The sequence below is a fragment of the Drosophila innubila genome, chromosome X (assembly GCF_004354385.1).
Source record: "Drosophila innubila isolate TH190305 chromosome X, UK_Dinn_1.0, whole genome shotgun sequence".
NCBI lineage: Eukaryota > Metazoa > Arthropoda > Insecta > Diptera > Drosophilidae > Drosophila > Drosophila innubila.
In genome coordinates this window covers 7,705,061-7,983,088 of record NC_047626.1, presented here as the reverse complement: position 1 = coordinate 7,983,088, position 278,028 = coordinate 7,705,061, and the positions used below count along the sequence as shown (strand labels likewise).

Below are 278,028 nucleotides of genomic sequence, written 5' to 3'. Positions count from 1 at the left end.
AAAAACATAAAAAAAACGTGGTTAAACTTTTAAGAATTTTAAGTTAACAATGCATAAAAATATTTTTTGTTATATTTTTCTTTTATTTGAAAAATTACATATTTAATATTTATTTATTTTTTAATTTTAAAATAATCTAGATGACGCTATTCTTTCTTTTAAAGTGTAAAATAAAAAAAAAATTTGAACAATTATTTGGACATTTGATTTATGTCATTAGCTTAACGTATTTACAAAACAAATAAATACAAAATTGGTAAGAGTATTCACTATTCAGTGCGACATATCAATTTATTTACACTTGTTGTTCATTTTTTGTTTTGTTTTTTTTTTTTATTTATTTGCCGCAAAAGCTTTAAATGCGTCAGCAACAGCGACTGTAACCAGGACGAGCAGCAGGATGATGCTAAAACGGGAGAAAGAGTGGAAGAAAGAGAGCAAAATGGGAAGGAAGAAGGATGAGGATGAGGCCAAGGCGTAGCAGGAGCTAAAGGAGAGGACACACAGCAATTTCAGCAACAATAATAAATATCGCGAGTCAACCGCAGCCACAGCAAAAATATACAAAAAAAAAAAGCGAAAAAAAAAAGAAAACAAAAAAAACACACACACACACACACACACTCACGCAAAGACAAATGTAAGTATCTGTATGCATAAGTCGACCCTCCTCCTCCCCTTTCGCACCCCCTTCCCCACCCCTCCGCGTTCGTATCTGCAGTAACAAGCTGCAGGCATTGGCAACATCATTTCGCTGGCTGCACACAGTGCGCCATAAAAGTCTGCACACACACACACACACACACAGTTTACGCAGAAAAATGTGTCACCAAATCAATGGCGCTTGCAACACCTCTTTCCCCCTACCCCCGCATGCCACGCCTTTAATTGATGGGCGTAACTGAAATCTAGTATTAAGTTGCAGCTCGCGACATTCAGCACTTGGTGCAATTACTTTTGGGCGCACCTGTACCAGCAACAGCAACATTGATGTTGCATGCAACCCCCCTCCCCTCCCCACAACCACCACCCTTGTGCGTTGTTTGCTTGTTGCTTTTGTTCAAAAATATGAACGGCATTAAAAATTAGTCGAAAGTACCGCTAAGTGCGCCAACAGCAGCAACTGCAACAACAGCAACAACTGCAACAACAGCGGCAACAATTGCTGTGGCACTTGCTCGACTAAGTGTTGCTCTGTGGCACAATTACAGTGGAACTTCGCTAAAGAAAACTTACATCAACATGAAAAATATTTCCTCTGAAAATTATAATAAAATATAAAAATGCTACTTTAAAATGCATGATCTCAATTACAGTGAAACATTGCTAAGATTAACGAATCTATTTTAAAAAAGCTGCTTTGATATGATTCTCAAATCTAAATATTTTTGTCAACATCAAGTTGATAGATTTTTTTATAAGGGGAATATCAATAAAATTTGTTACGGTGGATTTTAACGACTAAGAGCCTGATTCTTTTCTTTAATGCAGTCCATTTTACCTATACATTTCTAAATATCAATATGCCTTATTAAAGTGTTGGTAGTTTTATTTAAAAATAGTCCTGCATTCCCACTGTACCATATTTAAATGTATTTTTTTGTTCCATTCCCTCGTTCCCACACTAAGTAGCGTTTTTTAACACAAATCCCACATGAAATTTTGATCTCATTGAAACGTATTAAAACAATTAAAATAATATGCTGTAATTTCAATGTAAACAAATAAACGTTACGCGACTGAAAGACACCCTGTAAACAAATCAAAAGTGCAGCAAATTAAATATTGAATTCTCGTATTAATTGTTTGATGTGCATATATACTATATACATCTATAAATACACTTACTTACAAATACATAATATATAATAAGATAAATGAGCAGAAATTGTTTTTGGGAACACCTTATCTTACGTTTTTGTATATGTTATCTATAATTTTATTTTGATTGAATATAAGATAGTGAAAAACAATTAATGTTAGGTTTCATAGAGAATCGTTGTGAATCTGCTAATAAAATAATGTTATCAACTTGAAAAATCAAGAAACATTGAGAAACAATACAAAAATAAAATAATTTTTTTTTCTGTTCATCCATCTTTGAATAGAATCTAATTATTTTTACTATGTCTTTGACATTTTAAAATATTAAGTAAGTTTTAAAGTTTAATATAGCCCATGAATATAGTTTATATGTTGGTATTCTCTTAAACAGTGGCTTTCGACTTATTTGACCCACTGCTCTTTTAAAAAACCTATTATAGAAGCAAATATACATAAAATTTAAAAGCAATTTTTTTTTTTTGTAATGAAGCAAAATAATTTTATATTATTGCTTACATAAATTTACGCTGAATTAAGCAATGAAAATATGTTAGCTTAAGAAAAATGTAGTGTAGGAAATAAGCTAAGAGCCACTGTGTTCTATCTCTCTCTCCTTCTCTTTCTCATTTTCTGTCTATTTCTATCTTTTGCCTGCTGAGTTCTTGTTGCGACCATATTTTCAGTGTCCAGTTAGCAGTTATAAATGTGTGTGTGTATGGTGTGTGGGTGTGTGTGTGTGTGTGTGTGTGTGTGTGTATGTGTGGCTGGTTGCAGCTTTTCAATGGTTGTTGTTGCTGTTGTTGCAACAAATTTAATGCCACATTTAGCGCTGTGGGCAACACGATGAATGGCAACGCGGCTTTAAAAGCGACAGACACCTAACGTGGCATGCAGCGTGCAGCATGTGGCATGCAACGATATACATATGCTATTGTTGTTGTTGCTGGAATAATAGTTCGAGTTGTTCAGTTCATTGCATACAATGGCATAATTGGCAAGTTTTATCCACACGGTCAATGGAAATGAAGAGAGGAGGCAAAGCAAAAGGGTCAAGAGCAGCAGAAAGAGGGGAGAGAAAGACACACAGAGAGAGAGGGAGAGGGAGAGAGAGAGAGGAAAGCAAACTGCATTTGGCAGACAAAAACAAAATCGCTTAAACTGTGGACACCAATAAATTTAAAGCAGCTTAAGAGACAACAACAATGCACACTGGAGGACGCTGCAAAAGTGGCAACACACACACACACACATATATATTAAACATAGATATATATACAACTGTTTATATAACTGTACTTTATGTATACCATATATAAGTTGTACTTTGATAATGCCACGCCTACGTAAAGTAAAAAGAATCGCTGCAATTAAATGCAAATCAGCTGGACAAAGGACAAAGGAGGACGGACAAGGGACAAGATACAAAGCACACAACAGCAGTGGCAACAGATGGAGCAGGAGGAGCAGGAGGAGCAGGAGGAGCAGGAGGAGCAGAAGGAGGAAGAGGAGAAGCGTGAGTGGTTTCAGTGGAAGTGAAGTGATGCAAACATGGGCGTGGCCACACTCAGCTTCAACTTAAATCCTCTCTCTCTCTCTCTCTCTCTCTATCTCTCTCCATCTCTCCAACTTCCACTCCCTCTCTCTCTCTCTCTCTTTCTGCTCGTTCTGTGCATGTTTAGCTAGAATGCACAGGTAAACACATCAGTGCAAGTACTCGATATACCCTGTAAATGCAAAGCATCAACAACAAAGTGTAGCAGAAAGTGTTACAAATTCAGAATATGTTTACCGCAAAGCAGAATTTCTTAATACCCTGTACTTAAAAAGTGCAAAATGTCTTTTATTCGTAAGACAAAAAAACCGCCTACATTTTGTGATTCAAGACTTTGTTTAATTTTAATAGAACAAAATTATTTTGAAACTATTACAAAATAAAAATAAAATTTCTTAAAATAGTCTTTAAAATTGTGTAATTTTTTAATTTTTTTTAAGATATTCGCATCTTTTTATATTATGTTATTATCAAATTTCAAACTTAAAGGAATCCCTTTTAATATAAAGTATTTCTAATTAATTATTATCAACTGTAATGAAATAAAATTGAACATATTAATATATAAAAAGTAAAACATTTATGTGATTTATTTTGTTTAGAAAACAAATCAATTTCTAAAAAGGAACTCAAAAAATCTGAATATTTATGTACAGGGTCTCGCACAGCTGGGATTCTTGTGCCTGTAGCATTTATCAAAAATTTTGTATTTTGACTAGGGAAGTAGGAAAGTAGCTTAAATCTTTTATATGCCACTTTTTTGTTCTTTATTCGATCAGCTTTAAAAAATCATCAAACGTAAAAATCAATGCTTAAAATAAATCTGCACATTTTTCATTCCCTTTTTTATTTTTTTTTTAACATGTGATATCAGCAAAATGGCTGAAAATTTTGTAGAAATGTGTTTCATAATCTTTCTAATTCCAGGGTATATGTAGATTAAATATTTCAGTCCTTGCTCTCCTATAACCTTTTTACTTGTTTATGGCATTTAATACTGAGTGCTTACTTACTGTGATGCATACTTTTAGGTGCCACATATTGAAAATACATAAATATATATTTGGATATACATACATATATTGAATAGATGTGCACATACCCTGGACAGCTTTACTTTCAGTGCTGTATGGTTGGTCCTCTCACCTGTCTGGCCCAAAATTCACAAATGGTCAGTCGGCTTCTGTCTGCACCTGTTTTTCACTTTGCTGGAGAAACACAAACGCTATTTAATTCATTCATTTGGACACGGTACAACTGAATACACACACAGACACACTCTGTACAGGTGTGTGTGTGTGTATGTGCGTGTATGCTGGCCATGAAATAATCCTTAAAAGACCACAAAACGATTTTATTCAATTAAAATGTCAAAACGCTGTTTGTTTTCGTTATTTAATGCAATAAATATTTACACTTTTATATGTGCTGCAACAACAACTGCAACAACAACAGCAACAACAACACCTACAGCAACACTACAACAAAAACAGCAACAACATTTAGTGCTTTCAGTGCTATAAAAGCCAAGTTGCCTCTTGCCACTTGACAATCGACCATCTAGAAGAAATTGATGCAGTTTGCAATCGAAACTCGTTTTTAGTCAACATTTATGCATAATTCATATTTGTGAATATGCAAGACTGTGTGAATAGCACTCATTTACTCGACACGTTATCGATTGCATCAGTAAAATTGATTTCCTGCATTTAATTACACTGGTATCAAATTAATTGCTATCGATAGTTTAGTGACAGGCATATCGATTATAACAGTATACTTTAAAATAATACAGTTATCGATAGGACTTAGATACATGTTATCGATGCCAGTAATATCGCTCAAATTGTTGATGTTTTTTATAGCTTCTGAAATTATTGATATGTTTGTCAACGAACTATCAAAAACAATTTTTCCAATAATTTTATCGATACTTATGTTATCGATAAGCATTCGACAAGTGTGAATCCAAATAAATACAAGTGGCAAAGGCTACAGTCGAGATCCCGACCATAGGAAAGAAGTACTTTAAAAAAATTACTACCTAATAAAAACTACTGCATACTTTTAGGTGATTGTATTGAAATAAAAACTTTATTAATAACTTTGGTTAGCTATAACTCCCGTTATACTTTTCCGACCTTGCTGCGGTTAAGTGAGATTATAGATAATATTAATAGAGAACGTAATTTACCATAAAAACTGTATTATCTTTAAAATTGTGGGTGTGGTGATTTTTCGCGATTTGCGGGGCCGGAAAGGGGCGTGTCAAAAATTTAAAAATAACTAGACCTGCGTGGGGTCTATAGAAATCTGCGTGTGAAAGTTTGGTATCTTTATCTCTTATAGTCTTTGAGATCTAGGCGCTCACACGCACGGACAAACGGACGGACGGACAGACGGACGGACAGACGGAAATGGCTGATCAAGAATATATATACTTTATGGGAGAGACGACTCCTTCTCCCTGTTACATTCATTCCATACACAATGTAAACTTTTACTTATTTTTAAAGTAACGGTTATAAAAAGTGACAATGGAGGACAGATAAATTTACATAAAATTTTAAAGACTGCTAATTTATTAAATTTAACATAAAATGACTCCCTATATTCCATATATAACGTTAAAAGTGAGCATGGAGGACATACTCATTAATATCATATTCTAGAGACTGCTTACAGATATTGCCGCATAAAACTTTGCCCAACAATCTACAAAATCTACCAAGGAATTAATAAGATATTATGCTAGCTTATAACCATTAAAGTGACCATGGAGGACACACTCATACACAAAACACAATCGATTATTTAGTAAGTGAACTGAACTCAAGTCTCCCATGAGTTCACCAAAGTAATAACGATATACACGTAAGTGACCCTGGAGGACCCATGGTAACTTTGAAACTTTTACTTACCACTTGACTGACTAAATGATTCAAGGAATCAAACGACTGAAACGCCCCTTGTCCTGCCACGCCCCCCAACCGCCCAACAGTGCTCGTTATGCAATTTGTAAAGCTTTAAAGTTTCAGTGAGTGCAGTGAGTGCATTCAAAACACTCATGAGTGTGAAGCAAATTGTTGTGAATAGACCGAAAACGAGGAACGAGGAATGAGAATGAGAACAAGGACATAAACATTGCTTTGATAATGATTATGATTATGATTACGATTACGATTATGATTGTATGAAACAACAGGATGGAGGAAAAGCCTGTTCGATAATTTGTTGTTGTTATAAAACAACAGCAACAACAACAACAAAATAGAAAGAAAAGCAAAGGAAATTGTTGGCCTATTGCAAATTTTGGGCACGTACAACTCGTAAAGACTATTTACGATTCTAATAAAAACCGTTGGACGTTCCTTTGACTTTGACTCGGTCTAGAGCGGCGACAGAGTCCCAAAGATTTTCGTGACAATAACGAGTTGGTTGTGTGTGTGTGTGTGTATGAAAATTGTTGAATTTGCTGCTAATTAAATTGCCCCGAAATTTGCATTTCGCTTTTAATAAACTGCAAGATGGCCAATTGAGTCAAAAAGGAAGTGGAATTTCAGTGGAAAGAGGAAGAGCATTAGTTGCTTTGCTTCATTAGACGCTGATATTCGCATTCTTATCCCTGACACGGCACAAAACTCTGCACCGCAATCTGTCAGAAAGACTCGTATTTACGATGCAACTATAAAATTGAAGCTGACCCACCAACCATCCAACCATCTAACCACCCAACCACCCAACTGACCCGCAACTACAGCAACAACAACAGCAACATGGGGAAGAGTAGAAAAACCACAACGATTGTTGACCCAACAACATTTGCCATTATACCCTGTAAATCATACCTTAACTAGCTAAAGTAGCTTACAGTTTTATGCAAAGCTGCAAACCATCAAAACATTTGAAGAAGTATTGATTAGATAAAAGGTTTCAGCCATAGATTTCAGGTTTCAGCTTTGATGTAAGCCGCACATTAATTTTTACAACAAATTTATTTTATTTTCTTAATCTTTTTACATTAAAAAAATAAATCCTTAAAAAAATCAAAGCTTACATTATGATTCTATCACTAAATTTTCTCTGTTTCAACATTTATTATCATAAAACAAAATTTTAGATAGTAAAATATAAAATGTTTGAAATTTATATAATTGTTTTTGTTTCAAAACAGCCTGCGTAAATATTATTATTTTATAATAAGCTTATTTTTACTAGAAAATTTTGGAGCAAATTTTTCATATTGATATAAATAAAAAACTAATTTAAAATTTAAAAGATGAATAACTACATTAAATTTTTCATTTAAAAGAATTATTAAACAATACTTAATTATTGTTTGTCTTATAAGAATTTTATAATTTATTTAATCTACAAAATGAAAAATACAACAAATTGAAATAACTGGCCAAAAGTAAACAAAAATTCTATATTCGAGTTAGAGCACTTTTTTTTTTTATATTAAATCAATTCTGATTAGATAAATGAAATAATAACTATTAAAATATAACTATGCATGTTTAGAATTTTTATTTTTTTTTTGTGTTAAGTTTTGTAAGTTTTTTAATTAAAATTGATATACAAAATGTAAAATAGAAATCGAATTCACTTTAAAAAAATACTGAAAATACAAATTTGTTAGTTTTGGTATTATTGTTATAGTAAAATTTAAACTAAATCGTTTTTAAAATAAAAAAAATTTTATTGAGCATTAGAAAGCTGTGCTAAAATTGTGAGGGTATCTGCTAGTCGTACTCATAAAATTGTAGCTTGTTATTTTTGTTAGTTTGTTGTTCTGATTTTGATGTTGGCTTCTTTTCTGTGCGCGTTGGCAATTTTTGCTGTTGCACGTTGTTGCAAGTTGCTGTTGTTGTTGTTGTTGCTGTTGTTGTTGCATTGATTGCCAACCTGCTGAACCACCTGGACAATTGGACAGTCGGACAGGTGGACAGGTGGAGAGACGGACAGAGACAGAAAGTGAACACAGGGCACAGTTTTAAATCAATACAACAAATTTCGCTGCTGGTGGTCGATGTTGTTGCTGTTGTTGTTGCTGTTGTTGTTGCTGTTGTTGTTGCTGTTGCTGTTGTTGTTGTTGCTGCTGTTGCAGCTGGCGATGCTGCCGCTGTTGCTGCCGTTTAAAATGTTCCGAGTAATTAACACGCGCCGTGTGTAACCCCAAATGGCCATGTGTGTGTGTGTGTGTGTGTGTGTGTGTGTGTGCCTGTTCGTGTGTGTGGAATGTGTAAATGTGCAACGTAAGCGAACGGATATTTTCAACCCACGCACGAGGCACGAGGCAAGCCCTTGCTGCCCCATAAAGTTGCAAGTCGGTCTCTGTGTGTGTGTAAGTGCGCGTGTGTGTGTGTGTGTGTGTGTGTGTGTGTGTGTGTGTGTGTGTGCGTAACTTTATTTATTGATTTAATACTTTTTCAATTTACTGCAAATAGCCAAAGAAGCTTGTGTGGCAAGTGCAAGCTGCAAGCAGCGTGGAGGGGTGGGGGTGGGGGCATGCAGCATGCATTAAAGAAATGCTCTTCGACCATTTGGCATTGGCAATCCCCTCCAATCCCCACAATCCCCTCAATCCCCACGATCCCTCAATCCCAATGCCAATGCCGCATTCCCATCGACACAAAATGCAGCGCGGCATTAACGACATGTCCCCAGCGATTGAACCCCTAGCCCCCACCCCGTACCCTCTACTCCTTGCCCCCGTTCCACTCTTTCCACCCACTCTGCCTTGCCCCCTTGCCATCGCACAGTGGGAGAATCCAATAGAAAATTATTATTAATTAATAACTGCAACAATAGCAAATTTATCGTCTGTCTGTTTTTTTTAAATTTGTTATGCCACTAAATATATTTTTTATTTTTATAAATAAATTTAAAAAAATTTGAAAACGTTTTTTATTTTTAATACTTATTTTTAGCATTAACAAAATTGTTTTATTAATTTAATTAACTACGTGAAGATATACCCCAGAACTAATTTTAATTTTTTCTGTACAGTTCATAATTTATATTTAATATTAATTTTATTTTTAATTCTAAGCTTAATTTTTACACTTAGTAAATTATTCTATGTCTGCTTTTAGTCGTGCATAGATAAATAAATAAATATTAAATAAATATATTTTTTGTACTTAAACTGACGCCAAAATTTGTCATTGTAAAAACTATAACATTTATGGCTTTAAAAATAGACTGTACAAATATAGGTATTGAATATAATATTTATAATTATCTATAAAATACCTCAAGTATTATTAATCGAATTGATTAGAGATGCAAACCATTTTCGAGATTCGATAATTCAAATTAAAAGCAGCCAGTTTTTGCAGCGGTTTATCCCACGGTGCAATGTTGCCACAGTGCCTGAAAATGCCACTGCCACTGCCACTGCCACTGGCTCGTAATCGCTGTTGGCCATGTTGGCAGCTTTTAATTCACAATTTAATTTCACAGTTAGTTGCTCAATAAAAACTTTTCACAGCAGTAGTTGAATATCTGTCAGTTGAAAGCGACTGCAAGGAGGCTGCGGCATGTTGCACGTTGCATGTTGCATGTGGCAGCAGCCGGGATCCCCATGATTCAAAGTTCAGCGGATCGACGCTGTTAAAAGTCTTTGGTCGCAGCGCAACTCTAATTGAAATGTCTCATAATTGTCACGAATCAAAAATCGAGCTGCAGGTGCAAATAAAAGAAAAACCGAGATTAAAAAAAAATAAAAATGCTACAAGCAATTTCTTTTCATCAACGTTGACAACAATGACTGCAGAAGGGGTAAACCGACGAGAAAGCAGTATCAATAAAATCTACTGTGTTATATTGAGAAGAGTCGGTGTGGCAGTTTTAAGCACTCTAGCTCTGCTCATTGCTGAGTTCGTTGAGATTACATTTTACGAAAATTAAAACACAATTAAACAAAATCAGGATTTTCAAACATTTTTAGAGTTATAAAAAGTTTAAAGACTAACTGTACATTAGATTTCATAGCTCTAGCTCTTACCTGCATATTCTCATTTCATCAAATAAAAAAGTGTGATTTTTCAAACATTTTCAAGTCATTAAAAATATGAGTTTTGAGAATTTAAATTAACTGTAATTTTAGGAAGAACTAAAGACACTGTTTAAAATAAAATGAAAGAGGAGTATTTTTGAAAATTTCTCAAAAAAAATATTAAACTTTTGTTGTTATTAAAACTAGATATCATAACACGACAAAAAGAGCAATCCGCTTAAAAATTAAATTAAATGTATATTCTTTTTTTTATATCATTTCAGTTTTAATTTTTGACTTAAAGATATTTTTCAAAAATTTATTTTAATTTTAATCAACTGTTCTTAGATAAATAAATAAATAAAAATATAAATATGCAATGCACATTTTGGGGATTAATATTTATTATAATTTTAAAATTTTTATGTTTAATAAATTTGAAGACTAATATTTTGGAAAGTTTTTTAAGTGCTCAACAAGTCGCTGCAATTCTGGCATTTCAGATCAGTTCAGAGTAAATGCTTCAAGTACAAGTACGATTCTGAATGCGGGCAATAAAAAAGTGCGTACAAAGAACAACAACAACAAGAAGAGCAGCAGCAGCAGCCGCAAAGAATTTCGATGCGGACAGTGGACAGTGGAGAGACGAAGAAAATGAAGAGAAAGAAGAAGAAGGAGGCGAATGGTAAACATTCAATGAATCGAAATTGATTTGATTCAATTTAAAGTTGGGAGCTGAGCAAAAACTGATTTTCATTTCATTTCATAGCTGCCTCGCGGTCGCAATTGTTTACAATGATTGGCGCATTGTTCAATTGCATTTACCAGACAGACGGACAACACTCCCCCCGCCCCTCCTCCACCCGCCACGCCTTCCCAGGACACCCGCTTATGCCTCATCCCCAGCCAACTAGTTTGAGATGCATTTGCATCTTGTAGATACACGATGCGACATGTGAGTTGCCTATTGATTTTGTGACTTTCAAGCATCTGCATATGTGTGTGTGCGTGTGTGTGTGTGTAGGTGTGTGTATTAGTATTTGATTTACCTTTTGTTACCTATAGCAGCACATTAAACAAACAATTCGCACTTGACTAGCCAAGAGAATCTGAATGCAAGCATTATATTACGTATACGCAATATTAAGTATACGCAACATTTCTCACTTACTGAACTTTTTTTAATTTATTTTTTTATTAAACTCATTTATTGATATCTCCAATTCTCAATATTCTCATTTCGAATTTCATTCGTGCATCAAATGTTCGCTTTCAAGTGATTCTTTCTGTACATATTCGATTTCCGCTTAAATGGCCAACGATTTTTCCTTTCTTTTCTCTCTGTTGCCTCAACACGAAACACCACAATTAAGTGGTTACTCAAAATTCAATACGAAAAAAATATGCAGCAATAAGAACAACACAAATTAGTTTCAACAAGGTATGCACGACTGCAAAAATACTCAGTATACAGTTTTTATATTAAACGTTTTGTTAATGCGGAAATTGTCGTATATTTAGTTAATATCTATAGAAGTAGAACTAACATTAGTATCAAAAAAAATTAAATCTTTAATTATACTTGGTAAACAGTATTTTCTCTGAAATATGATAACTTTTGTGTTTATGAAACGATCAAGTTTTAATAATTAATATAAAGTTAACATCTTTTAAATATTATCCATCATCAGTTATTATCAAAAAATTAAAATTAAGAAAAAAATTTTGAAAGAATCATCACTTTTTTTTGGCAGCTTTGCTTTTAAAGGGTATTTAAATAAATCCAGTTTAAGAATATGTTTCCAAAGAGGTTTTTTGTAGCGCATTAATCGCAGTGAGCGAAAGTATTAAAAACAATGTCTGTGACAATTGAACTCGGACACGGAAGTTATGTTAAGTGTCAATAATGCTGAATAGACTTGCCAAATATGTGATACCCTGTAAACATGAGCGGAATGTACAGTGATGTGAAGCTAAAGAGAGTCACCTGTATATGTTTTTAATTTATATCAACTAAATGTACAAGGGCTAAAAGGATTAAAATTAATATAAAAGTAAGATTTAAATAAATAATTAAATTATTGAATTAATTATTAAATAAGCAACTTTTTAAAAAGCTTGAGGTCTTAAAAAAATAATTAAGGTCAAAATAATATAAAAAATAGAATTTATATTTACAATTAAATTAAACTATATAAATCATAAAGAAAAATATAAAAAGATGAAAAGAGAAATTAAAAAAGTTTGGAGGTATTAATAAATAAAATAAAACAAAATAATATCAAAAATAAAATTTTAATTGACAATTTTATTTTATTATTATATATAATTTCAATTTTAAACCTTAAAACAAAGCTTAAAAAAATTTAATCCAACATTTGTTGCAAGGACTCCGAAAAAAATTAGAAATACAGAATTAAAAGTCAAACAGAACTTGAGAAATAACCTTAAAAAATCGCTTATAAAAATAACTTGGATGATTAATTTAAAGCAGCTGAGTTAAAGCAAAACAAGTAACAAACAACCATTTACCACCCAGTTTCCCACCCAGAGGGTGATTCAAACTCACATCCCCTCACTAGCATAGATAGAAACTATTAAGTTTCCTTAGCAGTTTGGATGGTCAATGCGATAGAAAATCAGTACATGGAGTTCAAGCAGATATACTATATGTAGATGGAAATATTACCCGATATTCTCTTGTGGTGTACAGTTCCGCATTGTCGAAATAAGCACTCACATTCAGATAATCATCGTTGACTCGCGATCATTTGGCTCGTTGTATCAAATGACAGGTACTTGTAGGCGTAATGTCACGCCCACTTGCATTCAATTCAATGGGCACCAGTTGTTGTTGTTGTAGCAGTTGTTGCTGTTGTAGCAGTTGCTGCTGTTGATGGCGGCGATATGGCATCATCAATGGAAACAACGTCAACCTCGTCGTCAATTGCAATGCAATACTAAATGTCGTTGATTTTCCTCCTCTTGTTGTTATGGTTATTGTTGTTGTTGTTGTTATTGCTGTTGCTGTACCCTACGTTGTTGTTGTATTTGCTATCATTGTTGTTGTTCTACCCTTGAATGATGCTCAAAAGCTGTCCGTAAATGTATATTGCATTGCAATCGGCATAGCTCATAGTATTAATGCTCTCTATAAAACTCGATTATTGCCACATTTTTCAAATTATTTGATTGAAATTTGAACAGCAGCTGGCTTAAGTTATTGTCTTAATATTCTGAAAATTTCCTTAAGATTAAATAATGAAATGATGTAACTTTATTTAAACTTCCAAATGCGATTAAAATTGATATGTTAAATTCTTACAAGCTAGAACAAAGTGAGATTGTAAGTCTATGAAAAGTAAATTAATAAAAAAAATAGTTACCAGTCTATTATCTTAAGACACTACCTAACCTCAAATATGAAGCCTTTAGGCTCTAAATATATGATCAGTCATGAAAACAATAGGAAATTGGAAATTGTATTAAGCTAAAGTTATTAATTCGATTATAGTGATATAAATATTTTAACTTAGTTCGCAACTTAACCTCAAACTATATTTAGAATTACTATATTTGTTAAATGATGCTTGGAAAATTACAAAAAAATGGAGAACTAGCTAAGATGAGGAATTAAAACGCACCTTCTATGTAATGAGATTATGCATACTAAGTATTATTTAATACCTGTTTTATTCTAAGTTGCAACATAACCTCAAAGTTTCTGAGAATAATATAATTATAATTTTATCTTAACCTTAAACAATACGACAAAACTAGCAACGATCGGAAATAATATCGGGATTGTTCAAAGTAAATATTCTTGAGCCTTTTATCCTAGTTTGCAATATAACCTCAAAGTTTCTGAGAAGGATATTATTATAATTTTATCTTAACTTTAAACTATACGACAGAACTAGATTAGGTCGGAAATAATATCGGGATTGCTAACAGTAAATATTGTTCCGTCTTTAATCTTAAGTTGCAACATAACCTCAAAGCTTAAGAGAAATTGCAAGGATATTTAAGATTCGGCATCAGCTCAATTTAGACAGTTCTCATGTTGTTCGCAGGCTAACAATGCGAGCTCAAAACACCTGAAATGCCTATGAGTGCATAGGTGTGTGTGTGTGTGTGTGCAGGTGTAGGTGTGTGTGTGTGTGTGATATATGTGGGCTTTGTTTGTGTGGCTAGCTCGTATTTTAGTGCACCATTATCCGCTGTTCTATGCAGATGCAGACAATTTGTGCCGCTTCAGATTGCGGGGAAGTGGAGAGCAATGAAGAAGAGAAGGAAAAGGTATAAGGGATGCAGGTGTAGGGGGTAGGGGGAGGAGCGTTAACATAAATCAAAGCTCCAAGCTCAAAGCGAGCGACAGGCGCACACAAAGCGGTTCCAATGCAACGCTGACGTGGCCAGAGGACTCTGAAGCCAAAGCCAGAGCCACAGCCCAGAGGCGCATCCAAAAAGGGGGGAAAGAGAAAGAGAGAGAGAGAGAGAGAGAGAGAGATGGATAGATAGAGAGTGAATTGCAACGGCAAACGGAAATGCCGCCTGACACACATCCAGCTTCATTTCGGCACGTGCACTTGAAAAGCCGAGCAGTGCTTTTGACATATTGCCGACTTGAGGCACAATCTGCAGAGAATCAGCAGGAAAAGAGTGGGGGAACCGGGGTAGAGGGGAAGCAGCTGACGAAGCTGCCACCCAAAACAGAAGCTGCTCAGTTTTGTGCGAAATTAGACAGCGCATACAACCTCCAGCGTTAGTTTTCCATACACTAACAAGATGTTATCTAATATGATCATACAATATGATATTTCTCATTATATTAATGGCCTATCATTAGCTAACTATATGAACTGAACTCTCAGCTATACTATGCTGTTGAAATTAGGTATCGCTGTTTCTTTTTGTTATAGCTAAATATATACATCACTTATATAATTATTAGAAACCCACAAAATCTGATATTTCTCAATATATTAATGGTATATCATTAGCTAACTATATGAACTGAACTCTCAGCTATACTATGCTGTTGAAATTAGGTATCGCTATTTCTCTTTGTTATAGCTAAAATATACATCACTTATTTTATTAAATAAACGTTTTTCTCACCTGTTCTATACTAAAGAAACTTGGTATAGCTGCTACTATTTTATATAATTAAGAGATACTTTACTTATTTTTTTATAATTCATCCAAACAATATGATATTTATCATTTATTAAATGATTTTTCAATAGTTACCTATATGAACTAAGCAGACAGCTAAGCTATGTTCATGAAATTTTGTACAGTTGCTTTCTTTTTAATATAATGAAAAAATATATATATAATCATAGAATCGAGTAACTATAACACGAATTATAGAAACATTTAATGATGAAATGAAGTAACATTTTTGTTAATCGAGTTGCTATAACAGTCTTCAAATTTCCTATGCCCAAAATAGTGTTGTTAAGCGCTTAACTTAACACTTATCTTAAGAATATCAGCCGATTAAGTTCAGGATCATGGTGCTATATAAAACACAAAGTGTATTAAAACTTCAGCTAGCTGTTGACAGATTTCTAGCTATTTTTTTGATGTTCTGAGTAGTTTTCGGAGGTAGGGTAGTTTTAGAGGAGGGGGTTGAAGTGATAGGGGATGGGAGGTGGGGAGTGTGCAGCTGAAAGGCGTCGGGGCGTCATTGCCAGTCATATCCTGCGGGGATAAGCGCACTTTATGCAAAACGCACAAGTTTTATTCTATTTTGATTTCTTTCATTCTTTATTTTCTTGTTTTTTTTTTTTGTATTTTTACTGCTACTTCTTCTTCAGCTACTTTCCGCCCTTCAGAGCCCAAAGTTGTGCAGCTCTTTCAACAGCTACTGGAAAGGGGAATAGAAATTGTAGGGGTGGGGTTGGGGTTGGGGTTGGGGTTGGGGGTATAAAAAGTGTAAACAGCTTCAGCTGCGTGTCCTTGTTATGTCGCTGACAATGCCTGCGAGTTGATGGCTTTCAGCACAGATTTGCTGACAGCGCACGGACGAGGAGCTCTTTGGGGGGGGTAGAAAGTCAGAGGGGTAGGGTGGAGGGACAGCAGAGGGGTGAGTTTGGCAGTAAAAGGCACAAAGGCACAGCGACAACGGTTAAAAGCGATGGGAATTGATTGAAAAGTAAAGAAAAGAAACAACCTAACTACAGAATTAAGATATAGACTTGTATACAACAGTTACGCATATACATATACAAGTGTTCTCCTTTTCTATCCCCCCCCCCCTCACCACACCTCCTCTATCCCTTCCGCTCTCCTTGTCCCCCTCAAGGCAAACTTGTAAATTGAAAAGTGGGCGGGAGGATCAACCATTTGATTATGCTAATGAAATAACAAGCCTATAAACTTAAAAACTATGCACACAAACAATAGACACACAACCATGCCACGCCCTCAATTTACGCCTACTTCTAGGATGATTTATACTGAAAAAGAAGACTTTTAGAAAACTGGGATTTAGTGCTTTATAAGGCATCAATACTCTTTAAATCGTTACGAACAAAAGAAATGTATCTCAATATCTTAAGTGCTCATTTAAATAATATACTTATTGTTTTTTGGCTTTAATGAGTTTTTAAAAATATGTATGTATGTATTCCTTTTTAAGACTTCCCATAATTATTTAGACTCACTGTCTTCCCTTCTCTCTTTCTCCCAATCTCTCCGGCTTAAACTCTACAACCTACTCAAATTTTTGTACATTAATAAAATATCTAAGCCTTTAATTTATCATCTTTCATTTTTCATTTCTCTTACTTTGTCTTTCACTGATTATATTCTTTACGATTTTTCATACGTAATTCCTTTCGAAATCGTTTAAAATTTTAAAAAATTTCACAAATTTTCTTTTAAAATCCTTGCTCATTAAACTCTTCTCTTTTTCCGAAACGTTTTACAGTCTGCATTGCTACAAATTCTCCCCATATCTCTCTCTTTCTTTTTTTTCTCTCCCGTTTGCTTTTTCACTCTCTTTTAATATCCTTTGTCATTAAGTTGTCTCTTATTCCGAAACGTTTTTCAGGCTGCATTGTTTCGTTAAGTTTCAACCCTAACTTAAGCCATACTTCGATATAACAAAACTTTAAAGTATTAGCTGAAATTATATAAAAGATATCACATTTTATAGCTAACATAGATAGATAGAAATACAATATCATATGATTATATTATGCGGTAATTTGCATAGTTTCCGCTTCTCATAGTTGCGTCTGATGCAGCTCTATACTAAAAAAAATAACTGTGAAGGTGTGACTGTGTGTGTCCGTATGTGTGTGCGTGTGTGTGTGTGTGTGTGTGTAGTTTTTGAATTGCTTGGGGAACTGCAACGACACCTTGCAACGGCCAAAAGAAGTGCACATAAAGCGCTAGTAAAGATGCGACTAAGTGCTGGACCAGGCGGGAAATGGGGAATGGTGGGAAGAAGGGAGGGTTTCTGGGAGAGAGGGAAATGCAATGGGCAGCAAGCACTTATGCGCTTGAGGGCATTCTCCACTCGCCACGACACTACCACGCTCCAGAGCACACTTTGCTCAAGCTCAAGCTCAACTACCCCTAACTAAACTACCCCTCCACCATGGGAATAAAGTTAATTATTTTTGCACAAATGCAAGTTTTTTTTTAATTTTAAAATTTTTTAAATCTTAATACTCATCTTAAAATAAACAAAAACAAGTTAATTTATTCAATTCGTATTTCTAATATACTAAATTTTTGACAAATTACACTAAACTTATTATTTATTCAATTCGTATTTCTAATATACTAAATTTTTCACTAATTACACTAAACTTATTTTTGACTTTAAAGAATTTTATTAAACAAAGGCTTTAATAACTTTTGTAAAAGATTGAAAAAGAGGAATAAATTTTGATTCATAAAATTTAATATTAAATTTTAAAATTAATCATAATAATTGCTTGCAATGTTTTTTTATTCATAACAAAAACTTATATAATATGATTGATAAAATAAAATTCTTTTTTTTACGTAATTTAACAAAAAAACTAAGAATTGTACTTTTTGCTGTTGTGATCAAATTAATATTGAAAAAAAAATCTATTTTCTACTTTATTTTCACTAATATATGTACATAGAAAATTTTGATTCTCTAGCTTTGTATTTAGAGTTTATGGCAAAAGATCGACCTTTTTTCCATAGTCACCTCTCCCACTCTCCCACTTTCCTTTTCCTGACTACCTCCCCTCTTTAGCTCACGCTCCCTCTCCCTATTTATCTGTCTTTTTTGCAGCACCTTTTGCATATTTATTGTATAGTTTTGTAGTTTTATCAAGTTAGCTAGTTAAAAGTCAAGATGCTGCAGGTGGCTACAGTTGCCTGGCAAGTTCGTACAGTACAAGGGAGGGGGAGGGGGAGGGTGGGGCAGCTCGTGTGGCATGAGGCACGTGTCGACGGCTGCCAACGCCAACGCCAACGCCGTCGTCCACATCTTCATCTGCATCTGGCGAGGAGTCCGTGGTGTGGCTTTTATTAGCTACGTGCGACGTCGCCGGAGTCTACGGGTCAGCGAAAGCAGCCGTAGAAAGAGAGAAAGAGAGAGAGAGAAGTTGGAGAGAAGCTGGCTCATTGGGTTTGACTTGTTGTTGTTGCTGTGCTCAGCCAAGAACTTGCCAGCGATAAGATGAGCGTGCTAAAGTTTTATTGCCGCATATTTAAGCTATTAAAAAATTCATGCATAAAATGACACACACACACACACACACACACATTCTTTTGTGTGTAAGAAAGCTGCAAAATTAAAAAAAACATAAAAAAAAGCGAACGCAGCCAATGCGTGACCTTTAAAAGCAAATTCAAAACGAAATTCTCATACTCTAACCTTAAAGAAAGAAAATTTACATACAACTGTCCAGTAATAACTCTCTTAAAATTAAATTAGTTAAACAAAATATAAATACAATAATGAAAAGTAATAAAAAAAATATATAATACTAAGTACCAATTACAAAGGGGGAACCCTATGCATTAAAATCGAAAAGTCGATCTAGGAGGAAAAATTTTGGTTCACTAAATTAAAAAAAAATTTAATGCTGCTCAAATTCGGAGGCCAATCCATGATTAAAATGATATTCCGCTTGAATATCGGTTTAGTTTTGACAAAGTTATGCAAATTTGAAATTCGTCAGAACTTTGACCTAACAACTTTACAAGTCAAAATTTTTGTCACATTTCACAAGATTTTTTACAGAAAAATGAAAGGTCTCAGAATCAATTTTAAAGTGTTGTTTTATACTTATTACGATATTAGAAGTTGATTAAAACTGAAAACTTAAGACTTAAAATTTTAAATTTTCAATATTTCAAAGGGGGGACCCTTAGCATCGAACCCAAGATTTAGAGGCATATAATTTTTTTTACAAAATAAATTAAATTTAAATGCAGAATGAATAAAGATGCCAAACCATGATTAAAATGACATTCCGTTTAAAAATCGGTTAAGTTTTGCCAAAGTTATGAAAGTTCGAAGTTGGTCAGATCCTTGACCTAACAACTTTACAAGTTAAAATTTTTGTCAGATTTCACATGATTTTTTACAGAAAAATGAAAGGTCTCAGAATCAAATTTAAAGTGTTGTTTTATACTAATAACGACATAAGGAATTGATTAAAAGTGAAAACTCGAGATTTAAAATTTTCAATTTTCAAAATATCAAAGGGGGGACCCTTAGCATTGAAATCAAACCATGGCTGTGATAGTCGAAAATAATAAAAATTTCTAAATGAACAAAATTTGAATGCCAAATGAATTTAAATGCTAAACCATGATTAAAATGACATTCCGCTTGAAAATCGGTTTAGTTTTGACAAAGTTATGGAAATTTAAAGTTGGTCAGACGTTTGACCTAACAACTTTACAAGTCTAAATTTTTGTCAGGTTTCATATGATTGTTTTACACTAATTTCGATATAAGAAGTTGATTAAAAGTTAAAACTTAAGATTTAAAATTTTTAATTTTTAAAATTTCACCATAAATTTTTAAAATTTCACCATAGGGGACCCTATCCATAAAAATCGAAACCCAGATCAAAATAACACTGCGTTTGAAAATCCTTGATTTTGAATCGTTCGTTCGATCTAATAAACCATAAAGTTAAGAAACTAATGAACCTTTGAATTAGCTCCAGTTTTGCGTTTCTCAGTTCCTTAGTTCCCAAAAAAGAAGCAAATGTTAAATGCCGCAACGTTATCTTTCGTTCTCCCTTTCTGTCCCTCTTACTTTCTCTCTCTTTTGCTCCCTCTCATCTCTCTCTCTCAGTTTCTTCTTTGCTGCACTGCATTTGGACAAGTTGGCAGGCCCGAAGGCTCCTAAATGCAGCTATTATGGGGAAACACTGAGAAGGGGGTGGATGGAAGAGGTTGAGGAATGGTGGGAAGAGGTTGAGGAATGGTGGGAAGAGGTGAGAGGTGAGAGTTGGCAGAGAAAGCGCAATGTCTTTGGTAATGGGAACTGTTGCTAACTGCAACTAGCGGTCCATACAATAATAACTATAATAATCAACATGCCGGCTACACACATACATACACACACACACACACAACACACATTAAGGGTGCTTGTTGATGTTGATGTTGCGTTATATACCCTGTAGACATTGAAATTGTTTAAAAGAGGGTGTCAAAGTCTAGGGTAAAGGTGTGTATGCAAATTTCAACTATTTGGAGTCTACACTGATAAAAAAAAATGTGTTAGTCTCGACATAAATTTGAGATAAAAATGTAAGTTTTACAAGCTTTCGTCAAAAAAAATCGTCTAGAATCTAAAGATCAGTAAAGAAAACATCTTGATTGTAAGACAACACAATTTCGTTTTTTTTTTTTTTAAATATTACTAAGAGATAATATTTTAAAAGTTGTCAGATTAAACAAAAAATAAAATATTAAATAATCCTAGTGGAGCACGTGAAACAGTTAAGCGCTTATTTATTTACTAGAATTAATAAAAATTATTTCAGATTTAAAAAAAAAAAAAAATTTATATAAACAATAAGATAAAATGAATTATATTCAAGGTATCGCAACACTTATCACCGGGTATCTCCAAGTCGAGCAATACTCACTGTTTCAATTTCGCTAGTTCATTTTAATTTTCTTAATTTTATACACACGTTTTGTGCGCATTTTCATTTTCTTGGCGCTGTGTTTTGCACTCAGTTTGTATTTATTTAATGTGTCTACCCGCTGACCCACCGCGTACTTTCCTCCCCCTCCCCATTCCCCACTCTGTCTTCCTGTTTCCGCCTCACCCTCCAATACCTGCATTTCTTTGCATTACACCCGCATTTTCATCGTTTTGCTGGGGCAGCTTTTTAGTATTCATTAAATTACATAATTATACAATAAGTGCAATGGCTTTGACTTTCTCTTCCCCTTTCCCCCCTTTCTTCTTGCTCCCTCTTAAACATCCCTTTTAAGAGGGGGCGTCTGCCACGCCTCCTTAGCTATTGCATATGCATGAGTTAATTATATTCATATGAATGTTCATATACAATTCTTTGCTTTTGCCGCTTTGACGACTGCATCGATTCCACTCAACAGTTTGTTGAACCGGTGCAACTCTCATTTCTAGATTTGAGCAAATTTTTAAATTTTTTACAGAATGTTAACATAATCAAAGCTGATTTGCTTCTTATTGTAAATGAATCGTATGCTGAATAAGATTATAACCATTTTTTTTATAGTTTCTTAAGTGTAATTACTAAGTTTGTTTTTTTTTCGCTTTACAAGAAAATTAATTACATAAATTTTATAATTTCCGTATATTTCACTATCTACAATTAAGTTTTCAATCATTCATTCAAAAATTAATAAAATTAGAATAACATATGTACTTTATTTTAAGATTCGACGAATAACAGTTTTTAAGACTGACTAATTAAGACATAATAAGCAAAAACATATATAATCAACATATATTGCTTAATTTTTAATATTAATAACCAAATCTGTATTTCAATTTATTTTTATTTTGTTCCAATTAAAAGATGAATTCCTTTAAAGATTTCAGTATGCAAGAGTGCTTAGTTAAAATTAGCTGAGAGCTACAGTAGATTCTCCAAATTACTAAGACCGTTTCCAATTCTATAATACTATATATCCGAAAAAATTAATATAAAAATAAAAAAGAAATTGACAAATTTTTTATTTAAATCAAGTCTGCAACCCACCTAAATTTTAGTTAGGGTTCGGTTCTGCGGTTCGAACCTTGATTTAATTTAATAAAAAAAAAGGTTTTGAATGTTTTAAATTTTTTTTTTTTATTTGTAAGCCAATGAATTTTCTATTAAAAAAAATTAGAATTTTAATAATAATAAAAAATTTATTTGGAGATTTAAATATGACTTATTTTTATCCGAAGTCTCAAATGTATTATAGTTGGGTAATATTAAAAAAAAAATTAAATTTTAAAAATATTTTATTATTGAGCCGAACCTTTTGTTTAAGAAAGTGGTACGGTTCAGGTTCGGGTTCGCAAGGTAAATAATTTTATGGGTTATTCTTCTTAAATTATTTTAAGGTTTCTTTGCCTTGACGGTAATGACACTATTTTTCATTATTTTTTTAAGTTTCACAGGCCTAATTTTCTATAAAACCCAACTTCGAAAGTGTTTTAAAAACTGTTTCAAGGCCGCTTAAACAAAAGTTATAGCTATTGCTTATTAAAAATGACAACTAATTTAATACTATCGAATGGTATGTGTCAGCTTAAGCTAATACACACACACACACACACAGACATATATATATATATAGACAGATTTCTATATATATATATGTAAAGGAATGTTGTTGAAAAATCCAGCTGCGCTCATTTTATCTATTTAACTGAAACATTTCTGTGTATTTTATATCCTTTTATTCTATTTTCTATGACCTCCTCTCCCCCACCATTTAACCCCGCTCTTAACCCATGTGAGTGAGGGGGAAAGAGTGGCAAGAGGAAGATGAAGAGCAGGGGAGAATGGACATAGTTGGTGTGGATTATTAGGCAGGATTATGAATACATGGGCCGTTCAGTTGGCCGCATTGTTTTTATGTTTAAGCAACTTGCCAATTTGCAGCACATGGACCACTGCGGGGGGGCGGAATCTGAAAGGAGGGGCAGGGTGGAGATATTGGACGGGTTGCTCGCATCGTTTGACCCAAAATTGGAGCGGCAACATAAACAAATCCCTTAAACGTTTAAATGCCTGCAGTCGAAGCAGCAGCAGCTGGCAGTGTCACGCCCCCCCAACCCCACCCCTACCTTACGTCTTCCCTACCCCCGCCCTTCCACAAACTTACAACGTTCCAACATTACCACTTACAGTGGCTTCTAGTTTGTTTTTTAACTTTGTTTATATAGATATAAATATAACGTATACGCAGATTTTTAAATTAATAAAAATCAAGTAAAATATGTTTACTTTTTTCATATATATATTTATTTACAAATAAAGACGAGTTATAGTTTTGAGTGCAGTGGTGCAAATAAGCTGTGAAGCACTGTACATAACTTGGTGGCAACCCGATTGCCAATGGACACTGGACATTGGACATTGGACACTGGACGCACTCTGGAGCATGTGTGCGCATCATTTCAAGCTCGAAAATAGTTTTTGGCCAAGCCGCACACACACACACACACACAAAGTGAGAAAGAGAGGGGAGGGGAAACCAACAGGAGGCCAACATCGCCCTCATGTGCATCGTAAAAAATAAGCAGCAGCAAATTGTATTTTTATGAGCTGAAACTGTTTTGGGGCCACATTTCAATGTCGATAAAAACAACGATGGCCCAAGCAACAACAACAACAACAGCAGCAACAACAACAACAACAGAAACCAAAAAATTGAAACTCAACCAGAAACAGGAAACAGCAACAGAACCAGAACCAGAAATAGAAATAGAAATAGAACATAAATGAGATGGCATGCAACTATTTTGTTTTATTTGCTCAACTTGAAAATACCCTCTTTTTTTTAACGCATTTTAAATCAGCGATCATAATGAGAATTTTACTGTATTTTTGCAACATTAATTGACAATTAATACATATTATGAATTTTTATTAAAATAATTAATTTTTCTTTCGTTTATTCTAATGAAAAAGATTTATATAATAATAAAAGAAAATAAATTGATTTTAGTTAAAAAAAAAATATATATTTATTATGATCAGTATATTGGAACTTGGAACTTATAGACAAATACATTATTTATACTATTCATAAGTTCCCAGTTATGGTTTTTCTGAACAACCAATTATAATACATTTTATTGAAAATAAGTGTAGCATACTTTTGTGGTTGTATTAAAATATTCTCTTATTCTAATACCCAAATAATTATAATATAAATACGATGAGCTATTCAATTTTTTAAGCTTGCTAAAATAATTTTGGAGACTCTTAACAGGACTTGTACTTTCTATACCTTATCAGAAATTATGAACAAAGCATTTTGATTGACTATCAATAGAATTTTTCACATTTGTGACATTTGAAAATAATTTATCAGAAATTTATAAAGCATACTACTATATGTAGATTGTAGAATACTGACTGATATTTTCAGTATCAGAAAAGATCTTTTATTAAAAAAAAAAAAATAAATAAATAGTTTTTTAAAAAGTCTAGAAATAAAAATTTAAAAAAATGATCTTAAATTCTACGTTTATGCACTACATTTTCAATTAGAAAAGTACGTTTGCCTTATTTCAAGAGTATGACAAGCATCATAAGAATAAGATGGTGGAAAGAGAAAGAGAAGGAGAAGGAGAATTCGCCTAGTGGTAAGCGGCAACTGGCAAAAACAATAAAAACTGAAACAGAAACTTACAACAAATTACAAATAACGAGGCAAAGACCATATGAGTGTCTGTCTGAAAGGGAATGAGAATGGTTTCGAGAGATAAAGGCAAGAGAGGGGAGAAAGGAAAGAAAGTAACGATTCAGTTGGTCAGAGGACCGACAGAAAGGCGAGTCGAAAATTGCATTGGCCAACAAAAGGGGGGGAAAACGTGCTTTGCAACCCGGCTAAATATTCATTAGAGCTAATTAAACATGATCAGCCCCAGGCGGTAACCCAGCCAAGGAACGGACGGAGTCACAGACGGATACGGACACGGACACGGACACGGATTCTAGTGCTGGAACAGAAACCGGATACGTAGTCGGAAGTGGAGTCGGATAACTAAACCAACTATACGTGGCTAACTAAACAACTGTCCAACATGCAACTGGTCAAATTTAAACGTGGGAATTTGATCAGATAATTGCAATAGAGTTGTCAGCTGCTTGCAATTGAAATTTGGAGAGCAGCTCATAAACAAATTGATCTATCTAAGAGATAACTGACTAACTAAATCTCTATACAGTGAAAATGAAGAACTACAAATATCTGGTACAATAAAGTAATAATATAAAAGCTACATAATAATGATTATTTTATAATTTTTAAAAAATTTTCTTTTTTTTTTGATTTGGATGGTTTCTTTGACTTTCTTTCAACAATAATCGGAAAAAAATAAATATTTATTGATTTTATGTGATTTTTATTTTTTTCACTTTCAGATTCTTACATAATTGCTTAAATTTAATCAGTATTAAGCAATTATATAAGATTCTGAAAGTGAAACAAATAAAAATCACATAAAATCAATTAATATTTACTTTTTTCCGAATATTGTTGAAAGAAAGCAAAAAAAAAAAATAAAAAAATATAGAAATTTACTCATTATCTTCGACCAGGACTGCATTTCCTTGGATGTTATAAGCTGGCTTCAGGTCAACTTGTGCGCTTGTGCGACTCTTAGGCGCCACTTACGAAAATATGGCGAAAAGAGCACTGAAAACAAAAAGAGCCATTTCGTGCCATCAAAGCAAATAATAAAACTATTGAGAAAAATATAATTTGAATCATCTTCAAAATATTGCAGATTTGCGCTTTGATTTAAATAATTTGAATGTTTAAAATAATTAAGATCTCAACACATGTTTGTGGTATTTTTATAAGTGTGTGTGTGTGTGTGTGTGTGTGTGTCTAGTAAATAAATACAATTAGCTGAAATGGTCGCCGCGTGGCTGACAAAATGCGATGACACTAAATCAAAGTTATTCAACTCACGTCGTTAAGTCATTAATCGAACAATGCACGGCAGGAAGATACCGCACGCACACACACACACACACACACACACACACTACTCACACACACACACACTATATAGTAGATAGGCTGTAACATATGCTGATAGTTTCGCCTCGTCACCAGCACGTTGACGACCATGTTGGCACATAATAAGACACCCGCCGCTCCTCCTTTCCACTAAAGGCATTCCCCTGAAGGCATTTCCCCCTACTCCTTTTGCTCGCCCTCATCATATTTCAAATGCTAATAATGATGATGTGGAAGCTGTGTGTAGCCGCAGGGGCATACAACAATCGGCAATCGCAATGGAACGAATAGAACTACGCATACACCGAGCGAAATAATCAAGTATTTCGTACTTACAAATTTGAGATTTAAAGAACTTGATTTTCGATTTTACAAACTTGTGAAAAATCGAAAGAGAATATTTCAAGTTTGTTCAATTTGTCTGTTCAATTTATACATACATTTTGATCGAATTAATAAAAATACAAAAAATGTCGCTTAAAAAAAATATATATATTAGAAATCTCAAAGCAATAGAACAGAAAATAAAAAAATTACCAATATTTTCTTTAATTCTAAATTTAATTTTTGAACTCATTTCTAATAAATTATGAAATTTTACATGATTACAAATTGTTTGCTCTTATATCAAGATAATTGGTACATATTTAGTTAAAGAATATGTGTGCTTATTTTTCAGTCATGCATACCTATATAAAGAATAGATTACCGTTCTTTTCTCTCTGTGTAGAATTGAGACAAAAGGCAGAACAAGTCATCTGCATTATGATGACAAGTCATGTCACGGAAAACGAAGGGGCTGGGGGTCAAGTGATGGTCCAATTGAATGCCAGGGACTGATAGAGGAGTTCTGTTATCAGACAGACATCCTGGTAGAAGCTTTAAGCCATCCCGTGGTCAGAAATTGTGGTCGCCTTGTGGTCTCATTTTGTCATTCGCATTCCAAGTGCAATTGACAAGTGCCTGGCACAGAGAACAACCACAGCTGTGGCATGACAATGTAGCACCTAACCACCTTCCCCCTCCCTCCTTCCTCCACCCTTCATCATCATTTCCTGCTCACCCCAACCCTATTGACCCTTGTGTCTTATCAGCGGCAATTCCAATTCAATTGTAGTTAATTTTTTGCAGCTGTTTGTCAAAAATATAGAAACAATAAATAGAAGAATAAATATTAGCGAATGGAGCATACCCTGTAAAGTATTTGTAGCAATTGGGCATGCTGAAATAATGTCTTGAACAGAAAGGTCTCTAAAATTAATAATATTCGACTAAAATATTTCATTCTTTAAGTAAAATTACTTTTAAAGAATATTACAAAATAAACATTAAAATATAAATACTTAGTAAAATGATGATGTTTTCTCTATGATTATTTATAGACAAAAATAATTAAAATATTACATCAACAGAGCATGGCATAAAGCTTAACAATTAATTAAAATAAAAGTGAGTTTTTACAATAGTATAATAACATAGCTATAATCTTTCGAAAATTACAGGGTATAGCAAAAGTGACAGCCCGTAGCGGTTGTTATATGGCGAGAGGTAATAGGATTATGCCTGGAAGTGGAAACTGCACTCCATCAAAGCCAAAACAACCGCAACCACGCATAATTGTTCAATTTATTTATTTAAGCGCGAATTGCGCAGTTTGCCCCAAAAAAACAAAAAAACATAACGAAACTGGTAAAATCGTTGTTATCGAGAGTTGATCGACTACGATATACCCTACATGTGTTCATAATCACACATATAATATAAAAGCAATTAAATATTATCCATTAAGAGCAACAACCGCTAGGTGGCGCCAATTTTAAATTGTTTCCTTAATAACTTTGGAGTTTCTTTTGCGATTATAATGAAATATTCAGGATACATAAAGACATTGTTTATACATACATATACCAAAACTAAAGGCAATAAATGGATTAGTGATATTAATATTAACAAAAGAAAAAATAAACAGATAATAAAAAAACATTATTTGACATGTTGTATGTATAATCGATACTCTATATATTCGATTATTTTATGGAGAGCGGTAATAACAATTTTTGCCGTCTATCATTTTCAGTTTTAAAAATGGTACAGGGTATAAAAACTGAAATGAACGTGTGTTGTCGTAAGGGAAGCGGCAGTGTTAACATGTAAGGCGGTAGAAAAGGTGGGCGTGGCGCAGTCAACAAACGTTTTCGGTTATTGTGGTCAATGGGAAATCGCTTTAAATAATGAATTCCATTTAAATAAATATTTAAAAGGCTGTCAGCAGAGGGAACCGCAGACAGCCACTGAGTGGGGCTCGAACCACCTGGTCGAGGGTGGTTGGGGAAGGGAGTGAGGAAGTTGAATCTGCAGTGGCAACTGTAAAACTAAGCTCCCCTTTGGGAACTCGCTGACCCACTGCCAAATTAGTTGGCCATGATTGTATAATTCATTGCAATCAATGAGGCCCGCGAGCCAAAAAGAAATCAATGCGGCACGAGAAATTATAATTATAATTTGTATTTGTAATTGGCAAGCAGAAAGGGGAACGGAGAATAAGGGGGAGGTGAGTAAATGGGAATGGGGAATAGGGAAAGGGGGGGTACAGTAACTGGCAGAAACGGTACTCGACTAATTAGTCTCCTGAGCGTGTTCGTTGATTCCCGATGCCTGATTATAGTAAATCTCTGGTCACGCACCAGCGAAAGAATTCATAAATTTAATTTCACGTCAAGCACCGTCTATATATAATTGTGTGTGTATGTGTGTGTGTGTGTGGCTGAGGGGGTCGTCTAGAGAGGGAAAACAACACGTCGCACTGTGGCAAAAAAAATGCTAGAAAAGCTGCTCTTAATTAATATCTCCGAAAGCAGTGATAGCAATAATATCAACTGTCATTTTTTATGTATTTTATGAAAATCAACAAATTTTTATTAAAAAAAAATATATTGCAGAAAAATGTTATTAATTTACAATAACAATAAACGAAAAAATATTACGATTGAGTAAAAATAGAAACAATTTTTAGACGGGACACTTTAAATTTAGTTGTTAAAATTAAACAAAAATTATCGATAAGATGCTTTAAATTATAGTAATCGAATTGATCGGAAAAAAAATTTGTCTATCAGCTAATGTAGCGTTTTGTACCACTGTGCGTAGCTGCCAAACGGAATTCCCACAATAAACATTTGCACGGCAGCCGCGTTCCAATGATAATGTTGAATGTTGCCCTCATAATGATGATGTTGAATGTTCATGATAATGATGATGATGTACGAGCTGTACAAGGCAGCGGTAGGGAGAGGGGGAGGGGGAGGGAGGGGCTGGAGGCTGGTAATGACGATAGCTGACAACACAGCACTGGGAATTACTCTCACATTTTGTATATGCAGTCATGTAGCATCGATTAATCATTTTATTATTATTGCTGCCATTCGTTGTCGTTCCCATCGCTCGTGATCCTCATACATATACACATACATATACACATACATATACACATACATACGAGTGGAAACAAGTGGCAGGAATTTCGAGTTGGAGTTGGAGTTGGAGTACAACTGGCGTTATCCAGCACTATAGCATTGTGATTGTTATTATTATTATTCGTGTCAAATAGCAAAAGTCATGGCAATTTTTATGAATACTCAAGAGGCCACTCGATCAGAGCCAAAGGTCTAATAAATAGTATTTAGAAGCCCCTCAATACTGAAGGAATTCAGCTTTAAGCGTTATTCAACACTGAAAATATTCTTTATTTTACATTTAACTGCCGCAAATGAAATAAATAATTAACATGACATTGAACTTGGGTAAAGATATGAGAGCACTACATATTTGAAACAATATTAAGGCGTAAATGCGAATATGTTTGATAATTTTCCAACTATTCCAAAATATTATTGAAAAAGAAATCAATTTAGAGGTAAAATTGACCATCCGCATGAAAATCATGAATACTTACATAAATTTATTTGAAAATTTAAGTTTTTAAATATATTGTTAGGGGCTTAAAATAAATACATTTGAGAGTATTCTAATAAATTTTTAACTAGACAAATGTACAAATTTTTTTTTACTGAATTAACTTAAAAGTCAAGAAGATAAAGTTATGAGAGTTCTCTGTTTGCAATAGTTTAAAAAAAAAAAAATAAAATATAATAAAAAACATTCGAAAAAAAACTGTAGGATCCTCGAGTGTACAAAATGTATTCATACATTTAAGTAACGAGGTCTAAAAACTAGCTTAAAGGTCAAGAAGATAAAGTTATGAGAGTTCGCTGTTTTCAATAGTTTTTAACAAAAAAAAAAAAAATATATATATATACATAAAATAACAAACTTTCAAGAAAAAACTGTAGGATCCTCGAGTGTACAAAATTTATTCATACATTTTAATTAAGAAGTCTAAAAATAATCCAATTTGGCATATAATTCGTTGAGGTTTTGACAATGTAATAACAATAATCGAAGAGGACAAAGATTTTGATTTCATACTTGGTACATAATTAGCGAAAATTCGAAAATAATACTTTTCTTTTATTAAATGTTATTACTCTGCAGTGTAGAGTTTACACTTAAAGCATTGAGCTTTCTATGCTGAACACCATTTAACGTTGCACAACACTGAAAGCAGTCAGCTTTGTGTATTAATCCGCACACAGTTTGAGCGAGAGCGAGACGACAACAGTCGCTGTTGTCAACATTGACAGTCGTCTCTGTCTTTTTCTCATATATATTGTGGCTGTGTCGTGTGTTTTGCTCTCCTAATTTTGTTGTACCGTTTCGTTTTTTCTCTTTGCTGTCATTTAAATTTGTAAACGAATACGAAAACGAATAAATCACACAAGCACAATACGTGAGTGAGAGCAGCTGAGCGAGCAGTGCAAGAAAGCGAAGAGAACGCGAAGCAAAGAGGAAGAGAGGAAAGAGAAAGGAAATGTACGCTGCCGTGAAGCCGCTCTCCAAATACCTGCGCCTGAAGACGGTGCGCATATACGATCCAATATTCACGCTGCACTCCAAGTGCACCATTGTCATACTGTTGACCTGCACATTCCTGCTGTCGGCTAAGCAGTATTTCGGAGAGCCCATACTCTGTCTGAGTGCGACAAAGCATACGGAATATGTGCAATCCTATTGCTGGACCATGGGCACCTATATACTACCACTTGAGAATGACAGCATCGATGCGAGCAAACCGTTGCCCGATATATCCAGCATGGAGCACGATCCGCCACGACAATTGGCTCTCAATAGGAGCACGATGCGTGCTCTTCTCGCCAATAACGAGCAGTACGCGAGGATTATCTCGATTGCCGAGGGAGTTGGACCCGAAACACGAGGCGTTACGAAGCGCATGTATTTGCGCTATTATCAATGGGTCTTTATGGTATTGCTCTTTCAGTCGCTGCTCTTCTACTTTCCATCGTATCTGTGGAAGGTCTGGGAGGGTCAGCGCATGGAGCAACTGTGCTGTGAGGTCGGAGATGCCCTCATCCTCGAGGAGACCTATCGAATGCGCCTACGCATGCTCACCAAATACTTCCGGGCTCGATTCTCCGCCATTCATTGTTGCTATGCCCTCAAGTATGCGTTCTGTGAGCTGCTCAATCTGGTTATAAGCGTGAGTAGGAAATATCGATTGTTGTCATCGATAAATCATCGATTTGGTTAATGAAGCGCGGCTGTAATGTTCATAATGCCTCTTAAACCTAGTCGATATCAATTCTTCTTTATTGCTTGACACCTCGGTAAGGGCCCAATTATTAATTAAAGCGCTTTTATCGATAAGCTATAGATTTGTTTACAAAAACTAGCTACATATGATTAAAATCAAAATTTTAGTATTCCTCGAATATCGATAAAATATCGATTGTAATGAACAAAATAGGCTACCAACGTAAAAGCGCATTCCTGAATTTGGCATTTTAAATAACAATTCAATTAATCTTTACAACAATGACTATCTTATGTATATCGATAATTTATCAATTAGTGGCATAAATATCTCTGATTAATCGCGGATCTTTTCGATAACTAACTCACGAATATCCATAATTTATCGCCTTGCATAAAAAAGAGCTTTCTCCAAATGGATAATTGCAGTGAAAACTTAATACAACTCAAACTAACTCGATTGTTTTCGATTAATAGATACTTTAGTTTATAAGTAATCGATAACTGGTGTTTTTTGTCTACAGATATTTAACTTTTGGCTGATGGACATCATTTTTAACGGCTTCTGGCACAAATACATTCACGCACTGGCGGCGATTCCAGTCTACGATTGGAATCTTTGGAATCTGATGACGTCACGCGTTTTTCCCAAGGTCGCCAAGTGTGAGATGTTCTTTTATGGACCAAGTGGTACACCCAACATATTGGATATACTCTGTGTACTGCCGTTGAACATATTGAATGAGAAACTGTTTGCGGTGCTCTATGTGTGGTTTCTATTTATCGCAATGCTGGCAGCGATTAATATACTCTATCGATTGTTGCTCGTCTGCTGCCCGGAGTTGCGCCTCCAATTGTTGCGCACCCATTTGAGGGGCATGCCCAAGTCGAGTGTGCGTCAGGTGTTATCGAATGCCGGCTATGGCGATTGGTTTGTCCTCATGAGTGTCAGCATCAATGTGAATCCGACACTATTTCGTGAACTACTCGAGCAGCTCTATGCTGAACTAGCGGCAGCTGGTTCCCATGCGGAGACCTTGCATTGTGGTCAGGATCATGATGCGGATGCGGATGGAGATATTAATAGTGATAACACATCCAGCACATCCTCTGAGGCATCTTTAACAAATGCGGCAGCTGTGCCCCAATCTCTCCATCTCTCACACAATCATTACTTCAATAATGAGAGTCATGCCTAGCATCAAATCACGAATCCCATACCCACTCTGGAGGGAGTAGTTCTTAAGTCTTGAGATCCTCTTCATGTAATATCATATTATTTAAATATTATTATTTTTGGTTTATTTGCCAAGTGCAAGAACAAGACAAACACCAAAAGCATCGAAAGGCAAATAAATGCGATAATCAAAATGGCAAATGGCCTGCTTTTTATACCCTGTAAGCAAATACATTTTACAGCGGGTATATGCGACTTGCGCTTCATTTATTATGTAAATGACAGTTAAAATGACAGAATAGTAAGACCATAAAATCGTTAATATATTATAAATGAATTTAAAAAATAATTAAACCTAATCAAGAAAAACAACTTTGGGCTTGAGAAATACACAGCAAATGCACTGCTTCTAATCGAGACGCTGAACACAATTAATTTATAAATCTGTATATATAAAAACAATCACTTTGTAGAGCTTGCAGAATTGCGAAATAAAATTAATGAGAAAATCATTAAATTTTGTTTTTATTTTGAAATCATAGTAAGACTTTAAATAATTAAAATGTTAGTGAGTTATACAAAATATTAGAGCTTTAAAGTTTTTCAATAACTGCAGTAGAGTATTAAACTGTAGTTTAGTAAAAATAATCATGCATAAAATAAATCATGATCAATCTTTGAGATAAAACATTGATTTGGTTATATAAAATATTTTTATATTTATTTTACTAATATCTGTATTGTAGTATTTAATTTTATTAAAAATTAGAATAGAACTGTTTCAAATGAAATAATGATTAGGTTATACACATTTCAAAAACTATTATTATTATTTATATCTATTTTATTGTACAAATTTTTATTAATTTGATCATTTTGTTTTACTTTGGTTTATTCATTTTGTTATTTTTATAGGTATTATTTGTATTTTCATAATAATTTTGAATTTTTTAAATAATTCTTTTCGCTTTACTTCAAATATTTTTATTTATTTCTGATGTGGATTTTTTACGCGGTATTTTATAGTCAAGCAGTTTTATAAAGATTACTTTTATGGCAGGCGGTAGGCGAGAGGCGGTAGGCGTGGCCGTTTGCCGGCAGCCATAACAAAAACTTGGCCAAACTAAAGTTACAAAAGTTACACAGCTCGCGCCAGAGATGATGATGATCATGATGACGAAGGAGATGACGATGACGATGATGATGTAGAACTCTTTCGCTTCTGGCAGTTGGTAGTTGCAAGTTGCCACTTGCCGCATGCTGCATGCCAGTTGACAGTTGCATGAGCAGGTTGCCAACAGGTAAAACTAACAACAACAACAACAACAAAGAGCTTGCTGCTGATGGCTGCTGACGACAACGGCAAATGGTGGCAATTACAAGCAACTACAACAACAACAACAATAACAACAACAACAATGCGACTTAAGTAAACATCACTTTTAAGGCAAAAGACAAGCCTTGTTGCATGAGTGCTGGAAGGGAGTGGTTGGTGGATGGGGAGGGGGATAGGGGGTTGAAGCATTGCCAAATGGGAAAAGCGCAAAATAAACAAAGTTAATTTTAATTAAAAACCGCAGGAAAGTGGAAAAAAAGAACAACGACAACAACAACAACAACATCAACATGAAAATAGAAAATGCTAAATAAAATGGGCGCAACGAGCGTGGCATCATGTGGGCGTGTCAGCCTTGACGTCGGCTTCGACGTCGACGTCAGCGTCAGCGTCTTGCATATATGTATGCAAGTGTAAAGCAAAGGGAAGGCAAACAAGCGCAGCGAAGCCGAAAGACACGACAAACAGCAAGACAGAAAGAAAGACAGTAAGAGCGAGAGAGTGAGCGAGTGAGACAAAGCGAGCGACAGAGAGAGAGAGAGAGATGAAGTGGGCCTGCAGCAATGCAATCCACCCAATTGTAGACACCATAAACCCACTCTGAAAACCACCAATGATAACTGTAACAAAGACACATGTAAACAATTTGGTTTCGCCCTCTTCTTCTTCTTCTTCGTCTTCTTCGTCTTCTTTGCAACCCCTTCCTCTTCTCTATTATCTTTCTCTTCACTCCCAGCATAGTTTTAATTATACAAAGCGAAAACTTTGCCAACTTCGAAGTTGAAAGTGAGCAACGGTTAAAGGATTTTACCAGCTGACAGCTAACATTTATGTATCTCCCCTACTCCCTAAAAGTCCTACTTCCCTAGAAGAGCAGAGAAGAAGAAGAGAGAAAATAGAATGAAAGGGAAGAATGAAAGAGAGAAGAAAACAAACTCGAAAGAATGGAGAAGACATAACAGGGAATATATTGCTTCTTGTGTTCTTTTCTTTTTTTTTACTTCTATTAAAAGATTATAGAACACTTCAAGAATTAAAAAGAAGGATAGAAGAAAAAAAACAGTATAAAAAATGGCTTAAAAAAGAAGAAAGAAGAGAAGTTAAGAAACATAGAAAATATGGGATAAGCAGAAATGCAGAGAAGAGAGGATAAATAAAAAGAGAAGAAGAAAAGAGAGAAAAAAAGAAAAATTAAAAGAGAAAATTGTAAGACAATAGGAGAAAAAATAGAGAAGTCAAAAAGAAAAAGAAAACGGAGGATAACTCCAAAAGAAATTACATAAAAATAAAATCAGAAGAATATAATATCATAAAATATTAAAAAAAAAATAAAAAATAGAAGAATTAATGGAAATGAAGAGAATCTAAAGGAAAGTTGAATAAAAATAATACGAAATAAAATTAAAAAAAGTAAATGAAATGAAAAAAAAAAAAATTATAATATTTGAATGGAAATTAAAAACAAAATGAAATGAGAAGAAGTTGTTTCAGCTAAGATAGAAATCTACCCACGTACTCTTACAAGATCAACACGCCAAATCTGAAAAAAAAAAACAGGAATCCAATGAGAGTATATCTAGAGATGAGAGACTGTGAAGGAGACAGAGAAATGCAACTGCGATTCAATCTAATCGATATGTCAGAGTTTCTCGACTCGTGTCACGACGGCAAGCACGACACGCTGTCATCACTAATCCCTAAGGCGTCGCACAGTGGGGCAGATCCTCATTTTGCGTTGCAAAAATCATATCTTTTGAACCGGTGAAGATATTTTCAAAATTTAAAAAGCATTTGATAGAAAACTCTTTAAGCTTTAAAATGAGTGCTTGCACAGGGTGTTTGGCCCACATGGCGATTCAGGGTTGTTGACCAAAGTTGAAAAATATTTTCAGTGCATATTTTACATGTAAAATTTAAAAAAAAAATTATTTATTTTTTGTTCGAAATATAAATTTCAATCTTTTTTATTCTTTAAACAGCATCGTTTAATATAAAAAAAAAGTTTAATTACGTTTATTTAAAAAAAAAAAAATTTTGTTTTTTTGATAAATCTTGTATGATGCCTCGCATAACGAAAACGTATGTAATTGTACTGCGCTCTTCCTCTTCTATCACCATTTTTTTGCGAGGTTGCATCAGTTTTCGTCCTATAACTCTCCCAGACGCAGCTGGACGCATGAAAGACCGGGGTTATTTCGTTAGAGAATTGATTAACGAAGACTCCTGTGGTAGTGGGATCGAGTCCTTCGAGTCCAATTTTTTTCTATTCCATCAAAGTCAAAAAATAGCCTAATTTTAGTGCTTTTTTTAAACATCGCTGGAATGAAAGGTCAACAAGTGAAGAAACAAAATTCTACGGCATTTAATTAAAATGAATGTACTTTTCAGATGAAACCAAAACATAAAGATCGGTCACATAACTTGTCATCAAATCAGTTTTAAAGTTTGCATTTTAGGAAAAAATCCACATTTGTGCGCGCACTGAAATAAGGGTCAACTTTGAGAGGCTGTCACGCCCACAATTTTACCTGATTTCAAAATCTTTTGATTTGTAATCTCTGGAGATTTCTCTATCGAATGCCTTTATTACTTTTTACAAACGCTTTCGTCAAAAAAATGATTTTTGCCACGCATATCGGCCGCCTGCCCCAGTGTGCGTCGCCTTGTTGCCAGCCTTAACCTTTTGGCTCAAAGAAAGTCCTTTTCCAATGCTATTGTTGTTGTTGTTGCTGTTGTTGAATGTTGTTCTTTTTGGGAGCTGGAGACGAACTAAGCGAACATAGCAAATGACAAATAAATTAACAAGTTAATTGAGTTTCGTGTGCCAAGGACCCCAACAACCAAAATAACAAATAAGAAATACAAAATAACACGATTTGAGAGTGCCCGACTACAAGATACCCTGCGCCCTGATCTTAGATAATTTACTGCACCCCATAAAAACAATATTTGGGTTTGAAAACAACAAATTTCAAGTATATAAATTTCGTGCTTTCTTAATTTTATTATCTGTAATTTTATTTAAGCTAAATTTTTAACAGCGAACAATTGAAAGTAAGAATCTTTAAAAAATTTATAAATTTCTAAGGTCAAAAAAATAGAAGAAAATTGCAAAACTTATTCTTTTTAAAATTAACTATCTGCAATATAATTTAAGTTTAATTTGAAAACGGTTAAAAAAATAATAATAAAAACATTTTTCTAAGTAAGATTCTAAAAAAGTTTGAAGACTTTATGTTAAACATTTTAATGGATTTAAAGATCAAGCAAACGACTGAGAAAATATAAAATAATTACTAATTTTGTATTTTTACCAACCGTAATATATTTTTAGCTTGCTGTTGAAACAATAAAAAAATCATTACATTAAATCAATATCATTAGTTAGATATTTAAAAAGATAAAAAGATTTTAAAGGCTTAGAAAATCAAAAAATATTGGAAAACAGTTGGGAAAACTGAATAGTTTGCTTTGTATACAATTGAATAAACCAATCGAAATCTTGATCTATGGAACCAACTTTCTCTAAGCTATTGTAGAAAACCGTAACACCCATTTTTGGTGATTTCCAAGAAGCCCAGGGTACAAAAAGGACACCTCGAGGTGGCTTCCTTTGATATGGTTGCGTACGAAATGTGCCAAAATTCACTGCTCAGTTATTAACAATAAACAATTAATGCTAAATCAATAATCAACATATTGTGAAAGGATGTGGGAGTGGCAATGTAATTTATATGCTAATCAGTAGAGCGAGAGAAAGGGAGAGAGAGAAAGAAGCTGGCATAGCGACTTGGTTATTAAATCTTCTAAAGTTGATTCGAGTTTTGCAATTCGGCAAATTAATTAAAATTGGACCAGGCCACGAAATTATCGACGCACAGGCAACAGGATGGCGACAAGGATGAGGATGAGGATGAGGATGACGATGAGGATGGAGAGGAGAGGAGAATGAGGACCAGGATACGGTGTCCACACTCAATTGCAGTACCAGTAATTCCCCCGGCCGCAACGTCACGGCAAACTGCAGACCCGGACACGTGTAACAAAATAATTTTTCAATTACATTTTCGGGTTTCGTGTGGTTCTCGTTTAAAAGCCGTTGGTCAGGATAACGGCCAGGTGTGTGCCTGTGTGTGTGTGTATGAGTGTGGTCACACTGGGCATTGCAACCTGCAACTACCACAAACTCTCTCTCTCTCTCTCGCTCTCTCTCGCTCTCTCTCTCTCTTTGTCTTCAGCGCTCGTTCTGCGTTGCATATTGAAAATTTTGATGCAAAATTGATTCAACTGCATTTTTGTGGGCACCGCACGCATTGCATTTCACTCAATAGCCATAAGCTGGACCTTACAAGCTTAGAGTGGCCCAAATGGCAGAAGCACATCATAATTGCAGCCGGATACAAAAGGAGCTTTTAAAAGTTAGACTGGAAAACAGAGCTTACGAAAGATACACATCTTTAAAAAACAGATGTGAACAGAAAAAACAAATAAAACTAAGTAAAGAGAGAAAAGAAAGAGAGAGTGCTACGAAAAGACAGAAGAAGATTGAAAAAAGCTCGACGGAGACAGAAGAAGATAGAAAAAAGCTTGACGGAGCATTTTTACTTAAAATTTAAATTTAATAAGAAAAAAGTTGGGAAAAGAAAATTAACTATAAAAAAATAAACTAACTAAAAAAACAAATAGCAGGGAAGAAAGAGAAAGAGAACTTGAAAACGAATAAAAAAGAGAGCAAACTGACTGAGCTTGCAGGAGCTTTTGATTAATTGTGTATTAAAAAAGCTTTAAGGAGAGAAAGATTGAAATCAACAGGTTTGGGAGAGTGATATCTGTCAAGCAGACAAAAAGAGAGTAAGAGAAAGAGACAGAGAATAGAGAAAGATGATAAACTTCTACTCTAATAACCTTTAGATGAACAATAGTGAGAAAGAAAACGATCAGAAATGAGAGCTGAGCTTGCAGGAGCTTTAAATCGTTGCACCAAGAAGTAAGCATTAAATAATAAAAAGAGATAGATAGGAAAAAGCTTATGCAATGTTTTTAGTGTTGTAGGAGGAAAAATATAAAAAGATAAATTTTAAAAGAGTAGAAAAAATAGACATATTATACAATAAGAACCTGGGAAAGAGAAAGAAAATTAGGGAGCGAAAATTAAATAGAATAGACTTGATGATTTACTTATGGAGAGCTAGCGAATGTAACAGAGCTTTCAAAAGTTGTATTTTTCAAGTTTAGAAAAATGTGTGTCAGATCTTTAAGCTTACAGGAATAAATAGTGCGTACAAAGTTTACTTTATTTCAGTGCTGTTTAAGTATCAAAGCTAAATTTTTAGAAAACTTTTCAACATTTTTCAATATTAATTTAAGCACTTTGCAGGACTTTAATGTGATTTAGTGTTTTAATGATAAGTTTTCAAGAATTTTATCGCACTTAAAGCAATATCTAGCTTACTTTGAGAAACTTACAGCACTGTTTTCTAATTATAATCCGATTATCCTGATTGTAGACAATTTTAAACATGGACAACTTGAAATAAAATGTGCTTTATAAAAGTAAAATCATTTAGTTTTATGCAAATTGTAAACAACTAATGAAAACCGAGAAATTGAGTTGAATTCATTGGAGCAAGGGAAGAAAAGGAGCACAGTTGTGTGTGTGTGTGTGTGTGTGTGTGTGTATCGTGTGTCCTTTTATGCAATTTGTATGAGTGAACGAGAGGATAGAAGGCTAGATGGATGGATGGTTGGATGGATGGATGGATGTATGGATATATGGATGGATGGACTCGTCTCTGGCTCGTTTTAATCAATTATAATTGCTCGCATTTTTGATTAGTTGGCACCTGAAATTGTTGGCCAGAAATTGTTTTGGGTTGCCCACATTTTCGGGAGCTCTCTGTAACCAAACATTTTACGTAATTGCACACATATTTAAATTGCGTTCACATTGCACACAATACATCAAATTATAGGGCCAAAAGTAAATCTGACTATTGCTGTCCTCAGCAACAGCAACAGCAGCAGCAACAGCAGCTGCAACAGTTGCAACTGCGTCCTGTGAGTCCTGATTCCCGTGTCTCGTGTCCCGTGTCCTGTCTCCATCCTGTTGTCGAGTTTCATATGCACATGCATGATTACGGTACATGCGTACGTGGGTCGACTGACAACTAATCGATTTCAGTCCCATCTCTAACGTTTCTGAAAAGCAGATGCATGACTCTCATAATTAATCGACTATTAAGTAATTTTAAATTAACGACGCATCTCTAATGCTTCAGATAAGCCGATAACTTGTGGGTTTCTATTAATTTATCAATTAATAACTAATCGATTTAAGTCGCACTTCCTGAACATATTTAATATCTTTTTGTACGCTTATCTGTGATCGCGAGATACGTGAGATCTAAAGCTGTGGGTGCGCTGGAGTTTTAAAGGCAACAAAAATGTATGGCAAATATCTTAATTTAATTTATTTAATTTATAATTTTATTTTAATTTAATTCAATCTTAATCATATACCAAAAATGTTAAGAAATACATATATTAATTGAAAAAAATCAAATGTATTAGAGAAAAATACTCTCATTTTATTTTTTTATTTTTTTATTTTTTATTACAGTGCACCATGTATAAAATTGATGTTACTTACTTATACTTATAACCTATCAAGCTACCCTCGCTGTAGGTCTAAGTCAAGTAGCCAGTGGCTGTCAGTTAATAATTAGGCAGACAGTCAGCATTATTCACATCCAGATACAAATACACATTCACATTCAGATACGAGGAGTTAATACAGTATTAGAAAAAATGTTCTTAAATCAAGATTTTTGTCTCAAAACTAAGAAAATGCGTCGAGAACATAAAATTCTTAAATTCAGAAAACACATTTGGAAAAAAACCAAGTTTCTATTTTAACAATGCATGGTCCTATTGTAAGAATAAATGTTCTTAACAATTAAAGTTAAAAAATAAAAAAATTAGAAATGATTTTTAAATTTATTATTTTTTATTGTTGTTTTAATTTTATTATACATACACTGAAAAAAAGGCCAACTTCTAAAACATTCATCTAAAATATTTTGTTCTTAAAATAAGATTATTTTACGTCCAAATCACTAAAACTAAGTTTATTAATCTAAAAAATGTTAAAATCTTAATATAAGAATAAAAATTTTAAATTGTTGGGAAAGTATAAATACGTACTATTTCGAATCAAACAAATGGTTAGAAAAGCCGCTTCAGCTGTGAAGCAACAGGCGGCGGTTCGAATCCCACTCGTAACAGATCAGAATAATATTTATAAAATTACTAAAACAGAATAAAATGTAAGTAAATCAAAACTAAAAAAAAATAAATATAAAAAATAGTTTTTATTTAATAATTTCAATTTTAAGAACATTTATTCTAAAAATAAGAACTTGGTGTTATTTAAAATGTTCTTAAAATCAAGATGTGCTCTTTTAATTTAAGAATTTTATGTTCTCAACGCATTTTTTAAGCCAAAAATCTTAGTACTGAGACCAAAATCTTAATTTAAGAACATTTTTTTTCAGTGTATCTACTCGAAATCGAAGTCATTGTCTGACTGCGTCTCTCTCTTGTGCTTCATTTCCATTTCCATTTCGATTTTCATTGGCATTGCCATTTCCACAGTCATTTTCATAACCACATTAAATACTCGTAGCTGCTTCATCTTGTCCAGTTGATGTCCGATCCTTTTCAACGATGTCCTGTTGCATTTTGCATAAGATTTTTCAACCGACTGCTCACACTGCATTGTAATTTATTTATATTGTCTCGGCAAATATTTATGCACATATTTTTTTTTTATTGATTTATAAATCAATTGGAGAAGCCAGCGGCAGGTTGACTGCACCGAGATTTAACTGGACTACAGGTTTCTAGGACTCTAGGAATGACAGGCCGTTTATCACTTGTCCTTTGCAGTTACACTTGGGTTTCACCTCGAGTTTGAGTCTGAGTTTGAGTCTGAGTTTTCGGTCCTGACACTGCCTGTAATTAACGCTCCGGAGACTTAAACAGCGTCTGCAAAACATTGCCAAGGTTCAGACAGACCCAAAAATTGATAGCCGACCTCCCTTACCCCCTTAACACTAAGAGAAATTACCTGAAAGCCATTGCCATTGCCATTTCCATCGCTGTCGGCATTGAACCCTTGCAGTATTTCATTCTGTTTAGAGATGACACCGTAACATAATTTAATCTGCATTCAATTTTGGAATCTCTCATAAGATTGACTATATAATTCACTTGTGTGCTCCCGTGGCTCAGATGTTAGCGTCGCCGACCTATCACATAACTAGAACTACAGTTTGAAAAATAGCTGGGTTCGAACCCTGGCATGTTTAAAAATAATCTGTAACTTATCTGTCCTGTAAGTTCTTGAAATTGCACTGAAAATGCTTTAAGTAGCATGTAGTGTGCTCAAAATATAAATAAAATATAAATAAAATGTATAAAAAAAAAAATTTTATAAATCTTTATAACAATTATTAAGTTCAAGATACTTCAGGCTTCAATTTATATGTATAGCTTCATGGAAATTACGCTTAAAATATAACTTTTTTTTATTTTATTAAAGAATGGCACATCACAAATCTGTTTGACCTTAATTTTAGTAATGTGAACTTATGTTAATTTTAATTTGTTTATTTAAATCACACTCTTATCTCATAATATCGTTAAAAGTCGTCTTGACTCTGTTATAATCAAGTCAAATTCTGTTAAATCGCATGCTCGATTATTTGGTCCAACAAAATGCTTTGCAACTGGTGTTCGTGTCACGACATTTGCTCATCTCTAGCTGCGATAAATCGCGCTGTAGAGCAAACGTCCTTGGGTCGGGTTGGGTCGAATCGGGTCGTAAGACGAACGCACTTACGTATAAGTGTCGTGTTATTGTCGTCGTAAGTTGTGCCCCATCTTGAACTTTAAGCTCAAACTCAACTTGAAACGGTTAATCCCCACACATAACGGCACACAGTGGCACACTCGTACTATAATTAAAGTGGATGCGTTGCGTTCGAAGTTCGAGACCCTTTTGCTACCGGATTAGACCAAATGATGCGCTGAGTGCCTCAGATTAGTAGCAATTGCACAATGAGCAAATCTACTCTCTGGTGACCTCTCTTCTCGCACACTCTCTCTCTCTCTCTTTCTTCTGTTCTCTGTCCATATTCTGGCTAGTTGAGTTTGGCATTGATTTGATTTCATCCTATGGCCAATTGTCTGTACAATTCGCTTTCCGATTGCCTTAAACCTGTCACGCCTACAACGCCTTTGCCCCTTTCTTCTTCTTCTTCGTTTTTTCGTCTTCTTCGTCTTTCTCTTCTTTATCTTCGTCAGCTACTGAGTTACCGTATCTCGGGTCAGCTTTAACTACAATATGGTTACAGGGGAGCCTCGCTGTAATGAATATTATATATCTAAATCAGCAATAGGTATGAATTTTCACTGCTTAGGAAAATATTGAAAGTATGAAAAAAAAAATTGAACTTTATATAATATAAAAAGCTCTAATAGTTCCTACAACAACCCATAATTTAAAATCTTTAAATGATACCCATAAGTAGGAAAAAATACATATATTTGCCTGTCCAGTAATATGAAAGGTTCGCAAAATATACAATATTTTTGACACAACAACTTTCCTTATAATTCAAATTTAAAATGAAAACAAGATTAAATAATGTAACTTTAAAAAAAAAACCTCAAAAATTCTTCTAGTCTTATTTTAAGTTTTAAAAAGAATTTTTTCCAAATATTTCATAAAAAAATTTGTATAAAAAAAATTGCGTTTTGGTAGAGATTAGAGAAACAGTAGTGCAATCTTTTTACTTTTTTTAATCTACTATGCCAAGTTTTATTCACATTATTTAGATATGACGAATATAGCGCTTTTCTTATAGACTTAAATGTATTCTTTTTATATTATTTCTCATATTATAATATGGGATGTACAAAGAATAGCGACAGCAAATGTGAGAAACCTTGTTTAAAGCAAACGATTTGCTATACAGGAATTCGTTATAGAGTATTTCAACTGTACAAATAATCACATAACTTCTATATATGTATATAGATATGTGTATATGGCAGGTATATATGTATATATTTCGAAAATATTTCACAGGCAATTTGGCATGCTGAGAGACATATTCGCAACGTCCTGTCTCAGTCGCTGCCTCAGTCGCTGCTTTAGTCTCTGTTTCGTCCTGCGGCACGGCGAGGGACATTCACTTTTGTGCATACTTCTAGAAATGGTAATAAAAAATTCAGTTCACGTCTCAAGCACTTATTGATACGTGAGCATAGATGGCACACGCCCACATACGCCCACATAAATAGCGCATATATATGCATAGCCCCAGTCTGTGTGTGTGTGTGTGTGTGTGTGTGTGTGTGTGTGTGTGAAATAGTCAAGATGAAAGCCTTGAAAATGGTGGGAGAATAAACGCAACAGAAACGCGCGCGTTTTGTCACCAGCCCAAGGGGACAATGCATGATATAGACCAGAAGGGGGGGGACTACGAGAAGCGGGAAGAAGTGGAAGAAGAAGTAGCATAAGGACAACGTCATAGTCCTTGCCAATTACTGACCATGAAAAATGACCAAATGTCGCATAAAAAATAGCCGAAAATACAAAGTTTTCCACGCATCAATTTGGTTAAACAGTTGGGGCATAAATGTCATGAACTATACGAAATATATAACCTAAAACACCATCAACCCCACTCTCCTAACTTCAACCATTTAAGGTGTGACTACTTGTTACATATGAGATAAATTTGATGTTCTTTTAGATGAATTATGTAGTTTATATTCGAGCGAATTTATCCAGAATGATTGGATAAATGTTTTTGGTCAATTTCAAACTTTAAAAGCCAAAAGTTAACTAAAAAACGACAGAGAATAGTGAAATATATGGTAGAAGTGTAGAATATGGAATGACAGTAGTGTAGAATATATGAATAAATTTAGAGTTATGTAGAGTTGTGTAGAGACGTTTAGAGTAGTGTAGAGTAATGTACTGAACAGTAGTGTAGAGTAGTGAAGAGAAGTTAAAGAAAGTGTAGAGTTGTGTAGAGCAGTGTAGAGTAGTGTAGAGTAGTGTAGAGCAGTGTAGAGTAGTGTAGAGTAGTGTAGAGTAGTGTAGAGTAGTGTAGAGTAGTGTAGAGTAGTGAAGAATAGTGTAGAGTAGTGTAGAGATGTTATGAATTTTCATCTTAAAAAATCGACGAGAAGAAATCCTTTTTTCTATTGCATCTCCACTTTTCTTGTTTGCTTTTCTTCTCTATTCTGTTCTCTTCTCTGTTTTTTTCTTCTATCATGTTCTCCTCGTCTTCTGCTTTCCTCTCATACTCTGCTGTCCTCCTCTGTTGTCTCCTGCTCCTATCTCACCCTCTCTAATGTCTGCCCCGTTTCATCGTTTAACGCTCTGCTCTCTCCCTTCTCCCGCTCTTCCTCCCTCCCTGCTCTCCTCTCCTCCTTGCCGTGTGGGAGCAACTGTTTTAGCCGCTGATGGCACGCTAAGGGATATTCCGGCGCTGACCACGCGCTCAATGCAAATGAATTACGTGACTGAGTGCTTAACTATCTCAATTGCAATAACGGCGAATGAAAGGGAGGGAGGAGAGGAACAGCGGGGTGGGAGTCAATTGGTGGGGTAGGGAGCAGGGAAATGCGACGACGGGGTGGGAATTGTATTTGATTTTGCGTTGTTTCTGGCACAACAATGAAATCGACTAATTAATTGGTGAAATGCGAGACGCGACGGGATCAAAGAAGAAGCAAGCTGCGGAGATTGGAGGAGAGCGCAGGTGACAATGGGGCATAGTAAGCGGCGCGTGAGGTCAGCAATGTGGCTTGATTACTTATACGCCAGGTGGGCTCCATTGAGAGAAAAATCAATTAACATTATTCATTCCAATACAATTAATTTTCATAATTAAGCTCGCTGTCCCGTTGCTTACGCTCTCTCTCTCTCTCTCTCGCACTCTCTTTTTTTTTTTTGAAGTGGCACAGCAATCGCAGTCACATCCGCCAACATATCCACATACATATCCTCATACATATCCGCATACACAACAGTTCTGCCATTTTAACAATTTCTTAGCTATACTTAGCTGTTTTTTTGTATTGGCAAATTGCAAAAGCTAGAAATTTTATTTGCTAGAAATCTGGTTTTTTTTTAATTATGTGATCACTTGTCATAATCCTTTTTAAGAAATATACCCATGTAAAAGAAAAACTTAATAGTAAAGTCGAAGTTTAAAATATTTTAATTAAGTGAATTAGAGGTCACTTTACTCCCCCAATTTCTGTTAGTGGGTCTGTGTTTTTTAATATTCATCTCCATGTCCATGTATAAATGTGAAGGTATTATTTTAATACAAAAACATTAAAAATTTATACCTAAAAAAAAAAATAAAATAAAATAACTTTGCCAAGTCTTCGATTCCCTTGTGGAATGTCAATATAATCATTATTTGGGCTTTAATTTGAAAAACTCAATTTTTTGTAAATTACTGTCCTATTTTTCCATACCTTCCCCTTCAAAAACTTTAAAATGTCAACACTATACAACATTGTCAATTTTTTCCGTACAGTCTTCCCTTGACGCTTTTTCCAAAACTTCAAACTATCACAAACTGTGTGAAATCTTTCATTCAATCAATTTTTCATTGCGGAATATCAATATATGGGCTCTAATTTCTGCATCGAAATTGCAAATTAAAATATCAATTAATTAAACACAACCTTAAAGTGCGGATCAAATTTTGCGCATTCTGCTAAAAAGTGAGTGACATTTATCAAACACATTTCGTGTTTCAGAAATGTAAATCAACTGAAAGTCCACGGAATATGTAACTTCTATCGGTTGTTTTATCGGTTGATTTGTAATTCGGGAACACCCATAATAATTGCAACATTTCTAGCTACATTATATTGCATAAAATAAGCTATTTGAAATGCTGGCAACACTGATCCGTATCCGTAGCCGTATCTTCAGCCCAATTCTCATCCTCATCCGCATTGTCATTGTCATATATTCCTTTATGGTTGCTGCTGCTTCAGTTTCTGTGTCGGCACAAAGGCAATTGCGAGGCGAACCAATCTCAGTGGCAGGCAGCATAAACAGGTGACACTAGAGACAATAAGCTGCAACACACACCTACCGAAAGAGAGCAAGAGAGATAGAGAGAGAGAGAGCGAGTGAGAGCGAGAGAGTACGAGCTAGCAGCATTTTGTTAAGGCCACTTTGCGACATTTTAATTTAAATGCTAATCAGTTGCCAATAGACTAAAAAGAGACGGCTCCTCTGCTAACAACAACAGCAACTAAAACAACTACAACAACTACAACAAAAGCAACAACAATAAGCGGTGCATGCCACATGAACGTTGCACGGTTGCAACGCCTGCTAACGGAACCGGAGACGCAACAGCGCTGCAATTTGTATTTAAAATGTCGGCCATTGTGGATTAGACCAAGGCCTATGACGGCCAGAGACAGTTAGACAACACGGCACAAGCAGGAAGCACACACACACACATCCAACACACACAACACACACACACCCATCGGCACGTCACCTGTTTTAGGCCATTTGAAAAAGCAGCTCGTTGTGACACCCAAGGGCGTCGTCATTATTACGCGAATGGGGAACACTCAAATTATTTAATCTTTATTATTCAAATTTATTCAATTAAATTTTTACCAGTGTAAATGTATATCACTCATTTACCACAGTCATAACGTAAAAACACGATAATCGATTTAATGATGCAGAAATATTCTTTATGTGTTCTATATATTCGAAAAGTATCATATTCATGTTTTAAACACTCTATATATTAAAGTAAAAAAAAATTATATTTTTAACTGCAAGGTGATACGGAATTGAAAACTTTTAGTTCTGAAAGTCTTGAAGAATATGAGCAATATATACACTGAGAACAAAAAGTGTGTACTATATGCATTTTTTGAACATGAACTTTAAAAATATTATTATGGTCACACTTTTTTTTGTAATTTTTCAAATCTGACATATTTTTGTTATTCCGTATGCAGAAGTAATCTTGCATTTTTGATGATTATTTAAGATTGTCACAGCCGAACTTAAAAGTTATTGTCCAGCTCAATTGTGAGACTTAATTGAATTATTTACCTAAAAAATATAAATAATAGAAATTTTAATAAAAAATAAAAATAACATCTTTCAATATACAAATTTTAGAATCTAATACATTAATTATTCTGGAAATTGGATATTACTTTTAAATTAAAAGAACTGCAGTCAGGGGGCGTGGCAATCTTCTACAACCCCCTGCTCCTGCGCCCCTGGTGCCACCATCATTATCATTTGCATTTTGGGATGCCCAAAGGCCATTTATGCAACGTCGCACAATAAGTATGCCTGATAACATCAACAAAGTGCATTTGGGTGTCAAAGTTGCAAGTTGCAAGAAATTTGACAGGCGCGCAACACACAAAACCCACAACAAACATGAACAGAAGATCTCCCCCTGTCCACAAGATTTATCAGTGTTTTATATGCAGTGAACTGTTTCAATTTCAACACAAAATCGCTTAAGTACATATGCAGCTAGAAATTGACATTAACAAAGATCTATGAACTATAAACTACAAGATATGAATTATATGCTGCCAGAAATATGACCGATTAAATAAGGTTAAATAGAAAATATAAGTATGAAGTTCAAAAATAGAAATACAACAAAAATAAAAGGCTTAGACAAAATAAATATCTTTTTATATTTTTCTTTAATTCAGAATATTTTTTAATATTATGAAATAATCTGGATTTGGCAATAAATAATAAAAGTAGAACTGACCGTTATAAACAATTTTTAAGTAGAAATTAAATTTTTCCTACTCAGCCTACACAAAAAAATATCCAAATTCCATTATTTGCCATAAATACGTTACTTACGCGCCAAACGCAGTTAACGATAACTTAATTATCGATACGCGCAGTCGATATGAAACACACTTAGAAGCTGCCTGCTGCAACACTCGATGATGCTGTCAACTCGCCAAGCAAAAACGTATCGAAAATACAAGCCTGCTGTCGAGTGTATCGCACGTGGAGTACATTTAACCATAATAAAAAAAAAGTGCAGAAAACAACGCAATTGCCGAGAATTAACAGCAATGGAAGTGCAAAATATACAAGTGGATGCCTTTGTGCCGACAAAGAAAGTGCTGAAACGTAGCGCCAACACAGACACAGCGCAGGATGTGGAAATGCTGGTGGACGCTGCCACAGGCATTGAAGGGGCGCAAAGTTCTGCGGGGAGTGCACGGGGAGCGAAGAGGATACGCAGTGAGCTGCGCAAGGTGTCGGTGCCGCCACACAGATACTCCTCGCTCAAGGAGCAATGGATGAAGATCTTCACACCCGTCGTGGAGCATATGAAACTGCAGATACGCTTCAACATGAAGGCGCGTCAAGTGGAGCTGCGCATTGGACCCGAGACACCGGATATATCTAATTTGCAGAAGGGCGCCGATTTTGTGAAGGCCTTCCTCTGCGGCTTTGAGGTGGACGACGCACTGGCCCTGCTGCGGCTCGAGGATCTCTTCATCGAGACGTTCGAAATAAAGGATGTGAAGACGCTGCGTGGGGATCATCAATCCCGTGCCATTGGTCGCCTCGCCGGCAAAGGCGGTCGCACCAAGTTCACCATCGAGAATGTAACCAAAACGCGCATTGTGCTTGCCGACAGCAAGATCCACATCCTCGGCAGCTATCAGAACATTCAGTTAGCCCGTCGCGCCATCTGCAACCTCATCCTCGGATCGCCACCCAGCAAAGTCTACGGCAACCTTCGTTCCGTTGCGACGCGTCTCTCGGAGCGCATGTAATGGCTGTGATCTGTGATCTATCCGGGGGGGCTCTTTACTATATAGTCTAAGTTTTTTTTCTGTCTATGTACTAAATATTTTAATAAATAAATGAATACGATATATTTTGATATTTGTTGGGCTTAAATCAGCAAAGCTAATGATTATAACATTTCATATATAAATAATTTTTTGAATCTTCACCAGGTTATCACCGTTAAGGTTTCGGCTATGTTTGTATTTTGGTATTTCAGTTATATCGGACAATTTATTGAAACTTAACAATAAATTAGTAAATAGATCTTTATTTTGATCAAATTTCAAAAATATTTTTTTTACTTTACTGGAGTATAGAAGAAAGTGTTACTTTAATTTTAATAATAAAAATCAAATATTTGAAAAGAAAAATATATATTTTCAGTTTTATAATAATCTATAAAAATTTAAGTTTCATTTAAATATTTTTTGATCCAGGAATCTGTCACTATTTGAAAAACACCTACAGGCTCAAAAGATATCTACATTTGTATGATACAAATTTAGTTTTCAGCATTTTAAATAATAATATATCTATAGTAAATATAAATGGTAATAAAAGTAATATTTTTTTGTTTAGATTATATGTATTTATAAAAAAAAATTTGGTTTGATATAATTTGTAGAAATCGTTTTTGCAATCTACAGTTTACGAGTAAATCCAACAACGATTAGTAATAAATAAATAAAACATACAATATATTTTTACATTATACAATTACAAATATACACACGGAATTACAGATAATAACGGAATAACTGCTGCTGGCTGGAGCCGGGATTTGTTTGATTTGATTCTCTCAGGAGGAATGGAATCGTATGGTATCGTGAGCATGGCCTACAGCTTGGTCAGGATCAGCAGGAGCAGCATGACAAAGGTGACTGCAGCCAGTATGAGAATGATGCACATTTTTCGATTCTTTCGCTGATACATTTCGGCCCGTTGCAGTTGCCGCAATCCCTCGGAGACGCGGGTCTGTGTCTGCTCCACGTTGTAGTCGATGCGATCCATAATGGTGCCCTGCTCGTGCACCATGTGGCCCAGATCCTTGAAGATATCGTTGAGATCGTATATGGACTTGACAATCTTCGTCACCTCCTCCTCCCGATGCTGGGCGAGACGTGTGTTCTCCTCCTCGAATAGCAACAGTTGCTGCTGTGTCATGCGATTCGCCACCGGTTTCTTGAAGTGATCATCAATCTCCTGCTCATCATCGTCATCAAACAGATACGTATTTGTACTACGGCCATTTGTTGTTGCTGCTGCTCCAGCTGCTGTTGTTGTTGTTGTTCCCTCCACAGGCTGCAGAAAATTGTCAAAGGAATCGGCGAAATTCGCCAGTTGATCGTTGTTATCGCCCAGTTCGACATTGGTGAACTCATTGTTGTCAAAGTACTTCTGGGAGCGCTCCTCCCGTGAGTTGAGTTGCAACAAATAGGCGTTCTGGCTGTTGCGGAACTTGACCGTCAGATCCTGCAGCTGGAGGAGAGCGCACTCCACCGCATTGGCGGTCAGTCGCTGCTCCACCTTGCTGCCCACACCGAGGCTGGAGCGTACACACTGTATGTGCCGGTGGGTGCTCGAGATGAGCTTGGATACGATCTGACTCAGCACCTCAATCTCACACTCATCGTCTCTCTGGTCATCGAATGTGGGACGCAGCAGGTGGCGGGCATGCAGTGAGCCCAGTTCATCCAGCTTTGGTTTGATTCTGTTTTAAATGATAAACATAAAAAGATAAACCAATTGTGATAGATTCCCTTATGCTCACTCACTTGGACATTGTGTATTGTGCCTCCTCGAATTTGTCCAGCCAAACGGGCGGAGTTCCATAGTCGTCCTGCATTTCCAGCCCCTCCTCGGCCTCCCGCACCGAATGCTTCAGCAATCGCTCCGAGTCGCTGCCACGCTGCTTACATTTTCATTATTAATTAATACATGTTTATATTGTTTGAGTCATTTGACCATATGGACAGTTTTAGTTTCTTACCCGATCGTCATAATGATTTCGATTCTTGCTGGCATTGTTACGCATGATAACGAACACTTCCGTTAGGTTGCGTGACGTCATGATTACGCTGTTTACGACCGCCTTCTTCGTGTATAGTTAATTTAGCTAATCTACCTATGATATTTTACATTTTATTTATTTTCTATTTTGGGATGGAAAATAAATTGCAATAAGTAGAGTTGTATTGCAATTTAATAGAGCTGCCACCTGGCAGAAAACTGTTACCGCTAATTTTAACGTCTGGCAACCTTTAAAAAGATACTAGCTTAATATTCATATTACTGCCTTTTTCCAATATGGATCTTTGTGTTTAATTTTCCAAATTTAGACAACTTATTTTATTTAATTTCATAAGAGAATTAATTTATTGTTAAATGAACAGAAAATAAATTCACGCTTAAATGGCGCGCTGGTGCCAATTTCGATTCGGCAATCACCAATGGCAGCTTTGGGTTTCAGAATACAATGTGGCACCCTTGGTTCACAGTAGAAGAGTCACCGATAGCTTTAGAATGTGTGGCAACTTTAGTTTGCAGTAAAGGGACGATAGTCAATTGAAAGTAATCTTGCATATTATTTTATATTGTTTGAATTATTAATTTTGTGAGGAGCGCAAAATTGACTTTAGTACTTCAAAAAAATACTTATCGATAGCCATAGGCAATATGTGTATCGATATACAAATATGCGATATGTATCTATATCCGTGCTGCGAGGTGTTTAGCGCCAGCTTAAGCTAGATTCAGAGTAAAAATAAGTTTAAAAAAGCTAAAAACAAAATAAATATGCTAAAAAACCAGCTATATTTAAATGCAAAATAACATACAAATTATTGGGGTTTCATTTATAAGTAACAAGCTACTTTCAAATTTTATTAGCTATTCCATTTTAAAATAAGCTAGATCTAGCCTAAATTAAGCTAGTCCGGCAGCACTGATCTATATGCACCAGAACAGTATTTTTTATCAACGGTCTTCAAGATTATTTCAATTGTTGCCTAAGCATTGAGCGCGTCGGTTGACTACTTGTGAAATGTCATAAAAATAATATAATAAAAAGAATGCCTGAAATCCTTACATATTAGGTGTGGGATAAGCCCAGATCTTTCGGTGATCCTTCCAGCGATGTACAATAGTGAAATCATTTGAAAACCAAATCTGAGTATATGGAGAAGCTGTAAATATATAAAAATATATAAACGATTCAACCGATGCTGAGGATCTAAGCCGAAAGCAACGCTGACAACTTGACGCGATGAATTTCATAGAAAGCATCAAAATTGCCAATAAACCAATTTGTAAAGCGAACAAAAAAAAAAGTACAAATCTGCGAGTTATCGAAATATAGTGAAACTTAAATACAACATGTGACCATTTGGAGAAAGCTTTGGCTGAGCGGAAGATGGATGGAATCCATTTGAATCTACTGTACTTCTTGAACGAGTTGCGTAAAAAACTTTTCGTTAATGGCAGCTGTTGGGACCAGTGTCGAAGAAAATGAGAATTCTAGAATCTGGAGAAATAAGTTGATTTAACTGTCACAAGCTGGACCATCGAATGGTTGATTGTAAGTAAAAATCTTTCGAATCAAGTGGAATTTATTTCGAAAATCAATCTATTTAAAAAAGTTCCCAAAATTATAGGTTCATAGAAAAAGAAAAACAATTTTTTTTTTGTATTTCCTAAATTTTTTAACAAGATATTTAACAAACTTAGGCAATTAACGCAAATAAATAAGGTTGTTACCGAACCCTTTCTCGATTAAAAGATATACTGATCGAAACTTGCCTTTAGAAAGCGTTTTATTTTTCTTATTAAATACTTTTTTAAATATATATCTCAACTTTGAAAAGAATCACATGCCACAAAAATTGTACTACAAATACAAAAACTTCTTTATTAATTACTAGAACCAATTCTTGATCGAACCGCATCAAAATTATTGCCAAACGGAACAACGCTAGAATTTATAATTGCCAAAGGATCCATAGTGCATCGGATGTGTGATTGTAAGCCACCAACGAGACCCCAAGGATCCAAGGATGAGAACCGTCAGTGCAAAAAGCATATTGACATTATGCTTTTGTCGCCGCAAGTGGATCCTATGTCTGGGGATAAATTGATTGATTTATGATCAATATCTGGTGAGCAAAGATGTTATATTCGTGCTTTTATTAATACCATTAGAACATTAGGTTTTATTTTTTGGAAGTAGATAAGAACTGTATTCTGGGATTAGAAGTCAGAAAAGTGATGACTTGGTTGTTGTAGATAGGAATGTGGAGGTCATCTACTCGCCGCTTCGGCTCACGTTCCCCGCCGCCGTTGGCACAATTTAGTTGACTGATAAGACTTGCTTGCTTTGAGAATTTTACAATATGCGTTTGTGTTGTTGTTGTTGTTGTCTGATCTGCTCTTCGGTCTGATCACACTGATCAGTGGAGCTTATATTTAGATGTTTATTGAGTAGTTAGAGCCTGTTTCCGCCTGTTGTGGAAGGTGTCAGGGGTTATCGCGTTAGTCTTTTATGCGCGACTTCGCTATATGTATATATGTCTTGAATTATAGGGAATATTCCGGTTTTTCAATGTCTTCTTAAGCCTTATATGTTAGACTATCTATCATTTAGAGGCAATTTTTAAACACTATAATATAAATATGTTTTATTAATAAAGCAGTTGAGGAAGCAGTAAGGGAGTAATTGAGAAAGTAGTTGGCTGATTCTTATAATTAGACCTCGAATTTTGCATATTTTCATCGACTTCATTCGATTATTACCAAACTTTGTACGCATATTATGCAAATATGCAAAGAAATTAAAAATATGAATATCGTTATATCGAATATCGTAATATCGAATATACGAACCTTGTTGTAGAAGTTACCTAAATTAACTCTTCAAAAATATAAAAATATGCAAAATCTGAGCTCTTCTTATAATGAAAGAATCTATTAAATTACACTAATCTGTTTTGAGGTTTTGGATGATACTGCATTTTTAATAACGGATATTATGGGAAAAGAATTTAGGGGATTTTGGAACCGCAATTAGTCGCTTAATTTGTCGATTTGATAAATTTGTTATTCAATTTCTTGACGTCACATTGACATATTGATGTTGCCACCTCTCATCAAAAATAAACTGCTTTAAAGCAGTTTAAAATTGAATGTGTTGTATAAGCATATAACATAAACCAAACACTTTAAGGACACATTGAAAAACCGGCCCTAAGAATATTTGAAATCACCAAAATATAATATTAAATTGTATTTGAATGGGTTGATCCAAATTTCTATGATATTTATCAATTAAATACTGATAAATATCAACCCAGTCACAGGTTCCATTATAACTAAATTCTTTTTCCATAATTTCTTTACCTGTTTTATTAAATCGTTCAACAATTAATGCTTTTAAACTTCAATGTGTTGTTTCTTCAGCAGAGATTTTGGTGTTGTTACATATTTAAAGCTATAAAATTCGACTATTGATTTTGTGTGATGCAATTCTGATTTTTCGAGCGTACTCGAAAGTAGGATACCCTGTGCTCAGTCACTTTTGATGCCTTTGCAGAGCGCTGTATTCAAATTTCGACTAGTTGTTCCAATTAAAGCTATATAAATTCTTCGATAGTGTGATCAGTGGAACTCTCTCGGTTTATTATATTGTAAAAGATTTTGATCACCTGATATTTATGTTGTCATTTGTATTCTTTCCGGAAACTACGTCAAACAAGATTGATGTTCAATTTTAAACTAATTATTCTTGTTTTTAATTCAATGCTTTAAAAATATATAATCGATTTATATATAGCATTGCATGGTTTTCTTTTATACAAGAACTTTCTTCTACACCGTTTTCTTCTCGTCTGTTTATATAAATTTTGAACATTGCCGTCATACTTATTCTTTACTTTAAATTCATCTGTACGCCATGCATTCTCCAGTTCATACAACTCAATCACTTTATTGCCCTCGATTTCCATACCAGTTCGGAAAAACTTTACTCTTTTTTAACGATTCCTCAGCCATATGAATATATCTTTCCGGTAGATATATAATATGTTCGTCTAGTTCCAACGCAATGGAAGTTTTTTGTACCCTCATCTTAATGTTTGGCTTTATTGTGGTTATATTCAATAAAAGCTTACTGACTTATTCTTGCCTGATTAGAAGGGAAAATTTCAATATTCAAACTGGTTTTATTTGGATTCGTTCACATAAATGTTTCAAAACGATTTTGTAAAACACTTGTTATACATTTTGAATTATCGTTTATTTTATTTTATGTGCGTTAGTACGTAAATGATAAGCCCATTTACCGTTTTCAACATGATGATTACACTCATTAAAATAATGCGTTTTTTTATTATTAGATGTTGTTTCATCTTCGCTCTGCGTTGATTGAGTTGAACTATGTTTAATTCATATCTGTCGTCTTAAAATGGTGTTACTATTTTGGGATAATCAATCCGTTTCATTTGTTGCCTTTGTTTCCTATTTTCTAATGATGTTTTCTTACATGAAGTAGTTTTGATATTCTCGTTGCCGATTTCAAATTCTTTCGTTAAGATAATACATTATATTATACATTATAATATATTAATACTTGTAATCTAGAAATTATAAAACTTCAGGTGGTTGATTTAAAAAAATTAAATATTCATCGTAGTAGGATGTTTGTGGGCACTTTGGGCCACTTTTATACTATATGGAAAAACCGCAGACCGCAGACCGCAGGTGTAAGATAAGGGGGGGAAGTTCGGAAGTGGGGACACGCGTCAAGCGTCGTGGTGAGAGTGACGGTGGGGGTGACAGTGACCGCCGCTGTTGGGGTAGCAGATAAGAAATTGTTGTTGTGTGTGGTGGGTGTTATCGTTAATTGTTGATGAGAGTGTGAGAGCTGAAGCTGAAAACAAAGAGAGCTGAAGCTGAAAACAAAGAGAGCTGAAAGCATGTATAAGAGTGTGATAGCTGATAAACAAAAGCGAAATGAAGTTGAATAAAAAGAAAACTTTTGTTTTTTTAAATTGATATAATATGTGTTTATTTATTTATTATTATAGATTATAGATTATACACATCCATGTCATAATTATTAGGGTTATTATTATGATCATATAGACAATCATGAACTCCCTGACGTACACTAACAATTAAAATTATAAAACCTAGCATTATTAAAAGAAATAAAAATATTAATAACAAAATATTCACAATTACAATCATATTCGGCATAATTGGTGTTTTAACCAAATTAATTTTATTTATTGTGTCACATTCAGATGATGAGTCTCCTTCACATTCATTCGTTGTTTTTATTATTGTGTCTGCTTCATCATCAGTTGTTGTTGTTATTGATGAAATTGTTGGCGAAATTGCTTCAGATGTAGATGTTGTTGATGAGGGCTCTGCACATGTAGTTGTTGTTATTGTTGAAATTGTTGTTGTTGAGGGCTCTGCACATGATCCTTCAGCTTTCATTGTTGTTGTTGTCCCCACAACTTTAAATATAATAATAAATAATCTAATAAATTTTCACATTTAAACACATTCCATACTTTCTGTGCGTGTTCATAGTTAGCTTCACAACATGATTTATCAGTTAATTTATTGTAAAACTCTTTGCGATTCGGTAATTGCGTTTCATTAAGACGATCAATTGAATTTAAATAGTCATAGGGAAATATGCCTTTACGTTTAACCAATTGAAATTCTTCAGGTTTCTCAAAAAATAATTTTACAGTACATAAATCTAAATCTGTTAAATAACTTGCTAAGCTATCTAGACTTGATGGCATAAATCTAAATGAATCTAAAAATCTAAGTTCAAAAGTTTCATGAAATCCTAATTGAATTTTCTTTGTTATAGATATATAATGTTCTTTGTTTAGAGGAATTACAGTAATATCACCTTCAATTTTTGTTAATTCTTTTATGAATAAATGAGAATCGTATGCTGAGAGATTATGAAAAAATATGGGAAAAAAACTAGAACATCTTTAATTTAAGTTGCAGTCATTATGAGCAGCACCGCGATAATTTCCACTTAAATGACAATGATCTAAAACTTTATCATTTCTAGTAAATAAACCTCCACATATATGACAATTTTGTTTTAAATTAAATGAATTTAATTGTTCAATTGTTAATGGATTTACTGGTTTAACTACACGTAATTGAGTTTTGTATAACATTAAACAATCGTTGTATAAACTCTGTATAAAATTTAATGTACAGTCTTCACCATGATATATTTTATATATATTTAAGTTATCATCAAATGAACATTTTATAAAGTAACTATATGCATAGGGGATATGCTTTTGAACTATTCTTATATTATCCGACTGTTTTATATCTAACTTTTCTAATATACATTCAAAATCAGCATAAACTACAAACGGTACATCTATTTGCTTTTTAAAATTTCTAAACTTTAAAATCGAATCCTTCCCCTCTGGTAATTCTGTAACTATTTTATTACATTCACTCCTATGTCGTTCCAGTTTGTTGATATCACTGAAATTTAGTAGACATGTGTTGCATAAATAGCTTTTCCCATGATGTTTTGAAGCTTGTCTATACATCAATCTGTCGAAATAAAAAAAGAATAAAGTTTAGAAATTTCTATATATATATAGAAATATATATATATATATATATATATACCTTGACATGTTTTTAATCCAAACATAGTGAGATTTATCCTCCTCTTCCAGAAGTAATAAGTATATATTATGTAATACTTTACTTGTTTTATTATTAGTATAATAGTAAGGTCCGATTATTTTAGGATCCTCATCATCTTCATCCAATCCCAAAACAGTTATACTTATTTCAGGATTATTAGCTTCAAATGTTTTAATAGAGGTAACCGGCGTTGGAAACTCAATTCCCACAAAATTTAATGTAGTATTATTTATCGTTATTATATCTGCGGTAATGTCATGAATTTCTTTTTTATATAAAGAAACACGATAGTTGTGATCAACATTATCATTGTTATTAAAGAAGACGGATATTAATGCCCATTTAAAACAAAATATATCTTTGTTTTGAACATTAACACAAGCTTTTTTATTACTTATATTTTGCGGTAAACGAATGAAATTTGTACCCTTTAACGGTTGATATTTATTAATATTCACTTCTAAATGTACTATTTCAGATAAAGACCAACCGCTGTCTCGTTCTTGAAATTCACTCATTTCACTTTTTATATAATCATATAGTTCATTAATTATCTCATTCAGCTCGTGATCATCCGTTGTAGCACACAATATTTGCATTTTCGTTTGATGTGATTTTAGATCCGTTTCATAATAGTCTTCACCTTCTTTGATTAACACATAATTACAGTAGAGTTCAAAATTAAACTTTATATTAATATGCTTTTGTAAAGCATCTTTTAATAATTCACACACTTGTCTGTTGATTATTTGGAAAAAGGTCGATACATTAAAACAGTCTTTGTTCGGATTTTTAATTACGTATGCCTCAATACGATTTTTAAATGCACTTCTTATACATCTCAAGTTATCATTTATATAGACAGCAGATAACTGTTTGTGTAAGTTAGTACGTAAATGACTTGACCATTTACTGTTTACAACATGTACATCACATATATCACAATAACGCGTATTGTCAACTATCGGATTGTTTATGTTATGTTTACATCTTAAATGTCGTCTTAAGGATGTATTATGTTGAAAACGTTCACCGCAATATTCACAAAAAATGTAATTCATATACATATATTGGGAATATACTGCGTTTCAAATTTCAATAATGGTATCTCTGAATTATTTTTCATTTTGAAATACTCTCCAAAGTGTTCAAAATTTACTTTAATTGCATGGTGTATCTCTAGAACTGTTTCTAGAATCGGTAGGATATATTTATATGTTCTGGCCGGTTTAACCGCTAGTTTGTGGTTTTTTCGATAAGCGTAGTTTGGGCATGAGATGTTTCAAGGTCAATTTGTGGCATTTGTGGGGCAATGTGGTTTTGGTGATAGTGTTTTGTGGTTTGTTGTTGTTGATATCAGTGCTGGGTGCGGGACTATCGCTGACCCAAGTATATGTGAATGTATATGCTAGTGCTGGGTATCCGGTTGCCCATATGAGTAAAATAAATAGGTTCCGATGTTTCTCTTCGACTGATCGAATTTTTGTTGATTGTTTTCATTTAAATTATTAAAGTCTCGTTTAAACAAATAATTTTTCTGATTATTATTATCATTTATATTATAATGACAATAATAAATTCTTAATTTCCTTTTTAAATAGTCACTATGATGACTACAACAAATTTATATATATCAATAACACTTCTCAAGTACTTTAATTTAAAATATCGATAAACCACATTAGATAATTCAAGTATACCATCAATATTTTTATCTTTTTCAATTAATTTTCGACGAAAATTTCATCAACCGTAGGAAAACAATGTGGCTTTCTTTTATAAGAAAATCGTTTAGATCTATTATTACTTTGTTGTTGATGTGAGGTTTTATTGCATTAATATACCACCTATATGAGATCAAATTCTCTATAAGATCAAATTCATCATTATTATCTCCACTATGATCAGCATTAGTTGTTGTTTCTTGTGTTGTAGTTGTACTTATAGGTGGTATTGTAGTTTTCGTCTTTGGTTCATTAATTCAAATGAAAGGCTTACTTTTACCAAATCATTGTTCGGTAATGTGATATTCAATTGTAAACTTTGTTTATTCGCTCTGATTTTATTTTTTATCAATATTGAATACTGGATTACAGTTTTCAAAATTAAAATTTATTGCGAAAATTAATATACAGATTATTTTTGGCAACATTTTTTTTTATTTTAATTAAACATCTTCGCTCTGCGTTGATTGAATTGAATTTTGTTTTATTCTTATGTGTCGTCTTAAAATGGTGTTACTATTTTGGAATAATCTTACAATCTGTGTAACTTCTCTCTTTTCTGCACAAGGTGATGCAAACTATGTTTTCTTACATGGAGTAGTTTTGATATTCTCGTTGCCAATTTCAAATTCTCTCGTTAAGAGATTAATACAACGTCTTCACAAGTTATCAATTTTTTTTCACCATATCTTTTGGTTTTGTGGTCTGTTTTTTTTTAATTAAATCGACTAATGAAACAAAAGATCTTTTTATGCTCTTTATTGGAAGCAAACATTGTAATTTAATGTTTATCCGCTCTTGCAATCTGAGTACCTTTCTCTTTTCTGCAAGCGATTTCTTAATTGTCTGAAATATTGTTGAATTTTTCCGATGCAAAATGTTTGTCAAAATATTTTATATTTTTATATTTTATAATTGTAAATACATATATTTACTTGTATTTTATGAAGATCTAGAAAATATATCTCTAAATTGAATGTTTGGATTCATAGTACTTGCATTTAAAAAGGGTTTATTGACGGCTCTTACAATCTGATAAACTTCTCTCTTTTCTGTACAAGGTGATGCAATACATTTCGTTTTATTGCTCTTGATACCTATTCCAAACGATGTTTTCTTATCTTCCTGTTTGAAGAGCTTAATAATATATTTTACAGCATCAGCAAGGATGTGCTCTTCAATGTTGTGGTATTTAGGTGGGAGACATAGAAGTTCATTCTCCCAATCGTTTTCTTCAGCTATACCAAATTTTGATTCAAATCTGAGTAACTTCTCACTTTTCTGCACTAGGTGATAAAGTGCGTTTCTTTTTATAGCTCTTGTTATCTATTTCAAATTATGTTTTCTTTTATGAAGTAGTTTCATACCTTCGTTGCCTATGTCAAATGATTCTTTCGTTTTAGTTTGTTAGGAACAAACCACTGTTGTTGTTCCTCTAACTTTGCTTTTAACAGTCTTAATAGCTAGAATCGGAATGTTAAATATTACTAAAATATTATTAAAATACTTTTTATAAGAGTTTAATTCTAGTTCTGCTCTAGGAAGTTGATTATTTGACTCCTTATCATCTTTGCTTTTCTTCTTCGCTGTTAATTGTAACCACAAGTCTATTGTCTTACAACATAAAAAGTCATTAATCTTCCAATCTTCCATCCAACCTAAATTTACAACAATGTGTGCAAAAGTTGATCCAGAACATAGATATTTACCCTACTAACATACAGTTCCTATCTGCTTTTAATGAAAATCTAAGTAGTAGAAAAAAATTTAGTTTTAAGCCCATGCATTAAAAAACAATGTGAATTAAAAGGTAAAAGTATTACCAATAAGAACTAAATTAATCTTTTTATGAATGTATTCGATTTCGTTTTATATTGTAGGATCCAAAACATTATCTGACTTAATGTTGCTTGACCGTGATTCATTACTAAAAACAAACTAATTTTTTAAGTTTATCAAAATAAAATAAAAAGCACGAATTATAACACTAAATCTTTGTTCACCATTGCTACAGATAAAATAAATATAGGCAATCTATTGTTCATCAAAATAATTTCAAAAACAAACCAATTGCAGAAAATGTGTGACGATTATATTCAAACATACGATAAATATGACAAATATTGAGTTTGAAAATTATCGTTACGAAGTTGTGAATATACAAAATGTTTTAAATGACTCAATAAACATTTTTGGCTACTTATCGTACTGTAATTACTTATGTAAATCGATTTCGATATTATAACTGTGAGGCCGGCCGAATGCAAAGAGCTTTATAATTATTTTAGAATTTAAATAAATAATCGCTAGAATTAAACAATATATGTATTGAGTTGCATTCATATGCAAAATAAAAAAACCATAAAAAAACTTTAAAATAAGTTTTTTAAATGTTTTAATTAATTATAATTTTATTTACAAATAGTTCAACAAATGAAATTACTTATTTAAGTTGAGCGCCATGACCATTATTCGCTCCGAATGGTCGACAGCTTGTGGCGGTCGGGCGATAGAATATACGTATGTTGTGCTATCGATCATTGACGGCAACAACAGATGGTGCAAAGTGCGTCACGAAACGCAAGAAAGAGCAAACGAAAACGCCAAATGGAGTAACGTAAGCGCAGCATTAGCAACCAAAAACGTAAACGTAGCGCAACGGAGATTGAGATTGCATTTAATTTATTTATAGGAAAAATACAATGTATGCATTTAATTTTGTTTACTTTTACTAGAATTCGAGGATAAAAGCAGACTTGTTAGCCTATTCAACGGCATCTCGAAGAACAGCGTCAGGAAAATGGCCAAAACCAGTACAATAAACGTATGAGCGATAGCCAAAATGGACTGCAACGAAAGTGACGTTAATAATCAAAGTAAAAGACGTAACGTATCGTAAAGTAACTTACCAACATGCTGATATCCGCAGGAAGTACATTGCCAAAAGTGAAGTTAAAGCAGTAAATAATCAAAGGATTCAGTAAGTAGAAGGCAAAAGTCACACGGCCAACAAACTGAAAACATTTCGATTGCAGAAAATCCACAAGCCAACGTATTAAAGCCGAACTCTGTTCAATTTTAAAACTGGCCAAAACGAGTTGCGCCGCAAATACGGAGATAATTGTACGTATCATAATTATACCGCTGGCAAGGACAGCGGAATTTTGCAGTTCCTCAGCTTGCAGCTGCTGGAAGAGCAGGAAAACAACTACAGCCAGCAAACACTTGGTCAACTTGTTGGGCAGGAGTACCTCAGCGGGGGAACTCCAACCCCGCACATGTGTATAGCCATAAATGCTGCCAATCACGTAGGGCAACATGCGCACCAAAGGATTAAAATAGAACCATGTGGTGAGATTCACATAGACCGAGTCAAACTTGAAATCCATATCCAATATGATCAGCAGCACAACGGTGTAGAGCACATTGCCACACAATATGGCCAAAACCAGACGACGCACAAAGTTGGGATGCCTGTAGAAGAAGAAGAAGAAGGCAATCAGTAAAGCTATATAGAAAAAGTTACAAATTATAATCTTCGAATCAACGAATGGTTTCTTGTTACCACTGATTGTTTCTATGACAGCCAATTTTGATCAGTATGTATAGGATTTTAGATATTTATTAAAATATTTGAAGAAAAAATTTTAATTAACCACACTAAACGTTCCTATGGCAGCTATATGATATAGTAAACCGATTTTAACTATAATTGGGCAATTGTTAAAAAAAAGTATGAAATTCATGTTCTGTAAGATTAGATTAAATAGCTTATGTCTATTTAAGGGGTTTGATAGCTGTACAACAGATATTTTGACGTAAAATGTATAGAAATCAATGTCAAAATTGAATTTATCTATTTTATAAAATTCAAGGAGACATTGAAAAACTGGGCCTTAATCGTTATTCTCAGCCGATCGCTCCTATGGCAGCTATATTATATAGTGCACAGACCTAAACCAAATTAGTTCAGAATGTATAAGACAACACTAAATGCATAATCAATGAGATTTGTTGAGATATCTCCAAAAAAAACAAAAATTTTTTAAACTTAAGCTTGAGGATCCTATAGCAGCTATATGGTTAAGTGATCCTGAGGCAAAAGGTTGAACCTATGTCAAGTTTTTTCAATACAGCTTTGAAACTAACAATATATCTCGTTGTTTTGATCAAGATCAAGACTCCTGCAGTCTAAATACCCTCTGCAAGGTTATCAAAAAAGATGGTATCATAAGTACCTCACATAGAGAAAGAGCAGCAATGTGGCCAACACATGTAGCTGCATATCACAGGCCACGGACCACGTCCAATTGGCGCACATCGTCTCCGGATACATGTTCTGGATCAAGAACATGTTCTGCCACCAATTTCGCGAGCAAATCTCATCCAGCGGCTCAAAGATGTGATACACTGATACTTCCTGATAGTAGGAGAAGACAACAATTATAAACAAGATCACGACGAGTTGCAGCGGTGCCAAACGTAGATAACGATGCACAAGTTGCTTTAATATGGAACTTAGATTCCCCAGAATCGTGTCCTCGGTAATGCTCCGTTGAAGCGTCTCATTGCGTAGGAAATTGAAGACGGTGAGAAACCCACTAAAAAATTAAAACTTAAGTTAGCAAGTTCATGTAGAAGGAAATAATTCAATGAGACTAAGTATGTTAATAGCCAGATTATAATTATATATGCATTCACAGTTGAGGAAAAACCGCCTAAAAAAAGTTTCTAATTTCCATTATACTTAATTTTTTTTAATTCGTTTTTCTTTTAGTTGCTTTCAAGAGTTTACATTTCTAAAGAACAACGAAAACGATTTTAATAAATTTTACGCTATTTGAATGCTAATGAATGATTTATATATGTATGAATATATATTTGTTGTATTATTCAAACGCTAAAATTTTACATTAAATGATGACTCTCTGAGATACCCTCGATAAATATTTAAAAAATGCAAGCTCAACTCTAAAAAACAGCAAGAAAAAAACTTTCAGCTTATAATTTTTTGTAAATATTCCAACCATTTAAATAGGGCTTTTTAATAAAAGTTTTAGTGTTTCATATGCATATGTATTAGATAAAATGGGTGCGGTAAAAGTAATGCAATTTTGTTGTCTAGTGTTATGTTAGCTACGAACCTGATGGTAAAGAATATCTCCAGCATAGCAGGTAAATACGGATGATACAGCCATATAGTTGCTACCTTCATGGCCAGATCCGCCGACTGATCCGTAGACTGTGAGGTATACCAGCTAACGTGTAGAATGAGTATGGAAAGTGCACTCAACACACGTAGTCCATTGATGACGGCAATTTCGTGGTTGCCAACTGATACCTGCCACAAACGTTGCCAATTGGAGGCTGCATCAAAGCAGCTAACAATGCGTCCTCCAGCCATGCCACAAGTGGCAAGTAGAGTCAGCAGCAAAACACAAGCAAGCAAAGTCAAAAACAATTTAAAGGACTTGCTGGCAAAGAAATCTCCCTTTAATTGCGGCTGCTTGGTGTAAACCAACTCTGGCTTCATCTCAAACTTATCACTGTGAATTCCACCAGCAGCCAAGACTTGTGGCAGCATCTCCTCCAGCTCCAGTCGAGTGCAGATCTGTGGCAAGCAGAGTCCAAAGTGCAGCAACGCTGGCTCCTTGGCAATCAAATGCGATTGCCACGGTGAATTTGCTCTCACATAAGCCAGGTGATAATCGAAGGGAAACGGCGCCAAGTTGCGATGCAGATGCTGCTGCTTAGTCGTATAATATCTCATCACATTCTCATTGACGGCACGACAGGAGACGCGACTGCCAAGCCACAAGCTGTTGCCCAGCATGAAATTATCATAGCCACTGCCCGAGGCATCGAAAGCTGTAAGGGAAATACACGTATATATTTAATATTCAAATAAAAATTATGAAATAAATAATGTGCTGATTTAAAAAAAAAATTGAAAAATAACTATTAATTTCAATTTTTATTATACAAATTTAAAACAAACATTAATTTCAATTTTTGTTATAAAAATTTAAAAAAATAATTAGTTTCATTTTTTTTATTATTTAATGATGAAATAAAAATTATGTGCTGATTTTTATAAAAAAGTTGAAAAATAACTATTAATTTGAATTTATATTATACAATTTTAAAATAATCATTAATTTTAATTTATATTATAAAAATTAGCAATAATAATTTGTTTAATTTTTTATTATAAAAATTATTTGGCAATTTCTATTGTAAGAATAAAAAGATAAAAATTGAATGTAAATATCCTTAGAATCAAGTGGTGTATTTTCAATATCTAAAAATATTTTTGATGCGATGTACTCAATACTTTTCATATAATACAAGACGTACATTAAAAGACGTATATTAAGGATATTTAAGTTATTGATATTTACACTAAACTTTTATGTTTAAATTTTTTGAATACAAATTGACAAATTATATTTATTTTTTATTTTTATAATATAAATTGAAATTGATTATCATTTTTAATTTTTATAATAAAAGTTGAAATTAATTTTTATTTAAATTTTTTATAATAAAAATTTAAAAAAATATAAAAATCATTTTTATTATTCTTTTTTTTTACAAAAACTTTTTTGAATTCAATTTTTTAAAATTCATAACTATTATTTGCACTCCCTGTTTTTAAGAATTAATTTTCGGAATAAAAAAAAGAGGGAATATACTATAAACCTACTAAGAGTACAATTAAGGGTAATTTCTAATACAAACAATTCAAAGAAATAACCATTCACAGCAGGTACAAAAATTGGGAAATTGAAAGATGAAAAAAATTTGAAGGAAAAAAATAAGAAAAAAATCGCATCATATTTAATAAAACATTTTCGAGTTTGAAAACTGGCCAAAAGTAAACTATACAATTTTTTTATCCTAATTTTCATTTTTAATTAACCTATTTTTCTAATTATATGCACCCAAATTATAATTTTCTATTTGTTGTGTTTCCAAATTGTTGTATATTTTTGGTATTAAGTATGTTTAGAAATTGTTACTCATTGCATACCCTTTAATGCCCAGGCCTCTCGCCGCTGCCAAGCGTCGTGCAACGCCAACAGCTGTCGCTGACACGACGTCAACTGCGTGATGGCATTGCTCGAGCTTGCCACCAGATGCGTAATCCCCTCGAGCAATGAGTGCGACTCGAGTCCACGTCCAATTGCGGGTAGTAACAGCACCAGCAATAGTTGTAACATCATTCCGGATTGTCAACAGTGTCAACCTGTCTGACGAGACACCGTGCAAGTACTGAACCCATTCGAATATGCACCAGGTATAGCTTGAGGATTAACTGCGGGTCACTATCTTTAGTGCCAATTAAATGCGATTAGATTCGCGCGACTTTAACCTGACGGTAACCCTGGAAGTACTCGCGATTGACAAGCGATTTCAATCGTTTATGTATAACATTGTTGCACACATAACAAATAATAATAACATTATCTATGAGGAATGCTGAACTTCGAGTTACCCCTTACTAATGCGGTGCTTTAGAGCAAGTGAAAAGTGAAAATATAAACAATGATCGACTTAAATATACCCTGAAATAATGTTAAGGCTAAATAAAAATTGAAAGTTGCTTTTATCTATTTTAACTATCATTTTAAACAACCAAGATTAAATACATACAGGGTAATCCTCATTCCAGTTCCATGACTCTAACTATTATATTGTAATTTTACAATGTAATTACAATGTTACAACCCAGAGCAATTGGAATTCAAATAAATGTAACAAGTTCCACGCTTTAATATATTCTGCAAGTTCTCAAACAAGTTTAACCGCTTTCCTCGTCTAACACTAATACAATCTGATTAAATTCATATAAAGACATTGTTTGTTTTTTTTTTTGCATTATTTATTTTGGCACTTTATGTTGGTGTTTATTATAATTGAAATTTATTTTTTAAGCAAAATTATTATTATGTGTATTATAGTGTCTTATTTTTCTTTTCGTTTTCCCCGTTTACATTTTACACGTTAATTAAATTGTTGTATGAGTACATATTAGATTGTAGTAAGTAAGGGCAATTAATTAATAATTATTTGAATTAATTAATTAATTTAGTTAGTCGCTCATCAGTTTCAGTTTTAACGTTTAACTATACAACAAAAGTTACAATTAAATTGTTACAATTAGTAAAAAAAAAAAAAAACAAAAAAAAACATTTTTGTAATTTTAAATTAATAATAATAATAGAATATGCTTGGAAGTGGGGCATGTGGCGCTTGTGGCAGGTAGCAGGTGGCAGCAGTGGCAACAAAAAATAATAATAATAACAAGAAAGAAATTGTATCTTCGGCGCGCCAAAGATTTGATACTCCTGCAGACTCTAGATTTTTAAAACAGTTTAAACTAAAGTAAAAGAAAAAATTTGTAAAAAAGTTCTACTATAGAAACAATTGTGAACTGTTTTTTTTTTTTTTTGCTAAAAGTATATACAAGACCATCTTTAAAAAAAATTTGGAAAAATTATAAATGTTAAGACAAATTAGAAAAAAAAAAAAATTCTACCATGGAAAAACTTTTACACAGAATTTGTTAAAGGTTACAAAACGGACTGTTACATTGTGTAATACGTAAGTTATTTATTTTTTGTTTCAAATTTGCTATATTTGAAATATTGTTGACTTGGTTCGTGCTTCTCATTTAAAAAATATATAAATAAAGTATAGTGTAATATAATATATAAAAAAAATCGAAAAAAAAGCTCTGCAAGAGTATAAAAAGTAAGAAAGCAAGGCGACTTCAATCTTTTTATTTTGATTTGCAGCTTGTCAAATGCAACTAAAGCCGAGTCGCAAACAGATTGATTGAGAGAGAGAGAGAGAGTGAAAGAGACAAATCTATGTTGCAGTGTAGAGTTGTGTTTGTGTGTCTGTGTGTGTGTGTGTTTGGAGACTTTTATTTGCGATTGCGCAGTTCGATAATTGTGGCGCCAGAGCCGCGACGCAGTTGATGATGCTGTGAATGTTGTGGATGCTGTGGATGCTGTGGATGTTGTGGATGCTCTGTGTAGAGCAAACGCTTGTGGTTCTCGTTGTGGATCTCGTTGCTTGCGCTGCTGCGACGCACAATGCTCGCCGTGTCCTTGTTGAGCTCGACGGGAGGCGGAGAGCGCGAATCCAATGAGAATTTCGGCTGCAATGGATATTTATGATGGATGCTGGCGTTGCCAGATCGCGTGCCATAATCCTCATCGCCATGTATGACACGATACAGATCGGGCGCCTGTTGATGCAGACCACGTAAATACAATTGCTTTTTATCCAGATCCTGATTATGTTGATGATGTTGTGGTTGTTGTTGTTGTTGCTGTTGCTGATTCTGATAGAGATCCTCCTCCTCCTCATTGCCCACAATTTTGGTTAAATCCTTTTGACTGCGACTTATGAGATTCACAATCGATGGACTTTTCAGGCCACTCTTCAACGAATTATCCTTGCCGCTGGAGAAAAGATGCGGATTTGATTTATATGCCTGCGTTTGTTCCGTTTGTCGATTATTATAATTATTCCGGGTCAGTTTCTCAATGTAAATGGGACTAGGATCATTGCTGCCATTCATGCCGTGCACATTGAAGCTCTTGCTGCGATTCAGGACCTTGGCATAGGTACGAGCCGGCTTTGCAGGACCCTGAGCCGGCTCCATGGGCAGTATGATGGGTTGATTAAGTTGTTGTCTTTGCTGTTGACTCGGAGTTTGGCTCTGACTCGGATTCAGGACGACGCCGTACAATGGTCGCGATGTCTTCTCCAGCGTCTGATTGTAACGTTGTTGTTGCTGCTGCTGTTGTTGCTGCTGTTGTTGCTGTTGTTGCTGTTGTTGCTGTTGATGATGTCCTCGATATTGTCCTTCGTGCAATTTGCGTGGCAACGTTTGTGCCGATCGATAATCCTGCTGTGCATTTAGATTTGGCGTGGAGCCACTGAAACGCTGTCCATGCTTCTGATAGCGTCCCAGGGTGTGTGTGCCGGCAGCGGGAACCGGAGCACGCGTCTCGTAATAATCATCCTCATCCTCCGGCTCGCGTGGCTCGTAACGCGGCTGCTGCTGCTGCTGCTGCTGCTGACGCAGTCGTCCTTGGGATTGCACATGATGACGCTCGTAGATGTTCTCCTTGCCGTACAGCGTACTCGAGTACGGATCCTCACCCAGATAATATCGCTGACGCGGACTTATCGACTGTTCCAGTGGCAGTTGTGCATCCTTTAATTATATAGAATTAACAATAAGAATTAGTGATTTCAAAAAAGCAATTATAATCGAACTTTAAGTATATAAATAGATAAATATGACTATATTTTTTTTTATGACATAGTGATTTAAAAACATCAAATAATCCAAATTTGCACAAATAATTTAAACATATTTACAGTGGTTTACAGTTTACAGACTTGTTTACAAAATTTACGTTTAAAAAGTTGATTAAGGTCTTAAACTAAAGATTCACAATGTTGAGTTTTCATAGAACACAACATTTTCATAAAATCACACATTCGAATACTGGCAAAAAAAATTATTTTAACGAAATTAAACAAATTTGAATGCAAACTGAATTAAGAGGCAAAGCCATGATTAAAATGACATTCCGTTTAAGAATCGGTTCGGTTGTGACCAAGTTATGGAAGTTGTAAGTTTTCTGAACCTTTGAACTAGCAACTTTACAAGTCAACATTTTTGTCCGATTTTACATAATTTTTTACAAAAATATGAAAGGTCTCAGAAACGAATTTAAAGTGTTGTTTTATACCAATTATGATATAAGGAGTCGATTAAAAGTGAAAACTTGAGATTTAAAATTTTGAATTTTCAAAATTTCAAAGGGGGGACCCTTAGCATTATAAGATGAAGATCTAGAGGGAAATAATTTTATTATCGAACTTGATATAATTTAAATGCAGAATGAATTAAGAGGCCAAACCATGATTAAAATGACATTCCGTTTAAGAATCGGTTAGGTTTTGACAAAGTTATGGATGTTTGAAGTTTTTTGAACCTTTGAACTAGCAACATTCCAAGTCAAAATTTTTGTCCGATTTTACATGATTTTTTACAAAAAAAATAAAAGGTCTCCGAAGCGAATTTAAAGTGTTGTTTTATACTAATTATGATATAAGGAGTCGATTAAATGTGAAAACATGATATTTAAAATTTTGAATTTTTAAAATTTCAAAGGGGGGACCCTTAGCATTGAAATTGAAAATCAAAATCAAGAGGAAAATAATTTTTTGAACGAACTACATATAATTTAAATGCAGAATGAATCAAGAGGCCAAACCATGATTAAAATGACATTTTGTTTGAAAATCGGTTCAGAATTGACAAAGTTATGACCGTTTGAATTTGATCAAGGCTTCGAACCCGCAACTTTACAAGTCAAAGTTTTAGTAACAAATTTTCACTGTTTATTAAAACTACTGAAATAAAAATATGGGTTAAATTAGAAAACAATTATTTGCTTTTATTATTTCTAATGCATTAAGAATTTCGTGTTCAAATTTAGTTGGAGATCAATGCCTACCTTAAATCCTCTCAAGGGTTGTGCTGGCGGGGATTGCACTTCCACATTGCGCCTGCGTTGACCATCTGAGATGGAACCCTCCGACTCATTGCTGCTGTGCCGCAATCCATTGGCATTCCCATGACCATTCCCATGGCCATTTGCTGATCCTCCAATGTGTCCATCGATGACATTGTACTGCTGATATGTTGTTGGAACTGGAGCTGGGCTGGGCGACTGCTCTCGCGATTTATTGGCGGCACTTTTCATGCGAAATTTACGCTCTACACTCGCCGAGCGTATTTTGCTGACCAATTTGCGCAGCGAGTTGCCAATGACTTGACCCATCTTGCTGGGCTTACTCGCACTCATTGTCGACAGATTGGAGGTGGAGGCGGAGGTGTGGCCAGGACGCAAGGTGCCGCCATTGATGGAGGTGGCGGGCGGATAGCCGGATGTGGGCGCGAATCTTGTGCGTTGTTGTTGTTTGCGATTCAGTGTCATGGTGGAGCTGGCGTCCAGTGGTGCTCCGACTGCCGCGCCGCCCGGCCCGACTCCTAAGCCGCCTGCGCCGGCTGCTAGTCCTCCTGCGCCGGCTCCAGATCCACCTAATCCCGCTCCTAATCCAATTCCAACTGGCTGACGCGCTCGATTCACCACATAATCCACTTGTGGCGATGAGGAACGACTACGACTACGTGGTGGTGGCGAATAATCTGGTGGTGGCTCCAATTGCGAGATCTTGGTGTGGACGTGACCATGCACATGGGTGTGCTCGCCCAGCTTCTTCTCGATGGCACGACGACGCTGTGGCACAGTGGGACGACCACCCAAATTGCTGTTGCTGCTGCTGCTGGGCGTCTCATAATGGCCACGACCATTTATAGGGTGGGTTGAACCATTCATAGGGTGGGTTGGATGCGTGGGATTACTGCTGCTACGGCCATGACCATGGGCATGTCCATAGGCCATACGCTTATGCGATGGCTCCGCAGCTCGCACTGAACCCAATCCTGGTCCTGGTATGGCATCCAAATCATTCAAAGCATCCCTGGAACCGCGCGTTGATCTTGCCAGAAATTGTGAGGATAAACTTTGACGCTTCTGTTGCAGTATATCCTCCCGGCTCACATAGCTATCATTGGGTGTAGCTGTTGTCGCTGCTGTTGTTGTGCTCACCACATCCAGTTTCTTCTTCTTCAAGCCATTGCGGCGTATCGTTTCCTGGAGATCCTCGCGAAATGCCTGCGTCGAGAAATGATGATTGACGGGCGCCTCCTGACGCTCCGCCCAATTCGAGATGCCTTGAAAGTATTTGCCTCTTGAATTTGTTGCTCCCGCATCCTTTAAATACTTTCGGTCCAATGTGTTCGTCATACGTTCCCTTTCTCTCTCCCTGTCCCTCTCCCGCTCTCGCTCCCTTTCGCGCTCCCTCTCCCTTTCGCGCTCCCGCTCGGCGCTGCGTGGCAATGTTTGTGTTAAATTCCCAACTGGATTTCCAACCATTTGCTGACTCTGCGATTTGATTGTCACATTAAAGTAACTTTTCTTAGTGGGCTCCACATCCACATCATTGGCCTCGTCATCCCGTGAATCATTCGATGCTGTCGATTCGCTGCCAAAATGCGATTCCAGCCATTTCATCGTCTCGCCCTTGCGCGTCTCCTCCTCGCGATCAAAGTCCAAGGGACGCTTCGTCAACGCATCCTTGCGATCCGCCAGCAAGGCCACCTCTGTAAAGATCAATGCAATTCATTAAACATGGACAACAATATATATATATATTCAATTAAAATTTTTATGTTGTCCATTTTACCCATACTTTCCTATTAACACTTTTTCGAAGAATTTAAACGGTCATAACTTTGTTAAATCTTAACCGATTTTCTTGCGGAATTCAAATTTTATCATTATTTGACCTCTATTTTGGTTCTGCATTAAAATTGGAAAAATCTATTTTTTTTGCATTGCTGTCCATTTTTTCCTCTGTCTGATTTGACCCTTGACACATTTTTTGAAAATTTTTGACTGGCATAACTTTGTTAAATCTTAACCGATTTCCTTGCGAAATATCAATTTCATCATAATTTAATCTCTATTTTGATTCAGCATCAAAATTGGAAAATTCAATTTTTTTCCCTCTCTGTCCATTTTTCAATACTTTCTAGGACTGAACGTTTTATCCATCATTTCCCCTTTGACCCTTTTCCAAAACTTTAAATTGTCATAACTTTGTCAAATCTTAACCGATTTCCTTGCGGAATATCAATTTTATCATCATTTAATCTATATTTTGGTCCTGCATTAAAACTCTAAAATTCAATTTTTTCTCCTTACTGTCCATTTTTCAATACTTTCGATGACTGACCGTTTTATCCATACTTTCCCCTTAACATTTTTTTCAAAGACTTCAAACTGTCATAACTTTGTCAAATTTTATTCGATTTCCTTGCGGAATATCAATTTTATCATCATTTGATCTATATTTTGGTCCTGCATTAAAATTCTAAAATTCAATTTTTTCTCCTTACCGCCCATTTTTCAATACTTTCGATGACTGACCGTATTATCCATACTTTCCCCTTTGACAATTTCCAAAACTTCAAACTGTCATAACTTTGTTAAATCTTCACCGATTTCCTTGCGGAATATCAATTTTATCATCATTTAATCTATATTTTGGTCCTGCATTAAAATTCTAAAATTCAATTTTTTCTCCTTACTGTCCATTTTTCAATACTTTCGATGACTGACCGTATTATCCCATACTTTGACAATTTCCAAAACTTCAAACTGTCATAACTTTGTCAAATCTTAACCGATTTCCTTGCTGAATATCAATTTTATCATCATTTGATCTATATTTTGGTACTGCATTAAAATTCGAAAACTCAATTTTTTTTCTTATTGTCCATTTTTCAACACTTTCGATGATTTAGCGTTTTATCCACACTTTCCACTTGACAATTTTTTCGAAGACTTCAAACTGTCATAACTTTGTCAAATTTTATTCAATTTCCTTGCGGAATATCAATTTTATCATCATTTGACCTCTATTTTAATTTTACATCAAAATTGAAGAATCCTAATTTTTTTGCATGACTGTCCTTTTTTCCCTACTTTATATCACTCCTTTGATTTGACCCTTGACACTTTTTTCGAAGACTTCAAACTGTCATAACTTTGTCAAATCTTAACCGATTTCCTTGCGGAATATCAATTTTATCATTATTTGGCCTCTTATTTATTTCTGCATCAAAATTGGGGAATCCAATTAAAAAAAAAAAAAAATATATATATAAATCAAATAACCTCTTCAAGGATATTATGGAATTTCAGTCTGAGATTGATGCTTACCCTTCTGTTGCTGCTGTTGTTGTGTGCGTCGCAGTTTTCTCATTCGATCGGAGAGACTATCCCAATCGCCGGGTCGCTCCAGGGAGCCATCCTTCTCCATTTGCTGTGTCTCGGCGGCGTATCGCATCTCGGTGGCGACCAGTTTGCCGTCGGCTAACAGATCCACATGCTGTTCGTCGCGTTGCTTGAAATACCGTTGACTCGCCGCCGTTGTGATCAGCTGATCTCCCAGCAGTTCATCGCCCGGACGCGCCTCCTCGTCACCGTCGAGGATCAACTCGTGCTCGGTCGTCTTTTTACTCTCGGTTACCAGTGTACCGTCCTCCTGGGCCAGACAACGTTTCTGCGTATCCTCCGAGTCGATTGTTTTTCGAGATTTACTCGTATTCGCCACCAGCTGTGGTCCAAGCGGAACCAACTGTTGTTGGCTCTCGGGAGAGCAGAGCACCGCCTCAAGATCCTGAACACCCTCGCGCACGGCCTTCACGTAGGTCTGAAATGGATTAGAAAAGCGAGATCATTAAGCAGTTGCAAACAACATAAGTATTCCTTTTTATTAATTTCCTTAGAACAGTTTTCGCTAGGACATTTTTTGATAGGACAGTTTTTTAAATGTTGCATAACTTTGTCAAGGCTGGACCGATTTTCAAGCTGAATGTCATTTTGATTAGGGTTTTGCCTCTTAATTCATTCTGCATTCAAGTTTTTATTAATTTCTAGACCAGTTTTTTAAATTTTGTATAACTTTGTCAAGACTGGACCGCTTTTCAAGCCGAATGTCATTTTGATTATGGTTTTGCCTCTTAATTCATTCTGATATTAAAAATTAATAGTAGACTGAAAAATAAAAATTATGTATTTGAGTTTAATCAAAAATTATAAAAAAGACTTTTGTTCTCAATCTAGATAAAATAAAAGTAAGATACAAATTAAATTTCAGCTTTGTTTAATGAGACACTATAACTTCTAAAATTGTATTATGTAAAACTAAAAAATGATTAGCTTGATAATTATAATAATAACAAAATTATAAGATGAGAATGTATACTATAGAACTATATTTTAGGATTGTTGGCTTGTGAGATCGAGTATGCTTTAGGTACTGAATTAAAATTTAGATATTTTAAAGAAAAGCTAGCTTGAAATTCTAATCTTGATAATTTTAATGATTGAAAATTTCAATGAAATGTTAAAAGACTTTTAATTGGATTTATAAAGCGTACTTATAAAAAAAAGTAGCATAAGCTTTAAATAAAACTGTAGACTTCATGAACATTAAGATGGGCAAGTTCCTAAGGGAATTCTTATGAGAATTCTTGCTTATATTAGATTTATTCTTTGTGAAAATGTTAATTGTACTTAGTAAATGTGTGTGTAGTGTTGATGTTCACATTGCATCATCGACATGGTCGATGCGTCTAACTTTAAGTCGATGCAATTGCTTTAAAAACAGAGAGAGAGAGAGAGGGAGAGAGGGAGGAAGAGAGAGAATGGCATTATGGACGCCCAGTTGTCAGTGGTATTCAGAGCAAAACAGACCCACCACAATACAACCACAATGCACCACCACAATTTGAAAATGTTGCAAGAGGCGGGCAAAACTTAAAGCTGACTTCAGTTGAGGAATGCTTCGAAAAATAACGGTAAGAATGCGACACCCAACAGACGCTAGTAGCGGTACCTCAAGGTCAGTCTACCTCCTGCCCCTGCCACTGTACACTGTCCACTGTTGCCACATTCGGTGGCATGATGACAGGCAAAATGCACGCATCGCTGGACAAGGCTTCAACTGAATCTAAAGCTAAAGCTGAAGCTGAAGCTTACTCTCAAGCTGACCACTTGGCAGATTCCACTTTGAGTAATACACCTAACTTGTTGTTGTTGCTGTTGTTGTTGGCGACCTTGTTTAACGGTAACGCGCGTAGAAAGTGTTTTGTTTTTTTTTTTTCTTTTGTGTTTTTGTTTTTGTATGTAGCTTGAAGCTGAAAAACTTGAATGTCAGCCATAACAACAGCTTGAATGTATTTTATCTGCCTCAGCTCATCTTTCCCCTCCACCACTTGACACTCCTCTTTCCCACCCCTCTCCATCTCTTTTCTCTCTGTGCCTCTTCGCACTGGCCTCAAGCTTTGTTGTGAATTTGACTGCTCGTTGAACGATCGATGAACACGATTTTGCTATAGACAAAAAAAAAATACCAAATCGAAACAGATTTAAAAATTATAGTAAGAAATAAAAGTGACTGTCTAAAAATACCCTGTAATATATTAAGAATTCGCAGCTTTTAAATTCACGTAAACAGTTGACGTTAGAAATTCTCGGTTTGAGTAACAGTAATTTTGTGGGCATGATTTTCCAAACGAACAGAACCAATATAAAAAAACTTATAAAAAATTGGCAGTTTATAAATAAGCTTCACGTCTTATAAGTTTTCAGTTCATTGAGGTTAATAAAAGTTTTTTCAATATTTCATATAGTAAAGCTAAGTTTAGGAATAGTTCTTAACATACAATATCTAACTATAGCATAGTGAATCCGCATGCCACATTTAATATGTCTAGCTTTTATAGTTCCTGAGTTCAATGGGTCAAATATGATTCTTTACAAGTTTTGACTGTATAATCATAGCGTATAATCAAAAATATTCACACAGTAAAAACGCTTCTGGTATAGAGAATCTTCATAGCAATTTTAATATCTTCAACTTATGCAGTTCCTGAGTTCCATAAGACAAATATGACTTTTATCAAGTTTTCATAGAGCAATGCAGATTATAAAAAAAAACCATAACATACAAAATTGCATATGAAATAAAGTAACTACAAACCAAATTTAGTAGCACAATCTATTATAGCTACAGAGATCAATCGGTCAAGTATAACTTTTTTAAGGTTTTCAGCAAAGTATAGAAGGTGGTCAAGGAAATTTGCATACCAAAATAGTTCCTGATTTCAGTTAGTTAGTTTTCAACATAATAACAGAGAGCATTATCAAAATATTTGACATAATAAGCTTCCTTATGATACAAATAATCTGCATACCAAATTTAAGAGCTAAATATAATAGTTTCTTAGATAATGGGATGAATTAAATAAACTAAGACATGTTCAAGTTGAACTTTTGCTGTTATCAACGCCTTTGTTAGGTTCTTTTTGATTACAGGGTATGAAAAGAGATCTTTGGCTTTACAACAAATGATTGAATCGGCGAGATGATGAAGAGAAGGCGAAGGCAGAGGCGGTGAGAGTGAGACAGAGACAGAGACTATGACTCTGGCGCCAATAAAGATCATGATAAATGTTGATGGTTAATATAATCTCGTGATGACGTTGTGGATGACGCAGAGTTTGGATTTTTTTTGATTGTCGGTTGTTGCGGAGGGCACATTGGCATATTGTCAAAAGATTTGTCATTGGCCAAAAATGCCAAAAATCAAAAAAAAAATAAAAAAAACCGTTTCAATATTTCTTGTCGATAATCATTCAGTTGGTCGAATGCCAACGCAAAACTTTAAGTTGAAGTCGAGTGTCGAGTGTGGTACGAGTATAAAGTGGAGTTAAGATTGAACATTAAAAATCCACGACGCACACACACACACCATACACACACATAAACTGTGGGCATAATTTTCAATTCGAATAACGATTTTGGCCTGCTTGAAGGTATTCAAATGAATGTGCTGACGATGTTGTTGTTATTGCTGTTGTTGTTGTTGTTGTTGCTAGCTGCTAGCATGCCAAGTGGCTAAAAAGAGAAATGAGCCAAGCTGCTGATTTGTGGCTTTTTTTTTATTTTTTTCAGATACCCTGTAATCTTAAAATAGGGGTAGACTATGCTATCAGCAAGTAATAAGCAGTTAGAGTAAATTTCTCACCCATTCATTATCTTTAATGTGTACCAATAAAAACTCCACTTGGCCGAAAATTATTTTTCTCGCATTCCTACATTCTTTACAGTTTCATAGCACTCACAATTTTAGTGTTATAGCGCTAATTTTTGTTATATGCATATTTAAGACTATCTTTTGTATATTCTGAATATTTCAGCATTATAGATTGGCAAATGGCTGAGTTAAAATAGTTTGTCTCTATTTGCCTAAATTTTTTAAAGTTTCATAAAATCCATAATTTTAAAGATATAGCGCTGATTTTTGTTAGGCATACATATAAAGTTATCTGTTGTGTATCTTTAAACTTTCAGCATGATAGGTAGCTATTTGGCTGAGTTATTGATTATAAACGCATCAATTTGTTATAGTTATAGGGTACTTGCTAGTCTAGCACTACTGTGTTGTTAATTCTTAGGTTGAAGTGGAGTTGCTGCATTGCTGCTGGGCTGGTCAGACAAAGCTGGCTCAATTGCTTGAATTGGCTTTGTCTTTTTCGTGCGTTATTTTTCGCAGACCAGTTTGCCTTGGGAGTTGCTCAACCTCCAGAGAGCATAGCACAGCCCCAAAGCGATCGATTATTATTATTATTATTGTTATTGTAATTCAGTTAGTGTGCGACGACGACGCCAACGCAAATGTTGCTTGCATGGGGAGCTGGACAACGTCCACAGAGTCTCCGATTCGGATTCAGACTCAGACTCAGATTCAGATTCAGAGAGTCAGCGGCCGGCGTGGAGTTGGCGCTGCGTTGATTGGCATTTGCTGATTAGAGTGCGACCCAAGTCAATGTGGGCACAACAACAACAACAACAAGAGGGGGAAAGAAAAAAACAAGAAAACAAGTTTCCAAGGCATCAAGTACCCACACACACACAGACACACAAGCACACACACACACAACAACTTGCAGCTGGGCTGTAAGACTAGAAGTACACAAAATTCAAACTGAAAATTCAAATTCGAAATTCCAGCATTTATATATATATATATATATATATATTTTGTGGTCTCTTGCATAGACAAAACTCCAACTGTGAATATGTGTGTGTGTGTGTATGTGTGTGTGTGTGGTAGTTAGGTTCATGGACCTGCTGCAGACACGCCTAGAATCCAAGTCAGAGCCAAGCAGGAGCAGTACTTTGGCTATTGATTAAACTGGGCTCAGAACAGGTCTCAGCATTATGTCTCTGTATATGTATCTCTCTCTTCCTCTCTCTCTCTGCGTCTGTGTGTGTGTGTGTGTATGTGTATGCCTGGTTCAACATCATCTGCTGTGGTACACAACCTTTTGCTGGCTGGGTAATTGCCAACTACCGGTTTAAAGACGTGCTCCTAAGTACCTCTCTGCATGGTCTTTCACGCTCTTCCACGGAGTATTGTGGTGCATGGGATGGGGGGCTAAAGATTCTAAGATCTCGCACATTTATTGACTTGCCACAGCACTTTCAAATAAAGTTGGGTCTTAACACATATACAATAAGCAAAGCAGTGCCCAAGTTTGTACTTTTTTCTTTCGAGTAAGTGTAGTCAAGTTCGTTGCTAGACTTCATCTAGTTAAAGCAGTCAAGTTCGTTGTCTAAGTCTTTTTCCAAAGTGTAGTCAAGTTCGTTATCTAAGTCTTTCTTTCTTGTAAATAAAGTGAGGTTCGTGGCCTAAGTCTTTTTAGTTAGTGAAGTTCGTTGCTTAAATCTTTGTTCTGCATAGTGCATTCAAGTTCGCTTCCTAAGTCTTGCATTTCAATGTAATAAAGTTCGTTGTCTAAGTCTTTCTCTGAATAGTGTATTCAAGTTCGTTGTCTAAGTCATTTTTTGTGAGTAAAGTTAAGTTCGTTGTCTAAGTCTTTCTAAAAAATAAAGTTCGCTGCCTAAGTCTTTTTCACCAAAGTGTATGCAAGTTCGTTGCCTAAGTCATTTTTTTAATAGTAATGCAGTTCGTTGTCTAAGTCTTTCTAAAAAAGAGCATATTTACGTGCGTTGCCTAAGTCTCTCCACTGAATGTGCTCAAGTTCGTTGCCTAAGTCTTTCTATTAAATATAGTAAAGTTTGTTGCTTAAGTCTATCTCCACAAAAGTGTATTCAAGTTCGTTGCCTAAGTCTTTCTATTAAATGTACTCAAGTTTGTTGCCTAAGTCTTTCGTTAGCTGCAACTTAAATGTTTTCGTTTTTTGCAGCTTATGAAACCGAAACTCATAATAATCATCATATTCATAATATTCACATATTCGCACCTGGATAATTAAGCAAATTGAGCTTTTGCCGTTAGCCAATCGTTTAGCTCCCCACTAAACATTAAAATGTTGTGGCCCACGCACAAAACTGTTGTTGTTTCTGTTGTTAATGTTGTTGTCGTGAGTTGTTGTTGCTGCTGCTGCTGCAGTTGTTGTTGCTGTTGTTTATGTTGTTGTTGATTTTTTGTTGTTGGTTATTTCACTATTTTCTTCACTTTTTGTTTTAATGAATTTAGTTAATTACTAAGCTAAAAACTGAGACTTAAACAATGCGGGGCGAGAGTGCGAGCGAGACCGAAATATTTGATATATCAACTAAATCACAGGCGTGCGGGGGCGTGGCGCGGCGTGCGTAGGAAACACAAAAAACAAATTCAACAATAACAACAAAATGTCAAATCAAATCCGAAATAAATTTAAAAAAAAAAAAAAAACAAGAGACACAGCCACAGATGTTGGAACGAAAGAGAACGAGTATATGCGAGTGCCAGTGAGAGCGAATGAGAGAGAGCGACGGATGTTAACCGTTAAAACTAAGATCAACTAAATTAAGATCAATTTAAAGTCAATAATCGAACGACTGATCGGTTTGATATTGGCTTGGCTCTACTTGGCTTGGCTTGGCTTTGCTTGTATTAACTTGGCTCAGAGCGAACCCGTTGCGAGACGCGTTTGGCGAGTAACGTGTTGTTTGTCTGCTCTCGGCGCTCGCTCGGCGGCAACTGATCTAGCGGCAGACACAGACACAGCATTCGATGCAGCGCTGCTTCTTTCTGCGGCAGCTACAACAACTACACAACAACAACAACAACCACAACCACAACAACTCCCCATAACTTTCGAATGAGCTTTAAAACAGCCACAACAACAACACGACTCAACTGGTTGCTTGGGTTGCTGCTGGGCCTGTTGACTGCCCAGTTGCCTTGCTTCCCCGTAATACCTTAGCAGCAGGGTATGCTGCTTTTATCTGACAATATGTAACGTCTAATACAGGTATCGTACAAATGATAATTCAAAAAATATCATTTATAGTCTAAAATTTATATTTATAAAAAGTTTGGTTTTTGATCTGAATAAAAATAAATTTGATTAGATTTTATTTTTAATTTAAAAACATAGAATAAGTGTTATTTTAAATTTTATCAGGGGTATTCCAAAAATGTAAACCAATCAAAAGCCAAACAAAAATTCTTCGTCCTGGCTCACTGACTGACTCACTGACCTTTGCACATACCATAAGATCTAATAAATTGTAAAGATAATCGTGTTATCAGATGGTAATCATTAGAGTCGCTAAATTTTAACATAAATTTAAAGATTTAATTTAAGACTTTAAAATTATATTTTAACATAAGAATTTCATAGCAGAAAAAACATGAATAAGTTATATTTTATATATGTATAGGGTATCAAATGTTTGATCATCTAAAAATAACGATTATTTCTCGTTTTTTGTTACTTTTTTCACGCCAAATTGATTTTCAGTTATTTGCCTGGCAATTTTCTGCTTCTTCTTTTGCTGTTGCTGGGATTGTTGTTGCTGTTGTTGTTGTTGTTGTTGGTGTTGTTGCGTTTATTCTCAAATTACCACACAGCACATTTGACTGGATTAAGGATCGGATTTTGCACTTACCTCATCGGTAAAATCGCCCAAATGCTTAACATCCTGCGTCTCATGGTAGTCCTTGATCTCCTCGTGCGATATGACGCGTTTATCGTCAATCTGACGCACCAGACCATCAATTGGACGCGGCACCATCCGTTTGACCAACTTGCCACCACTGCTGCCATCCGCTGCCGCTGCCGCTGCCGCTGACGTTGCCGTTGGATTGTTGCCCACGCCCAAATTAAACGCCTCCTGCAGCTGAGCGAGCTGCGTTTCATTAACGGCGCCCGCTTGCAACGCCGCAGCATCAATCAACTGTGCATTGCCATCCAAATCATCGGGCAGTCCCAGGTCCCGTTTCTATTCCAAATCAAAGTTACAACGTTTCATTAATTTTAATACAATTTTTGTTACTCTCGCTGAGGGTATTTTCCCTTTGTCATGAAATTTGTTACACAAACAAATATGCATAGAAACTATTTAATATAAACTAATTACATTCTTAATTTTTTTTATAAATATAATATTTTATATGTTTTAAATAAATTTATGCTTCAGGCAGCTGTCTTACATTAAATTTGTAGCACAAAAAAATACTCCTAGAATATACATTTAAGCTGATTTCTTTCATTTTTCTTTGTTTGATAAATATAATATTTAATGTATATAAAAAAAAAAATCTGGGTACCAATTTTCGACTGGTTCTTAAACAAATATTTTGAATTTCGGGGCTTTGTTAGATTTTTTTGGTTATAGGCTTCTTTGACATTTTTATTTTGAGTCATTGAAATTTTATCCGCATATTGTCTAAGCTTAATAGCAACAAGTATATGCTAAACTCAAGAATTTTAAACTTTAAATAAAGAATAATTTTTTTCTGTATAGTAACAATCGGTTGAAACAATAATAATTGTATTTATAATAAGAAAAATTTTATATATAACATTTTTTTTTTTAGAATATTTTATTTTTTATGCACCCTGACTTAATAACTATAGCATATAGATTTCATGGGAGCGATCGTTGTCGTTTTTCTATTCAACTCACCTCCGTTGTCTCCGTTTCCTGTTTGTCCGTATCCTCGGTCGTATTTGTGGACACTATGGGACCGGAATCCTCAATCACTTTGCCATCCTGCAGCTTCACTTGCCGCTTCACACGCGTCTCGATTTGTCTCGTTGTCGTTAGCTCAGTTTTTCGCTTCGTTATCCATTCCTCTGCAAAGAAAAAAGAAATAATGGCATAAATAATTTTTTCAAATCATTGCTTACTTTTAGGCTTAGTCTATTTATCCAACTGTAACTTTGCATGATTTGCCAAAAAGTATGCTATAAATATTCGCACTTTACAGAGCTTTCAAGCTGTGCTTTAAAGCGATTTCTTACTTAGAGACCTTGCCACAACCTTCTTTTAACGAAATTGCCACTCTTGTCTACGCATATTGGCCAAAACTATTTCAAGTTCAGATTTGAGTTAAGGGGATGCTACAACGAAAATCGTGATCTAAAGATTTTGCAAATTTTACTTTTTACTTTTTGATCAACAAAATGCGATAATCAACCATAATTTAAAGCCTAGACGCGACAATGACAATGATAGTATACAAATAATTTTTTCCCTATATTACACAAAAAAAAAATAAGTTTTTGATGAAACAAGCATTAATTGGGAAGGGAAATAATGTCTCAGTATAAAAAAAAATAATGCTAATGAAATAAGATTACATTGCACGGCAACAAAAAAAGTTTTGGGGTTAGAGGATCAGACCACCAATATCCATCTACCTATATCCTTTTGTAATTTTAATTTTCAATTTTCAATTGCATTTAGTATCGATAAGTCTTCAAAATTTAGTAAACTGATCCCGAAACAACAGCTTAACAATTAATTGGTTAATTATCAACACGTAACAAGCTGCAAGTTGCAGCAAAAAGTGGCAGTTGCAGCAACAGAGTTACAACTGGAAGATTAAACAGTTCGGAAACGGTTCACATCCTCTATAAAAAGCTATAAAAAAACAAGCAAAATAGAGAAGCTAATTAATTGAACTAGTTCATAATGATTGTACGCTGTAATATTGTATCTGTAGATGCAACATGTTGCCAGCTTGTTGCATGCCACACACTTGCCACACTGAGTGCATGTTGCAGTTCTGATTGCAACACCTCAACAAAAAAAAAAAAAAAAAAAAAAAAAAATACAATCAAATGCATCGCATTTGCATTTTGCATTTCCACTTGTCCCGCTTCTAACAAACAAAACACTAGACGAAGAGAAGGACAAGGAGGAGAAGGAAGAGATAGAGAAGAAGAAGAAGGAGAAGCGAAATAACGAAGCGCTTGAGCGATTCGCTGAGTGGCTGCCGCATTTGGTTTGCTTAGCTGGTCGCCCAATTACGTAATCCAAGTCCAAGTTGGTCTGTCTGCCACTGACTAACTGTACTATGAGTGTATGTATCTGTGTGTGTGTGTGTGTGTTTGTGTGTGTGTGTTTGTGTGTGTGTGTGTGGGCAACCTGTGACGCTGAAAAAAACCACAGAGCCAAAGCTTTGAGCACGGACATCCGACAACAACGACGCGACGTCTACTATGTCCAAGATTTGTTGAATGAAAAACGTTGTGTATTTTTATCGTATCTACAAATACCCTGCCAAACAAGAGTAACCATACTACACTATCTTTAACTATTTGAACTATAGATTTATCATAGCCATCTAATAGGCTATTTCCACGACCACATTTGCTCACATTTGAATGTGGCTCATATTTCATTCACCCAAAGCAAATCAGCTGTTCGATTTCTGTGCACAAATTATAAAAAGCTGACAATAACAGCATTTTAATACTTATTTTGATATTATAATTGGCGCAAATTTAATGCCTAACGTTTTTGTTGAAGAAAACAGCTGGTTAAGGTGATAATTGCTTTTTTTTCACGAGTTTAACGATAAACATCGCGTGTTCGATAAAAAAAATACTGAAATTCGCAGGGGCGAATGGCAAAAAATCTTCACATTCATTATGAATGAGCCAAAATGATCATTCGGATTTTGTACTGAAATGAAGTCCAGATTCGGGCCGAATGATGAAAATATGCTATTAGACTATCCATCTTATTGTGTCAACCTTTTCGAACTCAGCTCTCTTTTTCGCAATTTCTTGCTGAAATTTAGTACAGTTGTATATTTTAGTGTTGGGTAAAATATATGTCAAAACTAGCTTGATTGCCGAACTATTTCATATAGCTATCCTACATAGAAACCATCTTATATTATGTTTTTCTCAACAAAAAGACTATAGTGCCTAAAGATAACTTATTCAAACTCTGCTGCAAGTTATACGTTGAAATGTATCTTCTTCTATTGACTTTCCATCTAAATGTACCTATATGAACTCAGCTCCAAGTGGAGTTTTTCAGCTGAATCTTTGTAAAGTGGCTTCTTTTTTTTGGAGGTCAGTACCTATGTCGAAACTCATCGAATGGCAACATTATATCTGAAAGCTACCATATTAAAAAACGATCGCTTTTGCAGTTCCTGTAAATAAATATTAGTTTTTCTAATTTGTCCAGTAAGAAGTTTATTAAATGCTTTTTTAAGCATCATATAGTTTTTATAAAAACCTTACTTCGGAAAAATGTATATTTTAAAAAGTCTATTTGTTTCTTAAGAAATCATGGGCGATTTCTATAATATAGTTAACATATACCTGTCAAATTGGTCGTAAAAATTAGTTTTTTCCTAATTTCAAGTCAGTCCTCATAGAAATACTCGTTCGGAAAAGTTATTTTCATGTTCTCTTATTTAGAAATATTTACTCGAAATATTCTTTGTTTCTATATACGTGTATAAATAACTTCATCACATTTTTTTTTAAGGCTGTATGATCGTTTGGCAAACAAGTTTTCTTAGGATAATCCTATTGGAAATATATTTAATAAGCTAAAATTTTCATTTCCTTTAACTTCATAGGTTAATCTTTTTATTTCCTAAGCTTTTTTAAGCAATCAATAATAAATATATATACATATAATATATTTTTTTGTATTATGAATTTGTTGAAACTTAAAAAAAAAAGCAAGCTGTATTTGACTATGATGGGTTACATAGATTTAATTATACATTTTAACTCAATGCGCAATTTCAAGTTCAAGCTTCAATTTGAAATTTGAAATTTGAATTTGGTTTTTAGACTAAAGCATAGCTAAGGGCATTAAATGGTCGACACACTCTGTCTAACTGTTCTTTCTTGTTTTTTATTGCTAGTGGTGCTAGTACCATGTGCTCTTGGTGGTGGTGGTGGTGGTGGTGCAGTTGGTGGTGTTGGAGTCTGCTGTATTTTTTTTTTTTTTTTTTTTTTCGCTGGCTGCATGAAAATCGCTGGACCATTAAAGGTCGCTTATATAATTTATCTGCAGTCGCAGAGAAGAAACCGAGAAACGAGATCTCTGGTCGCTGGGCTTTAGCTGTTGGCTTTAACTTAAAGCTGGACTTGCAGTTGAAGCTGGAACTTGGAACTGGAGTTGAGTGCTGGCAGTTGAAATTGAAATTTGGGAGGTGGTAAAGTCGTAATCTTTTTTATTTTGGCATTTGGCAATGCAACAATTTGCAATTGGCCTGGTCAGTTGATTTGATTTGAAAATGGTTTAAGTCGCACAGTGAATATATATGATTTTCCTAGTGATGTAAATTTAAGCTTAAAATCGAATTGAAAATCATTATTATGCATATATATAAATATAGTACATGTTGAAAAAAAAAAACAGTATCGATTTTTAAATCGATTTATTTACATTTAGATATTTTTACATCACTAGCTCGCTATATATTCCGTCGTCTTTGCCCTGTTTATCTTTATCATTTGTGCATATATCCGCATTGCATCAGCTAACTGCCAGACAGTCAGCCAAGCACTTCATAAATAACAACAACAGCAACAACAAAAACAATCACAATAACAACAACCACAATTAAACAAACAAACAGCACGAGACGTACTGCATTTGTCTATTCATAGGCAAGAGAGGCAAAAGAGTAAGCTGAGAGGACAGAGGGGGTAGAGGGGGTAAAGGGGGTAAAGGGAACAGAGGAGGCATAGTGGGGTATGGTGGGTGGTTCTCTCTGGGCCTCAGTTTAGTTTACTTTGCATTCTCGATTTCCTCGATTTGTTTTGTTTTGTTTTTTTTTTCTTTTCCTTTTTTAAACAGCATTTTCTTCATTGTTTTCGCTGTTGATCGGCAACAATCGATTGCGCAGCATCGATGACATGTAATCGCTTGTTATTTATGCCGCATGCCACGCCCCGCTTTTCAGCTGTTGTATTTGTATTTGTATTTGTACTTGTATTTGTTGTATTTCATTACCTTTGTTGCACACACTTGTTTGCCGCTCATTGAGCTAATTGTGGTGTCAATTATGGCTATGCTAAGTGGCTCTCAGCTTCAACTGCAACATCTACTGTCAACCGACTTGATACTTGATTTATCTACCCCCAATCCCCTACCCCCTAACCCCAACAAACACCCGCTTATTCCTCTCTAGCAAGCTTAAATATACCTCAACATTACCTCAACAGTTGTTATGCTAATTAAGTGGCGACCTCTTTTTTTTGTGCTGCTTAAAACTTGAAATAATATTTGATATTTATTTATTACATTTTTTATTTATTCTGTTATTTTGTGCTAGTTCTCAGTTTAATTAAGTGCATTTATTTTAATTATTTTTTGCTTTTAATTTGAGAAAAAATTTGTTATATTTATTTATTTATTAATTTAATTATCATTCTATTTTATTTTAGTATTCATTTTATTTTGGAGCATTTATTTTGTTTTTTTTTTAAGTTTGGACTGCTTTAAATTGAAAACAGTTTGTTTTTTATTTATTTATTATGTTTACGCTAATTGCTATAATTTATTGTACATGATTACGTTTTATTTGGGGTCATATTATACAATATTTCTTAAGTGAATTTAGCTTTAATTTTTGATAAATTATTTTACTATGGATTTAATTTTTTTATTTAACAAATATACACGAATAAATAAATGAAAGTCTTAACAACCGTTTGCTATGTTGAATAAATTATTTATTTATTAGTTTATTTCTTTTTTCTTGGATTTGTCTTTAGTTTGTTGATAATAATAAATAATTACTATTTTTTATAATTTTTTCTTTGAATTATTATTATTTTATTTTCAATTGAATATTATTATTATTAAATTTCTAATATTTAAGCGGGTTTCTTTTATATTATTATTTAAATTGATTTTTTCATCCCCTACTCGATTTCTTCTTGCTCCCTTGTCATGACCACGCCCCCTTCATAATTGGAAATGTGAAATTGGCATCTATTGCCCTGTGGCCTGCTGCATAGAGATCGTCATAAGTGGAGAGTTGTGTCTGTGTCTCTGTCTGTGTCTGTGGAGAGTTGTGGCATAACAAGCGCTGGCTTCAATTATTAAATTTCTGCATATGCAAAATAAAACAAAAAAAAAGAAGCAATAGCAACACCAGTAGCAGCAGCAACAATAACAACAACTGAAATGTGCACTATTTTTAGTTGTTGTTGTCGTTGTTGTTGTTGTCTTTTACTGCCGTTGATTTTTAATGATTTACTAACGTGGGAAATTTACTCGAAACATTTTCTTTTGCATTAGCATTTTGCCATTGTTGTTGCCAGTTGTTGTTGTTGTTGTTATTATTGCTTGTAGCTGCTTGTTATTTCTAATTTTTACACTATTTTTTCACAATGTTACAAGTTATCCACCGTTTTCCGCCAAAGGCGCCTTTGTGCTATGTTAATCACATAATTAAATCAAACTTTCTATGATTTCCGCAACATGATAAGAGAGGGAAAGGGGGAAGGGGGAGGGGGGAATGGTTAAAGGGGTAGAGAGGTCAGTCAAAAGAAGGTAATGCATATATAATATAAGCGAAAGGGATCAGTTCATAACTCTCCATTTTTTAATAATTTAATCTATACAAATGTGCAACGAGTTGTATACGTAATATTCATGAATCATTTATTCAATATTCACTATACACTATTCACAGGCACAGCCCTGAATGACAATTGCATTCAGCCATCCACAGATGCAATCGCAACTATTAACAATTAATGACTTATCGACAATATATGATAGAATTCAGTCTAATAATTGACAGAACAAACCCCTTTGAATGACTCAATCAAATGAATGAATGACTGAATGTTCTATGGATGATTTTGGGGAGTGCCGTCAGTTACAGAACTTCTTGACTAATTATCTAGCTAAAAACTGAAAGTTCAAGTGCATATAAAATGTGTGTAGAAATTTAGCACAAGTTAAAATCATGACCTAAACTTAATATTCCCTGTTCCTATTTTAAATTACACTAATTTCTTTTCGTAACAATAGTGAAGTAAAAAATAATCGATAGCTCAACTACTACAAATCGATTTTTTTTTTTTGACAATTATTCAATTTATTTTCATCACTGACTTATTTTTCCATACTTTTCTCTGAACACTTAAAAACAAAAGAGTGATTTGGAAAAACTCGATATTTATTAATTTATGTATTATTGAACAACTCTATTCTATTTTTTCTCAATAACTACATTTCGATTTTAAATTCCATTTTCAGTTTGAATTTACAACACTACTTAAAACTAATATAGCTTTGATTAAGAAAAAGTGAATGTGACTCCATAATTTTTCATTTTATTTTATACTTATCTCATCATAATTTCTAAGTTCTTGAATTCTTCTTCTCTTCTAACAGACTTATGAGAATCTATGGATCTCCTTCTTACCTATATATAATAATTTTTCTCACAATATTTTTATTTCTCGGGTTTATACATCTGACTTCTTATAGTTGCTTCAATTTCTAATGTTTTAACATTTTATTACTCTTAGATTTCTTTAAAACTTAGGGTTTAACAAAAAGTGTTTTTATTTTCCAAATTACAAGTTTGCCAGTTTACTTAGAAATGTTATTTGAAATTTTTGACAATTTTAGTATCGTCGAATTGTGTTCCTAAATTGTAATTGTCTTCAATTTCTGAATTCTAAGTGTTATTAACCAAAATTGTTATAGGTAATTGTGACTTTTTTTTTTGTAGTTTTTTTTAAGGCTGCAAGCCTGGCTTAAACCTAACCTCGTAGAACCGGTTCGGTTCGGGTTTAGAAGCAGCCCGAACCGGATCATGAACCGAACCCTTGAAATTATTTACTTTGCAAACCCGAACCTAAGCCGAACCGCTTTCTATCATAAAACGTTCGGTTCGAAAAAAAAAATAATTACATAAATTTTATGGTTTTCTAAAATAACGCAATTATTTGAGACTTCGGATTAAAATAAGTCATATTTAAATCTTCAAATAAATTTAAATTATCATCAAAATTTGATTTATTTAAAAAAAAAAATTTAATAAATTCAAAATGTAGAGCAAAATGTAGAACAATAAAAATATTTGTTTGTATAAAAGTGAAGCAAGGTTCGAACCCAAACCTTGGGTTCAGGGGGTATGCAAATCAAATCTTGCTCTATGGTTCGAACCGCCGAACCGAACCTTTAACAAAATTTTGGAGGTTTGCAGCCTTGGTTTTTTCAATTTAATTTTAATTTTATTTGAATTCATATATATATATATTTTGGTAACTTTGTTAATCTTGTGATTAGATGCTTCGCTTGTAGACACTCACCTTCTTTGGTTATAGCTTCTGTATCGCATTTATTTGCAGTTGCCTCATTGCAGTTGTCATCATCATCTTTGGACTCGAATTCGACCTGCGAAGTATCAACGTCATAGAAATTAACGCGTGTCACGTGACGCACATAATCGCCAGTTGTGGTTGTGTTAACACCACCAACACCACTTTTATGTTTGCTGTGGCATTTTCTATGATTTGTATTATGATGATGAGTTTTGTTGTTGTTATTATTGTTAGTTGTAGATTTGACGGACTTGACGGCGGGTGGCAATTGAAGTTGCAACTTTGTATCTGCCACAGGCAGAGTTTCTTGTGCGTAGATGCGAAATACAATTGCAGCATTTGTTGTTGTTGTTGTTGGTGCTTCTGGAGCGTGGGCGTGGGCGTGGCTGTGGGCGTAACTTCGCGGTGGTTTAGGCACCACATTTGCATAGGTCGGAAAAGAGGAGTTTTTGTGCTGCTGCTGCGACAGTGGTGTCTTCTGATAGCTATAGCTATGACTCTGACTAGGCCAGTGGTGCAGCGTTGCTGGTGGTGGTGGTAGTAGTGGTGGTGGTGGTGCTGGTGCAGCATAGAACCTGGCGGGAATGGCCGTAACACCCGTCGATGCCGATGAGGATGCATTGCCATTACTTTCTTCGCTGCTGATTTCGCTGCTGCTGCTGCAACTGGATTTGTGTGGTGCAAGGTGGTGCTGTTGATGGTGCTGCTGCTGCTGCTGTTGTTGTTGTTGTTGTTGGATGTGACGGCTGCTGCTGCTGCTTCGGCTGCATGTGCATGGCGACAGTAGAAGGATCACCACCATTCGATCATCTGGCGACGGCGGCAACTTTGACTACATCGATGGTGCCTGGAATGCAACGCGTTGTTAGGTGCTTCTACTCCTCTTTCTACTCCGCTTTCTCCTCCTTCTCCTCCTTTCTCCTCCTCTCCTCTTTTGCCAATTACTCCTCTTTTCGCCTTTTGATTTCCTTTATTTCCTTTGCCTAATTAATTTTTTTGCACTTTCACTTTGCATTGCCATCATTACAACTTGCCACATGGGGCATGCAACACGCTATTTGCCACCGACCGCCCCGAGCAGCGCCCTTTGCAGCTTTGTAAGTGGGCGTGGCGCAACGTTGGGCGGCCTGTCAACTCGAATTTCGTTGCTGCGACTTTGACTGCCAAAAAACAATGGCAAAAATAATACTAAAAACACCAACCAATAAAAAACTATCAGCCAGTCGACTTTGATATTCAAAAACAGTTCTTCTTCTTCGCATACTCCATAACTCTCCACCAGAATAAATCATATTCACATCATATTCTTAAGATGGATTAATATCAAATTAACACCATTTTATTTAAATAAACAATTTCAAAATCATGGAATTATAAGGCCTAACATATAAAAAATTCAGTTCTTTTGTATTTCGAAAATAATACCAAAAAAATTTTTTGGAAATAATAAGGCATCAAAAAAAATATTTGCGTATGTTTCTCTGTAATATTTTGGCTTTTGTAATATAAGACAATTTTTTGCGAATAGTTCGATATCTTAAAAATAATTAACTTTTCTTGATTAAATGAGTTGGCATTTAAAATTTCGTTATATTAAAAAATTTGTGTCGACAAATATTTTTTTAATTTCAGAAGGAAATAGTGAAATATGTTCCAAAAATTTAGTTCAATATGGTTTCCTCAATATTTAATTAAAAATTTTTAATTTCCGTGTGGTTTTTTATAAAAAAAAATTTCCAAGAATAAAAATGAAACATTCTTTTGGGTAAAAAAAAATTTTCTAACTTATATACGATTCTTTTACAAAAATATTTGTCCTAAATTGGTTATATTTGTCCGAATTGATTATAAGAGTTTTTTGAACTTATGGAATTTAAAGAAATGTTGTCTTATGTAAATATTTTTCACTAGTGAGACCAACACAGACTTGGGAAGAGCGGTATGTAAGAAACGTGGGAAGAGGAAAGGGAAACTGCGAGGGGGAAGAGTAGTGATAAAGTGGGAATTCAGAGCACACGAAGCGTAAAGCTATAAGAACAAAACGTTAGCTTCCCCGTGATTAATTAAGCGAATGCCGTAATAACTAATAAAAATTATTTTAGAGACCCATAAATAGCACATATGCCTGGTGGGAGGAAAAAGGGAGTTTTAAAGAGCAGAGGGAACTAAAGTTTGCTCAAAAGTGTTCGCTGAGTTCGCTGGAAAATTTGCTGAAGTGTCTACGTTTGGTCAACTCGCTTCGTTGGTTACATAACGCGTCCAATGCTCGACACAAAAAAAAAAAAAAAAAAAAAAAAACTGAAATGCAATCAAATTTGGCGCTCAAAAGGGCAACTCGCATTCGGTTCAAGGCGCCAAGCGGTGAAATGGAAAGCCCAAAAATAAAGAACCGTTAACAGAGGCCAGTAACGACTGTTGAATACCCTAACTGATATGCAAATTTAAAAAAAAAATTAATTTTTCGAAAGTCCAATAATATTTTAATATAGTAAATGAAAATGAAAAAAAGTGAATGATTTTAAGAATCAAAAAAACCTTTCTAAATTAATAAAAAAAAAATTTGGTTCCCCATTATTAAACATTTTAACTTTGATATTCCAAAAAAGTTCTTCATGGTAAATTCATACTTTGCACACTGATAAACGTTAAACGTTTAAACGTTTTATTTAATCATTGTACTCGATTTTATTTTTTTTCTAACATTAATATCGTATTCATTTTCTGGTTCTATTTTTTTATGTAAACTATATGTTCTAGTCGTCTGGTGTAGTTTATATCGTTATATATTGTAATTATACATACAAGACAACAGCTATACCAAATTTCATGAATTTATTTCTACTGAGAGCTGAGTTCGTTGAGGTCTCAAGGCTACCCTAACTCGGACTTTCAATGTGTTACACATTTTACGGCTTAACTGACATAGCTTTTAGTGTAGGGCACTAACTAAAAGCTGGTCAAAGTTCAGTTTAACCACAAGACGACCTAAAAGGTCTCACTAACTTAGCCCTTTGGCACTGAGATGCTGATAAAACAAACGAACTAAAATGGGGCAACTCCTTCAATCTGAACATTCTCTCTCTCTCTCTCTCTCTCTCTCTCTCTCTCTCTCTGTCTCTCTATATCTCTCTGCGACTAGCAGAAGACCTAAACAACACTTTAAATTTGTTTCTGAAATGTTTAATTTTGTTGTAAAAATTCATGCCAAAGTGGACCAAAATTTTCATTTGTACAACTTCGAACTTTCATAACTTTGTCAAACCTGGTCCGATTTTCAAGCGGAATGTCATTTTGATCATAGTTTGGCCACTTACTTCATTCTGCATTCCAATTTAATTAATTTTGTAAAAAAAATTATTTTCCTCTAGATCGTGGGTTCGATGCTAAGGGTCCCCCCTTTGGAATTTTGAAAATTAAACATTTTAAATCTCAAGTTTTCACTTTTAATCGACTCCTTATATCGTATATAGCATAAAACAACACTTTAAACTTGATTTTGGGAACTTTGATTTTTTTGTAAAAATTCATGTGAAATCTGACAAAAATTTTGACTAGTAAAGTTGTTAGGTCCAAGCTCTGACCAACTTCAAATTTCCATAACTTTGTCAAAACTTAACCGATTTTCAAACGGAATGTCATTTTAATCATGGTTTGGCATTTAAATTCATTCTGCATTTAAATTTAATTTATTTTGTAAAAAAAATTATTTCCCTCTAAATCTTGTGTTCGATGCTAAGGGTCCCCCCTTTGATATTTTGAAAATTGAAAATTTTAAATCTCAAGTTTTTACTTTTAATCAATTCCTTATATCGTAATTAGTATAAAACAACACTTTAAATTTGATTCTGAGACCTTTCATTTTTCTCTAAAAAATCATGTGAAATCTGACAAAAATTTTGACTTGTAAAGTTGTTAGGTCAAAGGTCTGACCAACTTCAAATTTCCATAACTTTGTCAAAACTTAACCGATTTTCAAGCCGAATGTCATTTTGATCATAGTTTGGCCACTTACTTCATTCTGCATTCCAATTTAATTAATTTTGTAAAAAAAATTATTTTCCTCTAGATCGTGGGTTCGATGCTAAGGGTCCCCCCTTTGGAATTTTGAAAATTCAAAATTTTAAATCTCAAGTTTTCACTTTTAATCGACTCCTTATATCGTATATAGCATAAAACAACACTTTAAACTTGATTTTGGGAACTTTGATTTTTTTGTAAAAATTCATGTGAAATCTGACAAAAATTTTGACTTGTAAAGTTGCTAGATCAAAAGTCGGACCAACTTCAAACTGTCATAACTTTGTCAAAACTGAACCGATTTTTAAGCTGAATGTCATTTTGATCATGGATTGACCTCTAAAATCATTTTGCGTTTAAATTTGATTGGTTTTGTTAAAATAATTTTTCCTTCCTTCCTTCCTCTGTGCTCTCATTCTCCACAGTTCCCTTAAAATCTCTTTCTTTCTCTATTTTCACGCTCCTTCTTTCTTCTTTGATATAGATAGTTTATCTTTGAATATTCTCACTTTGCACTTTGACTTTTCCACCTCATTCTCTCACTCGCTCTATTTCTCTCACCCACTCAATTAATTCTCAAGTTTCTCACTGCAACTATTATTGTTGTTGTTGCTGTTGGTGTTGCTTTTTATATGTTGCTTTTTGGCTTTTGTTTCGCATGCGAAACGATTCTTGAATCGATAAATACGTTTAAACAATCAATTTGTGAGCTTTTGCCTGATTTGTTGTTATTGTTGTTGTTGTTGCCGGTTTGGCCGGCTTCCAGTTGCCTTTTGTGTTAGCTGTTGTTGTTGCTGTTGTTGCTGTTGCTATTGTTGTAGTCATTGTTGTTGTTGTTTTTGCTTTTGAATTGATCGATTTGGACTTTAATTTGTTGGTCGCCCGAAACATCATCAATATGCGCATGACATCAGGCCAACAAAACAACAACAACCACCACAACAACAACGATGACAACAACAATTAAATGGTAATTGCAATTTAGCCATTTTTGTAATTACTTCCGCTCATAGGACAAATTGAGAACCTTTTGAATTATGTTTCTGATTTTGTTGATTTTGGCAACTGATTTGAATTTGGAATTTTTTTTTCAAATATGGCTTTGGTTTTGGTTTTTGTTGCTGCTTATGGCCATGTTTATGTGGCCCTCAGGGCATGACTCACCATCAACAACAACAACAACAACAATGTCTGGTATTGAAGCCCCTCCCAAATAAATAAAATAAAATAAAGCAAATGCTGCTTTGACAATTCCCCAAAAAGCCAAATTCAAAATGCAATTGCAAATGCCTTTTACTTGACCCAAAAGTAGCAACAACAGCAACAACAACAACAACAACTGCTGCAGCAGCTACAGTTGCAAGTTGCACGTTGCACGTTGCAAGTTGCAACTGCAACAAGGCGTCGAATTTGGCCAAAAAAAAAAAAGATTTTTGGTTCTTTTTTTTTTTGGAACGACGGCCGAGCCCACAAGTCACGCACTGGTCAACAAATACCCACACAACTCGCACACACACACACACATACTCACACCCTAACATATGTCTCCTAGCCTCCCCTACACCCCCTTTACCCCTTCCCCTTCTCTGATTTTTGGGCTACTAATTTGCGCCTTTTGCCATACAAAGAAATTGAATTGTTGCTGCCCATTTTAAGTTTTCTTCTCTTTTTTGTAGAAATAAAAATCACAAAAAAATAAATAAATATGACACAACGAAGTATGAATACGCTAGCATATATTTTTGTAGCTTAGTAAAATTAAACTATACTTAAACTTCAGTTTGTTGGAAAAAAAAAAATTTATTTTTGGACCCAAAAAAATTTTGAATTTTTTCTATGACATTTATAAGTTGTAGTCTTAAAATGTTTATGAAATTTGACAACGACTTATCGACAAACAGCCCAATTAGCAGTATATATATGCTGTATAGATGTGTAACATTTAACCCTCTACCGCATTTAACCCTCTGTCGTTTAATTTTTAACGATATTTATTTTAGTTAAAATGGTACTTAAGCCACCATTATATTTGCACTATTTGCTATTGGAAAATAATGTAAAAATAATTCTAATTTTGCTTTATTTCGTGTTTTTATGAACTTTGTTAAAGCGTCTCTCGTGAACGAAAATGAATTTTGATGAACTTAATGAACAATGAATTTTCGCATAAAGTTTTCACAACAAAAAACAATTTTTTTTTTTGCTGAACAATACTATTTTTCCAAAAGAAAATAAAGTTTCCTTTCATAAAAACGTATAATTTGACTATGAGTTAGCCTTATATGTATTATTTTATGCAAAAAATTCCTTTTTCTCCTAAACTATTTATCCAAAGAAAAATTTGAACAAATATACCTTAATAAAACTATATCTGCATAGAAAAAAGGTTTTTCTTTAATAGTTCTATGCTCATGCAGTAGAGGGTTAAGATCACAAAACAATAATAATACCCTCTTACAAGATAACTTTAAAAATATTTCAAGACGCACAGAATGCTAAATAACGGCAAAGCATTGTTGTTTTTGTTGTTGTTGTTGTAGTTGTTGCTGCTGCAACGAAACCAACAATAACAACAAATAACAATAACAATAATAACACACGGGCAAGAGCAACAAATTCGTTTAGAGCCAAAAGAAAAAAAAAAACAGAAAAATCGCTTCAACAACATTTCAAGTGGCGGCTGCTTGTGGGTGCCCCCCTCCTCCTCCCCCTCCACTTCCCCCACACCACTACGTTGCCCTACTGCAAGCATTTGTCCATTTTGTGAACGAATAATGCGCGTGATTTTGTATATGAATGTATGTATGCATGTGTGTGTGTGTGTATGTGTGTGTTCATCTGTGTGTTGTTGTTGTTGTTGTTGTTGTTGTTGCTGTGTGCGCTTTAATGGTGGGAAAATATTTTTGCTGTGATTTTTTTCTCGTTTTGTTGGTGTTTTTTTTTGGTATTTTTTTTTCGATTTTGGGCCGCAATTTTGCTATCGATAGATAAAATTGCGAGTGTATCGAATGCCGCAGGATCTGGAGTTGGTTTTTAAAAATTGGGCGCACGTTACGTATACGCAATGCGCTTATGCAACAAGTAGAAGGCAACAACAACAACAGCAACAACAAATGTCACGACAACTAGAAAAAAAAACGCAGCGGCTTTTTTTCTGTTTATTTTTTTTTTGTATGTAATGATTAATTTTTTGCACGTACTATGCCATGTAAAGCCCGCCACTTAAAGCTGGAGCGTTGTAGAGTTGTAAAGTTGCAGCAGTGTGGTTTAAGGGGGGAGTTGAGTTGACACAACAGTTGCAGCGGGGCATATACAGTATGTCAAATAAATGTTTGAACCATTTAAAAAATTCGCATATTTTATTACACTAAAATAGAAACCCTTCTTGTTTTATTAATACATTTTTTACTTTAATATAGTTGCTGCTGACTTTTATAGCAAGTTAAAAAAATAAAAAATATCATAGAATCAGTTGATTTTATTTTTTTTTTTTTAAATAACAACATATGCGTTTATTTTATTTACATACTGTATGTAAACTCTACACTGTCAACACAATCTTTCTCTCCCTTCTCTCTCTTTCTTCACTTTCTTCCTTCACTCTTACTGACAGACTTTTGTTTCTTTAATTGTGTGTGGACACACTTTGCACTTTGCCATTAAGGCCAAACAACAACAAGTAGAACAAGTCGAAGAAGAAGAAGAACAGCAACAAGTACAATTTTGTATTTTGTGCTGCAATTGCTTTTGTTTTGTTTTTCTTTTAATGCTTTGTACAATCTATATACTTAGTTAACTACAATATTATAAGCGACTTTTAATTGCCGCAGTCAAAGTCGCAGTCGCATGCAAAAAATAAAAACAAACAACAAAAAAACAGAACAGAATAGAACAAAACAGAGAAAAAAAATACGAAACGTAACGTAACGAAATGAAAACAAAACAAAATGCGCGGCGTGTTCGATGCGATGGCGGCGCGGCGACGACTGCGGCGCAACACGAGCTGCACCGTTAGTTTGTTACACCTGAACTGAACCGAACCGATCCGAACTGAACCGAACTAAGCTCAGCTGAGCTCAAGTTAAAGTTGCGCGCGTTCCAGCTTTCCCGAGTCTCGTTGAGCCAAGTGCGCTTTGCTTTTGCTTTTGCGCTCCATTGTTGTTTCTTTTTTATTTGTCTTTCGTTGCCACACAGCGCCAGAGCTTTGCCACACACACACACAGACACAAACACACACACAAGCACTTGCCTACAGCCGTGGACAACTAAAGAGCACAAATCTATATATATTTATATATTTTTTAACTTTTCATTTCTAATAAAAATTTTAATTCAAATTTCTAAATAGCACAAATTTTAATTTACATTTTAGTCGATATTTAATGATTTTTAATTTAAATTTACAAACAGCACAAATCTAAACAGTTTTGCATTTTAAAGCTTACATTTGAAATACTATTTCGTTTTTTTTGTAAATTTCTAATTTAAATTCACTTACAGTATAATCTATCTTATTAAAGCTTTGAACTTTCGTTGTTAATTTAAATTTAAAGTGTATGTTACATTTAACACTTTAAGCCTTTAATTTTAATTATCTTATTAGTTTAAAGTTATAAATAGCAGAAATCCAAATCTTTTTTCATCTTAATTGTCATTTTATTAGATTTCTTAAATTTTAAATTTTAAATCGTACAAAATTGTATATATGTGTTTAATCCTTCTTTTGTTTTTTTAGCAAGGTTTTCATAGTTTTAAATTTTATTTCTTTTTAAGAAACATTTCTCACTTGTGCCATTTGTCTGTCTATAGCTGTGCAATTGTATTTGCATTTATTAGTGTATGCTTTAATTCGCATTGTTATTGCTATTGTATTTGTTTTTTGCTTTTTGTTTTTGCTTACAATCACAATACAAGTCCACTAAAGTGAGCAGTGTTTACCCATCGCTAATAAACAGGGTGGCAACCTTGAACCCCAAGACGGTGTGGCAGGCTTGGTTCGCGGATTGAAGCCCATTTTTTAATTGTGATTAAATGACAGAAAGGATCAACATTTGCAATTTTTACTATTTAAAAGCTAGAATTTTGTTTTCGAATTTTCGGATTAAATTAAATGAAATTAAATTATATAACTTCTCCCTTTTAGGGGTGACAAGCTTCCAACACTCATAAAAAAAAAATTCCACCATTATTGTATCCAATTCGAGTTTAAAATTCAAAATGAGACTTACCAGTTCGTTCTGTTCGTCTTTGGCTCCAGCTTTCGATTTGCTTGTCTTGCTCAGTGCCATGGCGCCTCCCAGCGGCTGTCTCCCTCTAGCGCTGCCTCCCTCTGGCGGCTGCTGCTTCAACTACACACAACGCCCACGCTATTTTCTTTTAGCTTTATTTTGTTTGCAGTATGCGTTTTTATGTTTGTTTAGTATTTGATGTGTGGCTGCAATGTGAAAAATGTTTTATGAAATTAAGTGTTGCATACTTTTAGGCAGTGCACATAAAAGCTTCTCAGCCATTGCAATCTCTGCTTTTTGTGGTTGTTGTTTTTGCTAAAGAAGTGTTTGCACTTGCTTAAATCAAATTAATCGTTTTGTAACTGCCAAAAACAAAGCGTTGTTTTTTCCAAATGTTACTTGAATATTCTTCATTTTAGAAACCGGTTTCTTTATTTGATTTAAATCGGATCTTTTTTAAGTTCGGAATGTTTAACAACTAACATTTAATATCGTAGTATTCATTATAATATTAGTATGTGTAAGCCTCTGTAATTAAGGTAAGCAATACCAATCGCAAATATGTAAGTTAATTAAAAGCTATAGAGTCTTCAGATAGTAAAGTATATTATTGTAAAACATCTGAATAAAAAAGATGTTGTTAAAACACAAGTTAACACGCTAAACACACTAAACATGTGATCTATTATAGTTCAGAAAATGGAGCTCTATAAATTCTGTACTTATAAGCATATGCCATCATAAATACAGGAGCTTGTTAGCTCATAAGTTTGTTTATTAAATGTCTTGGGAGATAAATTAAAATAATACACTATTTGAAAACGGAATCGAAAGTACAAAACTATAACAATTAAAATACGATTTGGGAGTGAAATAGTTTACGAGTAGAAATTGCATTTCATAGATATTTGCTTAAGAGATTCCAAAAATAACAACTCGAATTAAATCCTTATTATTAATAAAATCGATAGCAATATCGATACAGATAATAGTACAGATTTGATCTAAAACTGATCTAGCCCAAAAAATGGAAGTCTATAAATTATTTACAATAAATCCCAACGATAATAACTGAAAAAAAAGATAAGAATTTACTGATATTACACATATACACTGAGAAAAATATTTTTGTGCTCGAATTTTAAGCTTTATGAGAAAAAAATTAGTTACAAGACCTTTTTTCCAAAACAAAAATGCTTCAAAAAACCACATTTCTTAACACATATAAACATCTTAATTACAATATGTTTATTTTTAAAATTGTCTTATTTAGCCAAAAAGAAGTTGAAAATTAATTTTCTTACAGCTCGCTCTTTACTAGCTAGTTAAATTGCCTAATGAAGAGGAATGCGTCTAAGCTCAACATTTAAAATAGTTAAAATGGAACGTAGTTTAAATAAGCTAATTAAGTGAATTGAGTGCAGCACACAAATTGAGAATCGCAACTTTTGGATAGAGTTTTCAGTATTGTTTGTGGATCGAGCATGTAATTGGTAATTGCTCAGCTGGTTTTAATCGCCCACTCGCTGAAATTGAGCGCGCAAAAATATTTTGAAAACGCATTTGGTCAAAATGAGTTGACGTATTTGGCAGTTACCAACAACTAACTGACCGCCCACCAACACCCGCAGCAACCACGCAAATTTCATTTGTACCAAGTTCCAACTGAAAACTAAAGCGTTCTCGGCTCAAGTTTTCGAAAAAAATAAAAAAAAAAAAAAAGTAAGCGAGAAAAATACAAAAAAAAAAACTAGAGGATTTTTACGATGATCTGTGGCGACAACAAACGAATTTCAAGGCTATATGTATATGAATTTCCATATGTATATGTATTTTGCATGTGTATAGGTATGTACATATATGCACATACAAGTATAACAAATATTTATTGACGGTCTCTGCTCGAAATGACGAAATGAACGAGTTATTTGCGCGACTTTACTTAGTTTCAGCGTCCCACACAACAAAACAACTGAATAATATTGTAGAAAAATACACACACACACACACTCTTCATTTGTATGTGTGTGAGTGTGTATGTCACATTATACACATTAATATGTAAATGATGTAGATATGACTTGTAATCCAATTGATTCACTGGTTGTAAACTGTTCTAAAGTTAATTCCCGATAGTTGACAAGGTCACAATGGTCAAGTCGATACACTTTTCATTCGATGGTTCATATTGGATCCCTTTTTTAATGGTACATTTGTTGAGGAACTTATCGAAACAAACTTTATTTTAAGATTTTTTTTGTAGGTATTTCAAATTTTATTTTAAGATTTTATTTTAAGTTTTATGTAATTATTACTTCACATACAATGCTTAAAACTTCTTCAAGTGATAAAATATTAAAAAAAATAACGGATTTTTAAAACCGCTTCCCAAATATTAACCATTTTATAGGCACGTTGGAAATGAAAATGAAAATTAACTAGTTGGAAAAGAAGTACTACCAAAAGCGGTCAATAAAAACTTCACTTTTCACTTTTCCACTTTTTCACTTTTTCCAATTTCAAATAACACACACATACTCACACACTCGCGCTCGATAAATCATGATCGACTAGACAATTGAACGCATAATCCTGATTGCAAATTGTCAATTGGAAGTCACAGCAACAGATGTTGCAAGAATGCCAAATAAAATGGATGAGCGCGCACTTAACTGTTGCATGCCACGCGCCGTTGCACGCCAAATCAATCAAATTGTTCAATAAACACGGCGTGCAACTTCTAACTTAAACCCTTTTTTGGGTGGGTGGGGGGTAGGCAATCGAACGTTCAATCGAACTATCGATTTCGACGATTACTGCTTCGATTTGGATTTTCAATGCAAATTAACACACACACACACACACACAGAGACACATAGAGCAACGCACTTGTGTGTGTGTGTCAATTTTTGTACAGGGCGTGTTTTGATTGTTGTTTTTGTTTATCTGCCGCAACCACAGAAAAAAAAAACAGGCAATAATAACAAGTACAACAAACGTTGCAACTGGGCAACGCGACACACGCACACACACACATATATACACACACAGTTACTGCAACAAGTGTTTGGACAAAATAAAAATTCTCAAATTTGTTTTTTATTTTGAATATATGATAACAAAATAATTTAAATAAAAATCTATTAAAATAACATATATTTTTGCAGTAGAAAATGTGTGGGATTTTGATTGTGTCCAAACACTTTCTTGACCAACAGTATGTATATTAACACACACGTGCACACACACACACCTGGGAGGAGGCGCGCAAAACGTTGATTTTTTTGTTTTGGCCGTCGTCGCGTTTAGCCGAATGCGAGAGTTTTGTTTTTGTTGTTTTTTTCGTTTTTTGTGCGAGAGGCTTGAGCTCGAGCCAAGCTAAATGGTTTGTTGTCGTCCGTCCGTGCCAGATTCACAACTGATCTACCTGTTAGCTGTTTGCTGCTGGCTGCTGTTGACTGTCGCGTCGCCGTCGCCGTCGCGCAGCAAATTTGGAATTGGCGATCGAGCGCGCGCGCACGCTTACGTCCCACCTCCCTCCATTCCTTCCTTTCGCACACCCGTACCTCACCAAGCCGCACCTTCGATCATTCAATCTCAACACCGCAACACAATCACATTCACAACAAGCTTTTGCCTTTTGCGGTCCATCTGCTAATTCATTCATACTCTCTCTCTCTCTCTCTCTCTCTCTCTTTTGTGGTGAGAGCGTAAGCGCGCGCTTGAGAGCGTTGTGTGTAATGTCCAACACTGGCCGCTTGAAGCGCTTCATCAGGTTTTTGCAAGTGAGAGAGCGACAGAGCTTCACACACTTGCGCTCTTACAATTTTAAAAGCATTCTTTGCTCTCATTGTTGTTGTTGTTGTTGTTGTTTTTAGAGCTGCGACAATTTTGGAGCTGGCCTGAAGGTTAGTCGCTTGGAATGTTGCCCGGCGTTGGCGTTAGCGTTGGCGCAAAGAGCACAAAAATAGAGAGAGAAAGAGAGACGACGACTCCCACACACATACACATACATACACCTGCAAATACATTTATGAGTATGACAGTGGGTCAGATTATTGTTTTGACAAAGAACAAATATTGATGCTTGTTTTTCAAAAAATATTAAACATTATTTTTTGTTTTTTTTTCGATAAGAACAAATTATAAACCAAGAGTGGGTTATATTTTGCAAGCCGTAATTAAACACTAAATACAAAGGCGTAATCATCCTTTTGCTCAAATTAATTTTGATTTCACAAATTTAAAATATTGATCATATTAAATATATATTTTTAAAAATCAAATATATATTGCGAATATATATATTTTTTTTGTTTCGTTTTGGATTTATACCTCGGTAATTTTTCCCCTGCCAAAACAACTACTTGACTCACTGTGTACCAAGAAAATATGTCTCATTGTCATTTTCGTAGAATCGACGACTATCTAAAATGTTCTTCCGGCATGGAACTCGGAAATGCCTGCACATTGTCACACGCTACGTGCAGCGCCTAGGCAATCTATTATATAGAGTATATAGCATATACCACAATTGTTTACTCTCAAATGGCGAATTTATTCATCATAAATTTGTTGTTTTTTTTTGTGTTCCAAAATGGGTTTTTCCATTTTTTGTTGTATGTGTGTTTGACTTGTGTTAGAACAAATTTAACGAAAGGTTCTTTTTATACTTTTTGGGTTTCTTCGATCTTTCTTTTTTGTCTTTTGTTTTTTTTTTTTAACTACTACGATAATTGAATTGAGAGATTGCGTTTTTGGAAATCTTCTAGCAGTTAAGCAATAAGAAATGTTTTCGTATTATCATCATCTGAAGGGCACATAATTTTTTAATTTAATTTTTATCTTTCTTTTTTTGTTTTTTTTTGAAATTTTGTATTAGTACATAACCTAAAAAACTAACCAAAAAATATGTTACTACGTTTTTGTGCGAAGTGGCCAAAAACGTGATTACATAAATTGCATATCGTATATTACACAATTGAATTTGTTGGTTGTTCAAATGGAACATTTGTGGAAATTAATATACCGATAGGATTTATAATCACATTCAAGGATCTTCGATTTACAATTTTCTCAATACATACATATAAATTATTTGCTTTTTTCCATCTTTTTTTTTTATGTGTGTGTGTATGGTTTTATTATTATTCTTTTTTTTTCTTATTTTAAGAGTTTTTTATTAATTGAAACGCACGAATGTTAAAGAGAACAATTTAAATAAAACTGTAAAATAATGCAAGTCATTGCAAAAGCTGACAATAACTGTACATTGGTGATGATTTTTTTTTGGGTTGTGAGGGGGGAATTAAGGAAGTGAGGGGAATTGAGAGCTAACACGTTAAATGTTTAAACTAATTACATACACATAATTTATGCTACGATAGTTAAAAAAATATTAAAGTATGAAGAATATAGGAAGGAAGAATTAGGAGAAGGCGGGGTGGGGGTGGACACTAAATTATATAGGACATGATTTCTTCATCTTAGCTCCGTCTACAAACTAATATCGGTTTCTTAGCCGCACCGAAACAGCACAGACTTTTTTTAAACCAGAGTTTTTCTTAGCTTTTCATTTTGTTTAGTTTTAGTTTCTGTTTTTCTTTTTTATATTATTTTATAGTATGTATAATTGATTTTTTGTGTTTTTTTTTTTTGTATATGTAACTGGATGCATTTTTCTTTGGAGTGGTTCTCTCATCTTGTTGCTTGGTCGCTCTGTTCGTGCTTTCTTCTTCTTTATTCTTCGTTAATTTGCCAAGTTGTTTTCTTTAGTTGTTCTTTTTTATGATTTACCTCTTCGATTTGATTTTGCTTATCTTCCTTTTGTATTTGCTTATATCTTTGTTTTGTTCTTCAACGGATCACTGATGATTTTTGATACATATAAGATATTTAGTCTGTTCTTGTTGCTGTTTTCTAAACGTTTTAACTAAATGTGCTCCATACTTTTTGTTTGTTTGTTGCTTCACCATTATTGTTGTATTACTCCTACTTTCTCTCTCTGTAATTCTGCAATTTATGCCTCTCATAATCTCTTGAGCATGCGTTTTTTCTCCTTAAGCAACTTTTCCTTCTTCTTATCCTGCAGCTTCTTATCAAGGCCCGCGTGTTTCTTCGTTGATGGTCCATCATCATCTTTGGCATCGCTGGCAGCAGCACCGCATTTGGCCGGCTAAAAATAAGGAAGATAATCAAATTGGTCAAAATCAGCGATACCAAATAAAAGTTATAAATTCCAAAGAAAAATACAATCTCAATAAAAACTATCTAGACTAGTTCAAAAATTGAGATTAAAGTTATTCTTCAATTATTATAAATAAAGTTGGAAATAAAAATTAAATGTACATCCTAGCTCCCGCTTTGAGTTGAAATATTTATTTTTTGAATTTTTAGCATATCTTTAGTGTTTTTAATCCGATCCCGACAGGATTGGTTTCAAAACTCTTGTTAGGACCAGGATTTTTAAAATTTCATGGGAAAAAAGGACCAATTGTCCTTAAAACATAGTATTTGTCCATACAAGAACTCAAAACACAACATTTTTAAACTCAAACAGCTGGGGCTAAGTATTGATCAGATCTTTCAAATTTGAAATATTTTGTAATTTTTTTATAGAGATCAAGAAATAAAGTAATTGGGAATTTCGCTAAAAAATGTAAATAAAATTAATTTTATGATACATTATTGATAAATTATTATTATTTGATAAAACTTTTAGTTTGAGTAAAAATAAGAGTAAGTTTTTTATTAAAATCAAATTGAAATAAAATAAAAATAAAAGTTATCTTATGATTTTGAAAATGTAAATTTAAAATTAATTATTATTTGATAACTTTTTTAGATTGGATAAAATGTATTTAAATTTAATTTTATTTATTTTATAAAAATTAATTTCTGATAAAGGAAAGGAAGATAGAAATCAAAAATTATTTTTTATTTAAAAAAAATATATATTTTAAAAATCATAATCGTTATGGTAAAAAACAGATCTTTCCACCTCACTCTCATCTCGCTGTCACTCTCTCTATTTTTGTCTGTCTGTCTGTCTCTCTCTCTCTCTCTCTCTCTCTCTCGCTGCTGTTATCACTCACCTGTGCATGTATCTCTGTCATCATGCGCGCACGTTGGGAATAATCATCGTAACGTTCGAGCAACATTTTGCCGGCCTCCTCGTTGAGGGCCGATTCGGGATTGGGAACAATCAGCAGGCATTTGATGGTAAGCAGTATGTGTTTAATGCCCAAATCCGGTTTCCAGTCCTTTTTTAATGTGTTCACACAGATCTCGCCATTCGACGCAACATTTGGATGGAAAATTTTGGTTAGGAAATATGCTTTTGGCGGCGTTTGTGGAAAATCTTTGTTGAGCGTGAGTTTAACGCGAAAGATGCCAACGGCATATGGTGTTCCCGCTGGACCATCGATTAATGCTTGAATATCGGTGACATCGCTCTCATTGATCAGGACTTTAATTCCCTCCGGTGGCGTTGTTTCCATATCCTGCAGCTCCTTCATCACCTGTCTGATGGTCTGCGGTGACAGATTCTCCACATTCGAATATTGCTACAAATGTGCAACGATTTAAATACAAATTTTATAAATTAGTTTTGGTTTATTTATATTCTACGCTTATTTGTTTACATTACCGAACTCATGGCTTCGCCTGATGTTGCTCCCTTTTGTGCGTATGCCTCTCTCTCTCACTGTCTGTGTGTGTGTCTATTGTCTATGTTTATGTGGGTGTCTGTAATTCTGATTGTGTATGTGTGTGTGCGTATGTGTGCTTGAATGCGTTTCAAGGTTTCTCAATAGTTGCTATTGCTTCAATGTCCTCCTGAAGCTCTGCTTTTTAATACTTCCAACTGATCGAGTGATTTGTCCAAAAGTTTTAAAAAGCTCTGCTTGTAACTGTATTTTCACTGGCGTCGCAGTCGCATTCACAGCGTTAGCGTCAGCAGCGTCAGCGTCTCGTGCAGTGGGGGGAAAACTGTTTGCTCTGTTTTCGTTTTTGTTTTTCCTGCTCGCGTGCGCCTTATTATATTTACTGCCTCGTATTATATGCTTTGCAGCAAGTTGATTATGTTTAAAACTGAAATTGATTTGTTTTCCTATTTTGTTATTGGCTTTTCGACACATTTAAAAACAAAAAAACAATTTCTACTCAATTGCACACTTCACGCTCAACAACAAAACACAAAACAGCCTCCATTTACAGAAACCCTCGTCGTATGGCATGCGCTACAATGTAGTGCATGTTGGCTTTTCAATTCGTTATGGTCACACTGCTGACTTAACTCTAGTTAACATTGCTAAAGTTCGTTAAATTTATTTTCTCTCTTTGTATTTGCTTACTGATCGTAAGCTAGCTTTGATTAATCTTAGTTTGGTTACCTAAATTGGTAATTATTCTTGTTATTATAGGAATAAAGCGTACACAGAAGTGTATACTGTTGATACTACCAAGCAGCTATCTATACTCTTTTCATGCGCATGCACTAGCGTCGTCTCACTCGTGCTCATTGAAATGTATTGAATCTGTAAACTTTTCAGTATTTAATTTGCAACAATTTAAAATAAAGTTAATTTTAATAGCTAATTTTGAAATGTAATAAATATGAAATACGAAATAAAAATGTAAAATTTAAGTTTTTTATATGCATGATTTTAAGCAATTTTGTATATTTAGCGTTGCCACCTGGCATTTACCCTTTTGCGGCTGTGGTCGATAAGAAACATCGATACATATACTTTGCAGTTAATTTTGAAATTTAAAATTAATTGTTTCGTAAATATAACAAGTAACTATCAATAGTTAGTTATTTTTAGTATTTTTGCGATCATATTCAGCTGCTGTAGTCTGTCTTTCTACAGATTATCGATATATTACGCATCCATAACATCGATAATGTTGGTCCATGATAAATCGCGATGATTGTTCGATGTCTTTTGACCGCAAACTCCAAAAAATCGATATCATCGCCATTTGCCGCGAAATGACTTTTAAAACAAGTTAAAATATGCAAAAAACTCCATCAAAAATTAATAAATTTGATGAACATTTAAAATTCGAAATTAGATAAAATTAAGGTAAGCATTTTTAAGAAGGTTTAAAGCTCGTTAACCCTCGGGGAAAGCAGTTAGAAAATGCAATTTAAAAATATATATAGATATATAAAATCGAGAAATATCTAACATAAATTCTGCAAAAATAAAAACAATTCTAGCTTTAAACAAAATTTGAATAGGTACAATAGTTCAGAATACATTTTTTTGAAAATCTACGTATTTTTTTAAGTAAAAAAATTGAGCCAGATCGGAAATGTTTACTGGATGGGCAACCCTCGGTTGTTATTACAACTCTACATAAAACACAACTCTGCTGTGGATTTTTTTTTTGCTCGCCAACGCATAATTTAGTTTTTAGTTAAGATTTTTTGTCGAATTCTAATTTATTGAACAATTTTAACTACTTTGAGCACATATCAATTTAGTTGTTGTTGGTGGTTGGCGCCCGCGACGGCACTGCATCCGGAGTTGTGCGTGAAATTGTGTGTGCAAGTGGGAAGGAATAAGTTTGTTGGGAAGTTTGGAATTGGAAGTGGAAGTTGGGCCCCAAAAATGTCAAAGAATAAAATAAACACAACTGCAGCGACGGCGGCGAGCGCTGAAACGAATCTAATTGAAGTGAAATCAAAGGTGAGGCAAACGCAAAAGAATTCCTCACATATTGGAATAAAAGTGAAATAATTGTTGACTGCGGCACTGCGCTGATTCATGCCCTGTAGAAATTTGTGTAGTGGAAGTGGAAGTTGTTGCAAGGGAGGCAACAGTTGGCTTTGCATTGATTATGTGGATTATGATAATTGTTTTCTTTCGTAATTTCGTGTCTCAGTTTGATGCCGAATTTCGACGCTGGAGCTTTAAACGTCATGAGACCGAGCAGAGTTTCGACAAATTCGCCTCATTGATCGAGCAGCTGCATAAATTGGCCAACATACAATTTCTAATACTCTACATTGATCCGCGCGACAACGACCTGTTGCCCATCAACAACGATGACAACTTTGGCCGTGCCCTCAAAACAGCGCGTCCTTTGTTGCGCGTCATTGTGCAACGAAAAGGTGACTATAACAATTATATACATACACTGAGCGGCATATTTTTTTGGTAATGATAAATGATGAATGATAAATTTTGTATCATTCAAACAGAATCTAAATGACCTTTTCATTGATGCTAAAATCTTCGTAGTTACTTCAAATTATGAGAAGATTTAACTTAAGTTTTGTTAAAATAAATATGCCGACCAGTGTACATACATATATACAGTAGGTCGAGTAACTATTTTAACGACAACAAAAATAATCATACATTATTAGTGATGTCCAAATTGTGCAGAGTTAAAAATCGTATTGTCAAAATCGACAGTGAAAGTATCGAATTGTCAACCAATAGATTTTTTCATATAAATTTAAAAACTAAGAACAGTTGAATAAAATTAATATAAAATTATGAAAAATAGCTTTAAATTTAAAATTATACCTGATTTGAAAGAAAAAAAATGTTAATATAAATATATTTTGGAAAAAACTTAATTTTTATAGATATGATTTACATATATGCAATTTTAAGGACCTTTTTAAATCGTTGTTTCGATTGGAAATAATTTATAAAAATTTTCAATAAATAGCTATTCATTTAACTTTATTTATGGTCAAAAATAATCGTATTAAAGTATAAGAAATCTGTAATCATCTATCAACTCTATTTATTTTTTAGATGATCTGAATGAGTACTCGGGCTTTGGGACAATGAAGCCAAGGAATCTAATTGGCAGCATACTTGGACATACGCCGGTTAAAACCAAAGCGCCATCGATATCGATACCACACGATTTCCGTCAGGTTTCGGCCATTATCGATGTGGACATTGTGCCGGAGACGCATCGACGTGTGCGTCTCCTCAAGCACGGCAGCGATAAGCCCTTGGGTTTCTATATACGCGATGGCACATCGGTGCGTGTTACGGCCAGCGGGTTGGAGAAACAACCGGGCATATTCATATCACGCCTGGTGCCCGGCGGTTTGGCCGAAAGCACCGGCCTTCTGGCCGTCAACGATGAGGTCATCGAAGTCAATGGCATTGAGGTGGCCGGAAAGACACTGGATCAGGTATGCATAAAACCAAAGATCATTATTTTAATTACTAATTATTTCTGCATTTAATTTATAAATATTAATCAGAAAATATGATATAATTACATTCAAATTTTTATTTTACTTTTATTTTTGATCTTAACACAAATAAATTATGAAATAAAAGAGTTGACCAACTTCCAACTGTCATAACTTCATCAAAACTAAACAGATTTTCAAACGGAATGCTATTTTCATCTTAACTCGGCCTCTTAATTCATTCTGCATTCAAATTTTGTGCGTTTAGAAAATTTCATATTTGTCGACCATCATCGCCAAGATTCGAGTTCGATGCTAAGGGTCCCCCCTTTGGAATTTTAAAAATTCAAAATTTTTAATCTCAAGTTTTTACTTTTAATCAATTCCTTATATCGTTATTAGTATAAAACAACACTTTAAACTTAATTCTGAGACCTTTCATTTTCTTGTAAAAAATCATGGAAAATTGCACCAATATTTTGTCTTGTAAAGCTAGAACCACTGACTGACCAACTTTAAACTGTCATAACTTTATGAAAACTTTTCCGATTTTCAAACGGAATGTCATTTTGATCATGGTTTGGCTTCATAATTTATTCTGCATTCAAGTTTAAATAATTTTGTAAAAAAAATTATTTTCCTCAAGATCATGGGATCGATGCTAAGGGTCCCCCCTTTGGAATTTTGAAATTTGAAAATTTTAAATATCAAGTTTTCACTTTTATTCGACTCCTTATATCGTTATAAGTATAAAACAACACTTTAAACTTGATTCTGAGACCTTTCATTTTTCTGTAAAAAATCAAGTCAAACTGAAGATAAATTTTGACTTGTAAAGTTGCTAGGTCAGAGGCTGACCAACTTTGAACTGTCATAACTTTGTCAAAACTGAACCGATTTTCAAACGAAATGTCATTTTGATCATGGTTCGGCATCTTTATTTATTCTGCATTTCAATTTAATTTATTTTGTAATAAAAATTATATTCCTCTAAATCTTGGGTTCGATGCTAAGGGTCCCCCCTTTGAAATTTGAAAAATCGAACATTTTAAATCTCAAGTTCTTACTTTTATTCGACTCCTTATATCGTAATTAGTATAAAACAATACTTTAAACTTGATTCTAAGAACTTTCATTTTCTTGTAAAAAATCATGCCAAATTTAAAAGAAATTTCGACTTGTAAAGTCAAAAGTCTAACCAATTTCGAACTTCCATAGCTTTGTCAAAACTAAACCGAGTTTCAAACGAAATGACATTTTATTCATGGTTTGGCATCTTAATTTACTCTGCAAATTTTATTAAATTCGTTCAAAAAATGTTATTCCTCTGAAATTTAAGACTATTAATTGCGATCTTAAACCTTGACTTTATGATGTATACTTATAAATTTCTGTGGATTTTTTTAAACAGGTGACGGACATGATGGTGGCAAATAGCTCGAATTTGATAATTACAGTGAAGCCGGCTAATCAACGAACGCTGACGTCGACGCATCGTGGTTCCTTCTCTCGCAACAGTCAATTGTCGAGTGGTTCGCATCACACGAATCATACGAATACATCCGATGAACTGGAGCATGATGATCAGGATGATATTGTTGATCTAACTGGTGTCACGCTCGATGAAAGTCCCACGACAGGGACAACGATGGTGACTGTGAATTCAACGGCAGGAACATCATCGACATCCGCATCCGCAACGAGTCATCAATCATCCGCATCATCACCGTCCACACATCACAGACAGGCTGCCTCCAATGCGTCCACAATTATGGCCAGTGATGTCAAGGATGGTGTCTTGCATTTGTAAACTCCAGACAACAACAACAAAGTGAAAGAAATCCCCAATACACATACAACATACATTAACAGTCTTATATACACATAAATATTGGGTTTACATTCCACACATTCCACACGTTCCACACACACACACACACACACACACATACAAATGTCTAAGTTTTCCATTTCCAGTTTTATGCACTTGTTTTCTTTTTAATTATTTTTCATCAACGCCCAAAAAAAGAAACTATGTATTTTAATTGTAAGCATTAATGTCCTTTGTTATTATCATATATTCCTTCATGTGTTATCATTAGTTAGACAGAGTGAGAGATAGTGAGCGAGCTAGAGAGAGAGAGAGAGAGAGAGAGAGAGAGAAACAGAGTTTTGAGTTTTATACACAGTTTATGTACATTTTTCTACGTTTTTACACATTTTTGTTCATTATTAAAATATGTACATTTGTTGTCAGTACAATAGCCAACAAATGTACATTTTAATATAGAAGAAAATGTGCAAAATACGTAGAAAAATTTAAAATAACTTTGCAGTGGCATCAAAATTGTTTAATTGCAAATATGCAACAAATACACACACACACACACACACACCTGCCTCGAACTTAAAAACATTGCATTCCATTTATGTACTTTGCGGCACACGAACACACACGCGCACACAGCTACAACAACAACAACACCAGCAACAACAACAAAACTAAACATTTATATTGTACTTACAAACTAAAACTTAAGAGAAATGTTTGTTTATTTTTTGTTTTATATTTTAAATTTGTTTGTAACGTGTGCGAGCTTAAAAAGTGTTACTTAATATACAAATATTAATATATATACTTATATATATATATATATTATATACTTTTAATTTGTTTTCGTCAATGTGTCTAATACTCGTTCAAGTTTTTATTTTTTTTTTTACAAATGTTCAAACTTTAAAGAGAACTACAAAAACTACAAGAAAAAACTACCAAACACCAACAGCGCCTTTAAAATAACAACGCAAAAAAATGTTTTATAAAATCTATATACTATAAATTATACTATATACAACAAGTAACTAAATGTACGTATACGTAAACCTATATCGACATATATATAGAGATCTATTATAGTCAAATTGAGAAAAGACATTGAAACTAAAAAAGAAAAAAAAGAAAAAACAACAACTTGAAGTTAACATAACACATATGAGACAGGCATATTTTAGATATATAATATACTATATACATATATGTAGCTAGACTTATGCTATAACAAAAGAAAAGACAAACAGCAAGTATACTAATTATAAATATCCGAATACCGAATACCCTACACTACATATATAGCAGCTAATTTCGTTAGATTTTGTCAAGTTCAACTGGCGAAAGTTAAATCAATTCATGAAATCTATCATTTTAAACTAAACCCAAAAAACACCTATCGAACAACAATCTTAAATATACACTATTTTACTATTATACACACAAGCAAAAAGAAAAAGACAAAAGTAATGTTTTGATGCATGTATTTTTAATAAAAACAAAGTGAACTTTTAAGTGCACTGACAAACTATAACTTAAAAACTGATTTTTATTATTTGAAAATTATGTGGGGAAAACTGTGAAAGTTTTAAAAACTTAGAAAAGGAAATTAAAAACAATTTTATGAAACAAATTTAAACAAGAATTTATTTCTTTGTAAACCGTCTTAAGTAATAAGACAAGACTATTTAATATTTTTATGGTTTTTTATTAGTGAAAGCAGCATTTACTTATAAATGCAAAACAGTGTTGCCTTGAGTTAATTTACAAAACATCTTATCAAGTTGAAAATTACAAAGTTTTTATTAAGTGACGCAAAAAACTACAAATAAATCTAATAACGACACCGACACGATGGGGGAGTTTTATTTGCCAGTCCGGCTAGCTATGCCCCTGCTCACAGCCGAGGATTGTCAGCGGCGTTATCAGAATCTAATCTCAAATAGAAACAAGTTATTCGTTTGGACTGCGAGTCTGGGATGGCAATCACTCCAGAGTATCGCATCGTGTTGAGAAAAATGGACCACAAGACAGTTTGATCCAAGCTCCAGAGTGTTGCAGATCTTCTCGACAGGCTAAAAATTATGTGTGCCAAGATTATGGGCGACAATTTATCCATAGAAACTGCAACTAAAAAGCTTAAAACAGTCGATAAATATAACGTAAAGGATGTTTAGCTTAGAAGTGGGATACAGAACACTGTCACATGCATAAAAACTCTGTTTGAAAAACAACTGGGTTCGATTCTCAGTCATGTTATTCTAAATGTCTCTAAAAGAAAAAAGTATGACAAGAGTGTCCGGATGCTGCCATTATTAAAACATTTGGTTACATGCATAAAAACTCAGTTTGAAAAACAACTGGGTTCGATTCCCTTTCGTTATTCTAAATGTCTAAAAGAAAAAAGTATGACAAGAGTGTCGGGATGCTGCCATAATCAAAACATTTGGCAACTGTCACATGCATAAAAACTCAGTTTGAAAAACAACTGGGTTCGATTCTCGGTCATGTTATTCTAAATGTCTCTAAAAGAAAAAAGTATGACAAGAGTGTCCGGATGCTGCCATTATTAAAACATTTGGTTACATGCATAAAAACTCAGTTTGAAAAACAACTGGGTTCGATTCCCTTTCGTTATTCTAATTGTCTAAAAGAAAAAAGTATGACAAGAGTGTCGGGATGCTGCCATAATCAAAACATTTGGCAACTGTCACATGCATTAAAACTCAGTTTGAAAAACAACTGGGTTCGATTCTCGGTCATGTTATTCTAAATGTCCTTAAAAAAAAAAAAAAAAAAAGTATGACCAGAGTGCCCGGATGCAGCAGTTGAAAAGACATATGGAAACTGTCACATGTATAAAAACCCAATTTCGATTCCTTGTGATGTAATTCTAAAAAAGCACTACAGGAACTCTCAGGATTCGCCAAATGTAAAGCAATACTGACCAATTTGGAGTTCCTGTGGAGGAGGATTTCCATTCATCTGTTGACAATGTCACTTGTCCTTGTAAAAGGCTCATAGATTGTTTCGTTGATGTCTAGCCAAATATCTGGATCGGTGTAGCCGTAACTCTCAGATTTCTGATCTTCAGTTTGAAAGTTAACTGGGACAACGAACCGGATGTACCTACTTATAATCCTATTAAGACGTATTCATATAAGGTGACATATTCCTCACAGCTTTTGACAAAAGAAAAAAAGAGGCGCTGGAACGAGACAGCAAATATTTTATGCTCAAATCAATAAATAAAAATAAACTAAAAGAAATATTGTCAGCAATGCCTTTAGCTTATTCTCGAATAAAATCGAACTAAGATTTCATTCGAGAAAAAGAAAAAACAAAATGTTTTCATACTGTCATTCTGACACTTACCTGAACAATCGAAGGCTGCGAGAAAAAAATTTCGAGCTAACGAAACGTAAAATTGCCTTAACCGTCAAATAAAAAGAAAAAAAAATTAAAAGAATATTGACGTGACACAGTCAGATCAACAAATACAATGTTAAAGCACTTTTTATTTATTTTTTTATGCTCTGCTCGGGAGTTTAGTGAAAGAGACGTCGTATTGCAATAGTAAAATTTCCTTAGCCGTCAAAAAAAAAAATTTAATGAATATTAACGTTGCACAGTATAATCAAAAAATACAATTTTAAAGCACTTTTTTATTTATTTTATTTTTTTTAAATTTATACAAAAGTTGCTTTCAGCACGACTGCTGCTCGTTGAATGAGAAATATTTAGAAATTCATGTAATCCTAAAAGCCTGCTTGACGTTTATTTCCAGGCCTGCGTGTCAAAAAAAAAGAAGTAGAAATTTTATGAATATACAAAAAAAAAAACCAAGAAAGGAACAAGAAATGGAACAAAAAAATGAAACAAGAAAATTTAATGCATTGAAAATTGAATATGAGAAAATTGATTATTTAGTTGTGGATCTTAACTGCTTTTCATTTCATAATTTTCCTAAAATGCAATAAATTAAAGCGCATAACAGAAACAATTTTGGAATGGAGTATTTGTGTTTTTGCCAATTTGTTTATATTTGACACACTTGTTTAAATTTTAACTGGAGAAAAATTCTTCAAAAAGAATATAAGTTTATGAATATAAAATAAATGGAACAAAAAAAATTAAATATCATAATTTAATTATTTATTTCGGATATTAGCTGCTTTTAATTTCATGAAACCTCTAAAATGCCATTAAAAAAAGCGCACAACAGTAGTAATTATGAAGTACTCATGTTTTTGCTAATTTCTTTATTTTAGAAATAATGAACATACAAAATGAACAAACACTTGAGAATTACAATTATCTATATCATACAAGTATATGTATATATACGTGGAATACATGAAAATACTTTTAAAGCTTACATCTAAATGAAATTATTTAATACAAATTCAATTTGAATATAATTATTGAATGTGCACATTTGTATTTAGCATTGTTTTGTTTGTGTTTCGATCATTTGGCAATTTTAAATTTTTACAGCGAATTTAGGTACACAGAGAGACAAGAGACAGAGTGAGATAATGACAGAGATAGTGAAGAGAGCTGATCGTTACGTACAAAACTAAATTATTTGTATGATAGTTATAGCTTAGAAATTTAATCAGATGCATTGCCAACATTGGCGGCATTATTCTCGAAGCACTGCCAAATGGTGCGTGCAGCAGGTCGATCCTCACTGTGAGCATTGGTGCACAAATAGAATAGCTCCACAATGCAATTGTAATCATCGCTGAGCTGAAATGCCACCGGCAATGGAGGACGTGTCCCATATGCCTGTTCAATGTGTGCCCACGAATAGTCGGACATGTCATTCTCTTTGATGTTGTCTTCCTCGTCATTATCCCCCTCAGCATCATCATCCGGATTCTCCAGACAATCATCAATAGTGGTAGAAGTGTCTGTGCCAGTTGTCAATAAAACGCTACATTTGTCTTCGGAATAATTGAGTTGTCTCCGTTGCAACTGCTCCTGTGAGCTGTCCGTGTCATTGGCCTTGCTGCTGAAGGCTGCGTCCAGTTCGAGCGTGTGTGGCGGCACAAGTGCCAATGTCTCATAGATAATCAAACCGAAACTGAAGATGTCCGCTTTGCTATCAATTATCTCCACCTCATCAATGATTTCGGGCGGTGACCAAAGTGTTGTACCTACAAAGTCAAAAACAGCAATTCAGTATCAACAACGAATAAAAAAAATCAATTTAATTTCAAAACTTACCCACATATTGTAGATGAGGATGCTTGTGAAAGTTGATCTCACCATTCTCATCCAGCGGCAATGTGACACCAAAATCGCAAAGTTTGCAAATTTCAAATTCACCCTTGACCAGGACATTGAAGGACTTAAGATCACCGTGCAGCAGACGCGCTTCCGTATGCAAAAAGTCCAAGGCATGCGCAATGTCCATAATCATTTTGAATGTGTGTTTGGCGGGCAACGGACCAAGATCCTCATCATGTCGCTCTTCCAGTATGGAACCCAGTGCTGTGCTGCACATTTCCAGTGCCAGTGTGTCTACACCATCGGCGGATTTGATGACACCGCGAAAGCCAACAATATTGGGATGATTCAGTTTGCTGTGCCAACAATATGAATAAAAGATATGAATTATTTAAAATAACTGTTATTGCAACATTTGTGGGAGAGTTGTGTGTATAACAAACGGCACAATTATTGTATGTACACCAAATGCACGCACACATGAGACGCAGCAGCCTCACGCATATATATGTATGTGGGGATATGTATGCACACGCATGCAGGCAGGCTCACATACAAAAATTATGCACACACTTACACCCGCGCCCACGTGTGTGTACACATTTTTATCTGTACTGTGGGTACACACACCAATAATAGTTGAAAATTATACATATGCATAATCATAGAACGGGACAGAGGAGGAGCCGAGATGAAGAGGAGCTTGGAGGACTCACCGCAAGATGGCTGCTTCACGTACGATGCGGTCATTAAAGAGCGTATCCTTTTTAGCCCGTGTCCGTTGTGTGATACGTTTCACCGCCCATGGTGAACGTATGTGTCCATGCCTTGGTGACCTGTCCAAGCGGTATACACTGACACCGGTGCCAAATCCCAGTGTTTTCAACATTGGTGATGGCGGAATTTGTATTGGTGTGCTATTGTTTTGGACATTCTCCATATGCAGATTGCGCAGTTTGCGACGCGGCGTATCCATTATGTTTGTTGTCAACGATTGAAACTGGAAACTGGGATCAGATGAATTTGTTGTTTTTATTGAATACAATTTTGATATCTTCTAATGCGACGCGCACAAAAACGCCGTTTAATTGAAAAGTAGGGATGGCTTGAATTATCTATCGAAGCGCAAGCGTATGGATAGTTTGTTGTTATTGTTCGATAAGCTGATATCGCTAAAATAGTAGGTCTTTTTAAAATTAGTTACAACAGCTTTGTATATTTTAAATGTTTGAATAAACGTTGTAGTGATGAAGCTAAAAACTATATGTATAAATTGTTATTATATTGTGGGCTGTGTAGGGATGTCGAAATATCATTGATATATTGATAGATATTTATTGTGATGATATATTTTTGGGCGATATCTTTTTTTCTGGTGATAATATTAATATCAATATAATTATGCAATATTATTTCGTCAACTTTTTTTTTAAGCAAAAATATACTTTGGCCGTGCCATAAAATAGGAAAAATGAGTGGACACACAACTAATTTTGAATGGAAACACTTCAAGCTTAAGTTCGCGCCTAAGATGTATCTTATATCGATAGCGTATAGCATATTTTTCGAATGTCTGTATCGATGAGTTGCACTATGTAGCGATGAATTAACATATCGATATTTAGCATAAACATTTTTTGAATTAACGGCTGTCACATTTGAACAAAGCACAATTGTTGTTGCAGCGGCGATTTTATTTTTATTAAATGTTTTTTTATTTTTCTTAATAAAGTTGCATACAACTGTTGTTATTATCGATATTTGAGTTGTTGACTATCGAGTGTACTCGATATCAGATTGACAACTGTAGCTTTTGCATTTCTGCCGTTTATAATTTATTTTCTTTCATGTAACTTTTTGAGCGCATTGCGCCGCTATCCTTTTTTGGGTATAAAATGTGTTTTCTGCGTTTTCTACAGCAAGCGCGTGCGACGCTTGGACGCGTAAGTATTATTATTATAAATATATTATTTGTCATTGTTTTCAATTGTTTTTCTTTGATTACAACAACAAAAACAATGCAGTATCTACCCGAGAAGGCGGCAATCAGCAGTGCAATCGGCAGCACAGCGGGAGAGAGTGAGAGAGAGAAGGAGAATGGCAAACAGAGGGAGGAGCAGCGTAAATTGCATATTGTGATTGGCAATGAATCTTGTGATCTGGATTCGGCAGTGTCGGCTATAACGCTTGCATTTATCTATAGTCAGCGCAGCAAGGAGAATGATTATGTGCCAATCTTGAATATACCACGTCTCGATTATCCACTAAAGACGGAGGTGGGACACATGTTCAACAAGTGCCACATTGATGAGCGAATGTTACTCTTCCGGGATGATCTGCCACAGCATTTGTCCAGTGATATCAATGTCATACTCGTCGATCATCATGTCAGTGATTTGGCCACGAATGTTGTGGAAATACTCGATCATCGTCCGTTGGAGAATAATCCGGCAATGCAGCTGTTGCCGTCGCATTGTGTGCGTCACATTGAACCGGAGCTGGGTTCCTGTGCCACACTCATTACGGAACTGTATTTGGCCCGGCAGCAGCCACGTTCGTCTCATGTGGAGCAGCTGTTGCATGCCACCATTGTGCTGGACACCATTAACTTCTCCACAGCTGCCAAACGCTTTTGTGCCCGGGATCTGACAATGGTACAGCAATTGGAGCAACTGCAGAGAGTTGATAAAGATGTTGATGATGTTGATAATGAGCGGACGCAACGTCGTTTGTTGTTTGATGAGCTGGTGGCAGCCAGAGCGGACATTAGTCGACTTACCTTAGCCGAGGTGCTGCGCAAGGATATGAAGCAACTGCAGACGGAGCATCAAAAGGTGCCCATGGCGGGCTTACCCATGCTGGTCAGAGAATTCATTGAGAAACCCGATGCCGAGCAGGCAATACGACAATTTGCTGGCGATGCAAATTTAATTGTTATCCTCGGCATGTTTGTGCCACCTCAATCCGGGGGACAAGTGCAACGGGATGTGGCCATCATCTCGCCAACGGGACAAACACAACTGCTGGAACGGGTGAGACGTGCTCTGCTGGATTGCCAGACACCGCAACTGGAACTGAAGCCACACGATGTGGATACCAATTTCATGGGCGGTTGCTTTCTGCGGCAACACAATGTCCGGGCGACCAGAAAGCATATACTGCCCGTGGTGAAGCGGGCTCTGTTGGATTGGGAGGCAACACAGCATCCGCATTGTGACTGCGATGATGTCTACTTTTTCAAGGAGAAGCCCAAACTGGGACTCTCCTAAATAAATCAGAAGAAACAAGAATAAACAAATCAAACTGAAGACTGGACAAAAGACAAAGGATAAAGGATGAGGATGCAACTGTTGGAGGCTTAGGGAAATGCAAATGTATCTGTCCACCTGCAAGTACAAAGCAAGGGACACACACACACCTGTAACACACACATACAACACACACACACACTGTTAAATGGGCATTCAATTTGTATTGTATTTAGTTAAACAGTCTGATTAACGCATCTAATCAAGCAATTGACTAATTCTTAAGGTCATGTTAATATCGCCACCAAATCTCTCGCAAATCTCTCGTTGCGTTCCTAATCAAAAAGTACACAAATAACATTAAAAACAAAAACAATCATGATAATAATAATCAAAAAAAAAAAAAAAACTAACATTTTGTTATTGGAGTAGTTGAATTGTAGTATTGTATTAAGTATACTAATTTATGTTGTATATGTGGTAATTATTAAAAGGAGCTTACAACTCCAAAACTCGAAGATACAGAAATATATATCTAAATGTCGACTAGCTAAATCGTCTGTTAAGCATATTGTATATTAATAAATACGAAAAGTTATCTATTTAAAAGCTACAAACGTTTCTTATTTGAATTGCATGTGATCTTGGGATTAAAAAGATCTATAGTGTCTAGAATTCTAACCAGAAATTCTAAGACTGAGAATACTGAGATGAGTTTAATATCCTGTATAGGGATACATTTTTTTTTTCAATTTTAAATAATTTACATGGCTGACAGTTACTGAAGATTCGTCTAAGGTATTGAATTTTTTTATCTTTAAAATTAGATTTTGTATATTAAAATCACGGATTGTTAAAATTAATACTTTTTTTAAATTAATATTTTGATTTTTATAAATAGATTCTAAATTTTTGTTTTATACTTCAATCTATGCTTTCCATATTGTTATACAATTTTTTAATTAAAATCATGCAATTCTAATTTTTTTACTTTAATTCTTCAACATAATCCATTACCTTTAATAATTTCAATACTTTTTTTTTTCATTATTAACGCTTCTTTTTCAAAAACTCTCCAACATTTAAAATATAGCGACTATTATAATAAAAATAGATTTTTTGCTTATCAAAAAAGAAAACGAATCAAATTATTTCTTTAAGAATGAACAATTAAACAGTTTAATCAAATCCTCTAAAGAAACTGTTAAATTTTAAATACTAGCGCACTTTGGAGAAGAAGCAAGTATTACAATCATAAATACATGGATAATATATAAGTTAAAGTTTCATTTAAACTTTTTTAACACGCAATTTTTTTAAAGTTTAATTTTTTTTGGAAAACAATAAATATTACAAACCTTTTTTGCGTGATCAATCAAATATGGACATTATACAATCTTTATATATTTAAATGATACCATTATAAATGTTTGAGGTTTGTGTGTGTGTATTTTTTTTATTATTATGCATAATATATGTACATGTAAAATACATAAATTAATTTCAAAAAAGAAATAAAAGACTTAAGATTATAATTGTGGCTCTTGTGTCGCTTCCCCGTCTCCGACTCCAACTCCACCTCCTTCTCCATTTGCATCCGCCTCTCCCATTTCATCATCGGCACACTCCAGGGTCAGATCCTCGAGCATCTCCTCCAGGGTAATCTGTGGCACATCCGGCTGCACATCGATGGGCAACGTCTTTTTGCTATCGCGATAAATGTTGATCTGTCCACGCATATCGACATTCTCCTCGATGTCATCGAGGAACTCATGATAATCATATTTGCTGCGCTCATCGGTTGCCTCATCCGCCAAATGTTTTATCTTCCACAGGCGCTGACTGAGCCGTGTCTGTCGATCATAGTGTTTACGCACTAGTACCACATCCGGGATTAGATCCTGTGATAGCTTATCGAACTCGGCATCATTGATGTTCGCCTCGCCGGTGTTGTAGCCCATCACGGAGTCGCCCACTTTGAGGAGATGCCCCAAATGGGAGCGTGTGTGTATATTACTTTCAGCAATGCCCAATTCCGAGGCACGCACCACCCAAATATCGCACAGAGCATGCTTATAGCTAACTGTACCCTGACCAGGATAAGTCTTGCGATCCTTCTCAGCTATCACCTCAATATCCATGACAATGTACTCGATCAGCTGCTTGGGATTGCAGATGGCCTCGAAGGGTGCCCGGAAATAGACCAGTGAGGTGATCTCAGCGATCTGTGCCGTCAGTGGATCGATTAAATGAATGCTACTTGAGACACGATTCACCAGGCAAACTGGAGAAATGTTGCCATACTGTTGTCGCAGTTTCTTGGACAGACACACTACGCTATCCTTGGAGATGGGTGCAATTTCCACCGACCAGTTGTACTTGTAGTTGTAGTTGTTGCTGTGTATATCGTGGGAGATGAGACGCTTCGAGGTCGTCACCTTGGCGGGCACCATGGTCATCAGAAAGTCCACCATGCGACGTGCATGATTCTCGGACACATAGTAGAAATCCAGACCACCGTGCTCCGGTTTAATGCCCAACGTATCCGCATGCGCCTTATACTTGAGCACCAATTGTTCCAGATAGTAAAACGTCTTCTTATTCTCCGCACGCTGACGCACTTGAACCAAACAACGCCAGAAATCTTTGGCCTCGGTGCGATGACAATCGTCGCACATTTGATTCTGTACGGTGAACTCCACGATGAAGACCTGCTGCAACACTGTGCCGCCAGAGATTTCGCCATGCACCGTCAGCTTGACCTTGATGCGCTTTGAGTGTTGTTCGGTCCAAATGAAACCCGCATCCACAAGTTTCACCTCCTTCAATCCCTTCAGTTTCTTGAGGCAGACGGCGAGCAGCTCTCGGGACTCCAGCGATGCTTGTATCCATTCATTTGGCGGCTGCAGATAACGCTCGCAGTTGCGACAGAAATGCAGCACCGCCTGTTTCGGTATATTCTCCGTAATGTCAACGTGATTCCGCAGACAAGTCACACACATATTGGCCGGATTCGGTTGTATGGCGACGCCACATTCGCAGCACAATATCATCGCTGTATTCGCACTGCTGCTGCTGTCCTGGCCCAATGGGCTAACGCCTGTAAAGTCGACGTCCTCCATTTCTGTTGTTGAACGCCCTTATTTCAATTTATATCTTCTTTCGAAATTCCAATTGCTTAATAACAAAAACACGTGCAACGCTCCGAATTTCGCAGTATTGTCAAAATCTACTTATGTGCTGCCAACTTGTTTCGCCAACTTGGTGCAACTAAAAACGGGCTGGCAAGCTTGGTTTGCAGGTACATATTGTGATCAATTTCCAAAATGGGCTTAAATCTGAAACATCTATAATTTTGAAGCTCGAACTTTGGAAATTTTTGTTTGAATTTTGTCGAATTTTTTATATATTTTTTAAGAATTCCATTTGTAACTTCTGTCCCCAAGGGGCGACGAACTTTAAACCTTCTTAAAAGCATTTACCTTTATCTTATCTATTTTCGAATTTCATTGAATTTGTCATAATTGTCGTTTTAAGCAAATTGTTGTAAAATTTTTAAAACGCCCGCGCGTTTTTGATCTCTGTCTAGGGCTGGCAGGTTGTTCATAAAAAAGCAAAATAGCAAAGTTGCCAGACGTTCAAACTTTTAGTATTTTTTTTTTGGAAATCAATTCAGGCCAGTTTCGAGTGGACCAGAAATTTCAGTCGGCGGAAAGTTTTCTTTGGAATAGTTGTCAAATTCTTCTCTTTACGGCACCGAAATTTTTATATGGAGTGTAGACCTACCAGAACGTTTTGTGGTCTACTCCACAAAAAAGTTTGCAGCCCTTCTGCCCACGTAGGCTTTGACCGGTTTTCAACACTAGTGATAAACAGAATTTTCCAGCACTTGATTTTTAAGCAGCTCCAACACTAGCTGCCATTGTCATTTACATTTTCATAAATTTTTTTAAGGCTGCAAATAACGCGAATAATAATATTATAAAATGGAGGTCGATGAGGAAGAATTCGAGGTACCATCAAGCAGCAGCAAAGGAGAAAAGAAGCGGTTCGAGGTTAAAAAGGTAAAGCATAACCTTGTTGCAAAAAAAAATATAGATGCCATTTCGGCATTGTCATCCTGGCGTGTTACTAATTTTCTTTTTATTGTTTCATAAAAACAAAAAAAAAACAGTGGAATGCTGTGGCGCTCTGGGCTTGGGGTAAGTTTCAATGCGAAATAAAGGAAAAGTGCATAAAAGTCGGCATTGTGACAATTTCGATAACAACAAAAAATTGTAATCTGCTGGAAGCGAAATATGAAATAATACTTGACATTTTCACAGATATTGTGGTGGACAATTGCGCTATTTGCCGCAACCATATAATGGACTTGTGTATTGAGTGCCAGGCCAATCAGGCATCGGCCACAAGCGAGGAGTGCACCGTGGCTTGGGGCGTTTGTAATCATGCTTTCCACTTCCATTGCATTTCCCGTTGGCTGAAGACCCGTCAGGTCTGCCCGCTGGACAACCGCGAATGGGATTTCCAAAAGTATGGACACTAGTAACTGGACGTCCAAATCTGCTCATCATATTCAACACTTACTGTCGGGTCATGACCAGACAGCTCATTCTCTCTTTCACTCCCAAAACACACAAACACACTCACACACACACACACAGACACACATGAATACATACAATATGTCATAGGGTAAAATACACGACTTGTTCTTAAGTTAAGGAAACACCTCAAAAATAAAGGCGCGTGTTATGCACCAATCTATGATTTATATATTTATTTTTATTAAATCAATGAGTCAGTTTGCAATGAAATAAGAAAAAAAAAGCAAAGTAGTGAGAACTGAAAAGACTGTTGAAACTGAAAGTAAAAGCTCATCTGTGGTGAATAGCCAAGATCGGACTGGCTCAAACATTTCAGCTTATAATGTCAATTAACTTTCAAAGAGATGCATATATCATTATATACATATTAGGACGGTAAAATATAAGCTGAGCTTCGGAAGCAATAGTAAATAGAATTCATTGCCGTCCCGCTTTGTTGTTAGATGAAGGAAATGTTTTTCACCACTCGCAAGTCGACCGTAAAGGTGCATGGTGAAGCTATTAACAAGGTGACGTTTGCAATGTAATTTTAGATAAATAGTGAAATTAATAACAAGGCGACGTATGTATGTATTAATCCACAACAACGCTTTTTGTGTTTTCTCACCACACAGAGAAGTAAAGTAAGCTATATAGTTTCGTACTATTTACCAAAATAAAGAAGGACATGATGAGTAGTCACCTTATAAGATGGTGAATTTTTTATGTGCTGTATCAAGGCAAGATGTATTACCAACTATATAGGTGACTTGTTCAACACAGTTGGGAAGCAAACTTCATGCTTGCTATCTCGATCTAGCGCCTCTATCGCTGCGAGTCGAAAGAGTACGATTAAATTTTTTATGTATTAGCTGTCAATGAACAAGTCACCGTGTTAAATACATTTTGTATCAAGGCACCGAAGAGAGAGCAGCAGTGGTGAAAAGACCGTCTTATAGTAATTTCACGGTGAGTTCCAAGGTGAATTTATTTATAGTAATTTCACCTTGGTAAATTCTTCCTTTATAAGACAATTTGATCATAAGGTTCAGTTGAGTTTTTTCTCTTTAGAAATGCTGATAGACATTTTGTATATATGTATGTATTATTAACTGTAATAAACGCGCAAATTGAAGTTATTGCTTTGAACCAATACATACATATGTTCTTGAATCAAAATATGATAAAGTCCCCGTTATTCGAGCCCTCCTTTAAATAATTGTACCCGTTCCATTACGCTGGTAATGTATATATTTAATATAATTGTTGTATTTGTAAATATATATGAATAATCGCATGTATATAACTAATTAATATGCTAAACTTTAAAATAAAACTTAGGTATAAACAAAAAAATAATTCAAAACCGATTTGTAGGCCAAATACATTTTTGTTTGTGTGTTTGTGTGGATTTTTACGTGTATGTGTGTGTGTGTACTATGCGTAAAATAAAATTACTAAAAGTAAACTAAATTAAACAATGTGAACACTACAAAAAGGTAAGTGTTGCCATAAATCCTTTTGCTAGTTAACAGAGCTTTTTGTATTGCATACATATGCGTATGTATGTATGTATTTTCGCTACAAACACACGCATACATATGCGTATGTATGTGTGTCCGTTATTTTTAATCTATCTTTTTCATTGGAAATATATTTTTGTTATGGTGTGTGTGTATGTGTATGTGTGTGTGGTGAAATGCAACAACAAAACGTAAGAAACAAAAAAAAAACAAAATGTGCAATAAATATTTATTTTTTGTTTCCTCTTTAATCATTTTTTTCTCGTTAATTTAAACAAGTCATAAAATGATAATGTGTTTAACCTTTTTTCAACTTGCAGCGTTTGTTTTTTTATATTGATTTGGGTTTTTTTTTAATATATGTATATATCCTTTTAGTTATAATTTAAATAGATTTTAATATTTTTTTTTGTTTAGATTTGTTTTTTTTGTTTTTTTTAATATATGTATATACAGTTAATTTGTAGTGTGAAACTAATTTGGTTTGGTATGCTTGCAATATTATTGTTTATATATACATATATGAATGTATATATATATAAATGTATAGGCTGTGTAAATTGAGTTTTGTATATATTGCTTTGTTACTATTGTTTTTGTTATTTGTTTGTTACTATTTGTTGTTGTTGTTGTTGTTGCTCGTTTTTAATTAAATTTGTTGTCTTACTATTTTCTCGCATCTTCTTCATATACACATATCATATATATATATATATCTATATATATATATATATATATAGATTTATATAATATTTATAAATTTAACTTTAGTTGTAAGGCGTCTAAAACCGCTGCTAATTGCGTTTGTGGTTGTGTCTGTACGTGTGTAATTATGTGTCTGTGTGTGTGCATGTGTATGTATGTGTGTGCATTGCATTTAGAATATATATTGTTTTGTTTTTGTTATTTGTTTTTAATTTATCGTTTATCGTTTTGTTTATCCTTAATGCTTCTTCGCTTCTTTGTTCAGCGATAGGCAACTAGAGGGAGAGAACGATTGGACGTTGTTGCTGTCGCCTTTTTTCTTTCGATTTGCCTCTCTCCGTCAATCAATGGCAATAATAACAATCCTTGCTGTGTCTACCTGTTGCTGTTGTTGTTGCTGTTACCAGGGCTGCGCTGCTGCTGCTGCGGCTGCTGCTGTTTGGCAGACATATTGTTTTGCTGTTGCTTCACTTAATTGTTATAAGGTTTTGATTTTAACTGTACATGATTTGTATGCGTTTTAATTCTACTCTTAATTTTTTAACTATAAACTTGTTGTTGTTGCTGCTGCTGCTGTCGCTGTTATTGTAATCATTATTATTATAATTGGCATTGTTGTTGTCGTCATTCATATAAATCTCAACTTCTTTCTCATTATCTTTATCATCACCACCACCTTCAACATATTGTATAAAATTCGCTTTTTTGCTACTTTTATGCTTTAAATATCCATCTGCAATGGCAAGAGAAAGAAAGAGAGAGAGAGAGAGAGAAATAGAAAGAAAAGCAAAAAAAAATAATCAAAGAATTGCATTTAACAAAGGCTATGTTGTTGGTTTGTTTTGTTGGATTATTGTTTTTGCTTCATTGCTTTTGTTTTTCTATGTGATATTCAAAAATGAAGCCCCACCCCTGGTGAGCTTTATAACGGAATTCTCTCAAAAACACAAAGGACACAACAAAGGTGTATGTTAGAGTTGCCAGACTGTTTGCATAGTCAATGGGCATGCGTGTGTGTGTGTGTGTGTGTGTGAGATAGACAGAGAAAGAGTGATGCACACCTGCAGACAAAACTAATGCTGGGGTTTAAGCAGTGTGTGTGTGTGTGTCTGCGTGTAAGGGGGATAGCTAGCTAGCAGCAGGCAACGGCAGGCAGACGCAGTGCAACAGTTACATTTGCATTATTATTGTTATTGTGTGACGTTGTTGTTCCTGTTGTCGTTGTTGGCAATGGCAGCAGCGCAGTCAATTTGCATAGAGATCAGTCGTTGGTTATTTGTTGCTATGTTGTTGTTGTTGTTGCTTATGATGATGATGATGATAATGATGTTGTTGTGGCGGCTGCTGTTGTTGATGTTGTTGTTGCGGCGACGTTGACGATGGCTGCTGCTCAGCAACAACAACAGGCGATGACGATGAAGAAGAAGCAGCTGACAGTTTTGTTTGCTGCTGTTGCAGTTGCAATTGTTGTTGCTGTTGTTGCTGCTGCTGTTGCAGATTGGCAAAGCTTGTGGGCGCAAGCAGCGCACAGGTGCCAAATGTATGTTTGGGCATGGTCAACGCTTGTGGCAGAAATGTGTGTGTGCTGGAAACGCTGCTTGGAGCGCCAGTTGCACCATTGCTGCTGGTAATTGTCGAGCTGTTGTTGCTGCTGCTGTTGCTATTACTACTATTATTATTGTTGTTGTTGTTGTTGTTGCTGCTGCTATTGCTGTTGTGGCTGCTGCTGCTGCTGCTGACAACAGCCTGCTCTGCAGTACGTTTGCAGCTGCCAAATTTCATTGGTTGCTGTTGCTGCTGCTGTTGTTGTTGCTGCTGTTGCTGGTAGTAAGCCATGTAGCTGCTGCTGTTGCTGCGACTGCCATTCAATTGATAAGATTGCGGTGATTTGGAGCGCGTAAAGAAATTTGTTGTCGATGTGCATGCCGATTGAAATGAGCTGACGCTGGATGTTGTTGATGTTGGTGAATCGGCAGCTGGCAAACGTGTGGTTGCAACTGCAACAGCAACAGCTGGCAATGCTGTTGTTGCTCCCGCCCCCGCCCCCGCCGCTGCTGCCGTTGTTGTCGTTGTTGTTGCTTCAGCCGCATCACAAACGGATGCTGTTGATGTGGAGGATGTGTTGACAGTCATGCTGGTGCCACTTGCTGTTGCACTGTTGTTGCTGACGCTGACGCTGCTGCTGTTGCTGCTGCTGCTGTTGCTGCTGCTGGCATAGCTGGCATTAAAGGACTCATCGCTGGCGCTTATGCCGCTGCTGTTGAGCTCATCAATGCCGCTGCCAGCTGACATTGTTGTTGCAGCAGCAACACCTGCGGATGCTGCTGCTGTAGTCGTTGTTGTTGTGTTTGTTGGTGGAATGTCTATTGTATGCGACTCGTTGCCAAATATTAAACGCAATCGCTTCTTTTGTGGCGTGCCATAGATGCTGTTGCTGTTGCTGCTAGTTGCTGCTGCTGCTGTTGTTGGTGGTGGCGTCGTTGCAACCGTTGCTGCTGCGCGTCGGCTGCGTCGTTTTTTCTCTGTTTTGTAACGCCACTCGGAGGCATCAGTTTCAATTGTTGCTGGTTGCTGTTGCTCCTCCTCCTGCTCCATATGCAGCTCCTGCTCCTGCTCCTCTTCCTCCTCCTGCTCCTCCTGTTCTTCATCAGCATCTTCTTCTTCTTCATCATCTTCCTCTTCATCATCCTCCTCCTCCTCATCATCATCATCATTGCCATGCTCTGAGATGCCTTCCATGCGTAATATTTCATATTCAATGCCGCTGCTTGTGGCATTGTTGTTGTTACTGTTGTTGCCACTGTTGTTGCTGTTGCCACTTCTGCCGCTGCTAGCTGTGCTGCCGCCTCTGTTGTTGTTGCCACTGCTGCTGCTGCTGTTGTTATTGCTGCTGTTGCCGTTGTGCAACGCATGTTGCCGCTCATCGCTGAGACTTGTGCCCAGCTCAAAAACCTCATCCAAAATGGGAGATCGTTTCATGCGCAATGTCAACTTTAAGCGACGCTCTGGTGTTTTCAAAAGCGGCTCTACAGCGCTGCTGCTGTTGCTGTTACCGCTGCTGTTGCTGCTACTGCTAATGACAGCGGCAACTGTTGTTGCTGCTGTCGTCTGCTGCTGCTGCTGTTGCTGTTGGTGTCGTTTGCGCTGTGTGATGCCGCCAACAGCCTCGCAATGTATGTGTTGTGCTGCTGCCAAAGCTGCAGCGCGTCGACTGCGTTTTTGTTTGCCTGCTTCTACATCGGTTGCCAGTGTTGCAATCGTTGTTGCTGCTTGACGTTTTGATGTTGTTGTTGTTGTTGCTTGCTCAAAGCTGGCCATTAGGTTCTTTTTATAGGCGGGACTGTTGCTACGACTGCGTGTTGTTGTTGTTGCTGCTGCCGTTGCCTGCTGCTGCTGCTGTGGTTGTTGTTGGTGGTGTGTTTGCAACTGCTGCTGTTGTTGTTGCTGCTGCTGCTGTTGCCCGCCAGCTGAGCAGTTTGACGTCGGCAAGCATGTTACAACATTTGTAGTTGCCTCTGCCGACGTCGCTGCTGTTGCTGCTGCTGCGGTTGCTGCCGTGTCGCTTGGTTTTAACTTGCGTTCACTAAATCTACTGCTAAGATTATTTCTACAGCTATTACTAATATTTAAATTATTACAATTTGTAATCGTTGTTTTAATGTTGCTGTTGCTGTTGTTGTTATGGGCAGTTATTGTTGCTGTGTGGTTTGTTGTTGTTGTTGTCGTTGCTGCTGCTGCTGCCGCTGCTGCACGTCCGGCGCTGTTGCGAGTTACACGCGCTGTTGTTGTTGTTGTGGCTGCTGCTGTTGCTGTTGCATGTGCTTCCAGCTCGCTGTGTTGCTGCTGTTGCTGCTGCTGTTGAAAATCCGTATCGCTGCTCTCGCTATCTGTCAAATATTTGCCCAACAATTGTGCGTTTTCCAAGTTGCCGCTTTCGGTGATCTTTTGCCGTTGCGTTTGACGCTCGCTGCGTCGCAGTTGCCGCTGCTGCTGGCGTTGTTGCTGCTGCTGCAAGGCGGCGGCTGCAGCAGCAATAGCAGCAGCGGGCTTATAGCGTGGCACCAACACCACCGGTGCCTTGGCAATGGCAACAGTTGTTGCTGCTGCTGCTGCTGATGTAGTTGCAACAGTTGTTGCTGTCACTGTTGCTGCTGTTGTGCCATATGTTGCTAGCGGCTCATCGGTGCTGGCTGTGGAAATGCTGCTGCTGGTGCTGTTGACACGCATCGATTTACGCAACGTATTCACAGCACGTCCATTGTTCAACTCCGCTGCTGCCTGTGGCTTTTGCATTGCTGTTGCCGGTGTTGCGGCCTCAGCATTTGAGCTGGCATGTTGCTGTTGCTGTTGTGGCAGGTGATGTGTGTGAAATTGTTGCGTATGATGCGCATGATGATGATGCTGCTGATGCTGATGCTGCTGATGATGATGATTATGATGATAAGCTGCATTGGCCATTATCATTTCCGCATCATATTTTGTCATGCCCTTCTGACGCAACTCTTTCATGGTCAACGGCGAGACAACAACATTGGGCAACTTTTTGTCCATTAAGGCGACAGCGTTCAGTTCTAAGCTGCTGCTCTTGGGACGAGCAACAGTTGCTGCCACAGCTGCTGTTGCTGTTGTGTTGCTGGCAACAGATGTTGTTGTTGCTGCTGCTGTTGCTGCTACCGTTCCATTTATATTATTATTGTTATTGTTGTTGTTGCTGCTATCATTGCTGTTGCTGTTGGAGGTGCTGTTGGTGCTGTTCGCTCGACTCTTGATGCGATTAATGCGATTGTCCGTCTCACGCAATCGATAACCGCCACCATTGGCGCCGCCAGCAGCGCCTAAGCCCAAACCCAGTCCTAATCCCAATCCCAAGCCATTTGTTAGACCCAACATGGCCTCATTCAATTGATTCGCTGTATGTTTGCCAGCAAAGGCGCCAGTGCCGCGTCGTTCACACGTCTCGCATTCACAATAACGATTGCTATCGCCAAAGAAATCCTCGCCGTAGAAGCATGTTATCTCCTCGCCCACCTCAATGTCCCGCAACACCTTCACACACGCCGTATCGCGTCCCGTTGCCAGAAACTTGCAATTCGCACGGCAATCATGATTGATATAGGCAGCTGGTCCCAACCACAATTGGGCACAGTTTTTGCGGCAACTGTACATCACGGAGAAATCATTTTTGCCGGAATGCAACAGTGCTGCCTCCTCCGCTTCCGTTAGTTCCGCAATGCAACCAACGAGGCATTCAATTTTATCATTTTTTGACCAACGTTTCGTTGAACTGATTTTGGCGCCGCGTTGCTCCTCCAGCGAATATCGATAACATGCCTCGATTGCAAAGCCGCTGTCCTTGTCAAACACACGCAGATATCGCACAATCTAAAAAGAGAGAGACAGGCAGAAAGAGGAAGAGAAAGATAGTGTGTGAAGAGAAGAGTTGTAATAAGTAATTCTTATTAAATACATCGATTCTTAGTCGTATCATCGTATCATATCGATCCCTTTGCTTGGAATTATCTCATCTTATAATCTCTGTCTACTATAAAGTTTATGCACCCTTATCTCCCATTTTACAGAAATTTGTTCTTATATTAAGTCTAAATTTGTTAAAAATTGTGCCTGCAACAAATGTACCTATTTTTATGTTTGGGAAAAAGCAGCGATCATAAATAATGATTATTTTTCATTGTTTTTAATTCAAAAATCAACGACAAGACAAAAAGATGCAAGGAAAAGATCATGGCGAAAAAGAAAATTTAAAAACCGAGCTTTGAGGTTTCTATATTGTACGAAAAGTGTCTTGTTAAAAACGGGAAGATCTATTTTGATTTTGGACAAACCCTCTCAAAATTCGCCAAAGATTAAGATTTGACAACCGCTTGTTGAATTATTTTTACACCATACAAATTGACCCACCCTAATGTACTAATATATCGATAAGTTGAAAGTTATCAAAGTTTCTGGTATTTTTTGAATACTAACATGATCGTGCAATCGCTTGGTTGCAATCTTATTCTTGTTCTTGAGATGACGCGGTATCCATGGACCATCGTAGATGCGTTGAATGGCGGTATCATAATTTTGCGTTTGTATAAATTCATCGACAATCGCTTTCAGTTGCTGTGTGTCCACTTTGAGCGGTCGAAAGCGTATATTCATTTTGTGCGTCTGAAAGCCCAAATGTGGATCCAATATCAACGATGTGGCCAAATCATCATTTTCGGACAGCTCACGGGGTGACATTCCCGTTGATTGCGATAAACGGCTAACTGCGCTGCCATTGCAACCGTTAAGACTGCCACCACTTCCTCCACCACCACCTCCTCCGCCTCCGCTTCCTCCTGTACTTCCTTGCGATGTTGATGCTGCTGATGATCCTGAATTTTGATGTGCTGCATTTTGTTGCTGCTGCGATTGATAATGATGATGATGGTGATGATGATGCTGATGTGAATTGCTGTTGTTGCTGTTGTTATTATTATTGTTGCTGTTGTTGTTGTTGAGTGTATTGAGAGTTGAATTTTGGCTTTTGTTGTGGTTGTTGTTGTGTGACATTGACGACGACGACGCAGACGACGACAACGTCGCCGCCGTCGTTGATGATGCGGTTGCAATTGAAGACGTTGCGCTGGTGGAGTTGTTGTTGTTGTTGTTACTGCTATTTGTGTTGGTGTTGTTGTTGTTGCCGCTGCTGCTGCTTGTTGTTGTTGCTGTAAATCTGCCGGCAGTTTCACTGCGCCGCGTGTGATTCGAGCCGACGACCATTCTGTCTGTATGTGCAGTCTGCAAAATAAAAAAGCGAACCGCAAAAAATGTTCAATTTTACGCACTTAATAAATAAGTTATCGATATGTTAGCAATACTTTTAAACAACAGTGTGACCATCTGTAATTCAATATAGTATTTAATAAATTGTCATCATTTTGAATTTCAAGCCACTGATCTAAAATCATTTCGTATTTTTCATTGTTTTGGTATTTTTAGTAATTTTTTGCAAGTGCAGCGTACCAGCCAGCCAATCAAGCAATTGTTATAAAAGTATGGCAACTTGTTAACACAGTAAGTGAGAGTGAAAAAGATGGAAAGAGTGCAAGTGAATGTTGCTCTGCTTGCTGTTCAACTGAAAATGACCCTTAAAAGCTTTTTAAATTAATATGCACGCACACACATACTTGACCTAAATATATGAATGAATATGTTAAAATTATTTTAGAACTTTAAGTCTACAATTAACTATAATCAAGTATATTTCTTGTCTGTCTGCATTTTCCATTTAAAACCAGACGAGATGGCAGCACTGTCGTTTCAGCACTTGGTAGAATATTCGCATGCACACACACAAATACAAATTTACAGAAAAGCTTTCAAAAGCAAAAGTTGTTTTTGCTGACGCTGCTGATAATGATAAGCGTATACAATTTGTAAGTCTGAGCGGATTTACAATGCACAATAAAACGCAAAAAAAAAAATAAATAAATAAATAAAAGAAAACGTCTTGGAAACATATATGCAACCATTTGAATAAGTAATAAATGCAATTGGCACATTCAATTTGATTTGAAAATTATTTTATGGCTTCTCCAGGCGTTGTGGGTGGGTTGGTTGGTTGAAAGAGGAAAAGATGCGAGGTCGACAGACGGCACGCGTTCACACTCACTCTCTTTCTTGCGAGCCGCTCTCTTTGCACACATACACGTGCGAAATAAAAATCAATTAACATGGAAGCACATGTGTAATAAAAGCGTCAATATATGTAAACTTTTGTTTGATGGCAGAAAAAAGAAGTGCAACACAATTTTTGGTTAATTTCGCAAAGCTCACACACAAAACACTTACAAAAGCAATAAGAAAAAATTGAACAACGGTTAGCGGCTTTGTTTTACTTGTATTGCTGCATGTCTACTGCTGCAATAATTGCAAATAAATACATATATAATACATGCATTTGTGTGTGTGTATTGTGTGTGTGTGTGTATTGTATACATATGTACTTTATTGCTTCCCAAAAGCTGCAGCAGTTCTCAGCTGTTTAACAGACGACGAGAGCAACTATGCACTCATGCGCATTGCGAACTCGAAATAAATGAGATTGACCTGCGCAAGGTTGCCACTTCGCGAAAAGTACAATTCAGTAAATTAAATAAGCTTTTTGTTGTATAAAACACAATTTTAAATCCATTTTGCTTCGTTATTGTTTATGCATTGAAAAAAAATAAAAAAATATTGAGACTTGTGGCAGCACCGTCGCTACACTTACACACGCACAAACACACACATACAACCAAAAATGTCAACAAAGAAAAAGGTGCAGGGTTGTCAGATATTTTTCAGCAACAAACATTGCAAGTTTTTGCTGCAAACATTATCAAATTGTAAAATATTTCGTAAACTTTTTGCGGCCTTATCTGCGAGCAACATAGCAATCTAAATGCGATATATTAAGCTATTTGCAAGCTGTTGACACGGCTCGTTTGGTTTTGGTGCACGCATTGCCAACCCTAGGTCCAGGTTTTTTTCAGCTTGTTACATGGATCACACGGAAAATGGCGGCGCCTATTACACATATATATACATGTACATTTACGAATGTATGTACCTTTAATAATATTCACTGAGGTTGCTGCTGCTGCTGCGATTGTTGCTGTTTCTGCTTCTTTCGGCCCTGGATGATGCCGCTTTGTCTGTTGCTTCGATAACTCTGTTTCTTTTTTATCTGTCTGCTTTGCTTTTTCTTTCTTTTCGTCGTCAACGTCGTCCAGCGGCAGAGACAAGCAAGAAGCGCACGTACACTTAAAAAGGCTTGTTTTCGGTGCGGGGCGGCTTTATTATATCCAAATATCACAGTAGTAGCCGTAGTAGAACATCGTACGTACTTTGGCGTTTATGGTGTAGTTGTGGTCGTCGGCTGTGCCAGTTCATTTTTTCTTTCAACGCTCAAACGCCGCCGTTCTGTCCCCACCCCCTTCTCATAGAGTCCGACTCTGCCAGTAGCTAACGCACGCACACACACAAACACACACACACACGACCGCACAACACCAGCGCACACTCACACATCCATAGGCATATGTAGATACATATATTCCTTCGCAACGACGTGCGTGCGTATGTATGTATGTTGTATGTGTGTGTGCCTTCTTTTTCTTCTACTTTGCATGAGCGCGACGTCTCATTTTATCATTATTCTCCTTTTTTAAAACGCGTTGTAATTAACTTAGAATACGTTTATTTGACAATCAAAATTCTGAGTTGTTGGCGATAGAAAAAAAAACACGAACACGAGAAACGAATCTTTTTTAATGTTACTTTTCCGCGTTACTGTTCTCCGCGATTCCGTTTTTTCGCATTTTATGAAGCGATGTGTGTGACACTGTTGCCAACTTAGCTATTTTAAAGCTAGATCTGGCTATTTTCAGAGTTCGTTTGCTAGAATAAATTCAAAATTGCTATTAGCTGGAAAACTGGCTATTTTAAATATATACTCAGCTAAGTGTTGCTATTAATATTTTAAGTAAAACTGTACGAAACTCGGCAAAATAAACAAATTTAGATGCTCTCCCGACAGAAACAGGTATTGTTCCCCCTAAAAACTTGCCAGCACTGGTGTGGAAGATTGCCACCCGGTGCCACCGTGCAAAATTTCCCGATCTGGTTTGATTTTTTGTACTTAAAAAAAGTACATTTCCGAAATTGGGTGTTTTTCATTTTTGTACTTAACTACGAATTTTTTTAGAATTTTGTTAATTTTTGCATACTTTTTTTTTTTTAGAATTTTCTTGATTTTTCGATATAATATTTTTTTTTCAATTAAAATTTCTTAAATCTCTTCCCGAGGGCTGACGAACTTCGAACCTTCTTCATTAAAATGTTTTCGTTAATTTTATCTAATATCGAATTTTAAATTTCTATCAAATTATTAATTTATTTTCTAGGTTCTTAATACTTTTTACAAATTGATCACAATTTGAATCCGCTAAGCAAGCCTGCCATCCCGTTTTTTGTTTGTCGCGACATGACTATTAAAACAAGTTGGCAGCATTGAAAACTGGTGTCGATGTTTATTAACAGTTGTTTTCTTTCAGAATAATTAAATACGCTGTATTTAAGAGAAAAGTGTGTTTTCCCTTGCACATCCAATGCAGAATGCGGCTGTGTCAGTTTCTAGTTGCCGCCTGCTGCATTCACGTGCTGATTGCGAGCAATCATTGGGTGCTAAAGGATGAACAAATTGTACAAAAACTGGACTCGCCGTTTTTTATGCGGGAACCGCATAATTTGATAGCATTCCTCGAACAGATACGCTACAATGAGTATGTGGAGCGTAGCTATTTGGAGCTGCTGCGCAAGCGGGAGCAGATTGTCGAGCATTTGCGTTTCTCGATGCGCTTCGGCGAGGATCTGGCCGAGCAGGCCAAATGTGCCATGGACTTTTATTTGCTGGAGAAGGGCATGTCCTATTTGAAGATCACCCCAGATCAATTTAAACGCATCAATTTGCCAGAGCATCGCGATTTACAGCAGGCGGCGGCGGCAATACAAAAATCAACAGCAACAACAACAAAACATGAACGTGCCTTGGAACCGATCTGTGGCAATTACTATGAACTGGGCGTGGGTCCAGCCACATATGATCATCTGGATAGCTTTCAGCCGGAGGTGTTGGAGTCGGCGTATGTGGATCGGGAGCATGACTCGAATATTGGCACGGCGACCGCCGAACTGATGCGTCGCTATGCTTTGGATGGACTGCAACGTCAGCCGGATTCATGGAAATTCCATACGCTCAGCTCGTACTATTGGCGGATGCGTGGCAATGCATTGCAGGCGCTACCCTGTGCCCGCTTGGCCACCATGCTGGCGCCACCGGAGCAGAAGGATATACCGCTGCTCAGTCTGGGCACAATACTCTTTCGCATGGGCAGATTGGCGGATGCGGATCTGATACTCAGTGCCGCCGTGGAGCATGCACCGCAGGTGGCAGAGAATCATGTGGTGCTCGCATCCGCGTTGGCTCTAAAACATGATTTTAATCGTTCCCAGCAGCATTTCGATGAGGCGGAGAGATTGGATCCCAGCACCTTGCCACATACACAACAGGTGCGCAACTTTATCAGTTGCCTGGAGAATCTCACCAAGAAGACATCCAAAATTGATAGCTATGTCAAGTACATGAAGAACGAGCTGAAGGAGTTTAAAAAACTCAAATATCATATATCACAGAATCATGAGCGACTTGTGCAGCAACAGTTGCCATTGGGAGCACGTCGATTCCTGGATTCGCGTGCCAACAACGAGGATCTGCATCGACGTGGGCAATATTGTAGCACAAGGACGCCCAATGGCTCCGACGAGCCAATACTCTTCTGTGACTTCTACTCGGACATGCAGATGCGTCTCGAGAGCAAGGACATTGACATTGATGTCCTGGAGCGTGATCTCATGGCCAACACGGAGAGTGTCATCCGGCAGGTGTCCACGGAAATACGCAAGCAATTCAATCTCGAACAGCTAAAGGCGGCCAAGGCCACAAAGTCCACGTAGGATCGGGATTGAAATCGTGATCGGAATCGGAATCGAGGAGCAATCATTCACATTCCCCAACAAATATACAAATCAATCGGGTCACAAATTAGTTTTTAAAATACATGTATATTAATTTATGAGTTGCTTTTATTTTTGTGTATATAATTATGTGTATAAGTTAATATTAATATAGCATAGCTTATATGTTTTTATTAACAATATTAGTAATATTAGAGCGCATTTTACAATTCCGCTATTGTCGCATAAAATCGATTAAGATATACAGTTAGTCAAGAAAGTAAAACAAAATATATGTATAAGAATAAATAAAAAATATGTGAATTTTGATTTTGTCAAAAAACTTTCTTGACTAACTGTAGATAAGTTTCTTAAGTTTTGTATTATACACAAGAATGTCCAACATAATCTTTAATAACAATATAAAACTCATATAATTCTGTTAAAGGTCTGCCGAGATCAATAGATTTAGAGACTTGTCTTACAGTTGGCTCAAAAAATCAAAGAAAACAAATATACTCGATTATTACAAACGTAATAAAGAATTGCCTATACAAATTTCCACAAATCAAATCAAGTATATTGATATTTAAAAAAAAAAAATTGGGAAATTAAAATTCGATAACCGAATTAAGGAACAATGTGATTAGGAAGTAAAAACTAACAATAATAAAGTTGATATGCATAAATTATGCATATTTTTGTTGTTTGTATGCAAAAGATCCTATAAATTATATATTTTATTAAACAGTCGATTTTATATGGTAAAATTCGTCTTTCCGTATGAACGAAAGGATCTCACAGATGGATGTACATATATTTAAGGAAACAGGAACGTTAGCTACAAAATTGAATATCAGAAATTTTGGGGCATGAAAAGGCTCACTGGACTTTTACATCAAAGAAGTTTTTTTGTTTTAGTGGACGTGGCAAGATTTAAAGATTAACTCGATCCGCCTAAAATTTGATGCACCTAACTAAATACATATATATATATATATATCAAGAATATATATAATAATATACAGAGTATAACCAGGCGGATTACAAGAGCAATTTAAAACTATAAATTTGAGTGAGTAATGGGGATCAACACGATCGGCTAAAAAACTTTAGTTATTTAAGAAATTATATTTTTTAATTTGTATATAAACTTGGGCTGCAGTCACCAGGCAAATTCCTGGGATTCGAGTGTCTGCAGCATTTTCGCTAGACTTGGGAAGCTATATTTGGCTGCGGAGCTGGTGTCCAACTTGGGATCAGGCTGGGATTGCACTAGGAGGCTGCTCCAACCGCTGTTTCGTGCTCCCAGATAATCCAGATCAAACTTGTTGCCAATATGCAGAGCTTCCGATGGTGCAATTTGTAAACGTTTCACGGGGATTTGAAAGATACCCGGATCTGGTTTCATAACGCCCGCTTCATAGGATGTGAGTATGAAATCGAATTTCTTATCGAATCCCATGGCGGACAGCACTTGTGGCAGCGAGGGATCAAAGTTGGAGATGACGCCCACACACTTGCCCGCCTGACGGACGCACTGCACCAATTCCGCGGCACAATTGATGTGCGTCCAACAGGCGCTGGTGCGAAATAGAGATAAAAGCTGCTCGGCAATAATTTGCAGTTTGTCTTGCGGTATATTCGCATCCACACAGTTGAACGTCTTGGCCACCAGTTGGAGCCACCACGACTGCCATTCCATGTTCGGTGTATTCCGTCCATAATTCTTATGTTTTTTGCTCATCCATTTGAACTGCTGGCGAAAGCACAATTCCATTTTTGTTCGGTCCAAGCTGGCGACTCCATTTGCCGCTGCTGTTTGTATGTATTGCGTGGTTGGATCTTTAAGTCGCAGCAGCGTATCCGTTACGTCAAACGTAACTAGTCGAAATCTCTGCAAATTGCGCACAAATTGTGCGGTCAACGGCATTTTGGCACACAAAAGCACTGTTTTGTCCCAAAGGCTGCCACCTTGTCCAGAGGGTGCCACCCTGGAAAATTTTCCGATCTGGCAACATGCATTATTTTGGGTAATACAATTGTAATTGACAATTTCTTAATTTTGAAGCTAGAATTTTTTTAAATATTTTCAGCATTTTTGTTAGAATTTTGTCGATTTTTTGATATTTATTTAGAAATCAATTTTTAATTTCTCAAGCGAGTGACGAACTTTAAGCCTACATTAAAATGTTTTTCTTAATTTTATTTAATTTACAATTTTTAATTTTCATCTAAGTATTAATTTCATTCAAAGCTTATTGCGTTTTTAAATTTGCAATACCTAAAATTTAAATTTTCTAGCCAAAAACAGATAATATTTTCTCCAAATAGTTGGCAACAGTGGATTCACTGCCAGCCCGTTTTATATTGTGTGAAGACTATTAAAGCAAGTTGGCAGCACTGAGAGTAAAACTGCAATATCATTAGAGACCGACTCGGTTACTTTTGTAAAGAGTTTATGTTTATAATTTATTAAAAGCACTGCACGAAAACAGTTAAAATGACCGTGACGGCTGTTCCATCGACGGAGAGCATACGCGAAAAGGCGCTGTCCGATTACAGAAAGAAACTGCTGGAGCACAAAGAAGTTGAGGGACGCCTCAAAGAAAGTGAGTTGTGAACGGCAATAAATTAAAAGGTTTTTTCAATTTAAAACAAAAAATAAAACTTTATTGCAGAACGCGAGGAAATCAAGGAACTGACTAAGCTGTATGACAAGTCGGAGAATGATCTGAAAGCGCTGCAAAGTGTAGGACAAATTGTGGGCGAAGTGCTAAAACAATTGACCGAAGATAAATGTGAGTTTTAAAGTAAAGATTTTGGAGTTTAAGGGTTAATTATGTTTAATTTGTAGTCATTGTGAAGGCAACGAATGGACCACGTTATGTGGTTGGTTGCCGTCGCCAGCTGGACAAGGCCAAGTTGAAGTCGGGCACTCGAGTTGCTCTGGACATGACCACATTGACCATAATGCGCTATTTGCCACGTGAAGTGGATCCTTTGGTGTACAACATGTCGCACGAGGATCCTGGCGATGTTACCTACTCGGCAATTGGCGGACTAACGGAACAGATACGCGAGTTACGCGAAGTCATTGAGTTGCCGCTGCTCAATCCCGAGCTATTCCTGCGCGTTGGCATCACACCACCGAAGGGTTGTCTGCTTTACGGTCCTCCTGGCACCGGTAAAACACTGTTGGCCCGTGCCGTTGCCTCTCAGCTGGATGCCAACTTCCTGAAGGTCGTCTCCTCGGCAATTGTGGACAAGTATATTGGCGAGAGTGCACGTTTGATACGTGAAATGTTTAATTATGCCCGCGATCATCAGCCTTGCATTATATTTATGGACGAGATCGATGCCATCGGTGGTCGTCGTTTCTCTGAAGGCACATCCGCGGATCGTGAGATCCAACGTACTTTGATGGAGCTGCTCAATCAGATGGATGGCTTCGATTCGCTGGGACAGGTCAAGATGATTATGGCCACCAATCGACCAGATACTCTAGATCCTGCTCTATTGCGTCCAGGTCGTTTGGATCGTAAAATTGAGATTCCATTGCCCAACGAACAGGCGCGGTAAGTTTTTAAAAACTTATTAGATATATAAAGATATTGAGTAACATTTTTGATTTATTTTTAGTCTGGAGATTCTCAAGATTCATGCGCTAAAGATTGCCAAACATGGCGAGATTGATTATGAAGCCATTGTCAAGTTGTCGGACAATTTCAACGGCGCTGATTTACGCAATGTTTGCACTGAAGCAGGTCTCTTTGCCATCAGGTAAATCAACTGACTGACAGACTGATTGTTTTTATAGTTATTTATTGTCAAAACTAATTGTTTGTTATATTTGCAGAGCTGAACGTGAATATGTTATCCAGGAGGACTTCATGAAGGCCGTCCGTAAAGTGTCCGACAACAAGAAGCTGGAGAGCAAATTGGATTACAAGCCAGTTTAAAAACTATCTAAAACGCATCTTAATTAAACTAAATAAAATACAAAACTTATAAAACTTATCAACACAAATCTAAGCATGTCAAAGACTCGAGAACTATATTCTCTTCTGCTTTAGGTAAAACATTTACTTCACAGCGAGGATTTGCTTAATATTATTTGTATATATATCTGTCTATATTTATTGGTAAGAGCTAGAAGGCTACAGTTTTTACAGTAGGTGCTTGCTAAAAAGGCTTTTTAGAAAATTCAAACTGCAAGTGGGTCAAAGCATAACATTTCAATTAAATTTTATTTAAAATCGGATAACTATATCATTTAGCATCGGTTGAAAATTAGCTTTTCCTATTAAAAACAATTGTTCTTTTTAGATATCTTAATCAAATGCACAGATTGGGTATTTTATTTTGTTTGTTTTAATTTTGTTTAAAATCGGACTGCTATATAATAGCAGTCATGGAAGTTGAAAATATTGATAATTGTCCATCCATATAAAGCATATTCCTGCTTATATTCATAGAAAACCCATGTGAAACTTAAGACTCGTTTTCCTGTTATTGTCAACATTTATTCTCGTGTATTACAAAACATGCTTAGACTTAAGTTAAATGAAAATCTGTGAAATGGTCATCTGGTTATCTGGTCATCATTTGGGCTGCTTGTGATCCTCGATGCGACGCTTCTTGCGCTCCATGTAGTCGCTGACGTTGTCGTAGCGCTTCTTGAACCACACGGACAGATCCTCGGGCACACACGCCTGGTCGGCAAACTGCTCCAGGACCATTTCCAGCCAGCCAGCAGGCACCGAGTTGTCCTCCTTGCCATCGCTACTGTTGTAGACGCGCAGCATTAGTTTATCATCCAAGGCGCCTGCCACATAAATCCTTTGCTCCGTCAGCGTAAAGTTGCTGATGTTCCAGTTACCCGCCTCGGCGCGGACCAGCTGCTCCCGTGCCACAGTCCAGGTATCCTCCAGCGCCAGTTCGTAGAGACCAATGGCCTCGATGTGATCGTAGAAGAGAACGGCCAACTGATAACGCTTGTCGGGCACAAGTTCACGCAGCTGCAGACGCACAGCCGGAGCGGGTAGATCCTTTTGCAGCAGCTGCTTGCCGGACACGTAATTCCAGACGCGCAGCGTCTTGTCACCGGATACGGATACCAAATGCTCGCCGGACAACAAAGCCAGACCGGAGACGAACTCCTTGTGACCCAGGCAATAGCTGTGTATGTCATAGGTCTCTGGATAGTTGGTCACCCGTATCTTGTCATCGCGATCGCAGGTTATGATATGCTTGCGATCTGGCGTCCATAAAATGTCGTACACAATGCTCAAATGCCCCAATAGAAGGCGTGGCGTCGCCTCCACATCCACGCAATCGTACTGATAGCAATCGCCGGTCTTGTCCGTGACCAGCACAGAGCTGGAGTCCGGCGCAAAGGTCAGTGCACTGGAGGCGCGACTTAAAGATCGCACGGAGAGAAGTTTCGCATTCTCCGGTCGACTCTGGTACAGCAACAACGCCTTTTGGCCAGCTGTGGTCAGTGCAATCAGTTGTCGATCTGGCGAGTAGCTTACATTTAATATAGACACCTCCACACTTCCACTTGCCGTTGTTCCTTTTACCTCGCCTTTACCCGCTCCCGCTTCCTTTTCCCCTTCCACTGACTGTTGTTGTTGCTCTTCATTTGCTTCGGGCGCTGCGATTTTTAAGCCACACGTGGTTAGGTCTGTGGGTAATTCGATTTCCTTAAATATTTGCAAATCATTGGGATTCAGGAAGAGCACCTTGTGACCTTGCGCAAGGATCAGCTCGGGTTCGGCGTACAAAATTGTTGTCATTTTCTGAGTCACCTGCGGCGGGAGCGTGTTGTCGGCACTGTTGACAACTTAGCTATTTTATAGCTATTTTCAGAATTCGTTTGCTAGGAAAATTTCAAAATTCCTATTAGCTGAAAATCTGGCTATTTCCATATATATATTCAGCTAAGTTTTGCTATTAATATTTTGGTGCAATGTTCCCAAAATAACAAATTTAGATGCTTTCCAGCCAAAGCTTGCCAGCACTGGTGAGGAAGACTGCCATCCGGTCCAAGTGCTGTTACCCTGCAGACTTTACCGATCTGGCAGCTTGTTCTAATTTAATCAAATTTTGTCAAATACAATTAAATTGTATTACTTCTCCCTATGTGAAACCTTTATTTTATCTAATTTTGAATTAAAAATTTCCATCAAATTATTAATTTGTTGCTAAATAAACTAAAAATAAGCTCACATTTGAATTGTGCGCCATATTTCTCAATGAAGCCGGTGGCGCTAGCTTTTGTCTGTTTGCAATACTTAAATACGTCCCCTATGGTTTGGTTTTAAAAGCAGTTACAACATAGTTTAAATTGGTAATGCAATAATTTTTTATTGTATTTTTGCTAGCATTAACTTAAATATTACACAAATGCAATTTGTTTTATTTTCTATTACTAAACTATTAAAAAAAAATGTATATATACAAGTTGTTAGCTAGCATGTTGAATGCTACGTGCTGACGCCAATTATTGACTCAATGGAGAAACTCAGCTTGGGCTTCTTAACAACAGTGGGCGTTGTTGTAGTTGGCGTGTGTGTAAGGAGCGGCGTTGATTGATATGCCTGTTGTTGTTGCTGCTGCTGTTGTTGGGCGACAGCTGCTGCTGTTGCTGCTGCTACTGCGGCGGCATTACCCAATAGATCATAAAAGGCGTTGCCAACCATGCCCGCTGTCGGCGTTGCCAAAGGAGCTGTTGTTCCATTGCAGGCGGAGCTGCCAAGTAGCGTTGTATCCATTGCATAGTTCAGTTCCGGATCAGCGAATGCTCGTCGCTTGCGCATGCGTTCCAGTAACGGTGAGTTGAACGTGGGAAACCGCTGTTTGTATTCTGTAATTGGAGGCAGGGCATTAGCATAACTGTGAAATTACATATGGTATTTCGGGGAAAAACCCTTTGATCTCTCTTGTGACGTTGGCATCAAATCTGTTGTACAAATTGCTCTCAAATTGTTTCAATTCGTTCACGTAATGAGTGTGAAAATGAACAAATAAGAACGTTCTAAGTCGACTGTGATACCCTGTGTCCAGGGCTGAAAAACCTAGTAGCCTCTTTTCACCAATAAAAAGTTTACTTTTCCTCGGATTTGTATACTAAAAGAATATGTAAAAACCGAGTCAAACAGTACATATTTTATGTTGTGCAAAGAGACTTAAAAATTTCTAGCTTTTGTACTTTTTCGAACGATCGTAATGGAATTTTGAAAACAGATTAGGATTATGATGTACATCAATTGTGCTAAAATTCTGGACTCAAGATTTAAAATTACTCTCGTTATTTTTTAAAATTCTGTGTGGTATACAGGAGCTTATATCTAGGTCATATAGACAGAAAGAAAGTGATAAATCGACTAAACTATAAATATTGATGCTTATCACAATAGCCTATATACTATATAAGGTTGAATATGATTTCTACTGATTGTTGCATATATTTACACAAAGTCTAATACCCTTTATTGCACATTTTCGAAATGCATTGGATAAAAAAAGAAGCAGGGGTATGTGGCACATGAAAATGGAGGCGTAACTTGAGCTCGGGAGTCGGAGTTCAGACCCCTAGGCAACCTAGAGTCTACAATCTACAGCCATAACCAGACAGCATGGCACCAAACTGTCTGCGTGTGTGTCTAGAAATGTCCCTCCGTCTGTCTGTCCGTCTGTCTGTCTAAATGGTGGATTCTTTTAGTTGGAAACCAGATGGAAAACTCGAAAATTGAATGTGTGTGTGTTGTTGCACCGTTGAAGAGGTTTTTCCGTTTTCATGTATCAATTTACAAGACAAAATGAGAGAGAGAGAGAGAGTGAGAGAGAAAGATAGATAGAGAAAGATCTTGGATCTTTAGATTGGTATCCTTGTGGACAATATGCCTGCAGACGACAAGCATCCAATTACTGTGACTCTTGACTTTTGACAAATTTGTTATTGTTTTTGTAAGGAATAAGGCATTTCCTGCCACAGTTCGTACACAGCGAGAAAAAAAATCGTTTTAAAATTATATTATTGATGATTAACTCAAATCATAAATTCTTACGTCAGTAAAAATTACTGAAAATATGCATAGCAATTTACATGTCGCAAGAAAATCGCTTAAGATTTGACAAAGTTATAACAGTTTGAAGTTTTTAAAAAAGCATGAAGGAAAAGTATGAAAAAAATTAAAAATGTGATTGGAAAAATGTAATTTTCCAATTTTGGTGTAGAATCAAAATAGAGGCCAAATAAAGATAAAAATGACATTCCGCAAAAAAAAAAAAATCTGCTGAGATTTGACAAAGTTATAACAGTTTGAAGTTTTTGGAAAGTATGGGAAAAATGGAAGTAAATGAAAAAATATTGAATATTCCAATTATCAATAAATTTGAATTAATAATTTTGATACAGCTTAAATTAATTTGTTATAATTGATTTTTGTGATTCTAAAAATAAGTGTGTTTGAAAAACTTAAATCTTTGGCACTTACGTAGCATTTTTAACGTTGTTTACAAAAGCAATTTACTTTGAAATTTTTAGAGATTTGTCAAAACAAAACAGATAGTGAGAAACTAAGTTTGAAATGTGACATCTTAAGGAAGAAATGGAGTAGACCAGAAATTTCCGCCGGCGGAAAGTTTTTTATGAAGTAGCTTTCAAATTCTTCTGCTACCAGAACATTTTCTGGTGTACTCGATACGGTCCTAAAAGCATGAAGTACTTGAGTATTTCGCTCTGTGTAGTGCCTGCTTCAGTCGCACTTGTATTACCAGACAGTCTGGCTCCGCACTGTAGCTACATACAATATATATAGACATGTGTATACATATGTACATACCTTCCATGGCTGCTGTGATGTGCAGTGTAGACTGCTGTAGATTGCGTAGTCGCTGCTTGTAGATGCGCTTCTGGGCAATCAATGCCTGGCGCGTGGCTGCCATGGAACTGGAGTTGGAACTGGAACTGGAGTTGGAATTGGAGTTGGAACTGGAGCTGGTAGATTTAGTGGGCGTAATTGGCAACTCCTCATCGCTGTGCAGCTCTGGCTTAACTGGATGACTGCCAATACCATTTCCATTTCCATTTCCACTGCTCATCTCCAAGGCCTCCATGGTCTGTTGTCGTCGCAGTGCCACCTGTGCGGCCATCACACGTTGGCGATCGACGACAAGTTGACAATTGGGGCAGCAACATTCACGCCAGCGACACAGTTTCTTGTGACCTTTGACACAGGAGATGACACCGTGATTGCGACACCTGGCACACTTTGGAGTGCGCAATAAACGACGCTCCTTGCAGCTCGACATTAATACGCTACTTTCCAGCATAGTTGAGATATACTTTTAAACACACACACACAAAAAAAAAGATAGACCAAGTTGTGATCGGTAGCTCAACTGGCTTTCAACTAAAAGGATCATTTGCTTGTTGCACACATTTAAAGCAACCAAGGATACCAGATTTGTTGTGATTTTTGCCTGCCACTTGCCTCCGGTTGCACTTCCAGACAGTCTGGCGTTTCTGCCACAAAACTCAAGTGGTCTGTCTGCCTCTCAGTCTGCCGCTCAGTCTTGTGTAGCCTCTCTGCCATTGGCTGCTAATCGCTGTGACTAAAAATAAACTATCCAATGGCTGCACAGCTGGCTGGCATCAATTGAAATTGAAATTCAATTGAAAACCGCACAAGATACAAATGTATCTGTATCTTAACATCTGTCCAGCTGTGTGTGTGTGTATGTTTTTGTGTCTTCACCAAAAAGTATCAATTTTAATTGCTTCGTTTTTGTTTTTATACCCTAAAAAAAAGAAAAAAACAGGGCAGCTTCGACTCTATGCAAAGTATATTCTCTTTTTAAATAAGAGAGCTAAATTTATCATATGTAAATTTCTGCATACCAAATCTATCTTTACTTATCTGCAACATATTATTGCAGAAAAATTATTAAAAGAGTGTTAGAGATACATATAGTATATTTATCCCCACCTAATTTATTTATCTTACCTAAAAATATATTTAAAACATTTTTATTTTCTTTAAAATCATCATAAAGAAACTCAAAATTTTAAAGTAATCAAAATTCTTAAGCTTTATATGATCAAAGCAGAAAATTTCATTTGCATCCCATCACAAGTAGAATCGTTATTTCATAAAATAAATAAGATATTAAAGACAATTTTGTAAAAATCAAAAAACTCAAAAGTAAAGCAGGAAATGTAACAGTTTAAAGAGTATACAGATATCAAAATTACCATGAGAATTCCTCTATGCCATACGCTGATGCTTTTCTGCAATATTTATTACCTGCTACCCTGTAAATTACAGAACTAATTTTGCAGTTAAATCCCTAAATTATATTTTAGTCAAGGTAAAAATTTCATTACGATTGAATAAGGAACACAAAAGTAGTTTAATAAATCTTTTTCTTACTGTGGAATAGGGAAAACAGCAGGAATAACCAGGTATCTTGCAGTCGAGCAGCTTTTTAAAGAAGTTTGTTTCTCTTTGAAATTTCATCAGTTTTTATTTGTATAACAATCTGTAGCATTTGCATATATCATTTACATTTATCCAATATATAGATACATATGTGTATAGGTATATATGGTATATTTATGTATGTATATATTGTTTGTAATGTATATATAAATATGTACTTAAACGATTATGCATGTATGTATGTAAATACAAAAATTCAACACGAGACATTTAATTATTTGATTTTAACAATTGTTTTTTCTTCTTTTTTGGTTTTGTCTCTTTTTAGTTTTTTTTTTGACACTAAGTATAAAACAGATAAACATTAATTATTTACTATATAGTCCTTAACTATTCAGAATATTAGCTAGTATAATTATGCGTATATTAAATTTGTTAATTTCATAGAGTTCTTTTCGATTTCCGTTTTTGTTTTTTTGTTTCAAGTGAAATATTAAAGCTGCTAAAAGTTGTGTGCCAGGTTTTTTTGGTTTTTCGTTTTGTTGGTCATTTCTAAAGTTGGATATATGTAGTAATAGAGTTAGCCATGGGTATAGTAATAGTTATAGATTGTACCAATAGGTATATAGCATAGTTTATATATGCAATGTGCTCGAACCCGAAATTTGTTGGACAGCGTGCAGTTTTCTCTTTCTATCTATTCCTTATTTGATTGAGTGAGTTTTGGGCAAAAGTATTTTTAGAAATTTGTGGAATGAAAAATTTTCAATTTTATTTTGTTGAAGGATTCATTGTAAATGTGAATAATTATTGATTATACTCGTATTAAATAGTAAATAATGTTTTGTAAATGCTTGCAAAGTTATTGTCTTTTGCTTTTTTTCTCATAAGTGTACCCAAAAAAAAAAAAATACAACAATCTCTGGAACACAATTGATCTATTGTACGAATCCATTAAATTGTTAATTATTAACAAAATTCAAAACGAATATCGTTAATATTCATTACTCTAACCTGAAAAAACTTTTGCTAAAGTCTATTTCATTTGTGGAGCTGTAATACCTTTTTATAAATACTTATTAGTTTCGAATGAATACGAATATGAATATATAAATACAAATACATTCATTATATAAGTATATTATATAATTAGCCACAATTTGTTTATTTTAATTTATATCACATTGCTCCAAGGGTTTATTCTTTTTTTTTCTCCATATTTTTACTCATCTGATTTTTTTTATGGGCAACAATTATAATTTTTATATTAATTTTTTATTTGAATACTTTAACAATCATGATTGCCAGAAAATGTCCTATCTATTCATACATTAGTCTATTTCTTTATTATATACGGTTAGTTTAACTTCTTATAGCAGGGCTTTAACTCTTATATCCTTGCAGAATTTACTGCCTAATTTTCAGTTTTTGCTGCAAGGATATTTTTAATACTCGACCTGCCGAGACTGTCTCTCTTCTTCTATTCTTTCAATTGCATTTCGTGGTTGAAGAACGATAAATATCGATAACACGTTTAAATACTTGATAACAATGGGTGCGTGCATTTTGTAATTATAGTAGGTACACACTTGTACGTCTGAGTGTGTGTGTGTGTGCTTAACTAGCTAATAGGCTCAGTTTGTCCTTTGGTGCGGGCTTTTGTTAGGTTAAGTTCGGTTAGAGAGTAAGTAATATCTGGTTATACGATTCTATATGGGTATACATTCATTTTGAGTAGGAAAAGTAGTAGAAAAGTAAGAAAATGCTTGAGTAAATGCAGTTTGAGGGGCAGGATTCCAAAGGGACGAAGAAAAGTGTTGGCATATTGAAGAATAAAACTTAATTGTGCTAAGCAAAATGCAATGCTCTCTCTGGGTACGTTAATCGATAAACGATAAACGTTTATCGAAAAAATTTAATCGATAAAAATTAATCGATTGCTTTATAACTCAAGGCTAATTGCAATGCTCAATTTCACATCAATTGATAAACAGTCATCCACAATCGATAACTGCAAATTGATATTTTATAGCTCAAAATGGTTGCAATTAACCGATTAACAATAATCAACTTTTGATAACTGGTTATCGATTAATTTATAGCTCTTAGCTAAATGCAATGTTCACTAATAACATTAATCGATATACAATAATCGATACACAATTATCGATAAATGTTAATCGATATTTGTATAGCTCGCAGTTAAATGCAGTGTTCACTGTTTGCATCAATCGATAAATGGTAGTAAATAATCGATAAATGTTAATCGATAACTTGCAAACTCTATACGATGCTGTTGCGCTTGGCACTGGCCCGTTGCAAGGTACTCTGCATGGCAGCGACCACCGCTTCGGCGCCTCCAACGAACACCGGCTGATTGACGGCCCGTCGCAGTACATGCCACATGGCCACCGGCTTCCGCAGCGAGGACAACATCTGATGCCAGTGGCGCAGTCCCTTGCCCACCGCACAGCTGCCGGCAATGACATGACCCAGCGGCAGGATTCCCCCATCCGTGACCCCAAAGACCGTGAGACGCAGCTGAACGGTGGTAAGACCCTGCGGGGGCAGGCTGAAGATCATCGACTCATTGAAGGTGGGCGAACGATCCTGGCGCTTCAATGAGGTGCGCTTCTTCAGCACCTTTTTGTCGTTGTTCATCAGATAGACCTGTTAGAAATAATGAATGGAATTCTTGTTTATATAATTTTTAACTAGATATTTTCGGCTGTCATCGGTCACAAAAAACTTAATAAAAAGATGAAATGATAATAAGTTGGAAATTAAAAAGAATTAAAATTTAACAATTTATGGTTTTTTATTAAAAATAAATATTGATCAAAATTTTAATTTTATAGAGTCTGTGGGTATTAAATTGGTAAAGTTTGTTCCGACATCTTTGCTAAACTCTTATCTTTTTCTTTTTACAAAAGTATATGTACATCTGATTTCTTTAAATTAAAGAATTAAATTTAAATGTAATTAAAAAAAAAAAAAAATTTTAATTAAATTCAAGTTTCAGAGAGCCTGAGGGTAGTAAAATTAAAAATACTGTTTAGACCTTATTTGTGATCTGAAATCTGTTCCCTACTCACCTTGACGAACACATGCTGCAGTGCACCTGCACTCGGTGACTGTGTCTGTCTCTGTTGCTCCGTTTCGGCATCCGGTTCCAGCTTCAGATTGCGCGCCTTGACCACAACAATCGTGAGTCTCTCCGCCGTTGGCAGATAGCTGAGGGAGAACATCAATTCACCCCAGCGGGCATTGCATTTGCGTGAATCCGACAGGGGAATCCATGTGGTCACCGGACGCGTCATCTCGCCAATTTCCATCTCCGCCTCCCCAATCAGCGTGTGGGCGGGGCCATTGTGGTACAAATGGAACCACAGTGAGTGACGGCCATATTGTCGCTTCAGCCGGAAGTTGAAGGTCTCATTGTACGCCGGAGTCAGTGTGGATCTTACCACCTGAAAGAACCAAACAAATTGAATTTGAGGAAAATTTTTTTAAACTAAACTTTTTAGGTTTAAATGCAGACGTATTTTAGAGGCCAAACCATGAGCAAAATGACATTCCGCTTGAAAATCGGCTTAGTTTTGACAAAGTTATGGACATTTGAAGTTGGTCAGATCTTTGACCTAGCAACTTTACAAGTCAAAATTTTTGTCAGATTTCACATGATTTTTTACAGAAAAATGAAAGATCTAAGAATCAAATGTAAAGTGTTGTTTTATACTAATTACGACATAAGGAGTTGATTAAAAGTGAAAACTTGAGATTAAAAATTTAAAATTTTCAAAATATCAAAGGGGGGACCCTTAGCATTGAAATCAAACCATGGCTGTGATAGTCGAAAATAATAAAATTTTCTAAATGAACAAAATTTGAATGCCAAATAAATTTAAATGCTAAACCATGATTAAAATGACATTCCGTTTGAAAATCGGTTTAGTTTTGACAAAGTTATGGACATTTGAAGTTGGTCAGACCTTGGACCTAGCAACTTTACAAGTCAAAATTTTTGTCACATTTCACATGATTTTTTACAGAAAAATGAAAGGTCTCAGAATCAAATTTAAAGTGTTTTTTTATACTAATTACGACATAAGGAGTTGATTAAAAGTGAAAACTTGAGATTAAAAATTTAAAATTTTAAAAATATCAAAGGGGGGACCCTTAGCATTGAAATCAAACCATGGCTGTGATATTCGAAAATAATAAAATTTTCTAAATAAACAAAATTTGAATGCCAAATGAATTTAAATGCCAAACCATGAGCAAAATGGCATTCCGTTTAATAATCGGTTAAGTTTTGACAAAGTTATGGAAATTTGAAGTTGGTCAGACCTTTAACAACTTTACAAGTCAAAATTTTTGTCAGATTTCACATGATTTTTTACAGAAAAATTAAAGGTCTCAGAATCAAGTTTAAAGTGTTGTTTTATACTAATTACGGCATAAGGAGTTGATTAAAAGTAAAAACTTGAGATTTAAAATTTAAAATTTTCAAAATAGGGGGGACCCTTAGCATCGAACCCAAGATTTAGAGGGACATAATTTTTTTTACAAAATAAATAAAATTTAAATGCAGAATAAATAAAGATGCCAAACCATGATTAAAATGACATTCCGTTTAAAAATCGGTTTAGTTTTGTCAAAGTTATGAAGGCTTGAACTTAGTTTCAGTTAACGATTGCGGGACTGTTTCCGGTTTCGGTTTTATTCCCTGCTCACACACTACTCACCTTGGTCTGCATGCCGCCCGCATGATCGGGCACCAAATAGATTCTCACGAAGGTGTCCAGCGAGTCGAGTCCCATGATGAGTGGACAAATGAGACCCTTGGCCTCCAGCACGCTCACTGTGAGTTCCAATTGCTCCTCCTCGTTGTGGCTGCTGTGCCTGCAAAGCATTCAAATTAAGGACCATTTTTGTCATTTTTAAAATTAAAAATTGTAATTTAAAAAAGAAAAATTTAATTTTTATAATAAAAAATTTTAATTTTTAAAATAATAATAATTGTAATACTAAAAATTTTTATGTTTAAAATAATAAAAATTTTAATTTTTAAATTAACAAAGATTTTAATTTAAAAAAAAATAAAAATTTTAATTTTTTAAATGAAAATATAATTTATAAATTAAAAAATTATATGTTCATTTGTTTTTGCAATTGCTTAAGAAAAAATGTAAATAATAATTTAATTTAAAAATCATAATATATCATAAAACAATATAACAATTTTCAAAATTTATATTTTTATTATAAAAATTCATAATATTATTCTAATTTTTAATTTTTATTGTACACATCAAAAATATTTTGTTTTTAACACATGTGATTTTTTTTCATCACTTGTTTCAAAAGATAATTACACTCAATTTAAAAGCTATGAAATTAAAAAATAACTTGTAATTTTTTTTACCATAATGAAAATTGAAAATATTAGTTGTATTATATTATTATGAGAAAAAAGTTAACTATTATTTTTTGTAATTTTTTTATTTAATCTAAAAATAACATGTATTTTTTTTTACCATAATACAGATTTAAAATATTAGTTGTATTATAATATTATGAATTAAAAGTTACTTATAATTTATTTAATCAAATTATAATTTTTAAAATGAATTGTAATAATAAAAATAAAAATAAAATAGACTAGATTGTAATTTATTAACAGTAAATGCACTCACTTCTCGTACTGCAAACCGACGCAAAGATACCCTGTAATCTGAGTGTAGGGCTGATCGAGCTGATCGAGGCACAAGGAGGAGGCATCCGAGTTGACCGAGTCACAGGAGATGGCATGCTCCAAATGGATGCCCTCCAAGGAGCCATCCAGGGACATCTGCGAACTGTTGCGTCTGCCCAATCCGAGGCTAATGCTCGACTCCTGACGCATCAAGGAGCGTCCAAAGCACCAGGTTGAGTTGCCATTACCATTACCATTAGCATTACCATTGGCCATTAGATTGGCATGTCCATTGACGCCCAGTTTGCGAAAGAGATAATCCTCCGAGATGGTCTTTTGGAGCATGTGAGGTCCTTTGACGCGCTGCGTCAGTCCGGAGAAGGGATTGTTGGTGTTGTGCAGCTTCAGGAGGCGACTGGAGAGGCTTTGGTTATGCACAAAGGGATTGCCATTGTGCTGGGCAGCGGGCGTGGGCACAGGAGTGGTGACAACTGGATTTGGAGGCAGTGCCTCCGTGGACTCGCATAAAAAGGGATTTGTGCTGGAATTGCGACGCTTCAAAGCCGGCGGACGACGTTCCGTCTCCGTCTCCGTTTCCAGCTCCAACTCCGTCTCCCTCAGCAGCTTCAACTCCTTGTCCGTTTCCAGCTCCGGCTGTTGTGCCTGTCCAGCTTCCAGGCCACGATTAATGCCCTGCTGCAGCGATATCTGTCGCTTGGCAATGGGACGTGGTATTGCCGTGGCAGACAGTGTCACCGACGCGGATGTGGTTAATCTGGGCGGCGGTGGCGCCTCCAATGGCTGTGGCAATGTCGAAGCTCCGACTCCTCCCACTCCTCCTGCACCGCGCAGACAGGAACGCGGCTCTGCACGCTCTAAAGTGGCAGAGCCCAACTCATTGATTTGGCCAAAGGAGAAGGTCACCGTCTTGCTGCTCGGACCGGCGCTGTTGGGAGCGGGAGCTGGACGCAAAGGCTGTGGCGGAATGCTGACATCCGCCTGGGGCAGATTCCACAAGGGAGTCGTTGTGGTCGTTGTGGTGTCGCCTGCATTGCCCAGGAACAACTGATGTTGCTGGTGTTGCTGCAACTGTTGCAGTTGTTGCTGCTGCTGCAACTGTTGCTGCTGCTGCTGTTGCTGGGAACGATTGTAATCCTCCTTATCAATGGTATCAAAGCGCTTGAAGCTGCCGCTTGTGCTCAGCAAGAACTCGGAGCCGGATTGAATCTGTAGAAAGAGAAAAATCACATGATACTGCATACTTTTAGGGATTGTATTGAAATAATAACTTTATTAATAACTTTGGTTAGCTATTACTCCCGTTCTACTTGTCCGATCTTGCTGCGGTTAAGTGAGCTTATAGATAGTATTAATTGATTGCGTTAATTACCATAAAAACTGTATTATCTTAAAAACTGTGGGTGTGGTGGTTTTTCGCGATTTACGGGAGCTGAAGGGGGCGTGTCAAAAATTTAAAACAAACTTGAACTGCTCCAACGCATTTGAAGTCTGTGGGTGAAAGTTTGGTATCTCTATCTCTTATAGTCTCTGAGATCTAGGCGCTCACACGGACGGGCAGACGGACAGACGGACGGACGGACAGACAGACATGGCTATATAGACTCGGCTGTTGATGCTGATCAAGAATATATATCTGGGGTCGGAGACGCCTTCTTCTGCCTGTTACACACATTTCAACGAACACAATATACCCTTTTACTTATATTTAAGTAACGGGTATAACAAACAAAAATACATATGTGTAGCATTTATTAAGATATAGTATTCAACTCACGCTGGCCATGTAGCCATTAGGATGAAACAGTTTGTGCTTGTGCTTGGACAGACCGATCTTCTCCTCCTTGCTGGATCTGGAACGCATGCGCATCCAGGTTGCGGCACGTGGTCCCAAACAGTGGCATGCAACAAGCAGGCACATCACCAGCAACACCAACAACAGCACCAAACTGGTGAAGGTCAAAGTCGTTGAATTGGTGTCCATGACGAGAGGAAGAAGCTCAAGATCAAGATCCACACAGTCGAAGAGAGAGAGAGCTGAAGACTGGAAAGATTTTTTGAGGAGCTGGTGGACAGGTAGATGCGTAGCCAGGTAGCTAGTGAAGCCTCCACTTAGCAGGAGTAGCTAACAGCGAGCATTTCCTTCGAGCAAGCTGCAAAAGTGAAGAATCAACTACAGTGCAAGTAAGAACATTATAGTCGACTAGAAGATACTCGGTACTGTGCTTCTTCATTTCAATATTAATAATCATTTATTCAATGTATAAGTAAAATAAAGTAAGCATTATATTAAAAAAACAAAATTTTATTTTAAATAAAAACCTTATAATCGAGTCACCGACTATAAGATACTCGGTACTTAAGTGAAATATAGCATAACGTATTTGCCTCATTAATTCAATGTACGACCAAGATAATTTGTATATTAAAATAAAAAATTAATGTAATTTCTACAAAAAATATATTATAGTCGCGTCACCGACTGTAAAATACTCGGTACTCCATTTAAATACAGTATAATATGCTTAACTTCCTCTTTCAAGGTAGTTCTCGTTTTATATTGAAAACAATTTAATTCAGTTGAAAGTAAAAAACGTTATCATAGACTAATAGATACCCGGTACTTTATATAACTGTCCAAATTTTTGGCATTTATTAACAAAAATGTTAATTTTATATAAAAAATATTTGTGTCAATTACATTACAAAGAATAGCACATTTTATTTGGTCATATTTTCTGTTTTTAAACGAGTTCAATGTACCCTAGTACTTGACTATTAAAGGGTATTAAAATAAAAATTCACCAAATAAATCTGTCTATTGCATTTGTGTCTTATTTAGCAGAATGTAGTAATGTAATTTAGAATGTAATTGAGGACCTCGACTATTAGATACGCTGTAAATCTGAGCTGCTTCTACTGCTTATGCTTTTTCTGCACGATCAATGGGAACATTGAATTCCAGGCTGCGTTCATACCAAAAAGGGGTTAACTTTCCCTCCTCCTAAACCCCTGCTGTCCCAACTGGACATCCCCTTGAGCACGTCCCGGCACTTGGCATAGTTTTTGGTCTTTCATAAAAAAAAAAGAAATATTAAAAAAAAAAGGAAACGAAAATGTTTTCGTAGGAAATGAATGAATGAAAAGTGTGGAAAGGAGATAGAAATGAGCGCATGAAATCAAAAGCAGAGAGTGAAAGAGATGGTGATAGTTACAGCTAAAGATGAAAGCATGACAATGAATGGGAAAGGGGGGAATTGGGAAACGATGGAGAGGGGAAGCTGAACAATAGAATGGCAAGGGGAGCAGTGGAGAGGAGAGGAAAGGAAGGAGAGGAAGGAGGGGAGGGGAAAGCTGTCACTTAAACACTTTCATCTAGCATCGTTTTACATTTACCACAAGGCGATTCACAATCATCTCATATCACATTGTCAGGTGTCAGTCTCTCTTTCTGTTTCGCATTCTCTGTTCCTCATTCTCTGTTTCTATTTTCATCTCGATGCGCTGTCCCCTCCCCCTATTTAACACTTGTCAGTTTGACAGTTTTTTGATTGAATTTGTAACCAAAGCTGCAGCATTTCCACTTCAAAGGCTAAACATTCGTCATAGCGACAAAAACGAATGACGTTGACAATGAATCTAGCAATGGTGAATTCATTAACAAGGTGGCATGCTTATTTACCTCAGTCTCTTAGGTATTTACCTTCTTTAGTAAGGCAGAGTATACAAATTTATCTCTATTTCTCTAACTGTGGTAAAATAAATAAGTATGTGAGGCTTAGTGAATTCGTCACCTTGTTAATAATTTCACCATGTTCCATTGGACGCCATGTTCATGTGTCAACGCATGGTGGAATAAGTGAGGTGACAAACGTTGTTGTTTCTATTTAACAAAAACATTCAATGTTTATTTCCTTTAACTACTTTATTTATTTTAAATAAGCAATTTACTTCAAATTAGATATATGTACACTTAAAATAAAACAAAGTAGTCTAATTTCCTAACTCTTCACATACATTGCAAATTGAGAGCTATGGACTTTAATTTTATTTATGGTTTTATAATTCTTGCCCATGGTTCTTCAAACATGCAAAAAAATAGTTTCATTGCATTTAACTATTTTTACTGTATCTGTATCTTCTGCGACACCTTCTTAGTAAATAAATATACCAAGGCAGCTACCTCTGTTTTATTGATATCGATATCGCTGCATATCGATTGCTCACAATCACAGTACCAAATCAAATAACTTAAGTAATATAGTTGTTAGCTTTGTAATGTAAGCAGCACACATGCACGCACACATATGCAAATTAATGCAAACCAATTCACACAGAGAGAGAGAGAAAGAAAATAACTCAGCTGACATCATCTCGTTTTGGCCAAGAGTCCATTAGCCTAATCCGGGCACTTGCTGTCAGTGTCTTGTAGCTGCAATTCATTCACCCACACACACACACAAGTGACCCGCCTGCAGTGTGCCAAAAAAAAGAAAAGACAAATTCATTTCATTTTGGGTCTCTGCTCCAATTTTGTATGCGGACGCTGTTCTTTTAATTATTCATCAGCATACTTAAATGCATTCTAATTTAATAAGCGTTTAATGAGCTCTTAGCACTTTACACACACACACATACACATAGGCACATGCAGAGAGAGATTAAGTAAGAGAGAGAGAGAGGAAGAGTAACTGCAGAAACTTTTGCAGCAGCTAAAACAACAACAGCAACAACAACATTTCATTAACCTACTGCGAGGTCATTCCACTGTGCACAGTGTGGCAACTATGTTGCCAGTTACTTACGATGCCAGGTAAAACATACAGTATGTCAAGTAAATGTTGTAACCAAAAAAAAAAAATAAAAAAACCTATATTTTTATTACCTTGAAAAACATATAAATTCATTTAACCTACTAATAATACTAATAATAGAGAAAATAGAGAAAGAAATGAAAAGTAAAAAATTTATTTTTTTTTTAGAAAATCAAGTATCTTGTCAAAATAGTTACCTGACGTACTGTATGCTGTCAGCTATGAAACTGGCCTAAGACAATACGAAACCACGTCAAAGTAAAACGAGCAGCAAAATAACGTGAGGACTTGGGGAAGGCGAGGGGGAGGGGAGGAAGTGTGAGAGGAGAGAAGAGGAGAGGAGGTGGGGCAGCGCTGTTGTTTTGTTATCACTGTTGACCTGCTTTTTGGACTGGACAGTGGGTCCAAATGAGTTTCGGTCACGTCACAAAACTTTCGCAACAATAGTTTATAGTTTAAAGCCAATTCTTCCTGTCCCACTTCCCCACGCTATCAACTACTCTCACTAAACAAAAAGCGAAAGTTAAAGAAAAAAAAAAGCCAAGCGAAAGTCAAAAAGAAAGTCAAAGATAACACGAAATTGGAGCATGTTGGCGGAAGTAGAGAAATACACACACACACACGCACTTACACACACAATTGCTTCAATTTCTTTTTAAATTTCGACAGTCACAAAATAGTTACTTATTTAATTTTCTGTTTTTTTCCTCTTTACCTTTTTTATCACTTAATGCGCACTTTTGTTAAGATTTTGTTTTTGGGTTCACAGCACTATCAACAATTTGTAATAACAGTTATAAATGAATAAAATTTTTGCTTTTTTGGCGTTTTCTTTTTGTTTTAACAATAACAATTTTCGCGATGCTGCTCCGCATTTGAACAACAGCAACAATAACAACAAAAGCAACAGCAACGTCTGCAAATGGAACGAACTGAGCAAAAACAACAACAACAATTGTCCGATTGTAAATTTGACTCGTCGTCCATTTCGATATCCATGCTGGGCGAAATCTCGCGACCAACTAAAAACTGCGAGCCCCCTAAAAGCATGCTGCATATATTTTATTGTGTTTTGTGTTTGTCGCACACGGCGTATGCGCAATATGTGTCAACTTAAGCTTTGCCTCTTTAACATTTTTAACTTTTATTTTGGTTGTGTGTATCTGCTAACAGTGCTTAATTTCGACCTAAATTGCTTGGTTTGTCACCAGGCTTTGGGACAAAGCTGGCTTGCTATAAACCACAAGTGGGTTGGTCACTTAGCTAACGAGGATTGCATTTAAGCACGGATATTTACCTATTTGCGTGGACTGTATGATTCAAACTTAACGACATTGGACTAAATTTACAAAGTCAACGAAAGTCCTTAACAGTTCCACACTCAACGAAATGCTAACGAAAGCACTTTTTTAGACACGCACCCAGCATTTAACAGTTTGCGGTTACATTTTGAAAATTGAGTTGGCATTTTTGGTTAAATATTTGAATATATTAAACGTTCTAATTCTTAATTCTTAAGAATCAACTGCAAAGAAATGCAATAATTATTGTCTTTTTATTTTTCTTACTAATTGTTCCTTTAACCCATTATTATAATTGTTATATATTGCGTTTATTTAATTTGTTTTGAAGCTGTAGTAAAGTTTATGTTTTGAAATTGATTGCCAAAAGTCATAAGCTCAGCAGCCATATAATATGTCTATATATTATTATTAGTTTAATTGTTTTTGCTGCCTGCAATTTCAGTTGCTGCAACAATAATAAAATTTTATAATTCCAACAGCTGCCAGAAAGTTGAAGAGTCAAATGCAATAAATTGCGCAAATTCGAATTGTGCGAATAACAAAAAAAAAAATATACATATATACATAATATAAAATGTTTGCATTATGTACACAAACGAGTAATGCAAAATGGCAAATTATTTCAATGAAATTTCAATTGAATTTTTAGCTGTCCGCTTTTTCTCTAGCTCTCTCTCTCTCCCTCTCCCACACATTCACCCTTTCCCCATATCCGCGTGCCAAAACTTTGAGTGCAAATACAAATACAAATACATTAATATTACATATACATATACACGTACTTACAAGTACTTATGTATTTGTATGTATGTATATAAATGTAAATAGGCATATCGATAGCTATGTCGATTTATGCGAAAATTTTATAAATATTGTTGAAATTGCATACTCACATTCAAATTCGTTGCAATTTGGCATTGTACGAGTATTTCGAGCATCAGCGGAAAAGCCGTCAAAGTTTTTAAGTGAGTGGCAATTTGAACAAATTACTCTCATTATTATTATTTTGGGCAAAGGCTGCGCTGCGACCAGCGTACCAGCCTAGAACTCTGAGATGCCTTCACAGTGAGTGTGGGCAGTGTGTGGACAGTGAACGATGAATGCCAGACAAATGATTGCACGTATATATACTTATGTGTGCAATTCTAATGAATGCCCAGCTAATTGCAATTGTAATTATTGAGAATGCCATTTAGAAATTGATACGCCAAATTATCACTGTACAAAGTTAATAACTTAATTACAGCGACTTATTAATTAGCCATGGCATTGACAGCAGAAGCGTTCAGCCATGACCTTCATACATATTCCTAAAGACATGTGAGTTTGTAACAATCAATATTTCGATAAGTGATATTTATCACGATCACGGTCGCCATTATGAAAAAAATACTAACACTGAGCAATTGTAAATAGGTTGCTCTAAGCGGATGTGGCAACGCTTAAAATAGATTGTAGAGCATTGTTTGTATGTGTTTACATACACACACATAGAGAGATTGAACGTCACAATGCTTGGACGTAAATGCAGCTGCTCACAACAACCCACACACACACACATACAACATACACAGACTCAATAAAGTTTAGCATAGTTATCTGGGCGTTGTTGCATAGCAAAGCTGGCAAAGTTATTAAAATCAACAGCAATAAATTAGCATGCTTTGCGTTTTATCGTATAAACAGTGTGTGGGTGTGGACTGAGAGAGTAGGAGAGAGAGTAGGAGAGAGAGTGAGAGTGAGAGGGGGAAAAGAGATGACCAGAACATTTACAGCGCATCGCATTTTTGGGCCAAAACACAAAGTGTACATAAATCAGGCCAAAGCAAAGACAAGAGCCAAGAGCTAAAAGCCATCCCATCCACCAAAAGGAACCAAAAGTAACCAGAAGGAACCAAAGGCATGATGACTGACTAGTCTGCTTCAGCCAATGCCCAAATATAAAATGACAATTTTACTACATTTTTTGGCCGCTCACAAATTTATGCAAAATAATTGTCAACAATGGGAACATAGCGAATACAGCGAGGCAAGCAAACAGACAAAAACACTGAGAGACTCACAAAACGCGTTGATTTTGACCCAACGCAAATCTTAAAGCAACGTTTATATTCACACTCGGAGAAAAATACACTGAACTTTTTATATTTTTATCTTGATCCAACTTTTCTGAGCTATGATATGGCGTTAAATTTGAACTTAGACAATCTTAAATGTGCTGGCTTTTATTAGAAATTAATTATAAATATAAATATAAATATAAATATTTGGCCTATAATTTGGTTCTGCATCGAATTTGAAAATTAACAATTTTTAAATCACTGTCAATTTTTTTTATTATTTGGAAAAATTCGATTTTTTCAATCTTTACATTTAGTTGCGTTTTGGATTGACTTTTTAATTCTTACTCAATATAGAATCGATGGGATATACTAAATTGAAAATGCAAAGTTTTTGACTTTAATATCTTTAACAACAATTTAACAAACATTAAAATATTTTTGACGTCAAGTTACTAAAATAATATGAACGATATTTAAATTTCAGCACAATTCAATTAACATTTGCGCATTTTTTAAATAAATTTGAGTAGAAAGTTTACCTAAATATGGCATTTTACATTTTTCAATTTTCCCATATTCATATTCAATTTGACAATTTGGTATTGTACTTTTGACTGTATTTATTTTAGCTATATTCCATTTTTCGCTGTGTGCAGCATTATGCCCCCTTCTTACACCTCTCACCACCCACCTTGCCCATTTTTGTGGCTGCTGCAGTGGAGCACAATGCAAATGCGATATTATCTTGACATTAATTGCATAATAAAGCACTTTTAATTAGGTTTCGCACGACGAAGAAACCAAAGATGTGGTGAGTGTAGTACCATAGGCTTAAGGCCAGCACGCATCCATGCGTAAGACCGCTAAAGGGGGGGGACGGGGGTAGAGGGTAGGTGGAAGAATATAGGTGGTAGGGGGCAGATAGGGTGGGGTGTGCAGTAGCTGCAACTTGAGCTGCCGAGTCGACGGTGACGACGAAGAAACTCATTTAAAAAATTGTCACCCAAAGGAATGTTTTAGCTGGTAACAAACTTTGCTCTTTGCTATTGATATTGTTGTTGTTGTTATTGTTGTTGTTATTGTTGTCGTTGTTGTTGTTGTTGTTGCTGTTGCTGTTCGCATAGTTCGGCAAACGTTTTCGATGCTCGCCTTAATGCGAAACTGGCTTGCACAAAACTTGAACCAACAAATTTCTGGGGACCTCCCCCCTTGGCTGTTGAGTCGTTGGCGTATACGCAATGTCATGTCGCCAGGACGACCTTCAGAGCAACCACAGACACAGAGCCACCGTGCGACAGTGCGACAGTGGGAAAGTGGGACACTGAGGCAGTCAGCGCTGTTTGTGCTTCAATTATGCCAAAAATGCGCACTGACACGTAAAAATAATGCATACTTCAAGGCGTGTGCGCGTCCCGCAGAAGCCACAATCAAAATATAACAAAAAACAAAAAAAACAGTAGAAAAGGCTACAATCGAGCAAGCTGCACTATGGGGCACCCTGTCATTGTCATGTAAAAAAATATTTAAATTAAAATATTGTGTATTTTATTACTATTAAAATAAACTATATTACATAAATTCTTTAAATTACAACAGTTAATTTAGCAGAAAAATTAGAATAATCAAAATATAAAGAGTAGAATATGTATCTGTATTTTTTTTTTTTACACATATAAAATATTCTGATGCGGAATTTGAACTAAGGACCATATGCCCAGAAATCTTGTACGCTATCCACTGCACTAAAATCAAGAACATTCATCTTGAAGATTTTCTTCTAAAAAAAAGTCCATTTTAAGACCAAATCACTTATACTAAGAATATAAATCTACAAAGTGTATATAGATTAAAATAAAACAGCTATAAAAACATTAAACATTTTAAAAATTCTTTTATATATATTTTTTTGTATTTGTTGATATAAATTTAGCAACATTTATTCTTATAAAAATAAAAACCCTGTAATTTGAAAATACAGGGTCTAAAATGAAGAACTGCAGCAGCAGCCGATGCCGTAGCCGTAGAGTTGACAATGCCAGCAAAAGACTGAACGAAACGACGACCAGCAGCCATGGGGCAATGGCAATGCATATAACATTTTAATTTCCTGCTTATTAGGCAACCCTCCGCCCACACAAACACACACACACACACGCACGCTTATACGCACACAAAAGAGATGCAACGACAAAGATGTGTCTGTGTCTATGTGTGTGTGAGTTTGTCATGTCGCCTTGGCGACTTCCAACCAAGCTAACCTGCCTCTCCCACTCTCACTCTCTCTCTCTCTCTCTGTCTCTCTTACACTGCTGCTGCTAACTACAACCTCACCTCCATCTTCTACCCATGCGCACTTTTTCATTACACGTTGCTGTCCATTGCAGCGGCATTTTTGGACGCCGTCTGCCTCTCTGCCCTCGTCCTTGCCCAGCAACTGCAACTGCATCACACACATACATAAATCACTAGCACGCACACACACACACAACGACACACACACTGCGCCTCAACTGACCATAGCAGTTTGTAGCGAAGCATTGAAAATTTTGATAATTGAATTTACACGTGAATGATCACATCTTTAAGCCTTTGCCTCTGCGTTATTGGCCTGACTCGAATACAGGCACAAAACCAAGAATGGGCTGCAATGTTTGCCCTGTATCCTGTGGACTCTTTGTCCTGTTCTGTCCTGGGCCTGAGATTGAAAATGTGATTCGTGAATGTGCCAAAGGCGGATGGCCAAAATCAAAGCTAAGTAATTATGATCACAAATTGATTAGGGTACTGAAGCAATTTGAACAAAAACTGCCACTGCTGCTTTAGTAAATTCCAATTTTCCCTAAAGAGACCATGATACAATGGAGACAAATGCATTTAAAACCATTTTCATGCGAATGAGCAGAATAGAAAACACTTCTTAGCATGCATGAAAGAACAAAGCAGCAATAAAGAATATAAACAAAGCTTTATGTGCAAGCTGTTAGACGAAGATAGCAAGCAAGGGTTACGATCAGTTTACATGGCAAAGAAAGAGAATAAATGAATACAAGCGCTTGCTTTCTCACTCTCTCAATCTTAGAGTCATTTATACGTTGACATTTGGCGGCATAACTACAAACAGTTAGTCAAGAAAGTGTTTTGACGAAGAAAATATTTACATACCTTGCACTTTTTGCTGTTTTTTCCTTATGTTCTAAATTTATAATGCATAATTCTTAAAACAAGTTAAAAAAAAAAACTAAACAAAGGGATTTAGTTATTAATAAAAATAACATAATAAAAAAATAAAAAAAATGTGCATTAATAATTTAGTCAAAACAATTACCTGACTAGCTGTATATTAATTTGCCAGAAATGTGATACAAATGTGAAACAACAACAATGATTGATGACACAATCAAAGAGACAAGTCAAAACCAAGGAGCAACTGCAAGACAGCCGCCATTGACAAAGACACACACATGTACATATGTACATATGATGGGAGGATACGAATAGCTAAGTGGAGGGGAGTATGCAAATTACAGAGTGCACATGGGAGACATCTGGCAACGGAAATGCAGTCAGCGCCAAATGCAGGTGTAAGAGAGAGACAGAGATAGAGGGAGTCTGAGATAGCATCTAACATTGCCAAATGGAAAATGGATTTCGCTATTAATTTCACTGACGCGACGCGGAGAAGGCGACGACGAAGAGAACGCGGATGTTGACAACATCAAAAGTAAAGAACTGCTGCTGACAGGCAACGTATCCCTGGTCTATATACATACATACAAGCATGTCTGCAATGCGCTGCAATAGTTACAACAACAACCACAACGACGACGATGAAGTCGACTTCTAACCATGTCAGCTCAGCAATGGCGGCTTTCGCTTTTATGGCGGACACACCTATTTATAAAAGGGATTTGCTGCTTTTGTGGCTGAAGAAAAAGAATACATACATATACATATTTAAAAAAAAAAAAAAAACAGAAAAGTTAGCACGTGGAGTGTGCTCGATTGTGCGGGACCCGGTAGCTAGGCCTTTAGAATACCCCAGCCAGTGCTGCCAAATTTTGACCGTTAAACACAGGACAAATTTGAAAACAACTAAAAGTATTATTTAAACTTAATTGCAACAAAACAATTAATCTTAGATCTCAAAAACTTTTAGCACTCTGAAACATGACATCGCTGACTTTATCCATATCTATTTATCTATACAGTTTGGTCGTCTTTTTTTTTTAAATAAAAAAATTAAACAATTTCTCTTGCAAAGAATATAAATTTGTAATGAATTTTTATTTTATTTCTTATTTTAATATTCTCGTCTATGCACAGTTTTGATTAAATTAAATTAGATATTTTTTAAAATTAAAAACATGTATTCGTACACTCTCAAATACTTTATTATTTCTGCCACGCCTCCATTTCCACCTCCTCCCTGTTACATACATTGCAAAGAATGCAATATACCCTAGTACACAACTATATAGTAACGGGTATAAAAAACTAACGCCAACTTGTTCTTTGTTAGGTTGATTTTCTGTTTCCATTTCCCCTTTTCCTTTTCTTTATTTTTACTTTTTTTTGGTCGTGCATATAAGATAAATGGAATATCTTTGTCGTCTTGTTTTCTGGGCTATGCAAATGCCTGTTGGCAAAATATTTGCGCAAAGGAAGCGCATGCATTATTTATGTACATGTATACTATACAGATAGATATACATAGGTATTTGAAATTAACATAATAAGCAAATAGTTGTACTTTGAAGTGGCGTTAAATGCCCAACATTGATGGTAACAGATTGCATTAGTCTAAGGACTAATATTAGTATCTGGATCAGGCGCGTCTGGACAACTTGCGTTCGTGGTAGCGGGAAAGAGCGTCGTTAAAAACTTGGCCTATGGTGCGTTTGCGCCAGATTTGAGTGCGATCGACGGTTGGCTTGACGACGACAACAGTGGGAGCAAGAGGTTCCTTTACCAAGTTGCTGTCACTGTCTTTATCGCTATCACTGTCTTTATCAATGTCTTCTTTAGATGTCTGCTTTGTTTCCGACTCTGTCTGCTGATCTGTTTGCTTTTGTTTACCATTATCAGCTGTAGCTGCTGGCTGCTGCTTTTGCTCCTTCTTCTCATCCTGTTTCTGCTTCTCCTGGTCCTCCTCATCTTCCTCATCGCTGGAGTCAATGCTAAAGTCCGAATCTGCATCTATGTTGTTGGGCAAATGCGCCTTGTTGCTACTGCTGCCTGTCGGCTTCAACTCTGACTCTGTGACTGCCTTTAACTCTGCCTTCTCCTGCTCCTCATCCTCCGAGCTATGTTGTCTTCTGTACGTACGCTGTTTACTGGATTTGGGCACATCCGACTTTATGGGTTTATAGGCAACATCTTCGGTGCTAGGTGCGGTTTTTGGCTTCAGCACCGTTTGTGTGCCCAATTTCTGTTCATACAAATGTCGATAGAAGCCGTCGAGATCCTTTTGTTTGGTTACATCACCAATGGACTCCAGGTACTCATCCCGCTCATCCTGTTCCTGCAGCTGTCGTATGGACTCGAGCTTCTTGCGATATGCTGCCGTTACATATGTATCCTTGTCCTTGTACATTTCACCCTCGGCTTCGCGATCCTTTTGCACTTGTCGCTCAATGCGCAACTCGTTCTCCAGCTTTCGTCGCTCCGCATGCTCCATGAGTCGACTTATGTATTTGGCCTTGCGTGGTTCTTGCCTTTTGGTTTCCTTGGCCTCCTCCCGCTTGTTGTCCATGTCGTCGTAGAGCTCGTCATACTGAAATATGGTGGGATCCTCGGCCAAGGCCTTCTCCTGCATATTACGTGCCACACGCCTCTCCATTAGACTGGGTCCACTAACCACAGCGGATTTGCCACTGGGTCGCTTTTGTGGCGCGCCGGCGGTGTCATCTTCATTGTCAGAACTGTTGCTGCTCTCGTCGAAAATGGACGGCCTGGTCGGTGCCTGAGTTGGCTTTGCCGCAGGCTTCGGCTTCTGCTGTCCAGGTATTATTAAGCCAAATCTGTCAAATATTTGAAAAGTTCAATTTGTTAATATAGAACACTCAAAATAAATAAAAATAGCAAATACTTACTGTTTTGACATTCTATTCGGTCTGCAGTGTTGTAAAGTGCAAAAAGACTGCAAGTGCTGGGTAAGACCACTAAGTCATTTAGAACTATAGCTTGCCAAAGCAACCGTGCGCTTTGAGCAACTCTGCAGCTGTTAACGACTGACAGCTGCAGCTGTCAAATGCGGCAATATGGACTTCCTCTTTTCCGATACGTTCGCGGTCGTGTAAATTTGTGTTGAAAAACCACAAAATTAAATCTTAGGTAATCCGCGTTAAATTTTATCAAATAACTTGAAATAAACACGGCAAATAATGTTTAATTAACGAGCGCTTAAAATGCGCTAAAGATTTTGTGCGTGTGCCTTGAAAATTGTGTGCAAAACTTGACTTGATATATTTTTTTTTATTGTGTATGGAAACGAAGTTAATGTTTGGAGGTGTCGGCACAACATCCAAAATGTTGGTCAATTTAAAACATTGCCAGTGTATTTGCTAGCATATGAAAACAATGCAATAATGCTGTCAACAATATACAAATTTTTTATACATTTTTTTATGTTTTCTGTGAGAGACAGCGTACAAAAAAGATTGTCGCTGCTGTCAGCTGAGTTGTTGTTGTTTTTGTTATTAGTGGGATATGTTGCTGTGCAAACTGTAAAAACGCTTAAATAGTCTGGATATATACAACATTTATAATGCAAGCAAAAGGAGCAGGATTTGAAATAATGTGGCAACCTTGGATTGTTGTTGTTTACATGGCCGGTTGCAGAATTCATTCAGTGTGCAACAACTCTGTTAACCCCTTCCCTTCTCGCCTTGCCATTGCTTCGTTTCAGGGGTAGGGGAAGTTGCTCACACAAGCATAATCATATTTTCAAGGCGCACGTGTTAAACTTTATTTTTTTTTTGTTATTTTGTTTGGAAACTAATTGATTTTTATTTGCAGCAGCCATGGTGCGTATGAACGTATTGGCCGATGCCCTTAAATGCATCAACAACGCTGAGAAACGCGGCAAGCGCCAAGTGCTCCTGCGTCCCTGCTCCAAAGTCATCATCAAGTTCCTTACCGTGATGATGAAGCATGGCTATATTGGTGAATTCGAGATCGTTGACGATCATCGCTCCGGCAAGATTGTTGTTAACCTCACGGGACGCCTGAACAAATGCGGCGTCATCTCGCCACGCTTCGATGTGCCCATCAATGACATTGAGAAGTGGACCAACAATCTGCTGCCCTCACGTCAGTTTGGCTACGTCGTCCTGACCACATCCGGCGGCATTATGGATCACGAGGAGGCCAGGAGAAAACATCTGGGAGGCAAAATCCTAGGCTTCTTCTTCTAAGGACAACAACACAAATGCCTCGTATCTTATATGGAGCAGCTGTAGGACGAGCCAAACAACATCATCTGAAGCTATTTTGTGTGTGTGGGGAGTTTGAGATCTATGTAAAAAAATTGTTTTATTTCCCCGTCGCGAATCAAATTGAAAATACGTTTTACGTGTTCGATATACAGAAACAACAACAAAAGAAACAACAAAAAACAACAACATCAACGTACATTCAATACAACATGAATGTCCTAAGAAAACGCGAAATAAAATGATTAATACATAATTTTTAATAACAATTGATTTTTTTTATACCATATAAGGACAAATGTGACTTCTATATATTACAGTAAATGTATCTGTAAACAATCTCTGTATGTGTACGTATTTTGAGTCATTTTAGCCCTATTTTAATGACCAGTTAATACACGTGTAGAGGCCTACAAAGTTCAGTTTACACAACCAAATAAGCTAGCATTACTACAATTCTATGGTTAATCAAATTTATATAAATATCTAGATATTTGCAAGTCTAGCACTTGAAATGAATTAATGTCTCGCACAATGTGCTTACTTGCGCATACAAATTTGATACCAAAATTGTGCATATTAAAAACTTGTATATTTTTGTCTATTTGCGCCAAATGTGGACAGTTTATTCAATTTATGCACTTGAGCGAATTTTGCTGTATAGAATTGAGTTAATTGTTTACCTAACTATTTGGATTTAATGTTAATTATACAATTTTGAGAAGCAGAAATTTAAACTATTTTCTACAAGTGTTAACTCTGTTTCAGGAATCCCCCTATGGACATTTCAATAATCGATTGTTTACTTTTCAGCGCCAAATAATTAATATGTACTTAAACAAGTTGGCAGCTCGCTTCTTGACTTATCGTTCTGCATTAATATACTGCATACTTTTAGGCTTATCAAATAATTTATTAAACTGACCGGTTAATTTGAATTGATTACTTTGCAATTTGCCACACGCAAAGGATTTGGATCAATAATAATTAGTATTAATTGAACTGTGATTAAGTGTCAACAACAACTAGTCAATTTCCTTGCGTGTTGCTCGTAAATGTCTAGATTGATTGATATGATTGTCATTTGCTTTGAGGTGAAAACCTTATTTGATATTCCCTTTTCCCAGCTGTAACTACACCTACACAATCTCGTCTTACTATCTTGTCCTGGTGTGAGTATACATAATCCCTGGAGTGTACGTGTGCGATTGCTGGTATATAATTACAAAATTCGTATCGGATTAAAGACTTTGACTTGGACATTGATGGGAATGCGCCATATCATGGAAAGTCCAAAATGGCAGAGCCAAATTTCTGATACACTAATACATATACACATAACCGTTTACATACATACATACATTCATACAAGTACATTTTCCACACGGCATTCTAATGGCGTCTATCGCAATCCGGCAACTCGACTTTTTACCCTTATCAGTTACTGACTGTCGTATACTAGTATATAAATGTATTAAGGCGATCCATAAACATTTGCGGCAACAAATAATCATATTTAATATTAACCGACAGACAGCTCTATGTGATGTACATACAGTATGTCAAGCAATTGATTTGACAATGACAAAAAATGCATGTAAATTATTTGCAACATTTTCTTTTGTTTTCTTATTTTAATATAGTTGCTTAGAACAAGCTTTAAAAAGTGATAATGGCATACACTGACTTCAACTATTTTGAAAGCTAAAAAAAAAAATGTGTGTATCTGTCTATCAAAATAATTACTTTGTATACTGTACACATCAGCCTTATGTATGTACATATGTATTGGCTATATGTGATTGGCATTTGCCATTGAAATGTCATTTCCCGCAATGCATTTGTGCTTACTGTTACTGTTCATTCCATTCTTTCCACACTTCCCATAGTTGCCCTTTTGGAAAGTCTGACGTTTGTGGAGACATGAGTGGAGAGGAGAGTTTTGGCGCCAACGATCAATCAACGCCCTCAATTCGCTAAATGTAGAAAAGTTGGCTCAGACAGCCAAAGATGACTATGAGTATTTTTCTATTCTTTTTTTGTATGTGACTCAATTGTATTCAAGTTGTAGCTATTTTTCTGTAAACTCTGCGCGCCTTTCCAATTGTGAAAAAAGCTTGCTTTATTTTATTTTTTTTTTTTTGTTGCGGCATTCGCAATGCTCACAAAGATAACTGAAATTGTCGTTGCAAAGAAAATGAATTAAGTGAATCAGCAGCGACAGCCATTAAGTTAATTGTTTGCAAAATAGATTCTTTAATTTTACAGCTCCAAATCGCATCAACATAATTGAGTTAAACTTTGTGATTTACGTATTCCAAATTGCATACATATGTACACACTGATCTGCAAGTTCATGACACACACACTCTCATTTGATTTAACAGCTCTGCTTTGGCAGCTGTCAAGCTGTTGGCGAACAGGCTCAGGTAAAATATGTACATAAATATATGTATACATATATATACAAATGTAAGTATATGTGTATGTACATATATTAAACAAAAGCTACAGAGCCGGCAAAAGCATTTGAAAGGGTTTCAAGTTCTGGTAGATTCGATCGAGATAAATATGTACATATGTATGTTTGTATGTATGTGTGGGTAAGTGAGTGTTCTTTGTGCAAGCGTGTGTGGTTGCAAAAACTAGTTTGGTTAAAGAGACGGGGACGTAGACCTTGTCTTAAATGGCACAGCGCGTGATGCGCTAGAATCACAGCAACAACTAAGCCAAATGGCCAAACTCTGTTGCCTGACGCATGCTTTAATACGGCCTGAAACTAAAGCTGACATCTGTGTGTATGTATGTAAGTGCTGCTGCTTCCAATGAAATGGAAAACGACAACACGAATTGCACTTGGGCAGTGGGCCATAGATACACACAGACACACACCTGTGCAGACGCACAGCTGAGACGCGATGTTGACGCCTGCAGCGTATGCATATGTACAGTAAAACAAAAAATTATTGGCACACCTCTTTGATTTTTTTAATAACTTTCAAAGCGTTGACTGGTAGTGAAAACTGAATTTTGAGCTATTTAAGTAATTATTTAAATATTTACTAATGTGTACCGATACTTTTTTGATTCACTGTAGCCTGTAGTATGGTATAATGATTCCATAAGCGTAATCAAGGCTAGACGAAGACAATTCATGACTTTCAACTTGTACGCAACGTGACGGCGTGGAGTGGCAAGATAAGGCAAAGTCTGACTGTATGACGGACGGACGGACTGACATTAACTGGTGTCCGCACTGCGCAGCAACAGCGAATCGAATAAGAAAGTGATAAAATAATAGACGATATGACGGAGTCCCACGTGTTTGGTTAACTATTCAATACGGCTTTATTTTGCATTATTACTCTTTTTTTTTGCAAGCAACAGAACTTGTTAAACTGTTTGCTTAAATTACATATGTGTATGTGGCTTTTGGGTACTTGGTACATTTATAATAGTGTTTTGTGTTCTAATATATGTGAGTGTTAATATTTAATTGTATGTGTGTATGTTGTGAGCAGCCTCTGTTTGTGGGTGTGTGTGTGTGTGTGTGTACGACGTTATTCCATTCCAAGAATTCCATCCTTTTTTTTTTTTTTGTTTACATCTGTGTCACAACAGCCGGCGTTGCCAATTGTCGCACACACAACAGCACCAAAGGCGAACCAAAAAGAATTAAGTAGCCAATGATGCCAGATGTTTAGGATGTAGTTTCAAAGTATTCCTTGGATTTGGTGGGATCAGCCTTCATGGTCTTCTGGCCGGGCTTCCAGTTGGCTGGGCACACCTCGCCGTACTTGTCGGTATACTGGAAAGCCTGCACCAATCGGAGTGTCTCCTCAACACTGCGTCCCACGGGCAAATCATTAATGGTGATCTGACGCAAATTCTGTTGCTCGTCAATGATGAAGAGACCGCGGAATGGAATGCCAGTGGCCTCATCCAACACGCCGTAATCGCGTGACACCTTCATCGACTTGTCGGCCAACAAGGGAATGTCCATGCTGCCCAGACCACCCTGTTTGCGTGGCGTATTAATCCAGGCCAGATGTGTGAACTGGCTGTCGGTGGAGCAGCCAACGAGTTCGCAATTGATTTTACGGAACTCGGCCGCATGCTCAGAGAATGCAATTATCTCCGTGGGGCACACAAAGGTAAAGTCCAACGGATAGAAGAACAACACCAAATATTTGCCCTTATAATCGCTCAATTTGATGTCCTTGAATTGGCCATTGACGACGGCGGTGCCAGAGAATTCGGGTGCGGGCTTCTGAAGTTGTGGCATCTAAAGAAAGTTTAATAAAAATTCCATTACATACATATCAGTCATTGAGTACAAAGGGCAACATGGCGGAAATTAATCAAATATGGCGACCACAAAATTTCCAATTGGAGATGTGCACGGCGAGACAAAGGGGAAGAAATTAAATGATTTGCAGACTCTCTCCCTCTCTGACCAACTCGTCATCATTATGTGCTTTTTGTTGTATGAAATGTGCCAAAATGGCACGAAATTTCGTGCTTAAGAATTGTAATTACGAGCGTGTGCAACATGTTGAATTACTTCAATTCAAGAAATTTACAATTAACAAAAATTCCTGCGTCTCAATTGCCGCGCTGTCGCCGCCGCCATGACGATTTTTCGCCGGCTAAAATTGCAAAAACAACGGAAACGTTTTCATTTGTGTGTGTCTGTATATTTTGTACACGTGTATGTGTAAATTTGTTCGTGCCAATAAAGCTGCTATGTTTGTATGTATGTTTGTATGCTGTATGTATGTATATATGTACATAGAAATGGTGCGCAAAACTTGTGAAATAATCTTCTTCACAGAACAACAGCAATCATCTTCATCATTATTAGTTTTGTCTTACGCTCAGCTGTAACTTCACTTTGATTTTGTCAAGTATTTGCGAAATGTTCATAATTGAGAAAGTATCCCTGGCCCTGTGTCTCTGTCTGGTCACAAAACTCACTTTAACTTGTTAATACGATTTACCAGCTGCAATTACGGTTAAATAAGCGCGTCGACGCAAACTTTTTTCTTATTGTTTATTGTGAAAAAGAACCGGGACGTCTACTCGGCTTGGCAATTTAATATGAATTGCTTGCAAGTTTTATTTCAAAAGACGGCCGCGCCGTTAATACAATCGTAACAGAATGAGAGCATAAGGGAGAGAGAATAATGTATGCAGAATCAGAACAAAGTACAAAGAGAGCGCAGAGAATAACAGTGCAATGTCATTAATCGCATGGTATATTGATAAATGAATGTGCATACACAACTGTAATAATTATAATCTGTATTTTATGAATATAAGTAAACTGCATATTTTAATAAACATATGAGAAGCCGCTAAAAAAATACTACATATAATAATTTGAAATTAACACTTCCTCAATTTGGCACTGCTAAATTAAGAAGTGGCAACGTTGCTTTTTAAACTTGGTCAACTTTGCACGTTTAATCGAAGATATGGCAGCCTTGTCACTGTTGGCGGATGAAATTTCAAAATTTCTGCATAGCAGCTGATAGTAACATTTACTCTTGTTATCAAATACCAACATAAGCCCTTGTAATCGTTTGTTTAGTCAGCATTCTTGAATCTTCCATGGAGCATTAAGCTCTATGACATTTCATGAAATGTGCATATAGTAGAAATAGCATAAAAATGTCCGCTTGTGTTGAGTCACAGCAATTGTGAAATTCTCCCAGTGATGCAATTAATGTAGTCATTGATGAAATGTGTGTTTTCATTCATTTCATTTGTACCAATTCCAAATACAAGTTATACAACAGAATTTTTTTGTAGTTAGTGTTATAATACCTAGAGGAAATACGTAATTTTGTCCCACAATACAACTCTTACAGTTTTAAGGGCCGTCCAAACTGTAATGTTAACTTTGCGATAACAACGAGAAATTACAACACGCTTAATAATATTGAAGGGTAGGCGGGGGAGGGCTCATCAAGATGTTAACATTTAGCGCTCGTTGTCCATGAGAAATGAAACTGGACTCTTAAGCCTGGTCAGCTTATGTTTTCGATGAGCCTGACCTTCCCATTTTCCGAATATTCGGCATCGTTGGCAATTCTTATATGATACAAATGTTGCCAACATATCGATTAACTTGATTCATTTGGTGGGAGGAGATAATGAAAGGGGGGGAGTGTACACGGAGTTGCATCGTGAGTAGTTGTCTAATTTATAGACCTAATCACAGGAACCATCAAGCCAGCCGTCTCGCCATCTTTCATTCACTTTGGTGCAGTCAAACAGCGGTTTTCCCAGCTTATCATTTACTCGATTGTGGAACTTGCATAACCACAGTGCCAGATCCTTTTGCGAGTTAACATTAACAGGATTCACTTCGATGCTGCAAATAGAGAGATGCCACATTGTTAAATGATATTTAACATGATTTAAAATATAACAAGTTTATAAGGCAAATATAACCGATTTCAACAAAATCGTTTTGACTTACACATGTTTCAAATTGCATATAGCTGCCAATTAAGTTAATTTTTTGGAGAAATATACCACGTGATTTTGCAATAAATTTCAAAGCAATAAATAAATAAGGAAGGGTTCGTTAAATCACATGTGTGGTGTAACTCAATTCGATTTGAATCGACTTTAGCTGTCGTGTAAACACTTACTCTGTGCGGAAGTCCTTGGCACAGTACTCACATGGGTACAGACGTGAGAGTACCTCGAAAAACGTTCGCATATCCCGCTTCTCCGTGTCAGTCGGATTGTCCGAGTAGAATGCAGCCATAGTGTGCAACAGACCCCAGGTGGAAATGCCCAGACGCACCTTATCAAGCGGGCAATCTTCTCGGGGCGCCGCAATACCTGCACCAACATTAACCTTCTCGTTGCTCATGTGTTTCTCCTAAAAATATGAATTAATATGAATACAAAACAACATTGTGTGAGTTGCATTCCATTTACCTTTGCTGTCTGGGCGCTAGAAATGAGACGCTGCTGTTTGGACCATGACTTGAAATCGTTGCAGGTGCGACAATTGCTGTCCTGCTTTGTACTTCTATGTGCATTATATTGCGTGCCATCGACCGGCGGTTCGGGTTCCGATTGTTGTTGTTGTTGCTGCTGCTGTTGCTGAAATGATGACTTGGACATTCTGAATTCGGGATCTCGCAGTATGCGCAAAACAGTCTTCTGAAGACGGCGTATTATCAATCGGGCGCCTTCTCGATTAAGAGCTACCTTACTTTGATAGCTGTGACGTCGAATAAATTCTTTCCACATGGGCAGTCAGCTGCTTTCCGTTGGAGCAAATCTCTGACCTTACTTAACAGCGCTGTTAACGCCAATTTCAGTATGTTAACGCAAATTTGAGGCGCTGTTAATGTACATATCGGCTAACCGTAGTTTTGTTTAAAGCTATCAACAATATGGCAACGTTTGCTATATCCGCGCCAAATTCTTCAGTGGTGAAAATGAGTTTCAAACGCAGGCAGCTGTTTTCGAGTTCTTTCGTGTTTTAACTAATTATTTACAGATTCTAAATTACACAAAACAATTTTTTTTGATACTTTTTTCCATTTCTCTATATGTCTCAATCTGATTGACAAACAACATTAAAGTAAAAGGCAGAAAGCTAAATATGATGATATACAGATAAACAGATTTATTTTTGGCATTGATCACAATTGTCAATGCACACATTTATAAATACAAATGTATAATGTATAAATTCATTTAGTAACAACTACGGCATTGGTACCAATAGTAAACACAAGTTAACAATTGGACTTTGGGTTAGCTTTTGTTACCGGCCAAGTTAAGTCAAGTCAATTCAAGGTAACAGCTTACAACGGGTTAGGCACACACATTTATGACAAAATATATATGTATATGTATAGTTAAGAGGCACAATTCGTTCGTTGAACTTGAATTTCATTTAAGTTTTAAACATGCATAAATTATTAATTTATAACAAAAATGATGCGATAGACAGATTAGAATGGACTGGATAATCAGGCATAATCCCTAAACATGGTAAAAAGGCTGTAGAGGACACGCAACGTTGACTTCAGATCCTTATTGACAATGTCTTCTGGACGAGCCTTTGGCTTTGGCAGTCCCACATCCTGCATCAGGTCAAAGGCGAATGCCACATTGTTAACCATCTGATCGACATCCTGCGGGGTCAAATGGAACTCATGCAGTGGCACAAAGAACCCGCCAAGCAGTCCCATCAGCAGACACAGATACACACCATCCCGAAAGTCCTTATTCAGGTCATCGATCTCAAAGTTTAACTTGGCCAAATGCTTGTTGACGAACGTTATCAAGGACTTTTTCACCACGGCCAGTTTATCGGGTGCACAGTCAATCAGCGTATCGAACGCATCCTTCTCACAACGCATGCCCAGATCATCGTATTCCGATGTGATTTGCTCCTGGAATTTTCTATAGATACGAATAAACACAAATCAAAAGATTGTGCATTATTATTTCATAAAATAAAAATAAAACTAGGCATGTAAGCAATTGCAATTGTAGATTTGACTGCATTTAAATTTACTTATCAAATAACTCTAGAAAACTACTTTGCAACTACTTTAACTCAATAATTTTTTGACAATTAAACTTTAAGCTGCCATAACTTTGCCAAATTTTAACCAATTTCCTTTCGGATTGTAAATTGATCATTATTTGGTATTTCCTTTGATTTTGCATTACAATTCAAATTCATAGTCTAATTTTTTTACATTACTGTCCATTTTTTCCATACTTGCTTCCCTTGACGTTTTTTGCGAACTTCAAACTGTCATAACTTTGTTAAATTTTATCCGATTTCCTCGTGGAATGTAAATTTTTATCAATATTTGTCCTCTCATTTAATTCTGCATCTAAATTGGAAAATTATTTTTTTACATTACTGTTGATAATTTTCATTTCGATTTTAAACTAGATTAACAGCCTCAATTTTCAAAACTACCATTAATTTAATTTATACAAAGTTTTTAATATAAATCTGTTGTTTTTAAAATTTTTTGATTTTAAAATTCTGGGAGAATATTGTAGCTTGTTAAAATTTTTCCCCAATATTTATGTAATTGCATTAGGCGTATGTACATCGACATCGATGTTTCTATCACCCAAGTGTGCATCATTAATTTGAACTCACTGTGCATTCAGGACGCCGGCATTCTTTTCCGCAATGACCACTGTGACAAAGACGTTTTCCGGCAGACGGACGGGCGCACGGAAGTGTCGAACCAAGGCCACCAACAAATGCAATATGGCCACAATATTCTTTGAGTGAACACTGGCCACCGACCATTTGGGTATCTTCTGATGAAAGCCAAGTGTCTAAGGAGGAGAATATAACATATATGGGTAATTTAAATTTCGATATCGTTATCGTTATCAACTATGGTACTAACGTGATTAACGGCTTTTAGCACAATGTTGAGTTTCTCGTGCTGTCCCTGCTCCGACTGTGTCACCTCGGGCACGTCAAGCTTCTTGCCCGTTAGCTTCTCCCAGAGCTTGTGCAACACCTGGCCATCGTACATATCCTCCTCCAGCTGCTGGACTATAATACGCTGTTCCGCCAACTCATCGTTTATCCAATCGATGAGTATCCGTTGCAGTTTGAGTACCTCTGGATCACTTATCGATTGTGGATCGATGACAGCACGTTGTTCATGTTCGCCTATCAGTTGATAGATAAGCGATTGAGTTCTGATTCAAAATTAGGGGTAGTCTTTTAACTTACGCAGTGCATAATCCTCGGGCGGTATATCGAACTGATTGGGGGAGCCTGGGGAATCGATTGCATATTTGCCTTCCTCTTGTACTTTCTTAACTGTCAGATCGAACAGAAAGAGTGGGCGTGAGAGTGAGAAAGCAACAATTAAGTCAAACGTAAACAATAGATGATGACGTCACAAATGTGACAACTGAGAACTGACGACCCCAACCCCCATGCTCACACACACATCAACTCACACATGCACATGGATAAACTTACACACACACACACACGCATTTACATACACCTACAGCTTGAAACCGATCAGTTTATTTGTTTGTATGCGTCACAAATTTAAATGACGCAATGTTTTTTATTATACACATGCAGAGAATTAACATCTGCTGCAAGAAATGTTGGCCAATCACTTGAAAAATGCAGTGCCTTCAAATTCTTAGCTGCACTGATCTATAGCATGTATAAATCGTAACATTCCAATATACTGTGTTCCATATTTGGCCATATTTCAAAGATTTCTCTGCGGTGTCCTGCTTTTGGTATCTCTCTGTCTCTATCTCACCTTCTCGAGTACCGCGTTTGCGGCCGAGTGTGCTGAATTTATCCCAGAAGCTATCCTCCTTTTCGCCCTTCTTAATTGTTGTGGGCGTGTGTGGTGATTTGGGGCGATTTAAAGTCGACATTTCTATGCACTTGCAAACAACAAAAAAAAAATAAACGAATACGAATACGAATAAAACAAAACGAACAAAGTGATGGTGCTGCAGAATACTCGATTGTACTATCGATTCTACTAAATTCGCGTAGGTGTCGTCTTTATCGATACACCGACTATCGATATGTTGCAAATTAATTTTAAAATATAAATCGGGGACGGTAAAAAATAATTTTGTTTTTTTTTTTTAAATTGAAAAAATCATTCACTTCTAGTTACTTTAAATGAGCGTGAAATACCAAAATTTTTCTTTAAGTGTAATCTATGCAATTCCCTTATGATCTGCAAATTAATGATTTTTATTATTATACTCATAAAATAATGATTTTTGAGAAAATAAATAAAACTAAAGAAATAATTATTATTTTTAAGCAAAGAAATTAAACTCATTAAATAATGATTTCTTCGTGAGTTGTATTATTTTGATTATTACTTGATAATTATAGTCTCTGATTCAAATAGACAACTCAATTTATAAAAATAAAAACAATGAAAAGTTATGATTTGCATAATAATTGTACAAAAAATGTTTGTATTTCATATTAATAAGATAATTGGCTTATAATAAACTTATCATAGGCATTTCTCATGGGTTTTACAATTTATACAGAGTTAAATAATTAGTTTTTCTTTGTTTAAAGTTTTAAATAGAGTTGGGCAGCTGGCAGGCACGCACTGCGACCAGCTGGAGCAGAACAAATATGGGCGAGAATACTTCGCTGTACTCGAGACCCGTTTTGCCCGATAGTTTGAGACACAGCAGATACTTGAAGATGGCAATCAGTACTAGGAAATAGGTGCTCCACATGAAACGATGCAGAGCCTTGCGTTTGTTGTCCGAGTCCAGGTACATGCGTATGCCAACAATAACACAAAAGTATGCATTACAAATGTCAATAAAGAACAGTGGACTGAAGATGCTAAACCAATCGCTCATCATTTCGGGAAATACATTATTAAATGTGCCCGAGATTTTGAATGCCAGCGTTATGGTGAACACCAGCAGGCCACAAAGATTAACCAATATCTCAAATTCGGTCAAACCGAGCCAACGCACCAGTTCCGATAGCTTAAACATGATTTCGAAATTGATTTCTTCTCTTCTTCTCTCTGTTTACTTTTGTATCTTTTTCTGTTGTTGTTTCGGTTGTTGTTGTTGTTGTTGTCTGCGTGGCTTTGGCTGTGACCGACTGTTGTCGGTTGCGGGAAGTGCAGGTTGTGCCGGCAGCTTGGGCACCACAATATCAAATAAACTGCTATTAAAGATTTTGATATGCAAGGCAGAATTGTTGCGCTGTCGAAATGTTATATCATCCTCATCGCACAGTGGATGCAGCTCATCCACCAACTGTATGGTGGATGTGTTTATGGCGTAACTAAGTGCGCCCTCCGAGTTCTGAATGAGTCGCAGTGCCAAGTTGAGACCACGTGTTATGGAATAGCCCATGCAGTGCAAATAAATCTCCTTAGCGCCCGAATTCAACAGATCTTCGCATCGTTTATGTTGTGCCTGTTGTTTTTAAAACCAAAACAAAACAAAGGAAATTTTAGTTTGAGTTGTCATTCATTATTATATACAGTTGTTGTAGTAATTGTTCACACATTTTATTAATTTAAAAAGTTGGCACAGCAATGCTGCAACCCACTGTGCACACTGACCTTAAAATCTGTCTTGCTGGTAATGTAAATATTTTGCCTGTCGCTGGCAGCACGCGGCGGAACTTTGCGAACCACTCGATGGTTTTGGTTACCGCGTTGTTGTTGTTGCTGGTTGTTTCTATTGGTTCTTGGCTTTGCCCCGCGCTCAGTGGGATTGCTGCTGTCCATCATCAAAACAAACAACAGGGGAATGAATATTCAATCTCCCATTACTTTGCGAATTTTAATTGCAGTCAGAAATTACTTTTTGCTTTGCGTGACAACGAATCTAGGGATGGGCTCCAATTAGGTATGTCGAAATATCATTGATATATCGATAGATATTTTTCTGTGATAGTATATTTTTGGGCGATAGTATCAGTATCGATATAATTATGCGATATTTTGTGCGATTTTTTTTGACATTGCATTTAAGCGCAAGCCGTATAATAAAATAGGCAAAATTAGTGGAAACCCAACTAATTTTAAATGCAAAACGGCAAGCTTCAATTAAAATTAGAATAATTATTTATTTGACATATTCGATAGTTTAGCAGGAAACGATATGATAATCAATTCGATGCAATCGATATTTCCTATGATACGATTTTACTATAATTATGTATTTTTAAAGTTGTCTCTTGAGTAGTTCAGTTCTCCGAAGGATTAAAATAAAATTTTATTTCACCATTTATGTGTTCGGGTTTTAAGGGCACAGTGGAAAGCTGTAAATTTTCAACTATTTGAAACTGAACGTATTGTTTGCTTTTAACAAAATATTTTAAAATATAGTTTAATTGACGACTTATTTCTATCGTACAAACACTTTCAACGATCCAATAGAAACTAAAATGATAACTTAAATATAAATACATGATTAAAAGTTCTATCTCTCAATTACGTGTACATTTAATAAACTGATGGCATTAAGTAAAAACAAATAAACTACGTAATTAGAGAGAAAGATAACTGTAACGAATGCGCTTAACTATTAGGCTCGACCATGGGTTTAAGATATTCTTCGGGATTTTCCAAGAAGACGTTCAGGAATTCGATCCCCTTGGGTAAAAATTGAATCTTCTCATCGAATTGATACAATGGCGGATGCAGAATGTCCTTGAATGAGATTTGCTCAACATTACCGATTTCAATGAGAAAATGGGTTTTCTCCACACGCATGTAAGCTTCATCCTTCATTTGAATTAGTTTTCTTATAGTTTTCCGCACAACAGTGCGATTCGTTTCTCTGCAAAATCAACAAAATAAAGAATAAGAACATAATAAATTTAATTGAATGCATTTTTGGTCTACCTTAAAAGGCGCGCTCTTGTTTTAGCTAATACCAATTTCAGATCTCTGCAAAGCTTTAAGGTCTCCAAGCAAATAGCGTCAACGTGCTTTAGAAACTTCACAATATCATCATCATCGTTGCCGTTCAGAAGATTAAGCAGGTTTAGAGGCAGTTTAAGCCTCACCTGAAAATCCAGTAGATGTTCGTCTACGCACCAATAACCTAATTTAAATGAAAACGAAAACAGTATAAACTTTTGTGATTCTAGATTCTAAAACATAAATTGTTCAACTAACGTTTGGGAAAAATTTTGGTTGTCATTGCTTGAATATTGCGCACACGTATATCGTTTTCCATAATATCCAGCGGTTCATAGTTGATAACCATATTGAATGTGGTAATTTTTCGATGCGTGATTATATATTGACGATCGCACTGCAGTTGATAATCAAATACCCATCTGGGGACCTGCTCACGCAATTTGGCATCCACTCGTTTTGCGAATGGAGCGGGTATCACTGGCTCCGGTAAATTGCTCTTCATTCTGCAATAGAGAATTTAGAATATAAAAACTCATGGATAACTAATGAAAAACCGAAGCTTTTTTGTTAAACTTACTCATCAAATATCTTTTGATAAATGTCCAACATTTCTTGTAGTGTTAGGCATTCTTCCTTGTCGTTGTCATCGAGAATTGGTTCGCTTACGGCATCACTGGCATTGGAGAGGCGTGACAACTCCTTGAGTTCGTAATATCTGTGGACCTCTACAAGGCTTGGCTTTGCTCGCAAACGCTGCAAATCCTTAAGTCCCTCCTCTATGGCACTCCAATCATTTATGTGAGCTAGTTCGTCTGCTGCACTTATCTGAGTCTCATCCATGGAGCGTCTGCAATGCTTACATTTCTTGCAGGCATCCATTGATCCAGCCACAGTTGGCGGATTGAGTTGTTCCAGACAAGCCTCAGGGTCAGGCTCAAGTTCGTTTTCGTTTTCGGATTCAGATTCAGTATCTACGTCCAGCAAGGTTGACACCAGACTAAGTCGCGTCTGGTCAATTTCACAATCATCCAACACCAGGTCAATGACTTCTTCAGCCGCATCAAGGATCACAGTATCTCCACTTAGATTCATATACTTTTGATGAGCTTTTGCATAGCTTTTATTGCTATTCTCATTCTCATTTGAACTGCGACTAGCGCTTGAGTTTGAGGTATTCTTTGGCTCCTCCTCCTTCGCTGCATTGGCAAGTGATCGTTTGGCCAATTTCTTTTGCGCCGCAAAATGCCTCGACACATCGGATATGGTAATTGGATTATCCTCATAAATTCCAGCTCCAGCCTCCAATTGCATCTTATTCGCCGGCGGATAAATGCTCTCCGTCATTTGTGCCCTAATCATTTGCACGGAGGCATCTAGTTGTTCTGGTTCTGGTTCCGTTTCTCGCCATGGTAAGATTACGTTCAAGGTTTTACAAAGAACTGGAATGCGAGATTTTTTTGTTGCTTGTGGCGTTAAATCATCTCCATCTCGTCTTGAGGCGTCTAACTGAAGAATAGAGCTATAAAATAAAAAGAATGTGTAATATAAATCCAAAATAATCATTATTATCAGGGAATAACACCAATATCATATCATATATCAGGTCAAAAAGTTGTCCAACTTCCAAGTGTCATAACTTGATCAAAACTGAATAGATTTTCAAACGGAAAGTCATTTTGATCATGATTTGGCCTCTAATTTCATTCTGTATTCAATATTTGTTCATTTTGAAAATTTAATTATTTTCGACCAAGATTCGATTTCGGTGGTAAGGGTCCCCCCTTTGAAATTATGAAGATTCAAAATTTTAAATCTCAAGTTTTCACTTTTAATCAACTCCTTATATCGTAATTAGTATAAAACAACACTTTAAACTTGATTCTGAGACCTTTCATTTTTTTGTAAAAAATCATGTGAAATTTAACAAAAATTTGGACTTGTAAAGTGGCCAAATCCGCAGTCTGACCAACTTCAAACTGTCATAACTTGATCAAAACCGAACCGATTTTCAAGCGGAATGTCATTTTGATCATAATTTGGCATTTTAATTCAATCTGCATTTAAATTTTATAAAATTCTTAAAAAAAAATATTTTTTTCTAGATTCTACTAGAAATTGATTTCGATGCTAAGGGTCCCCCCTTTGAAATTTCGAAAATTAAAAATTTTAAATCTCAAGTTTTCACTTTTAATCAACTCCTTATATCGTAGTTAGTATAAAACAACACTTTAAACTTGATTCTGAGACCTTTAATTTTTTTGTAAAAAATCATGTGAAATTGAACAAAAATTTGGGCTTGTAAAGTGGCTAAATCCACAGTTTGACCAACTTCAAACTGTCATAACTTGATCAAAACTGAACCGATTTTCAAGCGGAATGTCATTTTGGCCATGATTTGGCCTACATTCTGCATTCAAATATTTTTAAATTCGTTTAAAAAATTTTTTTGGCCTAGGTCTGTTTATTGGTGTTTTTTATATTAAAAAAAAAAAAAAAATCACCATAATTTACGGTTCCTGGTAATATAGAATAATGTTATACAGTAACTGTATATAAATAGCTAACTAACTTGTTCTGATTCTCCTGCTTTATTGTTAGTCGTAGCTGCATGTTGCGCTTCTTTGGCTGTGGAAAGTTTGGAGTCAAGTGAATCGGCAATCGTTTGATATTCAATGAATTTGATGACTTGTTCATGTCGAGTTCCATGTCTTGAGGTTGAGGTTGGTAGGTCGATGGATCATTAGCTGACTCTATGGGATTTTCACTCACATCATTTAATATCATTTCCAGATCTTCATACTCGATCATGGAGCGACCAGGTGTGTTGGGGAAATAATCACGTTGTGTTTTAATTCTCCTAGGTGTTTCCATACATGTCGAATTTGAGATGCTTTTAGATCCTTCAACTTTATTGGGATTTACCAACGTTTTACGAAGTTTAGCCTTCATTTGAGCTAAGCACTCTGCTGAATCGCATTGAGATTGCCCTGGAGTATCTGGAGTTTCTTTAGTTTTCTTCAAGCTTGAACTAAGGGGGGATTCCGGTTCGAAGGTGGAAAGAAATGTCATTCTTGTCTTGTTGTTGCAACGCTGTTCAGTTGCAGGAGCGACTGGCAGATGCTCATCAATACCTATTGCCATGTCCACTGCTAAATCAATGCAACTCTTATCGTCTTTGATAGATTCCGACATGGTTAGTGTCTGTCTGTTTGGTCTTTTATCTTGTTTTTTCGTTGCAGTACCACTACAAATATCTTCCTCAATGGGCTCTGACAGATGATATGTGAGCCTGGGTTTTGCCTTGGACTTGGTGTCCATTTGATGGCTTTTTAAGTCTTCCTCCTCAATGCGTTCAGACTTTATTAAAGTATGTCTCTGTTTGTTGTTGTTTACAACTGACTCTTCATCAATGGCATCCCTAAAATGCATTGTTTGTTGATGCTTGTGCCGGGATTCAATTGGAGCAGCTGAGCTGAAGGAGTCTTCTTCAATGAATTCAGCCAGGTGCAATGTTTGCCTGCGCCTGCGCCTGTTGCTGTTCCACTGCTGTTCCACTGGAGAAGCCACTTGGTCAGGCATCACCACAAGATCGTCTTCAATGTCTTCGGCGTAGTGTAGTGTCTGTCTACGGATAATGTTCTCCTGCAATGGTCCAGGAGCAGGACCAGGCGCTGCCTTTGGCTTGGTTGGTTGTACTATATCCTCTTCAATGGGTTCTGCCATCTGCCTGGTTTGTCTGCGCCTTCTCGTTTGCTGATTTTCTGCATCCGTAGTTGGCTGTGACTTCAATTCCTGCTGTGGTATAATTAAATCCTCTACAATGGGTTCTGTCATGTGTAATGTTTGTCTGCGCCGGCTCGCCTGCTGTTCTTTAAGTGAAGAAGCCAACGAATTTGACTGCATATCCTTAACAGGACTTGGCATTTCTTCATCAATGTCCTCAGCAAAGTGTAATGTTCGTCTGAGTCGTCCTGTCTGCTGTTCCACTGCAGAAGCTGCCTGCTGCAGCTTTGCTATATTCTTTTTAATGGGTTCTGCCTCTGGTCGGACTTTAAGACTCTCCTGAGGGCTTATTAGTTCTTCTTCTTCGATGGGCTCAGCCAAGTGCAATGTCTGCCTGCGACTGTTGCTCAGCTTTTCCACTGATGCAGCTACTACTGAACTTAATTGTAATTCTGGCGGCGGTATTACAAAGTCTTCTTTAATGTCTTCGGCGTGGTGCAGTGTCTGTCTACGGCTGTTGTATTTCCGTGCTTCAAAAGCAGCTGAGGGCATTGTTTTTTTGGAATCTTTTGGTGGATCTTCCTCAATGGGTTCTGCCATTTGTATAGTTTGTCTGCGACGTCTGGGTTGCTGCTCCTCCTTTAATTCCTTGTATGCTCCAACTAGATCCTCTTCAATTGGCTCTGACATTTGCAATGTTTGCCTGCGTCGCCTAGCTGCTTGTTCAACTGGAGGAGCCATCGAATTTACATGTAAATCTTTTAATAAACACTGCGTATCCTCTTCCATGTCTTCCGCCAAATGTAATGTTTGTCTGCCACGTCCGGTCCGCTGTTTTACTGCAGCAATTCCTGCCTGTGGCTTCAATTCTTGTTGTGGCTTTACAACATCCTCTTCAATGGATTCGGCCAAGTGTAAAGTTTGTCTGCGCCGGCTCGACGGTTCTTTGAGTGGCGGAACTAAGAAATTCCGATGCTTCACATCCGGTCGAGGACTTGGCATTTCTTCTTCAATGTCTTCAACAAAGTGTAATGTTTGTCTGCGCCGAGGAGCTAACGAATTCGCAAGTAAATCCTTGCGAGAACTCGCCGTATCTTCATCTATGGCTGCCGTAAAGTGTAATGTTTGTCTACGGATTAGATATTCCTGTTCAAAAGCAAGCTTTTGATGTTCCTGTGTGCATTGTGCCTTGCCTAGACACTCCTCTTCAATTGATTCGTTTAATTGGATCGTTCGACTGAGTCGTTGCTTATCCTGCAGATCTGTATGGACGAAATTCTGGCTAGTGGAATTTATGAAATCACTTTCATCCATTGCTGTCAGACGTTGGTTTATTGGCCGGCGTCGTGTCGCTTTCTCCAGAGCAGCAGCAACTGCGGCTTCCTGCTTCTCTAGCTCATCCAATTCCATGGCAGTGTTATCATAGGTTGTTTCACGTCGTGATGTACTCTTGGAGCTATTTCTGGACTGCGTTTCATCACCCATTTTGGCGTGAGCAAGAAAGTTCGTTTTGTCCAGCATTAGTTCATCCGCTTGGGAGTAACGATTGTTAAATGGTTCATTTGTGGACTGGTGGGTCTGCTGTTGAGGCACAGGCGACATCATTATACTCTCATTAAAGTTGAGAGTGCCGCGAGGTTTGATGGCTTCTCGCAGTGTCCCCATTGGTGGTTGTTGCTCCAATCCATGCCAAAAACGCTGTGACTTCACATTCCGCGATGTGGTTGGCGTTCTCGGACCATTGGGAAAGGGCTGTACACGACCAGAGTTTAAGGCTTCGTTTAGCTCACGAAAATTCATCTTTCGCCTAATGCCATTTTCCGAAATGACATCCAATGGTATCAACGGCGAGGACGTCGAATCATCTAGCAAAAAGCTCATAGAATCTTTATCTCCCATATCGAAAGCAGCAACTTGTTGTGGGTCTAAACATGATGAACACAAATTTGAATGACTGACAGTTTGTAATTTGTTTTATCATAATTACCAATGTCACTAAAATCACACGTTATATTGTTGTTGTTTTCGAATAGCACTGTCTTTTGCTTAACATCTCTTTCCTTTGGCTGAAGGTTTTCCTTTCCTGGTTCTGGTGTTGCGGGATTCACCTGGAATAAATCCCATTATAATTGCAGCTTTGCAGTTTAAGATATTACATTACATTTTATAGTTACCTCATCAAATTCCATGTTATATGGCATAAGATCCATGGTCTTATCACTTACTGGCATTTTAAACATACTATTTTCACGCAGCTTATCCCGTTCCACATCCGATAGATATAAACTGTCGAATGCCATTGAATCCAAGGGAACTACAGACAAATCCATGCGAGGACGACGATGTTTGGCCAATTCATGTGGCATCAGCGTCACATTAACACTCGTCTGCAGTTGAAGCGTAAAATCGTTTCCATTTTGTTGATCGTATTCCGTTGAGATCGATTCTCTTACACTGACCAGCGGTGTGTTATTTTCGTTTTCCTTATCCTGATTCTTATCCGGCATCGGCATTGAGGTGTGCGTTGTTGCAATTTGCAGTGTAGACGACGACGCTGCAGTGACATGACTTTGACCCGAGCTGTCGTCGCCATTGGTGTGATCCGATATCTCATAAGAGTTGTCGTAATCTCTGGGCTTCTCTGTCGTATTGAATTCTCTGTTTTTGAGAAAAAGCAAATATTTAAATATATTCAAAAACATACATATATCGTAGTCAACAGATTTTACCTTATAAACTTTTTGCCGCTAAAACTGATTCGGCGTCTTGTTGACCGCTCAGTTTGGGCTTCCTCTGAAGTCACTTTTTTAAGCTATTAGAATTTATTGTTTCTGTTTGTGTCAATATATATATTTATCATTTACGTACCGAACTTCTGGATTTTATTTTATTGTTCATATTTTGAATTATACTTCTTACGCTTTGTTTTAAACACTGTTCCGTCAAAATCCAACTCCTCTTGCGATTTTTGCCAAATTCTTCATATTCCCTCTCTTTTCAAATCCAAAAAAAAACGCCGTTACTGCAACAAAAAAAATGCATTCATTGCCTCTCTTTGTGATCTAAAAGATAGGGTCACCACCTCCTTGTGATTCTGCTTATTCGACAAAACCTATCGATATTTCGGTCTTTGAAAATTCAAATTTAAAATAAATAAGAACATATATCGACTTTGCCCAAATTAAAATTAAATACTGCAAAACAAAACATCGAGTTGGCACAAACGATAAAAACAAGTACATAACAAATAAATTTACATTTGAATTGTGCGGTGATAATTTTGATTCAACATATTCGATAAGTTCTTTTTATATTTTTCACAGTAGGTAGCGCGTAGAAAGTATCTGGCAACGCTACTCAAACTGTCAAATCTGACATTCTATCGATATTTTCAATACGTCCCCTACATTATCGTCGACTGGTTCGTGTTCGTAATAGCAAGAATCGGCCATCAGTTGAAAATTTTTCCTTGTACTTTCGGAACAACAAAGGTATGTTTTAGTAGCAGCAACCACAACAAAAACTCATCAAAGCGCAACTAAAACAAATTGTAAGCCAGTGGCTCAAATATTGCATTTATGCAACACATTAACACACCCACACACACGTAAAGTATTTTGTCATAAGTTCGCACATACACACACACATGTACACAAAATCACACACACATACACATTTCCAACGCCGCTGACTATAAAGGCTTTAGACAGCAGGCAAAGAAAAAAATTACATAACTTCTAATTCAATTTTACTGCAAATAGTTGAGGTAAAGTTCTATTTTGGCATAAGTAAGTTACAAAGTAAGCAAGCAATTTAAGTGTTAGAGTTAGTTACATAAGTTCCAAGTGTGCGATAAAACGCAATTAATTGCAATAACTTTTGGCTCTTCTTGACGCGCTGCCCTCGTTTATTATCCGTATCCGTATCCTAACCACAAAGAATGTAGAAAAACAAAATCAAAAAATCGAAAATCGAAAAGTAAAGAAGTATTAATAATAATAATAATAAAAAAAACAAACTCCTTGCACAGCGTTTTGGTCCAAGTAACGTTTTGTATTCATGCGTTCAAGTTCATTTTTCCATGCAGGACGAAACAAATCCGCTCCCAACCGATTTCAGTTAAACAAAGTTACAAAAGCAGCAAAGCAAGCACATAAACACATTAAACGCACGCGCCGCCGCCGCAGTCGCAGTCGACGCTCCCCCCCTGCAGGCTGCAAAAATAAAAAGGGTGGCAGCACCTTGTGGACCAACAGCAACAACACCAACAACAACAAACATCAATCATCAATAACATCATCAGCCGCTTCAGTCAACGGAACAGCGAACGTGGGATAAAGCAAACAAGTAAATTTTACAATTCCTTATTACAAAGCAACCAAAAGAAAAGAAAAATCAAAAAAACAAATATGCAAATGTAAGCAAAATCAATTGCAATTGCATAAGATTATGAGTTCTTTCTTTTTGCCAGCCGCTGCCCCTGCCCCCCCTCCCCACACAACTCTGAGTACTTCAATTCAGTTTTCTGATGCCTTTGGCTCTGCTTCGTGGTCCGCTTGCAGTCACAGCAACAGCAACAAGAACAAAAACGCACAACCCTGTTCCCATGGTGGAAATATGTACAAGGTGACGTGCTATTCTATGCACTTGTACAATTGTGGTATATGTGTGTGATCTGATTATTTGCTGGGCAGTGTGGCAACTCCTGACATTTGGTTTGTTGTCGCAGCAAATTAAAAAAGGCAACAAACTAATTAGAAGGATTCGTTTATAACTTGTGTATATATATGTATACAGTTTGTATATATATATTTATACCTATTACGTATATGGCCACTTGATGCAGTTAAAAGAGGCAGGCAAGCGAATTAAAAGAAAACAAAAAATGTATGTTTTTTTTTTGATAAATAAACAAGATGAACAGAAGGCGTCGGCAAATCGAATCGAAACAGAAAAAAAAAAAAAAAAACAATTGTATATTGTGTATAGGTATACCGCATATGAATCATCTCCAAACTGCAACTGATTGATTTAACGCGGCACAGTTTGAATTGCAGATCGGTCAACTCTCTCACTCCTTGGAGCCGACTGACGAGAGGCAGACACGAGACAGAGACAGAGAATGTCTGCGGCACGTTTACCGTATTATCAGCAGCAGCAGCAGCAGCAGACGTCGGATAATCAACAGCAGCAGCAACAGCAGCGACGTCGATTTGGTGGCTACAACAGACGCCACAGTCGCAGTCGTTCCATTGAGCGTCGACGTCACAGTCGCAGCCGTAGTCGCAGTCGTTCCACGGAGCGTCAGCGCCGGCGTCGTCATCAGCAGCAGCAGCAGCAGCAGCGGCATCACAGGGATTCACGTGATCGCTCTTGGGAGAGGGAGCGGGAGAGAGAGAGGGATCGTGAGCGTGACAGAGACAGGGATTACACAAGACGCAGCAGTTATTATCAGCGAGATTCGCGCAGTCGCAGTCGCAGTCCACGTTCAGCATCTCCGCCATGCTCCTCATCCTCCACCACGTCGCGTCGCCAACCACCACATGGCAACAACAACAACAACAAACACAACATTCGAATTCCAAGTGAATCGAAAACATTGAATGCGGCTAGCGGTAAAGATAATGCCATGTCCGCTGTGGGCGCCTATTACAATCTGGACACCGATGAGCCCTTCGACAAGGAGCGCATCCATCGCGAGATTGAGGAAAAACTGCGCGAGACGCTGGCACGCGAGGGCAAAGTGTATCCGCCGCCCAAGGTGGAAGCCTCGCATCCCGTCTTCGCCAACGATGGCTCATTCATGGAGTTGTTTAAGAAAATGCAAGAGGGGCAACAGCAGCGACCACAGCAATCACAACAACCACAACTGGAGCCGGCAAACGCGGCTGCAGCCACTGCCGCGGCCGCTGTCGCAGCCGCAGCCAGCGCCACTGCGTTGAGAGCGCAGCAATTGTTGCAGCAGCAGCAGCAACTGCTACTGCAGGATAACCACAGTGCGTCCATCCAATCCATCAGTCCATTTGGCTCACTGCCAGCCATCGCTGTGGGAGCAGCGAGCAGTGCATCAGCTCCATATATAGCCGCCGCGGCAGCGGGCAAATCGGCGCCACCGCCGCCCATGGTGGGACGACGTCGGGGCGGTAAGATACTGAAGACCGGTGTGGTTGCCAAGCTGAAGACGCCAAATGAACGGGATGTGGATCCCAAGGATTTCTGGTCACTGTATTTGGCCGAAGTGAATAAATACAAGAGCAATGCCTGCGATACGGATAATGGCAAGCGTCCCTTGGTCAAGTAGAAGCATCAGCTGCAGCTGAAACTGGATAATAATGGAAAGATGAACTTGAACGTAGGCGAAAACAATCCCAATTTCAAAAATATGCACACACAGCTACACACAGACACACACATGCAGATACAGATACATTTACAAATATATTTATAGATACAGATACAGAAGCAAATTGATGAATTAGAAAATGTTTTTAAGACAGAAATATCGATTTAATTTTTGTAGAACTTAACTAGGTCTCAATTCCTTTAAGAATTCGAAATATATACATATATATATATGTATATATATATATACATATTTCGATATGTAAAACACACGCATACATATATACTATACTTTTTTTTTGCACATTTGTGTTGCAGGCAGTTAGAAGAAAAAGAGGAGAAGTAGAAGGGAAACTGCAAGTAAATGCCTCACTAAGAATAAAAATTAGTATATAATTTAAGCAGTAGACTGTACAGTTATAAGATAAATATATATATGTAATACTTGTTATAATATACGAATATGTAACATTAACCTACTTACCATAGACTATAGACTATATATACTTTATATATTGTAAGAGTGAAAAAGAAGAACTTTCAATGATGCATCGAATTGTGGAACTAACGTATTACGATTCTTTATATATTCCCTCTCTGTTTCTCTTTTTTGTCTCTCTCTCTCTCTTTCTATTTGGCGCACAACAACAAAAAATTGACATTGAAATTGATGATTGGAATTCTCAAATTCTCAAATTCTGAATTTTCTTCTTTTTTTTCCCCCCTAAATTTAATTTAAGTTTATTTTTAAATTTTGTATAATTTTGTACAATCATCTTACTCTAACATTCATCTCGCTATCTCTGTCTCGCATTTGTGCCCTGGCTTATCATTTGAATTTGCGTTTGCATTTGTTTCATTTTTCTTTTTAACTAAAAAAAGTCAATATATATGCAATTTTTCATGTCTAAAAACAAAAACAGCGATAAGTCGTCACCCGACAGCAACATGTCCGCCTACAAGATGGAGACTGCCCCCTTTGATCCACGTTTCCCCAACCAGAACGTGACCCGGTATTGTTATCAATCCTATGTGGACTTTCATCGTTGCCAGAAGAAGCGCGGCGAAGATTTTGCACCATGCAACTATTTCAAGAAGGTCTACAAGACGATGTGCCCCAATGCCTGGGTCGAGAAGTGGGACGATCAGCGCGAGAGCGGCACATTCCCGGGCCGCATCTAAAGCTGCCCCGCCGCCCCCTTCTTCACCCCCCACACACACATACACACACACACACTTAGAGCTGTATAGCAAACAAACATAATACCAAACACCATGGACAAATTTAATATCGTTTAAGGGGCGCTACAAACACGAAAATATATACACAACCATTGTTACAATTTGATCAAATTGGTCGTTTGTTTCTTCTTCGAGACTCACACACACACACACACACAGTGAGAGACAGTAAGCTATATAAATTTGATCTATGGTATATAGAGATGTACACAAAACAAACAAACACAGGCAACTGTATTCAACATGTGTATTAATCAATAAACAAATTGAAAAAAAAAACCATTTAAATTCATATTTTATTATTGTATATACATAGTACATATATTTAGTTGTTAATCAATGTGATGATAATATTATCCGTATTTGTTGGATCCTTTGGATGCAATTGCTGCATGCGCACCTTGCCTTGGCAGCACTGTAAATAGAGGAATGCGGATTAGAGCTCAAGTTGGCCAGCACTGCTGTGTATGCTAACCAATTTTTGACCGTTAAAAAAGCTAGATTTTAAATTACATATATAAAGAAACAAGATATAAAAAAAAAATAAAATAAAAAGATTGTTAAAATCGTAATCTTTGAGGAATTCAAAGAAGGCTTGCCCAAGAAATCAGGGGTCTAAAGCGAGAGAGAGAGAGAAAGAGAAGAGGACGAAAATGTTCGTATTTTATATTAAATTGTCTCAGCTATGTTTTGTAAAAATTTCAGCTTCCTAGGTCTTGTGGTTATGGCTGTGCAATGATTGGTGAGTCAGTGAGTCAGGACAAAGAGTGTTAGATATAAAAACGGGCGGCTTTCGGGCAAACCTTTATGGAATTCGTCGTAGACTACGATTGTGACAAGCGCTTGGTCGAAAAAAAAAAATAACAATTTCTATAATAAAAATTGAAAGATAAAAATTAAATGTAAGTATCAATAGCTTAAAAATCCTTAATATACTTCCTTTAAGGTCGTCTAATGTGTCATATAAAAAGCATTGAGTCACACATCATAAATGTTTGTAGATATTGGCAATACACCACTTGGTTCAAAGAATATTTACATTAAATTTTTATATTTCAATTTTTATAATAGAAATTGACAAATGATTTTTATTTTTGATTTTTATAAATTGAATTTAATAATTATTTTTAAACATTGAAATTAATTATTACTTTAAATTTGTATATTAAAAATTTAGATTAATAGTTAAATTTTTTTTTCATAGTTTTCATTTGAAAAACTATAACTGTTACGGTCCCTGGTTTATTTACTGGATGGCTTCACTTACCAAGCTGGTGGCGGCCATTAGATAGAGGCCCGTATTGGCCAAATTCTGGGGCTTGTCGGTCAATATTATGGCCATGGTTGTGCACCCATTTGGGGATTGTCGGCACATCTCGACGATCTCCGATTCAATGGACCCGAGATCGACACTGCAAGCTGATTCAGACATCGAAGAGCTTTCCACACCGGACTTTAACTGATCAATTCAAGTAATTCCAATTGCAGAACAAGTCTAGACAATGTTTACAGACAGATGAGATGGAAATCAAATAGTTTTCGAATATAAAAACTCCTCGACTGCTGAGTTTGATAAACATTTTGAATTTGTTTTGTCATTGGCTCGCATTATTTATTTTATTTAGATGTCAATTTCTTTTACATAATCTTAAATTTCTTTCTTTGTTTTCTTTTTAAATGCGTACAGTATTATTGTGCTTAGCCTCTGCTGAATATATATATTTATAATTATATATGTTTTAATATATTTTTTATTTTGCATTTCCCATGCTACTTTAGTGTGCCATTAGCTTTTTAATTAATTTTAACTATTAATAAACAAAAGTTTGCAACTTTTGTCAAGACAACAGATTATCCTTGAAATGCCAAAGTATTTAGAGCTATACTAAATATTATATAGATAAAAGACCGATCCCCTAGTCTATGAGTAAACCCCATTAGATATTGACTCTTTTGACACGATTTATTTAAAAGTTTACGAAACATCACAACAAAAAAAAGGGTTTTTCGGTTGGAAATCAACAAATTGCGGACGGCAGCAATTCTTATCGAAGGATTAACACGGACTAACTTGGCTATAGGAAACATAAGTATAATGTCTATGTCAATATCTAATCGAAAGTTCTCTTGGGATATATTTTTTGTAAACTGGCATGAATCGTATTCGAATTCATTTGAGTTTGTACTGCAGTTTGCATGGATCTTACGAGTATTCATTATGCTTAGCCTTAATTCTTATGATAAATATGATGCTAAAACGATTTCTCTGCTTACCCCCGATTCCAATATCTTCAGTATCTGTATAATCATTCCATGAAATTTCATAACGTTTCTTTTGGCTTATATAATTCCTAATAGGCGTATCTTTTTAATTATAATGTCATTCCAACTGTACAGATTTTTTTTGGCGTAAAGTGTGTTTTTTTTTGTTTTAAAATTCTGGACATAATTTATTGTACTTAATAGGTATGCAGATCTTTAGATATATATTTTTATATGTATGTAGTGTATGTATTGGATAACTTGATTAAAATCGAAGGAAACATCTGTTGTAATTAGTTTATATGTACGTATTGTACGTATATCATCATATGTACGTTTAACTGTATTTTAAAGATCGGTTCACGAAATGGAAAAGATCTCTCGATCAAATATCGTGAATAATATGTCAATCTAAATGTAGAATTATAACACAGATCACAAAAATCATTATTAGTAATATTGTTAATGTGTATTAGTTTTTGCTTAGATAGGTTTTTAGTTCCAGTTTTCTAGACAGCACACGAGGAATACGCGATTTAACTTAGATATTCATATATACTATTATATATATAGATTCTATATATAAGAAAAAGAAACAATGCTTGATTCCAACTGGCCCATCATCACTCTGCGATATACATTTCAATCAAATTTCAAGTATTACAAATACTTGCGGAAGTCAACTTAACGGTAGTCTCTCTATATATATTTATATTTATGTTCATATATCGTGGTATTCTTTAGAATCCAAAGTATTATGACATATCAAACATTGCTACAAATATCTATCATCATGGTTTTATGTCTTGATATAGTAACATTTTGCATTTTCTTTTAGCGAATTGAAAAAAACTAAGGTTTCTTATCTTAACTATATAGAATATAGAGTGATTACTGGGAATATTATGCTCTTAAAGTGCTAGGAATGCATATAGTACATACATATCATTTTTTTTAATTATTAATTTCTTTGTGCTTCTTTTTCTTCTTCTTGGTTGTGGTTTTTAAGTGAATATAGTCGAGATATTTTTGAAATACTCGCAATACGACGAGTGTTTCATGTTGTTGTGCGCTGGAAACCAACCGAGAATATAACGAGTATAACTCTTCTTCATCTTCTTCTATATGCTGTAATTCTTTAATTATTCGCATCAAGTTAAAGCTTGTTCTTCATTTTAAATTATTATTATTATTTTTTTTTTTTGTTATATTGCAGCTTTTTTTGTGCCTGGTGCTGTCATAACCTTTAGCTACATGATCGTAGATCCCAGATCGTAGATCCTTTATCGCTCCTATAACCGTGTCCAACTCTATTCCGTATTATTGCCCCCGACCCAAAATCCAACAATTGATATCACACCGCCCCCTTACGGATATAGTTACATGTAGCTATTGCTTGTTTGTTATCCAATGTCGCGCACGATTTCGATCTTGTCGCACAGCTCGGGATCGTGGATGGTCGTGAAGTGGGTGCGATCGCTCCGGAACGTGTTCCTCTCATTTGAACTGGTCTTGATCGAACGCTCCGATGGCGTCTCTGTGCCGCTCAACTGAATCCGCTTCTGCAGCGCCGACACAAAGTTCTGCAATCAAAATGATTACAATTAAAGTACTACAAATAAGAATTATTTAGTAGAGTACCCGACTAAAAGATACCCGTCGTTCAATTTAGCACTACATAGTTTTTAATTGTGTTTATAAACTTAAAAAAAAATCACAGCATACATTTGGGCGCAACAACTTAAAACAGCCATAACTATCGGTATATTTAAGCGATTTTGCTGGAACTATGTGGAATGATTGATTGATTGATCCACCTACCTGCGATATGATGTCGCCACGTGCCGTGCGCACCTGATAGAGATAACGGAACTTGCGTTGTCTCGCCTCCTCGCGTGTTTCCCTTGTGCGCGATTGTGCCCGCCTCATGGGCACATGGGGATTACCCGGCGGCGGCTGCTGGCCGTGTGTGAGATGCGGTCCATGGGAGCCGTGCTGCTGATGATGCCGCATATAGATGCGCTTGCGATGATCCACACGCCAGGCGGTAATGAAGCACTGCACCATAATGCTGATCACAATGGTCACCGGCCAGGCGGTGATCAGCAATCCGCCATAGCAAGGCGGCGGCAACGGATGCGGTTTCATGTTGAGAATCTATCAATCATTAATTTAATACTCAATGAGATTCGTAGTGTAACTATCAGGGATGCCACAGATAGCAAAACCAACCAAAACTCCATACATTTAAGGGAGATTTTCGGCTGATTTCGTTTTCTGTTGCATCCCTGTATTATTCAGATGAAAGATATCATATCTAATTCTAATTCAAATAAATCTTTATTTTAAATTTATTAATTGTGACAAACAAATGACTAGTAATATTTCAATAATTAACAAAGACTTTTAAATAAAATTAGAAACTTAATTATTATATCCTAGTTTTTTCAAAATAATTATTTTTTAAAATAAAAGTATACGGTGATTCCATTAAATCACAACCTAAAATAGTAGCTTTCGAATATTTATGTAGAATCTAGATACATTTTATGAGGTGTGTGCTGTTTTTTAAATTACGATACCTAACTTTAGCTAGAATGAATAAATTCTGTGTTTTTGGAAAGAAATTGCCTGTGACTTTATTTAAATTTTAAAAGAGTTCGACGACCTGAAGACTAATTGTTTTCAATACTTTCAGGAATATATTACTACATATTTAAATATAATATGCTACTTTACGAGAGTTTGTAAAGAACCAATCTAGAAAATAGATTGTATTTGTGGAATGTCTTTTTAATCTATTAAAATATGTATATTAGATGGAAAATAAAAGCTCAACTTACCCAATTAACTGTCTCCAGGTCATGCATGAAGAAGTCAATGGCGCTAATGATCATGGCCGTGCCCACAATGCTGGATGTCAATATGGTCACATATTTGACACAACAAAGCGTCAGCACTGAACAGATCACAGCACCTCCCACAACAGCCACATATATCTCACGATACTGCAAGGGAAACAAGAAGAAAAAGGTATGCTGAAGTCAACTTGTAGTTGGGTAATCCTCTCCAGCTTACCCCAAACTCATTGTCGGGCATGGTGGCAACACACACGGCCATTGCAGCTCCTGAGAGTAATGCACCCGCAAAGGCGCTGATCAGCACAGAGGCCACCGGATATGTGGAGCCCAAGACAGCACCCAATAATCCGGCAACAATTGCCAGCGCCGAATCCGCTGGTTTGCCCAGCCATGTGATCTGAAAGTCCTGCAATATGAATATGCCATTGGCGCCCACCATCAATCCGCTGAGGAAGCCCACGGCTCGAAGACATCTATAGCCCAATAGGGCATAAACAATACCAAATACGGCAATGATGGCCCAAAGCAACGCGGCCAACGTATCTGGTGTGGTGGGTGCACATGTCTGGCTGCTCTCCAGGATGCCCTACACCAAAAATGCGACAAAAAAGAGGAAGAAAAATACAGGAAATGGTTAATGAATTTATTCATGCATGAAAAATGCTCTGGTGAGGAAGGGAAAAAGTCAGGGTAGTTGTATTATTACCCTCTTTTAGGGGTGATTCAGGTGTTTACTTGACTATGCACCTGTCTTATCAATAATATGGCCATTCCAGCGAATTGTTTATTATAAAAACAAACAAAAGATCTTTTTTCATTTATTTCTCTTGATTATGAATCTGATATTTCCATTTGCCTGTGCTAATTGATCTACAGTCAAGTGCTTTTAAATAAACTAAATACAGATACTTTATTAAGTATTTATCATCAAACTTTCCTATAGTGAACTTTTAAACAATGCATTTATAACTATATATAGGCAATATTAATGTATGATTGAATGCATGTTTTTAACCAACTTACAATGACTTTCCTATGCTTACAAACAAAAACTTGATTTTCGACGCGTTTTTTAAAAGTTTCTTAAGAAAAATAACAATTTGAATAACATTCGGCTAATAAATGCATTGGATTAACCTAGATTTTAAAAACAAAAAAAAAACATATTTATTGCTAAATTCTGTGTTTGTCTCAAAAGTTTTTACATTATATTTTTAGGACTAACTGTATTAAAAACATCTTTTTTTTTTATCAGTGAAGAGCTCTGTATATTCTGAAACCGCTCTTATAAGTATCTTCATTAAAAAAAAACATGTGTTAAATGACCAAGATAAATGTATAAATAAAAAAATACTTTTGAAATAATTTAGATGGAACTTTCCAAGAGATCCTTTATAAATGCTTTAGCATAAACGCACTTAACCCCATTGTAAAGATTTATCTTTTTGCGCATAATATTAACATGGATTTTTACCCATTTCCATGCATTTGCGTAGATACAGTGTGTCAAGTAACTGTTTTGACACAAACAATTCTTGTTTACGTTTTTTAACTTGTTCTAAAAACTATAAAAAATTGAATTTTAAAAAATCAGGATAAAGTTTGTTTTCCAAATTATAATATGCGAATTTTGTTATTTGTCAAAATAGTTACTTGACTAGCTGTGTGCAATATTAACATAAGTTTCAAGATGACACCCTGCACTAATTTTTGTGCATTTGCATACGAGTACGTTATGTCTGTAATACGATCAAGGACGAGTTTTGTGGTGCAACTGCACTCAATGCCACACGCCACTGACACAGTTGGCGCCACTTGGCTGTCCACTCATTGATGAGTCAGTTAACAGTTAGCTCGACTGTTGACACATAAAGCATCCCACCCATGTACAGTGGCTACCAGCTTATTTGAGTCACTTGTCGTTCTTGCCACTGCACATTTAAAATGAATGTTTATTTTAATGGTAAGGAGATATGAATAAAATTTAAAAGTAGATTTGTTTGTTAGTGTTCAAACAGATCTAAATATATTTTTCTTACATATTATAACTGAATTAGGCATTTAAAATTAAACATAGTTATAGAATGTAGTGGGTCACATAAGCTGTGAGCCACTGTATGCACGCACAGACTCTCTCTTACACACACACACACACACACACACACACACACATGCAAACCGACAGACAAAAGCACAGATAAAGAGAAAGAGAGCGCGACACTTGCATATTTGCATACACATAACCTCACAAAGGAACAGAAGATGAATGTAGGTAAAAGGAGTGGGAGAAGGAGGAGTAAGAGAAGAGTGAAAGAGTGGAGTGAGAGTACACGTACCTTAATTAAAAATGGCCAATCGAGATGTGATACGCTCTTAGTGTCATCATGCTCCTGTCCATCGTAGACCACATCATAGCTATCGAGAGAGTGCAAGGCGGCGCTCTCTCCTGCACCCGCCCCCGCCCCCACAGCTACAGCACTCGCATTTCCCGCTCCACTCATACTCTATGCAAAATCTGAACTATTCTTCTAATATAATTAATTTGCAATATTTGACTACAGCTGGACATCCCGTGATAGGGCTAAGAATCAGGATCAGGGACACTGCCACATGCTCCTGCCAAACGATTGCAGCTTAAAATAGGGCGGAGTTGTTGTTTTCAAGCGCCAGTTGTTGTTTTCATCTTTCTTTCTTTCATTCAGTTTCTCAGCTTCTCAGAGTTTTACAGATTCTGTTAATTCTGCTGCTTCGCTAAATTAAACATTTCTTTTTGCACTGATTTTTCTTTGTTTCTATTTTAATTCGAAATGAGAATTGTGGAGTTATTTTTGTAATGCACTCGCGTTTTTATTGTGTACACTTATTTGTGATTGGAGTTGAAGAGTTGGACGTGTTACAATCGGGGCCAAGACAAATTTGCTTGTGGTACAACAAAACACACACAACGCTGCGCTGCGCCCACCTCAATCAGGCAGACAGGCGGTGTAACAAGGACAACTGACAACTGGCGTCGAGTTGCCAACCAACTGTGTGTTGTCCTAGCGGCAATTGCGATGCGCGTGAGTGGGATAGCAACAGTGAGGCGGCAGCAACCCTCAACTTGTAAGCTCAAAAGCTTAGGAGACACCATTTGAGCAAAGCTTTGACAGAGCTTTTTACATGTTTAACGGTGAATGTAAAAATCAGGTGAATCTAAATAAGCATTTACATATGTACGCATGTGTGTGTGTATGCACGTTTATAGTTAATGCCTTTTTATACCCTGTATCTCATGAAGTGTGTTATACAAATTTAAAAATAGCTCATCTTTCATTCTTATTTTAAAAAAATTAAGGATTTGTTTTTTAATTAACACTTACTCTATGATTTATATAATAAAAAAAAATAATATAATAATAAAAATTTAACTATTAAATCATAACTATTTTCAAATAATATCAAAAATAAAAGTTAATATTAATTTGTATTTTTAAAACTGAAAAATGTTCTTACTTTTTTAAACTCATAAATAAATAATACGTTAAGAAAACAAACTAGAGCTGAAATATTAAATAACATATTTATTAAAAATAATTTTTGCTATAGGCCTGTCTCCAGCAGGCCCGAAAATAATTTCCTGTCAATTTTATATAAAAGAACGAAACGAATTCCTGGAGTTTTTTTAATGAATTGATTTGTTTTTTTTTTAACTCCACCCTAATTTGTCATCCCTTTGTATAGGGTATTATTCGATTGCATACTGTTATGCCGTTGCTCCATTTCAAACAACCTATAAAAATAGTAGGTTAAAGAACTCTCCGGGTTCAAATAATCCCCCTTAATCCGAAAAACAAAAGAAGTAAATACAACATGATTTTTTTTGGATATATATAAGTGTAATGTATATTATTTAATTTCTTTTGCTAGATGTGGTTACTTAAAAGCATCGCTTGAAGTGTACAAATTTCGAGTTGGAATCCGAAACTATACGAGTACATACTATATATTTATAATCTTCCGAGTGCTTTAAACTGTTTTGGAATGCGACTAACGATGCGATCGATTGTATCGTGCATTTTTCTTTTGTTTTTATACCTTATAGAGGGTGTGATTATAGTCGATAGGTTAAAAAAAAGAATGTAAATGATATAACGTGAATATATAGGCGATTATATATATAGATAATTAATAGTATTATTAATAATACACATGATCTTTGCGCTAATTTGGGATTGAGGTTATTATCTCTTTTTTTTCTTGTTGTAACTCTCATTTTAACAAACATTCAAATAACTAGGAATAATATTTATAATTTCATTACGATTTTCGACATTTTAGTTAGAAATTGTTGTGGTTGTTCTGGGTTTTTATTGGATAAATTAAGGGGAACGTATAATGGCCTCGTAGGCGGCAAAAATGATATTGGCCACCTCAACGGAACGTGACTTGAGACTGAGCGTGGCATCTGGATTTCCCGGTTGCAATTTCAATTCGAGCAGCACCCAAATGTTGTTGGTCAACTTGAGGGATTGATAGAGCATATCCTGACCTTCGACATTGCGCTTAGCAATGGTGAATATGTTATTGGTGGTCATTTTGGAGGCGATGCCATCGGTGGTGCCAATGACACCACTCAAGCTATACTGCAGCTCATTGGCCGCCGGAATCTCCTTCCAGGTGTTGAGGAACACACGCTTATCCAGCTGACCATCCTCGGCGAACAGGACATTGCCATGGACCAAGCATGCGAAATAGAAGATATCAATGTTATTCTTGACAGCCACTTGGAGATTATTCAACGGTTCCATGCGCTGAATGGGACCCGTTGTGCCCAATGACAGAGTCATCTCGGTGCTCTGATTCGGAGGCAATGGTGCCGCCTGGAGGGGAGAGGCGGGCACCAGACCGAAGCTATTCTTATTCAATTGGATGGCGAAATTGGTCATCGGTTGCATGGCCTTGTTGGTGAGCGTCATGTCCATGAAGATTTCACCATTGCGACGCGAGAATGTGCCCTGAATCTCCAATCCCTTGCCCTTCTCCGCGGGCAACCAGGTGACCTTTGGTATTTGCACGCCAACGGACAGCGAGGTGCCCGCCAGTCCAAAGATGTCACCCAGCAAACTGGTTGCACCACCCGGTGCTGCCTCAACACTCGCTGCGGGTGGACCACCCAGCAGTATGTCCAATCCACCGCCCAGCAGATCCACATTGCTGGTGGTTGTTGCTGGCGCGGCGGGCATGGCGGGTGCATTGATGTCCATGGACAGCAGATCACCGATGAGGGACTCCTGATTGGGTATAACCATTGCCTCCGATCCGCCAGCCGTCTCCGACTGATCCGCACTGCCGCTGCCGGCGCCAGGAGCACGATTTGGCAGCGATTTGCGTACGCCAGCGCCACGCCCCTCCACAAAGGCGGTGGGCGGCTTGTGGTAGACACTCGCCAGCGAACTGATGTGACAGATGAGCTCGTCCAGCAGCGTTGGCTCCAGTAGATCCGTTTCCTCCGATATCAATGGCTTGTCCGCCAGCACAACTTCCTTGGCGGCAGCCGGATCCGTCGATAGCAGACGCCAATAGATAAAGCCACGATCACGCAAATCGGGATTATCAGAGTCCTGGGTGGCCAGCGAGAGCACGTGCTGCACCAGCTCCTGTGTGTCCGATGGTCGCTTGAGGAACAGCTTCACCACCGCCGTGAGCAGCTGCAACTGCACCTGGGCATTCTCATCCTGGAATCCCTCCAGGAAGCTGTCGAGCAACTCATCCGCATTGTCAATACGCTCCGCATACTCCCCGATGATCCAGACCATCGAGGCACGTGCCTCCGGCTCATCCAGAGTGTCCAGATTCTCGCACAGTGTGCTAATGATGCTCTCATATTTATTGGGATACTTGCGGAAGATGTCCTTGATGACCACAATGGCCTCTTGGACCACATAGTTGACCTTGGTCTGGATGAGATCCAACAATGTGGAGACACAACGCTCCGCCGATGGCTCCACCTTGATGGCACAACGTCCAATGGCACGCACGGCTTTGCGTACGAAATCCACATCCACCTCGGTGGCATATTCCTTCAGTTCACTCAGCACCTGGGCAATATTGCTCTGATTGGCCAGACGTATCATTATGTCCAGTTTCTCCAGCTTCACATAGATGGGATCATTGTATTTGACAAAGAACACTTTCATCTCATGCTTCAAGATGTCCGGACGCTTCTGGACAATCAAATTGATGTTACGCAAGGCGACATATTGCACCTCCGGCTCCGAGGACAGCAGCGTGACCAGAGGAGGCGCCAGCTTCTTGGTGAGCGTGGCACAAAAGTCACTGTCGCTGGAGAGCATCTCGAGCAGCTTCATCAGCACCTTGACGGCACTGAGAACAACCGCCGCATTGGCGTGCGCCAATCGAGGTGTGATCCGCTCGCAGATGGATTGCGCCTCCCGCTCATCCTTGGGACTGTAGTTGGCCAGGGAGTCGAGTATGAAGACCTGTCCCCATTCCGTGCACTCGTTGAGAGCCGTCAACAATTTGTTGATGGTCACCGAATTCATCTCCACCAGCGGCTGTCCGGATTGACTTGCCTCATTGATCTCACTGAGGGCAGCGACGGCATTGGCCACCACCATGGGATTCGAATCGGAGAGCAGATCCTTCAGCTGATCCAAGAATCCCTGATCCTCAACCATGGTGGCCGAAATGTCATACAACTTGGCAACACAAACAGCTGCCGTTTTCCTCACATACGGATCCTCATCCTTGAGGCATTTCCTTAGCGGTTCACATAGATATTCCGTAATCTTATCCACACGTATGCATCCCATGGTGCGTACAGCCAATGCACGTATCAATGGATTTGAATCCTCGCAATCCTTGACAAACGTATTCACCGCCATTATGGCCATATCCGGTTGAGATTTGGCATAATTCATCAAATACAAATAAACCAGTTTCTTCAGCTCCAGATTATCCGTTTGCATGCAGTTGACCACGTCGGGAAAGAGAGCGGATACATCCTTGCCCACTGTCATGCTGGCAATCACCTTCTTCACCGCCTCCTTCTTCTTCTCCTTCTTGTCATTGTTCAGCTCCGATTTCAGCTCGAAGATTTCGCCCTTTTTCGTTGTCGTGAAATACTTTGAATCGGTCATCTTGCAATTCTTCTTCTTGTTCTCTCTCTCTCTCTCTCACACACCGGAACAGGAACGAAACGAAATGGAACGGAACTCACGCTTGGAACTCGCTATCAGAAATGATAAGAAAATAAAAACTTTAATTAATAACTAGTTGGAGAGTGTACTTGACTTGCAGAAACCCTGTATCTATTCGATTAAAAACAAACGCAACAATTTTGGTAATTTATTGTATCAAGTGTTGCCAATTCAGCCTTGAAGAATTAGTTGGCCACACTGGTAATCGGTGCTCTCTTCTTTCGTTCTTCCTTTTTATCTTTCCAATTCGCATTTATTTACTTAATTATTTGCTCTAACACACATTTCCCTTGCGACACACTTAATAGACCCTTTTAACTATTTAAATACAGAGTCTAATAAAATAAAAAAAAAATAGGAATTTAGATAAATTTTAACTTTAGTGACTCAGCTCGACTTATGTATCTGAAGTAAATTACGATAGAAAACATGCCTAGGCAGGACATGTGAATATAACAATAAAATAGCTACATTAAGCTCAATTAATGCTAATATTTATTATATGCTTTTGAGCTATTGATTTCGTTATTACGGACACTTCCTCTCGAGGGGCGTAGCAGCCTATGAGAAACTCCCACACAAATACATGCGCTCACACCTACACACACACACACGGCGACAGTACGTCCAGTAATTGTTTTGAAAAAGAATAAATTTCACATGTAATTTTATTTAGCAAAATGTAATTCAAGTCAATAGATCTCATTATATCTTTTTTTGTACTTGTGTTGAGTGCCGTGAACAATTATAATAAAATAAATAAGCAATCAAAAGAAAGGGCATTCTAGTCTGCAAAGTAAAATGCATATTTTACTTTGTCAACACAATTGCTTGTCATACTGTATGTACTATGTATGTGTGACGGCTTGAACACGTCTCACACTTTTATGCAAGCCGATAATTCATAAAAACAATTACACTTTCAGATGATTTTTCATTTTTCTGATTCACTATAGATATGCTGCGACACTTTGCAGATATATGCGTAATATTTGCAATCCTTTTAATTACCTTAAAATGAGCTTTTCAATAAATTTGTTTGCTTATTTTTCTCTTCTGCTGCTGCTTCTTGCGTACGTGTATGTGTATGTGTGAGTTTGTGTATGGTTCTATCGCTGTATGCGCGTACAGTGTTGCTCGCCGCAATATCGATAGCAATAATGCACTTCGATAAATATTCAAATTTATTAAACAGTGCCTTGTCGGTGCAACGGCGCCAGTCTGCATTCAAAATACATATTTATGAAAAAGGAAAAACTGCAACAGTTGGAAAAATGTTCATGTCATTGCGTAACAGACAAATTTAGGCAATCTAATTGCAGTTAATATAAAAATGTTACATACTTAAACATGAATGCCGTTGCATGCATATAAATGTATTATATGTATTATATTATATGTTTTGTTTGTAAGCATGAAATAAATACACATAGTGCACATTTAAACATATTTCCGTTGACTGAGTTTTGTTGCAACGAGTGCAACGAAACCAACACAAGCATATGTATGTGTGTGTGTATGCCTTCCGTCTGTGCGAAAATTGAAATACGAATAACAAGAAAGAAGTTTACATGTAACAATAAGAAACCCAAAAAGGAAATCAAAACAATGGAAAAAATATAATTTTTTGGCCAAACCAAAACAACGAATCTTTCATGCGCTTCAACAGCTAAAACTACCCGTTTAACGGCCTAAAATAGCGTTAAGTGAATACCACATTTATATTTTGGGGTTTTGAAAAAATGTATGCCTTGTTTTCTAAATTTCGTTAATTTTTTGTGAGGCCACTGAGTATATAACGTATATTCATAAATAAGTTTTAATTTCATATATATGAAAAAAAAATTAGGGATAGTTGCAATCGGACCAATAAAAATAGAATTCCAAAAAATAGAAGAAAATAAGCAAAAAAAAGGTTTATTTTATAAAATTCAGTTTCGAAATATACCTGATTTGGCGGAAAAGGACTTTTCACAAGTTCGTCATCTAAGCCTCTTTTCATAACCCTGCACAGTCAGAGTTTTTCCAATGTATATAGATTAGCTTGGAATTGTTCGAAAAAATAAGATTTTCGTAGTTTAGTCTAAATTTTATTTTATATTAAAATGTCTTTCAGTTAGTTAACTCAGACCTTAACTAGGCATTCATAAAATGGGACTAAATTCTGCTTTTTATAAGAAACAAAATTTCATGAATTTTTTATTTGTAGGGTGCACACGATAATGGTGAACACCAAAAGAAAATTGGCCAACAAATATGGGAACAAACGCCAAACAAGGGAAAACACCCACAATTCGTTATCATCATCATCATCACCATCATCATTATTATCACCATAATGTATCAACATGCATTGTACTCGTATATTGTATTGTTGATGATGATTTTCAATTGCGATCTCAACTCATCATGTTTGTAAATTGCAGGTTTGGATCGGCGCGTGCGCTTCTTCAACTGGCGTTGATGACGTTTGTGGATTTGAAGCACGGAAGCGAAACCAAACGAAGCGGCGCCGGCGCCGTCGCATTCCATCTTTACATTCCAGTTCAAGCCCGAAACATGGTCTTGGTTTTGGTTTTTGGTTTTGGGATTCGTGTTATAAAATAATTTGGACGCACTGTGCCATCAATCATTCGTTATCGAGCAACTCGAGCGGTCACATCGTCCACAATATTCAACGCCTCACCTCAAATTAAGTAACATGGATAATCGTAGTGTGGTAAGATTAAAATAAATGAGGATTATTCCCGCACAAATAGCTGAATTATAAAATAAGGAAATATTTAAGGAAAAAAAGTACAAATAAAAAATTATATGTTCAAAAAGGCATATTATATGTTTAAATGCACCAAAATCACAAAAAAAATTGAGTAGTGTATTTTGTATTTTCCTTAAATCAAAAAACAATAGTGATCCATTAAATCGCGGTAATAGTTATTTCAATTACGAATTACAGTGTATATATTCTAGAGAAGACTGACGAGCTGAGTCTTTATAGTCATGTCCGTCTCTTTTCAAGTTAAAAAATCAATTATACTTAATTTCAACAAATTTTGTTTGACTTACAATTTATAGCTGGCATTGAATTATGAATATATTGAGCATCCAGACATAATAGATTTTAGGCCACATAAGTTGTTGTATAAGATTTGTATAACTCCCAGTTTTTTAGCGATTTATCAAACTCTGTACGGGCAGTCAACAACGGTGCAGGAACGAACTGAATCGGATTACTGGATATACATAGCTGTCAGAGAAACGATCGGTCAAAAATTTTCCTTTTAGTATGAAAAACTTTATTGTTTTGTTTATTGTTTAGTATTTGGTATTTGTCTTAGAGAAATCTGTCTTGGTTGAAATCTGAATACCGTCATAGTAACGATTCGTCAAAAAAAGGATTTTTGTATGAAAATCTATTTTTTTTATAGATAATTTAACTAAGTTTAAAAAACTATTTTTTTTTTTTTTTAATTTACCTTATGTTGGTTTCCATTTAAATTGTTTTAAAAATCTACGGGGCATAAAAACTTCGACAAATTTTCTTACTTGTTGATATGATTTCACATATATATTTTTTTCTCAGTTTCTGAAGCTCTCGATCTTGGCTGTGCTGGTTTTAATGCTTGTTTGTGTGCAGGAAACAAATGCCGGGTATATTTGAATTTTTGGAATAAACGCTACCTTACTTCATTTTCCTACCTCCCTTTTCCTATCCCGGCAGCAGTCAGCAGAAGAAAAAGAAGATTGTCATCCATGTGCCGGTGCATAAAAAGATTGAGAAACATGTGCACACGGTGATAAAACATGTGCATCATCATCATAAGCCGATTGTCCTAAAGGAGGAAAAGAAAATAATTCATGAGGAGCATCGTCCCATACAAATTCATCAGACTAAAGAGCAGATCCATCATCATGAGAATTACCATGAGAAGCATGATCATCATAATCATCACGATCATCATGAGCACCACGAGCATCATCATCCCATAGAACAGGTGCCCGTGGAGCAGGAGGAGGAGCATATCCATCACCATCACAATTATGAGCATAAAGATAGTTTTGTTGACGCCAGTTCGGATGCGAGCAGCAGTGAGGAACATTAATTTTAACATATCGTTGCACTGAGTGCGACGTAGACTGAAGATTACTCAACAAAAAAAAAAAAGAAAAGAGAAATGAAATGAAAAAATCCATAAATGCTTTGTGGGTATTGGTGTGATTTTTACTTTGTGATGTATTACTTAGCTTTAGTCGTATAATAATTTTTTTTCGTTTTTTTTATTAGTTTTAATGACGGGTTATTGCAAATATAAAATAAAGTAAAAAAAATGTATTTTTTTTATTTAAAATGCGCGCCAATAGCTTGCAGACTTTTACAGCACTTGTGCGCTTGATAGGAGGCCGATAAGATGTGTCGATAACTTTGACATAGCGAAGGGAGAGCGAAGACCACTGTTGCCAACTTATATTTTATTGCTAGTTCTGGCTATTCAAAAATTTTAGCTGTTAGAAGAATTTGAAAATTGATGTTTGTCTAAAATATATATATTCAGCTAGGTTTTACTTTTAATTTTTTTCTAAAACTATGTATTATAAAAGTTAGGGCGAAATCAAATTTAGATGCTTTCCGGCCAGAAATAGCTATCTTCCCTCATAAAGTTGACAGCACAATTGTAAATCAGCTGTGCCGTCTCGGTCGGTGCTAAAAAAGTTGGCTAGTTTTTCTTAGCTATTTAGCATCGCAATTTTAGCTATTTTTCGGATGCTTTCCAGCCAGAAAGAGCTATATTTTCCTCTAAAAAGTTGGCAGCACTGGCGAAGACGAAGGCAAAAATAAAAGAAAAAGCATATGAAACGAGGGAGCATAGGGAGTGAGTGTTACTTTTTGCAAAAAAGAGCAAATCAAAGAAGAACAAAAACCCAAATAAAGAAAAGTTCAATTTAGTAAGCTGAAACGATGCAAAACACAAGTTGATAACAAACAACAGCCAAGCAACAACAAGAACAACAATGACAACGCTTGCAACGAAAAGAAAACGGAAAAACCATCGTGTATCCAAGAGTGACTTTGCTACTACTGCAACAACTGCATCCACGAAGACACTACTAACCAAATAGTAGTAGCAACAGCAAAAGCAACAGCAACAAGAGGAGCAACAGCAAGAAGAAGAAGCAGCAGCAGCAGCAAATAGAGAATTCGATATCGATGTGAATAATCTCAGCTGAAAAGTCGGTGTGCAAGTGCATGAAATATCTGCAAAATATATACAGATTGCATTAATATACACATATATATAGCTGAAACAAGCAACGCCTTTCGTTGTTTTTTTTTTTTTTTGGTTTGTTGTTTTTCTTTTGTTGTTATTTCGTTACTCTCGCTGTGCCAACAAAATTCATGAGATTTCGACTTCACTTTCCCCTGAAGGCGACAACGAATTTAACACACACCGAATTTCAACTTTAGTTGGCGGAGCTTTAAGCTCCCCCTCCACCCCCGCCCTTCCTCGTCGCTCCCGTGTTTACCAAACCAAGGAAACCAAAACCAACGATAACTCACACATATATATATATATGTATATTTATATATATGAACAACAACAAATCAACGATAACGATAACGAGGATCCTTTTTTAGACGATTGTTGAGCGAATATGCAGTATAGGCCATTATGGGTTCACAGACCTTGGAGATACTGCGCCAAGGCGTGTGGGCCTCACTGACCGGCGGCTATTTTTATGATCCACATCAGGGTGTATTTTGCAATGTGGTGCATTTGTATCTATGGCTCTACTTGCTATGTTCGCCCTTTGTTGCCTATCTGGTGAGTAACTATACCTACATACTACTATTTGTCGATACAACGATTAGTAATAACTACTATATCTACTACTATTTGGTTTTAGTACTTTCCCAGCACCTGGTTGACATGGTGTCTCTACTGTGTGCTGACCAGCAGCACCATTTTAGGGGTGAAACTGATCAATCTGGCGCTGCATCGTCTATACGATCGTGCCCAGACCATGTCCGAGGTGAATCTCAAAAGTCAGTTCTTCAAGGTGACCAAAGAAACGGAAGCACGCTCCGATCGTGACCGGGATCGTGAACGGGAACGGGATGAGGAGCATGGCATTGAGATGAAGGTAATGCGTGCCGCCGGCGTTCATGGCGGTTCACGTTTATCCGTGGAGCAGGCCATCAATGAGGCCAGCGAGGAGAATAGCATCATGTCCATAGACAATGTGAATAGCATCATTGGTACGTGTGTTGGCCGTTAATCCTCTCCAGAAGTTAGTTATACAATTACTTTGATTACAGATCTCAAGGTGGATGTGCATCGCAAGAATAGCTCCGAGTCAATTGAATTAATGTTCTATGCTCCATCGATGCTCTCCACGGGCAGCCAACAGGATCAGCAATCGTTGGCCGGCTCTGCCAGCGTCTCCAAATCCATACGCTCCAAAATTGCTGTGGCGGCACAAACCAATGAATTGTTTAGCAAATATCTGGCTGTTTATCCGGAGGTGATGGAGGCGGGAGCGGGAACGGCAGCGGCAGCGGCAAATCGAGCGGGAAGTGCAGCTGGAGCAGGATTAGGAACGGGAGCTGCAGCTGGCGGCAGCAGTGCTGGCAGTGCGGATGGCAACAGTGACAACAACAGTCGCAATCAGAGCACAATAACAACAACAGCAACAACAACAACACGCACTGGACATCTGTCCCGCAAATGCTCCGAGGTCTTTAGTCGCCGTCATCGACGTCGGCTGGAGCGGCAGAGCAGCTTGGATGCGGGCGGTGGTCACATGGAGCCCACACTGAGTGCCAAACTGATGCGCAATCAATCGGATACGATAGCCACCACAACAACAGCAGCAGCAGCAACAACAGCCGGAGGCGGAGGAGCAGGCGCAGGAGGAGCACCGGCAGCAACAAGTTTCCTACATACAAAAGCAGTTAGGCCACAGGCGAATCCGCGTCAGCATTTTATGGCCACAACTGGAAGTGGAACGGGAGCGGGAATGGGAATGGGCACAGCAGCTGATACTGCCTCCTGTTCCTCCTCCGCCTCATTTAATTCTCCCGCTGCCGTCTTGATGTTGTCGGCAATGCCAAGTCAACAACGTTCCTCACGCCTCCAGCGGCATCGCAGCTCCGAGACGCACGATGAGCGTCTGAAGCATCAAAGTCGAGCTGGACTCTTTCACTCCATGCAACAACAACGCGAGCAGCAACAACAGCAGCAGCGCGAGCAACAACAACAACAACGAGATCAGCAGCAACAACAACAGCAACAACAACAACATCATTTGCATCCACAACAACATGATGTGGAGGACATGGAATTGGGTTTGGGTCACGGTCTGGGTCTGGGTCTCGGCTTAAGCAGAAATCTCAATAATCAATCGTGGATCTTGGACTCGTCATCGGATGTGTATCTGGAGGATGATAGCTATACCAAATCAGATCTGGCCATTGAGCAGCAAACGAGCAATGGATCCGGCTCCGGATTGGGATTGGGATTCCGTGGTCAGCAGCATCAGCAGCAGCAGCATCTACAGCACCATCATCATGTGCATCATAATCCGCATCCGCACCAGCAACTGCATCCCAAGCATGCCAAGCATCACAATTTTCCCGCGCTGATACGCAAGGATCCCAATAGCACCATGTCGGCATTGCAGCTCTCAGCCAGCTCCAGTGCCGGGCAGGCACAGAGCACAGATGGCGGCATTGGTGGCATCACTGGCACCAATCGCACTGGCGGCACAGCGGCGATGAAACGACGACGACATTCCAATGCCACCAGCTATCAGAAGCAAAGTCAAACGGGCTCCAAATCCACATTGGCGCCAAGTGGCGGAGCCAACTGTTCCGGCTCCACTCCAGCCAACTGCCACTCCCACTCCAACGCCCACTGCAACTCGGGTAATGGTGTGCGTCGCATTAAGAGCGCCGCCTTGGAGGTGCTCTGTCCGCAGGCATCTGTGTCCAATCTCAGTCCGCATCCCAACAGCGTGGAGGCGATAAGTGGACAGCCAGGATTGAGGAATCCACTGCCGCCGCCCAGCAAATGTCTGGTGAGGAATCAGCATTTGAATCTATATCCACCACGTCTGGTGGATCAAAACTATACGGAAAGTGGCAGTGGCAGTTGTAGTAGCGTCATCTTTGGCAGCTCCAGTGCCTGTGGTTCCACGACGGCATTAATAGAGCCACCGGTGTATCCCATAGTGGAGCATCTGGATGAGAAGACGACGGAGGATAAGACGGGTAATGGCATTAGAATGGCCATGGCAATGGGTGTGGGAGTGGGAGTGGGAATGGGCCATGACCATGACGATGATGATGATGAGCTGGATGATGTGCCGCGGAGACGACGGACACGCGCCCTGGGCTGCAGTCAGACGCATCACAGCGCCGAATCCGATGTGGGTGGTATCCTGGCGGATGATGATGATGATGTCTTCAAGGATTTCGATGATAATCTCGAGCATATACTCAATGAGCTGCAGCAGACGCACAGTCAGCTGGACGATGTGCTGAAAACCACAACAGCTGGAGCGGCACAAGCAGCTGCTCCGCCCACTTCAACTCCAACTCCAGCTGCTCCTTCGACTGTGGCAGCCTCCGATGATGAGGAGACGGAGGATAACAATACGGGTTCACGTTCCCCGCTGCTCAGCAATCGCCAGCAGCAGCAATCCGCCAGGGAAATGGCCGCCGAGCAGGCGTTGCGTCAGGAGCTCGCCCAGGACCATCGGCATTGTGCACTGCCGGGAGCGGGAATGGGATCAGGAGCGGGAGCAGCGGGATCAGCTGCTAATCCCGCACAGCAACGCAGCCAGCTGATAAGAAGTGAAGCGGACTCGGGCTGTCCATCTAGCGACTGTGAGCAGGTGAGCGCCAGCTCCAAGGATCAGCTGCTGGCGGGCATGGACAATGCGCCACCATGTCAAAACCAATCTCAATGCCAATCCCAATCTCAATCCCAGACAGCGGATGATGAGGAGCAACCATGCACATCACGCATGGCAGCTGGACGGAGTCTGGGAGCGATACCCAAAGTGGTCAAGTATCGGGAGGTGGACGAACTGCGTCGACGTCGTGTCCTGGCGGATGCGAGCACCACAGATGGAGGAGCTGCCAACAATGAGCTGTCACTGGTGAAGCAGGCCCTGAAGCTCTCCATGCTGCCCAGCGGCGCCTCGAGGAACTCCTCCAGCTCCAATTCGACGCACAGCATCAGTTTGACGGAGAGCCTGACGGCGGACATCCACAAGATGCTGTGGCTGATGCACGGCGGTGCGGTGGATGAGCGGGGTCGTCCCATTGCCGGCATACTGCCAGATGGCACTCCCGTGCCCGCCAATCCCAGCATAGTGCCACCCAACATGTCCAGTGCGCACTTTCAGTTCTATCAGGATGCGATCCAGGCACTGCAGGGTGCCTCCAGTTCCGTGGAGCACATGGCGCACATTGAGCGAGCCTTCTGGGATAAGATGCGCTGGGATGCCAAGCCGGCGGAAGGCGGCACAGGTGCAGGAGCAGCTGGTAGTGGCGGTGGAGCAACTGCATCATTGGGCTTGCTCGCCGCACGCGATGCGTCGCCGCCAACGGCAAATGCGGCGCAATTCTCACTCCAGGGATTATTCAATGTGATGCGCAGCGAGCGTCAAACGGCACGCAATGATGCACTGCAGCAACAGCTGAACGAAGCAGCCGCCGCAGTGGCAGCGGCAGCAGCAGCAGCGGCAGGATCAGGATCAGCAACTGGAACAGCAGGCGGCACGGGAGCAGCAACGGGAATGGGTATGGGATCAGGAGCGGGAGCAACTGGTGGCAATGTCTGCTCCACGGATGCCGCCGTCAATGCAGCGATTGCCGCTGCAGCGGCCAACTCGCAGCAGCAGCTGAATCAACCCATGCTCAATGTGGAGGGACACTTTGCACCCTACTGCGACTACTGGCGTCCACCATGTCTGCTCGCCGCCGAGAAGCCGGTGCCGCCCAAGAGTTTCTACAAATACCGCTTCAAATGGTGTGGACACGAGCAGGAGTTCAAGATAGCCATGGATCGGTTGGAACTGTTGGCTTTATTCGATCGGGATCTGCATTGGCTGCATGTGCTCCTGGCCAGCGTGTTGTGCACCTTGGTTGCCTGCCTGGGAGCGGCAATACTCCAGCATAATCACTACAAGGATCTGTGTGTCCTGCTCTTTTGTGGCGTCATCGCCGGCGCACAATATTCGCTGGTGAAGAGCGTCCAACCGGATGCGGCGTCTCCGGTTCATGGTTTCAATAAAACGGTCGCCTATTCCCGCGCCATCTACTTCTGCATCTGTGGCGGTTTATTGCTGCTCCTCAAGCGCCTGGATGCGGAGTATTCGCAACGTCCGCCGGCGGCCTTAATCTTCTTTGGCGTCCATTATTCACCGGCCAGTGTGGTGACTCTGCTCCTGCAGTCGTTGTATGTGCTGTTGCTCTGCTTTCCCATCATCTTCTCGGTGGGCTTGTGTCCACAGATCAACACATTCCTCATGTATCTCCTCGAGCAGCTGGACATGCATCTCTTTGGCGGCAATGCGGCGAGCAGTCTCTTGGGTAAGTTATCCCCCTGATCCTCTCAAGCAATCTGAGTGTTACCCTTGCAGACGGATGTCTAAATTCATCACTATATGTGTAAGGTCTTAAACATTTACAAATATATTCTTGATCAGGATAAAGAATTTATTAAGCCATGTCCTTGTGGGCACAATAGGGAATCTAACAAATACCGCTTAAAGTTATCATGGAGTTAAATTTTGAATGCAGAATGAATTTAGAGGACAAACCAAGATTAAAATGACATTCCGCTTGAAAATCGGTTCAGTACTGACAAAGTTATGAAATTTTCAAGTTGTTTGAATTCTTGACCTAGCAACTTTACAAGTCCAAAATTCTATCGCAATTGACAGGATTTTTTGTACAAGAAAATTAAAGGTCTCAGAATCAAGTTTAAAGTGTTGTTTTATACTAATTATGATATAAGGAGTTCATTAAAAGTGAAAATATGAGATTTAAAATTTTCAATTTTCAAAAACTCAAAGGGGGGACCCTTAGCATCGAATTCAAGAATTTAAGGGAAATGATTTTTTGTCAAAAACAAATTAAATTGAAATGTAGAATACATTTAGAGGCCAAATCATTTTGAAAATGACATTCCTTTTGAAAATCGGCTTAGTTTTCATCAAGTTATGACAATTTGAAGTTGGTCAGACCTTTGACCTAGACACTTTACAAGTCAAAATACTTCTTAATTTTGATCTGATTTTTTACAGAAAAATGAAAGGTCTCAGAATCAAGTTTTAACTGTTGTTTTATACTAATTACGATATAAGGAGTTGATTAAAAGTAAAAACTTGGGATTTAAAATCATCAATTTTCAAAATATCAAAGGGGGGACCCTTAGCATCGAATCCAAGATTTTGAGGGAAATGATTTTTTGTCAAAAACAAATTAAATTTAAATGCAAAATAAATGTAGAGGCCAAATCATTTTCAAAGTGACATTCCTTTTGAAAATCGGCTTGGATTTGATCAAGTTATGGCAATTTGAAGTTGGTCAGACCTTTGACCTAGACACTTTAGAAGTCAAAATATTTCTTAATTTTGATATGATTTTTTACAGAAAAATGTAAGGTCTCAGAATCAAGTTTTAACTGTTGTTTTATACTAATTACGATATAAGGAGTTAATTAAAAGTAAAAACTTGAGATTTAAAATTTTTAATTTTCAAAATATCAAAGAAGGAACCCTTAGCATCAAATCCAAGATTTAAAGGAAAATAATTTTTTGTCAAAAACTAATTAAATTTAAATGCAGAATAATTTTAGATGCCAAACCATGATTAAAATAACATTCCATTTTAAAATCGGTTAAGTTAATCCAAAGTTATGACAGTTCGAAGTTGGTCAATCCTCTGACCTATCAACTTTACAAGTCCAAATTTTTGTCAGATTTCCCATGATTTTTTACAGAAAAAAAAAGGTCCCAGAATCAAGTTTAAAGTGTTGCTTTATACTTATTAAAGTATAAGGACTTGATTAAAAGTAAAAAAGAAAGATTTAAAATTTTCAATTTTTAAAAATTCAAAGGGACGACCCTCACCAACAAAACTAAAATCGGGATGTGGAGAAGAAATATTTTATTTATACGATTAAAATGCAGAATTAAGAATTCAGAGTCCTAAACATGATCAAAATCACATTATTAAACATTTAATAGGCTTACAAATTTAACAAAATCTCCAAAACAATTTAGAAAATAAGCGAAATGTTTCGAAATTGTTCCAATACTTTGAAGATTTGCAGCCTTGAATTCATAACTGAATTGATAGCTACATTATAACTGAATTTATAGCTAGATTATAACTGAATTTGTAACTAGATTATAACTGAATTGATAGCTAGATTATAACTGAATTTGTAGCTAGATTATAACTGAATTGATAGCTAGATTATAACTGAATTGATAGCTAGATTAATGTCGTCAATTATTGTGTTGTATTGCAGGTTCATTTCTCTGCCTGCTGCGCTCGGTGCTGGCCATAATGCTGCTCTATGGACCACTTTATGCGGCGCTGGACGAGCAGAGGGGAACACAGTATATACTGTTCTCCATCTTCTGTGCGATGCTGATTCCGTTGGGTTATCATCTGTCGCGATCGGCCAGCGATTTCAGTCACCTGTGGCGTCTCATCAAGACGTGCATTGTGAGCACGTATCGGGAGGATGAGGAGGAGCCAAGTCATCATCCGCACAGCAGTCGCAAGAATCAAAATCCAAATCCAACTCAACAACAACAACAGCAGCAACAACAGCAACAACAACAACAAGGGAGTCGAGGGAAGCGTCAAGTGGAGCTGGTGTCCAGTAGGACACGGCAACAGGAGCTGGTCAGTTCCATAGGGAATAGTCAGGAGCATATTGAGTTGAGTTCGCTGGAGAAACTGGCCATCAATGAGGATCAACAGCAGCGGCAGCAGCTGGAGGATGAGGAACAGGAGGAAGCTGAAGCCGATGCGGAGGCGGAGGCGGATCAGCAGGCAGACGCGGATCAGGAGGCACAACTGGAACTGCAGTTGGAGCATAAGCATAGCAAATCCAAGGCATCCTCTCTGGGCAGCAGTCAAACTCTGGGCAAGACCATAAGCAGCAGCAAAAGAGCCATCACCGCGTCCAGTTCATATGCCTCCATTGGCGTCGATGCTGGCGAGGATGGGCAGGTGGATTTACCCAGCGAGGATGTCAAACTGGAGGAGCATGTCTATGAGGAGGAGCCCAAAACAGCTGGCATTCCAGATTCCCAGGATGACAAGATCTCCAGCTCGTCGACCACCAATCCGGGTGACATGTCCACCTTGACCGCCGGTGCCGGCACAGCAACGACGGATGTGGATGCGGGAATTATCGATCCGGAACCCGATACGGATACAAATCATGCGCCGGATATGGACAACGGGGAACTGGACAATGAGTTGCCAGATCCATTGCCCAGGAAACTTCAGGCCACCGTAACGACACGTCTGAAAAACGATCTCGTTGTGATGACTCTGCTCGGAGTCAGTGTGCTCGTCCTGCATTGCAGCACGGTCTTTACGGTGCTCCAGCCGGATCTCAATGTGGTTCTCTATGCCTTCATTGGCACCTTGGGTGTGCTGCTCCACTACGCCGTGCCCCAGATGAGGAAACACATGCCGTGGCTCTGTTTCGCCCGTCCACTGTTGCGGCAGAAGGAATTTGGACAATTTGAGGTGCTGAATGCACCACAGATCATGTGGTTCGAGAAGTTCTACATCTATCTGAGTGTGCTGGAGCGGAATGTGCTATTCCCACTGTTGGCCATCTCATCGCTGACCGCCGATTCCCAATTGATTGCCACCAAGTTTGGCGTTCCTTGGGGAACTCTCATTGTCGCTGTTTGTGCTCTCAAATGTGAGTATTTATTTATTTATTTATTTTTTTTTTTTTTATTCACTTATTTATGCACGACTAAAAGCAGTCGGCAATCAAAAAATCACCAAGTATAAAAATTAAGTTAAAGATTAAAAATACAAATACAATTAAAAATAAATTATGAACTGTAACGAAAAAAAAAATTATAGTTAGATTTACATTTTGCCACTCTTTTCCAGCAGTCTCTATATCTCCCTCTCTATCCCTGTCTCTCTTTATTTGGTGTGGCCTTTTGAAAATTTCAAGTTTCCACAAATTTTTTCTTAATGTTTTCTTATATTGCTTCTACCCTAAATCCCTTGAACTTGAAGTATTATATTTCTGTGTGCAAGTATGTGACAATCAGAGAAGATTAACTCTGATTATTTACAGTCAATTCCAAGATGTTTTCACCAGGACACCATATCAATTCCTAGTTCCCGCTTTTTGAGTTGAAAAACGCTTTTTTTGAATATATTTTTAGCATGAATTATTAGCATATCCTTAGTATTTTTAGTCCGATCCTGATAAGATTGGTATCAAAACTCGTGTTGGAGCCAGGACTTTCAAGTACAAAGACAAATTGTCCTTAAAACATAATTTTCGTCCTTGCAAGGACTAAATACGCAACATTTTTCAACTAAGAATTGATTTAAGAACTTTATTTTTTACCTTTTTTTTCGACAAAATCGATGCACCCTTACACATATATTCTTTATTTTTATTTTTTTTTTTTTATTTTTCTTATTTTTATTTTTTCTTATTTTTCATTAGTTTTCCTTTTTTTATTTTAGTGTCTTAAATTAATTCTTAAAATATTTCCAACATATTTCATATTGTTTATACCCTGTAAACCTGAAATATGTAGTATTATAGATTTGTGTGCATTTATGTTAAAGTCAGAGGAAATCAATTCCGACTCTATAAAACATATTCTTTAGCTACACTAATTTACTAACTTGAATTTATAATAGAAAGTTCACCATGCTCATTTGTTGTTGATGAAAGCTCTTGCTCTCGCTTTCTATCTCTTTCTATCAGCTCCTCTTTCAGCTGTTATTTGCATTGCACTTTAACTGTTATACTTCTTTCGAACTCTTTGTAGTTGTACGCAATGCATATTCGGATCCAACCAATCAATATCTGATCATCATATTCACCGTCCTGCTCTTTCGCATTGACTTTGCAATGGCAACCGAAAGCTTTATTATCGACTATTTCTTTGTCTCGCTCGCCTTTCGCAAATGCTGCGATTTTCTGCTCAAGGTAAGAAATTCGACAATTAATTCGACGCGAATTAAAAGAAATGATTTAAATTGATTATTATTATTTGTATATATAGTTGCAGTTTATTGTGACGTATATTGCACCATGGCAGATCACCTGGGGATCGGCATTCCATGCATTTGCCCAACCATTTAGTGTTCCACATTCGGCCATGTTGTTCCTGCAAGCGGGTATATCCGCACTTCTATCGACGCCATTGAATCCATTTCTCGGCAGCGCCATTTTCCTCACCTCGTATGTGCGTCCCGTGAAATTCTGGGAACGGGATTACAACACTCGCCGCATTGATCACTCCAACACACGTCTCAGCTCCCAGCTGGAGCGCGACTTGGGCGCCGATGATAACAATCTGAATAGCATTTTCTATGAGCACCTCACCCGATCTCTGCAACATTCCCTCTGCGGCGATTTGCTCATGGGTCGCTGGGGCAATGTCAACCAAGGCGACTGTTTCGGTAAGTGTACACTGAATGTGAGTCTGTGTGTGTGTGAGTGTGAGAGGTGACTCCCCCTTGCAGAGAGTATTCGAATTTCGATAGGAATCACTTTCAAATAACCTCTAAAAAGTATACTGCTAGTCAAGTTATTATTTAAACAAAGAAAATATAAAATGTTTATACTTAATTTATTTATCTGTTAATTTTTCTGCAACAAGTTTAAAAAAATATAAATTTCAAGATCCACGGGGTTAACTATTTTTTAAAAGAAACAATTTTGCACAGCGCTTTATAAATTGGGAACTTCAGAAAACTTTTAGACTACAAAAATCAGTAATATCTAAAGAAAAAAACAGCTTGAAAAATTTATTTACATTAATATTAAAGAAATATTTGTTATTATTACATTTTTCAACCAGAAAGTTAGGAAGTTCAGAAACCATTTAGGCTACAAAAATTAATAAAATTAAAAAAAGAAAAACAGCGAAAAATTCATTTTCATTAATATTAAGGAAATATTTGTTACCATTAATATTACATTTCTTAACTAAGGTGGCAATAATACTCCTAAATTTTAGGATTTTATTAGAAAAATCACGCGAATTTTTAATAAAATATTTTTGACTTAAGATATTTTTTCCAAATATAATTATAAATTTGTTTAAAAAAAATTCTTAATTTTGGCCAGCTAATAATTATTCCCAAATTTTTCTAGTTTTGTTTGTTTCCATATTTGTGTTTCCAAATTTCAATATTCCTTGAAATTCTAGAACTTCGTATAGCAACGATCGCTCGAAATTCTAAGTTCAGTATGAAAAACTTGATATTTTCTAGAGATAACTCAATCCAATTCGAAAGTCATCTATTAAACTGGATAACTATTTAATATAGCCATATCTTATGCGAACAATTAGTTGAAAACTTAATTTTTTAGTAAAAAACTTAGTTTTTCAAGATTTTAACAAAATTAGAAGAAAAAAACGTTAATATTTCTGGAAAAGTCTTAATTTATTTATTTATTTTTTTTTTTTTTGAAATTTTTATTACAAATCTTCACAGCTCTGCAAGGGAATTTAATCTTTGGCGTTTCTAGGCTATCTTTTATTAATTGCTATCAATGAAATGTATTTTTAGTGCTCGCCTCCGATGATCTGAATTGCTTGGTGCACATCATCGAACTAGGCAACGGACTCTGCACATTTCAGATGCGGGGCCTGGAGTTTCGGGGCACGTATTGTCAGCAGCGTGAGGTGGAGGCGATAACGGAGGATGTGGAGGATAATGACGGCTGTTGTTGCTGTGATCCTGGACACTTGCCGCGCCTACTCAGTGCGAATGCCATGTTCTCCACACGCTGGCTTGCCTGGCAAGTGGTTGCCGCTCAGTATGTCATCGAGGGTTATTCCATATCCGATAATCTGGCGAGTGCAACGTTGCAGGTCTTCGAGTATCGCAAGGTGCTCATCACCTACTACATTAAGGTGAGTTCTGAAATCGTAACTTAAAAAATAAGCAACAGGGTATATTGAGTTCGTTGGAGTGTATGTAACAGGGAGAAGCAGGCATCTCCGACCCCGTAAAGTATATATGTTCTTGATCAGCATCAACAGCCGAGTCGATAAAGCCAAGTGTGTCTGTCCGTCCGTCCATCCGTCTGTCTGTCCGTCCGTCCGTCTGTCTGTCCGTCCGTGTGAGCGCCTAGATCTCAGAGACTTTAAGAGATAGAGATACCAAACTTTCACCCACAGACTACAAATGCGTTGAAGCAGGTCAAATTCGTTTTCAATTTTTGACACGCCGCCTTTCGTTCCCGCAAATCTCGAAAAACCAACACACCCACAGTTTTTAAGATAATACAGTTTGTATGGTATTTAACGTTATCTATTAATATTATCTATATTTTCACTTAACCGCAGCAAGATCGGACAAATAGAACGGGAGTAATAGCTAACCAAAGTTATTAATAAAGTTATTATTTCAATACAATCACCTAAAAGTATGCAGTAGCTTTTGTTAGTTAGTAATTTCTGTAAAGTACATTTATATATATTGAAATAAGTAACGGGTATCCTATGGTCGGGATTTCGACTATAGCCTTTCCCACTTTGATAAACATAGAGCTGAAATCGATGCATCACAATTTCTGAATATCCATAATGGATGTCTATATTAAAGACCTGAATATTTCTATACAAAATTGAGTTTGAAACTGATTTTTCTTGTATCTCTATTTCAGAGCATTATCTATTATGTGGTGAAGAATCCAAAGCTGGAGCAATGGCTCGCCTCGGGACCCATTCAGGAGGCACTGCAGCATACGTTGAGTCGTCAATTTGTGGATCTGGATCCCATATTCAATTTCAATCTGGATGAGGATTTCGATTTTCGTGCCGTGGGCATTACGAGATCCAGTTTCTGTTATGTCTACCTCAAGTGGATCAATTACTGTGTGGATAAGCGCAAGGAGCTGCAATTGGGCAAGGAGACACCAACGATGACGACGACGACAATGCCAATGCCGATGGCGACAGCTGCAACTGGAGTCGGAACTGGAGTAGCGACATCCACAGCGCTGCCAGCAGCCACAATAAATACAGCAACAGTTGGAGGAGGAGCCGGAGGATTGGGAGTAAGCATAGCTGTTGCAAGTGGCACAGCTGGAGCAGCAACGGGAACAACCACAGCGAATAACACACCCGCCCACAATGATTCCAAGAGCACACCGAATCTGTCCTCGCATGGCGCTGCCACTGCACCACAGTCCAAATCCCAATCCCAGCAGCAGCTGCGCAGTGTGGTGCGTCCCCAGAAGAGTGCCACGATGAGTGGCAGTGGCAGCGGTGGCAGCGGCAGCGGAAGCACTGCGCCACATCATGTGGTCCAAGAATCCAGCGAGCATTTAAGTAGTTCCCATAGTTTTGCCAACATCTCGCGGCAGACGTCGGAGAGTGCGCCCGGATTGGGTGGCTATGTCACCTACATGGATCAGAATGTGTTTGTCAAGTTGTCCAAGGCAACGACAACAACCACAACAGCCACGGGAACGGGAATGGGAATGGGTATGGGCATGGGAATGGGCATGGGAAAATCATCATTGCGCAAGGAGGATTCGCCGAGGAACACCAATCACCATCAATCCAACATGAGTCAACAGGATGGCAATCTGACCACCATACTGCCCAGCACAGTGCCCTCAATGACAACGACACAGCGACCAGCCCTGAAGCTGAAGGTGGCCAGTGTGTCCAAGGATGCACCATTGGTGTCACTGTGCCTCGCCTTGGGTCTGCTGGCGCGTCGTTCCTTGGCCACCGCCTCGCACAGTTCGCTGACCGGTGTGGAGTTCTTTTTGCATGGTCTGCATGCGCTCTTCAAGGGTGACTTTCGGATCACCTCGCCCAGGGATGAATGGGTCTTTGCGGACATGGAGCTGTTGCATTCCGTCGTTGCGCCCGCCGTTAAAATGGCCTTGAAATTGCAACAGGATCACATCACAAATCCCGATGAGTTCCTCGATCCCCATGCCCTGTATGAGGCCATCGATAGCTGCTCCAAGGAGCTGGTCATCTCCCATGAGGCAGATCCCGTGTGGCGCAGTGCTGTGCTCCGTGGTGCACCCAATCTGCTCGCCCTGCGCCACGTCATGGAGGATGGCTCCGATGAGTATCGCATCATTCGCCTGACGAAGCGTTTCCTCAGCTTTCGTGTCATCAAGCTGAATCGGGAGTGTGTGCGTGGTCTCTGGGCAGGACAGCAGCAGGAATTGATCTATCTGCGCAATCGCAATCCGGAGCGTGGCAGCATCCAGAATGCCAAGCAGGCATTGCGTAATATCATCAACTCCAGCTGTGATCAGCCCATCGGGTATCCCATCTATGTGTCGCCGCTGACCACATCCTATGCGGACACGAATTCGCAGCTGTGTCAGGTGATCGGCGGTGCCATTACCTTGGACACAATTCGACAAACCGTGCTGGATTGGTGGCATCGCATACGGGAGCGTTGTCGCCAGGGCTGCAGCTCCGGCTCTGCCATGGAGGCGTCTATGCAGCTGGGCGCCTGCAATTTCGGCAGCGGTGGCAGCGTGGTGGGTGCGGGTTCCACCATGGCAGGAGCAGGAGGAGTTGGAGTGGGAGTGGGCGGAGCAGGTGGCGGACTAGGAGCAACTGGCTCGACGGGAGCGGGCGGTGTCGCTGCTGCTCTGGGAGGCAGTGCACCCGGCACAGCGTCCAGCGCTGGCGGGGATTCGGGTGAATTGGCGCCCGTATTCATATCGGCGCCACTTTACAACACGCTCACCGTCAACAGCTATTACGGCGTGCGTGGCAATGTCGCCGGCATGAGTGGCATCTCCGGCAGCCTGGGTGGCAGCTATGTGAGCGACACCCTGGCGGTGGTGCGCGGCGGACTCGCCGTAATGCCCGTGAAACCCACCTCGACCACCCTAATTGCCGGACTCTTGAATCGCGAACGGGATCAGGAGGTGGCCTCCGTCTCCGGGTCGACACTCCGGGCCAGCGGCAGCAGTGGACCACGCAGTGTACGCAGCAGTGGTGGACAGTTGCAGGCCAGTGCCCGTCGTGCCACATTGCCCATTGCCAGCGGTGCCACGGTGGCCAGTGGTGGCGAGACGGCTCTGCCTCCCAAGGATGCCCCCCAAGCACGCTCCGATCTGGTCGAATACGAGCCGAGTCCGCGCTCCAACAAACTCTCCTCCTCCTCCGGCAGTCTGGGCGTTGGCATGGGCGTGGGCAACATCATCACCACGCCTGGGGATTATCCCCGCAAGACCAAGGGTCCCATTTGCCTCATGGCCAACGAGACGGCGCCGGGAGGCACGAGTCCAGCGGCAACCACAACCACAGTGGCATCCACAACGCATCTGACGCCGAGGAAGCCAAGGATCGAGATCTACCGAAAGGTCATTATCGTGGACGACACGGGGGTAAGTGCAGATCAAGTTTGATTCCTGTTGCCACACCATTCTACAGTTTTAAAACTCATTTTCTAACGATACACCCAGTTTCAGTGTCATAGCTTAAACATTTCCAGAAATATGACTCCGAACCACTTTTAAACCACTTCCAACAAGTCAGTTGAACATTTTCCATTAAGAATATCATGTAACGCGTTTACGTACTTAATTTCATAATCATAGCTACAACATTTCCAGAGTTTTGACTCCGAACCACTTTTAAACCACTTCCAACAAGTCAGTTGAAAATTTCCCATTTAAAATATCATGTAACGCGTTTACGTACCAAATTTCATAATCATAGCTACAACATTTCCAGAGTTTCGGCTCCGAACCACTTTTAAACCAATTCCAACAAGTCAGTTGAACATTTTCCATTAAGAATATCATGTAACGCGTTTACGTACCAAATTTCATAATTATAGCTACAACATTTCCAGAGTTTCGGCTCCGAACCACTTTTAAACCAATTTCAACAAGTTTGAGAATCAGTTGCAAATTTTCCAATACGAATATTATGTAACGCCTTTATAGCAAATTTCATGATCATAGCTACAACATTTTTAGAGGTATGACCTCGAACCACTTTTGAACCACTTTTAAATCATATCTGAGGCACTTTAGCGCCAATTTCCAAATTGTCAGAAGAAAAAACACTTTTATTTTGAAACTTTTATGATTATAGCTATGATATTTAAAAAAATTTATAGATCCGAACTGCTGGTGAACCATTTTCCACAAGTTTAAGAAACACTTTCAGAAAGAATGACATGTGACGCCTTTGCATACAAATTTTTATCATCATAGCTAAAGCGAGAAAATAAAAATTTCGAAAATTAATGACATCGAAACACTTTTGAATCAACTTATTTTCCTAATAATAATTTCCTTATAAGAAATATTTCTTATTTTGGTTTACAACTTTTTCTGCGTTTGAATTTTTATGGTAATTTAAAATTTTATACTTAAACTTTCTCAATTTAAATTCTCATTACATTTATTTTGATACAACCATGCTTTGGCGTGTGAACCATCTTATGAACCGGTTCACAGATTGTAGAAATAATTGAATATATTGTAAATGAATATTTTGTGTTTCTTGACAGATCTACGACTGCCTGGACATAATTGATGCTGTGGTCTGGCCAGCGGATCACATGCGAGCGAATGGCGGACGCTTGAGCTGGAAGGATTGGGAGCCGAGTGCGGGAATGGTGGGACATGTGGTGCATGTGTGGGTGCCGAATCACAAGGATATTCTGTTTCGATCCCATGTCAATCGCTGTGTGTATCTCATTGAGATTGGTGAGCATTATGTGCCCGTCGAGGAGCTGGGATTGCGGGAGTATAATCAAATTCTGGGCAGCAGCAGCGAGGAGATGACAAGTTCACGTCGCAGCTCAATACCCAGGGAACAGAAATTCGCTGAGGTGCGGGCATTCATGAGTAAATCCCGTAAGCATAAGATTCGTGCTGTGAGCAGCAGCAGTTCCGAGGATGAGGATGACGAGGAGCAGGAGCAGGAGCAGGAGGAGCAGCCGGAGGACGACAATGGGGCCAGGTGTAGCACTCCAGCAGCTGCGATTGGTGCCATGTCATTGCCTCCGGGTGTCACAGCGCCACCTGGCATCGATCTGATGAACTTCAATACGTTGCTCAACATGTGGAAATTGATTGCGGACAAGAAGAAGCAGGCCATCAATATCGATACATCGGAGCCATTTGCCGCCTTTGATTATACGGGTGAATTGCCGCCGGAATTGATGCGACAGCTGGAGGAGAGTCGTCTGGCCCAGCAGCAGTTGCTGGAGGAGCAGCAGGAGGAGGAGTTGCGCCAGCATCTGCAGCAGCTCGAGGATGAGGCGATTGCCCTGGAGGCCGAACGGGCCGCGCATCCCTGTGAGATCATAACGCCGCCCTCAGCGGAGGAACTGTCGCTGTCGCTGGAGCCGAGTGGAACACCAACGCCCACAAGCACGCCCACAACCACGACGCCGCCGCCAAAGTCACAAACGGAGCAGGAGCTGGTCCAGGAGGAGGAGAAGGTGATGGAGAAGGAGACAGAGACGGAGAAGGAAACACAACCGATGCAGTCCAAAGAGGAGAGGCAGACAGAGATGGAGCCGGAGATGAAGACAGAGTTGGAGCTGAAGAAAGAAGAGTTGGAAAGCAAGGAGACGAAGCAGCAACAGAAAGATGATAATGACGATGATGACGATGATGATGGAACCACTGTTTAAAAAGCAGAAAATCTGTAATAATTTGTCAAAGAAAACGAAAAGAAAAGAGTTCATAACGTTAAGAGTTCGATGAGCAAAGAGAGCAAAGAATGTTATATCATTTGAAAGAACAATTACCCAGCGTAAAGCCCCAACAAATACGAATTCAACAAAATACTTCCAAGTAATCAAAGTAGAGTTTTTAAAACGACTGTATAAAGCATGGATTAATGTAAATAACAAACAATTATACATACATATATATATAAACATATATATACAATACTATTAGCTATAGATTTGTTATACTATTGTCGCCTGTATATACAGATATATCTATATATATACATATATATATATATATAGAATGAGCGAGAGAGATAAACGGTTGGATTAGCTTTTTCACTAAATTGTAGTTTAACATCATAAGAAATTTAAAAAAAAAAAAAAGAAATATTTATAGCAAGAATTCTAATTCGTAACTATATATATTCGTATTCATATTCATAGCTAAGGAATTTACAAAACAAAATACAAAAAAAAAAAAAAAACAATGAAAGGAAGCAAAAATTACATTTTTGTTAGTATTAAAAAACAGAAAAAAGAAGATTTATATATATATATCTACCTATTATAAAGCCCTTAAAAAATTATATATATATGTATATGTGTAACTGTTCAAGATCGAGAAGAAGCAGACAGAACGGACAGAATAGAACAGACAGACGGAAAGACAAGTCTACAAAGTAACGTGTAAAGAAGGAAACAAAATAACTCAAAACCAAAATGCTTTTCACTAATTTTACTTATTATATCATAATTATTATTATTATTATACATATATATACATATACATGTATATGTATCAAGGCTGCAAACCGGTTCTGAACCGAACCTCATAGAACAACATTTTGAAGGTTTGCAGCCTTGATATATATATATGTATATATTTATAATTATAATACCTGGTCCTGGTCCTTGCCCTTGTCTTGTGTCTTCTACTTCTTCTTCTTCTACTTTAAAATAATATTATTATTGCTTTCCTAGCCAATATACATATATACAAATATTCAACTAAAACAAAAACAAAACAAACAACCTACATAAGAACTAACAAAGAATTTATATAAATTTATTAACTAACTAAATACAAAAGAAAACAAAGCGAAACACAAAACATACCAAAATTTTATTGTTAATAATAATTGTAATGAAAACAAAAAGAAAAACCTATCACTGAATACATAAAATACATATATATGTATATACATATATATACAGTGTACAAGTATTTAACTATTTAATTAAGTTGGTAAAATTTAAAGAAGAAAATACAAAAAAAAAATTCACTAAAAACGACAATTTTAAAGTAAATACAATTGAAATTAAAACAATTAATTAATTAAGTGACAAATGAAAAGTCGAGAAATTTGCTAACGACTATAATGTAAATGTTGGTGAATGATAAATATTAAAAGCGAAAAAAAAATTTAATAAACATATATGTATACTATATATTGATGTATGTATATGTATATGGACATATTGATGAACAGATAAATGTCGATGATAATGAAAAATGTAAAGCTCTCACGTTGCCTTAATACATTAGACTGATTTTTTCTACACACACACACACACACAAACACACACACTTAAACACACATAGACACAAAATACACACACACACACAAACACTATGTACTTGCATATGTACAGTATATAGATGCTTGTTTATATGCATGTATATTAAAACATATATATGTACATGTATCACCTATATATCAAATATAGCGTTATGTATATGTATATATAAATTATATATATGTATATTTAAACGTAAAGTACATAAAATTAAAAAAAAAAAAAACAAAAAACACGTTAAAAACTAAACAATTCAGAATATGTATAATATTATTATGGTTGCGAGTATTTACATAGCTAAAGGAATATATCATAAAAAAAAAACAAAAATAAATCAATAATTAAATAAATACCCTGTAATATATGGACAAGGTGCAATGTGCATGCGCTGAAACAAACAAAAATAACAACTAGAAAAATGCCCAAATAATTTTTCCAAATACACAAATTTAGCATATTGTAAAAAAAAAACAAAACCATTTATAATTATTTAAAAAAAGCTAAGAATAAAAAAACAGAACAAATTAAAAAATGAGAGAAGCAACAAAATTTTAAAAATAAAAACAAAAAAAAGCACACGAACAAAATGTTTGCCAGCAAAAATCAATGTACCCCCTCCCCGTAATTCAGTATGTACAGTTATTAATTTTCGCCGTTAAATGCAACTGTATCTGAAACTAGCCAATCTTAAAAAATAAAAAAAAATAAAAAAGAAGAAAACAAATCTAATTAAATGATACAGTACAACAACAACAACAAAATGTAACGAATGTCTGTCTGAAACAGAACACAATATATACATATTAACAAAGAGAATACAACAAGAAAACGAAAAGAAAACATAAATGAAATGAAATTATATGTATATTGTATTGGAACAACTATCGAAAAAATAATAATAATAAAAACAAACAAACTTAGCTGTTAATGACATTTAAATTCCCAATTCCATATAAATGTTCAATTTTTTATTCGGTTTGTTCCTTTTTCCAATTCTGTTTAGTTACAATTATATATTTATAAAGTATATATGTATATACTGCATATAACGATTAAAATACAAATAAAAATGAAACTTGTTATACAAAAAAAAAAAAAACAATTTTTTTCTTTTACTAAATTTAATAGATACAAATTTAATTTATTTTAAGTTTGAACTCTAACAGAATAATTAATTTATACCTAGCAATATTTGTTTTACAGATTTTGGCGAATTTTCACACTTGGATATTTGATGAACAGTCGTCGGGATATGCAAGATATATATACATAACTTTATATTAGACTGATATTAATTTTACTAATCTAGAAATTAGCATAGACTTCGTGTTACTTCATCAGCTTAGGATTTTAAGAAATCGCTCATAGCAAGCAAAAATCTCAGTTTAAATACCAGCGAACAGAAATCAGAAACAAGCAGCAAGTGAATGTTTTATTTGAGTGACTTTACAATTGAGTGTAAAGATTAAAGCGCTCTTTAGTGACTTAGAAATTGAGTGTAAAGATTAAAGCTCTCTTTTTTAAACGACAAATATTTGCTTTAAATTGAAAATATGACTTTGATCATAAAATTTTAGCTTTTAATATAGCAACGTACTTTTAATTTTTAATAGTCTAGTAATTTACTGGTAGTTTTCTTGGTTATAAAGCCTAACTTTACATTTTTTCAGGAATTAAAATTTTCCAGCTGCATTTATTTTGGTTATACTGATACTTTTGCCATTTTATAGCTGATATTTTTGCTTAACCCTCTGCTAACCGAAATGCAATCTGGTAACTACCAAAAAAAAGAGAAAAACGCTTTTCAATTTTAAATCTTGAGCATCTTTTAATTTTAAAATCCTATCTTTCTGCAGATATATATTTTTTTAGATATATATTTTCTATGCTCCAACAAAAAATGTGATATCTTATAGATTAAATATTCATAAGTCTTAAAAGCTTATTACGTTTAGCATTTGTTTTATATATTTATTTACAAGACACATAGTTAATCACTTAAAGGATAAGGAGGGCGATTCTCAAGTTGTGGGCGTGGCAGCTTTGAGTGGCGGCCAAATGGGCGTCAGTTCGCTAAGAGCCACATCGTAGAGCAGATTCTGATACTCCTCGATTAAGACTGCAAGATAAAGCAACAATATATAAATAAAGAACTCATTTTGGGTAATATAATAATTTGCTGCTTACAATTGGGTTCACTCTTCCACTGAGCCAAAAGGGATTCGCGGGAGTGAATCTGCTTGGTGATCAGAGCACGCTTAAACCGGAGCACTTTGTCATTGAGACTCGACCAGCTCTTGATCAGCGAAGCAGGCGTCGATTTCAACTTGGACTTGAACTCGGCCAATTGTGGACAGACACTGCCCTCCAGCAGGAACATGCCAAAGTAACTGCAAAGAAAAATTAGACATGACACGGTTAATATTGAAAGCAGTACGATTAATAAAATCAAAGAGCCTCAACATAATTATTACACAGCGACAGTAAATAATGATTATTATTATTTTTTTTTTAATTTAATCAAAAATAAAACTCAAGGTGTTATGTTGACTTGAGTTGGCACAAAGTGTAGTCAAAAATCTGCCTATAACATTTCATTACAATCGTTTTTTTTTCAAGTAATAATTTTTTATTATCCCCAAACTTGGTAGTTCTAGCTCTTGTTACATCTAAAATCTAGATTCTAGATATTCTTAAGGTCTATTTCAAATTAGCTGTTGATGCTGATACAGAATATATAATATTAGATTTAATTTAACACTATAAGGCTATTATCACCAACTTTAGTAGCTCTAGCTCTTGTAGTTTTCTACATCTAATTATTCCAAACACATAACTCAACACGGCAAATGATGCGGTTCAAGAATATACAAAAATTTAACTCCTTTTTGATCTTGATTTAAACCTATAAAGACTATTGTCATCACATCTGGTAGCGCTAGCTCTTCATTACAATTTTCTCAAATCGTTTAAGCTGTTCAAGACTATTTAAATTCCTTCTCTATATGCTAGAATACTCCTATTCCCATTGGAGTAATAGGAAATCCTTTTTCTCCTCCTGTTCTTCCTGTTTATATAGTTTATCCGTAACTTACCAGCAAGCCCTCTCGCTGAGCGGCATCTCGACTTCACCGAGTGGCAACTCCCAACCGGCCTTGCCGAACGTGGCATCCACATAGCAATAGATCTTGCCCTTTTGTGCATCATATCGTGGAGCGGGATCCTCTTTAACCTGACGAATGTTGCACAGGAGCGGGACATAGAGGAGCAACCACTCGGGTTCGATGGCGGTGATGCCACGTATGAACATCTTGCTGCTATCGCCATTTTGCAGTTCATACGCCTCCTGGTAGACGATCCACTCTGGCGAGGATTGCTTCAGCACGGAGGAGGCGTGCAGGAAAGCGGGCTCCTCCATCTCTGCACAGTTGTAGGCGTATTTGAGACGACGTCGCTCCTCCTTGTCGCTAATCTCGTCCAGCGGCACCTTGCGCGCCACCTGATCCCCCATCCCAGCGAGCAGTATCTGCCGCAGGAAGCGAGCCTGAGCATCGCTAGGTGGCTTCAGCTGAGGATCCACACACAGTTCCACATCGCTGACATTCAGATTGATCTCGTTGGTCAGCTGGACACGCAGCTTGCGCACCTCATTGATGGCCTTGGGACGCAGTCCATTCGATGCACAGAAACTGGCCAATTTCCCCTGGGATCCGGCATATTCGGCAGCTCCCACGGCACGCATGAGCACCATGGGATCGCCGAGCAGCTTATAGTTGCCATGATTCGCCCAACTGAGACGCTTCTGATGGTAGCGATTGGAGACGGGCGCCACATCCTCCTCCCGCTGCACGCCCGTCTCGATGAGCAGCTCCTGGACGGACAGGGCGGCGACCAGACAAACCGTATACGGCAACAGTTGCTGCTGATTGGACAGGGCCAACATCTTGCCAAAACGCGGAGACACCGGAAACCGTGAGATGACACGTCCCAGTTTGGTGACAGCCGGCGGTGTATCCTTCTGCTCCTGCCCTCCCGTTGAGCCAGTTGCTCCACTTATCCCCGTTGCCTCCAAGGCACCCAGGACACTCAGACGGCGCTCGGCGGCCTGGAGCTGCAGCCGATCCGGTGGCGTGGGAAACGGAAAGTGCACAACACGATCGATGCCCATGCAACGCATCTGAAGCATCAAATCATCCACGGGCTTCTGCTCAATATCCGGCTGACTGAAGTCCGCAAAGTGATCGTTGTACACGGCGCTGGAATAGAGGCGATAACAATGTCCGGCACTCACACGACCGGCGCGTCCAGCTCGCTGATCCGCTGAAGCTTTCGACGTGTAGGTGACCACAAAGGCGCTGACTCCGGTCAGCTTGTCATAGAGCCGTGTCTTCTGTCTGCCCGCATCCACCACGTACTTGATGTGCGGTATGGTCAGCGAGGTCTCCGCCACATTGGTGCTGACCACGCAGAGGCGACAACCCTCCGGCACAGGCTCAAAGATGCGATTCTGTTTCTCGGATGAGAGCAGCGAGTAGAGCGGCAACACCCACAAGGGTTGCTTGGTGGCGGGCTCCAGATGTTGCTCCTGCTCCAGCTCCTCCTCATCCTCCAGCTCCGCATCGGATGTCTCGTGCATGTCCGCTTCGGTGTCATCGCCGGGTAGTTTGTAGTCATCCAAATTGATCTTGGGCAGCGATATTTGTGATAGGAACTTTTTCTTCGACTTGCGCATGTTGCGTATGACGCGCTTCATGTCGAACTCCTGCTCCTGATCCCGCTCAGGATCTTTCTTCTCCATTAGCTGCTCCTTGTCCTTCTCCGCCTGCTCCTTCTCGTTGTCCTTCACCTGGTAGGGAAACGTGCGTCTCAGTTTGCGCACCAATTGATTCACCTCCTGCTGTCCGGTGACAAAAATGAGTATGCCTCCCTCCGGCAGCTGGGCATGTATCTTCATTGTCTTGCGATACGCCTCCGCCACATAATCCTCCGGTGTTTGCTTCTGAAAGTGTATGGTCACCGGGAACTGTCGGGCCTCCACTTTGATCACTGGCGGCGGCGTCTTGAACAGCCGTGCATTCTCCGTGAAATCACTGACCCGCAGCGTGGCCGACATGATGATGAGCTTGAGAGGATTGGAGCGCTTGTGACGCAGCGGCACAATCCTGGACAGCAATCCCACCAGGATGTCTGTGTAGACACTCCGCTCGTGCGCCTCATCCAGCACAATGACCGAATACTTGCTCAGCAGAAAGTCCGTCTCGATCTCCTTGAGGAGCACACCATCGGTCATGAATTTAATCCGCGTTGCCGGCGTCACATTTCCCTCGAAGCGTATCAGATAGGACACCTCACTCGCGGGCAGATTCATCTCGTGTCCGACACGCTTGGACATGGCAATGGCCGCCACTCGACGTGGCTCCGTGATCCCAATCATCTTGTGCTGTGCGTAACCAGCTTCGTAGAGGAACTGTGGCAGCTGTGTCGTCTTGCCGGAACCCGTTTCACCGGCCACTATCACAATGGGATGCTCGTTGATCAGCTCCATCACCTGCTGCTCCTCGGCGAGGATCGGCAGCCGGAGACGCGACGCTTGCACCTCATCCGTGCGATGCACGGGCACAAATACGGTCTGATGCTGATAGCTGGGAATTGTGGGCTTCGTGGCAGCTTTGGGTGCGGGTTTAAGCTTGGGCGGAGCAGGAGCGGGAGCTGCCTCTGTAGTGGGAGCTGCAACTGGAGCGGGAGTGGAAGCAGGAGCAGCGGTAACAGCTGTTCCCTCAGCTTCATCGCTGTCACTCTCATCTGTTGTCGTGTCCTCCTCCTCCGACGACTCCTCCGCATTGGCATCTAGTATATTTGGATTCCTGCGCTTCGCCTCCAGCTCCTCCTGCTCCTCGAGCAACAATCGTCGCTTGCCAGCACCTTTGATGGCATTGACACGTCGTCCCGCCTTGTGCTGTGTCTGCTCCACCTGCAGCTGCGATTGCTTCTCCTTCTTCTTGGCCAGATACTCATCCAGTGTCTGGAGACGCTTCAATCCCACCGTCTGCACTTGGCTAATCGATGTATACTGTTGCAATTCAGCTTCCGGAATTTGCACTGCTGCCAAGTCTTCCAAGAGTTGTGCGCGCTACAAATTGAACAATTTTTAAAATTCAAATTTCGATACTAATGTCGATAACTTACGCCCTCCTTCTTCTTCTTCTTGTCCACAATGGTCTGCAGATGCTTGCGCTGCTTCTTGGAGAGAATCTTGACATTCTGACGCTTCTCCACCTTGATTTTGGTGGCACGCTTCTGGGAGGGCAGCACCAAAGCATTCGCCTCATCATAACCCGTGGAAATGCCGCCAATCACATTCTCCGTCTCAATCTTTATCTGTTTTAGTGGATAAACAGTTAAGAGTTGACAGTGCCAACTATTCCTAGTTATACTCACATTCTTTGTAGTGGAATTGTCCACAATTGTTTGCGGATTTTGCCGTGCCTTGGCATTGTACACCTTTTTGCCCATGTTTATTAATTATTTGATTATTATTTGGTAAACATTTGTTCCAATCTTCAATGCACGTGCAGCTGGCGTTATCGTTTGTCTTTTATCGATTCATTTCGAACATAAAAACATCGCAATATATCGTTAATGAGCAGCCCTGGTCGCAGAGTAGCTGATTCCGAAACAAAAAAGGTGGCAGCTCTGCAAGCGCGAAAAACAAAAACAGCTGATTTCAAATACAACGTATTTTTACCAAGTGATAATTTGAAAGTATTCGTTTTTTCAGTCATAAAATTGTTGATATTTTTTAACATTGCATAAAAAGTAAACGCGCACAGCTGCAAGCAATATTCAAATAATACAACAATTACTTACAATTCGTTGTAATAAATTCTGGTATAATCATTTTTCGTACGACGTTGTACTGTGCGTACAGTGTGGCAACGCTGCATAACGCCAAAAACAAAACATATGAAAAAGAGAGTGAGAGTGCATTAAATTGGCAAACGCGCTCAATTTGGCTTGCGCTTGTTGTTGTTTGTGATTTGAGCTGCATTTACAACTCATTTGTACCGTTAAATAAACAAATTACAAGAACAAATGGCACACGCCATGACAAATAAAACGGATCCAGTGCGACATGTGCTCTCAACGCTCATAGAGGAAACGCAGTAAGTACACGAAGGGAACAACAACGCTGGCTGACTGCACCAGATGCTCTCAGCACTCTACTCTGCTCTGCTCACACACATTTCATTTAAGGGGGCAGATCAAAACAGCCTCTGAAATTTATAGTTTCTGTATATCTGACTCACAGTCAAATTTTAATCTAAATTTTACACATATAAGTATAATTTTTAAAAAGAACAACAATAATTTCAGATCTCCCTATACGCCGGACACAATACTACGTGAATTCCGCGCCACAGCTGATAAACGTCTGTCGGACGGAGAGCTTTTGTTCCTACTGGAATCCATCAGCTGCAAGCGTCCCAATTATCGTGAATTGCTCGATGAAATCAAAATAATTCTGGAGCGGTAAGTGCAATTATACTCTTCTTATTCGTATACCCTGCTCGAGGGTATATTGCGTGTGTGCATGGGCATGTAACAGGCAGATGGATGCCATATAAAGCATATACAGTTAGTCAAGTAATTGTTTTAACAACATACACAATTATTAAAAAAAAAAATGATATTTAACGCTTTATGGTTCTTTAGTATTCAGTTAAAAAAGAAGCAATAATATCCATTTAAAGTTAAGAAATATGGGCAATACAATTAGTTGAAATACTGTAAATTCTTAATCAGCATGTACAGTCCGTACAACCCAAAGGATCTCAGAGATGTTAAGAGCTAGAAGCACCAAATTTGGTATGTAAGCTTCTTAGATGTTCTTAGATAAAGAGCAATTGTAAAGCTAAAGATTTGAGATTTGGCACACTCGATAAGAATATTGAAATTGATTAGTTCAGAAAATTTTATCACGATGCCATGCCTCCTTCGCACTAAAATCGAAAAAGCGAATTACAAGAGCTAGATGCTTCAGTTTTAGCACACATATTAAGTAACTAAGAAACTGGGTATCTTCTAGCCGAGCACTCTCTATTTTAGATTTACTTACTTGATTTTTTTTTTATCAATTTTAATACCTTTCTTTAGCAAGGATCCTATGTTTGCATTGTTAAAGTTTACGGAACGCATTTATTACGATAACAACGTGTCTGGTGAATCAGCCGAGATGCCGCCACCGAGCCGCAGACCAAACCCGATGCCGAACCCGAACCCGAACCAAGTGCTATGTCTGCTGGAACCGATGAGCAATCACAGCATCGGGGCCAGCAGCAGCTCCAACAGCCTGGCAGATGAACTGGGCAATGGTTCACGTCTTGTACGCAAATCCCTGGACTTGTCCACATCGACGCCGCTGACCAGTCGCAAACCGGACGAGATTCCATTGACCACCACATTTATGCGACGTCCGACATCCTCCACCACAAGTGTGTCGAGTGAAACAATGGCACAGCTTGCGGAATTGAGTTCGGTAGGTGCATGCAACTGGAGGCCACACTGCAGCATTGAATTAATTACATATGTCAATTTGTAGATAAAGAAACGTGTGCTGAATGCCGTCGGTCAGAAGCCATCGACTCCAGCGCTGGACATTGTCTCGAGCAATACCAGTCGCTTATCCGCTCGTAGTGCCAATGGATTGGGCACTGCAACCAAGTCGGGAGTGAGTCTTGGCGCTGGTCTTACCTCACCCAGCATGGGTCTCAGCACCACGAGCACTTGTTTACCCGATGCACGCAAGGATGATGATAATAATTTCAATTCCTGCGATGGCATCTATGATATCTATCGCACCAATATGCTCTGGGACTATTGCCGCGTGGAGGCACAGCCGCAACAGCAGGAGCTGGCTGCTCTGCCCCTGGAGAGTCAACAGCAGGCTCTGTTGTCCGATCTACTCTACACTCTGAGTGGCGTCCATGGCAGCTTTATAACTCCATTGCCACGCAACTTGAATGCTCCGGGTTTGGCCAAGTACGAGACGCACTTTAAGGTGAATCTGCAAGTGGACAAGGCGTTGGCTGAGATGGTCTACGAGATACTGCCATTGGCGTCACACTTTATGGGCATCCAGCAGGTGATGGCGACCATGGATAGCAAGGGACAAGTGAATAATGCCCTCAATGCGGCACTTCGCGATATATCCCATGATTTCTATGTACGTTTAATGATGCACTTTATCTTCTTGGTTCATCTTTCATTTATTAAACTTTTCCTTGTGCAGTTGCTGTTGAGTCAAGCGGAGGAGGAGCTGGAGAGGAGCGAACTGACGGTGGCCAAACTGCTTTACTATCTGCAGCCGACCATCTGGATTATGGAGGTCATCTGGAATGTCATTGGAGAGATACAAGTGGTAAGCAATTAACAATTATAATCAAGGCTTGCAAAACAGCTCTTTTCCAATTATTTATTCCTTAAAAAATAGTTGCAATACGAAAAATAATAATATGATAATTCTTTTAATATTTCTAAAATTGATAAAATATTTTTAAAAAATAATGCTAAGTTTCTGTCTATATTTCAATATTTAATTGAAATATCTCAACAAAAATTTCTAATAAAATCATATTCATTAAAAATTATCAATATTTTGACTAACAAATTTTATCGGCTTAAATAATATGTAATAATTAAATCGAATTCTTGAGTTAGATTCTTAAAAAAAATTATCATTTTTTTTTGGAAAACCCTATTATTATTGATTAAGAAAAAAAATATTATTTAAGACTTCAAATTAAATATAAAATAATAATTAAGCATATTTAAATAATTTTCTTAAGTAAGATTTTCTTTACTTGGCGAATTATTTAAAAACCAATTTTTTTGACTCAAAAAATGTTTGGTGAAAAAAGTATTTTTGATAAATTTCATTGAGACATAAAATAATAAATCATAACTAATCATATTCTTAAGTTGGATTCTTTATAAAAATAGCAAATTTTTTTTGTTCAAACATTTTTATTGGCTTAAAAAACTGAGAAAAATTTAAAGCAATTGAGAAAATGAAATTATGTTTTTTTTTTATTAATCGAACCTGACTTTAAACCAAAGCCTTGGGTTCAGGGGTTTTTTTTTTCGCATTTAAACTTTACCAACGTTTTGTATTATCTATCTTATATGCTAGGAGGATATAAGTATTTCATTGTTTTAAAATCATTGTGCACTCTAGTAATTAATGTAATTTTAAATTCATTTTAGGATAATCTAAACGGTCTTTTAGTAATTAATGTATCTTTATATTCATTTTAGGGTAATCTTAAAGGAGCTGAAGTCTTGTCGCTGTTGCATGAACGCATTAAGCGCATGGAGGGCGATAAGGCATCCCAGAAAATCATGATAGATCTGATGAGCAAGGCATCAACGCCATATATGCGAATGCTTCAACTGTGGATACAGAAGGGTGTCATTATGGATAACACTCAAGAGTTCCTTGTGGTGGACAACGAGGTCATACACAAGGGTGAACTGCCCGAGCATTATTCCGATGATTACTGGGAGAAGCGTTACACCATTCGCAACGATTCGATACCCAAATTCCTGGAGAGGTATTCGGATATTATATTACGTACCGGCAAATACTTGAATGTGATCAGACAGTGTGGAAAGCGTGTAATGTCCACACAGCAGATGCATCTGACTTTCGATCCCAGCAATGAACAGCATGTCCAGGTGATCAATGATGCCTACTATTTTGCTGCCCATAAGCTGCTCGATGTCCTGCTCACCGAGAACGATCTGATGGGGCATCTGCAGTCGGTGAAGCGTTATTTGCTGCTCAATCAGGGTGATTTCACCATGCAATTCATGGATGCCTGCGAGGATGAGTTGGCCAAGAATGTGGATCAAGTGCTGCCCATGACATTGGAGAATTTACTTGGCCTTACGCTACGTCTATCCTCCGCTCGCAATGATCCCTACAAGGATGATTTGCACTGTGAGCTCCTTACCTACGATCTGGTCACACAAATGTCCAAGATTATGAACCAACAGGAAGGTAAGTCAACTAATATAAATATGTATTACTCTTAATCTTAATCAGTACAACAAGCTGAGTCAATTAATTTTTATTTTTTTGCATGAAAATCATTTTGTTTTTTCAATTATCTTTCATCATAACTCTTCATTCTTGTTGTGAATTTAAAATAATTCAAAATTTATTTATTAAAATTATATTATATAATTCTTGTAATAAATTTTTAGAGTACTGGAAGACAACGGACCGCCTGGATTTGAGTGGATTGGAGTGTTTCGCCTTTACCTATGAGGTCAACTGGCCCGTTTCATTAGTGCTCAATCACATTGCGATTACCAAATATCAGATGCTCTTCCGTCAGCTCTTCTATTGCAAGCACGTTGAACGTCAGCTCTGCAAGTGAGTATAACGATTACTTTTGAGCAGGCAATAATTGCGAAACCGGTACCAGAACTTTTAACGGAAACAAAAATATTGAATTGTTAAGTTCCTAGGTCAAGTTTCACTAACTTCAATCTTTTGGTTCTTTGTCAAAACTGCTCGATTTTCAAGCGGAACATAATTTGCCGCCTTAAATCATTTTTTATTAAAATTTTATTAATTTCATTGAAAAAAATATTTTCCTCTAGATATTGATTTCAATGCTAAGGGTCCCCCCTTTGAAATTTCGAAAATTCAAAATTTTAAATCTCAAGTTTTCACTTTTAATCAACTCCTTATATCGTAATTAGTTTAAAACAACACTTTAAATTTGATTCTGAGACCTTTTATTTTTCTGTAAAAAATCATGTGAAATCTGACAAAAATTTTCACTTGTAAAGTTGTTAGGTCAAAGGTCTGACCAATTTCAAATTGCCATAACTTGATCAAAACTAAACCGATTTTAAAACGGAATGTCATTTTGAAAATGATTTGGCCTTTAAATTTATTCTGCATTTAAATTTAATTAATTTTTGACAAAAAATCATATTCCTCAAAATCTTGGATTCGATGCTAAGGGTCCCCCCTTTGAAATTTCGAAAATTGAAAATTTTAAATCTCAAGTTTTCACTTTTAATCAACTCCTTATATCGTAATTAGTATAAAACAACATTTTAAATTTGATTCTGAGACGTTTTATTTTTCTGTAAAAAATCATGTGAAATCTGACAAATATGTTGACTTGTAAAATGTCTAGGTCAAAGGTCTGACCAATTTCAAATTGCCATAACTTGATCAAAACTAAACCGATTTTAAAACGGAATGTCATTTTGAAAATGATTTGGCCTTTAAATTTATTCTGCATTTAAATTTAATTAATTTTTGACAAAAAATCATTTTCCTTAAAATCTTGGATTCGATGCTAAGGGTCCCCCCTTTGATATTTTGAAAATTGATGATTTTAAATCTCGAGTTTTTACTTTTAATCAATTCCTTATGTCGTAATTAGTATAAAACAACAGTCAAAACTTGTTTTTGAGACCTTTAATTTTTCATAATTAGTAAAAAACAACACTTAACAATTTTAAAATTTTTTTAAAATTGGTTTGTTGTACTGTTACGTACGGGGGACGTACCGGAACTAAAACCGGTACCGAAATTTGTTTCGGTTTAATTGCCTGCTTTTAAGAGATGGATTTGATTGCAGAATTTGGAAGGAGAACTCGATTGCCAAGAAGTTTTCACCGCTTGACGCTCAACTTTATCGGTCGGCTTTTACGCTTAGACAGCGAATGATGAACGCCATACAGAATCTCGAGTATTATATGATGATCGAAGTGATTGAACCCAATTGGCATATATTTATCATCAAGATGAAGAAGGTGGAGAATGTCGATAATGTGCTTAGTCTGCATCAGGACTTTCTCGATTTGTGCCTCAAGAATTGCATGTTGACAGAAACTTCGCATTTGAATCGTGCCATATTTAAGCTATGTAAAATCTGTCTTAAATTCTGCGAATTTATACAGGTAAGTGAGCAAAGAATTGTGAAGCTAGTATTAAACTGAACTACGGATTAAGTCTGCCTCTTTGTATTTGTATTTGTACTGTACATACCAACAAACATGTCTTGTTTCCATGTTCTCTTCCCCAATGCCTGCACAACTCTAAAAATATTCCATTCAATATCAAAAATATTCAAACAAAACAAAACAATACAAAAAAAAACTTTGTAGCGTTCGCAACGTTTCTTTCTCGATGCGGAGCTTAAGTCAATGGTTTGTGATAGCAGCGATGAGAATACGGATCAGTCTGACTCTGAGCCAGATGTTTCGGATCGGCCACAGGTATACCATACGTGACCATACATGGTTCTAGGGCCTAGTGCCGACTTTTTCTTAATTTAATAAACCTCTTTTTTCAAATTACTTTTAACCCCATTTTAACGGTTTTTATTTTTGTATATTTTATTGAGGAATATGCTGAAGAACTTGCAGTTCCTTGCTCGTATGCATGTACAATCCATTGTAATATTCTAATCAATCCCTACATATCCCTATTTATTTTTATTTGCATTATTAATTATATGTATTATTATATTTGACTGTAAAGTAACTTGAAGATTTCAGTTCTTTTTGGAATTCCATTTTTGTTGTAAATCTTATGTTTTAAAATTGTATTTTGTTGTGAAATGGAATTCGTTATTCTGAACTGATTATCTTGTATCTATAGTTTCGATATATTAACAGTAATTTTCTTTCTTCATTTTTTGCAATACAGGATGAGAGTTTGATGGATGAAACGGATACATTTGCGGAACGTGTAAAACGCTTTGATCTGGAATTTACAGGGATGCTCATATCGTTCCTTAAACAAATCAATGATCTGGCCAAGGAGAATACCTCCGATCGTTTCATGAATCTCGTGCATAGAATCAACTTCAATGGATTCTATTCCGAACAAATGGAGAAATTGTGTGTCAAAGATGCCATGGGTTAAACTTGATTACTCCCAATACAAATACAAATTAAACTAATCTAATCTTAAATCGAGCTAATGAACAAGAAAAGACAACACAATAGAGTATTAAATCAGGTCAAGCGTTAATGATAAATTACAAATGAAGTCGGAGAACTGTTAAAACGTTATGATAAACCAAATAAGCATTTCATACAATCATATATACCATTCCCGTTTCTACAGTTTTTCACACATGATTATTAATAATCCTAATCTAGTTATAGCATATTTTATGTCTATCCATCTAAATAAACTAAAATTGTTTATCAATTTTTATTTTGTCATTTAAATTTGGTTGTTTTTTTGGGGTTGGGGCTCCATGGATAAAGCTCTACTCAACGGCAATGGAACCGAGAATTATAATACTCATTCCCAGAAGCGTAGAGTACGGCTGTATACATGTCTAATATATAATTATCGATACTTATAGTACTTATAGTATATAAGTTATAAGTTAATGGCATCCAATAGGGAAACCCCACTCTCACTGCCATAATTATCCAAAACGCATATGACAGAGGAGAATCGAGTTCCATTTTAGATGCTACATGAATCTATCTATCTACTATATATGGATCTCCAATCGATTGTAGATGCTCGACTTACGGCTGTGGTGCATCGACTTGTAACATGCTGTCACTGATGTGCCAAATAAAAATTCAAATCGTACATTTTCCAACGAGTAGTACTTACTATTTGACAATTCAGGAACGGCTAGTTACCAGATGCGTTTATTATTTTCAATATAGAAATACATCTGTAGATTCCTGCAGATGTTGTTGCTATTGCATTTGAACTGAAAGGCCCTTTCAGACTGGTATCTATGAATAGTCAAAAAATGCACATAGCAGTCGAAAAGGGCCTTTGAATTCATACGCTAGTTTTTGAAAAAATTTAAATGGAAGCCTGACGATTAGGAGGAACTGCTCAAAATCAAGAGAACTTTAATACACTCAAAGCTATTAAAAAAGAGAGTAGAAATTGGCTCCACTTTATCATCTAAAAATCTAGAGAACTTTTCAAGTCAAAATACTTTAATCAGAAGTCGATAAAATAAGTCAGAAAGTTCGAAAGAAATTTCCAAATAAATCTTTAAATTTAAATTTTAAACTCAATAGTTTTGAAGTAAGAGGAATTGTGGTAGTTACAATTAATCGAAATATGTAAATTCAAACAGTCCAATTTGATAGGCTATGTCCAATACGACAGTGACAGATCCGGCAACTAATTTACATCTCAACTTTAAATCATACTACAATTTTCATACACATAAAAAAAAAGGAAACACGAAAGTAAAGTTATCTTTGGCACGCCGAAGAGTTGATACTCTTGTAGAGTTCTCAAGACTTTGAAAAATAAATTTAGTACAAAAAAAAGGTTTTATGTAATATACTTAATTATTTTGAAAATCGAAAAAGATTTTCGTACAATATCTAAAATTTGTAGGCTGAGATATAAATAAAATTTACGACTAAACAATTTTTGTTTTTCAAAAATATATTTTTGTTTTACATTTTGATTTGAAAATAACAACTCTTATTTCAAATCAAAAAAAAAATTTCATTCTGTAATTCTTATTTTGAAATTCTGTGTTCTTTTGTAACATTTGAATAAATTATTATTTTTTTTGCGCCATTTTTAAGTAAAAATTAAAATATAGAATTAAAAATGATTTAAATTTTACAAAAATATAATCACTTTTGTTTTAAGGCATGAGAAAATTATAATATTCTTAGCAAGAGTATACAATGGAAGTACAAATATTGATGGCTTTGTTTTATATCAACTTCCCCTCTATCCCTGCTTCCTCCCCGCCACCCCGTTAAACCCTTTGCTTGCTCTCGTCCAAAAATGTGCCAATTTTAATTTGCTATAGATTTTCATCATGTTGCGCAGTTTTTGCACGGCCACTGGCCACAATCGCCCGTAAAGGGGTCCAGACGAAAGGATAACGACCCAAACACGCACACACATACACACACACACACACACACACACACACACGCTACATGGACATACACAAACTGCCGCAAAAGCCAATTTGCTGTGCATACATATGCATTTGTATATTGTACTTATGTGTGTTTGTATATAATAATGTACATAGGCAGGACGAGGGTCGACTTAATGTTAATCGATCAGTCCTGGTGACAGAGTTATAAGTCGATAAGTGGAATTGTGTATGTTATCGATCTTTCTAGTAAATAAATCTGGAAAAAATACGGTACAGAAACCGTGAACCGAAGTTTACCGTTTCATATTAAGTAGCAGAATCGGAACCGAAATAATTTAATTTTCATATTCATATTTTTGTTTTTCAACATTATAAAAATTTAAAAAATTTGATTGTCTATTAAAAAAGCAATTTGTGAGTTAACGACTTAAGATTTAACACACAGGGTATCTCGTAGTTAAGTATTTTTAACTAATGTGATTTGTTGTTATTCTTATTTTATAATGCAGAAGCAGCAATTATTCTGAGGTCCTCAAAACTGGTCCGATATTTTGCTTTATTTGAAGTGAAATTTTCACTGATATGAAATGACTAAAGGAAAGGCAAATGAGAACAGAGGTTTATGCTGTAGGCTACAACTGATTGAACAGCCCTCGGTATAATAGTATGTTTGGTCAGCATGCTTTATATATGTTTGTAAATATGTATATAATACACATATATTTACCATTAGCCGACGTAGTTCCTTCTACGCCTACGCCAAAGCCAACGTCGCTGCTGCTGCTTCCCCCCTCACTCACCCCTTCCCACAGCCCCGCCTCCCCGCCGCCCCACATGCAATTGGCAATTTAAGCTCGCATGAATTATCGACAATCAATTATGGTTTCTGGCCATGGCGCTCGTCTCTGTCCTGGACATGAACATGAACATGAACATGAACCTGGATGCAGATGCGACGAGCTTGCACATAAATACACTCACTGCAACATTTATTCGTAAACTTTGAATTAAAAAAATTAATTTTTTTTAACAATTATAACGGAATATTTGTACTGTTTTAAAAACAAACATAAAAACAACAACTCAAAATTAGAGCAACGGATATGGTTGAAATTAAGTGTGCGAATAATTTTTGTGCGCCATTTCGAGCTCCATTTTGTTTTTTTATAATAAAGATTTATATTCTTTCGCATTTTATTTCAAAACTGCTCTTATCATCTGCAAAACAAAGATTAAATCTAACATTACTTTGAAAATCTAACCTACAATTATAAAAACTTAGTGTTCGAATACCTGTGGGACTGACTGTACATGCACACATGTTAATAGCGTGCAATATATGTGTGTGTATGTTAATTAATCAAAAGCCCATCTATCCATCGATTGGGCATTTACTGACAGACATATGCAAATTAAAAGCATACAAGCATCTCATTAATGTGCACTTGAAAGGCCCAGCAACAGCTACAACAACAACAACAGCTACAACAACAACAACAACAACAACTATTAATACAACAACATAAAATTCCTACAGCCATAAAACTATTCTTTTTTCATGTCTGCTTAATCTCTTGTTCCTGTAAGAATAAATGTTAATGTTAGTTAACAGAAAGCTCAATTTAACATGTCACAATACTGTTAATCAATGCAATGTTAATTAACATTGTCTGCAATTATTGATAAGTTGGCAATACCTCACGGCGATGATCAGTGGTGTTGCCATATGCGCAAGTTTTGAGCGATATCATTTTCGATAACACAGAAGTTTTTGGATTTCTCATTAACATGTGAAATTAAAATATAAATAATTTTTTAACCGCAATTTTTCAAAAATTTGATTTCATTTTTTGGAATCTTACAAAATTTTATTAAATCTTAAGCGATTTTCATGCCTATGCTAAATTAATCTCATTTTGGCGACTTAATTGATCAGCAACTAAAATTTATCCCTTCAGGGGAGTTATTTTTTTTGATAATTTATATTTTAGACTATTTTGATAAATTTTTTCAAAAATGATAAACTTTCATTACTAAGTCAAATCTAAATTTATTTCCATTCGAATGATTCAGCACTTAAATTATGTCAATTTTAGAAACTTAAATTTTTTCTTAAAATTTTCGATTGGTTTTCCACCGTTTTCGATAGTTATATAGCATAAAGATGAACGTTGATTGAAGTCGGTGCCATAGTCCAGTCTCGATAACGTGAATATCTCAGCGATTATTGAATGATGATACGATGAGATGTCCGCGCAATCGGAACAGAAATCGGCTGGATGTATATCGATAACTGTTTTGCAAGAAGCTAAGCGATACATCTGCTTGTTGTTGTCGACACAGCTCATTGACATCGATGAGAACTAATCCAATGTAAAATATTCATTGGAGCCGCTTTCATCAATCGCAATGCGGCACTGCAGCATCGGAACGATATCGATAAATTTTTAGTTATGACGGCTTAGTGGTTTGTGATCGCAGACACCCCATACATCTTGTACTTCAACAAAGGAATGCACATACTGGATATAAAGAGTATCTAAAATCAAAAACCATCCATTTTATGGTATATTCGATAAACGATAACTGAAAGTCGATAACCGATTAACCATATCTGGAACGCGAGACTCACTGTTATTGATAAATATTGTATTTCAACGTAAATTCGATAGCTGATAACTGATATTCGATAACCGATAGCTGCTCAAGAGCTATTGCATTTGAGTTGGAACGCGAGACTCACTGTTATTGTTAAATTTTGTATTTCTACATAACAGTTGAGTGTCGTGATTCCAATTCAACTACAATTTTTGTATGTATGCAAATGTAGAATTCTTCTATGTTTTCGATAGATCTATCGATAATGGATGCTAGCGGTAATTTAAGCAGCAAGTTTTTAAGGAATGATGTTGTTTTATAATACAGTACGATAACCCGAAACTTTGCAGCGGTAATATCACGACGGACATGCACAGACATGCACAGTCAAAGCGAACACACACAATGGACCTGCAAATAATAATAATAATAGTGGGCGTATTGAATATTGAGGGTTCTATTCGTAGATACCCATACATGATGAATATATTCAATTAGACGCGCCATACAAAATTGGCCCGCCCAATGAACGAACCCGTAACCCCGAACCCCGAATCCCTAACTCGTAACCCCCCCTCCCACTACCACTTCAATCCACGTGCGCCTGGACAATAGGAGCATTTGGAGAGGAGGCGTCTCATTTATGGAATACAACAAACAACGCATTTAGCTGGCACACGTCTCGGTAGGCTGGCCACGTTGCCACGCCCACACCACACACCATACACACACCACACACACCATGGGAGTAAAGGTAAAAGTTAATTGAACAATAAAATATTAAATTGCCATAAAAAAAAGTCAAATAGAAATAAGTCAATGCGTAAATTTGTTGCAATTTAAATTTCTCGAACTGCAGATACTCTGCATCAAGTTTAAGTATTTGCATAACTTTCTATTTTGCAAAGCGATTTTTATGAAATTTTCAGAATAGTTGGAAAATAGCCTCAGTTATTTAGGTATCTAATTTCAGAATTAGAGCTAAAGAGTTGCGCATGTAAAGGAGTGAGAAAACAAATAAATTTTACATAACTTTTTTGTTTACTAAGCAATTCCTATAAAATTTTAAAATAAATATGCATAATAACATAATTAGGTGTATTACCAAATAATTTAAGTACCTAGAAAAGGAAGGTACATATAAATATGTATAAGTACCATAAGAATATGAGTTTCAGGGATGTAGTTTAAGAGTTTTGCTTGTATGAATGTGAGATTATAATTTGGCTAAAATTTTGCTTAAAAATACTGTTTCTAAAAAACAATTTTATAGAATTATTTGATTAGTTTTATATAAGGGAACATAATTTTACAATTGTGGTGTAAGAATTGTGCTTTAAAGGAAGTTTAATTATAATTACAGGGTCTACAATATCATACAAAGCATTAATATTGTTCAACGTTAGTTCTGGTAAAACATTAGGATACCCTACATTACAGAACATCTCTCAGTAAACTTAATTTACAATTCTTTTGGTGAACTCACCTACTCAAATAATAAAATTAACCTTGTAGAGCGAAGAAAATGCTAGGACTTGAAGTGTAGAGTGTATGGACAGGCAACAAAGACACAATAAATACATTTAATAAATTTATAGATTTTGTCATATAAGGCGTGACCTACATAAAAACACAAACACACACACACACTGCCAGACAATTGGCATGAAAATTGGCAAATGCTTTTCGCACAAGTCGTCAGCTTAAAAGCGAGAAGTGTGAGAAGTTGTATGAGGTGCTTAAGAAGTACACTCAGAAAAAATAGACATATAATATAAATCTTATATTTATTTTCTTTCATTTACTTAAAATTCCCAAATGATTCTTACTATGTCTGCTATGAAGAGCAGTTCGATAGGCTCTAAAAAATTAAGACTTTACTTGTTAAACAGGATATTTCTTTAGTCAGTCTTAACCAGGGAATACCACCAGAACCGTTAACCGAAACTAACCGTTTAATTTTTAGTACCGCAACTGAAACCGTAACCGAATGAAAATTATCTGTCAAGAACCGAATACCGAAACGTTTGTACGTACGGTTGTGGAAAAGTTTCTAGGTCGAAGAGTTGTTCAACTTCCAAGTGTCATAACTTGATCAAAACTAAACCGATTTAGAAGCGGAATGTCATTTTGATCATTATTTGGCATTTTAATTTATTCTGCACTTAAATTTTATTAAAATCTCAAAAAAAAAATATTTTCCTCTAGATTCTACTAGATATTGATTTCGATGCTAAGGGTCCCCCCTTTGAAATTTCGAAAATTAAAAATTTTAAATCTCAAGTTTTCACTTTTAATCAACTCCTTATATCGTAATTAGTATAAAACAACACTTTAAACTTGTTTCTGAGACCTTTCATTTTTTTGTAAAAAATCATGTGAAATTGAACAAAAATTTTGACTTGTAAAGTGGCTAAATCCGCAGTCTAACCAACTTCAAAATGTCATAACTTGATCAAAACTAAACCGATTTTGAAGCGGAATATCATTTTGATAATTATTTGGCATTTTAATTTATTCTGCACTTCAATTTTATTAAAATCTCAAAAAAAAAAAATATTTTCCTCTAGATTCTACTAGATATTGATTTCGATGCTAAGGGTCCCCCCTTTGAAATTTCGAAAATTCAAAATTTTAAATCTCAAGTTTTCACTTTTAATCAACTCCTTATATCGTAATTAGTATAAAACAACACTTTAAACTTGATTCTGAGACCTTTCATTTTTTTTGTAAAAAATCATGTGAAATTGAACAAAAATTTGGACTTGTAAAGTGGCTAAATCCGTAGTTTGACCAGCTTCAAACAGTCATAACTTGATCAAAACTAAACCGATTTTCAAACGGAATGGCATTTTGATCATTATTTGGCCTTTAAATACATTCTGCAGTCAAATGATTTTAAATTCGTTCAAAAAATTTTTTTGCCCTAGGTCTGATTATTTCGATGTCATATTTATTATCAAACGACATCTTAAAATTTTAAAATGTTTTAAAATACTTTAGGACTGCAGAAATAAGAGTTAAAAAAATATCGAGATAATCGACTTAATAATTTCAGTGGAAGTAAGAAAATTAATTTCAAAAGTGGCTTTTTAGGTACAAATAACATGAGTTTTTTCGCGCTGTGTAGAGGTGAGAAGTTGAGGTGTGGAGGAATGAGGGGGGAGGGGAAATGGGGAGTAGTAAAGGGCAGGTCGGTTATCATGCAGAGTCAAATTAGGCAGCTTCTGCTGCAGGAGGTCACAAAATTAGCACACGTAGTTTGCACACACACACACACACTGAGAGATGTGGCACGTGGCATGGTTTTTGACTTCTTTTCAAAAAGAGAGAGAGAGAGAGAGAGAGAGGGAAAGAGGCAGAGAGGGAGAGAGAAGGAGTTTGTTGTCATTGTTGTTGTTGCTGGCTTTCATAAAGTGAAGGCACGTGTCTTCAATAAATTGGCTGTCGTCACAACCAACAAAAGGCTGCACTTTGGCAAAGTGAGCGACACAACAACAAACACTTGCCACATGCCACATGCCACTTGCCACACAAACAATGCCAATGTCAACTCAACTCAACTCACATTCAAATCCGTCAACTCTTCAATCAGTTTCGATTCTTAGATTCTTCAAGTTCTCTATGTGGTCAACTATTCTCCAAGTTTCCCCAACCCTTTGCACATTTGTCTCATTTCTTAATTCATTAGTCTATTCTCAGGCTTCCACCTTTTGCCGTAAAACCGGTTCGGTTCGGGTTTTTAAGCAGCCTAAGCCGGATCATGAACCGAACCCTTCAAAGTATTTACTTTGCGAACCCGAACCTAACCCAAACCGCTTTATAAAATAAAAGGTTTGGTTCGGACAAAAAATATTTACATAAATATTATGGTTTTCTAATATTACGCAATTATTCGAGACTTCAGATTTAAATAAGTAATATTTAAATTTTCAAATAAATTTAAAATATCATCAAAATTTGATTTCTTTAAAAAAAAAAATTTTATTGTTTCAAAATGTATAGCAATAAAAATATTTTTTTGTATGAAATGGAACCAAGGTTCGAACCCCAACCTTGGGTTCAGGGGGTATATAAACCAATTCGCGAACCGAATCGATGTTTTGCTCTATGGTTCGAACCGCCGAACCGAACCTTTAACAACATTTTGGAGGTTTGCAGCCTTGGTGCGAAATAATCATATATTTCGTACTTTAAACCACCTCATTTTGACTGAGATTTTCCACTTAAATTTAAATAGTAAGTGAATTGTAAAGTATTTTAGAATTTCTTAGCTAAAAAGTGAGTTCAAATCGTAGTTACTATTTAAATTTAATAAATAATGACCACAGCTTATAAATAGTATAGTGTTCTCTTAACTTCTCGATGTCATTTGAACTGCTCCTTATAGCAAACATAGCAAAAAATTTAAACAACTTGTTTTATGAGCATTCGCTTTTAAAAAAACTGTTTTGAACCCAAGTTTTAAGTTTTAATATATAATTTTCGTACTCATTAATAGTAAATCTAGAGTATTACTTGATTCAAAAGACTTTTCTATTATATTAATATTATTGGTACTCGGTTCAAGTATTTTTATAATCAATTTCAAGATACAAAAATCTTAAAAATAAAAAAAACAATAGGCCGAGTCGCTTTCACTTTAATGTCAGTCAAATATGATGGTCAAATTTAAAGAGTTTCGCGAATCTATTTTATTAATAAAACTATTTATTTTTATTTATAGTGGTATTAAATTATTAACGTATTTCTTTCTTGTTTGAGTTTAGTCTAATTAGATGTTTTAAGTTAATTTTCGTGGCTTTTTTTTTTTTTAAATATATTGCTAGTTTATTTTGAGTTAGTTTTCGTATCTTTTTTTTTTTTAATTGATTGCTAGTTTATTTTATATAATCTAATCAGATATAAAATAAGGTATAATGAGTCTAATATTTACAGGCATATACCACATTGCACCACTGCACAGGTGGCAGGTGGCAGGGGGAATGTGGCATGTGGCAGGAGACGCAATGTGAAAACTGTGAAACACATGTACAAATTGATTTCAAATTTTGTGGCATAATTTCGACAATTCATTTGATCTGCATTTGCTATTGTTTCCATTGCGATTTGTTTTGTTGCTGTTACAATTTTCGATTTTCCATTCTCTTTTCTTTTTTGTTGTTGTATGTGTGTGTGTGTGTGTGTGTTTGTGTGTGTGCGGCACAACGGTAGAAAGAGCTGCACAAGGATTCATGCCCCAGAGCCTTGACTGCTCGAATTACAAGCCCATCGACACATTTGGGAAATGCTCTAGCGACAGGAGCGGAGTGGGGGAATGAGGCGGCGACAGGGGCGGACTGAGGCAACGAGGGCAACGCGAACACCACCCTCTGTGTGTGTGTGTGTGTTGCAAGGGGCATTTGAAATTTCAATTCGTCTATTTTGCGTTTCTGGTTTACGCAGTTGTCCATCAGCTCATGACGCCCCCGTCAAACAATCCTGTGTCTCTCTGTGTGTGTGTGTGTGTGTGTGTGTGTGTGTGTGTGTGTGTGTGTGTGTGTGTGTGTGCAACAACTGTGCGCTTTAGTGCGACACCCCGAGGTGTTGACAACAGTCGCCGTTGAAGTTGCCGTTGCAAGTCACTCGGAATGACGAGCAACTGCGTCTTTTGTCACTCTCTCTCAAAAAAAAAAAAAAAAAAAAAGAAAAGAATTGTTTCGAATTGAGCATATGCGCATTTGGATTACAAGTGCAGTTCTGAATAGTTATTTTAGCATTACGTCTATGCTTAGACTCGTATTACCGCCCCTTTTCAATGAAACATTCTCAAGTTCGGACAAGAACTTAATTCAGGCTCTAAATTTTCTAAACTCAAAAATTATCAAGACTCAAAAATTATAAAAAAAAACTAATTATATCAAATTACACATATCATATTTTAAAGCTTTTGTAAATTAGTTTAAAGAAAATAAAATATGCCTTATAATATAAAGTATATATTTCTTAATTACTCTCAGAGTTTTCTTTAATCTAATCGTCTTATCAATCCTAATCGTTCCTTAATCTAATACCATGCATCTCAGGATCTATTTGAGCTAGAGCTAGCAAATGTTGTATGTGTATTATTGGTTGCTTTATACAGATCTATCTTCCTTAGAGATCATCAGAGCTATCTTTTTTCTTAACTTTATTCTTAATTTCATTCGCTGCGTAATCTAATCCCATAGATCTCAGTATCTATACAAGTTAGAGTTAGCAAATTTGGTATGTGATTCACTTGTTACTTTATAAAAGTTCAGTTATTAACAGAATTCACTTAATAGCTGTCATAAGCACACAAAACGCCTAAAAATAACTATTTTTTTTTTTTCAATTTATATATGATATTTTCTCAGTCTTTTGTTGTTTGTTGATCACATCGTTTTGTACAATGACGGTTGCTAGGAATATCAAAAGCATCCGATAGCTACCGTTCAATGTACAAAAAGATATGTTCATTATATAAAACTCTGGAGCGCCTCTCTAAGTAATTCTTATATTTAAATGAGTAAGAAAAGTTAACTTGAATTTTTCGAGCTAACTCTTAAATTTTAAAGAATATTTTCAAAAATCTTTCACAATTTGTTTTTAGCTTGTAAAGTTCATAATATTTTATGTTATTTCAGAGAGTTTTTTTTGTTGTTGTAGAGCTATTAGCAAGGTCGTTATCAAAAGTTTACTTTAAACTGAATTTATTTATTTATTTTCATATTAAAAAGAAGATTTTCTAAAATATTTCGGAATTCGGTTCTATGTTTTAAAGTTTATAATTTTTTGTTTGTTATTACTTTGTTTTATAGGGTATTTATAAGTTCGTCTACAGTTGTTTGCATTTGAATAAGAAAGAAATGTTAACTTTAATTTCGAGCTAACTCTTAAATTTCAAAGAATATTTTCAATAATCTTTCACAAGTTGTTTATTATTTTGTAAAGCTTATAATATTTTATGTTATTTCAGAGAGTTTTTTTTGTTGTTGTAGGGCTATTAACAAGGTTGCTATCAAAAGTTTACTTTAAACTGAATTTATAGAGTTTAGTTTTCATATTAAAAAGATTTTTTAAAATATTTCGGAATTCGATTCTATGTTTTAAAGTTTATAATTTTTTTGTTGTTATTACTTTGTTTTATAGGGTATTTATAAGTTCGTCTACAGTTGTTTGCAATCAATCAAAGAAATCTCATCAAAGAAACAACTTGTAAACCTGCTGAAACATATCTCAATTGTATGGCACTTGTGTCTGGCGCCGTTGGACAAATGTTGACAAGGCAGCGACGGTAAATATGGACCACCATGTGTGCCACCACCAAGGGCAGTACCATCATCATCAGGAACTACCAACAACACCACCAGGACCACAACAAGAGCCTCAAATGCTTCATCATTTGCAATTATTTAGGCAATAATTACTATTGTGTCTTATGCTTACATTTTGCTCTTGCTCTGCCGGGAGGGGTGAATGGAAGGGAATGAGGGGAGGATGGAGGGTGGAGTGTAGCTGGTTTGCAGGGCACATACGGCATGCAACACGCCCAGAACCCAAATCCAACCCAGTCCATTTGCGTTTTGTCACCCTCTTGACTTAATGAGGCCTTTTTGTGCTCTTGATGGATTTTAAATTGTTGTCATCATCTCCATTTGTTCTAGTTGTTGTTGCTGTTGTTGTTGTTGCCCAAAAGTGGGTTGTCACTCACTCGACGCACTTCACAATACACTCCACAAAGTTCTCAGTTCAAATCCTTAGTCAGTCGCTAAATGCGGCAGACTTTTGACGCTCAAAGCGCATTTGCTTCAAATTAAATGATTAGCTCAGCGCGAGAAAGAGAGCGAGAGAGATTAATGCACTTCGCTCTCTTTTTTCACTCAGCTGCTGAATTCATGCATGAAAGCATGCATGACAATTCAGCTGTTTTGGCATGTGCAAATCGCAAATCGCAAATGACACCTTCCAGCAATCAAACAGGTGCTATTTACAACTCAAGTCAATCAAATAGACACGTATTTGAGCACTGAAAGGTGAGATTGTTACCGTTAGTTGACAATCACTTATCAATTTTATAGGAACACTAAATCAGGCAGCTCTTTTTGAATTTTTATCCAGATTTTTCTAAGCAAAAATTATAAAATATCTTTAAAAATAATAAAATTTTTGGAACTTGTTGCAATATATACTAAAGAACATTAAAAATAAATTAAAGCGATACTTTTGTTAAGGTTTTATAAAAATTTAATTATAGAAAAGGTTAATGCTGCCAATTTTTACTACGCTAAATTGTCTATTATTGAAACATAAGAAAATCTTAAACATGTTCTTAGCAGAAATACGTGAAAATTATAAATTTATATTAAAGATACAAAAAAAGTTCTACAAAGGGCTTAAAAATTTTTAGTGTATAGTGAAAAATCTATAATTGCCAAGTTATACCATGCTGAAAAGGAAACAAAAAAAAAGCAATTTATTTTATGGTAAATTAGATTAATTTTAATTTTAAAAATTTGATAAATCCTCTAAATAAATATAAGTTATAATGAATTTAATAATTCACTCTTACTTATTAAAAACTTTAAATGAATTTATATTTACATGTAAGGTAGTCATAAATAAATTTTAAACACAAAAGAAAGCAAATTATTTTATGGTAAATCAGATTAGTTTTAATTTTAAAAATTTTATAAATCCTCAAAATAAATACAAGTTTTAATGAAATTAATAATTTACTCTTACATATTAAAAACTTTAAATGAATTTATATTTAAATGTAAGGTAGACATAAATAAATTTTAAACGCTGATTTGTTACTTAATGTTTAAATTTATGCAAAACATTTAACATATAAACGTAATTTTATATGTCTTATAACTAAATAAGGTAATAAAAAAACAAAACTGCTATAAATGTAGTGGGTCAAATAAGCTGTGAGCCACAATTTATTGAGCTATGTCAACATAAGCCCCAAAATCTTTGTTATGCTCCCCATCTATGTACATTTTAGATAATTTAATTGTATTATGGAATCATTAGCTAAAGACAAGTTAGTGGGTTGTGGGGGGGGGGTTAAAGTGTGAAGCTTAAGTATTAGCATTAGGATTCGCTTAAAAGCTTTTGTCTTCCATATCCGAAGTACATTAAACATTTAGCAACCTGTCGTCGTCGTCTCATTGACTTTACCGCATTGCTGCAAACAGCCCCGCACCCTCCGGTACCACCCGGCACCACCCCGCAACACCCTGTATCACCCTGTATCACCCGGCACCACATCGCACCACTGTGGAGCACTTGGAATATGTCAGAACTCGCAAGCTGAGTTGTTCCATTGAAATGGTGGAGGGGGGGGTTGGGGGTGGTCCAACCCTTGGCAAACACCCTATTGAATTTTGGGTTCGGTCTTTGGCTCGACTGTCGCCCTTTTTGCAGTTGCAAATTACATTCAAATTATACGATTTTGATAAGAGGGACATTCAAAAGTTTCCAATTTCAAGTTTTGAGCGCACTTCAAATACGCTCGCTGCCTCAAAGCGACCAGGTTCTCGGAATGGTACACAGCAAAGTCCTCGCTACACAGAGACAAAAAATCGACTCATTATTAACTTCATTTTTCAATAAAATTTAAATTACTAAAGTCGAGTATTTCGATTTTGCTTAAAAAACTACTTGATTTTATAAGTTCAGAAATTTAAGTATTTTCCAATTTAAAAGTAAGTTCAAAACGTTCTCGAGTCCAGTTTTAAATTTTTGTTTACGGTAAAATTGAAAAGCTTTCAGTTATTGGGAAAATATGTAAGGACTGTCTGGAAAATTATCCTGTTAAATACAGTTATTAGTTTTGTGCTTCGAAATTATATATAGAGTTTTTGTAAATCTAGAATATTACTTGATTTAAAAGTAATTTGTCTTTTAATAGTGTTACTGCAACTGACTTGAAATATTTATATGCTCGGTTTTAGTAAACTGTTATTATTTTAAGAATGTATTTAAAGTATCGTAAATTATTATTTTTAATTTAAGTTGAAGACCTTATAAGTTGCTAGTATTCCGTGAAAACTGTATTCCACCTTTTAGCTTTAATATTCCACACTATATCTAATTTAATAATATAAAAAAATTAAATAAATATATTAAACTTAATTCAAGGTCATTTGAACCCAATTTGCGTACGGCTTATTTCTCTCTGTGTACGGCTGTTGATTCTCGTTCTTCGTTCTGGTTGTGCTACCAAAACTTCTTGCTAAAGTTGTCACACACACACACACACACACATAGACGGTGTGCAAGTGTATAACAGGAACAACATGGAACTGGACTGACAGCAGGAGGCACTGCAAAAAGTTGACATATGTGCGCCCCGAGCACTTTTCCGGAAACAGCAGGGCGACATTTTTTCTCATTTTTTTTTTCTTTTTTCTGTTGCTTTTGCCGCGCTGAGTTTTGAGTGTATCTTCGGCATCAAGGGACATGCACTTGATTTTAGTTTGAGAGTCCATGATGATAATCGTGTTGTTGTTGGTTTGCTGCTTATATCCTGTAGCCGACCAAGTGGGGTAGCATCAACAAAAGTCTCAAGAAAAAAAAAAAAAAAAATTCAACAATCTAAATTGATAAAATCATATAAATATATATAAAAATATTTATACGTATATACTACACATAAGAAAAGGGGTAGTATAAACTTAAAACACATTTCTGACATTTCAGCCGCTAAAAAGTCAATAAAGTATTTTTGTTTTGCCTGTTTAAGCTCGTTAAACTCAGTCATAAGGTAACTTTAACTAAAAAGCTACAAAAAAATTGTATAAAATTAAGATTTTTATTTCAAAATTACGGATTTTTTGCTAAGAAAATTAAAAAAAAAAAATGCATAAGAGACGAAAAAACATAATGATTGAAAGACCACTTACTTATGTATTTTTCTGCAAAAGTTGTCAAATATAAAAAAAAAATTCTTGATTTTAAAACTGTAAAATTTTTTTTTTTTTTTTTTTTTTTATTACTTTTTTTTTTTTTTTAGTCAGTCTATAGTTCTGATTTGCAGGAAAGGGAGCAGGAAGAAATAATTATTGTGACATTTTATAGTATAAAAAGTTATTGGTCTGCGATTATGAAACTCAGTTATTAAAGGCTATAACTAAAGTAATAGGTTTAATTTAAATTATATAAATAGTTGCTTTCTTTTTCTAGGGTTTCATTACAAGCTCAGATGATTTTTTAAAAAATGTTGACTGAAGAAAACGAGCAGTCGGATTCAATAATGGAATACAACACTACCGGGTATCTGGGAGTCGAGCAGACTCGTCCAAATTGCTTCAGGCATTTCAGCTGTCCGACGGTCGTCGCTCAGCTTCGCTTGCTCAAATTGTATGATTGAAAATTAATGGGCATGACCGGCAACGAAGGAAAAGCGGTCAAGGGGTGAAAGGGAGACTCTGCGGAGGGAATTGTAGAGGGAGGCATAGAGGGGATATATATACAGCTTTGGCAGAGTCAACTATTCGACTGTGGTTCCCAGGTAAAGTTACGGTCGCCAACCAAAATCCGCATTTCCCCCCCGCAAAAATGTCAACGAGTAAAACGCCTTTTTACGCACACTCTTTACTTTCCTCATCCTCTTCCACTTCCTGTCTTCCTTTCTCTCTCTCTCTCTCTCTCTCTCTACCTTTCACTCTCTGTCTGTGTGTGTTTACTTGTGTATTGTAATAATATAGCAAAATGCAAAATGAAATTGAATTTTTTAAAATGATGCTAATTAAATCGAAAGATTTAAATCATTTAAACGTCGAGCTCAACAACTCGATTCAATGCCTTTTGCATTAGATGGGAAAGGAAAAGGGAAAGGGGCAAGAAAATGATAGAGGGACATAGCATTTAGCTTTGTGTCCGAATATGCATTTTGTTTCAATGCCAAATGTTTCATTTGTGCGTTAATTTGTCTTTGTTTATCTTTTATCGCTTAAATTGTAAAATCGAAATTGTTTCACTTCGAAATGTTGCATTTGTGATCTACAGTTATGATTATTTATTCATCATTTATCGATTAAATCGATTAGCTTTAATATTCGACTTAGTTATCTAGCCTATGTTAGTTCCCACAGCGGTTTAATACAAAAATTTCTTAGGTTCAAAATTAACTATTCAACTTGTGCGCTAATTAATCGTTAATCGATTAAATTTTAATAATGAAGCTCAGGAGTTATTAAATTTAGCTAAATTTTTACCACTTTCATTTATTTCAATCTTGTGCTGACTTATGATCCTAAGTATATCGATTATTTGATTGCAATAAAATTCCAGAGTTATCATATATAATTCCTAAAAAAGAAAACGTAACCTATGTTAGTTTTAAATGTGTCTTTGATTTCGAAATGTTGCAATTAATTTTTGTTTGCTAATTGCTGATCGATTAAATATCGGTATATCGCTCTACTCCAATAAAACTTTTGGGTTATCGAATTTATTTTATTTTTCTATTATTTATGTGTAGAAATTCTTCAAGCAAGAATTTGTATCAATTTTAATTTTGTTTAATTTCCCTTTTTTTATACCCTGAGCCCATTGAAAATGGGCAAAAAAGGGTATAATGTGTTTGGCAGAATGTATGTAACAGGCAGAAGGAGGGGTGGCAGACCCCATAAAGTATATATATTCTTGATCAGGATCAACAGCCGAGTCGATCTAGCCCTGTCCGTCTGTCTGTCCGTCTGTCCGTCTGTCCGTCTGTCCGTCTGTCCGTCTGTCTGTCCGTCTGTTTGAACGCGTCGATCTCAGAGACTGTAAGTGCTAGAGACTTCAAATTTGGAGTGCAGGTTTGTGAATACCATACGCAGGTCAAGTTTGTTTCCAATTTTTGATGCCACGCCCCCTTCGCCCACAAATTGAAAAATAACGATTTACAGGCGCAATTTTTGACATAGCACTCCCTAACTGAACAATCAGTTGAGAAGTATGCGTATTAAACGACCCTGAAAATTTCAAAGCGATTGACCCATAAATAAAGAAGTTATTTCGGAATTTAGATTTAGTTGAATAATTACATTTGGATGGCAAATCAAACGTGCGAGCGAGACAGCATGTTCACGTTTGTATGCAAGGCGCGCACAAACACAGTAAGAAATAGTACCAATTTTCTTTTGGGCTTCGATTTCAAGTACTATATGACCTAGAGACTTCAAATTTGGAATGCAGGTTTGTGAATACCATACGCAGGTCAAGTTTGTTTCCAATTTTTGATGCCACGCCCCCTTCGCCCACAAATTGAAAAATAACGATTTACAGGCGCAATTTTTGACATAGCACTCCCTAACTGAACAATCAGTTGAGAAGTATGCGTATTAAACGACCCTGAAAATTTCAAAGCGATTGACCCATAAATAAAGAAGTTATTTCGGAATTTAGATTTAGTTGAATAATTACATGTGGATGGCAAATCAAACGTGCGAGCGAGACAGCATGTTCACGTTTGTATGCAAGGCGCGCACAAAGACAGAACGAATTAGTACCAATTTTTTTTGGTACCAAATAAGAATTAAGCGATAAGCAAAAATATTATCGATATCATGTAATGAAAATGTTAATGTATAATTTATGTATATAAAAATATACAATTTGATTAAAATATAATTGTGTTAATATATAAATATGTATTTTTGCATGGCAAAAATCAGCAGAAGCTGATAGCTATGTATGTATGAAATTGCATGAGAGAAATAGCGATCATTTTGCAGCACTACTCTTGCATCTTTGCCGAGCACTGAAAGCTGCAAAATAATAATTTTAATTATTAATATTTTCGATTCCTTACACATATATATAATAAGTATCTGCTTATTATCGTTGTAAAAAAAAACTTAGCATTTTCCGCTTTAAGAATCTCATAAAATTAGACATTGCCTTTTATTTCAAATTTCGCGCGCACTGCAGCAGCCTTTGGCAGGCTTGAATTTGTTGCGTAAGTGGGAGAGAGTGAGAGAGGAAAATGGGTGCTGCCAGATTGCAGGCTGAGCAAAGTTGTAGTTTGTGGCTACTCTTGACACACGCTACATCGATTGCAAGCGATTACGATTACGACTTGCGATTTACCAATTTATCAATTTCTAATTAATTTTAAACAAGTTTATTATATTAAAGTTTATTATATTAAACTTATTTAAAATTAATTAGAAATTGATAAATTGGTAAATCGCAAGTCGTAATCGTAATCGAGTGATGTATTAGTTCAGTGAGGCATTAATAACGTAGTCTGCAGTGATAAGCACAGTGACTTCAGAAAACCGAAAGTTGTTCATAGTTTCGCGTGTGTAATTTTTGATACCCTGAGCCCATTGAAAATGGGCAACAATCAACTTTTATAAAAGAGGACATGGGCTCAGGGTATCCTACTGTCGAGCGTGCTCGACTGTAGCCGCACCTCACCGCGAGCGAAGCGAGCCGGGGGTAGGCGAGCGAAGCGAGCAGGGGGCGGAGCCCCCTTGTTTTGTTATATTGTCTATCGATCATATCTTTAAATAACGCTTTAATTCTATAATGTATTGTGTTTTACAAAGTTTCTTGTTTATACAGACAATACCTCCTAGCGAACCAAAAAGTCTTATTTGATATTAAATTCCAGCAAATAATACTTCTCTGCTCGCTCAGAGAAAATGCCCACTTATAGTTAATTTTGTTAATCGATTGCTTAGCTATCGATTACATGTTATTTACAGACAACTCCTCCTAACGACCAAAAAAGTCTTATTTGACATTTCAGATGCGAACAAATATTACTTCTTTGCTCGCTCAGAGAAAGTGTCCCAATCCAAATTATAATTACACTTTATGTGCTCTATAAATATTTTGATATAAAACTATAATTAAGGAATACCTAAAACTTTTTTATGCTGATAATATTTATATAAATGTAAATAAATATGTAAATATATGTAAAAAAAAAAAAAAAGAAAACCCTAAAATTTGTATGAAAATTACTAATCTTATTTGAAAAAATAAAAATAAATATGATTTTCTGTAACAAATTAAATTGCTATTAAAATGAATTCTAAAATTGTTTAAATTTAATTGCATCGATGTGTAAATGATTATCTTGGAATTTTAACGAGAAATTATAGGCTTGCAAAAAATATAAGATTTTGTATTTTACGCTGTTTTTTGACGTAAACTTCAAGTGTCGAGGAATGAACAGATTTTTATATATAGAAAAATCCAAGCTCAAGCGTCGAACACGAAAAGTGAATGTCCGATTAATCCTATTGAGTACATAGCAAAAAAAAATCATTGTAAAATGTGAGCTTAAAATGTTTGATTTATTTTTGTAAGGTATGCGTATAGGATATTATTGTTAAAGAAAGACGCAATTAATTACGAAATCATAGTACTACTGAAACCGCATTGCATTGATTTAACCAGGAACGACGTATTTTTTTTATTTTTTTTTTTGTATAATCATAATTATAATAAATTTTTCTTTATATTTTCTCGGTTCTAAGATTTAAAATGTAATACGTGTAAAGTAAGCGAATTTTAATCGACTATTTTCTAAAAATATGGAAAAAATTTTTAAAAAATATTACAAAAAGTAAGCGAATCTTAAGCGACTATTTTCTAAAAATATGGAAAAAAATAAAAAAAAATAGATCATTAATAAAAAAATATTACAAAATGATAAATAAAATAAATAAGATACATAAATAATATTAATATAACGAATACCTCTTTTTGTTCAAAACAATATCTTTAAGGTGCTAAACTTTTCTAGGTTATTTTTAGTTTTGGGAAAGTTTTCTTTACTGTGAAATACCAAGTACTAATTTTGTATTAAAAAAAAAAATATGTTGAAAGCTTAAAGTTATCCTTATATAATATCTACGCACAGCTCGCAATGAGTTGGTATGAGTGTGTATCTATGTGTGTGTGTGTGTGTGTGTGTGTGTGTTGTGTGTGTGTGTGAGAGTAAAAGCATCTACTAACTAATAGGCTAAATTAGACGACGACAGTCAGGCAGGATGAAGTAAGCAAAAAACATGCGAAACCGAGAGGGCACGAAGCTGAAGAAAGAGAGATAAAAAGCGCCAGAGAGGGAGAGAGCGAAAACAAGAGGAAAAAGTAGAAGAAGCGTTTAAGCGCGACATGAAGAATAAAAGTGCGTTTTGCAATCAAAGTAAAAATGTGAAAAGCTGAAAAAAAGAAGCAAAAAAGAAAAGAAAAAAAAAATGAGCTGCAAACGCACAGACAACTGTCAGTGGGAAGAAGGGGAGAATGAGAGAAAGGGAGAGAGGAGGAAGGGAGGAGGGGAGGGGAAGTGGGGTAAACTGACAGCAGCATCAGCTAAATGAGTTGAAGGACGACGACGACAAAGCGGGCAAAAGCTGCGAATGCCCAGGCAAAAGGAGCAGGGGACTAAAAGGAAGAGGAAGAGGAAGACGAGGCGAAACTGAAGGCGGGAAAGAAATGCGGATATCAAAGCGCTGGCAAAATGGTGGCAGTATAAAGAAAGGGAGAGAGAGAGAGAGAGTGGTGAGAGAGAGTGGGGGAGAGAGAGGTAGAGTGGGGGGCACTTTGTGAGCAGCCAACCATTTTTGTTGTCTACTCTCATATTTCCTTTTTTTTTTTCGCTTTTCCATTTTTTTTGTGTGTGCTTCTCTTTTACTTTTTGCTATCATTGCTGTTGTTGTTGTCTATGTTGTTGTTGTTGTTGTTGTTGTTGTGTGTGCACTTTTTGTGCGCCAGCTATTTGAAATTTTTTAAAAGATGCTTTTAGCGGTAAATAATGAAAAGTTAAAAAGCCACATCAATGAGATACATTTAAGCTTTCTTGCGTTGGCCAAGTTTGTTGCCCGAGGAGGGAATACCCCGCAAATGGGCATAGAGCGGGGGGGATAGACAAGCACACTTAGCTCTACATGTGTGTGTGTGTGTGTGTGTGTGTGTGAGTGTTTTGCCCAAATGCAGGCATTTGTGTTAACCAGAACAACAGCAACAACAAACGAGACCATTAACATTTTTAGCCAGCATTTTTAACTGCTTTTAACTTTGCTATTTTCGATTTTCTATTTTTCTTACACTTATCGTTTTTCTCTTTTTTTATATACACTTGCCCAGGGTATTAGAATTATGTCAAGAAGATGGCGTCTCAAATTCACTTATATATATCTTAATTATATGTCCAGCAACAGCAAGACGATCTGAGTTAGTAATATCTCAATTTTATAGCTTATTTTTAATGAAATTAAACTTGGTACAGTTGCTTCATGTTGCTAAATGTAATAAATATATCGAAACAGCTCGGATCGAACTACTATAACATATAGCTGTCATAGGAACGATCGCGTCAAGATCTAATTCAAAGAAAAAAAAATGTTTAACGTCAAAATTGGTTCAAATCGGACTAACATACATATATAATATAACATATTTATATTTTCCTAACAATTTTAGATTTAAATTCTTATATTAAGAACTTTGATTTTTTCAACATATCCAAGATGTTCTTGATTTTAAAAGTTGTTTTTTCATATCATAAAGCTGTTATAAACATGACCATTAAAAAAAAAAGTTTTTGTAAGATAATCTTAGTCGTTTTTTCAAGATATTTTTGTATTTTGAACGACTGCATAAAAATTTTATTCGTTTTTCAAGATGTTTAAGTCTAGGCTACAAAACCACCACACCCACAGTTTTTAAGATACTACGTTTTTTATGGTAATTAACGTTATCTATTAATATTATCTATTATCTCACTTAACCGCAGCAAGATCGGACAAGTAGAACGGCAATAATAGCTAGCCAAAGTTATAAAAAATTAAGGCAATACGAACACACCAAAGTATGCAGCAGTTTTTATTACATAGTTATTTTTATAAAATACTTTATATTGAAATAAGTAACAGGTATTCTATGGTCGTCATCTCGACTATAGCTTTTCCGAAAAAGTCTTAAATAAAGCTGCTATATAAAAAAAATTGGTAATAACTCTTTTTTCTAAAATAAAAAAAACTGAATCGAATTTCAAATTGTTTCAAGTAAATTAAAAGGAAAGAAGTACACTGATTTTTTTTTTGCGTTTGTAGTACTGTAAATTTCAAATCTACAGTGATCAGTATAGTAAGAGTATCAATTCTTCGGCGTGCTCGGGTAAAATGTTTTTTCTTGTTTTCATCTCAATTTAAATTTTTTCTTTTTTAAGGTTGCTAGAAATGATGAGCAGAAAGATTGTCCGAGAGTACAAGAACAACAACAACAACAACAACAACAAATTTAGAAGGCAGGCAAAAAGGCAACCAACCAAGACGCAAACTCTGTGTCCTTGTTATCTTTACAGTTATATTGCTGTTGTTGTTGTTGTTGTTGTTGTCCATTCATTTGGTCGGCATTTTGGGGTTTGGTTTTTGTTTTGTGGGACGTTTTGGCTTTTTGCTTTGGCTTTGTTGGTTGAATAGATAGATGGAAGCCTTAATTGATGTTATGATCATCATCATCATCAACAACAACAACAACAACAACAGTAACAACAACAAGCACATGTAATTGTTGTTAGTGTTGTTGGCTTTTGGATATTGCATTTTGTGGTGCACGCTGCGTATGAGTAACAAGTACAAGGGCAAAAACGTAACGCAACGGGAATGGAATAACGGAACAAGGGGAGTAAGTGAGAGCGGTCTAAGTGGGTGGAGGCGGGGGGGAGGGGATGGGAGAGTTAAGGGTACTCGCAATACCAGCGCCATTTTGCTTTGGTTTTTAGCTTTGGGGGATGCAATTGGACTGCAAACTGTATATTCTCAATAGATGGGGGGTGTGTTTGAGTGTGTGTGGGTGTGTGTGTGTGTGTGTGTGTGCGTGCACATACAATTTGTAATGATACACAAATTAGTATCCTAAATGGATGCTTAATAGCCCAACTGGTTTGTTTTGTGACTACGACTAACTCTATCTACTCTCCAAGTGTGTGTGCGTGTGTGTGTGTGTGCGAGTGTGTGTGGGTGTGTGCACTTTGACAAACTTTGCCAACATATAAATACAAATATACATATATACACTGGTATGTGTGTGTGCGTGTGTGTGTGCAAAGCAGGTTATTGCAGTCTTTTGATGTCGCTCTCATGTTGATGACGATACCAACCAAACATACACACATATATACAACATCCATACATACATATATATATACATATATGGGGATTGGTAATGCGCTGCCTCTGTGTGTGTGTGTGTGTGTGTGTGTGTGTGCAACTGCACTTAAAAGCTGCTTTAAAGCCATTGCATTTTTATTGATGCACTTACTAAAAGGTTTCATGCCTCAAACATTTTAAAGAACTTCATTGAATATACAAATACATATAAAGTGACCATGGAGGACACAAAAGGTTAGCATAGTGTCAAACCAAGCACTCTTGGAATATATAGAATTTAACAAAACTCCCATTCAAGTGACCAATCATCTGAAAATACTAAACATGTGCACTTGAACTGACCATGGAGGACAGAAAATGGTTGCAATATGGCATTTCAATTGACACTGTTAAACATTTTCTTAAAAAACGCTGTCTTTATTGTGACCTAAGAAAATTCTTGTTTCAATTAATGTAAATTATGAAGTTAGTGCACTTAAAGTGACTATGGAGGACACAAAAAGGGCTGTAAGGCCACCTGGAAAGTGTGGGAAAGTAAAAATTACTGTTTTTAAAGTGAAAATGGATCCCAATTTGTCTAATCATTGAAGAAAGCAAAAAAAAAAAAAACTGCGGCTTAAGTGACAATGGAGGATTCAAAGGAGCCTAGGATGAAAAATGGGAGTGTAAACATAATTCAAATACACAAAAGTTGTTATTAGAATAACCAATCACGCAATCATCGATAAGAGTGAAGTTATGAAAGATAAAGTGACTATGGAGGACACAAAGCAGGGAAGTAACTATAAAATAATAGCGTATTTTCACTGTAGAGAAAAATATTAAAAAATAATTGAAATTAAACTGAATGGGAGAGCTTAAAAGTTGTAAGAAATGTATTAAATAATAAAAATGTGAACATGGAGGGTCAAGACATCAAATTAAACAAAATTATCAAATCAAATCTTAAAAGCAGAAATTGTAAAATTTGATGTAATGGGAACATTTGAAATAGAAACATTAAATAGATTGTTACAGCTACAAAAGAACAACAACAGTTCTTTCTATCTCATTCTATCGCTTTTTCTTACTCACTGCACTGACAGAAAAAATTTAGTAAGAACTAATAATTTTGGTCTAAAAAATGCGTCGAAAACATAATATTCTTAAATTTAGAAAACACATCTTGGTTTTAAGAACATTTCAAATGAGATTAAGTTCTTATTTTAAGAATAAATGTTCTTAAAATTAAAATTAGAAAATACAAAATATTAAAAATGATTCTTAAAATATTCAATTTAATTACTTTTAATTTTAATTTATGTACATCTTATTTTGGCTTGGTGATTTTAAAAATATTATTTAAATTTGTTACTTGGTTGGTCTTAAAATGGTCTTATTTTAAGATCAACATGTTTAAGATGAATGTTCTTGATTTTAGAAGTTGATCTTTTTTTAAGTGTGCCTTTTTTTTATCAAATTTAAATTTGTGTTGAGTATTTGCATTAAACTGTACTAATAGACAGCTGCTATCGCTGTTATCGATAAAAGTGAGCTGGGGAAAAATGCCAACACTAAAGATGTGCGTGAAAATTCATGGAATTTAAGAAGCGACCGTCGCTTTTTCCTACTGACCTGGCCAATAGGACCAGCAAGAGCCTAAAGGACATTTCACAGCCTTCAAGCGATACGTGTGCGTGTGTGTTTGTGTGTCTTTATGTAAAACAAAAAGCAGAAATTATTTCGAGGCCCATGCCGTTAGCACAATAAGAATTTAACAGAAAAAAATGAAAAAAAGAAAGCGAAAAAATAATAATAAAGAACAAACAATGGAGTATCAAAAAAAAAAATATATACATTTATATGTATATATATAAATATAAATTGTCTATATGTTTAAGGACAGAAACAACAAAGAAGCTGGAAGCTTCAAAGCAAGAAGCCGGACAGAGCGCAAAAGAGGAGCTGGAGAAGAGAAAGAGGAGAGTGTGGGCAGCGGAGTAAGGGGGAAAGGGGTGGGGGGGGGAGAGTACGAGCGACTAAACGGCACGAAACGAGCGTCAGCGAGCGACAACGTTGGCAACGATGATGGCCAAAGTCAGTTTGGAGCAGCATTTTTGGGGCCTTCAGTTCAAAAGTATTGTTTTAAGGATTACAGTTATAACGGCGCGCAACTGCAGCGCCCAAAATGAGACCCAACTCACCCCCATCCCCAACCCAACACCAAAACCAAAACCGCCCACAATGGGGCCAAAAGAAACTGGCATAAGAAGAAAACAGGCAACAGCGCTAGCGACGTCGAACGTCAGCATCTGCGTCAACGTCAACGTCAACGGCAGCGTCGGGGCTGCCACATTTAACGAACACTAATTCATTGCGCTGTCAGCGCAGCAGCAGCAGCAGCAACAACAACAACAGCAGCAACTCCATTTTGATGCTCATATGCTGTATGCTGTGCGCCGATTGGTCAACGCATTTAAGAGACTTTTGCGCGCGCGCGCGTTTTACAAGAGCGCAAGCGAGACAAGCATAGTGCGCTGTGTTTGCATGTGTGTGTGTGTGCGTGTGAGCGCCATTGCTGCTGCTGCTGTTGCTGTCGCTGTTGCTGCTTCATTTTCATTTTATGAGCACAACTTGAAGCATGCACAACACTTTTATCGTCCAGGCGCATAAATTGGATATACCCTATGATTTTTATATTTGTATGTGTACTAATATGTGTGTTTATTTGTGTGTGTGTGTATGTGTGTGTGTGTGTGTGTGCTTAGTGGGAGGGAGCATGCTTGAGCAGCGTAACTGCAATGCTTGGCATGCCAATTGCCAATTGCCAATTGGAATTGCAGTTTGAAAGCTCATTAGAATTTAAAACTTTTAATGTGCGCATTAAATGAGTTGACAGTTAACAGTTGACAGTTTGACAAGCACTGACCAATGTGAGCAGCATAAACTGTGTCAGACAATTTGTTGTTATTTTTATAATGGCACTGCATATTTAAAAAACATGAAATACAAATTATTAAAATTATTTAAGGCAAAGTCTAAAAGCCGACGCCTAAAACAAAAAAAAACCTGAATTTCTTAAGCTACAGTTACGATGACGATTACGGCTAGAGAGCTGTCTAGAGTTCGTCCGTCTGTCCGTCTGTCTGTCCGTCCGTCCGTCCGTCCGTCCGTCTGTCCGGCGGAGCGTATTGCAAGGAAGTGTGTCAGACATGTTGGCGGCTTTAGTTGGAGCAAGGCAAAAGAAAAGTTTGTCGTCTAATAGAATAAATGTTGTTTCATTTTTTTTTATACCGCCAAACGGAAACTGAGAGCTAGCGTGCGTGCAAGCGAGAGCGAGATAGCAGGCGGCAACAACAATCATAATAAGCGGCCAAAAAAATACAACGAGCCTTATTGGATCAAGCGAAACATGGCATACATATGGACAGGGATACAAACACACACACACACACACACACACACACACACAATGTCGTTTCACATCAGGCAATGGCGCTGCCGCTGCCGCTGTCGCTGCCGCAGCTGACGTTTGGGAAACAACTAACGAAATTAACCAAGCGAGTTAAAGCGAGACAGCACGAGACAGCAAAGAGCAGCCGTTGGCGTGCGAGCGAGAGTGCATTTCACTTTCACACAATGCAGAGTGCTGTCGCACTCACACACACAGCTTGTCTCCTTTGGGAGAGCAGCAGCAGCAGAGCCGACGGCAGCGGCAGCGGCAGCGCACACAAGTTTCATTATTTTTCAAATTATTAGTACGACTAACGATTCGTGGTCTCGCACACACACACACAGACGCACACGTACACACACAAGGCTGCTAACCACCAATCGTTCGCGCGCAGCCCGCAATTGTCCCCACAAGGCAATAGCAACCCTCGGCTGAGGCAGCAGCAGCAGCAGCAGCGACAGCGACAGCGCTGCTTTCAAGTCGACGTCAGCTTCGTGTCCTCGTCGTCGTCATTGTCGTTGTCGTCGTGAGCACATGATCCTTAATTTCGTTATAATTTTGTATGTTGCCTGAAATTGTATATCATTTTAAGTTTGATCGGCCGCGAATACGTACCGTCGTGCGTGCGTGCAGCAACAACAACAACAACAACCACAACAGCAACAATAACAACAACAAAACAAACAACATCAATAACAATAACAACAACAACAGCTGCAGCAAAACAAACAACAAACTACTGGTCAACAAGCATTTTCAAACTTGCAGACAATTCACAATAGTAGTTCACGTGACTTAATACCAATAAACAATTGAATTTAGGCTCATTTTTAAACATATATATTAAAATATATATAATCAAATCCAACAGCAGCTATAAAAGTTGAATTTAACTCTACTTTGTATTTATTTTTTGTATGTGCTTTTGTGTCTTTTAACTAACAACAAATAAAATAAATACATTTCGTATTTACAATTTTTTTTCAAGTGTCAAAAAGCCGTCGGCATTTGCAAAAAGCAAACAACAACAACAAAAGTGTGCACATGTGCTTTTCAAATAAAAACAACAACAAGCTGTTAACAAAAAAAGCTTGCTCTTAAAAAATATATAAAAAAAAACAAAGACTAGAGAAAACGACAAATAAAAAAAATTAAAAAAAAAAACAAAACCCAAGTGAACAAAAGTTAAAAGTGTGCTTGGCAATAAATGTCAAAAAAAGAAAGCTTTATTCACATAGACAACGACAAGTCGCATTAAAACGTGTGTGTGGTTAAACAAATTATATAATTAATAATATTGTTGATAAAAACAAAAGAGAGCAAGAGCGAGAGAGAGAGCAAGAGAGCGGCAAAAGCTTTGTGAAATTAAAGCAGCATTCAATTAGAAAGCCGTCGCAATTTGACTTTCGCCTGCACTTAGTTGGGGTCCAATTGGAATACGAATTGGAATTCGCTGAGGCAGTCGCTGTGCCAATTGGAATTCTCGTTTGAAGCAGTGTGCGCGTTCGCCGCGTTACAGCCTCCAGTTGGATTATTCAATAGATTTCTTCAAAACGTATATCGATACGCAGCGTTTTTACGCCGGCCACAAATTGGATTTCAAACATCAAAGTTGTGCCGGCGGCCCTGGTTCTTCCGGTGGTGGCGTCGCTGCTGGAGTAGTGGGAGTCGTCGGCAATACCAACACCAACAACAATAACAACAACAACAACAACAGCAACAACAACACAGCCAGCCAGCAGCAACAGCAACAACAGCAGCAGCAACAACAACAGCAGCAACAACAACAGCAGCAACAACAACAGCAGCAGCAACAACAAAATTCTTTGGCCACAAACGGCAGCAGCCACGCCCACAGTCACGCACACGCCCTAGCGGCAGCACACGCACATCAATTGCACGCGGTGTTGCCACTGCAACAGCAGCAACAGCAGCAGCAGCAACAACAGCAGCAGCAACAACAACCACAGCAGCAGCAACAACAACTGCCAGCAGTTGCTGCACCGCTGCAACAGTTGCAGAC

The 278,028-nt window shown here is 36.6% G+C and overlaps 35 protein-coding genes and 1 long non-coding RNA gene across 42 annotated transcripts; 15 read left to right on the top strand and 21 right to left on the bottom strand.

The window, feature by feature from the left end:
- Nucleotides 1-31,321: 31,321 nt before the first annotated feature.
- Nucleotides 31,322-33,639, top strand: LOC117790040 (innexin inx6). Its single transcript, XM_034629286.1, has 2 exons — nucleotides 31,322-32,208; nucleotides 32,786-33,639. Exons 1-2 carry the CDS (start codon nucleotides 31,522-31,524, stop codon nucleotides 33,458-33,460), a joined length of 1,362 nt encoding a protein of 453 aa, XP_034485177.1. The 5' UTR covers nucleotides 31,322-31,521; the 3' UTR covers nucleotides 33,461-33,639.
- A 16,245-nt stretch (nucleotides 33,640-49,884) lies between these two features.
- Nucleotides 49,885-50,790, top strand: LOC117783554 (RNA-binding protein pno1). Its single transcript, XM_034621003.1, has one exon. The coding sequence runs from the start codon at nucleotides 49,973-49,975 to the stop codon at nucleotides 50,684-50,686; it is 714 nt and encodes a 237-aa protein (XP_034476894.1). The 5' UTR covers nucleotides 49,885-49,972; the 3' UTR covers nucleotides 50,687-50,790.
- A 582-nt stretch (nucleotides 50,791-51,372) lies between these two features.
- On the bottom strand, nucleotides 51,373-52,916 carry LOC117793844 (syntaxin-16). Its single transcript, XM_034634267.1, has 3 exons — nucleotides 52,693-52,916; nucleotides 52,478-52,611; nucleotides 51,373-52,413 (listed from the first exon to the last, which is right to left on the bottom strand). Exons 1-3 carry the CDS (start codon nucleotides 52,771-52,773, stop codon nucleotides 51,540-51,542), a joined length of 1,089 nt encoding a protein of 362 aa, XP_034490158.1. The 5' UTR covers nucleotides 52,774-52,916; the 3' UTR covers nucleotides 51,373-51,539.
- A 793-nt stretch (nucleotides 52,917-53,709) lies between these two features.
- Nucleotides 53,710-55,078, top strand: LOC117791963. The gene is made up of 2 exons (XR_004618122.1): nucleotides 53,710-54,279; nucleotides 54,623-55,078. It is a non-coding gene; the product is annotated as an uncharacterized LOC117791963 (long non-coding RNA).
- Nucleotides 55,079-63,794: 8,716 nt separating this feature from the next.
- LOC117793556 (nose resistant to fluoxetine protein 6) lies at nucleotides 63,795-68,409 on the bottom strand. Its single transcript, XM_034633904.1, has 5 exons — nucleotides 68,163-68,409; nucleotides 66,274-66,997; nucleotides 65,368-65,730; nucleotides 64,039-64,603; nucleotides 63,795-63,976 (listed from the first exon to the last, which is right to left on the bottom strand). The coding sequence occupies exons 1-5, from the start codon at nucleotides 68,353-68,355 to the stop codon at nucleotides 63,842-63,844; spliced, it is 1,980 nt and encodes a 659-aa protein (XP_034489795.1). The 5' UTR covers nucleotides 68,356-68,409; the 3' UTR covers nucleotides 63,795-63,841.
- Nucleotides 68,410-69,608: 1,199 nt separating this feature from the next.
- On the bottom strand, nucleotides 69,609-105,305 carry LOC117793904. Of its 2 annotated transcripts, none has more exons than XM_034634346.1 (8): nucleotides 104,940-105,305; nucleotides 101,687-101,892; nucleotides 92,430-92,514; nucleotides 84,790-84,959; nucleotides 83,770-84,102; nucleotides 76,018-76,510; nucleotides 72,682-74,393; nucleotides 69,609-71,366 (listed from the first exon to the last, which is right to left on the bottom strand). In XM_034634346.1, the coding sequence occupies exons 2-8, from the start codon at nucleotides 101,744-101,746 to the stop codon at nucleotides 70,062-70,064; spliced, it is 4,158 nt and encodes a 1,385-aa protein (XP_034490237.1). In that variant the 5' UTR covers nucleotides 101,747-101,892; nucleotides 104,940-105,305; the 3' UTR covers nucleotides 69,609-70,061. The 2 variants fall into 2 exon arrangements, with proteins under 2 accessions (XP_034490237.1, XP_034490236.1); XM_034634345.1 differs by lacking the exons at nucleotides 101,687-101,892; nucleotides 104,940-105,305 and adding exons at nucleotides 92,740-93,601; nucleotides 100,259-100,550 and having other exon boundaries at nucleotides 92,430-92,703.
- A 1,100-nt stretch (nucleotides 105,306-106,405) lies between these two features.
- LOC117793906 (ubiquitin-conjugating enzyme E2 S) lies at nucleotides 106,406-109,907 on the bottom strand. Its single transcript, XM_034634349.1, has 3 exons — nucleotides 109,335-109,907; nucleotides 108,781-109,251; nucleotides 106,406-107,861 (listed from the first exon to the last, which is right to left on the bottom strand). Exons 1-3 carry the CDS (start codon nucleotides 109,341-109,343, stop codon nucleotides 107,715-107,717), a joined length of 627 nt encoding a protein of 208 aa, XP_034490240.1. The 5' UTR covers nucleotides 109,344-109,907; the 3' UTR covers nucleotides 106,406-107,714.
- A 1,145-nt stretch (nucleotides 109,908-111,052) lies between these two features.
- Nucleotides 111,053-115,001, top strand: LOC117793905 (partitioning defective protein 6). Its single transcript, XM_034634348.1, has 4 exons — nucleotides 111,053-111,384; nucleotides 111,581-111,809; nucleotides 112,468-112,859; nucleotides 114,274-115,001. The coding sequence occupies exons 1-4, from the start codon at nucleotides 111,307-111,309 to the stop codon at nucleotides 114,670-114,672; spliced, it is 1,098 nt and encodes a 365-aa protein (XP_034490239.1). The 5' UTR covers nucleotides 111,053-111,306; the 3' UTR covers nucleotides 114,673-115,001.
- Nucleotides 115,002-118,923: 3,922 nt separating this feature from the next.
- LOC117793637 (lymphokine-activated killer T-cell-originated protein kinase) lies at nucleotides 118,924-121,037 on the bottom strand. Its single transcript, XM_034634005.1, has 3 exons — nucleotides 120,642-121,037; nucleotides 119,923-120,281; nucleotides 118,924-119,852 (listed from the first exon to the last, which is right to left on the bottom strand). The coding sequence occupies exons 1-3, from the start codon at nucleotides 120,899-120,901 to the stop codon at nucleotides 119,305-119,307; spliced, it is 1,167 nt and encodes a 388-aa protein (XP_034489896.1). The 5' UTR covers nucleotides 120,902-121,037; the 3' UTR covers nucleotides 118,924-119,304.
- Nucleotides 121,038-121,719: 682 nt separating this feature from the next.
- LOC117793669 (exopolyphosphatase PRUNE1) lies at nucleotides 121,720-123,782 on the top strand. The gene is made up of 2 exons (XM_034634053.1): nucleotides 121,720-121,868; nucleotides 121,950-123,782. Exons 1-2 carry the CDS (start codon nucleotides 121,821-121,823, stop codon nucleotides 123,192-123,194), a joined length of 1,293 nt encoding a protein of 430 aa, XP_034489944.1. The 5' UTR covers nucleotides 121,720-121,820; the 3' UTR covers nucleotides 123,195-123,782.
- Nucleotides 123,783-124,626: 844 nt separating this feature from the next.
- Nucleotides 124,627-126,403, bottom strand: LOC117793489 (60S ribosomal export protein NMD3). The gene has a single exon (XM_034633809.1). The coding sequence runs from the start codon at nucleotides 126,293-126,295 to the stop codon at nucleotides 124,703-124,705; it is 1,593 nt and encodes a 530-aa protein (XP_034489700.1). The 5' UTR covers nucleotides 126,296-126,403; the 3' UTR covers nucleotides 124,627-124,702.
- A 658-nt stretch (nucleotides 126,404-127,061) lies between these two features.
- LOC117792719 (RING-box protein 1A) lies at nucleotides 127,062-127,947 on the top strand. The gene is made up of 3 exons (XM_034632960.1): nucleotides 127,062-127,237; nucleotides 127,348-127,375; nucleotides 127,499-127,947. The coding sequence occupies exons 1-3, from the start codon at nucleotides 127,160-127,162 to the stop codon at nucleotides 127,717-127,719; spliced, it is 327 nt and encodes a 108-aa protein (XP_034488851.1). The 5' UTR covers nucleotides 127,062-127,159; the 3' UTR covers nucleotides 127,720-127,947.
- A 2,646-nt stretch (nucleotides 127,948-130,593) lies between these two features.
- On the bottom strand, nucleotides 130,594-139,371 carry LOC117793936 (histone-lysine N-methyltransferase Suv4-20). Its single transcript, XM_034634395.1, is given in 6 exon segments — nucleotides 130,594-132,443; nucleotides 132,587-132,636; nucleotides 132,638-133,060; nucleotides 133,115-135,369; nucleotides 135,973-136,773; nucleotides 138,587-139,371. Coding segments are annotated over 5 exon segments (4,695 nt in total). The 5' UTR covers nucleotides 136,756-136,773; nucleotides 138,587-139,371; the 3' UTR covers nucleotides 130,594-131,259.
- Nucleotides 139,372-140,061: 690 nt separating this feature from the next.
- Nucleotides 140,062-142,099, top strand: LOC117793932 (tetratricopeptide repeat protein 17). The gene has a single exon (XM_034634390.1). It carries the CDS (start codon nucleotides 140,134-140,136, stop codon nucleotides 141,529-141,531), a length of 1,398 nt encoding a protein of 465 aa, XP_034490281.1. The 5' UTR covers nucleotides 140,062-140,133; the 3' UTR covers nucleotides 141,532-142,099.
- Nucleotides 142,100-142,256: 157 nt separating this feature from the next.
- Nucleotides 142,257-143,522, bottom strand: LOC117793935 (rhythmically expressed gene 2 protein). Its single transcript, XM_034634394.1, has one exon. It carries the CDS (start codon nucleotides 143,462-143,464, stop codon nucleotides 142,697-142,699), a length of 768 nt encoding a protein of 255 aa, XP_034490285.1. The 5' UTR covers nucleotides 143,465-143,522; the 3' UTR covers nucleotides 142,257-142,696.
- Nucleotides 143,523-143,907: 385 nt separating this feature from the next.
- LOC117793934 (26S proteasome regulatory subunit 10B) lies at nucleotides 143,908-145,551 on the top strand. Its single transcript, XM_034634392.1, has 5 exons — nucleotides 143,908-144,143; nucleotides 144,213-144,332; nucleotides 144,389-145,109; nucleotides 145,174-145,314; nucleotides 145,391-145,551. Exons 1-5 carry the CDS (start codon nucleotides 144,035-144,037, stop codon nucleotides 145,491-145,493), a joined length of 1,194 nt encoding a protein of 397 aa, XP_034490283.1. The 5' UTR covers nucleotides 143,908-144,034; the 3' UTR covers nucleotides 145,494-145,551.
- A 493-nt stretch (nucleotides 145,552-146,044) lies between these two features.
- LOC117793933 (tRNA (guanine-N(7)-)-methyltransferase non-catalytic subunit wuho) lies at nucleotides 146,045-147,383 on the bottom strand. The gene has a single exon (XM_034634391.1). It carries the CDS (start codon nucleotides 147,330-147,332, stop codon nucleotides 146,136-146,138), a length of 1,197 nt encoding a protein of 398 aa, XP_034490282.1. The 5' UTR covers nucleotides 147,333-147,383; the 3' UTR covers nucleotides 146,045-146,135.
- A 639-nt stretch (nucleotides 147,384-148,022) lies between these two features.
- On the bottom strand, nucleotides 148,023-150,852 carry LOC117785590 (doublesex- and mab-3-related transcription factor 1). Its single transcript, XM_034623687.1, has 2 exons — nucleotides 150,384-150,852; nucleotides 148,023-148,402 (listed from the first exon to the last, which is right to left on the bottom strand). The coding sequence occupies exons 1-2, from the start codon at nucleotides 150,850-150,852 to the stop codon at nucleotides 148,023-148,025; spliced, it is 849 nt and encodes a 282-aa protein (XP_034479578.1).
- A 3,408-nt stretch (nucleotides 150,853-154,260) lies between these two features.
- Nucleotides 154,261-159,682, bottom strand: LOC117785581. Its single transcript, XM_034623675.1, has 6 exons — nucleotides 159,476-159,682; nucleotides 158,344-158,907; nucleotides 157,682-158,286; nucleotides 156,731-156,881; nucleotides 155,078-155,452; nucleotides 154,261-154,652 (listed from the first exon to the last, which is right to left on the bottom strand). Exons 1-6 carry the CDS (start codon nucleotides 159,680-159,682, stop codon nucleotides 154,266-154,268), a joined length of 2,289 nt encoding a protein of 762 aa, XP_034479566.1. The 3' UTR covers nucleotides 154,261-154,265.
- Nucleotides 159,683-170,416: 10,734 nt separating this feature from the next.
- On the bottom strand, nucleotides 170,417-172,014 carry LOC117793676 (nuclear speckle splicing regulatory protein 1). Its single transcript, XM_034634060.1, has 2 exons — nucleotides 171,972-172,014; nucleotides 170,417-171,899 (listed from the first exon to the last, which is right to left on the bottom strand). The coding sequence occupies exons 1-2, from the start codon at nucleotides 171,980-171,982 to the stop codon at nucleotides 170,705-170,707; spliced, it is 1,206 nt and encodes a 401-aa protein (XP_034489951.1). The 5' UTR covers nucleotides 171,983-172,014; the 3' UTR covers nucleotides 170,417-170,704.
- A 113-nt stretch (nucleotides 172,015-172,127) lies between these two features.
- LOC117786542 (40S ribosomal protein S15Aa) lies at nucleotides 172,128-173,575 on the top strand. Of its 2 annotated transcripts, none has more exons than XM_034624867.1 (2): nucleotides 172,128-172,212; nucleotides 172,900-173,575. In XM_034624867.1, exon 2 carries the CDS (start codon nucleotides 172,902-172,904, stop codon nucleotides 173,292-173,294), a length of 393 nt encoding a protein of 130 aa, XP_034480758.1. In that variant the 5' UTR covers nucleotides 172,128-172,212; nucleotides 172,900-172,901; the 3' UTR covers nucleotides 173,295-173,575. The 2 variants fall into 2 exon arrangements, with proteins under 2 accessions (XP_034480758.1, XP_034480750.1); XM_034624859.1 differs by having other exon boundaries at nucleotides 172,897-173,575.
- A 3,061-nt stretch (nucleotides 173,576-176,636) lies between these two features.
- On the bottom strand, nucleotides 176,637-178,444 carry LOC117794247 (peroxiredoxin 1). The gene is made up of 2 exons (XM_034634829.1): nucleotides 178,290-178,444; nucleotides 176,637-177,597 (listed from the first exon to the last, which is right to left on the bottom strand). The coding sequence occupies exon 2, from the start codon at nucleotides 177,595-177,597 to the stop codon at nucleotides 177,013-177,015; it is 585 nt and encodes a 194-aa protein (XP_034490720.1). The 5' UTR covers nucleotides 178,290-178,444; the 3' UTR covers nucleotides 176,637-177,012.
- Nucleotides 178,445-179,053: 609 nt separating this feature from the next.
- On the bottom strand, nucleotides 179,054-180,612 carry LOC117794246 (FAD-linked sulfhydryl oxidase ALR). The gene is made up of 3 exons (XM_034634828.1): nucleotides 180,270-180,612; nucleotides 179,975-180,210; nucleotides 179,054-179,691 (listed from the first exon to the last, which is right to left on the bottom strand). The coding sequence occupies exons 1-3, from the start codon at nucleotides 180,585-180,587 to the stop codon at nucleotides 179,529-179,531; spliced, it is 717 nt and encodes a 238-aa protein (XP_034490719.1). The 5' UTR covers nucleotides 180,588-180,612; the 3' UTR covers nucleotides 179,054-179,528.
- A 476-nt stretch (nucleotides 180,613-181,088) lies between these two features.
- LOC117794245 (beta-parvin) lies at nucleotides 181,089-183,837 on the bottom strand. Its single transcript, XM_034634827.1, has 5 exons — nucleotides 183,626-183,837; nucleotides 183,070-183,159; nucleotides 182,735-183,006; nucleotides 182,476-182,660; nucleotides 181,089-181,754 (listed from the first exon to the last, which is right to left on the bottom strand). The coding sequence occupies exons 1-5, from the start codon at nucleotides 183,744-183,746 to the stop codon at nucleotides 181,319-181,321; spliced, it is 1,104 nt and encodes a 367-aa protein (XP_034490718.1). The 5' UTR covers nucleotides 183,747-183,837; the 3' UTR covers nucleotides 181,089-181,318.
- A 580-nt stretch (nucleotides 183,838-184,417) lies between these two features.
- Nucleotides 184,418-184,877, bottom strand: LOC117793720 (transmembrane protein 203). The gene has a single exon (XM_034634099.1). It carries the CDS (start codon nucleotides 184,854-184,856, stop codon nucleotides 184,422-184,424), a length of 435 nt encoding a protein of 144 aa, XP_034489990.1. The 5' UTR covers nucleotides 184,857-184,877; the 3' UTR covers nucleotides 184,418-184,421.
- Nucleotides 184,875-185,711, bottom strand: LOC117793718 (ribonuclease P protein subunit p20). Its single transcript, XM_034634098.1, has 2 exons — nucleotides 185,438-185,711; nucleotides 184,875-185,288 (listed from the first exon to the last, which is right to left on the bottom strand). Exons 1-2 carry the CDS (start codon nucleotides 185,606-185,608, stop codon nucleotides 184,893-184,895), a joined length of 567 nt encoding a protein of 188 aa, XP_034489989.1. The 5' UTR covers nucleotides 185,609-185,711; the 3' UTR covers nucleotides 184,875-184,892.
- Nucleotides 185,712-186,205: 494 nt separating this feature from the next.
- Nucleotides 186,206-193,369, bottom strand: LOC117785573. Its single transcript, XM_034623662.1, has 9 exons — nucleotides 193,340-193,369; nucleotides 193,201-193,283; nucleotides 192,646-193,129; nucleotides 192,459-192,579; nucleotides 189,318-192,396; nucleotides 187,326-188,267; nucleotides 187,004-187,251; nucleotides 186,728-186,929; nucleotides 186,206-186,662 (listed from the first exon to the last, which is right to left on the bottom strand). Exons 1-9 carry the CDS (start codon nucleotides 193,367-193,369, stop codon nucleotides 186,401-186,403), a joined length of 5,451 nt encoding a protein of 1,816 aa, XP_034479553.1. The 3' UTR covers nucleotides 186,206-186,400.
- Nucleotides 193,370-193,829: 460 nt separating this feature from the next.
- LOC117781369 (cytochrome c oxidase subunit 12, mitochondrial) lies at nucleotides 193,830-198,323 on the top strand. The gene is made up of 2 exons (XM_034618120.1): nucleotides 193,830-193,962; nucleotides 197,737-198,323. Exon 2 carries the CDS (start codon nucleotides 197,762-197,764, stop codon nucleotides 197,993-197,995), a length of 234 nt encoding a protein of 77 aa, XP_034474011.1. The 5' UTR covers nucleotides 193,830-193,962; nucleotides 197,737-197,761; the 3' UTR covers nucleotides 197,996-198,323.
- On the top strand, nucleotides 193,874-196,774 carry LOC117781352 (RNA-binding protein 25). Of its 2 annotated transcripts, none has more exons than XM_034618109.1 (3): nucleotides 193,874-193,962; nucleotides 194,559-194,818; nucleotides 195,529-196,774. In XM_034618109.1, the coding sequence occupies exon 3, from the start codon at nucleotides 195,594-195,596 to the stop codon at nucleotides 196,770-196,772; it is 1,179 nt and encodes a 392-aa protein (XP_034474000.1). In that variant the 5' UTR covers nucleotides 193,874-193,962; nucleotides 194,559-194,818; nucleotides 195,529-195,593; the 3' UTR covers nucleotides 196,773-196,774. The 2 variants fall into 2 exon arrangements, with proteins under 2 accessions (XP_034474000.1, XP_034473993.1); XM_034618102.1 differs by having other exon boundaries at nucleotides 195,517-196,774.
- A 2,444-nt stretch (nucleotides 198,324-200,767) lies between the features above and the next one.
- LOC117793580 (transmembrane protein 198) lies at nucleotides 200,768-206,237 on the bottom strand. The gene is made up of 5 exons (XM_034633934.1): nucleotides 205,515-206,237; nucleotides 203,396-203,764; nucleotides 203,161-203,325; nucleotides 202,139-202,474; nucleotides 200,768-201,900 (listed from the first exon to the last, which is right to left on the bottom strand). Exons 1-5 carry the CDS (start codon nucleotides 205,677-205,679, stop codon nucleotides 201,721-201,723), a joined length of 1,215 nt encoding a protein of 404 aa, XP_034489825.1. The 5' UTR covers nucleotides 205,680-206,237; the 3' UTR covers nucleotides 200,768-201,720.
- A 1,001-nt stretch (nucleotides 206,238-207,238) lies between these two features.
- LOC117786402 (AP-1 complex subunit beta-1) lies at nucleotides 207,239-211,446 on the bottom strand. 2 transcript variants are annotated; one of them, XM_034624623.1, is made up of 2 exons: nucleotides 211,389-211,446; nucleotides 207,239-210,409 (listed from the first exon to the last, which is right to left on the bottom strand). In XM_034624623.1, exon 2 carries the CDS (start codon nucleotides 210,315-210,317, stop codon nucleotides 207,537-207,539), a length of 2,781 nt encoding a protein of 926 aa, XP_034480514.1. In that variant the 5' UTR covers nucleotides 210,318-210,409; nucleotides 211,389-211,446; the 3' UTR covers nucleotides 207,239-207,536. The 2 variants fall into 2 exon arrangements, with proteins under 2 accessions (XP_034480514.1, XP_034480525.1); XM_034624634.1 differs by lacking the exon at nucleotides 211,389-211,446 and adding an exon at nucleotides 210,910-210,979.
- A 2,486-nt stretch (nucleotides 211,447-213,932) lies between these two features.
- LOC117793482 (histidine-rich glycoprotein) lies at nucleotides 213,933-214,667 on the top strand. Of its 2 annotated transcripts, none has more exons than XM_034633804.1 (2): nucleotides 213,933-214,028; nucleotides 214,102-214,667. In XM_034633804.1, exons 1-2 carry the CDS (start codon nucleotides 213,997-213,999, stop codon nucleotides 214,478-214,480), a joined length of 411 nt encoding a protein of 136 aa, XP_034489695.1. In that variant the 5' UTR covers nucleotides 213,933-213,996; the 3' UTR covers nucleotides 214,481-214,667. The 2 variants fall into 2 exon arrangements, with proteins under 2 accessions (XP_034489695.1, XP_034489694.1); XM_034633803.1 differs by having other exon boundaries at nucleotides 214,099-214,667.
- A 516-nt stretch (nucleotides 214,668-215,183) lies between these two features.
- LOC117785563 (protein pecanex-like) lies at nucleotides 215,184-217,333 on the top strand. Its single transcript, XM_034623651.1, has 4 exons — nucleotides 215,184-216,199; nucleotides 216,282-216,633; nucleotides 216,694-217,281; nucleotides 217,323-217,333. The coding sequence occupies exons 1-4, from the start codon at nucleotides 216,047-216,049 to the stop codon at nucleotides 217,331-217,333; spliced, it is 1,104 nt and encodes a 367-aa protein (XP_034479542.1). The 5' UTR covers nucleotides 215,184-216,046.
- A 9-nt stretch (nucleotides 217,334-217,342) lies between these two features.
- LOC117794326 (protein pecanex) lies at nucleotides 217,343-233,700 on the top strand. Its single transcript, XM_034634945.1, has 8 exons — nucleotides 217,343-220,977; nucleotides 222,926-224,347; nucleotides 225,453-225,613; nucleotides 225,690-226,089; nucleotides 227,206-227,552; nucleotides 228,308-231,016; nucleotides 232,153-233,335; nucleotides 233,366-233,700. The coding sequence occupies exons 1-7, from the start codon at nucleotides 217,362-217,364 to the stop codon at nucleotides 233,284-233,286; spliced, it is 9,789 nt and encodes a 3,262-aa protein (XP_034490836.1). The 5' UTR covers nucleotides 217,343-217,361; the 3' UTR covers nucleotides 233,287-233,335; nucleotides 233,366-233,700.
- Nucleotides 233,701-236,854: 3,154 nt separating this feature from the next.
- On the bottom strand, nucleotides 236,855-241,503 carry LOC117794327 (probable ATP-dependent RNA helicase kurz). Its single transcript, XM_034634946.1, has 5 exons — nucleotides 241,348-241,503; nucleotides 241,096-241,287; nucleotides 238,005-241,039; nucleotides 237,097-237,299; nucleotides 236,855-237,028 (listed from the first exon to the last, which is right to left on the bottom strand). The coding sequence occupies exons 1-5, from the start codon at nucleotides 241,420-241,422 to the stop codon at nucleotides 236,931-236,933; spliced, it is 3,603 nt and encodes a 1,200-aa protein (XP_034490837.1). The 5' UTR covers nucleotides 241,423-241,503; the 3' UTR covers nucleotides 236,855-236,930.
- A 252-nt stretch (nucleotides 241,504-241,755) lies between these two features.
- On the top strand, nucleotides 241,756-249,177 carry LOC117793512 (gamma-tubulin complex component 2 homolog). 2 transcript variants are annotated; one of them, XM_034633833.1, is made up of 10 exons: nucleotides 241,756-242,072; nucleotides 242,284-242,439; nucleotides 243,064-243,445; nucleotides 243,509-244,132; nucleotides 244,199-244,327; nucleotides 245,224-245,968; nucleotides 246,175-246,346; nucleotides 247,575-247,896; nucleotides 248,104-248,214; nucleotides 248,648-249,177. In XM_034633833.1, exons 1-10 carry the CDS (start codon nucleotides 242,002-242,004, stop codon nucleotides 248,864-248,866), a joined length of 2,931 nt encoding a protein of 976 aa, XP_034489724.1. In that variant the 5' UTR covers nucleotides 241,756-242,001; the 3' UTR covers nucleotides 248,867-249,177. The 2 variants fall into 2 exon arrangements, with proteins under 2 accessions (XP_034489724.1, XP_034489725.1); XM_034633834.1 differs by lacking the exon at nucleotides 248,104-248,214 and having other exon boundaries at nucleotides 241,758-242,072.
- The last annotated feature ends 28,851 nt before the right edge of the window (nucleotides 249,178-278,028 follow it).

Bases quoted from the DNA above. Each gene is read 5' to 3' on its own strand.
- LOC117785563 (XM_034623651.1), top strand. From the start codon at position 216,047: ATGGGTTCACAGACCTTGGAGATACTGCGCCAAGGCGTGTGGGCCTCA. The intron at 216,200-216,281 runs GTGAGTAACTAT...ATTTGGTTTTAG, and splicing joins CGCCCTTTGTTGCCTATCTG to TACTTTCCCAGCACCTGGTT. The intron at 216,634-216,693 runs GTACGTGTGTTG...CTTTGATTACAG, and splicing joins CAATGTGAATAGCATCATTG to ATCTCAAGGTGGATGTGCAT.
- LOC117793905 (XM_034634348.1), top strand. From the start codon at position 111,307: ATGTCAAAGAATAAAATAAACACAACTGCAGCGACGGCGGCGAGCGCT. The intron at 111,385-111,580 runs GTGAGGCAAACG...TTCGTGTCTCAG, and splicing joins TAATTGAAGTGAAATCAAAG to TTTGATGCCGAATTTCGACG. The intron at 112,860-114,273 runs GTATGCATAAAA...TTTTTTAAACAG, and splicing joins CCGGAAAGACACTGGATCAG to GTGACGGACATGATGGTGGC.
- LOC117794246 (XM_034634828.1), bottom strand. From the start codon at position 180,587: ATGTGGAAAGAATTTATTCGACGTCACAGCTATCAAAGTAAGGTAGCT. The intron at 180,211-180,269 runs GTAAATGGAATG...TCATATTTTTAG, and splicing joins CTAGCGCCCAGACAGCAAAG to GAGAAACACATGAGCAACGA. The intron at 179,692-179,974 runs GTAAGTGTTTAC...CTCTATTTGCAG, and splicing joins GCCAAGGACTTCCGCACAGA to CATCGAAGTGAATCCTGTTA.
- LOC117781352 (XM_034618109.1), top strand. From the start codon at position 195,594: ATGTCTGCGGCACGTTTACCGTATTATCAGCAGCAGCAGCAGCAGCAG.
- LOC117794327 (XM_034634946.1), bottom strand. From the start codon at position 241,422: ATGGGCAAAAAGGTGTACAATGCCAAGGCACGGCAAAATCCGCAAACA. The intron at 237,300-238,004 runs GTAAGTTACGGA...TTTTCTTTGCAG, and splicing joins CTCAGCGAGAGGGCTTGCTG to TTACTTTGGCATGTTCCTGC. The intron at 237,029-237,096 runs GTAAGCAGCAAA...TTTATCTTGCAG, and splicing joins GTGGAAGAGTGAACCCAATT to TCTTAATCGAGGAGTATCAG.
- LOC117781369 (XM_034618120.1), top strand. From the start codon at position 197,762: ATGTCCGCCTACAAGATGGAGACTGCCCCCTTTGATCCACGTTTCCCC.
- LOC117785590 (XM_034623687.1), bottom strand. From the start codon at position 150,852: ATGTCGAGCTGCAAGGAGCGTCGTTTATTGCGCACTCCAAAGTGTGCC. The intron at 148,403-150,383 runs GTATGTACATAT...CTCCAATTACAG, and splicing joins CATCACAGCAGCCATGGAAG to AATACAAACAGCGGTTTCCC.
- LOC117793906 (XM_034634349.1), bottom strand. The intron at 107,862-108,780 runs GTGAGTGATAAC...CCTTATTTTTAG, and splicing joins TGACAGAGATACATGCACAG to CCGGCCAAATGCGGTGCTGC.
- LOC117794247 (XM_034634829.1), bottom strand. From the start codon at position 177,597: ATGCCACAACTTCAGAAGCCCGCACCCGAATTCTCTGGCACCGCCGTC.
- LOC117793580 (XM_034633934.1), bottom strand. From the start codon at position 205,679: ATGAGTGGAGCGGGAAATGCGAGTGCTGTAGCTGTGGGGGCGGGGGCG. The intron at 203,765-205,514 runs GTACGTGTACTC...TTTTTGGTGTAG, and splicing joins ATTGGCCATTTTTAATTAAG to GGCATCCTGGAGAGCAGCCA. The intron at 201,901-202,138 runs GTAGGTGGATCA...TTTTGATTGCAG, and splicing joins GTGGCGACATCATATCGCAG to AACTTTGTGTCGGCGCTGCA.
- LOC117793934 (XM_034634392.1), top strand. From the start codon at position 144,035: ATGACCGTGACGGCTGTTCCATCGACGGAGAGCATACGCGAAAAGGCG. The intron at 144,333-144,388 runs GTGAGTTTTAAA...TTTAATTTGTAG, and splicing joins ACAATTGACCGAAGATAAAT to TCATTGTGAAGGCAACGAAT. The intron at 145,110-145,173 runs GTAAGTTTTTAA...ATTTATTTTTAG, and splicing joins TTGCCCAACGAACAGGCGCG to TCTGGAGATTCTCAAGATTC.
- LOC117794245 (XM_034634827.1), bottom strand. From the start codon at position 183,746: ATGTCGACTTTAAATCGCCCCAAATCACCACACACGCCCACAACAATT. The intron at 182,661-182,734 runs GTTAGTACCATA...TCTCCTCCTTAG, and splicing joins TGCTAAAAGCCGTTAATCAC to ACACTTGGCTTTCATCAGAA. The intron at 181,755-182,475 runs GTGAGTTCAAAT...TCGTATCTATAG, and splicing joins GCCGGCGTCCTGAATGCACA to AAAATTCCAGGAGCAAATCA.
- LOC117785573 (XM_034623662.1), bottom strand. From the start codon at position 193,369: ATGAACAATAAAATAAAATCCAGAAGTTCG. The intron at 193,284-193,339 runs GTACGTAAATGA...AAATTCTAATAG, and splicing joins AAATAAAATCCAGAAGTTCG to CTTAAAAAAGTGACTTCAGA. The intron at 186,663-186,727 runs GTAGACCAAAAA...TTGATTTTGCAG, and splicing joins ACAAGAGCGCGCCTTTTAAG to AGAAACGAATCGCACTGTTG.
- LOC117793556 (XM_034633904.1), bottom strand. From the start codon at position 68,355: ATGATGTTACAACTATTGCTGGTGCTGTTACTACCCGCAATTGGACGT. The intron at 64,604-65,367 runs GTACTTATGATA...CTTCTTCTACAG, and splicing joins CTGCTCTTTCTCTATGTGAG to GCATCCCAACTTTGTGCGTC. The intron at 63,977-64,038 runs GTAAGTTACTTT...CTTTCGTTGCAG, and splicing joins CTGCGGATATCAGCATGTTG to TCCATTTTGGCTATCGCTCA.
- LOC117790040 (XM_034629286.1), top strand. From the start codon at position 31,522: ATGTACGCTGCCGTGAAGCCGCTCTCCAAATACCTGCGCCTGAAGACG. The intron at 32,209-32,785 runs GTGAGTAGGAAA...TTTTGTCTACAG, and splicing joins TGCTCAATCTGGTTATAAGC to ATATTTAACTTTTGGCTGAT.
- LOC117793904 (XM_034634345.1), bottom strand. From the start codon at position 93,243: ATGGTGGTGATCCTTCTACTGTCGCCATGCACATGCAGCCGAAGCAGC. The intron at 92,704-92,739 runs CCTGTGGCAGAT...CTTCAATTGCCA, and splicing joins TCTACGCACAAGAAACTCTG to CCCGCCGTCAAGTCCGTCAA. The intron at 76,511-83,769 runs GTAAGTGCAAAA...AATCCATTTCAG, and splicing joins TGGGCGATTTTACCGATGAG to ACCTACGTGAAGGCCGTGCG.
- LOC117785581 (XM_034623675.1), bottom strand. From the start codon at position 159,682: ATGGACACCAATTCAACGACTTTGACCTTCACCAGTTTGGTGCTGTTG. The intron at 158,287-158,343 runs GCACAACAGCCG...AGGGAGACGGAG, and splicing joins GTGGCCTGGAAGCTGGACAG to TTGGAGCTGGAAACGGAGAC. The intron at 156,882-157,681 runs GTGAGTGCATTT...TTGCAGGCACAG, and splicing joins GTCGGTTTGCAGTACGAGAA to CAGCCACAACGAGGAGGAGC.
- LOC117793718 (XM_034634098.1), bottom strand. From the start codon at position 185,608: ATGATGGACAGCAGCAATCCCACTGAGCGCGGGGCAAAGCCAAGAACC. The intron at 185,289-185,437 runs GTCAGTGTGCAC...TAAAAACAACAG, and splicing joins CCAGCAAGACAGATTTTAAG to GCACAACATAAACGATGCGA.
- LOC117793637 (XM_034634005.1), bottom strand. From the start codon at position 120,901: ATGGATACGCCGCGTCGCAAACTGCGCAATCTGCATATGGAGAATGTC. The intron at 120,282-120,641 runs GTGAGTCCTCCA...TTGTTGGCACAG, and splicing joins CGTGAAGCAGCCATCTTGCG to CAAACTGAATCATCCCAATA. The intron at 119,853-119,922 runs GTAAGTTTTGAA...TTGACTTTGTAG, and splicing joins TCCTCATCTACAATATGTGG to GTACAACACTTTGGTCACCG.
- LOC117793482 (XM_034633803.1), top strand. From the start codon at position 213,997: ATGCTTGTTTGTGTGCAGGAAACAAATGCCGG. The intron at 214,029-214,098 runs GTATATTTGAAT...CTATCCCGGCAG, and splicing joins GTGCAGGAAACAAATGCCGG to CAGTCAGCAGAAGAAAAAGA.
- LOC117786542 (XM_034624867.1), top strand. From the start codon at position 172,902: ATGGTGCGTATGAACGTATTGGCCGATGCCCTTAAATGCATCAACAAC.
- LOC117793933 (XM_034634391.1), bottom strand. From the start codon at position 147,332: ATGACAACAATTTTGTACGCCGAACCCGAGCTGATCCTTGCGCAAGGT.
- LOC117793844 (XM_034634267.1), bottom strand. From the start codon at position 52,773: ATGACGTCACGCAACCTAACGGAAGTGTTCGTTATCATGCGTAACAAT. The intron at 52,612-52,692 runs GTAAGAAACTAA...AAATGTAAGCAG, and splicing joins GAAATCATTATGACGATCGG to CGTGGCAGCGACTCGGAGCG. The intron at 52,414-52,477 runs GTGAGTGAGCAT...CATTTAAAACAG, and splicing joins GCACAATACACAATGTCCAA to AATCAAACCAAAGCTGGATG.
- LOC117793720 (XM_034634099.1), bottom strand. From the start codon at position 184,856: ATGTTTAAGCTATCGGAACTGGTGCGTTGGCTCGGTTTGACCGAATTT.
- LOC117793512 (XM_034633833.1), top strand. From the start codon at position 242,002: ATGGCACACGCCATGACAAATAAAACGGATCCAGTGCGACATGTGCTC. The intron at 242,073-242,283 runs GTAAGTACACGA...CAATAATTTCAG, and splicing joins ACGCTCATAGAGGAAACGCA to ATCTCCCTATACGCCGGACA. The intron at 244,328-245,223 runs GTAAGCAATTAA...TATTCATTTTAG, and splicing joins TCATTGGAGAGATACAAGTG to GGTAATCTTAAAGGAGCTGA.
- LOC117793935 (XM_034634394.1), bottom strand. From the start codon at position 143,464: ATGCCGTTGACCGCACAATTTGTGCGCAATTTGCAGAGATTTCGACTA.
- LOC117793489 (XM_034633809.1), bottom strand. From the start codon at position 126,295: ATGGAGGACGTCGACTTTACAGGCGTTAGCCCATTGGGCCAGGACAGC.
- LOC117793932 (XM_034634390.1), top strand. From the start codon at position 140,134: ATGCGGCTGTGTCAGTTTCTAGTTGCCGCCTGCTGCATTCACGTGCTG.
- LOC117794326 (XM_034634945.1), top strand. From the start codon at position 217,362: ATGGCCACAACTGGAAGTGGAACGGGAGCGGGAATGGGAATGGGCACA. The intron at 226,090-227,205 runs GTAAGTGTACAC...ATGTATTTTTAG, and splicing joins CAACCAAGGCGACTGTTTCG to TGCTCGCCTCCGATGATCTG. The intron at 227,553-228,307 runs GTGAGTTCTGAA...TCTCTATTTCAG, and splicing joins TCATCACCTACTACATTAAG to AGCATTATCTATTATGTGGT.
- LOC117783554 (XM_034621003.1), top strand. From the start codon at position 49,973: ATGGAAGTGCAAAATATACAAGTGGATGCCTTTGTGCCGACAAAGAAA.
- LOC117786402 (XM_034624623.1), bottom strand. From the start codon at position 210,317: ATGACCGATTCAAAGTATTTCACGACAACGAAAAAGGGCGAAATCTTC.
- LOC117792719 (XM_034632960.1), top strand. From the start codon at position 127,160: ATGGAGGTCGATGAGGAAGAATTCGAGGTACCATCAAGCAGCAGCAAA. The intron at 127,238-127,347 runs GTAAAGCATAAC...AAAAAAAAACAG, and splicing joins AGCGGTTCGAGGTTAAAAAG to TGGAATGCTGTGGCGCTCTG. The intron at 127,376-127,498 runs GTAAGTTTCAAT...ACATTTTCACAG, and splicing joins TGTGGCGCTCTGGGCTTGGG to ATATTGTGGTGGACAATTGC.
- LOC117793669 (XM_034634053.1), top strand. From the start codon at position 121,821: ATGTGTTTTCTGCGTTTTCTACAGCAAGCGCGTGCGACGCTTGGACGC. The intron at 121,869-121,949 runs GTAAGTATTATT...AAAACAATGCAG, and splicing joins CGCGTGCGACGCTTGGACGC to TATCTACCCGAGAAGGCGGC.